This window comes from Leptidea sinapis, chromosome 2 (genome assembly GCF_905404315.1).
Source record: "Leptidea sinapis chromosome 2, ilLepSina1.1, whole genome shotgun sequence".
NCBI lineage: Eukaryota > Metazoa > Arthropoda > Insecta > Lepidoptera > Pieridae > Leptidea > Leptidea sinapis.
In genome coordinates, this window is record NC_066266.1 from 5,878,301 (window position 1) to 6,122,093 (window position 243,793).

The following is a 243,793-nucleotide window of genomic DNA, read 5'->3' on the forward strand; positions in this document are numbered from 1 at the left end:
GTTCTCACATCAAAGATTTAAAATGTTTCTAAGTATAGCAACAGCCAGAGTAGCTTTCAGTAGGTTATAGTCTAAAGCTTATTTTTATCTTAAACAATTTTATTTTAATGACGAAGACTGCTTTCAAATTGCTCTATCAAATATTATATTGACATTTGATTCGATACCTATACTTATACAAAGTACATAATAGGTATATGATACCTTTTATAATCTTAATATATATGAATTATGTGACACGTTGTTTGTCCGCGATGGACTCCTAAACTAAAGAACGGATTTAAATGGGGATTACTTCATGGAGTGCAGTTAAGTCCAACTTGAGAGATAGGATACTTTTTATTTCAATCTTGGACCCATAATTATTTTTATTTCCAATATTTTTTTTGTAAGGACATATTTTCTGTGAGAGAATTTATTGACGCACTGTTTGACAGTTCTGCTGTGAAACAATTCCAGTATAACAACAGGGAGCACATGATACGAAATAATTCTTGATGTTATGAGATATTATTTACAATTTCTATAAAACAGTATTTTTGATGTTATATACAGAACAACGTCTGTATGTCAACTAGTATAATATATTAATTTGAAAGACTTACTGGATTGTCTCATAATATTATGTTTTGCACTTTTCAGGGTGATACTTTTTATTCATTATAAGTTAAACAATAATGGCACTGTAATATCATTCTATGATCTCAAATATTTATATTATAAGAATCCACAAGTTTTTTTTTTATGGAAAAAGGAGGACAAACGAGCGTACGGGTCACCTGGTGTTAAGTAATCACCGCCGCCCACATTTTCTTGCAACACGAGAGGAATCACACGAGCATTGTCGGCCTTTAAGGGAGGTCAAGGAAATATCGTTTAAGGAATTTCTTTCCACAGCTTTGTAGTACATGGAGGAAAGCTCCTTGAAAACCGCACTGTGGAGGATCACCACACATTCAGATGGTGGGGATGAAATCCTATCTAGTTTCGCTTTCCCATGATTTATACACTAAACACTAATTCTACTCTAAATTCGAAACTTCTATGTTGCTAGAGGCGTCTTAGAGTTTTCATGATCGGTCAGTCAGTCGGTGAGTGTCAAAATTAGGAAACGATGACTAGTCATACATCTTAAACAACTTAAAATTGAATAAAATTTGAAATACACTTTATAATAACTATAAATAACTGAGAACACTGCCAGTATCTACGGAACCTTGCCTATATGGATTCCATTTAATAATATATTTAATTTATTATATTATATTTGGTAAGGCTTTTAGTTTTAGGTTCATTGTTCTAGTAGATATTTTTTTTATTTCTGTATAAATAAATTATTTTTTTACTATATTATATAATTTCTTTCATTCTGAAATGCTTTTAATTTGATCCACAATGAAGTTATTAATAATAGGGAAATTATTAATAAGGGGGTCGAAGGGGGCCGTGGCGCTTATTTTTGTGTGATCAGGTGGAGGCACGATATATGAGATAAAGATTGCAGCTAATGTTGGTATGCAACACTTTCCTAATAAGATAGGTAAAGAGTTATTAATTTTTAATTTTATTATCAAATTCAGGGCGCATTCACCTTAAGCGATTTCGAAGAACTTTTTCAGATATTTCCATTACCAATATATATTTACTGCATCATCTTCTTTTTAAGCGAATAATTCCTAGGAGTGCAGAACACGAATTTATAATTTCAACAACATGGATATCGTTTTCACGGAGCTCGGGGATGCAACTTTCAAAAATCATTTTTGAACTTCAAGAAATACTAGATTTCGTTTTCGAGGATCACAAAGAAGTACAGAAGGAATTTCGGATCACTTTTAAAATCCAAGACTGACCGTGCAAAATGGGATAGAAATATATTCGGGGTAAAATTTAAATCCGAGGTTGTCAAATAAAATTTACATTACCACGGTATAATTATCGTTCCAGGGTTCTTGGGATCTTGACATCGAATAAAAAATATATTATGTCGAGTTCAATCACGGCACAATGATGTTAGACTACATGAGAATACATTTAGGATTAAACGTAAAATATATTTTTCAATTCTCATGCTCTGCCCCGACAGATGTTGTTCTGTTCATATTGTAAAAGTTCAATTGTGTAGTTTGGTAAAATCCGTTCTTAGATGACCTCCCTCTACTCGGCGAAAGGAGGATTCCCACCAAATTTCAAGTCTTTAGCTCTAATGCTTCCAGAGATATCGTGATGAGTGACTATATACGTGGAAATCTTTTATATATATATATATTTATATATATATAGATAACATTCGTTCTAAGTACAGAATTAGCAACTACTTTAATATATAATAACAAAATTATTGTTAGTATTTTCCTCGTGGTTTAAGATATAGCAAGAGGTTTACATTTATTAAATATAATTATAGTTAAAAATAATAATATAATTGAGGTGTACATAAATTTTATTGATACAATACTTTCATAGTTGGGGGAGAAAGTATGAACTAGATATCAGTTGCCGAATTGCACTAGGTTTGTTTAAAAACGTGCCAATTTTGATCTAGGTATTTACAAGTGTGTGTACAGAATTTATTATAAATTGGGATATGAAAATGAATTGAATTACGGGGCTGTTTTCAAGGAACACATAACTTTTACATCAAAGTTTTATGAATTCCTATGACCGTATCTTTACAATAAACTAAACGCAATAGCAAACATCTATCCCCTAAATTACATTCATTGTAAGAAGCACTTCAAAATATGTCCTATGAAGATACAGAAAAATTACTAATAGTGTTAAAATAAACCTTATATTTTATTTGTATTAGTTAATAGTCATTACTTTGAAGACATTGTTAACTTATATACTTAACCTGTAGATTAATTTATACTTTTTTACTTTATTAAGTTTCTCTTTTTTGTGATTATTTTGTTATAATACGCCTGAAACACAGGTTTACCTAGTTCAGGCACAGTGTTAACTACCTATTAAGTAATACTTGTATGATTATTTTAATTTTGTATTTCAATAATCTCTTGATAAATAAATTCAAATTGAATTGAAACTTAATTTGTTTAAGTAAAGGGGCAACATCTACTTTATCTTTAAGTATTTTATTTTAGTATACTACGTCAGAAATATTTCTACGAATTTTTAATGGAAGAAAGTGAATTTTTTTACACTTAGCGTCATAGTTTCAATGATGTATGTTACTTTAAAGCTGCAGGTATCTTTAAAATCTCTTTTGAATACATTCAATTTTATCAATATACGTATTATAACTTGGGTTCCAAACGTCGAGGCAATATTCTAATATGCTACCGACATAATAGCAATACAGGAGTTTGAGCGGCTTAAGTGTTTTAAACTTGCTACAGGTTCTTATGACATAACCAAGAGCTTTCCAGGCTTCGCTTGCTATGAAATCTATTTGTTTACTTAAGGTCAATTTCGGGTCCTTAATTACACCTTTGTCTTTCATTCTATAAGTACACACTAGAACTTTATTTTTAAGATTATTATTGAATTTAATCAGATTCATTTTACGAGAAAAGGTTATATCAAATAACTTAGAGACGTTGAGATCCAACTTAATAATTATAGAATCTATCCAAGTTTGCCTACAGAGGATGGCAATCATCGAGTGATTGGACTTGCTTAAATATTTTTGTTATATTAGCATAAAGTAAAAATTGAGAATGCAAGAAACATGATGAAATATCATTAAGAAATATAGAGAATAAAAGGGGTCCTAGAAGCGAGACTTGAGGAACAGCTGACGGAATGAACATCCACCTAGAGGTGTATATTATAACAAATGCTTGTGATCGGTTGTAATGTACGATGAAGACCATGGGAACAAATTTTCCATGTATTCCTGCTTTGTAAAGCTACTTGAGTAAGATACCGTGGTAAATACGGTCAAACGTCTTGCTAAAGTCTGTATAAATCACATCTACCTGTTCCCCAGAATCCAAAAAGGATGTCACATAGTCATTTGTTCAGGAATGAACAAGCGTTGTAATGCAGCATATTATACTACTCTATATATGCAGCATTTAAATATTATGACTCTCAAAATTTTTTGCAAAAAAACATAACTTATATAGTACACTAGCTGACCCAGCAAATGTTGTATTGCTGATATTAAAATCGCGATACAAACGTAACTGTTGATGGTAGATGGGTGAAAATTTGAAGTTGTGTGTATTTTTTAATGCTGATTCATAATCAAAAAAAATACATTTGGCGTAGACCACCCTTAACATTTAGGGGGATGAAAAATAGATGTTGTCCGATTCTCAGACCTACCATTATGCACTCAAAATTTCATGAGAATCGGTCAAGCCGTTTGGAAGGAGTTTAAGCACAAACACCGCGACATGAGAATTTTATATATTAGATAACGAGTCCTTCAATAAGCGAACGTTTGAAGAGTATACAAAGAGGGAAAACTAAACTCTCATCGCACCTAGTTATTAGAGTAGGAGAAATATCATCTGAAACAGCAGCTATATTCAGATTTAAAGACTTTAATTATTGTCGAAGGATCTCTATCGGTTCAATGATTATATATTACATACGATATTATTAAATTAAATCAAATCAAAATTAAATTGAATTAAATTTTATTATATAAATTAAATTGGACTTAATTAAATTAAATCAAAAATTAAATTATGAAATGTGAAATATTATGTACTCACATAGTTTCTAAGAAATACTGACACTTATGGGCCACCAGTCTGAAATAAACAGATTTTATTTTATTTATTTATTTTATTAATATTATTAACAAAACTGTGATCCAAAGTAGGCGGGATATTATTTGAACGTATATGATATAGCATACTAATTTTATTGTAAAACTTTATAAAAGTTTTATCATTTTATTCAAAATAACATTGCTATAATCCAGATTTCTTTATATTTTTACGTCCAAACTATTTTTCAGTAAAGGAAAGTGAAGTGCACCTCACAAAGGCTTTCTGTAACGGACACCGTTGCTACTATGCAAGCAAATACATAGGGTTGTCACTTGTTACCTGTTTATAATAAGTAAGTTAAATTGATTAGTACATTATCAAGGCTGCATTATGCTACGATTAATGCGCATTAGATGTTTTTCAAAAGTTTAACTGAAACCTTATCAACCTCAAAAATACATAAGTTTGTCATAAAAAGGCTTTCTTATCAATATCATATAAGCTTTTAGCGGTATGCAGTACACTATATGAAAATATACGTCTGCGTTATAAAGAAAATATTACTCGTATTAATTATAAAGTGACATAATATTGTAAATTTACACATTATCATAAAAACAAAGTATAAGGAATACGCAGTTTTTTTTGTAAATAAAACCACATTATACCAATAAATATTTGCGTTAAAATTCGTTGTTTTTTTTTAGAAATAACAGTGTTTAATGGAGAAAATAATAATGTTTCGTCTACATACATATTACTTGGCATGAAGATACCAGGGCAAAATAATCGGAATTTCATAAAACGTAAACAAAAATTTTATAGTTCGACACAAAAATATTTATATTTTTAAACTATATTAAAATCAAAGCAATAGTGACAGCCCTATATAACCAAGGCATCTTCCTCGAATAATAAATTTATATTACCTTACTTGCATAACTACCAGAGTGTGTACATTTACTGCGTTTGTGCAATAGCAACAAATTTATTAGTTAGCTTTAAGTGTAATTTACACTTAGCTATTCAATGCTGGGGTAATCCATTTGTTATAATAAATGCTGACCTGTTTGTGTCTAGGATGTGTCAACACGAAGATAGTTCAGCTTCTGAATGCTTTTGATATTCGATAGTCACGCTGCTGACTTATTCGACAGATTAGTACCACTCTTGTTTGTGGCAAGTATTACTCAATTGTTTAATTTTCATTAAGTTTCACATAGGTGAGATATTTGAGCGAGAGAGGATTATGATTTGCGGCAAGAGAGGATTAGTATATTATGATTTCATCATTTATCAGGGGGCTACTACAAATCTAGATTAAAATGATATCGCAAAATAATATGAAGCAAATAAGTATATGGAGTGAATAAGTAGCCTTGTATATTATCTATTTTATAATATAATATATACTTACTAATTGATAATTACTTTTTCAATTAACTTTTATTGCAAGATCTTATAGAAAAACCAATCTATGCTGGAGGGACAATCAGATTAGACAAGTTAGGAAAACCAACTCTCATAACAGATAAAGAAGGATCTAAGAACCCCGAAGATTTTCTGACCAGGTCACCAACAGTTCTAAGGATGTGGTGGTCCTCAAATGAATGTAGACATTAGTAGTGTGGATGTCGTGAATTAGGGAATCAAAGACCGAAACGAATTAGACGCCACGTGAACAGATTGATGTACTATTACTGTCATGTGTCAAGAGTTTCTCGTCGCTTCCGCAGTTCCAAAGAGGATGTAAATACTACGTAATAAGAGGCGGAACTGCCTAAATAAAATTGAAATTTAGTTTAGTATGAAACGTGCAGTCATTTGACATTAGTTTAAAATAGTTCTAATTACAGTATCGCAATTGGCCACGAATTATAATCCAGCTAAGTTTTAAAGCGAACAGTTGCTTAAAACGTAGTGGATTTCGATTCTCTCCGTTTATCACAAGATTATCATCTGTCAATCTATCAATGACTGCACGTTTCACACAATTCAGTGAATTTCATTTTTCTTAGAGAGTTTCGCTAGGATGTGCAGTTCTGCCCTGACCACGATTCATGCAATTAGATCGAAATATCGGATTGGTAGCGGCTTGGTGTTACGTGAGATGATGAAAACTTTTATTTTATAAAGCGTAGAGTGTAATTAAAAAATTGACACCCGATATTGTTGTTAACCGTCAAAATTTTATTCAACGCTTTTAGCTTTACACACGATTTTTAACACGATTCACATATTAGTTGCAAAACCATACAATCTGTTATGTACATGACAGCCATTGTAAAATACTTTATTTGATATAAAATATTAGCTGTTAAGTTTCTTGTATGTTCTTCTCACGAGCTATACTGTTTCCGAACATATTGATAGATTCAGTAATTTAGAAGAAATAGTTTTAATAATGATTCAAGAGCCTTTAGTTTAAGCCTAATTGAATAATGTTTATTTGAATTTGACTTTGAATATTTAATAATTTTATTTAGAAAATCGATGACACTCACAATCATAGAAATCTTGACTCATGCAGCAATGTTCAAAATAACGTCGATTTGAATCAAATAATAAGAATCTGATGACCAGAAATGATTGCAAAATATTTTATTTAAAAAAAAAACATGTGTGTAATTCTCACGTGGTACAAGTGAAACCTTCAAAATTTATGAATAATTTTGTTATAAAAATGATGAAAAATCTCTACAAACGTATAACACGAAGAAAAGGCATCACAAAACACCACGGTTGTTGTGATGCCTTTTCTCAAGTTTTCTACTACGCATGCGCGCACAAACATGTGTAAACATATATAAAAAGCTGAGGCCCATGCAAGCTGTGGTAGTTTGCCTTATTAAACAAGAGTGGAGGGGGTAAGAAGCAGAACACAAAGAGAAGCAGAAACACCAACGAACAGCGGGTCAGCACTAATTGAAGAATAATTTAAAGATGTGCATTGTGCATGAAGTCTAAGCTGCATATGAGGTCCTGACACATGATTTCAACCGCTGTGAATGACATTACTATCACCGCTACCATATTTATGGTGTCCTGGTGTCTATGTAGTAATACGTCCTGCGCATGACGTCAGAATATATTTAGGTATACTCGCGTCATAAATAAGACAATCTCTTCTTCAACTATGTTCGCCTGGTACCAAACTCTGTGTAATGCTTCCTATCTCATTTTCTCCGACGTTTAATTTTATGAATTAATGTGTCTTCTCATTCTCTCGCCCGCTAAGCCCCGTACATTTACCTGTTTGTGTTTTTATCGTCTCGTTTTTTCGTTTCATTGAGTTTCAAACCACAATGATTCTAAATAAGTTTCACTTCAAAAAGCAGCTTAGTTAATGTAAAGCGTATTTTGATTCGTACATTCGTAGTGGTAGTGCCTAGTCCACATTCCACCGCTCTACAATGGCGCCGTCACATATGGAGTATTGCTGCCATCTCTGGTCTGGCTCACCTCAGTATCAGTGTGAACTATTTGGCCGCGTGCAACGCAGAGCTAATTGAATTTTCAGGGATCCAGTCCTGCTGCCGAATTCACACACCACAAATAACGATATCATCCCCACCATCTGGATGCGTGGCATTCCTCCAGGGGGGGGGGGTATTCAAGGCATTTTCTTTCACGTACAACCAAGCTTTGGAATAAGCTTCCTTTTGCGGTGTTTCCGGGGAAATACGATAAGGTTACCCTCAAACAAAGCGCGTATTCTTTGCATAAAGCTGGCAACGCTCCAATGATTCCTCTGGCATTGCAAGAGAATGTGGCTGGCGGTGATCACCTGTCCTCTCTTCCATAAGAAAATGCCTCTACATACACGATACAACGTGGTCAACACAATATTTCAGTACAAGCCGTTGTTTCACGTCCGCGATTCTGATTAAAACTAAACAACTATTTACTCGCTGGTAGTGATATCTTAAACGGGAATATGTCTCTTCTAGAACTTTTTAATTTAGATTTCTATGTACACATATATTCTTATTACTCTGCAAAAAACTATTTGAATAAATAAAATTTTAACTTACTTAGTGAACTGGTTCTTGGCTCGCGACTTCATTCGTATAGAATTCATGAAGGCAGGCAAGCTGTATTATTTAATATTTAACCGAGCCTGCCCGACAGAAGTAGCCGACTCTACATCACTTATACAGTTATAAACTTATTCCGTAAAAGATTTAATAAAACGCTTTTTAAATTATTACAGTCTGTAAAAGTGGACTATGAGACTTCGATCAAAAAATACAATAATACGTCGTCACAGTTTCTAAGTTACGCTTAATGCTTGTCAATCGCTGCTTGTGGTGGCGACGTGGGGTGGGTCGTTCCCTTTCCTAAAATATCGCCGAGGGAGGCGATGGTTGGTCCATGCGTCATGCTCGTGAACGGGCGCTGCTTGTGGTGGCTGAATGATCCTCACACCGGGAACTCTGATTTATGTTTTTTTTTTTTATTTTATTTTCTTTATTATTTTAAATTAAAGTTATTATATATTTTTTATATAATAGGTAGCTAATAAAATGCTCGCATAATGCCTTTATTTTATTTACCGTATGTGTGGATTGATGCATCTACTACATTGTACTTTAAGTATGTACTCAATAACTATAACTATATTTTTACTTATTAATTTACATTGTATTGACTTACTCGTGTAAGACATTTAGTAATTCGCGTGTGTATTTTTTGCATCAATTTGCATATATTGTAATTGAAATTATTTGTAAATTTAATTTAGTAATAAGAACCTGTAATACCATTCTTTTTTGAACAGAGCCACTTTAGAGTTTCCTGCTCGTTCTTATCTAAGGAAATTTGCCTTCCGAACGAGCTGTATGAAAAAATGTGATGCAATTTACCTACGAAATAAAATAATTTTGTTTGCTTCGTCGCAATTATTATGGTCCTATATAATTTTCAAAATTCTCAATAACGTGATTGACATTCCAACTCTTTTGCATACCATTACACTTAGAGTACCGCGTAAATTTTTTAATAAACCGTTATTCAGCATTCCGCATAGGAGGACTGTTTATGTTAAGAATAGTTTTAACAGAAGAGATAATTACACTAATTATATAGATAATGAACTTTACCATTTATGACCTGAACTGGCCTTTTTATGTTTAAATCATTAGCATCATTTAAAAATTCTGTCACCATACATTTAAAAACCTGTAACCAGATTTTAAAAAATATTGCCTGTTGCACCTTACTAACCTACCCTACAAATTTTCATATCTATATTGACATTTCATAAAAATTAGGGAACTTTAGGTCTAGCTTTAATATCTTCGTTTCATAGAGTTTTTTTTTAATGAGAAAACTAATATTTAAAAAATCTCTCTAGTGTTTTTGTCTAGGAATACTTAGATTTTATTTTTGACGGCTGCCTTACCGTGTTCACGGGGACACGGTAGCATAGAACCTAAGAAACGCTTGCCGCACGCTTGCCGTGTACGCTTGTGCGCTGGAGCGTAGCTGTTAGGAATGAGTAAAATTTATTAAGAGCAATCGGTTTTACTGCAAAGCAGTCTTATTAATGTAGTCCTTACAACTACTTTTTAAATGGCTTATAGATAAATGTTTTTATTCCATAAATGAAATGTTGACACATGAGGTTAATTTAAATTGACTTTAAAATATATATTAATTCTAGTCTTTAAATAATGACATTTAAAAATAATAATTATAATTTAAATTGACCTAAGTGCTTAAAATATAGAGTTTGTTAATGTATAGTGTAGAGTGTATTCAATCAATTATAATAATAACTAGAATTTTGTTAATAATAATTTTGCATGCCAGAAATGGCCGATAACATTGATACATTAAAACTATTTACACCCATTCTTACATTTTTCTCTTCTTCATTCTCAGTTTTCTAGCAAAATATATGATTTATTTATTTATTTATTTACAATACTTTTAATATAATGTTTATAATTTCACATGATCACACACACACACACACAAACACACACACCACACACACACACACACACCCACACACAGACAGACATCCTGTTTGTATAATATTTTTCCTTTGTTACATTATATTTTTAAGACTTAATATTTTGTGATCCCTAGTTTTTGGTACTGTTAATTTTAATTGATATGGAAGTGGCCTTTTGGCACAGGTGTTTCTCACTTAATAGAAGGTCACATCCACTATCATGTTTGTACCATTTTTGTTACTAAAAAGAATATGTTTCATTTTTCATTTCATAATCATATTGACTGCAAACAGAGGACTAGTATATAAATCGGACAATAATAATATGATTGTTTTAGTTTTTTCCCTTATGTTGTTTTGATAGGTTTCTAATTCATTCACTTATTTCATACTAATTATAAGCAATCTATTGCTACAAGTAAAATAATACGCATTGATAGAACAATAAATATCACACATATTATTATCTTAAATAATATAATATTCTCGTGTCACAATGTTATAACTCCTTCGAAACGGCTTTACTGATTTTTAACATATATATATTAGGTCTGAGAATCGGCTACTAGATATTTTTCATCTCCCTAAATGTTAAGGGTAGTTAGTCCACCCCAATTAAATATTAAATTTTTTTGACAATTTTTTTATTTTTATTTTATTATGATTCAGCATTAAAAAATACACGAAAATTTTAAATTTCGCCCTTCTACGATCTACAACTATTTTTGTATCACGATTTTATATTATTCTGTTCCATTCACAAATCCGATATAGGGTTGCAAGATGGCAATCGAATACAATAATTGTTGTAGGACAAATTTGGTAGGTCTAAGAATCGGTTGCATCAAATTTTAATAATTGACTTTTTAATATGCTATATGGCAATACGATGTTTGCTGGGTCAGCTAGTAGTAGACACTATATAATTTCTAACTATATTAAGCAGATAGTAAATTTTTTTAAATTTGTATAGCCCCATATTGTAAATCGCCATCTTGTTTTATTTTTTTTAGTTTCGTTTAAAGTTTTATTTTGAAAAATATTTAAATAGTATGTAGCATTATACCTTGTACGATGGTACGGAACCCATTTCGTGCATGTAGACTCTACTTTCAAGCTGAATCTTTGTACAAAAAGTGATTCGTTAAGATATTACTTGGACCACAATGCAATACCCATTATTATTTATATCCAATAATCAAATTCCAGTGTATTCGATCGTTTGAACACAAACAGTACACGGCTATTCACAATCAGCAGACAATACCGTAGTGATTATCTCGATTCGATAGGAACGTGCTAATTCGATTATCTCAGGATAATCGGTGTTACGAGCGTTGGTAACCATCACGAGTGCTATTTTAGAATCGAATAACAGATTTGTAATCGAAATACCGATGCTCCTTTGTCTGTGTTTCACAGAGCAGCGTGTGATTTGGCAAAGTTTATACGGAAACCATAATTATTATGACAATAAGGGACGAGACGAGCAGGACGTTAGGTTGATTGTAATAGCTGATTTAATAAAAATTCTGAGTTGTACTTCAATAGCGCTCACCTTGAGATTTCAAGTCTCATTTGCCTAGTAATTTCACTAGCTACGGCGCCCTTCGGACAGAAACACAATAATGCTTACACATTACTGCTTCACGTAAATGTCATGTCTCAAGAAGTTTTTGGGTTTCTCAAGAATCCTGAGTGGCACTGCATTGTAATGGGCAGGGTATCAATTACCATCAGCTGAACATCCTGCTCGTCTCGACCCTTATTTTCATAAAAAAACTGCATCGAACCAATCCAGCTTGATGTCAGCTGCTTAAATTGTAAATAAGCTATCACCGGCCACCGAAACCCTGAAGAGGTAACAGTTCTTACTTGCCAGCTAGATTATGGGTACCACAACGGCGCCTATTTCTGCCGTGAAGCAGTAATGTGTAAACATTATTGTGTTCCGGTCTGAAGGTCGCCGTAACTAGTGAAATTACTGGGCAAATGAGAATTAACATCTTACGTCTCAAGGAGACGAGCGCGTTTGTAGAGCCACTCAGAATAATTGGATTTTTCAAGAATCCTGCATGCATTGAAATAGGCTAGGCGTATCAATTACCATCAGCTGAACGTCCTGCTCATCTCGTCCCTTATTTTCATAAAATAAATATGCACTTTGTCACTATTATTAATTTTAAAGTAAATTAAAATTACAATATCATATAACCACTTCAACTTTAACATTTTATAAAGAACACAGAGGCTTTCAGTGAGCGCTCCCAGCCACAGGCTTGTGAAACTTTATAATTACAGAATTTCAACATTTTTTATTTTGCTCCCGAGGGAATTTCCGTGAAAACTTACTTCTAAATGATGCCACGCTGTTTTTGTTTAAGGTATAATGAATAATTGACGCCTTTGGGTCCAGTTTGAGGGTGTTTTTTTAAGATTAATTGCATGAGGGGCGCCTTTTTGTCGTCATTGTCTTATTAATAAGCGTATTTATTATACTGCTAAGATAAAGTTTGTTTATAAGTAGAGTAACATATTTATGAGAACAGATATATATATACATGAAACACAAGAGTATTTCCGGCAAATTTATCAACTAATTTATTTTCTGCTAATAATGGAACCATTATGATTAAATCAAAACAAATTAAAATCACTTTATTCATGTACGTCAAGGAAATTATACTTATGATTGTTAAGTTTTCGTTTCTTTATACATACACCTTTGGTTGGGCTTTAATAAGAAGAAGAAGTGACAAGAAACTCATTGCCACTCTTTTAAATCAACATTGATTACAGCTTCATCTTTTTACAAATCATTTCAATTACAATATATCTAAAGCGATGCAACAAAAATGCTCCAACGTCAAATACTCAACGCCCTACATGAGTAAGTCAAAAAAATAAATAAAAGTAAATTAATACGTAAAAACAAGAGTTATTGAGTACAGTATCAATCCACACACACCGTAAATAAATAAGGGTATTTTGCAACCATTTATTTAACAATTAATATAAAAAATATAATTTCATTTTATTTTAAAACCATGAAACAGAGTTTCTGGCTACAGGATCATTCTGATCTGAGTTTTAACACGTGACAAAATGATTTAAGACGAAATGTAACGCTATGGCGTTACACTTATTATTATGACGTAATGGTGTGCCATCACTTCACTCTGTACCCCTTATAGTATGCATTTCAGTAGACTTGAAGTGAAATCTGCCTGCAATAAATTTTAATAGTAAATCTTCACAGCAATTCTATTTGAATGAATGAATGATTTATTTATTCAAAAAAATGCAGGCACAATAGGTCGAAAATAACTTCTGATGAGCCTTATACATTTTACCAGTGTAACTGGTGTTTGAATATTATATTAAATTTAATTAAATAAAGAAAAAGATACAAGATAAGATTAAAAGGTTAAGTTGTACATAAACTCTTAATAAGCAAAAGCATAAAATGAAATAAAAGTAATGATTATATATAAACATATTAAAAGCAATTTAATTTTACTGTCATGTTTTTAAAGTGATAACCCTCACTTCTAGGATTAAAACGAACGGTTAGCTCAGTTGGTTAGAACACAGGCGTGCCTGTGTTGTTCCGTTCCGTGGAACGCCGGAGGTCGTGGGTTCGAATCCCGCAACGTTCATAAAATTTTGTTTTTCAAATTTTATTTGATCATAATAAAAGTCCAATTATTATTGTCAATAACTTTAAAATATCCTTAATCGTTAGGTAGTCCTTAATATAAGATAAGATTATCACTAAATAATTCAGAAATATTATAATAGCATTTGTTAATAATCAACTCATAAGTTCTCCTTTTAAATTTATTATAAGTACTGCTTTTATAGTCGTCAGGAAATTTATTGTACACAGATATTGCCATGTAATGTGTACTCTTTCCAAACATCTGTAGCCTTTTAAGAGGCACAACTAAACTAGTTAGTTCCTTCTATTTATTATTTTTTATTTTTTAATCGAAATACATATTTTACAAAATGTGAACAAATAAGATACGTTGTAATAATCACAGAGGTTTTACCACAACCTTAGTTTACGCCTTATTTTAGTTTTTTTACAAAATAAATATAATCTTAACATTAAATTCTATACCAACATACAATTATTAATATCTATAGAAAGTAACAATCGCCTTCAAGTACATCTAATACGTACAAGAAATCAACTACAGATAATATTATGTACCCCACTTATATTTATTTCAACACGAAGCAACCAAAAAACAGATATTTCAAACATTTCCCAGGCATCCCATGACCATCTTGTTAATTACAAATGTGATCAAAGTTTACCTAGGAAATATTGCTTCAGTATTTGTTTAATATTTTTAGTATGTATTATTTATTTAAAGGATATACTCATCATTATATAAATGATTTGAGTTTTATTTAGTGTTAATTGCGCCAATATTATAATACTGGCGTCCCGTGCCATATTTTGGTACGACAACACGTCCTGAGGATGCCTCGTGTAGAGGCGAAACACGTGTCGAATTGCTTAAAGACAAATATTGGTGAAATGAACACTAAAGAAAACTCAAATCATTTATATATTGATGAGTATATCCTTTAAATAAATAAAAAATAATAAAAAAAAATAAACAGATACTGAAGGAATATTTCCTAGGTAATCTTTGATCACATTTGTAATTAACAAGATGGTCATGGGATGCCTGGGAAATGTTTGAAATATCTGTTTTTTGGTTGCTTCATGTTGAAATAAATATTAGTAAGGTACATAATATTATCTGTAGTTGATTTCTTGTACGTATTAGATGTACTTGAAGGCAATTGTTACTTTCGATATCAATAATTGTATGTAGGTATAGAATTTAATCTTAAGATTATATTTATTTTGTAAAAAACTAAAATAAGGTGTAAACTAAGATAATGCATTGAGGTCAAACCTCTATGGTTTTTACATTTATATAATTATGGATTTTCGCAAAGTAACGCCTACTTCAATAAATTTTATACTCATTATGTTAAGTAAATAATAACAATAAGTGAAGCTTACTTTCTTAATCTCAACGTTAGTATACAGTAACAATAAACAAGAAGCAATTATCTTTGCCCCACGATCTGTAATAATTGTATGAAACTAGTAAGGCTTAGTTTGTAGCGAACATAAAATTTGTGCGTGCTCCGGGACTTAACCAGATCTCATACTCACGTATGGATATATTTTCTATTAATCGTTATTAATATCACAGACTTGTTCAAGGAATAATAGAAATGTATAGATAGCACGAATTTTTTATATTGTACATTGTATGTTAACAATATTGAAATTATAAAAATATTTAGTTATATTTACGTAAAATATACAACGGGGTCATCCTGATAATATTGTGAAGAAGAGGCTCATGATCCTGTAACCAGAAACCTGTTACCTGCTTCAGATTCTTAAAAGTTATCAATATATATTATTTTTATAATCGTTTATAAAATGCTGGCAAAACACCTCTATTTATTTACGGTGGGTGTGGGTGATGCAGCTACTGTACTCAATAACTTTTGTTTTTACGTATTAATTTTCAATTTTTTTATTTTTTTGACTTACTCGTGGCATTGACTATTTGACGTTTAATTTATTTTGTTGCATTACTCCACGATGAAAATGTAAATGTTGGTTTATAAGAGTGGCAATGAGTTTTCTTTACGAAGTTGCGCTAAGTTCAATTATGCAAATATAAGTGTCATTTTCGTGACCTATATAATAATAATAATAATAATAATAATAATCATTTATTCAACTAATAATATGTGGTACAAAATGTTTTTGTGCCCTACCCTCTGCGATATGAATAAAGTCAATTTGATTTGATTTAATTGGTTTTATATTATTTTGTAATAGGTTTTGTTTAAATTAAAACTTTCTGGGTGCGGGATTTAACAGCTACAATATCCCAGAATAAATTAATTGGATGAGTTGATCTTCAAATGTATGATTGCTTCCGAACAGGAACTTCGACTTGAATGATGAACTGACCCTTTTTTCCGCTATTTGGAGAATTTTTCACTCGAGAAATTTCTTCTCGAAGAAAGTAAAAGCAATACAAGGCGCCTTCACATAGTTTTTAACTCCTAACCATGAAATGGCAGAAATGTTTAGATGACGAGGGTAAATACTTCGATACCTACTTTAAGGTTAGGTTGAGCAGGTTACCAACTGTAAAGTAGATCCTGTAGAAGAAGTCGCAACCTGAGATTTGATGAATATATAACAAGATTTACGAAAGGTACGTCACTCGAACGGAAGAGTGCTCGAACGGAACCAGAGAGGTCACGGGTTGGACACCCGCATCTTTCATAAATTTTGTTCAAAAGTTACAAATTTAATACCAGAAGTTATTTAATATTAATATTGATATATTTTTACACAAATTATCTTGCCCCAAACTAGGCATAGTCTGTACTATGTACGAGACAACGATATAATATTTAATACAATATACTTACTTAAACATTCATAAATACATATAAAAATCCATGACTCGGAAACAAACATCCATATTCATCATATAAATGATTACACCCACCGGGATTCGAAGACTGGACCTCTAAGCTCAGTAGTCAGGGTCACGAACCACTGAGCTATAGGTGTCGTCTAAAGATGTGAGGGATATCACTTTAAAAATAACAAATTGTTTTTTTAATCTTTACCTTTACTAAACGTCATGAAATGCAATGGATAATTTAGTGATTTATAAAAAGCATTTGACTTCGTACATCATAAAACTTTTCTCCTAAAACTTAATCAATACGAAGAACAATAATAAAGCATAAAATCTGTCAATTATTTTTAAATGAAAAGGTTTAAGATTTATGTAAACGGTAAAGCGTCTCTTGGATTTGATGTTCATGACAGGAACAAAGGTGACGTCGTGTGGAAGCTGTTCTTTTTCCTAAGGATTCTCTTGAGTATGTTTGACATCAATATTCCTCATCAACCTCCTCGTAAGGCAACTGCATTGTTTAAAATCCCACTCTGCAGAATGAGGCTTTGAGCCAATTCAACTTTAGCAAGGCTTTCGCGGTCATACAATTATCTATCTTCACGTATTGAGGGTTAAGACATTAACCATAATTCTGAAAATAAATTTGAACGTTGGCTTTGTAATTTTTTAATTAATAATTTAATTTAAATTTGTTTTTAAGTGTAATTTTTTATTTGTGTATAAGTTTTTAGTTGTAGAATATGTTTTAGATTTATAAAATACGTTATTAATTTATAGCCGAAAAAGTCTTAAAATTATTTTTCATGCATGTCTGATTGCTTGTAGATAGAAACGCAATTATCATTTTTAAGTATGTTGTAGTTATATTGGAATGGATGTTGTAGTCTCAACATTTTCAAAACTGTGTTTAATATTACAAGTAAAATAATAAAAAGTACAACAAAGCTGTGGAATGAACTTCCTTGTGCGGTGTGTCCGGGACGATACGACATGGGTAACTTCAAAAAAAGGTAAACCTTCCTTAAAGGCCGTCAACGTTCCTGTGATCATTCTGGTGTTGCAAGAGAATGTGGGCGGCGGTGATCACTTAACACCAGGTGACCCGTACGCCCGTTAGTCCTCCTTTTCCATAAAAAAAGAAAGTAATTCTTTTAATCCGGCATTTAGACTTAAGAAACAATAGACATGAATTAATTATTATCTGTAGCTCAGAATCTATTGTAACTGTAAGGATATAGTGAGGCTTAGTTTGTAGCAAACATAAAATATGCATGCGTGCTCGGAGTGTTAACTAGGTCTCATAATAGAAATTATATGTTTCATGACTATATACATGATGAATACACCTTTTTGTTGTTATTGTAAGTGGGAGGCTCCTTTGCACAGGATGCGAACTCGATTATTATTGTGTTTCGGTCTGAAGGACGCCGTAACTACTGAAATTACTGGGCAAATGAGACCTAACATATTATAATGTCTCAAGGTGACGAGCGCAATTGCTGTGCCGCTCTGAATTTTAGGGTTTTTCAAGAATCCTGCGCGACATTTAATTTTAATGGGCAGGGCGTATCAATTACCATCAGCTGAACGTCCTGCTTGTCTTGTCCCTTATTGTCATAAAAGAAGTATAGTAACAACTGATTTCTTATTTGCCTTTCAAGACATTAGCAACTGTTAATAAAAGTTATCAATTTTTTTGTATGTCTAGATGTCCGTCCATCTCTCTGTCTGCAACCAGTCAGTTGTAATAATCAAAACCAAATTGGTTAATTGAGAAATGGCTGGCAAAAGATATATTTCCTTAAAAAATATTAAAAGGTCGGATTTCTTTTTGGTAATCTTTATATATACATATATTTCTTGTGTGCGTGTGTATGTCACTGAACTCCTCCTAGACGGCTGGACCGAATTTGATGAAATTTTTTGTGTGAGTTCAAGGGGATTCGAGGATGGTTTAGATTCACAATTGAACTACTTCCTAAACGGCTTGTCCGTTTTTGTTGAAGTTTTTGGTTGTTCCAGTGAATTTGAGATTGGTGTGTGTCTTCAGGTGGATTCGAGAATGGTTTAGATTCACTATTGAACAACCTCCTAAACGGCTGCACCGATTCTGATGATTGTTTTATGTGTTCCAGTGAATTTGAGATTGGTTTAGATTCTCAATTCCGTCCATAGAATATAATTCTCGTAATCATGTGTATGTTAGTGAACTCCTCCTAACGGCTCGACCGATTTTTCATATTTAAGACGTGTGTACAGGACAACGTCTGTCGGTTCCACTAGTTTTATATATATTTTTTTTAATAATCTCCTCTCTAATCGTGGATCTGAACTACACTTACTAATTATTTGTCTAGATATGTGTAGACCTACTAAACTTAGCAATACAGCAATCAACTTTAGCGTAATGCAATTTGATTACAGACAGTTAGAAATTCTGCTACAGGTCGCACCCTTACTGTAACTCGATAAGGAGTTCCATTGATCATCAAATTTGACAACGAAAATTACTTGACTTTTCGATGTTACGGTAGGTTTCTCAAATATCCGGCTAGCACAAAAAAGATTCAGATTAATGGATCCCATAATCAGAACAGAACCAAACTCTCAACAAACTACCTTTAAAGTAATTTTACAATAAATAAAGAATCATCCTAATCGTTTGGCGCAATATTGAGTTATTCGTCCATTTGTCGCGCACATACTTATAGCTAATATAAGACTTTCATGGTATTCTTATGAATGCCATTGTCAGATCTAGACCAAATTACAATACAACTAAAAATAAAAAAAACTAAAAATAAAAAAATAAAAATTTAAATAAAAAAATAATTATCAGGGCGGTTACAAACATTTTTTTTTTATGGAATAGGAGGACAAACGAGCGTACGGGTACGGTGCGAAATAAAACTGGTGTTAAGTGATCACCGCCGCCCACATTCTCTTGCAACACCAGAGGAATCACAAGAGCGTTGCCGGCCTTTAAGGAAGGTGTACGCGCTTTTTTTGAAGGTACCCATGTCGTGTCGTCCCGAAAACACCGCACAAGGGAGCTCATTCCACAGCTTTGTAGTACGAGGGAGAAAGCTCCTTGAAAACCGCACTGTGGAGGACCGCCACACATCCAGATGGTGGGGATGATATCCTAACTTGTGGCGTGTCGTGCGAAGGTGGAATGAAACATGAAAGAAATCCATGAATTGAGAATCTCCTCCTTTTTTGAAGTCGGTTAATAAAAAAACATCGATGAGTAAGCTAAAGGAGATTTGAGATAAGACCACTCTCACCCGTTATCTCATATTATACCGCTGATCTATTTTACTGAAGTGAAAAATTGGGTGCATGAAGTAGTTCTTAATAAGCCGGCTTGCATTATAAACATGCTAAGGATTTTTTAACTTTGCAAAAAAAAATACGGAATACGACTCTACTTTTTTATGTCGAACTAGCTCTATACTTTTAAATTATTTAAGAATACGTCATTGTATAAAGAATTTAATTTCCTAGACATGCAAATTTATGTAAATAAATGTATTTGTAATGTGTTGATATTTTAGTAAATCGTTTTAATCCATCCATCTTTGCCTTCGGTATAGATGTTTAAAATGTGTATAATATGGGAAGCTATGGCTGGTCCATCCGTGAATGCATGTTGCTTGAAATTACTACTAGATGTTGTTATACTCTCTGATCTGGTCGCAATGATAATAAAAAGGCAATAAATTATGATTAAAAATAACTGAAAAAAAAACATGTTGGCATAAGGGCGGTTTCTCGGAGACAAAAGGACAATGACTCGGATACAAACATACATATTCATCATATTGTATATGTTTGCACCTACTGGGACTCGAACCTGGGACCTCTAGCTTAGTAGGCAGGGTAACTAGCCACTGAGCTATACGGGTCGTCATAGTATATTATTACAGCATCGCCTCGCTACACGTAATGACTACGTGTATGGAAGCGAATAATGGAGAAGGGACAGAATTTGAGCTGGGTTTCATTAATTCACCATCTTTTGTTACATGTGTGGCCCAGCCGTATGTGGAAAAACCCTCATACCTTTATTTAAAGTCAAAATCAAATAAACTTTATTCAAATAGGATTAAACTAAACGCTTTTGAATCGTCACTACAAATTTCTTTTAAATTACTGAATTTACCATGTGTTCGTCAAAAGTTGAGCTCGTGAGAAGAACATACGAGAAACTCATCGGCCACTCTTTTCAATCAAATTGAGTATTTTCCTGTAATATTCATAAAAAATAGTTTGTAAGGTGCTTCGCTGCATCCAACATATGAGTCGTACTTAAATAATATAAATTATTTCATATAAAGTAATAAATAATTAATTGTATAAATATAATTTATCGTATATTGGATGCATGCAACCTTTAGAGCTTAAATTCATTGTTTGTGTAAGGTTTCTTCGTGAACATGATGGTCGTGATTACTGTCACCATTATTTTTATTAAAGTTTGTGTTTACTTATGAGGTTTTATTATATTTTTTAAAAGTTCCTCAAATATGTCGACACGTTTGAGTATCAAACGCTCATTTAGTCTCAGTTAGATTTTAGAGGCATTTAGAAATAGAGGTAGTTATGTTCAGGCTTGAACATCGCGCCGTTTTCAATGACATTCTCAATTAGACAGCGCAATACAGACACCTAAACAAGACAATAGAATGCTGGGAGAGTTTCCTGCGCAGCTCCTTCTCTCTCAGAGCGTCATTTGTTTCCGAATCAATAGTAGTATCTAGTATATTAGAAATGACATCAAAAATAATTCAAAAGGAATCAATTTTGAGAAAATAAATGCCTTTAATGCCTTTTGAAGGCTGCAGTGATCATATGTCACTGGTAAAAAGATCCTCCGTATCATGAAGGCCACGGGTTTCACTTCAGATCTACCTAAGGATCTCTACTACTTAATTAAAAAAGCTATTGCAATCAGGAAATCACTTGAAATAAAACAGGACACCAAATTCCGGCACATTCTCGTAGAGTTCAGGATTCACAGGCTAGCTGGCTACTACAGACCAGGAGTGTGCTGCCTCCAAACTGAAAATATGAGTCAAGCACAGCATCTACTTTAATGGCTTAAGTTTAAATATTGATCACATACCATCAAGTGCCCCGTATGGTATTCTCCGGTGGGAGGCTCCTTTGCACAGGATGCCGGATAGATGATCGGTACCAAAATGGTGCCTATTTCTGCCGTGAAGCAGTAATGTGTAAACATTATTGTGTTTCGGTCTGAAGGCCGTAGTAGCTAGAGAAATTACTGGGCAACTCAGACTTAACATGGTCATCATGTCACAAGGTGACGAATGCAATTGTAGTGCTGCTCAGAATTTATGGGTTTTTCAAGAATCCTGAGCGGCACTGAATTGTTATAGGGCGTATCAATTACCATCAGCTGGACGACCTGCTCGTCTCGTCTCTTATATTCATTAAAATAATGCTAGATTATCCCCTTGATACAAAAATAATGAATTTTAATTTGGAATTCAAACAAAACTAATTAATAAGAAGCTGAATAATACTTATTATAAAACAAACTCAAAACTGGGTTATAAAAGATAACAGAAACCAAATGTGTTTATTTTAACTCCAAACCTAACATTAGAAATTCTAAAACAATTTTCCCTGAATCTCTTATGACCTCTATTTAATATTCGTTCGGGCCGTGATAACGCGGAACAATAACTTGTGAGGACATTATCCTAAATTAACCCCTTTAAGGGGACACCCATATTAATACACTATCTATAATGTTACTTTAATATTAATTTGGTCCACACCAGCTATTACATTTTCTACCTTGTTATATATTAAATAGAGTTTAGAATAGTGTAGGAAAGTTTTAATGATTTTAAATACATATTTGATAACGATTTTATAACTATCACTTCGATTAATGAATACTACTTGGCTTAGTAGAAGTCTTTCGTTAGGTGAGTTAATACTCTGTATGTTAATAAATTATAAATTAACTAAATTATAATAAGCTCCCTAAGGTTTTATGTCTGTACGGTCTAAACATGTTCAAATGTCGAACAACTGCACACGAATGGCTCCTTTTGCAAGACTACTGTCACACAGAGGGAGTTCTGGAGGTTTTGGATAAGCCCACCTATGAACCAAGAACACCCTATCGCACACACACACAATATACAAACTCTCCCTCTCATGTATACCTCTATCCTTTGGATTTTTAGAGCTTTTTAGTCACTGTGTAAAAGTGGAATCCTGGTGACCAGTAATACAGGTATTTTGTTACCTACCACAGGCACCAGCGATCCACGACCAAAACTTTTGTAACCCCCATATTTTCAAGTAAACAAAAAGAAATACGTAAAAGTTAAAACGCAATATTATTATTGAAACTAACTGACTCGGTGAACTTCGTATTATGAATTTTGGTTCATGATGACTAGTTGCGCTATGTACGTTTAAATTGTTTAGTTATTTACTGATACGAGACAAGCTGGTGGTGATTGATACGACCTACCCATTACAATGCAATGCCGCTCAAGATTCTTGAAAAACCCAAAAATTCTGAGCGGCACTACAATTGCGCTCGTCACTCATTTGCCTTACATTACTGCATCACGGCAGAAATAGGCGTCGTTGTGGTACCCATAATCTAGCCGGCATCCTGTGCAAAGAAGCTTCCTACTGGAGCGTTCGACTGGTTAATGAATAGATTCATCATTCAAAATATTTACTATGTCTTAGTTAAAGAAAAATATATGTCTATTTAATTTAAAGCTTGTTTGTAAACCATATGTTTGATTTAAAATTTTGGAGCATAAAGAAATAGAGAACATATAATATCTCTACACACGAACATGCAACATACAGCTGACCACGCGAAAAACACGGAAATTCTAAATTTATTCCGCAAACCTCCAATGATTGGCAACTCTTGCATTGCAAAAGCAAGGCGATAAGGGAACTGTAGTCGCTTGAGCTCGAACGGTTAGTTTGTTGGAATCATCGGGATACGTGGAATTAAAACATTTTGTATTTTTCTTTTATAGCAAATGCTTCAATGAAATTATTCATGAGTTTCTTTACAGTCAATTTCGTTACATTGTATAACCGATTTCGATTAATGATAAGCAACATGATAATAATAACGAAACTAACTTTTAGTTTTAAATTATGAGGTGGTAATTCATGTAATTCCAATAAATTGAGAAATTTCGTAGGAATAAACCACGTCATCTTAATTGATATTAGTATCGACTTAAAGAGAAACAACTAGCCTGAGATAAAATTTTGAATTACCGTGTTGGGGTCATCGACATCTCTGTTTTTTTGTACTTACCAATATTGCCGTCAAGAAAAACAAGCTGAATAAGCTCCTCCTTTGATTCTGTAAGCTGACAAAAATCGTTATTTAATCCAGTTGAGAAGGTAGCTGCAACTTTACATTGGTAGGTATAAGTCGGTGCCTGCCTGCTTGGGCTATTTGGTTCTAGACTAAGCTATCCAGCTCAAAGTTACGCATGGCGAGTGTAGGTACCTGCCATTACATATGGCTTGGCACCGACTATGGGACTACTGGACTACTTCTGGGACCAATTTTGCATGAAACTAAAGAAGAACCTCGCAAATAAATCTCAGCGTAATCGGTGTACATACATAAAAAAAAAAAACAATCGAATTGAGAACCACCTCTTTTTGAAATCAGTTAAAGAATAATATTTATTTACAGTTTTGGTAAAAAAATATCGAGAAAAGCGTAAATAAAGCATAATATTACATTACCCTCTCCGTCACCCTCTCCAGATTTATTCATTTCACGAATTCATAACGTTTTTGGGGTGAAATAAAAAAAACACCCGCCGGAACAACCCTTACCCTTATTTTCACCTCACACTAATAAGTCATCATACCTGACGCACAAATGCGAACATTTCTATAATACGAAATATAGTTTGGTGTAAGTTATGCGCTTTTGGCGAGTTTGTTTATTTTTATCTGTTTATAGGGATCTGTATGGTGTGATTCTCAGTACAATAATTAGAACTTGCAAAGCAGTAAATCTTGGTCAATTGCCTTTTCCTTTTTCAAATTCCAAATCAAATATTTTTATTCAAATAGGATTTACCAGTGGGAGGCTCCTTTGCACAGGATGCCAGCTAGATTATGGGTACTACAACGGCGCCTATTTCTGCCGTGAAGCAGTAATGTGTAAGTATTATTGTGGTTTGGTCTGAAGGGCGCCCTATCTAGTGAAATTACTGCGCAAATGAGATTTAACATCATATGTCTTAAGGTGACAAACGCAATTGTGGTGCCGCTCAGAATTTTTGGGTATTTCAGGAATCCTGAGCGGCACTGCATTTTAATAGGCAAGGCGTATCAAATTCCATCAGCTGAATGTCCTGCTCGTCTCATCCCTTATATCCATAAAGAAACTTATTGAAAGTCAAATCTTCTTAATATATAATTATTCATTTTCAACTATGGGAGGTTTCTTTGCACTGGATGCAGGCCAGTTAAGTACAATATCAGAGTTTATTTAGCATTATTATCTTTCGATATTCAGAGCACCGTCAGTACCTGAGTGGTATAACAGGTGGGTGTTTTAGTAACCATTAGTCGAAAAACTTGCTCCTATCGAACTTTGTCACATAAAAAATGAGGAGAGGAAATTTTACAATTTTTGGATCGTAACTGGCTAAAACGGTTAAATTTATTTGTGATATTATTATATCAGTGCTTATGTGTTTTCTCCTATGATGATGGTATTTTCATATGCAACGTGGCAAAGTCATAAGTGTCTCACACGTGAGGTGAATTTGTATGGACATTTGCAATATCGATGGCTTTGGAGATATGCTGGTGGCATAAAGAGTAAAAGAATTTTCTTTATATGAAATTCCCCAAGCCATTCCAGTAGCCAAACTCAGTTGCTCGAAGAAAAATCTTAATAGAAAGGTAATATAAATGTTATTATTGTTACTACATACGTACACTTGCAACGCTTCGGATACTGAAAGACTTGTGTTGGAGTGATGGTGATCAAATTGGCGGTAATATGAATGGTGATGAAATTATGAATCTCATATTTTATTCAAAGATTAATTGAATGTATGCCCGAAATTATGGCTTCACGAAGCTATTTATAAATGGATACTAATATTACCGATTTTTACCATTCTTTTAGAACCACTATGAGGCGAAACTTTAAGCGCAAAAAGAACAAACGCAAAAACCGGTCTAGTACGAGTTCTTGTTTTTCACATAAAGTGTTCTGTAGCATTGTACAAGATAAAATAATACGAAGGTTTTTAAATACAAAAGAAGGATACCTTTTTTGTACGACAATCAAATTCTCCTGTCTTATTATTACAGTTAATTATTATATGCTGATAGACCGACTCCGGTCAGTAATCCGTTTTCTGTTGGTTTACCCTTTGCGTACGAAATCGTGGCAAAAGCCATTCAAATTCAAATATTTTTATTCAAAATAGGATTCATAATCACTGATTGAATGTCAAAAACTACCACCTATTCAAAAGAGACTACCTCAGACCTGAGAAGAATGGGTGCAAGAAACTCAGCGGGCTATTTTTTTATATAAAAATATGGATTACAATGTGATATCGTACAATAAACTTTTATAATTAAAGAGCCTGAGGGCGTTCGCTTCTTTCCCAGTCCGTGGTATCATTAAGAAAATCGTTTATGTTATAGTATCCTTTCCCACACAAATGTTTTTCAAGAATTCTTTTAAATTTCGTAACATATTTGTTTTGTACATTTTCTGGGATCATATTGTAGAAGGATTTACATAGCCCAACAAAAGACTTACTAACTCGACCCAACCGAGTAGTAGTAGGCATAACAAGTTTATGTTTGTTCCTCGTGCTAACATTATGAATGTCACAGTTTCTAGAAATTTCCTCAATATGCTTATGAACATACAAAAACGCTAGATCTTATACATTGATCACCAGGAAACACCTTTCAAATAAGGGCTATAAGTGATATATATAGTGAGGAGATACTGTAAGAATCCTTGTCGTTCTATCGTAGGTCATCATGTTTAATTTATTCAATTCAGTTGTTTGGTTTATTGTGATAATGGAACTTTACTGGGCATACTTCGTCTTATTTTTATTCATTAATAACAATATTGACACACTCATATTATTTTACCCAAAACTAGGCATAGCCTGCGCTATGGGTGCAAGACAACGATAAATTCAATACAGTATATCTACTTTAAAATTCATAAATTCATTTAAATATCCATGACTGATTGGAAACAAACATCCATATACATCATATATATGTTTGCACCTACCAGGATTTGAACCCGGGACCTCTACTTCGGAAGGCAGAGTCACCAACAACTGGGCTATATGGCTCGTCAATTAAAATAAATCTTTATTTTCTATTATTTACTTCTTAAATCTTTATTAAATTCTTCACGACGAAATAAGAAAGAAAGATATAAAAAAAATCATATTTACAAACACAAAAAAAGATATTAATACACATAAATATAAACTTTGAAGGAAAAGTTCATCTGCTCAGCTTTGTTTTGTGAAACAAGCCACAACGCTGGTATTCTGCAGAAGCCTATGGGTTGGTTGCTACGCATGTAAACATAATAAGTCAAATCTTAAACGAATCTATTACAAAAACTTTCATTGTGATCGGTCTAATAGTTTAGGAGTTATTAGGGAACATACAAACGTACATTCTCTTTTATATATATAGATTTTTGGGTTGATAATAAATAAATACGGAGCTTTTATCTAAACTTTCTAACGGATCTAATAATCTAATATTTATTAATCTACATGGACTAAGTTCTTAAAACAAAAACTTACCCAGTGTCAAGTCATGGAGCAAAAAAAAAAAAAATGTTTACTTTAATTTGTCTACGGTCCTTTGTAACTTCAAAAATCTTACTTTTAAATTAACCATACCAAAAGATTCTACCACTTCAGTCTCATGCTTGATTACTTTGCACAAAAAAAAAATAAATCAAATGATACTAATATAAAGTCATTTATTTTATTTAGAGTTTTATATCCTTACATCTACATATGTAGGTATTTTGTTTATATTATAGCTGTCGTGCGTGAAGAGCCTTATATTACAAGAAAAGTCTGAAAATTATACATTTGTAATTAAATCATAATAAAGGTCTTTATGCAAGGCACGGCGGTCCAAATTTTGAATTGAGTTTACCATGTCATGTGGAATCGCATCATATGTAAGGCCTTATTGTTTTCGATTTATGACGAAGATTGAATAAAACCATTTCCCTTTCTTATAAGTATAGGTATGTACCAAATAATATGAACAAAATCCTTAGGTCGAGTCCTACTAGCACTTTTCCAGTTTTTTTAAAACATTTAAACCGTTTTATGTTGAAATAATTGATGTTATATTAATCGACCTTTAAACCCTACATCACAAATTGACATATAATCAAGAAAATTTCGGGAAAGGTGAACCAAATATGGTTTTAGTGGTTCTAGGACGATATGATGATGTGTGTCTTCTGCGGATTTATCTCGGGGAGTGTTCCGAGGAGCTATTTCATCTGATTCCTGCCGCCGAATTCCACCTTCGCACGACACGACACATATTAGGATATTATCCCCACTATCTGGATGTGTGGCATTCTTCCAGTGCGGTGTTTCCGGAACGATTACACCTTTCTTAAAGGCCAACAACGCTCATGTGATTCCTCTGGTATTGCAAAATAGTGGGCGGCAGTGATCACTTTACAACAGGTGTCCAGGGTATTTCCATACGCTCGTTTCTCATCCTTTGCCATAAAAAATGTATAGGTACATTGCAAAACGGCGTATACCAGCCACAAATAAACACGTTTACTGTGTTAGAATTTGGCGCAAGGTCAATGTAAAAAACGAGCAATAAATCCTATATTTTTGAGTCGATTTGAATGGAGGAATCCAGACAAGTTTGTTAGATCCGTGGTGAATGCAGATTCGTTGTCTCTGTCAATGACGTAATTGTTACAATGTTTCATACACAGTCAAAGTGAAAATATAATTAAAGCTACACAATTAAAACTGAAAACAAAATTTTACGAACGATGCGTGACTCGAACCCGCAACCTCTCGCGTTCAAAGCGAGTGCACTCTTTCCAACTTTTTCTTTTTTCAGCCGGTTGGCTTCGAGTAACGTATCGTTTATAAAATCTTGTATGCTTTGTCTGTCAGGTTGTGGCTTCATCTACAGGATCTACTATACAGTTGATAACCTGCTCAACCCCAATATTTGTATATTAGGAAATTAACTTGAGATATCGTGCTTACTAATCTAAACAATTTGTTATGTTTTAAAAGTAATATCATAGTGGATTAATTTAATTCCAGAATTGAGGGTTATCACTTTAAAAACATAACAAATTGTTTACTTAAAGTTAAATTATTTTATCTTCACCCATGCTTTAAATCCTCTATAAAAGGTTCTAAAACAGTTAGCTTATTGTCAATATTAAAACAGACAATGTTGTAATAACCATAACATCATCCAAACGAGTGTTGTAATGAAATTCAGTACAACATTACAACACTTGTTTGGATGATGTAATTGTTACTAGCTAACTGTTTCAGAATCTTTTATAGAACATTCATATTATGGTTGTAGATAAAGTCTTGTATGCAACTGTTGATAATTAGTTATTAAAACACTCATGTGATACTATTAACCCACATTCGTGTCTTAATATCCCTTAGTACACAACAGTTGCATAAATAACTAAAACAATTTAGTACATTTGCTCGAGCGTTGTTAGTGGGATGAAATCAGAAACATTTACCGATCAGAATATACTGCGGATTATTGTTTATGTAGTTATAAATATTCAGAGCCCGAGTCGAGTTTTCTAACAACCCTCTAACTAATTCCATCCCTTGGATCCAGCACGTGACCAATTAGTGAAAAGAACTTTATTGATTTTTGGATGCCGTGTTCAAAGCGAAACTGAGAATAATAATTTCCATTTCTGCAAATGTTTAATGGAGTGTTACGAACACTTTGAATTGAGCATCAGTACGCTTTCAAAAAAGGAAATTCACGAATTTTGCGACATTTTCTTTAATAGAACATTTTCGGCCTTACTAATAAACTTGGCTTATAGTTATACTTGAGAAGAAACCAAGAAAGAAGCAAAATGTTTACCAATAGACATTTTGCTTATGATTGGTTTATTTGAACGTACCTATTACGTTTCCCGCGTTTATTTGCAAGGCTGCCTTATATTCGGAAAACTTCAAAATTATATTTTTTTTTTCTTTTCATATATGCGATCGTATAAAAAGATGTTTTCTTATGACGTTATCAAGTAAAATTTTCATCCGTAAACTGACTTTACAGTCAATCATTTTTTTATAAGAGGAGGACGCACGTGTATACAAAATACGACGGGTTACTAATTGATGGTATTTGATCACGCTATCGATATACACCACTTGATCAACGAGCTCGTCAAACTTTACGTTTATATTAAGAATACTGTCACAACTTGCTTCGTTGTCAATATTACGACGTAGTTCTAGGTTATAAGGCGCTATATACACTGATGCATAAAATGACACATTTCTATCATGTACTTTCATATCAGTATAGGTTCGCTGTAAAAGCCTTTATCAGCACAGAGGAGGTTTTCAGTAGGGGGTGCTTACACCAGAGCTCGACATATAGGCCCCATTTCGGGGTCTTCGAAAGTAAAATTGCCGTTTTCCGTATACTGCAATTTCGAAAACTTACCCTTGACATAAGCTAAGCCTGTATGCAACAGAACCTTCACATGTGATTTTTATCCACTTCTAGATGTTAGGTTTAGTTGAAATTTAGCAAATGTGATATATTGTACCGATATAAAAACAATATTTTAATTCCTAACGGTTGATGATTACTTAGGATATAAGATATAGAATTAAATAGATTTTAGATATTTATTGTGGAGTTAAAAAGTAAATTAACACACTGTAAAAGAGAGATATAGAAATTCTATGCGATTGATATAATAAAAGAGGTTTTATGTATGTAACTGATTCTATATTGATTTATTATTATTATCTCTACTTTTTTAGCATTTTTGCAGGACAATTACATTGTTTTCTAAAAAGATAAACAAAAAGTACGTCAAAGACAAATTTTCATATTATGAACACACTTTCCGATAAGGTGATATATTATTATACAAAAAAAATTATGTATCCCTTTAGTCCTGCCTTTGTAATATAATAAGAAAGTTGAATTTTTTGTCTTTGAGTCCGTGTGCTCTTAAATTTATATATTATTTAACAAATCTAATAAAACTTAAAACAATGTTAAACACTTTTTATTAGCACTATCTTACATACAGTCTGCAAACAATTTCGGTCATGAACATTTTTTTTTATGGAATAGGAAGATAAACGAGCGTACGGGTCACCTGGTGTTAAGTGATCACCGCCGCCCACATTCTCTTGCAACACCAGAGGAATCACAAGAGCGTTGCCGGCCTTTAAAGAAGGTGTACGCGCTTTTTTTGAAGGTACCCATGTCGTGTCGTCCCGAAAACACCGCAGAAGGAAGCTCATTGCACAGCTTTAGGGAGAAAGCTCCTTGAAAACCGCACTGTGGAGGACCGCCACACATCCAGATGGTGGGAATGATATCCTAACTTGTGGCGTGTGGAATTGCGAAGGTGGAACATAAAAAATAAGCATCATGCAATAATGCGGCGGTGTATAACAGCCCTAAGCAAGCGATGAGACAAAAGCTTGCGCCGTCGTTCGGAGCTCCCAAACTTAGTTTCACGTGCTTTGGACATTGTCGCCTTTGATCTTCATGAGAGGGGAAGTCGACAAAATCAAAGACTTTGATATATAATATATTATGTAATATTATGTTGTTGGAGATAGTTTCAAACAAATATTCAAACGAAAATTTCGAAAATGTAGTTTAGTGGGTTGTAATCTATAAATATATGTTAGTAATAACATAAATATCTTAATGTTTATTCAAACTAAACAAATCTTATAACTATATTTGCAATAGTATGATTACATTAAATTAAAACTATTATTCCGCGTTGGATAGCTATGCTGATCTGTTGACCGAAATAGCTGCCAGCGCTTGGTTTGGCCAGTAGCCCTTGTATTAAGGCGAGAAGCTGGTACTTTGTACATTATCCGTGGCTCTGGGCCCCACGGGCCAAGTGTCTCGACAATAAATGGTACAAAGATAGAAGACTTACTGAGACCGACATATTTGTGATCGACGTTTGCTGTTTCGGCAGTAGAAGCAGCAGCCCCAGCACCAACTGACGTAACTTGGACATAATGAAGGAGCCAGAGTGTCGACGCAAGTCGCGTCCCACACCAGCAATTCCCCGTGCCAAAGCCACCAGGGTCATTCTATCAGGACGCTTTCCATCGCAGCGGGTAGTGCCATTTGGCTCTAAAACATCTGGTATATACTAATTAATATTAATTAAAGTACTTTTTGTACTAAATTACTTAATCATACAATTTATCCAATAATATGTTTATGGATCCTAAAAGGACAATGTGTTCTAGTGAAAAATGTATTGTTAACGTTTTTACGACTGTAACGGCTACCAAAAAAAAATTATTCAATTTGTATTTTTAAAACCAAATATTATTAAACCTGAAATAACTTATGGGCCAGTTACATCAGACCGCATAAAAAAATGTGTGCCATTCCTCTTCAAGACCTTCCAATTATTCAAAATACTTTAAAATGTAAGAAATGTATAATAAATTCCTCTATAAGTTCTTATTTCACTCCTTAGACCTTGGACCTGATTACTCTTCTACGAAACAAGGCAAAATATGCAGAGGGACATTACGACGTGTATATATATTTCAGATTAAATTTGATTTGTTCAAACATTCAATTATATTCCTATCAATTGAAAATTAACTTGATTTAGTTTAAATTTTATTTTTGAATCTTATTCTTAATTTGTCACTTGTGCTGGTGATTTGAATATTAATATGTTTTTCAGAGTCTATTGCCTCTTCAATATTGTCCCTCGCTGCAAATTGGTCACGTGTCTGCACTTGGACGAACTCCCTCGGAAATTATTTGATTCAATTATCTTTGTCAATGATATTCGTAATAAGTATTTAAAGAATATGCTCGATATTGTGCATCCTCCCTTGTTCAACATTACAGAAAAGTCGAATTTTTTTGCATTTTTGAGACACCTCTAAAAGAGAATAGAAATATTATTATGTTATAAGATTTATACAATACTTTTTTTTTACTTTGCAAGCCATTATATTACAACTAAAATTTTTAATACAACAATGTATAAGTTAAATTATACAAATTTCATAATATTCAATTAAAAGGCATAAAAGGCATTTATTTTCTCAAAATTGATTCCTTTAGAATTCTTTTTGATGTCATTTCTAATAACTACTAGATACTTCTACCGCTTCGGAAACAAATGGCGCTCTGAGAGAGAAGAAGGGGCGCAAGAAACTCTCCCAGCATTCTTTTTTTGCGCTCCTTTCAATAAAAATATACAATGTTGTACAGTCATTTATATATTTTTTTATATGAGAGGGGGCAAACGGGCAAGAGGCTCACGGGATGGGGAGAGGTGAGGCAACCGCCCATGGACATCCGCAACAACAGGCTTTAAGGTGGGAGTATGCTTTTTTCTTGAAGGTCCCTAAGTCGTATCTGTTAGATAGGCACAGAGGAGGATGGAATGAAGAGTTCCATACCTTGCAGTACCACGTCAGCAACAGCGTCAGCAGCGGCATCTGGATCTCCCAGCGAAAAACAGATCTGCCTCCACGGGTAGGATGCAAAAAAGCACCGCATCTCGTCCCACTCTGCTGACCTATAGTGCCACACGCGGCGACAGCCTAAGAAGCGGGGCCGTGTTGGGCGCGTGATCGGCACGGTGCTCCGGATCAGACAGTGGTCCGACGATCCCAGAGGAGGGTCAACGGAAACTAGGTAGCCGTCCGGATGTGAGGTCAACAGAAGGTCCAACAGTGAAGGTGTATGATCTTGCACATCTGGGATTCACGTTGGCGCAATAACCAGTTGCGTCAGACCATATGCTAAGGCTAATGATCGGTGGTACGTGAGCCTAGCCATTCGGCGTGGTGGGCGTAAAAATCGCCAAGAAACACGATCTCTGCAGTGGGGATCTGCTCCAACACGGAATCTGCAGCCATTTGGATGTGTTCGAGGAGCCGGTCAGTCTCTGCGTTATGGGACCTATACAGGCATGCGTAGATTCGCGGATGGTCATCGCAGTCTACACGCAGCCAGATGATGGTTAGGTCCTATCGCTATAAAATAATCATAATCTAGTCCCAGGCTGTCCGATCATTTAGATAATCAGCAGTGAAGTAATAGGATTTACGACAGAGTAATTTTTTTATAAAACATTCAAATTTATTTATAGATAATGCCTGAACAGTGGCTGGGACTTTATTATAGAAGTGTATACATTTACCCTTAAAGCTATTATGTATTTTATGAAGCCTACTAGAATTAGTTACAAGCAATCCTTTATTTCTATTGTTATAATAATGAAAATCACTATGAAGAGCAAACAGGTGACGATTTTTGTGAATTATTGGGGTTGAGTAGGTTATCAATGATAAAGTAGATCCTGTAGATGGAGCCACAGCCTGAGAATTGAACAATCTTGTTCTAGTTGCTGTATCTCTGTTAGGGATGTTCTTCTTCCTCGCACGCTGTTCGTCTAATGTGTCTTATTGAATAATAATAGAAAGTTTTTATTTTTTAGTGCAGCTGAGATGTCGATCTGTCAACAGTTATTATTATAAACTCTGGATAAAGTAAGTTTAACAACACTTCCCTTACAGCCCCGCCTAGTATCGGAATTCTGGGTCTGGATATCTCGAGCGATTCCGCGGTCATCTGGAGAACAAAGACAAATTGGCTTCGAAGAAACTACTTCAAGACAATACTTCAAGCCGGCCGACATTCTAGCGCTGATCAAAGCGCAGGTCCGGCCACATATGGAGTATTGCTGTCATCTCTGGTCTGGCGCATCCCAGTATCAGCTCGATCCATTTGACCGCGTGCAAAGTAGAGCAGCTCGAATTGTCGTTGCGTAGAGACATCGCTTCATTTACACACCCTTAAAACCTCGCCTAGTATCTAAATACTGGGTCTAAAAACCTTGAGCGATTGCCGGGAACCCAGTGCTCTATTAAAGGCTGGATCACTTGGCATTGCGTAGAGACGTCGCTCCATTGTGTGTCTTCTACCTCGCTTATCACGGGGAGTGTTCCGAAGAGCTGTTTGATCTGATTCCTGCCGCATTCCGCCTTCACCTTGCCGTAAGGTAGGATGTCATCCCCATCATCTGGATCCATCATCTGGCGGTCCTGCACACTGCGGTTTTTAAGGAGCTTTCTTCGACGTACTACAAAGCTGTGGAATGAACTTCCTTGTGCGGTGTTTCCGGTACGATACGACATGGGTACCTTCAAAAAAAGCGCGTACAGCTTCCTTAAAGGCCTGCAACGCTCCTGTGATGAATCACAGCAGCGTTGCCGTCATCACTTAACACCAGGTGACCCGTACGCTCGTTTGTCCTCCTTTTCTATAAAAAAAAAGTTGAAAACGTTACGGTCAGGCCAGTTTAGTAATTCTCCCCACGTACATTTGCCCAATGTACCTATGGAAGTTTTTACGTAACAAGCAAAAATGAGTTGGCCTAACTTCAAAAAATTCTGTTAACATTTTCTATATTTATCATTATTTATGACATAAAATGCTTTACTAGCGTTTGGGTTGCCTTTTGCAGCATTACCAGCGTTTAAACAGAAAAAATTATCTAAAAGAAAAGAATACAATTTTATGTTTGGTGTTGCAAAAGTTTGTGGTGTCGTCAACACTTTTTGCAGCACTTACCATCAAGTGTCACGACCTCTTTTCTTACACCAATCCCATCAGAATGTATTCTTTGTTTATAACGTTTGGTTTTTCGGCTATATAAGCACGACATCATTATTTTTTTTTTCAGTATGCAATGAAAATAAAAACAAACAAGAGTTGAGACATTCTTGTAGAATAATTTTTGTGTCGTTGAACACTAAATCCTCGACAAATTATGTAATTTCAGAAATCCACAGTATTGTAGGTATTGTAGCGAATGTGGCACAAATGCTGGGGCTAATGCCTCTCTTCCGGGAGTCGCCGGCCTCGCCAATGTGATTTCTATTTTCGTATTTTTCCGTATTATTCCACGTTCTTACGGTGATGGTAAAAGACGTGAGGACTGTCTGTGAGGTTGTGAAGGAAGAAGATATTGTGATCAACGAAGGTCTGATCATGAAGGGGCCTTAAGAACCAATGATTTATTCTACAAAGTGAATAGTCTGGTCATAAATATGATCTTTTTATTTCTTGTTAAAAACTTGTATTTTTATTTTTGAATTCGAATTTGGAACGTGTTTAATGATAAAAACATCGATAATTTCCCGCCATATCTAATATTTTATCGAAATTAAATATCAATAATAGAATGTAATCTTAAAGAGAACATAATTGAAGTGATTGCCTTGCACAAAGTGGCTATGAAGCCGATGGTCCTGGATCTGCAGTTTTACATTTTTTTTAATGAAAATAAGGGATGAGACAAGCAGGACGGTTAGCTGATGGTAATTGATACGCCCTGCCCATTACAATGCAGGGCCGCTGAAGATTATTGAAAAACCCAAAAATTCTAAGCGGCACTACAACGGCGCTCGTCAGCTTGGGACATAAGATATCTAGTCTCATTTGCCCAGTAATTTCACTTGCTACGGCGCCCTTCAGACCGAAACACAGTAATGTTTAAACATTACTTCTTCACGGCAGAAATAGGTGCCGTTGTGGTATTCATAATCTAGCCGGCTTCCTGTGTAAAGGAGCCTCATAAGAAGAAAATAATGTATCAAATAAGTAATCTTTCCATGCATGTATTAAGAAATAATATAAACTAAGCCACTATAATTGTGATTATACAGTAATCAAAACTAATCTCAGTCTTATCCAGTAATCACGGAATACAAATTATTAATTCAGTAATTTATTCATAATCCCTTGTAAGGTATGAATTAGCTACGGTTCTCAGAGTTATGTAGATTTGTGGACATGTACCGCTTTATTCGCTGGCCCTTTGCTAATTATTGCGGTGAATGCTTGGTGTCTAATGAATAACTCAGTGAGTTTTACCAAGCAAATGTAGAGTTTAATAGATCCATGAAGTAACAAATGGATAAACTATTCCTTATGGACGTTAATTCAGCTACGAACATTAAGCACCATACTTTTTTTTATCAAGATATAGAATTTGTAGTCAATGCGAATATGACTGAGTTATTGTTAAAATTAGTGTTGTGCTATCAAAGGCGAAGGACAAAAAAAAGTATGGGCCGAGGATTTGCAATGTACATCAATATAATTATATAAAAATGAATTGCTGTTCGTAAGTCTTGCTAAAACTTGAGAACGGCTGGATCGATTTGGCAAATTTTGGTCTTGAATTATTTGTGGAAGTCCAGAGATGGCTTAAAAGGTGAATAAATATGAAAATGTTCGGAATTAAATAAAAACAACAATTTTGTTTTTCGTTTGATGTGTCCTCCGTCGTTAAATAATCAAATAAAAAGAATAGTTTAATATTAATAACTAATTAGTTAGCTATTAGAATCTTTATATCGTTCGAAGTTTCTCCGGAGGTAAACAAAAAACTTCATTTTAGCTTCCTATAGTTGGTAGATTTTTTGTACGATTTAATATTTGGTAGGTCTGAGAATCGGTCGTCATCTATTTTTTATACCCCAAAGAATTTTTTTTTTTTTTCATATTACTTTATATGGCAATACAACGTTTGCTGGGTCAGCTAGTACACATCATCTACAACAAAACAAAAGTAAAAAAGGTGCATATTGCTCAGCAGCGGTGGACAAAAGTTATAGACCTGTAGTAAGCTGGATCCGTGCTGTCTCCATTATTTGGATCGGATGGACAAGGGCTGACTTCCATGAATGCGGGACTACGTCTTTCGAGTAGGAGATCTGATCTGAAATAAACCCGTAAGCACCGGCTCTGGTCCCACGTTCTAAGCACGATGGTAGAAATGCCATACAGCCAGTTCGACTACTTTACGTCCAACGAAAACAGAGCGCTCCGTACAGTTTTCTGTATGTCGGGCATAGAGTTACTTCAGTTGGCGCTGGAGCTTCTGCTTCGACTGCCGACAGCAAACGTTGCATATAGGTTGATCTCAGTAGGTTTTAAATTTTTCGGCGATTTGGTGTCGAGACATGGAGTAGACATTTGTGTGGAGAATGTAAAAAAAAAACACTAGCAGCTATTTCAAGCCTAATCTTCCAACGCGGAAAAGCTGCCAGTATTCTTAGTACACTTCCTCGTTGTGAAATTTTTAATTTAATTTCTTTTTTCGAAACTAAGGGACGAGATGAGCAGGAGGTTCAGCTGATGGTAATTAATACACCCTACCCATTAAAATGCAGTGCCGCGCAGGATTCTTGAAAAACCAAAAAATTCTGAGCACTACAATTGCGCTCGTCACTTTGAGATATAAAATGTTTAGTCATTTGCCCAGTTAAGGCGCCCTTCAGACCGTAACACAGTAATACTTACACATTACTGCTTCACGGTAGAAATAGGCGCCCATAATCTAGCTGTCTTCTTGTGCAAAGGATACTCCCACTGGTAAAGTTCATGTTATCATATTAAATATTGTAAATACTTGTAAAAGCATTGTTTTTTTTTCAATAAATATTCAATTTGTCACTTGTGCTGGTGATTTGAATATTAATGTGTTTTCAGAGTCTATTGCCTCTTCAATATTGTCCCTCGCTGCAAATTGGTCACGTGTCTGCACTTGGACGATCTCCCTCTGAAATTGAAATTGTTTGATTAAATTATCTTTCTCAATGATATTCCGCTTAAAGTATTAAAAGATTATTCCAGATATTTTTCAATGTTGATACTTAATTTGAACTTAGCAATTTAGTTTTTTTATATATGTATTTATATATGTATTTTTTATTTTTTTTTTATTATTTATTTATCATATTACATATACCGATATAAAACTAGGTCAAATTAGCATCTAAAAAAAACCACAAAGGTTAACAAAGTTCTTGAGGGATATTGTCTCACAATTTTTTCAGAGTTTCAATAATTCTGATCGTAACTGCATTGTATTGTACAGGACATATCTCATACCAACATGTGTACATCTATCGTATATCTTACTTGCCTGTGAGTAATTTATATTACGCAAAGGAACAGAGTAACGGACTAGAACTTTTTTCCGAGAGTAGAAAAATACCAGTTTCACCAGTGGGAGGCTGCTTTGAACAGGAAGCCGGTTTGTGTATGGGTACAACAACGGCGCCTATTTCTGCCGTGAAGCAGTAATTTGTAAACATTACTGCGTTTCGGTCTGAAGGGCGCCGTAGCTAGTGAAATTACTGGGCAAATGAGACTTAACATCGTACGTCTCAAGGTGACGAGCGCAATAGTAGTGCCGCTCAGAATTTTTGGGTTTTTCAAGAATCCTGAGCGGAAAGTGCTGCTCATTTCATCCCTTATTTTCATAAAGAAAAACTATGCGAACATAGCCTACGTAGTAATGAATGTATATTTAGGACACAGTCCTCCCGCAAAGAATTAGCACTTAGGTATAGCATTTTTAATAACTTGTTATTAAGAACATAAATTGATGAGTTACCATCGATAAGTTTATTGGGACAGAAAAGTCAACGATAGTCACTTTTTTTATCTCAAGAAAGCCACAACCGGAGATAGACCGAATATTGGGAACGGCCGTAAGCGAGATGCAGCGCGCTCGCATTTAATATACAAACAAAGTGATTCATGCCATCAAAAACCCTCTCTCTAGTCGTTCCCTCATGACTGAGGATCGTGGTCATCAACAAGTGGTCAACAATTGGAGTGAACTATTTGTTTCCATCGGCTTCCGTCCATCGCGGCCCTGACGACGGAGCTAAACCCGGGACCTGGAGTCTTTTATTTGATCTGTCCATCTGGTAGTAGATCGGCTTCAGGCTCGCTTGCTATTTGTGTTCCCAAGTGCGATCAATTTCTCCAGGCTCCTATTACCCCTTCGCATTTTGTGGCTAAAATACGAAAGATTCGGTAGTGGAATATCGTAGTGGCATAAACGATTTGCCATCAAAAACATAACTTGTAAAAACAACCAAGTAAAACATATTATATTAGATTGCTTAGTGCGATGGCCAAGTTAATCTATTTATTTGTAACATGAAATAATAAATTCCATATTGATACGGTCACTATAAGATGTTGTTAGGTTAGCTAATTAAGTAATTACTTAAGGCAGAAGGACCCTTATGTAGGGACTAAATAAATTGACTAACTTGGTATTACATGTAGCTCACAACTTTTTACGATAGAAGAACTTAGTTGCGACACTTGGTTTTGATGGCATTTTATTTCTTTTTGTAGATAATTCAACGTTTTTCTTTCTGGTACTTTCTACGTCTTGTATACCAACAAGAGGATATCAGCCCACTGACTGTATTATAAGCTTTTCTTAAATTTGTATGTAGGCTTTCTCTTTACCTTTTCCGGTAGCACTTATTGAGCTTCAGCTACAGTTTTTCCCAATCTATGGGTTTTTAATCCATCCCATCAATGTATCTATGGGTTTTATGCTAAGCATTTTCACAAATCTGGACGGTAAATGCTTCTTAGTCTATTGTATGCCACGTAGACTTGTAACACAACCACCAACTAATACGTAATAATAATTAAGTATGAGATTACAAAATTATTTATACAGTTGGAGTAACTTGTAAACTGGACTGAAATATCAAAATATTTCCCTTGATTTATCATTATCATCATCATCAGCCTTAAGACGTCCACTGCTGGACAAATGCCTCCCCCAAAGATATCTACGACGATCGTTCCTGAGCTACCCTCGTCCAACCTATTCCGGCTATATTGTCTAAATCATAGGTCCATCTTGACTTATACACACTTATTGCATTTTAGTTTTGAAGGTTCTATCGCTGCTGAAAGTACATAAGACTCTTAATGATCGCGTCAATGAGTGAGTGACAAAATTAAGAAACTTTGACTTGTTATAATTCTTAAACTATTGGTTGTAATTGAATGAAATTTTAACTATTCTGTGTTTATGCAATGTCTGCGGGCTTAGTGAAAATTCTTCGCAACGAAGTTAGAGGGGGTTAAAAATAACCTAAATTGCTTCGATAAAAGTATGGTACGGCTGTACTGCTTGTTTTTGCTCGACTTGGCGGAGACAATGCCGTGCCCCTAGATCAACATCTATATATTTAATCGTAAGCAAAAATTATTGGCCCCTTTTCAAGCTCGCAGCACGCTTTCAGAAGTGTGAGGTTTGGAATAGTATATGCATGCATGGGGAAGAAGTGCAAAAAGCTAAAATGAATAACTGTACAATATAACATAATTTATATGCTAAAAACCGATAAATTTTTAATTTATATTTAATAATGTTTAAAAAAATACAGAATATCAAATAAATAGCGATTAAAGATCACATTTGTTAATTTGTCTTTGTTATGGCGAACCTAGAATAGGCAGTAGATAAACTTAACTTTACATAATTAAAAAAAAACTAAAATCTTCATGACTTCATGCTTCTTTATTAAGTATCGTGATTGGAAGTAATTCAGAATCAATGTATGCTTTATATTTATATTTCTCTGTATGCAAATTATCATGGGAAAGCGTAATAAACAAACAAACACACAAACACATTCACAAATTAAATGATATTTAGGACGTTCGAATTATGAGCTTAGTGACGTCTAGTTATAATAAATAATAGTTAAAAAAACTAAAACACACATTTTAAATAAAAAACCGACCTAAAAATTAGAAAATTTATTGTGAAATTTAAAATTAACATTAATTCCTGCCTTATAGGCGACAGATAAAAATTATATAAAGTAACAAAAATCTTATTTTGCAAATTGCAAAATGGAATAATTTTATCAAATTAATGTATTTTCATAGGTCCTTGATAAATCTACGAAGATTGAACGAAATCTGGCCGTTTAAAGTGTGTCTAAATCGCGCCCAAATGAGTTACTTACAAACAAACATACAGATGAAGTTAATAAAAAGCGTGTAAAAAATACACTCCATTTCTATGTCCCTACAAGCCACTCTTATAATACTCTCAATAGTATTTGACCGAACAAATGCGCCGCTCGTACAAAGACACTCAAATAGAACTCTTATTGTAAGTACGACATTTGTACTATGACGGCGGACAATGACAATCAATCAGTCAGAATCAGCAATGTGTAAACCGAAACGTAATCCAGTCAAGTGACGCGCACTCAAATAAAATGGCTACCGACCTATGAGATCGTTGGGTGTGCTTCTACATCGCGTGCTCAAGTTATAAGCTATCGCGGTTCGATGTAAAGTAAAGATTGTTTTGTAACACTTCGTAACAAAACGCTTTTTAAAACTGTACCTTGAACTAATCAGAAAGACACGTCAACATTCTGGATTTTATAAGCAAAGAGGATGTAAATACTCCGTAATAAGAGGTGGGACTGCCTAATTAATATTTGAAATTTAGTTTAGTATGAAACGTGCAGTCATTTGATATAAGTTTGAAATAGTAGTAATAACAGTATCGCGAATGGCTACAAATTATAATCCAGCTAAGTTTGAGAGTGAACAGTTCCTTAAAAGTAAGTGGATTTCGCTATCTCCTTTTTTTACAAGATTATAGCCGTCGTGTGTCAATCTGTAAATGACTGCACGTTTCATAAAATAGAGTGAATCGCTTTTTTCTTAGAGAGTTTTGCTAGGCTGTTGATAAGTGTCGATCCCTGATGTTTCCTGATGATATTGCAATTGTTATATCTTCTAACATTTAACATGATAAATACATTGAACATATAAAAAGTATGATTTAAAAATAAATATGACATTGGATAACATAATCAAATAGCTTTACATTAATAATTTAAATGTTATTTATCACAGACAAATTATGTAAAGTTTAATTTAAAAGGACGTCAACAAATGCATTAAATTATAAAATATATTATATTTTAATACAGTTAAAAATGAAATTGTTATTTAATTTTTTTGGGGTCAGTCATAATGACAAAGTTTGTAACAAAATTAATCGTTTAATTACGTCCTTAAGGGTTAGAAACGATAGGGTCACACAAACTATACCGCGTGGCCTATCATGAATACGTTGCATCAGTTTTACGCTATGACCTACTTATATGAGGTAATGGTTCATGTGTTCAACGATTTTTTGTTGCCCAAAACAATGGTAACGTGCAATAGTAGGTGTAGGGCCGTAGCAATCTTGCAAAATGCTATTGAAAAAACATAATCTGCTAAATCTACCATGTATGTACATTTGTAAATATGAGCGTAACCACAGATCTATTCACGTCAGCTGAGCAATGCTAGAGCAACATGACAGACGCATAGACTGGTTTTGAAACATTGTCCTAAAACAACACTTATTCTTAAAAATAACCATAATAAATTACCTGAGGACTTGAAAATACTGTCAAATAAAATGTTTATACCAAGACTCTTTAAAAGGCTGTTTGAAAATATTTTTATAGTATAAATGAATATTTAAATTAGTGTTAAGTTTTTGCATGCTTTTAATATAAACTGGATAGAGGACACATTGTAATATTTAAGATCTGGATAAACCCTATTCCAAAGCAAAATAAATTTGTAGACATAGGTTACTCTAAACGACACGCCAATAATAAGTCACTTACGAAATCTCTACAACAATCAGTGACTAAATTTCCCATGAATATACATTATAAAGTATTATTATTATAAGTTAAAGAGAGTTTGGGCCACGGTGATCAAATACCATCAGTTGACCCTTATGTATACGTGATTGTTGTAGTTGTGTTTTCCATAAAAAAATAAAGTCAAAGTCAAATAACTTTATTCAATTAGACTTAAGCTAAGCGGTTTTGAATGGTCACTAATACTTCTAAATATAAGACTAATATTTCTGAAGTAGGTGGGCTAGAATAATCTGCAATTGAACGCATAAAAATAAATACTTTGTCCATGATTACTGTTGCAATTAAAAATTAACAATATATATATTCTCTAATATTTAAAAATCTCGTGTCATGACACGATTTAACACCATGGTGTTAAACTTTAAACTCCTTCGAAACGGCTTGACCAATTCTCATGAAATTTTGAGTGCATATTGGGTAGGTCTGAGAATCGGACAACATCTATTTTTCATCCCCCTAAATGTTAAGGAAGGGCAACACGATTTTTTTTTAATTTTTTTTACATTTTTTTTTGTAAATTCTTTGATTATGAGTCAGCATTAATCAGTATCGCGATTTTAATATCGGCAATACAACGTTTGCTGGGTCAGCTAGTACTACGAGTAATATATAATATGATTGTTCATTGAGTTTTCTCATTTTGGCGCCAATACATTGTACAATATTTTGCGATATTAATTGAATGGAAAGATTCTTCTATTGATAACTGGCCCAACGTTTAAAGGGCTGTATTACAGCCAATGGAGACCACTTCGAATAAGCTTTTTATATTTTGAATAAAAAGTAAAAGCAATAAATGTTATTTGTAATATAATTTGTTTTTCTTTGATTCAGTATTTATTGCAAGATTTTATAGTTTATAATCGAAATACAGAGAGATAGTACAATATTAAAACTACTCCCCGCTAACCTCTTATAACTTCTGTCAGCCAAAAATAAATGTGACCATATTTTTCCCGCACCAAGTTACTTCGCCTTTGGTCATTGACGGGATTTTCCGATCCAGATGTTGATCTGACAGATAGTAATGTTCTCCGGATGGCTGGCTCGTTCGATGGGCGCGTCATTAATTTCAACCAATGGTTGAACAGTTTATTTGACCATTTTTCAGTGTTACCTGACGGCTATTTGTCTTCTTGATTTAGAATTGTTTTGAGGCTACTTTGCAAACATTTAATAAAATTCTAACTGTTTTGTTAAGTGAAACCAAATCAAATTTTATTTATACACAATTGCAAAGACCAAGTGTAGGAACTGAAGACTCTACTTTACTCCAAAAATGTTTAACATTTATGAAAAAATAACAGCATCTATTTTAAATAACCATTTACAGTTTCAGAATTTTGCAAATCATTTAAAACAAAGTATATATTTTAGATAATAATTCTAAGCAATTCTGAAAATGTAGTAGATATGTACATAGCAGAGAAATCGATTATCCTAAAAAACCACCAACAAACCAGTGGGAGGCTCCTTTGCACAGGGGGCCGGCTAGATTATGGGTACCACTACGGCACTTATTTCTGCTGTGAAGCAGTAATGTGTAAGCATTACTGTGTTTCGGTCTGAAGGGCACCTTCGCTATTTAAATAACAGGGCAAATGAGATTTCTTCAAGGCAGATCTTATGTCTCAAGGTGATGAGCGCAGTTGTAGAGCCGCTCAGAATTTTTGGGGTTATTCAAGAAATCTGAGCGGCATTTGATTTTAATGGGCAGGGCGCTTCAATTAACATCAGCTGAACGTTCTGCTCGTCTTGTCCCTTAATTTCATAAAAAAAAACCTGCGTCTGTCTTAAATGTGAATTTGCAACGAACTTTTTTAAATACCACAGTACTTTCTTTTGTACCCTGTCACCAATGACGTTCTTATGTATAAGACGTTATATTGTCTGTCATTAAGGTTTTCAAACAGACAATACTTTTCTGTTTTATTTTTTTACACAGGAAAAACATCAAAACCGCCTTCTTTTCTGGCAAATGGGTTTCCTTAAACCATACGTCAGTTTATAAATAACGTTCGTTTACGAACTGCTAAAAAGCTTAGCAATTGTCGTAGCAAATATGTCTAACTTACAGGCAGATAGTCCACACATAGATGGCAAGTATATTACTTAACGTGATAACATATAGCCTATAAGGCCCGGTATCCACCAAAGCGTAGAGGAGAGGAGATGTATTTTGATAACTAATCAGATTTCGTTATTTCCATCTCCTCTCCGCTTAGGTCCGATGGAAATGGATCAAGTGGAGAGGAGAGATGTCTCATTCATCTATAAAATTTTGTGCCTCGTATTGCGATGAAGCGGTGCGGCGCTGCCTCCACCCCGCGTCTCGCACACCCTGCTATAAGCACAGCTCACCTCTCCGCTTTGATGGAAATAAACTGACAGCTTCGTGGCGTACATATATAGACAAACGGACAAAACAACGCCTAAAACTTTATTAATATTAGTCGAAATACATTAATTGTAATAATAAATAAAAAAAGCTGATTTGAATATCATGTTTCAAAAGGCCAAAATAACTCATGAACAAAATTAATAATATCCACAATTTTATACTGAATCAGTGGATTTCGTGAATAAATAGGTATTTGAGTCTAAGAAAAATGTGCTGCAATACGTCACAAGGGATGTCCCGATTGGGTGCGGTGCGATAGCACCGGATATTTAGTGATGGGTCTTGTATCGATTATAGTTTTAAATTTATTGTTAAGAATACATAAACAACAAAAAGTAGCAATGGGCTTACAATATTCAATGAGTTGGACATGTTATTTAGGAAAAAATTTCAAATTTTTGTGTTTCTTAAATCTATTACTGTCATTAAACTTAATGAATTAGGTTCAATCTAATATTATTAGAAATATGATACAAAAAACAATAGTAAAGTAATTTTTATGACAAAGTACTCGTCAAACATGTTTAGAATAGAAAATATAATAAGTTGAAAAAATTGTCAATGTTTGAGTTTGAGTCATGCAACAAAGGAACGCACCGCGAAAGAACAACGCAACGATATTTAGGCACGAAGTAAAGTTGATTATTTTAAAAAGATGAATTTATTACAGCTTCATTGAGCACGGATTTTATTAAGTATTTGATATAGATTTTCGTATTTTAAGTTCTATTTATATAATCTTTAGTAATAAGAAACAGTCAACTGTGATTCTTATAATAAATACAAAAAACAATGTTTTCAATTTATGACTGTAGTAATAACGATATGTAAATCTATATAAATATGTATTTATTTAAAAGCTGGCAGTTATTTCGGTCAACGGATCAGCCTAGCTATCCAACGCGGAAATGCTGCCAGTATTCTTGGCACACTTCTGCGTAATGATAGTTTTAATTTAATGTAATCATAGTATTGTTAATATAATCAATATAAATTATATCGAATATTGTTAACAATATTTCGAGATTCAATAGGTACTTAAAATCCAAAATTTATTAAAATCTATGTTAAGTTTTGATATTTGATATTATGAAAGTGGCGAAACTTATGAGTTTTCTTAAATTATTTTACAGATAACAAAAGCCTAATTTACTATTTTAGTAGAAAATATTAGTACTACTAAAGAAAAAGGAATTCCATCCACAGTTATTACAACTATCTGTTTCACCCACACTTACCTATTGATAAAATCCAGTGAATCTAAAGTCGTGATATAAAAATATATTATAAATCGATAACTTTATATCGAACGTCGATACATCCCTTTTGAACAGAGCAGATCGGACTAATTTTATTGGCGGGATTTAGGAAGCTTTGATAATGCAAAGATTTAAGCTTATTTGGAACAATCGAGTTTTTCACTGGAATAATTTAAAATATCGCTCCGAACGTGTTGTTTCGCATGAATAATAGGCTAACATTATTCTGGGCATTATTCCAATAACAAATGAGAGGTGTGGAGGACCCGTATTTTAGATGGCATCAAGAAAATATGGACCCTTTGGTCTTTCAACAGCTTTGTAAAAAATATTATATTTCGTAAAATATTGTGCAGGATGAAATCATATAATATACGCATTTGAAAGAGCTATCAATAACTATTCTTATCATCAATTTTATTTCCATGGAAAATTCGAGTGTGCCTGTGTGTTAGGTACACAGAGCGTCATAAAGCTCGGTCTACGAAGTCTTGGCTTTCGATTCAGTCGTTGTTAACAAACGTTTCGGAGTTCATAAGAGATAAAGAATGGCCGTCGTCTAGTCCCGATCTTAATCCGCTGAATTATGATTTATGGTCAGTTTTATGGCTTTCGCTAAACGCCATAATAATTAGGAGTCCCTAAAAAAATATGTGCGATTTTCAGTGAAGTATTTTCCCATGGAAACAGTGCGTGCTTCTATTGATAACTGGCCTCAATGTTTAAAGGACTGGTTTGCAGCCAATGCAAACCTCATCGAATAAGCTTTTTATATTTTAAATTGTTTTATGTTTGTTATGTATATATATATTATTAAACTAACACTGTAAAAGTAATAAATGTTATTTGCAATAGAAATTTATTTTTCTTTGTTTCAGTATTTATGGAAAGACTTTGATTGATTTTGGTTATCAGCTTTTGTTTGATGAAGTGTTTTGGGTGTTCATCTAAAAAATATTCCAAAATAACTGAATTGATCAGAAAAAGTTGAGTAAAAATGAAAACAAACAAACAGGACATTTAGGTACAGTTAAATTACCGATTCAGGCATAAATGATATCCACTCATCTGAGACTAGGCGAATTCCAAAATAATTTAAAAAATACAATCAATAATATTGAATTAATAACATTTTCTAAAAAAAAAACGCTTGTTTGTCCTACTCTTCCATAGAAAAACAAGACCCAGAGACCAAGAGAGTGTTCACCTGCAAGACCAGAGGATTCACAGGAGCATAACCGGCCTTTAAAGAAGGTGTACGCCCTTTTGTGATATCGTACCGTCCCGGAAACACGGCACAAGGAAGGTAATTTCACAGCTTTGTAGTACGTGGGAGAAAGTTTCTTGAAAACTAAGAAAAAACTAAACTAAAACTAACTAAACTAACAAACTAAAATATCTATTTTAATTAATATTAAATATTTAATTCTCAAAGTCTTGTGTCTCGGTGTCTAGAGAATACCAGCATTGAGATGTAAAATTCCCAACGTAATGCTGACTTGACACCATTTCGGTTCTTTAATGTCCAAATTGTTATTAGTTATCACGGACTAGAAAAAAAAAGAAGGACTGCGCGCCGTGATATTAGCAAGTGAAGCACCTTTATGTTAGTGTGTGTGTGGTTACGGGGAATAAACAATTTTTTCTCCTTTAAATAATCATATATCCACAAATACTTTTATAGTATTGTTTTCACACTTTTTGACAAAGGACGATGGCATTTTTACAATATTTTATTGTGACACAAACTGATCTGTCACAGACGATGGCAAATCTCATAATGGCGGCCGATCGACTTGTATTAGCGTTAGTGTGTGCGTGGGGCTATGTATTAACACGTTTACCAGCTTGTTTTGGTGCTTCATTGCTATGAAAGGTGACACGGAGTCCTTCTTATTTATACTCGTCCGTGTTAGCTATAAGATTTCTGTAATCTCTTTGAACCAAATAAACCTTTTATTATTATTTAATTAAAAAAATCGCACTGTGGACGACCGCAACACATCCAGATGTTGCGAATGATATCCTAATTTTTAGCGTGTCGTGCGAAGATAGAATTTGACGGCAGGATCCAGGTATCGAGTTTAATATGTAAATAGTTTATTGTTTAAAACAGAGCACGTCCATAAAATTTATAACAAAGCAACGTGATGTTATTATGTAAATGAAGTCAGGACGTGAGGCCGACAAATGATGATACAGTTTATTATATTATAGTTATGGATTAAACTTTAAAATATATGGACCATAGTCCTACAATATTCTAACGTTCATACGAATCCATTCAGTGAGATGCTCCTTTGCACAGGATGCCGGCTAGATTATGGGTACCACAACGGCGCCTATTTCTGCCGTGAAGTAGTAATGTGTAAGCATTATTGTGATTCGGTGTGAAGGACGCCTTAGCTAGAGAAAATACTGGGCAAATGCGACTTAACTTCGTAGGTCTCAAGGTGACGAGGGCAATTGTAGTGCCGCTCAGAATATTTGAGTTTTTCAAGAATCCTGAGTGGCACTGAATTGTAATGGGCAGGGCGTATCAAAAACCATTTGCTGAACGTCCTGATCGTCTCGTCTCTTATTTTCATATTAAAAAAAAAACAATTTTGATTTGTCAATGTGTTCCAGTGGATAAATATTCAAAGATTCGCTCTCCTTTTCTATCTTGCTGTATCTCTGTTAAAGATAATCTTCTCTCTTCTTTCTTCTTCGCTCACTTTGTCTTTTATTGTAGCCAGCAGATGCTTGGCTTCAGAGTGGTCTTCTGAATCAATAAAAGATTTTTTTATGGAAAAGGAGGACAAACGAGCGTACGGGTCACATGGTGTTAAGTGATCACCGCCGCCTACATTCTCTTGCAACACCAGAGGAATCACAGGAGCGTTTCCGGCCTTTAAGGAAGGTTATGCACCCGGAAACACCGCACAAGGAAGCTCAGTCCACAGCTTTGTAGTACATGGTAGAAAGCTCCTTGAAAACCGCACTGTGGAGGACCGCCACACATCCAGATGGTGGGGATGATATCCTAACATGTGGCGTGTCGTGCGAAGGTGGAATTTGGCGGCATAATCAGGTGAAACAGCTCTGTTAGAATTATTTAGTGTTGCAGAACAAACTTCCATTCTAATTTCTATTTTTTTTTTTGTCTATTTATTATTTAATTACTCTATTAGAGACCAACAAACAGCACAACACAATAATATATTACTATAACTAACATTTACATAGAAATCTTAATTAATTGTGAAACCTAACTACATTAGCAACACATGAAACAAACAAGACACATAAACACATACATATTTAGAACACAATCAAATTGTGTTTGATAACTATTAAGTACGAAAGCATTATGCAGCTTATGAATGTTAAATTACATTTGATGTTACAATAAATTGCATTATATTATATTAATATGTGCATCAGTTATTCGAGTTATTTAATTTATTAAAACTATTATACCGGCAATACGCTATCCATTGCATATTTAAATCAGCACAATGTGAAAGAAAAACGTTTACTGTATTACATGGATTTGGAAAATCATTTATTGAAATAAATCTGGATTCCATATTATAATATTTAATTAACCATAGTACATTGAAAGTGGTGGCTAGGCTGTTAATTAACTTAATTAACTGCTACAAACGTATCGGGATATAGCTCTTAATAAGCGCACATGTTAAATATAGACGTAAATGCGATCCTTAGAGCTATGTTTCACAGCGACACTATACAGACACCAGACTCACGAGACACTGAGATGGTATCAAAATGGAGCTCGAAGAGATAGCACTACTGCTGTATATAAGTAGGAAAAGAAAGTATTAAGAGAAAAAAGAAATTGTGGTGGGTTCATCCTTATTTCCCCTTCATTTTAAAATCTCTATCAAAATTATCAGATTAAGAAATATGTTTTTATCAAATCGATGGTTTACTTTGAATTTCGATAAAAAGATCGTTGATCAACAGGTGACCCTCAAGGTTATACCAAGAGCTGGCGGTTAATTACGCTCTCCATGATTTTGGAGAGCAGGGAGGTAATAGCAATAGGCCTGTAGTTTGCCGGATCCGAACTGTCTCCTTTTTTTGGATCGGATGGACAAGGACTGGCTTCCATAAGTCAGGGACTACGCATTTTGAATTATAGTGTCAGAATAAACGCGTTAGCACCGGCATCAACTCAGAGGCACAGGTTCTAAGCACGATTGGAGAGATGCCATCCGACCGTCTCGACTTCCTGACGTCCAAAGAAAACAGAGCTCGCTGAGAGAGTGCTTTGAACGTGTGCCCCTGAGTAACGCCAATGCTAACGCGTTTATTCCGGCACTCTTATTCAAAAGGCGTAGTTCCTGACTCATGAAAGTCAGCCCTTGTCAATCCTATCCAAAAAAAAGAAGACAGTTCGGATCCGGAAAACTGCAGGCCTATTGCTTTTCCACAATCATGGAGAGCATAATTAGCCGCCAGCTCTTGGTATATCTAAAGGGTCGCCAGTTGATCAACTACCGACACTACGGCTTTCGCCATGGTCAGTCGGCAGGCGACCTACTGGTATACCTAACACATAGCTGGGCGGCGGCTATTGAAAGCATGTGGGAAAGCCTGGCTGTTAGCCTGGATACAGCGAAGACCTTTGATCGTGTATGGCACAAGGCGCTCCTCCCAAAACTTCCATCACTTGGGTTCCAGTGAGTTTATGTAAGTGGATCTTCAGCTTCCTCAATAGGCGCAGCATAAAGGTCGTTGTCGACTCTTATTGCTCGAACCCGAAACATGTGAAGCCTCTCTTGGAAAGCCGTCGACCAGTGCCGGGAGAAACTCGTGTTTTCTATTGAGTCGTCTCTTGAGAAGGTCGTGGAATGAGGTAAATTGAACCTTCTCCAATTAACCCCCAGTATACTCAAGTTTACCATAAAAAAAAACAAACATTGTTCGTATCACCGCTCTTCGACCACTCTATTTGCTATTCATCTCATGATAGTTAACATAAATAAAATCTTATGAAACATAAACACAGTAAAACCCAAACATTGGCTCTACGAATATCAATAAATAGGCCAACTTTTGGGTAACTTTACCAGGGAACACTTAAATCGTTTAATTTCCGTAGTGTATATAAATAATTCTGTACAACTTAACCAAACTAGGAGCGGAATATTAAAGGGCCTCTCGTTATTCAAAAGGTCAAACGTTGTCCTCATTTTGGAGGTCATTTGTCAAACATCGAAGGGTCGGTGTTTGGATAGGGTGAGGTATGTTAAGTGACAATCGTGTTTTAGGTATAAGGAAATTTATTCTCAAAAAGACACATGCATGAGATTAGGATAAAATAAGACAAATTGAAAAATATCCTCGCAATATATTCTGAGAAATCTGTTACGATAGATGGTAGTATGACTAAGTGCGAAAAGGCATATGAAATAGTAGTAGTAATACAATTAGTCACACACAGAAATAAATCGTTGTAAATTAACATTAACATTCCAAAATTTAAGTAAGACGCTCCTTCTTGTACTCAAGCGCACCACATGGTTAGTCTCAAACACAGCCAAAGCTTGAAATGACTGTCACCGATTATGTACCGATTATGTACAAATAAAAAGTAAGAATCATTTAGCTTCCACTTAATAGTATCCGCTTCATCACACTAATAAATATCCCTTTGATCTGAGACAGGTTAACATGATGTAATGCAATATTTTCCAAACAGTTTTAATGTGCTCGCGAGCCCATTACGTGCCCAATGGGCCCTCGTTGCGTGTTTTCGTAATGCATATGTAGGGAGGGAGATCATAATACTTCGCTGTCCCGTTCGTTCGTAGGCGATTAAGATTCTTATGGCAATAGTTTTTAAATTTATAGGATTTTATTCTCTATGGCGTCGAGCAAAAACATTACGTGTAAGAGCGCTTTCGCATGATCCATGGAAACACGGCCCGGAGTAGTCATAGAACTATTTGTACTGTTTGACGGAAAGAAATCGGATGACAGAAGCTGGACCTAGTGCGTAAACTACCATAGAAATAGTTCTACGATGGACCGTGTTTTCACGGAAACGGATCGGACTCTAATCGGAGGTAGCGCGAAAGCGCTCTTAGTGTTCGAGTCTTTAGAAGTAAAATTAAAACCAAACTAGCGCCTATTTTTCACGAATTTTTAAAAACCTCGCAAAAGGGATCATCCATGACTCAAATCGAATTTGGATATCATGAAAATTTTAAATCACGTCAATTTTTTGTTAGTGTGACACTTTTTTTACTAACAAGCGTTCTTTGAAATAATAATAAAAAATAAATATCAGTTGAATACTATATCGTTTGTATACGATTTAGTAAAATTAATATTATATTTAAAGCGTTTCTGCGAAATGTTGTTCAATACGATTCCCAAAATAATTTCTCATCAAAAATATTAATTAATCATTTATAACTCTATTTTAGTGAAATATTCAATTATGTACTAAAATCTACATGGCAATAAACGTTGATAGAAATACAATAATTAAATGAAATGAATTTTGAATTTAAATGAAAATGAACTTAATTTCGGAAGAAACGCTTACCACACATTCAACATCAAACAAAATAAGTTAGTTAAACAAACTTTAGCTTAACCTGTAACACATAAGCAAAAATAAAAAAGAAACAACACTTAATGGTCTTTGGAGCTCTGGTCTTCCAAAACTGGAGTTTACAAAGTTACAGTTGTGTCCATTCTATAATTAATATTTTTATTCTCTCATAACTCATAACTCAATCAAAAATATGTGCCAATACAATATTTACAAATTATTGTCGCGTAGCAACGCTTCGACGTATATAACGAGAGTTGTCAAACGTCATATCGTGCAGCAACATACATGACGAGAGTTGTCAAACTTCAAGACATTGATAATTTCAACAGCTCCGTCAGCAACACTCGTAGCTCTAGCGTAAATCAAATCGAACAGAAAAAAGGGATGGAAAATATGTAAGTAGGATAAAATAGTTAAAAGAATTTTCTAGTACAATTTAAATTTAAAGATGGAATGGGAGAATCATTTTGAAAATAGGACAGATCCGGGGGTATATAAGCCGTACTAAGCGTGGCCTACGGCAGTTCTAGTTCTGACTCGAAAGTGTAAAGAAGAAGAAGAAGAAAAGAAGAACACGTGAAAAGTGAAAGTGTTCCAAGAAGAAGAAGACAGAAGAGACTTAGTGTTCGGTGCGGTGTGACGAGTTCAAAGTACCGCCACCCACAAGAGGAACAGCGGCAGACAGGCGAATTGCAAGTTCGGAAAAAGTGAACGCAAATAGAGCTTCGTCCCTATAAGCAGAGTATTATTTCCAACCCCTGACCCACTCTCGTGTCAATATATTGTATAGCATGAAACTGAACACAGCTTGAGATATTTAGTTTAGAATTAGTTAAGTAAACATTTGTTTACTTAAAGTAATTAACTAATTGCTTTTTAAAATAATTTGGTTACATTGTTCTGTAATAAGAACGAAATTATTTCATAAACAGCATCCCCCATTGTATTTACAAGCAAATAAGCTAGAATCATAAATAATAATAGCAATAAATTGCAGTTCAGTAGGAAATACGTTGTGTAGTCTATTGTAAGCGGACTGGCGCTCACAGCTAGCAAATCCGTTGAATTATTGAGTTGGTGCATAGATCATGAATTATACAGATACGGAATTAGTGTCGATAATCATATTCTACCTATTTTTTGATTTTTCGGTGACTTTTACGTCGTACACTGTGCCTACTTGGTTAGGTTGCTTATGATGCGGTTAGAATCAAGTCATGTTAATATAAATGTTACTGCTATAGGTAAATGATCTATATTCTAAGGAATAACAAACTGGCTCAAAAAAAGACCTAAGCTTATAGTACCTAATTTGTCATAGTCATATTGGTTTAGTTATACTCTTATATTGTAAGACTCATTGAGACCGACATATTTGCGACATTTGCTGTCTTTGGCAGTCAAAGCAGCAGCCCCAGCATCAACTGACGTAACTTGGACATAAGAAGGAGCCAGAGTACACAAGTTGCGTCCCACACCAGAACTCTTACCCGAGCCCATATTACATTTATTTAAAACTCCTTTCAATTTCCAAGTTTTAAGTTGCTTTTTTTAAAATACATCAGATTTTATATCCAATACATTAGAATAAAACAGGTGTATGATCTATAGTTATTGTTAATATAAATTTGACTTGAAAAAGCGTCCACTCAAATTACTGAGTATTTTGAAGCATCGTTTCCTTTGTCTGTTTTTTATTATTTATTTAGGAATACATGGAATTACTTTTAATTTACTTAAAATACTATCGCAAAATATATTTCTGCAGTTATTTTGTCCAAATATAGCATACGTCCAAATATATTTAAAACATACACAAGCAATCTCGCACTTCAAGGTCGATCAAGGTCAAGGGATTCTTATTAGTCTTATTTTTGTTCTATTTTAGAAAGAACATAATAAAAAGATGATTATAAAAACATATACACTCATAAATAAAGCCAATGATTTTCATTGAAAATACTCATTTAAACTAAAATATATCAGTTTTTAAACTTTGTGTCGTGTGTGTAAATAAAATAATACACAATATGAACGATTTATGCATGGTTTCATAGCTTGTTTTGATAGCTTTCAGATACATTCAAATTATCTAAACTATAAGCTTTATTTTGCTACACGTAAAATAATACGCATAGATACACTTTGACGCGCGCAAAATTCTCGCTCCAAATCGCTCGGTAATCAACCGATTTGAAGCTTAGAGGGATCGGATCGCAAAAGCATCTGTTTAACATAAATTTTAATCTATGACGGAACAAAGTGGCAAAGATTAAAAACCTTGCAGGTACATTCAACATGAATAACGGAAGTAAGTGCAGACAATGTTCATAAAATGCTACCGCTTCGGTTTACTTATGTTTACTATCCTTCAATGCTTTTTATGTGATTACACCATAATTTTTGAGCTTGAAGATACCCATGTTGTATCGTTCGGAACTACACCGCACAAGTAAGACCACTCCACGGATGATGATGATGTAGCGTGTCATGCGAAGGTGGAATTCGGCGGCAGAAAACAGGTGGATCAGCTCTCTGGAACACTCCCCGTGATAAATGCGGTAGAAGTCACACAACCTACGAAGGTTGAAATTGTCTTGTATATTCTCTGGTTTCAGAATGCGTAAAAAGAGCTATTTTCTATCAGAGCTCAGTTATTACCTTTGTGATAACCGCCTCCCACATGTCTTGCAGCACCAGTGGAATCACAGGACCGTTACCGGCCTTTTAGAAATGTATACACACTATTTTTTAATCCTTGTCGTAAGAGCCTGGGAACACCGCACAAAGAAACTGATATGCTTCTGATATGCCTGTTCTTCTCAGGTCTGAGGCAGTCTATTCAATAAGTGATTTAAAATCCTATTTTGTATAAAAATATTTGAATGTGAATATACCGTCCAGATCTGTACGATAAATTAAAAAGCAGATAAACGCGAGTTCGTCCACCCGTCTGTCCGCCTGTCTATCTTTGTTGGCAAAACATCAAATAGGCCTACTCAGGATTTAGAAGAAGTTACTGTGAATATTATTTCATAGGTCATGTAATGAGTTAGTACCTACAATAGGTCCTAAAAAATCATTGCGAGCAAAATTTTAAGGAAATAAACATCTTTACTGTTGCTTCTCAATATATTCTCGATAATGTTATGTATATACATAAGTACATAAGTGAATTTGCTAGACACTGTCATAGCCATAATATATAACGCCAGGAACAGACATAAGCTCTCTTATAAAAAGGAACTTTGTCACCCGGGGATAGTGTATCTTCAACAGTGAAAGTAATGTTAAAAGTGGTTTAGTATTTTAGGAGCGCATTCAATACAAACAAACAAATCTAATCTTTGCTCTTTATATTATTAGTAGAGATGTGTAAAGAATGTTTATCTACACCTTTGCTTTAAATCCTCTATTAAATATTCTAAAACAATTAGCCAGTTAGTTTGTGCTAAAATTAAAACACCCAATGTCCTAATAACCATTACACCATCCAAACGAGTGTTGTAATGAAATTCAGTACAACATTATATCATCCGTTTTCATAATAAAACTCCTTTGGATGATATTATGGTTACTAGGACTGGCATTTTTAATGTTAGCAGTAAGCTGTTTCAGAATGTTTTAAAGAGGATTCATATCTTAGGTTTATACAATACAAGACTTTAGTCTTGTATGCAACTGTTGATAATTAGGTATTAAAACACTCATGTGATACATTATCATTATCACACCACATTTGTGTTTTATAATATTACACAACAGTTGCATGAATAAGTATTATCTCATGAAAAAAAAACAGAACTGTATAATGACACACAGGACGCGTTCAGAAATTCACACATAAGTATAGAATTGGACGATGAATCAAGTAAATCTGCAGTAAATTACATCCATGGCAGGACAAATATAGCGACGCTACGGCTTCCTACGATTTATTCGCTTACAATGCAATTCAGTCCCGAACGTTAAATATATTTTAATGTTTAATTTATTACCCTTTTTCTGATCAACGAAATGTTTCACAGCGCTGTAAATGTTATCTCTATCAGATTTTTACACAGACATATTATAACTAGAAGCCTCTCCTGAATTGGTACAGATTGCATTTTATAGATAAAATTATTTTAATTTAATATAACAAATTTGAAAGCATACACCTATGTTTCTCTTTGTTAGTCTTTTCAACCAACAGATTTTGATGAAGGGAAGTAAAGGAAATCAAAAGATAGGTATACATAAATCCAGGATCATAAAAAGCAGGCAGTAAGTCTGGTTGAAGAGAAGTAGTGATCGTTTATGGCACAAGGCGTGCCCGAGAGTTTATGCAGGAGAACCCCCAGCTTCCTCACTGGACGCAACATACAAGTCATTGCCGACGGCTATTGCACGAGCCCGAAGCCTCTGAATAATAGAGTTTCCAAAGACTGTGCCATATGGCCCACCATCCGGATGTACGGTGTTCATATACAGCGCGGTTTTCAAAGAACTTTCTTCCACCTACAACCAAAGTATGAAATGACCTTCCTTGAGTAATGTTAACAGGGTTTTACGACATAGGTTCAAAAGAAGTTCATTCACTTTACTAAAAGTTGGGCAACTTGATCATAATGTTTACGCGGTTATTTCATTTCTACCCACTTTAATTGTATCAAATCGCAGTACTTATGATAAGATACCTACCGTTTATATTATTTTGCTCTTCTTAATGAGAATAAAGTTCTTTAACCATAAAAGGCGGCAAAGTTCCTGCGCTGTTACAAGAGAATGTGCGTGGCGGTGATCACCTACTACTACTTTCTCCTACTCTTCCATAAAAAGTAAACTGGAGTTATTTTCGTAGCGTAATGGAACTATTCTCAGAATATAGTTTCATCAACTGAGCTTAGACCTGATAAATTATTCACACTGATTTAGAGAACAGAGCGAGGAATCACGTTTAGTAATTAACTCAACTGAATCTATTAATACAATAAGCGTCGTTTTCAATGTACTTTCTTCCCGTGCTGCGAAACTATGAAATGGTATTCCTTATTCCTTTAAAAAGCGGCCAAGTGCAAGTCGTTCTCGCGAATGAAAGGTTCCGTAGCAGCAAGTAACAAAATATAAATATATTTCTTTGATCGATGTTCTAATAATAGACTATCTGAAAAAAAAAACATCTCACTAGATCTCGTTTAAACCAATTTTCGGTGGAACTTTAATGGTAATAATGTACATAATATTTTTTTTTTACTTTTATCATTTGCTTATTTTAGAAGTTACAGGGGGACACACATTTTACCACTTTGGAAATGTCTCACGCGCAAACTATTCAGTTAAGAGAAAAATGATACCATAAACTTCATTGTCATTTTTGAATACCTATCTATAGATACACGTAGGGGTTTGATGAAAAAAAATTTGAGTTTCAGTTCGGAGTATGGGGAAATTAACCCACAAAATTTACTGTTTTTTTTTGTATTATTATGTAAAAGTCTTAATGCGGTTCACAGAATACATCTACATTCCAAGTTTCAACGGTATAGTTCTAATAGTTTCGGATAAAAGTGTCTGAGACATACGGACGGACAGACAGAAATGACGAATCTATTACGGTTCCGTTTATTGCCATTTGCCTACGGAACCCTAAAAAAAGCTTTCAAACATTAAGACCAGTAATTAACGCTATAGTAATTTCCTTGCTGTTGCAAAAAAGTGTAGTCAGCAGGTGACACCTCATTTGTCTTCCTTTTTCATAAAAAAAGTTACTGAGACTCTTTAAAAAATATCTTACAATGACTTACCTCTTTTTAACAATAAGGTTTTCCTAAGCTAAGGCGCTTCTCTGCTTTTTGAAGAAAAAACTTCTTTAGCATCGATGTGCTTCGAAAGTCGATGTGGAGTTCATTTTCCAGAACGTTCTTATGTTGAACTCCTAACTCTAGGGTATTTACGAGACCTTATATTAGAATCGAATGTTATATGATTTTTTTATTTAATTATGTTTGATTGTGTTTACCTTTCATACAAAATAATTGATATAATTATCTATAAATATATAAAAATGAATTGCTGTTCGCTAGTCTCGCTAAAACTCGAGAACGGCTGGACCGATTGGGCTAATTTTGGTCTTGAATTATTTGTGGAAACCCAGGGAAGGTTTAAACTGTAAATAAATATGAAAAAAGTTTTGGAATTAAATAATTTTTTTTCTATGATATTTCTATGAGAGTATTTATTGACGCACGGTTTGACAGTTCTGCTGTGAAACAATTTCATTACGACAGCAGGGTGCATATTTTACGAAGTAATTCTTGATGTTATGATATATTATTGGCAAATTCATAAAAAACATTATTTTATTTATTATATACAGAACAACGTCTGTCGGGTCAGCTAGTCAAATATAAATGTAACACAACTTTACGACAAAATTGGCAACGTTGCATAGTAAAGGCTTTAAATTGTGAATGATTTTTACCTACCTACCTTATCAATGAAAAATATGTCACTATCTTGCATTGATTATAATGTCCTTTGATTAACTTTCTAAGTTGAAGTTTGGCAACGTCGCTAAGATGAGTATACTGGTCACAATCAAGACACAATGTAACAAAAACAATTTTTAAACCCGTAATATGCATTTTAGAACACAATGTTTCATGGACTTTTTTTTTAGTTATATCTTATAACCCCAAAGCTATGGGAATTTAATATGAACACGTTGTATGGTTTAGAAGTCCATATTGACACCTTAGATTAAAGATTTGGTCTCCGCTGCGCTTCAACTAGATACAGCAGGCGTAGTCGCAAAGTGCGGGACCTAATACTACGCCCAAGTGGGCGTATTCGAGTCAGTCTCGAACAATGTGTGACGTTGATGTGCCACATGTTCTGTCAAACTTTGCTTAAAATTGAAACTAAAATGCCGGGTTGCGTGGTAAAACTTTGTAATAATAATACTACAAGAAATAAGAAAGACACTGGGATCACATATCATCAGTAAGTATTTTGTATTTTATTAATTTCAACATAAAATAACTCGAAGCGTATATAAGTTATACAATTTGAATGATGCCAATTGAGTGTCAATACTCGTACCCAAGTATCTTTACAAAAGCCAAAACACACTACAATATAAAGTTGCCGTAATAAAAAATCTATTATTCTTAGGTAGTACGGTATCTAGTTGGAGCGCAGCGAAGACCAATCCTTAGTCTAAGATTGAAACTTTTTATAAAATAAAGGCGAAGTTAACATAACAAAATACTATTATATTGTACAACTTTGGCATGAATGCGAATGATCAGTACATTTCAGGAATTCAATTTGTTTATTAATTCGAAGCCCAGTTATGATTTTAATAAGCTTCATTAAAACAATTTGCATAAAATTGTTATTTATAAGCTTTTATTGGTGTCAGTATGTTGCAGGCAATATGGTGAAATGTTGATTTTATATAATGAATATAAATATTGGTATTGACTACTAACATTAATTCAAATTCAAATAAATTTATTTAAAATAGGATGTGACATCACTTATTGAAAGTTAAAAACTACCAACCATTCCAAAGAGAATGTCTTAGACCGGAGAAGAATGTAATAATTTGCTAATCATTTTGTCCCAAAATAGGCATAACCTGTACTATGGGTGTAAGACAACGAAATATTTAATAATTCACTTACGTAAACATACATAAATACAGATTAACATGCAAGACTCGGAAACAAAATTGATATATATAGATATGCATCATAATAATATAAATGTTTGCACCTACCGGGATTCAAACCCGGGACCTCTAGCTCATAAAAAACGAAAGCAAAGATTATGCTAATGGTACACTCAGCTAAGCTTTACCTAAGTAAAGACTAAATACAATAGATCTCTACCTAAGCATTGAGTAAATAAAAATTCCCAACATCATTTTATAAAATGGCTGTTACTCATCAAGTGAGCACATGTTCATCCGTTGAAAGTAAAAAAAAAATCGATGGCTTTTAGTATTTATTAAGCCTTTATTTTATCACAAAGCTCGTACGTAGAATCTGTTGCGAGTATTGTAAGCTTGTCAACCAACACAAAAGCTGTTTGTACTCATAGTAGCCACAGCTTAGAGTGACTATCATTTTCATTCTTTTGGGATGATTAAAGGTAATTATTTTTATTAATGCGCGGACTGACTAGGATTGTAAACGCTACAACCAATGCTAAAATATTTGTGTTGATCGTGTAGCTGCAAGCTGCAAAAAGGTATTTATTTTACTGGTTTTCTTTTGTTTATTTAAAATTTACATATTAAATTGAATGATTCTTCGGTTTAAGTTTCTGAAAAGTACTAATTCTATTAAATGATTTAAAAAAAAAGAATGTTTTAATCGACTCTCTAAGAAACCATTTTTTGTGGATATTGAGGTATGACCGCGCCTTAAAGGTAACATTGTGTGGAATATTACTAAACGCTTTTTAAATTGGTAGAACTACTGTAGGAACTGGACAGAGTGGGCTGGTTAAGTAAGTTTTCAATCAGTTCAAAATACGAAATTTCACACGCTCTAACATCTATATCAGCGTTACCTAACCTATCCCCATCACGTAATCCTCTAGCCCGTTTGCCCTCTCTTATATAAAAACAATCACTGTGTTGTGGCGACGATAGAATAAATCTTCACATCGCCACATCACGTTTTTTAACCAAGTAAGACAACTGACCTTTTAACTTATGTTATAAAATTGTGTATACTTTGTATGTTTATCATTTATTCATATTTATATCTACCATGAGTACGAGTACATGCAGTGCTCGTAGTCTTATTAGTTTCATAGACTTACTTATTTCAATTGCAAGAATAATGACTAGAATAATGTGTGTTCATTTAAGGTATAAAGATGACACCCATGAATGATATGGTAGTATATTTTTCCGTTTTATTAAGTGGCAACAAACTCATTGGTATTCTATAAGTATGTACTGCCTTAAGGCGACACTAAATACTAGCAACCTTGAGCGATATGAGTTCACGGCTGCCGGCCTGCGATCTATGTAACAAAGCCAACATTTTCAAAATTCTTGCGTGAAAATTTTTTAATTGCGTAATATTATAACAGGCACAAACAGTTTATATGCTTACAATTCTCATTATTGATTACTAATCTGAATAAATGTACCTACAAAAAAAAAGTACAAGCTATATAAATATCTTTTCTGAGAATAGTACTAAACAAATGCGTCATGCCGAGAAAAAACTTGTTTAACTGCAATGAAAAGTGGTAGTTCAAAATAGCTCTGGAGTGTTAATTTATAACCAACAGCAAACATTAGAAACCTACAAATAAGCGTTAAGGGTATGTGTTATATGATAATGTAGTGTTCATTGCTCCAAATGGTGTATTTCACTAATAAACTTGTCTAAAAATGCCTTGTTTGCGTGTTTTCTGCTTGCCCTTCGCCTTAACATTAATATGCAAAGCAATTCATCAAAAATACTCCAAGTCAAAAGATTTATTTTAACAGTAACTATGGGCAGGAGTCTTTCGTTTTCAGTCAAGTGAGTATTTCGTCTGCAATAGTAAAAGAGACTAATATGTAGAATTAGTTATTAAAAATTAAAGAAATGTAGAAACACTTAAAATCATTCTATTAATTATAAAACATTGTTAATCAACGTGAAATAGTTTTAATTAATTTATCCTTAAAAATTAATAAATCTTTTGTTTACTTAAAAAAGGCATGATAGTCATGCCTAATCATCGCAAACAACATCCTCTATCTTCTTCCAGTAATTTCTGTAACCCGTCAATCGTCGGTAAGAAGGGACGGCTGACTGTCTTCTTAATTTCTTAATTCCACCTACATATAAATTTTTTGTCATGCATCTGCGATGTTGCAACAGAAGAAACAAGATTCTCCACATATATAAATTTCAGTACAGGCCGAATAAGTATACAAAAAATATTTCGTCCAAAAAACTTCAAATTTATGGACATAGTGAATAGAAAAGTCACGCTCAGTGGAACTACACTGAAATGTTTTGTTTTATTTTCATCAAAATTGTTTCATTGAAAGAGAAGTACGGCTATTTTTGATTTAACTTGTATGAAATGTATTTAATAAGATCATATTAACTTTGATGGGATTAATTCGTACAAATAAAATTTTATATTTATTTTCTCGTTTCGCGTCGGATTTTATAAAAATGGGAATACGCTTGTCTGAGTAGTCTCAATTAGTATTACTTGAAAACTTGTTACATTAGTTGTATTTCAATCTATATCATACATTTTAAATTTCACAACATTATAGCCTATTTCTGCCGTGAAGCAGAAATGTGTAAGCATTACTCTGTTGCGGTCAGAAGGGCGCCGTAGCTAGTGAACTGTGAAATTACTGGGCAAATGAGACTTAACATCTTAGGTCTCAAGGTGACGAGCGCAATTGTAGTGCCGCTCAGAATTTTTAATTTTTCAAGAATTTTGAGCGGCACTGCATTGTGCTGCAGGGCGGATCAATTACCATCAGCTGAACGTCCTGCTCGTCTCGTCCCTTATCATCAGTGAAACTTGGCTAAAACAGTAACTTCTTGCGATACAGACCTGATAAAATTACGCTTACTGAGGCTTCAATAATACCTCATGTGCCTGTAGCTATGGTTACCCGAATAACAATACTTGAATCTGTTTTAAAACTTCGTCTGACCATTTAAAACGTCGAAACAAATTGCGGTTAATATTTAACCTCTATTAAGAGTAATGCACGCACACTAACACAAAGTGATATACATATCGCGAGTATTAGATTTACGTTGTCATGCACACTAAAATAATAAACCTGGCCTGTTTTAATGCGTGAACTAGACGTACAATTTATCTAAGGCTAGACGTTGTAAATTTAATATTCAAAGAAAACTCAGAATTCCTCCTATGTGCGTAAAGGTTATATAACATTAAAAAAATACTTTTCTAAAAGTTTTTATGTGTTACTGAATTGATCCCCTACATTAATAATAACAGTAAATTTGCATTTACCTTGCTGTATTTCCGTCCGCTGCGCTCCAACTAGATATCGCACTACCTAAGAACAATAGCTTTTTTATTACGACAACTATTAGATGCTTGTGTGCGTGGCATCTTGACACCCAATAGCTTTCTGAATCTTTCAAATGTTGTAGCATACAATTCGTGTTATTTTATATTGAAATTAATAAAATACAAAATACTTACTAATGGTATAAGATCCCAGTGCCATTCTTATTTCATATAGTATTGTTTTTACAAGGTTTTACTGTGCAACCCGGCATTTGTTTTCAATTATTACCAAAGTCTAAGAAAACATGTGGCACATCAACGTCACACATTGTTCGAGACTGGCTCGAGTACACCCACTTGAGTGTAGAATTAGTTGCCGCACTTTGCAACTACGCCTGTGGTATCTATTTGGAGCTCAGCGGAGACCAAACCTCAACATTGTGCGACACTGGCTCGAGTACGCCCACTTGGGCGTAGTATTAGTTGCCGCACTTTGCGACTACGGCTGTGGTATCTATTTGGAACTCAGTGGAAACCAATCCTTAACAATGTGCGAGACTGGCTCGAGTACGCCCACTTGGGTGTAGTATTAGTTGCCGCACAAGGCGACTACGCCTGCGGTATCTATTTGGAGCTCAGCGGAGAACAAACCTCAACTTTGTGCGACACTGGCTCGAGTACGCCCACTTGGGCGTAATATTAGTTGCCGCACTTTGCGGCTACGCCTGCGGTATCTATTTGGAACTCTGCGGGGACCAATCCTTAATCTAAGTATATTGTTATGACTGTGAAGGCTTGAAATTTCCTAATAAATAGACACATTCCTGAATAACATGCAACCATCAGAGTTGATATTCGAGTATCAAATACTAACGCAACACTAATTGAAAAGACAAGGGAGCGATGAATGAAGCAGCCCTAGTATTGATCGAGGCTTACGCACGAACGACTCACGCGTCATAAGTGTGAATAACGCATACTAGTTTTAATTGGATTCTAGACGGATAGGAAGAGCGGGGGCTTAGTACGTTTGATACTGTTTGCGATAGGGCTGTCAACCTAACAGTAAAAGTTTAATTATTTATTTAAATTTGATTATTATTTGTAAAATATTTATTAACTTAAAAAATTATTCCTAAGTTAAAAGTTAATATTTTTTTAAATAAAAAATAATAATCTGTTAATATTAATTAATTACAAATAGTAAATATTACGAAGATCGCGATAAATTTGTTTAAATTTCCTTACTTAATTCAAAATGTACTTACTAACCATATAAACATTCATACGCAATTAGTAAAGAGCTGTTATTTATTCATTAATATAAATAATAACTCCGACTTTATTTAAATGGCTTACTCAAGAACGTTGAGCTACGACCGAGTACCGAAACACCTTCGTATGCATAAACGAGTACGAAGGTGTTTCGGTACTCGTCTTGGCTCTGGTGTAAGCGTGTGGTGCAAGTGCGGTCGAGATCGGGCGCCTGGTGAGCGCCGAGCAAGCAGTCAGTGAGGAACTGTCCATCGAGGCGGTTGTGTTGTACGCGCATGCCGGGAACGCCACGTTCTTATTACATTATTATGCTTGGTGAAGTGCACCTACTTCCATTATAATTGTAACGTTTATAAGACTGTACTTTACCTGCTGTCGGATTCAAAGCCTACTGGACAACCACGACGATCGTGACCATGATACTGGCCTTGAACCGTCATATATATTGTGTAGAAATTCTAACGGGATTCACGAAACATATTATAATAATATAACTAAGCGGCAAATCAGGAACATTCGAAATACGTCTTGCCCATTAATGACGTATAGTTAAATTAAAATAAAAACTATTATACTTTTTATTAGAAAATAATATTACTATTTACTTTCAGACTTCATCTGGTGACCTGTTGCAATATTTTATTGTTGTAAACTATTTTAAATGTGATATTAAAATAATTGACTTTTTGTTTATTTAGCTGCTATTTCGGACAAGCTAGCTGGCCTACCTGTAAATAAACATCAAGTCATCAGTCACATATCCAACGCAAAATTCTCCCAGAACTCTTAGTATGCTTCCACGTCTATTTGGACTGTTATATTATACAGCGTGGCGATACAAAAGCGACATTAAATGAACACAATATATAAATTAAAAAATGAAAGTAACTAATTGAATTTTTGAAATTTACAAACAATGAAATTATACATTTAGAAAACAAAATTTTAATCACCCTTACGTGGGCGCTATTTACCTACGAGTTCTGACGGCTACGGCGCGGCGTGTAAGAACTAGGTGTGTGTGTATGCGCTGGCTCGCGACTACTAGATTTCTAACAGGATATTCACTTACGAGTTCTGACGGCTACGGCGCGGCGTGAATAAGTAGGTGTCAGTGTCTACGCTAGCTCGCGGCTACTAGATTACTTACAGGGTGTTCCAAAATGATATTATGGAACATCGGTTTATTTAGGTGAAGTATGTATTTTATTTTTGAACTTATTTTTTTATCATTATGGTTAAGTAGCTTTACCCGTGTATTCATTAAATTTCGCCTTTGTTGCGCCACCCTCTGTATATTATAAATAATTATGTTGTAAATAAAATAATTTTATCATATTAATATGCTGTGTTATTTTAAATGAAACATAAATAATAATTAATCTCGATAGAACATTTTTTTTTGTTTCAAGTTTTATTGAGATTAAAATAATTAAATAAACATAAGCTGTGCGGCAACCCTAGCTGATCGCTTCACATCACACATTAATTTGCATTATACCGCGCGATGCATAATACTATAAAATGTAATGAACAAACTCGCGTGTTATTCCACCTGCACTGTGACAACAAATAAACAGATTTAATATTTATTCCACACTTATTGTTAACTGCAGATCTGAACATTATCTTATCCACATATTTTTTTTTAATAATTATTCAATTATAAAATCAGATCGTAAAGGCTTAGTAAGTTTACAAAAATATATATTTATTTTAGTAGTTTAATATTTTTATTAACAAGAAGTATTCGGGCAGAAAACGTGTAAGAAAATCCATTTCTAACATACAATATGTGAGAAATCTGGTTAGTGATCTGGATAAGTTGTATGAAAATTATTCAGGTATTTTTACAAAACGTATTATTATGAACAAAATATGTCAATCTTTTATTTGGAAATAATCAGATTGGGCAAAAGTATAATCTCATTTTAAAATAAAACTCAAGACACTTTTTGCAATGCTTAATTAAATTTAAGTATAGTATATATGTGCCATTTCTGTCGATGACTCTTTGGCATTTTCTAACGGCCGTTTTTTAACCTATCTATCTATTGTTTAACTTACTAGAGGTAGACAAATCTAACTTTTTACGCTTACTTACATTTCGATAACCTATCGACATAAAGCATTAGACTATAACTATATTGGACATAACTATGGATAGATAAGATCTTGTCAATAAACGGTAACAGCAATGTATCCGTAACTAGAGGTACGTTATTGAAAACGGCCGTAAGTAAGTGACATGTACCGTAATACGGGAAACTTTGGGACTTCCAATAAACACGCGATAAATAGCTTAGACAGCTTCTCTTGGTAGTAACCGGACACTGCCTAAATAACTGAAGATACCAAAACAGGTGGAAGTCGGAAGGTATAAGTTTAGGGCTATATGCCGGATGCATTGTCACCTCCCAGACAATATCTTTTAATTTTTCCTGAGTCACTAAAATGTATGTAATTAGGCGTTATCATGATAAAAGACCACACTCTTTCTATCGATCAGTTTCGACCGCTTTCTCTCAACTACTTCCTCTAATCTCATCAATTAAGATCGATAGTTCTGTCTGGTTGTAGAATCTCATAATGAAAAATGTCGTTCTAAGCCCACCATGCACATAGCATCACCTTTTTGGAAGTTAGCCCGACATTTGAAGCAGTAAGTGAAGCCTCGGCTAGGCTTCACTAAATAGGCCTTTGATCAAGACCTTCTTTCGGACGTTTTGTCAACAGTAATCTACATTTTATCCTAATTATAACTCTTTCCAAGGCGCAAATATGGCACCCGAATTTTTAGGACTTTGAAATAAAGTTGAAGACATAGTTTGGAAGCTTGTTTGAATTATTCTGTTTTAAGGTATCGCATATGGCCTATCACACATATTACAGAGACGCCATGACAGTTACTTAATTCAACTTTATTCTACTATATCATAGACAACCTTTAAAGGTCACACGAATATCAAGGTTTTCATGTATTTCCCTTTTTTTAGATACCAGTGGGAGCCTCCGTTGCACAGGATGCCGGCTAGCTTGTGGAAACCACAACGGCGCCTTTTTCTGCCATGAACCAGTAATGTGTAAGCATTATTGTGTTTCAGTCGGAAGGGCGCCATAGTTAGTGAAATTACTGGGCAAACGAGACTTAACATCTAATGTCTCAGGAGGTGAGCGCAATTGTAGTGCCTGTCATAATTTTGGGATTTTCAAGAACTATCAGCTGAACGTCCTGCTCGTCTCGTTCTTTATTGTCATAAAAAATATAGGTCAAAAGTGTTTTGAAGTCCATTCCTAGCTATTTTGATATGTCGTTAGTAGTGATATGCCGATATTGCTATACCTTTTTCAAAATGGCGCCCATGAATCCGTAACAGGGCGACCGGACTGCGGTATATCTTTTCATCAAAAACGCTTGATCCAACTTTGTTCTACTCTTACTGACACGGCATTGGGTCCATAAACGTCACATAATATTTCGCAGCTTAAGTTGCATTTTTGTCTTTTTTATATTAACATTTAAAACATTGTATCGAGATTTTCTTTATATCTTGACTTATATATTATTTATTTTTGAAGTGAAAAAATCTTTAGCCACATTGGGCACTTTAAGGTAGGAGAAAAATCTTATGGGTTCGCGTCACCGACATGCTAAAGCTAATATGTATGCAATTAATAAATAATTTAAAAAATAAATATAAATTTAGATGGTTAGACACTTTTTGGTTGTGAAAATCTAGTGAGTTCGCGTCACTGAAATGCTTACAGAGGTATATCTGTACAACTAACGTATTTTGCAACATTAGTGCTGTGTTTATCGTATAAGTGAAATCGTATTATTGTTTGATTATTATTTTAATTTTCAATTCTGCCCTCATCCAACCTGTTCCGGCAATCTTGATCAGATCGCCCATCCATCTTGTGGGGGGCCTACCAACATTACGTCTTCCGGTTCATGGTTGCCATTCGAGGGCTTAACTGCACCAACGGCTGTCAATCTGTCCGTCGAGCTATGTGCCCTGCCCACTGTCACTTATGTTTTGCAACCATCTGGGCTATGTCAGTGACCTTGGGTTAACTCATTTCTGATTCGATCTCGCAGGAAAACAAGCTCCTGCAATACTACAGTATAATAGCGAGTACTAAATAAATATACTAATTTATTTTAAATGCGAAAAAGTAATAAAAGAAAATAGTTTTAAATATTTAATAATAAATTTTGGCACTATTGAATCTTTTTTAGAACACAACAAAATAATTGAAAGTCCAAAAAGTCTAAATAATCAATAATTTTCTTATTAGTTTCTTCTTTTGAAACATAATATTTTTATGTAAATAATAATATAAATACAACGTTATTTTTGTTATTTATTCATAAAACAATAGACATACAAATTCTGGACAATTTTGCGCTGCCTGATCGTGACCATAACGAACGTTAAGTTTCACTTTCAATAAATACCCAAACAGTAATGCGCCTAGTCAGGATATAGTACTTTCTTTAATTGTCATGCCTGTGTCCCAGAGTGCAGATAGTGATTACAAACATCCGATTGCCAAGATCCTGATATTATTATACTTCCGTTATCATCATCACTTCCATTATTTCTTGCTCCTGTTTTATCCCTCTGCTTTACCTGTACTATGTGTGTATCGAGGAACTATGATAATGCACTACATCCAAAGCCTTTAACTAATCTTAGTCAAGATACAACATTTCAATATTATAAATAAAATCAATCTTATAATATAATAAACTACTACTTAATGCTGTTTGGAGATTCACTAAACAAATCCAATGATGTTTGAAATAACTTTAAAAGACGCACATTTCAAAATAATAAGTAACATACACATTGTAAATTTATTTATATGCTTAATAAACTTTAATCCTCAAACCCATAGATATGGTTACAGGAATCAGTTTTCTAAGATCTATATGAGGTTTTTTTTATTTATTTTCAACTTATTTTGTTAGAATAGATTTATTTAATTTTATTCTCTTTATAAACATGCCACCATCATTAGCGTATAAATGTAATGGAATTGGGTTCTGAATAGAATAATGCAATATGCCCATCTGAATGCCTGTGGTTAATTTACTGTTTTGTTGTCCTTTCTTTATCGCCTATAAGTAACGCCTTTATTTAACCATGCTGTTTAAAACAAATTTATTTAAATAATATGTAAACACAGGCGCAAAACAAATCCCTTCACATCTAGCGATACATACGTAACATTAATTTAACACCACATCTGTGGCAAAAAGCAAAGTTTTCCTTTAACATAAAACAACCTACACGTCGACATTATCAGACTCTGACAAAGATGTTGTGAGGAAAGTCACTGGAAGTGAATATTCTGTACACACCTTCAATATTTAATACAGCATTAATATTCTCAGATCTATGATTTTTTATATACGCAGTTATCAAAATTTTATAAAAATTATTTTACAGTAATTATTATTAACAAATATAACTATCTAGCTTTTAACAAGTAATATTAGCCGCTGTGGCTTATGTATAAAAAAAGTTAATTGTGTTCTTGGATTCTTTTGAATTCGAATTTGTTTTATATAAATAAATTTCAAAGTTCAAATATTGTTCTGCATATTATAATGTACAGATCAAATTAAAATTTTAATTCATTTTCAATATACAATCATTGATGGAAACGAAAAAAAACTGAACGATAAGTTTAGTTTTATTTATACTCGTATAGAGCATTAGTAACAAGACCAAGATCAGCTTAAACTAAAATACAATAAAACAAAAAAAAAATTAAATCATTTATCTCCATTACAAAAAGAGCCCGTTAGGTGTATGGGCAAAAATATTCTTTATGTAGGTTTGAGTTTAGACCTCCATTTTTTACTGAATTGTAACCTCCCGCATTGTAATAGGGACGATACATTGTGACGTCAAAGTCTCCATGACGTCATCAGTGGGTCTTAATATCACTATTATGTCCCTTAGGTCTGTCCTAATCATTTCGTACGGGGATTATTATATTGAATAACGTATAATGTCACAATAAATCAAAACTTACGATTTGTTTATAAAAGAATATTATTCTTGTATTTAGGCCAAACGATCTTTGGTCAATAATCTTTAAAAGATCTTAAAAATGAAATCAACTTTTCACAAATGCAACTGTATTAAAAACATGTAAAAAACTAGTAAGTAGATAACAAAATTTAGTTTCGTTCTTGAAAAATTGTTAAAGCCATAATAAATAATGTATTAAAAAAAATCAATTAACCAATCCAGTGTAACTACATCTGTGTTCTCGTTAAATAGGCTAAGTAAAATTTAGAGTCAGCGAGAGCGGCACAACATGTTAAAACCATTTCTTCAGTGCGTTGAAGTTTTATTGCTTGGAATCTAACCTCGGGGATAAGAGATTACTTCACAAATTACTCTGCCGTGGCAAATTAAAAGCCTAGTGCTACGATTTACGACTACACAGGAAACTGTTTCTCTATGAATTATATATTTAGGTGCTATATTGCTTTGTGTTATCGATGATATGAATGCTATAGGATTTTTTAAATATTAGAAATTGGTTTTGCTAATTATGGGATATACAGGATCTGCCAAAGTTATGGGACTTGAAGGGAAAGAGTACCTTAAATAACGTAGATAGGGTATTTTACTGAAAGAAGACTTAATGTTATTTTTAAGATTACTAAAACTAAAAATTACTTGCCTCAAATAATCAAAGCTTATCTATGGAATGATAATATCGCTACTTTTCGAACTTCGCTGTCGGCAGTTAATAAATTTCTTGAAATTTGACTCTAACATTTTACGTTGTTCCTTTCTTTTAAAATACTACATGTATGTTACTTAAGAAGAGTTATTAGTTTTTGGCCGTTCTTTCAATTGGCATCATAAAAATAGGGGTGTTTTTATTTTTTACATTTAAGTCGGTTCGATTCCCAGACGAAGCAAGTAATTTTTAAAAAATCTTTTAATACAGAATTACTAACTTTTAAAAATAACTTAAAGTCTTCTTTCAGTAAAATAGCCTATCTTCGATATTTAAGTTACTTTCCCTTCATGTCCCATACCTTTGGAACATCCTGTATAGTCACACTGAAGAAGTCTAAAAATTGCACATTATTCCAAGTGTTACCATTGGTGAAGGGCATATATTGTAAGTAGTTTGCAACAATATATGCATGGTTGTACAATATGCTAATCCAATATAACGTCAAAAAGGCAGTTAGTACGAAGCAAAAATATAAAAGCACTGTGAAAAATGTTCTACATTTTTTCAAATAATGTAAATCAGATAAGTGAAAATCATACCTAGTTAAGTTTTAATATAACACAATATTGTTCTAAGCATTTACCTACAATATACTAGCGTAAACGTAACTAACAATAGGTTTACTAGTGGGAGGCTCCTTTGCACAGGATGCCGGCTAGATTATGGGTACCACAACAGCACCTATTTCTGCTGTGAAGCAGTAATGTGTAAGTATTATTGTGTTTTACTATGAAAGGCTACGTAGCTAGTGAAATTACAGGGAAAATGAGACTTAACATCTTATGTCTCAAGGTGATGAGCGCAATTGTAGTGCCGCTCAGAATTTTTGAGTTTTTCAAGAATCCTCAGCGGCACTGCATTGTAATGGGCGGAGCATATGAATTCCCATCAGCTGAACGTCCTACTTGTCTCGTCCTTATCCTGCCATAAAAAATACGTGCGAGAAGTACATCACTAACGGAAATACAGCAAGATAGGAAGGGTAAGCGAATCTATTGTCACTATAACCGATTTTGATTGAGAAGACGTAAACAGTTAGCCAAGCGTGGGATTACCTAATTATTATATTGAATATTAAACCACAAACGCACACATCGACAAATATAATTGGTCGCACATTATCGGGTTGTTAGGTTGTCTATATACTAGTATATTATGCTATGGCTATGATTGTATCTATGTTTTGACTGGAGATGTTGGTAGGAAAGTTATAATGAAACTTGCCTACAAATCCACTCTGACACTTTTTTCTATCGAGAACTTGTTTTAATAGTGTATCGATTCTTGTGATATTTTTATAATACCTAGGTATAGTAAACGTTATATTAATAAAACTCACATCTACAGATCTAGATCTTTTAGACCTAACAAACAAAAGTTTGCTGAAGGGTGAGTGGTAGAATAATCCACTATACAAAAGTTCCAAATAATATAAAAATAAGTGCAGTGTTATAGATTACTCTATACTATATGGTTATTGTATGAATCTTTTCGCTCTTGCATACTATTTATTGTACAATCGCGGTCTAAGAATGTTTGCCATTTTAAAATTTATAATTGCAAGTATACATCGATGTCACAAAGTCGACGATATGTTATTGTGTCATTGATTTGACATACAAATATGATCCTAGATATAGCATTTTAGACCTTACTGCGCAGAATGTGATAAATAATCTAATTTGAAAACTGATAAATTTTTAGACCGTCTCACAATACTGTGGAATATTTGATTGCGAAGTCCTAAACAGCATTTCACTCCATATACCCAAATGAATCTTACTGAAACACCATCAATATACCTGACAGATATTGAACCAGGATTTATATCTCCCAAGATGAATTGTCTTCGTGGCCGATAAATATTCGAGAGGCCGTTTAATTAATGAATTACCAATCCTTTTGCATTAAACCTTAATGAAGAGAATATACGGTTGATAGAAACAGAGTTCGCAATTTCGTGTCTCGCAAATTCATTCTGTAAATACTAGGAATTATATGTCGTTAGAACAACCCACACTAAATTTAGATGGTATTGTTATAGCTAAACTTCTTCTGTTCAAACATTATCTACTTTTATCCCAAATTAATAGTAGCACTAGGGACAAATGTAAATGTCATTTCCCCTAAAATGTACATTCACATGAATTCACCAAATTCCAAGTCCATTTTTGTGTAAAACAAATTAGATCTTGTCAAGTCGTATATCCGCGACGAACTCCTAATCTACCGATCCAATTTCAATCATATTTTGCACACTGTGTGAAGTTTGATCCAACTTGAGAGATAGGATAATTTTTCAATTTTATTTGTGACCCATCATCATCATCATATCAGCCACAAGACGTCCACTGCTAGATAAAGGCGTCCCCCAAAGATTTCCACGACGATCGGTCCTACCCTGCCCTCATCCAGCGTATTCAGGCGATCTTGATCAAGTCGTCGGTCAATATTGTGAGACACTGCATCTTCCGGTTAGTGGTCGCCATTTGAGGGACTTAACTGCCCCAACGGCCAGGTGGCTGACAGTATGTCAGATGGCCAGATGACAGATGTCCGGCGAACTATGTGCCCACTTCCACTTTAGTTTTGCAATATTTCTGATTCGAAACTCACAGCATAGCCCTCTGCATAGCCCTCTGAGTGACTATGAGCTTCCTCAGCAGACCCATTGTTAGCAACCATGTCTGCGTACCGTTAACACTATGGTATTTGACACGAGGCTTTTTGGCTTCCCGAACGCTGCTCATCCGAGTTGGATTTGATAAGTGCCCTCCTTCACGAAATTGGGCTTGACTAACTGGATTGTTTGTCCAAGGTATAGGTACTTGTTGACAATTTTGAAAGTACAGTTCCCAACTGTTGCAGGAGTAGGTGCGACATGGACTTTAGACATAATCTTTGTCTTGTCCGTGTTCATTTTTAGAACTACTCCTTGGGAAGCTGTATCGAGGTCATCTAGGATATCGCTCAAGTCTTCCATAGTCTCAGCCATAATTACGATATCGTCTGCGAATCGAATATGAGTAGTTTATTCACCTTTGATATTGATGCCCAGCCCGTACCAGTTCTGAAGCTTAAAGACATCTTCCAACGCAGCGTTGAACAGCTTCGGCGAAATGACACCACCTTGTATGACTTCATACTGCAGTTGGATAAGCTTTGTGAACTGACATGGTTTCCATACAAACACTACAATTGCGCTTCAATATATCGATATTCAATGTGGCATCTCTGGGGAGACTGAAGCACTGCTCATGTCTCGATCGAATGAATGGCTTTCTTATAATACATGGACACCAAGCATAGTGGCTGGTTTTAAGAGAGAAGGCTGAGAGTATAATGGTTCTAGGTGCTATATTCATCTCCCAAGATAAAATCTTTTGTTTTCGGACAGGATTTCTTCGAATTCTTGCCCTTACTACTTTGACCACCTCTTTCGTACGGACACTACTTGGACAGTCAGGTCTTTTTCTGTCACGAACAGAGGAGGTCTCATTGTACCTATTAATAGCCCGGTACACAAATATTTTACTTACACCAAGCGTATGGAGAGTTTTAAAAATTTCGTTTGGCATACCTACTTTATGACATACTTCACATACGTTCACTTCGTCGTACATATGCATAACGAAGTGAATGATATTCTATCTGACATCGTGTACTGGTTTAGCGCTAATAAACTATTGTTAAAAGGCAAGAAAACTAAATACATAAAATTTGCCGTACCAAATGTCAAAAATCTAGATGCAAGTGTTTTTTTAAATGGAGAGATGATAGAACCGGTGGAATCTGCTATATTTCTTGGCATAACTCTAGATTCCAAATTACAAAATACCCCCATATTGAAGGATTGGCGAACATAATTACTATTGCAACATACGCTGTTAAAAAATTAGACAATTAACTGACATAAATACGGCGCGAATAGTATACTTTAGTTATTTCCATAGTATTATGTCCTATGGTATATTGCTATGGGGCAACGCCTTCGATATTAAAAAATATTTGGGCCGCAGAAGAGGGCTATTCGCGCTATATCTAACTTAGGTCCTAAAGAAATGAACATCTTGACTGTTGCTCTCAATATATCCTTGATAATGTAATGTATGTTTAAAGGCACTTAAGTGAATTTGCTAGAAACTCTCATAACCATAATATTAACACCAGGAACAGACATAAACTTATAATGCCTACTACTCGGCTAAGTAGAGTTAGTAGGTCTTGTATGGGGCGATGTATATGCTTTTACAACAAGATCCCAGAAAATTTTCAAAACAAAAGTATTAAGTTATTCAAAAGAATTGTTAAAAAACGTTTGTGTGGTAAAGGTTACTATAACATAAATGACTTTCTTAATGATACCACAGATTGAGAAAAGAGTGACCGCCCTTAGGCTATCAAATAATAAGTTTAATTGTACAATTGATGTTTGATGAAAAAAAGCCCGCTGAGTCTGCCCGTTCTTCTCAGGTCTGAAGCATTCATTTTGGAATGAGTGGTAGTTTGTGACTTTCAATAAGTGATGTCACATCCTATTTTGAATAAAAATATTTGAATTTGAATTATGTAATGCAACCACAGCGATTCGGTTTTCTTTATCACTCCATTCCATTTTAATATCGCAAAATATTTTACAATGTATTGGCGCTAAAATGAGAAAACTCTATGAACAATTATATAAAAATGACAGATTCCAAATTCAAATGTATAGTTAGTTTATTTTTAATTGTAATAGTATTTATGGCCAGGCTAAGTATTTAGTCTCATTATCCCCGTAATTTTACAGCTACCTTTAAAATTACGCTTGCAACTTAAGGCGGGCTTACGGTACGAAAAGGAGTCGCTGTGAAATGAAATAAGATGAAATTATTTGAACTAAAATTATTTATTTTGCTTTGGAATATGTCTAGTTCTTAAATATTACACTGTGTCCTCAATAATGCTGTTCAAAGGAGCCTTTCATTGGTAAAATTCTTATATTGCATTTAAACTTTTAATTCTAAGCTCGTCCAAGTGAATTCCCGTATAGCTTTCCAGCGAAAACTAAGATTGATGTGAATCGTCTAATTATCAGTGATTGAGTGAACTTCTCTAAAATATTGTGTCAGTGCTGTTGAGTTATAGATCCCTGTTAAATCTAAGTCGGCTAAATCAATCATTAATGGTTCAATTTAACTCCTCGAAAACCTATTCAAACTTAAGGCTACAGAAATCTCGTTTAATTATTGATATGAAATTGATGGATTGCTGTTTTAATAGAACTTGCTTGTTAATTTTTAATATTATTTTTTGTTAATAATGTAACATTTACATTTTCTTTAAGATATACATATAACTTTAATAAAACTCTTGGTGTATTAGGTAGAGAAAATATATGAAAACCAATTTCCAACCTAAACTAATATTGTAAAGACGAAACATTTATGTTTTTGTATGTATGTTTGTAATGTTTTCACACAAAAACTACTGGACCAATTTAAAAAACTCTTTCAACATTATATAGCTGCATTTTCACTGAGTGGCATAGGCTATATAACATTTAAAAAAAAATAAGGGATTCCTAATAAAATGCAATAGTATAACCCAAGATTTGAAAAAAAATCTTATAAAAAAATTGTCCTTGCGTGCGCTGCGGAATCTATTGATGATAGAACATAAAATTGTTCTACAGTATTATACAACGTATCAATATATACAATTAAATCAAATCAAATCAAAATCAGTTTATTCACGTAGGTCACGGAAATGACACTTATGAAAGTCAAAAAAAAAAAAAAAAAATCTTATTGAATCTACCGCTACTTCGTAAGGGGTTGAGCTAATGAGAAGAAGTAGCAATAGAATCCGCAATACTACATGTCCAACTACTGTTGATATGCCACAATAACTACTTTTTTACATTTTAAAGGTTAATAAAAAGGCCGACTATAATTAAACCAATTTTTTAATACCTCTGTATAAATCCTTATCCCATTTATATATTTTGTGAATAAAAGTTTCACTTACATCGTTGTCTCATTAAACCAAACATATTTTTTACACTTTTCTTTCGGCGTGCTTCGTATGTGGATCCAACCTGAAATTCGAATTACGCTCCTTCGGGTACTTCTAAAATTTTCACGATAGAGTACTCTATATCCATTCCTGTACCCTGATGATTTTTAAGGCGTTACTAAAGCAAATCCAAACAAACTAAGCTACATTCACACTTATAATATTAGTAAGAATATCTAATATATAAGATTCTCATGTCGCGGTGTTTGTAGTTAAACTCCTTCGAAACGGCTTGACCGATTCTCATGAAATTTTGAGTGCATTTTGGGTAGGTCTGAGAATCAGACGATATCTATTTTTTCATCCCCCTAAATGTTAACGGTGGTCGACGCCAATTTTTTTTTAAATTTGTATGATTATGAGTCAGCATTAAAAAATACATACAACTTCAAATTTTCACCCATCTACGATCAACAGTTAATTTTGTATCGCGATTTTAATATCGGCAATACAACGTTTGCTGGGTCAGCTAGTAATATATAATATAATAATAGCGGCAATATATACAATTATAAATATTTCCGCTCTTAATATACCAGCTGATATAGAGCCAAGTGGCATTACCCGCCGCGATTGCAAGTATCCTGATGAAATGACGCTGGTGGTATGAACACGGGGAAGGGCACTGGATTTGGGCGCGAGTTGCTTCTTCTCATGTCCAAGTTACGTCAGTTGGTGCTGGGACTACGCTTCGACTGCCGAAGACAGCAAGCGTCGCAAATATGTCGGTCTCAGGGAGTCGTGCCGTTTGGTGTCGAGACACTTGGCCCGTGGGGCCCAGTGGCGTGGAGAATATATAAGGTACTTTGTATCTTCGCGCCTCAACAAGTCTACTGGAAACCCAATCGATCAACGGATCAATCTAGCTATCCAACGTGGAAAGGCCAGTATTATTGGTACGCTTCCACGTAATGATAGTTTAAATTTTATGTAGTTATAGTATTGTAAATATAGTTATAACATTTGTTTTGTTTGAATATAAGTAAGAATATTTTAATAAACAGTAATAGAAAGTAAATATTAAATGAAACTTATTAGAACATCAATAACAGTAACAAGCTTTCGTCCCACACCTGTACCCTGAATCAGCCTAATAAATTTTTCCCCAGAATAAAGTAAACGCCATTTTATTACTAGAACATAATTCACGGCCATTCAAATGACAAAGTTCAGAGCGAGCCCAGTAATCTATCATTTTTAGAAAGAAATCCCTGTTCAATTCATTATGGCGGCATGAATGGTTTTGTAAAATGGTGCAATTTTTCAAAGCAGTGATTACAATGGACGGGATTTTATATGTTTTCGTTGGACGATTGCGTTAAGCGCTGCTTAAAGTTATATGATGCGCTGGGGTGTTTTCTTTTTAAATTTTTTACGCACGATTACTTAAGGAAAAGATGTTATTTTAAAGTGAAACTTTTATTACATCGCCTCCAATTATTTCGCCCAGCTATTGCATGTCGCATTACAATTGTAACTGGTAGTCAGTTTGGCCGCGAGGTCTTAGATTTAAGCTCTGGCTCCCGATAGAGAGAGTAGGTTCGAACCCCAAACCTGATGAAAATTTTTTGAAGTGAAATTTTTCTTGGGATGGGTATAAAATGGTGAACTCGCGTCAGGATACGTGCCCTGATCGAAAATTCGTAAGACGACTGTTTAGCGACTGCTAAAATTATCGATGAAAGATTTATACTTCTAACTAATTATAGTTTGGCTATTTCAACTAAATCACCATACGTCCATTAGAACAGTGGTTGAATAAATGTGACTGCGAAGCCGAAACACCGCAAGTTCGAGGGATCGAATCTCAACCGTAATAATGTAAAATAATTGTAATTGTTCTGAAGTATTAAATTTTAAGTCATTTTTATGTACGTATATTGTATTTAACCACTTATAATAATTTCAAAATATTCAAAAATGCACAACGTTAATATTCAAGTTTTCAATTCGGCCCGCATTCCCGAAGTGCAATCCGTTATTTTTTTTTATTTCATAATATTTTTATTTTATGAATATGTAAAGCATAATATAATTTTTTTCTATTTTGATATTAACATGATATTTTGTGAAAAAAAACAGCTTCATAAACCACTCAAATGGGTTTTTTATTTAACTTTGCAGATTGAACGATGTGACTCAGCCCTACTGGCCGACATAGGATTATGGCAGTGTTTTGAAACAACTAGTAAGTAAGCTATTGTTTAAAAATTAATTCAAATACGGCAAGAAGCATTACGTGCAAAAACCCGCTTTATTAATTAAAGAAAAACATTTATGGAAGCCTATTATTTACTTCACCTCGCCAATATAAGCCTCAATGAATCGAGTCAATTGTTCTGCCAAGGGTCCAATGAAAACACTAAACGTTTTCACTACTAACACGTATACAATAGATAATTATAATACAATTAAACTCGGAATAAATATATTATTGTAGACCCACTAGCACTGTTACGGGCATACAAATAAACTTAGTATAAAGTTATAACTGATGATAAACAAAGAAAATGCAAAATGTTTACAATATCGTTGACAACACTGTCAATACAATGATAATTCTGAAGTTTTCCAAATGTCAAGCTGCCTTGCAAATAAACGCGGGAAACGTTATACGTCCGAAGAAACCATTCGTAAACAAAATGTCTATTTGTAAACATTTTACATATTCTTGGTTTATGCTTAGTTATAACTATGCCAATATTATTTGTAAGGCCGTTCTGAGTATTTTGGACAGATATTAACAAAGGGGAGCATATTGAAATATATAGCACATATACTATAATAAAAAAAGATAACATCATCGTGAAGTGCCACGCATGCCATTATGATAATATGGGACGGGGCGAGCAGGACGTTCAGCTGATGGTAATTGATACGCCCAGTCCACTACAATAAACTGCCGCTCAGGATTCTTGAAAAACCCCAAAATTCTGAGCGGCACCACAATTGCGCACGTCATCTTGAAATAAGATATTATGTCTCATTTGCTCAGTAATTTCACAAGTTACGGCGCCCTTTGGACCGAAACACAATAATGCTAAATAAAACAAATTTAATATAAAGATACGAACAATATGATTTTGGATGGTTATTTAAACACAGCAAACTCCGACTCATTAAGGGCGGATCAATCCCTTATGATAGCCTTGAATTTAATAAATACACCAAAATTACCTTATTATGGAACACTAATTTTAATTTAAAATGGGCGAATGCTTTGTTTTGTAAGTACTGTGTGTTTGTTAAGTTAAATAAGTTAGTAAGATTTGAAACCGGGATACGCAGTTGGCTTCTTGTTTTTTTATGACAAGACTTATAAGGGACACCGTTCAGTCGATGGTAATTGATATGACCTGCCCATTACAATGCAGTGCCGCTAAGGATTCTTGAAAAACACAAAAATTCTGAGCGGAATATTGAGACATAAGATGTTAAGTGTCATTTGCCCAGTAATTTCACAAGCTACGGGGCCCTTCAGACCGATACACAGTAATGCTTCCACATGTCTGCCTCACGGCAGAAACAGGCGCTGTTGTGATACCCATAATGGTGCCGGCATCCTGAACAAAGGAGCCACCCACTGGTTAAAACCAGATGACGCATAACCCATAAGTCTTGGTATTATTTTTCAACTATCCAGTTACGGCTCCATCTCCAGGATCTAATTTAAAACTAGCCTGCAAATTAATGCCATATTAGGGATTGGCATTGTTATATTGTTTATTAATAAAATAATAACTCTGTATAAAAAGTAAGAATACTTTTAGGTAGTGTTAATATTGAGGGTATTTGTAAATTATTTAGTCTGTAATGTTGTTCATATAATTTCTTAGCATCTAAATGTTTATGCTTTTGTTTTGTTTTTTCTGCATAATTAATATTTGTAAGCAGTTTCCTTTTTCTTTTATCATTAATTAAGTATTACAATACAAATTTTAATACAATAGTATTCCGACGACCTTTTTTTTGTACACGGTAAAACTCGAATGAGTTTATGTATGTACTAGAATTTTGATTCCCATAGTATGTAATTTGTTAATAAGAAATAAATAAATGTCGCTCTTACACAAGCAACAATATGTTGTTTTCATAAGTTTATGAAATGAAGATTAATTCTAGTTTAAGTCCATTCATTCAAATAATCCCTAAACAATAAAAGCACAAAAAAACATCTTTAACAAAAGTAACGAACGCAGAATAAAAAGCCGGCCACAATGTTTTGCATAAATTTCAATAAAATCGATATTTCAATTAAAACTACGCTTCTTTGTGTTGTTTTTGAAGGCTCACAGCGATGTACGGAGGCTGTATTTTCGAACTGTATTTCAACGGCACCATGTATTGGTTCTATTTGCAGGGAATTTTTCAAATATCATCTTTATTCAAGATCGTTCTAATATTTTATACTTCTTTCTTCACTTTCTTAAGCCTTATTTCTTAGCTACATTTCTTTTAGTAACTTTGTCCTGTGCTTCCCCAGGGTGCAAAAATAATAGCGAAATTCTTCGCCTAAGATTTCTCATAAGACTACAGCCCGAACGGAGCTGACTCACACTCGCACAGAAAACTGGTGTGAAGTAGCGTTATGTCTTGCATAGGCATGTGTCAAAGACCGGAGCCCAAACCCATGGTACCTCCACCACAACACGTCAGCAGTCCCACAAAGTGATTTAACCCCAGGAGGGTTACGGCTCTGCCAGAGTCGTAAATTGCAAGTAAATCCCATTTACTTGCAATGGAAAACTACAATATCCTTTAATTGTATCTATAAATAAATTATAGTTCAACTAAAAACAACAAAAATGTAAAACATACATAAAAAAAAATAATTTTTTATTAATTTCAAATAACACGTAGAGTTGTTTGTAGCGATATAAATTTCACTTATGATCATTTTAATTATAAATTCGTAAATATGGTATTCAAAATACATTGATAAAAATATTTTGCTTTTATTTCTTGTCATTCTTCTCTTTTGTGTTTCGATATTTTTTAATTGACCTTCTAAACGGCCATTGATACATGTGCAATTTTCTCAAATAAACCTGATTAAATTAATCCTGCTAATCTTGGTTACGTATTTAATAATCATGGTTACATATTGTATCGCAATCGGACCTTGATACGAATTGTATACAAACTTTGAATTTTTTTGTGAATTTAAATGCACGGTTAGAATTTTTGAATCTAAATAAAAAAAACCCAACTCCATATCCATAAAAATATTATCTTTATCAAATAAGACACAATAACATATTTTAAGTACTTAGTTATAACTCTAAAAGCCTTGTGTGAGTTTCTTTCTACTTCTTCTCGTTGACTCAACCCTTTACGAAGTAGCGGTAGATTCGATAAAGAATAATATATTTTTTGACGTTCATAAGTGTCATTTCCGTGACCTACATGAATATAGTGATTTTGATTTGATTTGATTTGATCTGTCATTGAGGTAGCACACTTCCGTTACCTTCTCCTTCCGTTCTTCTGTAGAGCATAAATACGAGTAAAACCGCGGTATCAATCTGTTCCTGATCGGCTGTTCAAATAAAAAGCTCATAAAAGTGCAACAAAACGGATAATCTTCCATGGCATAGTTCACATTCGCAACAACTTTTTTAATTCTTATTCGGAACCGAGCTTACGCGCTTTTCAAAGAAAATTAATGTTTGTTTTACGAAATTAAAAACGCTAAGAGTACGCTGTACGGCCCTTAGCAAATGTTTTCATCTAACCACAGCGTCGATTCAAGCAAAATCCACTCTTATCTTTCTCAATTTTAGTTCTGATTTTGTGTGTGCTTGAATTGTAGGCAAGAACAACTTCCAAATGCGAGTATACTTGTATTGAGCTTAACATAGCTTGGGGTATTTATTTTTGTTTGCTATTCTGAATTGGATACTTTCGTGAAATCTTTGAAAGTGGAACGTCTTATAGGTTGATAATGCATGTTAATAGAGTTACGTTTATCACAACTTACTAATCTTAGAGTAAGGATTGATCTCTCTCTAATACTACGCCCAAGTAGGTGTAATCGAGACAATCTCGAACAATGTGTAACGTTGATTTTAATTTAAACTAAAATGCCGGGTTGTGTCGTAAAACTTTGTACAAACAAAACTACAAGAAATAAGAAAGACACTCGGTTCGCATATCATCAGTAAGTATTTTCAAATAAATTAATTTCAATGTAAAATAACACGAAGCGTATGTTACAAAATTTGAAAACTGCCGTTGAGTGTTAAGATGCCACGCACACAAGCATCAAATAGTTGCCGTAATAAAATTGCTACGTAGTGCGGTATCTAGTTGGAGCGTAGCAGAGGCAAATCCTTAATCTAATTTATTGATCTATTTTTTGTAATGCGTAATAAAGATTTTTAATGTAGCTTAAAGTATGCAAGTACCTATACTTACTTGTCTTTGTAACGGCAAAATGTATAGCTTAAAGCCCGTCACAGACTTAGCTATAATATATATTAATATAACGCACTATAATATATATTAAAGCAATCTACCACACACTGAGAAATATATATTTTGCCTTCATTGATTGATGGTAGTCCTAGTGTTCGCACGTATTTTGTAATTAAGGGTGTTCTTATTTCAAAATACTAACAGTTATTATGAATTCAACGAGTACATTGTTAATGGACTTAATAGACAGTTCTTCAGAAGACGATTCCGCAGCTGCTTTCGATATGTTAGTTGCCCGGTCAGGCACAAAAACTAGAACCAAATGGATCGAATCACATATAAGAAATAAACAATCTAGTGGCGAATTTAATTTGTATCGCGAGTTTATTTTAGAAGTTCAAGATCGTCATTTCTAGAGCTACATGAATTGATAAAAAATGATATAAAAAGAATAAAACGATTTTGCGCAAAAGTATTAGTTCTGAAGAACGTCCGGCTGTGTGTTTAAGGTAAGAATAAAATTAATACAACACAGTAGGTATAACTCTTTTATTTTCTAATCAAAACTAATTTTACTTTTAAAGTTAAGAAAACAGAAGTTGTTCTTTGATGAATGAAAAGAAACTGCAGGCATAAGCGGAAAGGTGTGCGGGGATCGGAACACGCTGTACATTCAAAATATTATGTCGGAATATGTCTTGCTATACCATAATATATAGTAATATGCAATAATGTATATTACGGTATCGCTTGGTGACGTCACAGAAATATATATTATAGCTGAGTGTGCGGTCCCGCGAAAATTAGTATAGAAAATATATAGTAATATGCCTAGCTATAAAAATATTAATATATATTATAGCTAAGTCTGTGATGGGCTTAAACATTAATGCGTGAAACAAAATATATAACAGTAAAAATAAATATAACAATAAGATGACATATTAACTTTACCTCTTCTTTAATATTCATAATCCAACTTCGTTATTATGTGCTACATTATGAAAGGGGGATTAAGCCGATATTAATGCCATAATGCCATCTTTGTGCAGCAAAAGACGGTTCAATGCTAATTATAAATTCAGTGCTAGAGAAACACAAAGAGAATAAATTTATGAAATTTACAAAATATTGTCTTTTCTCTCAATAAATTCTTGATAATGTAATGTACGTATATAGGGGGACATTGATAAAGTTTCTAAAAACTCTAACATAATGCTAACATAATTATTTTGTACCTTAAACCGTTAAGCTGAGCAAGTTAGGCATTTGTTGGGAGTAGGATTTTTATTTTACCATATTATGATCTCAGAATATGGACTGTACTATAGACATTAACAAAACTGAAAATATTTTAAAGACGTGTGGTAGAGATATTTTCATGTTTCGCAACTTATGAATGCAGCAACAGCAAGCTATTCGTTCAATGACGTTCTATACATTTAGCCAATTTACATTTACATACATAAACAAAACTGAAATATGGTACAAGCCACAAATGACACTATAATAAGCTTCGAATGCCGTTGTTTGAAATATTATTGGTCAATAGGAATCAATGTAAACATTTTTTCAGTTTAAGCTGCGTATTTTAAATTTAGAACCCGATTTGGACGGTGACATCAGTGGCAGTTAAGTATTTTATGAAATTTGATTTACATTATTTTTATGGTGTCATTCACTAAAATCTTTTTAATTGAATTTCCATAATTGTTACCCCTTTTTACTGATGATCCTTTTCGTTTTTATAATTTTCATTTCTGTTTCATTGACAACCTGTATAGCCGAGTGGTTAGCGATCCTACCTACTAAGCTAGAGGTCCCGGGTTTGAATCCCGGTAGGTGCAAGCATTTATATGATGAATATGGATGTTTGTTTCCGAGTCATGGATGTTTAAATGTATTTATGTATGTTTATATGAATATATGTATGTTTAAGTAAGTATATTGTATTAAATATATCATTGTCTTGTAACCCATAACACAGGCTATATATGCTTAACTTGGAGCAAGATAATTTGTGTAAAAAGTGTGTCAATATTATATTATTATTGTTTAACTACCCCAGTATTGATGCAAAAACAATAATAAAATGAATAATATTCAAATAGCTCAAACCGTTTGTAGTTTGACAGACACTAACGATTGACAGACACGACAATTGATTTTGATATAAAATTAGTTGTTCTTACCACTTTTTTAAAAGTAATAAAAATATTCAAACTGTTCATTTTGAAATTGGATTTTTATAGCACTTATTAAAACGTAACATCCATTAATTAAATATTTGAAAAATAAATGCTTGAAAACTAAAGACAACTTGTTACAAATACATATTTAGTAAAGGTACAAGAAATAACTTCAAGAGTTGTTTCAAGTTAATTCAAGATATTCTGCTCGATACCTCGATAATTGGATACATTTTCATGGATCGGATTTTACTGACTTTCACGAGATTTTCCATCAGCATTATCTGTGTAGAGTTTTTGAAAACGAGCAATGTTTCCTTTTAGCTGTTTAAGTTCTTCGACTACAGTGTTGTATTATACTTTAACCATTCTTAAATTTTTTATGATTTATATTGTTTCAAGATATTATAATAAGGGATGAGACGAGCAGGAGATTTAACTTATTTATACGCCCTGCCCTTTACAATTCAATGCCGCTCAGGATTCTTGAAATCCCAAAAACAATGATCGCCACAACATTGTCTCCTTGAGACATAAGATGATAAGTCCCGTTTCCCAATACTTACACATTACTGCTTCGCGGCAGAAAGAGGTGCCGTTGTGGTAACCATAATCTAGCCGGCATCCTGTTCAAAGCCTTCCACTGGAAAAAATACTCAATGGACATAAAATAGATACGGAAAGTAGGTAGAGGACGTAGGCTGGTCCATGTTGCACACGTGTGGTAAACGTTAGTATAACATAAATGACTTTCTTAATGATACCACCGATTGGGAATGTAGTGACTGCCCTCAGACTATTGAATAATAAGTTTAATTGTACAATATTACTTTGTAAACATATTTTTTGATAATAAAAAAGCCCGTTGAGTTTGTTGCGCCCGTTCTTCTCAGGTCTGAGGCATTGATTTTGGAATGGGTAGTTTTTGACTTACAATAAGTGATGTCACATCCTATTTTGAATAAAAATATTTGAATTTGAACTCATAAACGGGTACTGTTTGTGGTGTCTGATCGATCTGTTATACTTAATAAAAATTTGTTTTTATGGTTTAATGCGATTACCTATTATGACAGTTATCACAACCATCATATTCACGAAGCATCCATACAGAAACTATAAAAAATTCAAGCTCTAAAGGTTGATGCATCCAATATACGATAATCTATATTGATACGGTTTATTTTTTATGAAATATTTAATAATTTAAACACGATTCCCTTATTGGATGCAGCATCTTACAAACAAATTTGTTTTGTATATTACAGCTATTGTAAAATATTCTAATTTATTTGAAATACTTTTTACGTGTTCCTATTTATCCAAACTTAAGGTAGATCTAGTAATTTTAAAAGAAATATTGATAATGTCGATTCAAAAGCACTTAGTTTAAGCCGATTTAAATATAGTTTGATTTTGATGAATTTAAAGAATATCCCTTACAAATTAGTTTTCAACGTTCCTGGGTCAGTGAAGCAATATCTGTAGAGCTCAGTGACTTCAAAGTGAATCTAATAACAGGCCTCAAAGCAATCAGTCTCAGTGTTTACGTTCAATCTGGAGACGCCCGGGACGAGACAGTTATGATAGTTAATGAATTAATTTGAATATCGACTAGAGCCGCCGATGACCGCGTGCGACGGTGGTGGAGATGAAAATCTGTTGTTACAGCCGTCCACAATCCTGACGAGACTTAGCCAACCTACTGAGATATTATGACTGCAGCTGGGTGATAGCAGGAACAGAGACTTACGACTGTAACTGGAAGTCTAAGACTTTGCTCAGAACTTATTTAGGTAAAACTAAACTGGGAGTGATAAAACGAGAGCTTGACTTATAGTTTGGCTAATAGCTTAAGCTCAGCATGATTTTAGCTGTCAAATGACTATAAAAACGATATCAAAGATAATGCTAAGCTTACACTCAGTAAGCTCGTAAGTAGAAGCTAAAAAGAAAACTTTATATCACGTAGAAATTTTTCGTAATCACGAAAAAAATGGTAGTCCGTTGGAGCAAGGTCTGGCGAACTCTAATTGTAGATTCTCTAGAGTTAAAACGGTTTCTCATGTTGTATAAGTCACGCGTTATTATGTAGCAGTAATGGTGATAATCGATTCATGAATCGGGGCTGTTTCACTGCTAGTTTTGCTATCACAGTTTGGAGTTCGACACAGTAGACATCTGCTGTTATTGCTTGACCAGATCGGAGAAAGCTTTATGGCCGTTTTGAATAACATATCTATCCTTAGTTAAACTTACTAGAGGAAGACAAATCTATCCTTTTACGCTTACTTACATTTCAATAGCCTATCGACAGATAGCATTGGACTATAACTAATAATATCACTATTGACACGAGAGTGGGTCAGGTATTGGAAATAATACTCCGCTTATAGGAACGAGTCTTTATTTGCATTCACTTTTTCTGAACTTGCACTTCGCCGGTTTGCCGGTGTTCCTCTTGTGGGCGGTACCTTCAACGCGTCACACCGCACCTAACACTAAGTCTCTTCTATCTTCTTCTTCTTGGAACACTTCCACTTTTCACTACTTCTTCTTTTCTACTTCTTCTTCTTTACACTTTCGAGTCAGAACTAGAACTGCCGTAGGGCGTAGGCCACGCTTAGTACGGCTTATATACCCCCAGATCTGTTCTATTTTCAAAATGATTCTCCCATTCCATCTTTAAATTTAACTTGTACTAGAAAATTCTTTTGCTTACACATTTTCCATCCCTTTTTTACTGTTCGATTTGATCCTGACCCAAAAAAAATCCATACACGGGTAGGTGTATCGAACCCGGGTCTACAGCGTCCAAAGTAAACACTTTTACGCTGAAGCTACGAGTATTGCTGACGGAGCTGTTGAAATTATCAATGTGTTGAAATTTGACAACTCTCATCATGTACGTTGCCGCACGATATGACGTTTGACAACTCCCGTCATATACGTCGAAGCGTTGCTACGCGACACTATATTGGACATAAGTATGGATTGATAAAATCTTGTCATTAAACGATGATAGCAATGTATTCGTAAGTAGAGATATGTTATTGAAAATGGCCGTTAGTGAATAACACCATGCTAAGACCACCAAATAGTTACAATTGAAATGAAATGAAATGAAATGAAATTTTATTTTCCTTTACCTTTTTATTAGTTAGCTTTGCTTTAAATACTTTTTTTTAACTCGTATTCAATAATCACTCGAATTTTCGAAGTATCCATCTTTCTTGACTGATCTGAATAAAAAAAAGTAACTGAAAGTTGATAAGTAGGTACCATGTGATAAAGTTTTGCTCAAAAATCACAAACCAAGATGGTTCTATGTCATCTCGAAGTACCTATTAAAATAAAACAGCCATTTCATACTTTAAGCTCTTTTATTAAATCCCTCGGACAGTAAAATAAAGGAACAACATAATGTACGTGAACGTAATGGCAGGATAAAGTAAAGTATTAAATAATATATTAATAATATGCGCATTATATTTTCATAGATTTTCAATATTTTCATTTGTGTTCGCGGGGTGCATGCATGAAGTGAGAATTTTAACGACTATAGACGGAGCAAGCTAAATATTTTAGGATTCCATGGATTATGAGTAGTCTGCCTGTCAGTAAGCTATATGTCATGAGCCTGAGATATGTTCTAAGGCCGCTACGACTTATGATTTAAAAATAACGAGTTTGGAATTATAACTTACACATCGTGTGTTCGCGTGGTAAACAGCGATAGGGCTGCCCGTCGAAGATAAGCTTTATTCCAGAGGCAAAGGAATACAAATTTTCTGCGAGGCACTTGTACCAAGGGGAGGCTCCTTTGCACAGGATGCCGGCTAGATTATGGGTACCACAACGGCGCTTAATTCTGCCTTGGAGCAGTTATGTGTAAGCATAACTGTGTTTCGGTATGAATGGCGCCGTAGCTAGAGAAATTACTAGGCAAATGAGACTTTTAGGGTCTTATATCTCAAGTTGATGAGCGCAGTTGTAGAGCCAGTCAGAATTTTTGGACGTTCCAAGAATTTTGGGCAGCACTACATTGTAATGGGCAGGGCAAACCAATATCGATCAGCAGCGTCCTGCTCGTCCCGTCACTTAATTTTAATAAAGAAATCAATGAACATAATGCTATAAAAACATTAATTGAGTTAATACTTAAATATAAATAATATAGGTCATGTATTCATCATCAATATTTATAATATTTGGGGCACCGATGGGCCTTTTAGGACCTTACATTTTTTTGTTACTCTCCATTGATCAACATCATCAAATGAATGATGATTATTTATATAAAAATAATAATTTCTAAAGCATTTGATTTAATAAGAACTTGGAGTGAAACCAATATTAATAAATAAAATAATATGGGTACTATTAATGTATTCTTAAGTCTCAAGATTATGTATCAAAAAAATATGGCATACTCGACCTTAACATACGAAACATAGGAAAGACATTCCCTTACGCTGATACATATCGACTTTTATTATTTGTGCACTACAATAAATATAATATACAAATGATTTAAGTTTTCTTTTTGACACGTTGTTTTTCGACACGTGTTTCGCCTCTACACGGGGCATCCTCAGGACGTGTTGTCTCGCCAAAATCTGGCACCAGTCTCGTGTCGAATTGTTTTAAAAACAAATATTGGCGGAATTAACACTAAAGAAAACTTAAATCATTTGGATATTATGGAAATTATGGATTTCCCCAAAGTAACGCCTAATTCAATAAATTTTCATAAATATAATATTAAAGAATTCCGTCTATATATTATACATCTATGGCCCGGTATATGAATAGGAAGCATTAATATGTGAATGCAAACTTTGCTTTGAGATTTCAATATTGTTGAATATATGAGCTCTGGGCGTGTCACTCTAGCATACAAGATCTTAATATGTAGACTGCAGTATAATGTTTATGATTAGCAGTTAATGTTTGTTAATATACAGAAACTGAAGAAGTTTTACATTATTTATGAATGAAGTCATCCGCAGGGCATTTGTCACTCTTAATATACCAGCTGTTTTAGAGCCAAATTGTATTACCCGCCGCGATAGCATGCGTCCTGATGGAATTACTCTGTTGTCTTGGGCACGGGAAGGGCGCTGGTCTAGGACGCAAATTCGTTGACACTCTGGCTCCTTCTTATGTCCAAGTTACGTCGGCTGCTGGTTCGACTGCCAAAGACAGCAAGCGTCGCAAATATATCATCTTTGTACCGTTTGGTGTCGGGACACTTGGCCTGTGGAGCTCAGAGGCGCGGAGAATGTACAAAGTACTATATTTTCGTCTCAATAAGGCTACTGGTAACCCAAGCACTGGCGGCTATTTCGGTCAACGGATCAGCCTAGCTACGCAACATAGAAATGCTGCCAGTATTCTTGGTACGATTTCCCGTAATGATAGTTTTAATTTTATGTAGTCATAGTATTGTAAATCTATACTTACAATACTATGATTACATAAAATTAGATTTGAGTTAATTAGTAGTAAGATTTGTTTTGTTTGAATTAATTTATAATCTATCTTTCAGTATATTCAGTAAGGTATTTAAAAATACTTCGTCGGAAGCGCCTTGAGACTGGCTCGAGCACGCCCACTTGGGCGCAGTATTAGTTACCGCACTTTTGACTACGCCCGCGGTAGTTGTAGGGCGGCGGAGAAATATCCTTAATATAAGATTTTGACTTTATATTTCCAAGCAAGCCAACTAAGTAATAATAACTGAGTGCTCACTATATTGTAATTTGGGATAAACACGACGAAGGACTCTTGTAAAGTTACTCTTAACTAGATATTAAAGTACTTTTGCTAACAATATGTTATTTTTCAAGTTATAACCCTCACTTCTAATTAATAAATAAATTAAATACACAAATTATATTTAAAAACAAGATTTATGAATGATACGGGGCCTGAACACACGACCTCTCGCGTTCCAGGCGAGTGCTCTTCCACTGAGCCAACCTTTCTAGTGACGTATCGATGATAAAACTTGTATGTCTTGTTTAACTCTCAGATTGTGGCTTCACAGAAAGCGAGACTGACGTGAGAGATAGGTTTCGAGACCCGCATCCTTCATCAGTCTGGTTTTCAAATTTAATTTGTGTACTGTAATCTTAATCATAAGTACAGTTGCTAAGTAAAAAATATTAATAGAATACATAAAACACGAACAATTATGTATTTGAATAGGGAAGAGAGAAATTTAAGCTTCGCGCGCACTTTCGACGTTTCATTAGAAATTACAAGTCTCCTTATTTTTCACAATTTACATAATCGCTATTCAAAATTTGCTTCGAGTGAGTAATTGAATTTTTGCTTAGAAGTCTGTAAGATCATTATAATCCTCGGCACGGATGCGAGGCAAGCGTGAAAGGTAAATTTGAGATATTTATATTAATATAAGGTTGGGTTGAACTATTTAACTTTAGCAATAACAAACATGTTAAAGTAACGGTTAAGCAAAAAATATTTCGTTTTTTGCACTATTTGACATCTAAAAGATGAATCATAACTTTAACTGTAACCGTAACCGTCGGATATTCGTCAGTTAAAGCTATTGTCAATGTTAAATAGCTAAATAGCGACCTGACAATACTTTGAAGTAATTAATGTTCGATATTGATTTAAATTCTTAACTATAACTTTAACAATGCCTAGGAATACCATGGTGCAACACATTCCGTAGTCTATGTTAAGGTCAGCGTAACGTTGACTTAAACCTTAACTATGGCAGTTAATATGTTGCAATCCAGCGTAGTTATCATTTTATTAGACACTGACAGAGTTTAAAAGACGTACCGTGGTGTTACTGCCTTGTTTGTCCTCGGCCATACGCGGTTTTTTGCCCTCCCCAGAATACGACGGGAAGCCCAAGCGAGATGCTCGGGTCCCCTGAGAGTCCCGCGAGAAGCCGGTACCCACCTGGGTAAATACTCTTTGGGTACCGCTGTCATATTCTGGTGGAGGGGGGATGGCCTTCGGTCGTCGACACTAACCTATGCGAAACATAGCGGCCCTTGGCCGCTACTTTACGCCGGTATTCTGTGCGAGTGTGGTAACTAACCCGGACGAGTCTGACGACTGTGCTGACGTCATAACACGGCAGCGTGACTCTCCCACTTCTAAAAAGCTCTTTGTTGCCACATACGACACCCTTGGGTCTGGAACTCCCCTTTTCGTTTTACGCCTCGGAGAAGCTCTTGGCAAATTTCATTTTGCTTTAGCACATTTATAAACAAAACAATAAATATACATTAATTTGAATATAACAACATCTATCACGTTAATTCGGAGTTTATAAATCATAATAAAAACACAATTTGATAGTTTTGTAACACTTCTATTTTCTAAGCGATCCTTAATACTTGCTTCTATCTTATCGGTCGGTCAAACGGCGTCGGCCAATAAATATATCTAAACTATACAAAATCACTGCTCCATAAAATTATAATCTTAAATCGTTTAAAATTCACTCTGAATTTTAAATATACGGAATATTAAACTTAACACAGCTAAGATAGAGTTTATAATAGATTACCATAAATTAAATGGATACCACTCGTAAAGTGCTACAGATTGTCCATGGTCGAGAGTGGAGGGCTCTCGCGGGCCAGCCTGTCGTTCAACGAGCCATTGTTCTATAATATAATAGGTGTCGCCATTTAAAGGCACATCGTGTATATTGTAAGGCTTTTGTAGGCTTTTTTACGTTCCTTTAGGTTTTAAGGAAAATCTTAAATCGTTCGATTTTAATTTGAGAAAGTACTTCGCTATAATGTACATCACTCGATGTAAGGTTTCGTTCTACATTGTATATTTCATTTTAATATAAAAACTAATAATTAATATTTAGCCAGATTAGGGCAGATGAAAGAAGATTAACTGCAGACATTAATATTATATAGTTAATGTGAGTTATTTTAGTATTTTCTTTGATGAATGACACATGCATTTAAATAAAATACTTCTTAACCATATTTTATTAAAAGGAGTCAATTTTTTTAGGCCCACTTTATGATGTTGTTTATTAATCGTATTATGCTAGAAAATTATAAAAAAATACATAAACTTTTAAAAAATATAGTTTTATCCGTGTTTTAATGAGAAACAGCTACAATAACATTAGAACACAAAGGTAAATTTCGCCACTATATACAAGAGTATAATATCTCAGATGGGACATTAGATGATCCGGAAGACCCGGTTCGAATTTAGATGTACTATTAGATTTTTTTTTCAAGTTTTTGACATTCTTAAAAATCCGAGCAAGACTCGATCGTCTAGGTACTGAATATATATTTAACCTGACGTTTCGTCACCTCTTAAATTTATTCAATTTTGAGTTATTTTCGGAATATCCCGAACTACTGGGAATACAGCTCACGCCCTTAGGGTAATATTAAGTTTTATTGTACAATATTATATAATATACTTTGTTGTAATTAAATTTAAAAAAAGCCCGCTGAGTTTCTTTTGTCCGTTCTTCCCAGTTCTGAGACATGACATGACTCCCAGATATGAGATTTTCAAACCTATTTTGACTAAAAATATTTAAATTTGAATTTAAATGTTATGAATAATTAGCTCAATGTTACAGTAGGCTGTTGCTATCTACATGTTAACTAACAAAACTTAGCGGCATAAACACTTTAGATAATTATTCATAATGTGAGTTGAAAAGCAGAAAAACTGATGACGTTAGCATAAATTTCAAAATCAAATCAAATCAAAATTTATTTACTTACATTATTTAAAATAAACATTACTATTATTTGGGCTAGTGTCCTCCTGTTAGTAATTAATACCTGTCTTATATCATCTATACGTCTTGATATACTTTCTTGTATAACAATAAGGGACGAGACGAGCAGAACGTTCAGCTGATGATAATTGATGTCTTGCCCATTACAATGTAGTGCTGCTCAGGTTTCCGTTTCAGGTTGAAAAACCCCAAAATTCTGAGCGGCACTACAACTGCGCTTGTCATCTTGAGACGGAAGATGTTTTTTTTTGCCCAGTAATTTCACTAGCTACGGCGCCCTTCAGACCGAAACACAGTCGTGCTTGTACATAACTACTTCATGGTAGAAATAGGCGCCGTTGTGGCACCCATAATCTAGCCGGCATCCTATGCAAAGGAGCCTCCCAATGGTAATAATACTATACTAAAACTATGATAGCTGTGAAAACACAATGTAATGTAAATGGTCATAATTCTTATAGAAAGGAGATGGACAAAGATACTAACTTTATGGAAAGCCCCATTGGTAAAGCGCTATAGAGAACGATTATCAACTATATGGAAAGATGATCTAGAAGAAACCTGATCTACAGTGGCAAAAAATAGCCCAAGGCAAATGGAAGGCTTTGCATAAGGCCTTTCCCGTTACAAAAGGTATACACCTTATACTTAAAAAGTTTTTTTTTAATTTAACAATTATTAATATAATTTTTGTATGCTTTGTATACAGGTAGATACAGTGATTTACTTTTTGTGTTAATTTGAAAGTCTGGAAATAAAGGGCTTTATAGTAACTTACCCAATAATGTTTTCATACATTATTGGGTATTTCATATATTTCGTTTCAAATTCATATTTATTTGTGTAAAAGTATGTTTGATCGAAAACTATCCTGTTTGATTTATAAACGCTTCGGAATATTATAACTTTAAATTCTCGTGAAATATTGTGTGTCTGATAATATAAACTTTACTGTTTTGTGAAAATGTCAGACTACTTTGGTTGTGTTCAATGATATAAATATAATAAATATGTGTTTTTATTCAACCCCTACAATTTAAACAAACTTAATTTTGTCTTTAATAGAGTTTGATTCATTCTTTTTTTCTCTTTTTTGATGAACTAGTGTTGAGTTTTATCAGTAGGCGGATTTTTGCGGATGATACCGGCTTGGTGCGGTACCAAAGTGGTATTTTGCCGCTCTGAAGCAGTAATGTTTTTTCTTTACTTCAGGGACATTATATTAATATAGATTATAGATAGTTATTATAATGTTGCCCCACTTGCATACATAAGAGCTTTAAGGGTAAATGTTTTACAATAAAGTCCCAGCCACTGTTCAGCCATTATCTATAAATAAATATAAATGTTTTATAAAAAAAATGGCTCTGTCATAAGTCCTATAACTCCACAGCTGGCCGGAGAGCCAGGGACTAAGATTATGATTAATTTATAGCAATAGCAATGAAAGTACAATATCGTATATTTTTATAAAAAGAGCGCAAAAAAAGAATGCTGGGAGAGTTCCTTGCGCCGTTTCTTCTCTCTCAGACCGCCATTATTTCCGAAGCGGTAGTAATATCTAGTATATTGGAAATGACATCAAAAAGAATTCTAAAGGAATCAATTTTGAGTCAAAATCTTTAGTCTAAGGTGTGAATACAAAATTGCATTAGGGCCAGTGGGAGGCTCTTTTGCACCGGATGCCGGCTAGATTATAGGTACCACATTACTTTACGGCGCCTTTTTCTGCCTTGAAGCATTAATGTGTAAGCGTAGCTGTGTTTCGGTCTGATATGCGATGTAGCTAGTGAAATTACTGGGCAAATGAGACTTAACATCTTATGTTTCAAGGTGACGAGATCAATTGTAGTACCAGTTTTTCACGAATCCTGAGCTTCACTGCATTGTAATTCGTTTGTTATGGTATCTTAAATACTATCTTTTTCTGAAAAAAAAAAGCTGTATTCTATCTTTTATTTAGCTGCTGGTTTTATTGTATGTCAATTATTTGTTGTAATTCAAATGTTTGTAGCATTTAAAAAAAATATAACCTTCTGACAGTTAGCTCTTTAACAACAATAAGATTTAATCCTATATGAAAAAATTATATATCGAGCAAAAGGTAAAGAATTTTAACAAAGAAAAACTCTTTACGTTAAATATTTGATAGAAAATCTAGGTCAGTAATATATCTGATCCATAAAATGGATCCAATTATCGGGGTATTGAGCAGAATTATTTGAAATAACTTGTAAGAAACCTTTTTTTACTAACTTTATTCAGCTCTATTATCTTTTTTTTTGTTCGCAAATAGAGAGTTGAGACTTGTTAGAAATCAAAGAAGTCTTTTAGCGAAACTATTAGTCTTAGATAAGAGTTTATTGAATAAGGCGTTACTTTGCGGAAATCCATAATTATACAAATTATTTAAGTTTTTCTTTAGTGTTAATTCCGCCAATATATTGGCGGAATTAACACTAAAGAAAACTTAAATAATTTGTATTAGATAAGAGTATAAAGTGACATACATCCAACCACTTACGGCCGTTCCCAATATACTATCTACAAATAGAGATAAATTACTACCTTCTACTGTCAGTAATTAGCTGTCAATAATCTTAAACTGTCCAAATATAACAGATAAGTCATTCATATCGGCTTATATTGGGACCCTTGCATTGCAATTTTCATACAAACTTTATATCGCTGGTAAGCTATCCGTCGTCCCAACGACAGAAAGCGTGTAGGGATAAGGTGAGATACCGTCGAAAAGTTTATTGGGACAGAAAAGTCAACGATAGTTACGATTTTTGTCTCAAGTAAGAGATTGACTGAATTTTGGGAACGGCCGTTAGTGCATGAAAGAGTGTATAGGTGCCTTGATACTTCCGAATGGTAAAAACATTTGTATCTGAAACTAATTAATGCAGTGTTAGATATCATTATAATATTTTAATAAGTTATATTAAATTTTTTGAGAAAAAATGATCAGTCGGGTTGTATTTATTAATTTTAAAAAATTAACTGTGAACTAGTTATTAATAAAATAAAGAATGTGTTAATAAAAGAATAGCAAATAAACAATCAAACTATGGCATGTTGTTCCTTGTATGGTGCTTAAAGGACAATTTTCTAAAATACCGGCTACGCTGCTGGGATTCTTCCGGTGTCTCATGAGAATGTTGACGGCGATGATCATATCGTTTGTCCTCATCATCCACAAATTATTATTAATTATCCTATATTTGAAAAACAGTCAAATCTAAATATTGATATTGTATCAGTTGGAAATGACTTCTTATTAGCAATCTAGTAATACCCAAGATTCACACTATGACCTATCATAATAGTGAAGCGATGACGACACATTGACAAACAAAAACAAAAATTGATAATCAACTGGATTAACAAACACGCTCAAAAATTGTCTGAAGCAAAGCTTTGGTAATGCATATATTAGGCAAAGTTTTCGTTCGGTTGTGTTTCGACCGCGCTTTGAATACAACGCCACGCAATGACAATTTGTTCAATGAAAAACTGGCCAAATATTATTCAAACTTTAAAAAATGATAGAAGGTCTTATTTCAGCTAAGCACCCCCTTAAAAAAGTTGTGTAACTTGACATTTTTAATTATTTTGCCAAATAATTACATTTCAATTGCTAATAATAAATGTTCTTGCCTCGTGTTCGCATCCGAGCTTCTAATGAGTAAGTTGAGTTAATCTTCGTCCACCTTTTGGATAAATTAAATTAATTATTATTAGAAGAAAAGTCACATTTACTGTTTATTAATTTCGGTGGCCCACCAAGCGGTGACAAAACGCTAATTGGGCTAGAAATGACTCAAAGTATATTTCGTTGAGTGACTTTCTGTGTAGCTGTGGGGTAATTTTGCCTTTGATGGACTGCCCCGTCGCGTGTTCTAGGCGTGTTATTTATATCATTGTATTTAAAAACTGAGATTGTTATTGTTTTTGGATGCAGAAGGGAGAACGTGTATTTCGGAAAATGTTATCATTCAAAAACCCTTTTAGCCATGGTTCCATAGCCAAATGGCAAAAAATGGAACCTTTATAGATTCGTCATGACTGTCTGTCTGCCCGTGTATGTTACAGCCATTTTTTTCCAAAACCATAAGAACTATGCTGTTGAAACTTGGTAAGTAGATGTATTTTCTGAACAACATTAACATTTTCACACAAAAATAGAGATTTTTTCTCATTAAATTTTCGGGGTTGCCCATACTAAGAATTGACATTCAAAAATTTTTTTTCATCAAACTCATACGAGTGGGGTATTTATAGATAGGTCTTCAAAAATTATATTGAGATTTTCGATGAATTATAACTATACCAATCGTAGGTTTAATTTGCATAGCAATCTACCTCGAAATAAGATTCATATAAATAAAATAAAAAGCCTTAATTGTTGTTAACAAGTTTTACACATAGTAGTTTCATGTGCCTAAAATTAATTTGCTTATGACTACTATCTAAAAAAACACATTTTACTATTAACTAGAGTTTAACTAATATACTAACAATTTTAATATCTATTGATTATCGGCAAACGGTAGTTCGGTTACAACTTGTCTTCCGACAAAAGCCTCCTCTAAAGCTCTCCAGTCTTTTCTCATTTTTGCAGTGCGAGTCCATGTTGGGCCCGCTATTTTCTTAATGTCATCCTCCCATCTCTGCCTGTCTTCCTCTATGTCTCTTTACGTCTAAAGGGTACCATTCTGTGATAAGTTTTGTCCATTTTTCTTGCTTTTCTCTCATCATATGCCCTGTCCACCTCCACTTCAGCTGTTGTGTATGCATTCTCAAACTTGGTTTTACTTTTGATGTCTATTAATTTTTCTTGGTCTTTTCTTTTGACACCTATTGTACTTCTTTCTATGCTGTTTTGAAGATTCATATAATATGTTGTAAACGGGAGCAAAAACGGGAACCAGAACTGGAGTAAGACATGAGATAATCTTTAATTCTGAACTCGCTTATTATTTTTAAAAACCCTTTATCTACGCGGATGCAGTTGTGGGCATCAGCTAGTAATATTATATATTCAAATGAGTTGTGGTAATTTCTGAAGGAAAGACGTTCTTATTAAATTATTAAATGTTATTTAATACCACAAATACCACAGTGTCCGAATACGAAGGTTTTCAACCAGTGTGAGTTGTCAGTGATGTCTTACGGTACGCAGACATGGTCGCTAACTATGGATCTGATGAGAAAGCTCGTGGTTGCTCATCCCTCTGAGGATAATGAATAGAGAAGGCTATGCTCGGAGATTCCCTGCGAGACCGAATTGGAAATGAGGAGAACCGTAGGAGAACCAAAGTCACCGACATAGCCCCAATTGATTACGAAACTGAAGTGGCAGTGGGCGGGGCACATAGTTCGACGGACAGATGGCCGGTGGGGCAGTAAAGTCCTCGAATAGCGACCACGTACCGTAAGACGCAGTCAGTGTCAAAAGGCCCCCCCACAAGACGGACAGACGATCTGGTCAAGATCGCTCAAGAGCGCAGGCGCTGCCCTCATCCAACTTATTCGGTCCTGACCGATCGTCGTGGAAATCTTTTGGGGGGCCTTTGTCCAGCAGTGCACGTCTTCCGGCTGATGATGATGATGATGATGACGTTCTTTAAAAATATTTGAATTTATGACTTAGATAATTGTATCTTTAACCAATAGGTATATGAAACAGTCATAGCTAACTCAGCTCATTACGTTCAAATACTGATTGATTTGCATGAGACAATATCGTTCATTATAATGAGAACTACAATGTAGTTGCTGACCGGAAGTGGTCGAACGTTGAGCTTCCGTACTGTACATAGCTGTGTTAGCGTTTCCGGTTCCGCCTTGCTTGTGCCGACCGGCCGAAAGTATGTGTATGTAAAATAAGATACTATGTATCTTACTCGTAACTACAAATTTAAATAGGTACTTAAATCTAGATTTTAACTATAAACTTAAATGGTAAGGTTTTTTGTAATTGCACTATTTCAAATGTGAGTTATATTCATGAATAAATATAAGAATAAATATGGTTCATTACTTACTTTTTGTTACTTCTAATTAGTTTTTAAAACTTATAAATAGATACTTAGAAATAGATAAGACTATTTCATTAACATTTATATATGGACCTTTTGTTGTCTTAAATAAATAAATAAATAGTAAATAGTAAAAATAAATAGACAACATAATATACCTAGTCGCGCCTTAAATACTGTTACAATTAAAAATAAACAAATTATTACATTTAAATTTCGAATCTGTAATTTTTATATGAATGTTCATTGAGTTTTCTCATCTTGGCGCCAATACATTGTACAATATTTTGTAATATTAAAATGGAGTGGGGTGATAAAGAGAAATGAATCTGATAATAATATCAGATTAATATTATCAAATTATATATAAATAATAAAGAGAGCTGTTAATACATTACACATTGTAGGTATGGAGCCAAATGAATTTTTTAAAACTCTCCATACGCTTCGTATTAGTAAAATGTTTATGTACCGGGCTACTAAAAGGTACAATGGAAGGAGGTCTCCTTTGTCTGTAACAGAAAAAGATCTTGCCGTCCACGTAGTGTTCTTACGAAAAAGGTGGTCAAAACGGTAAGGGAAGGAATTCGAAGAAATCCAGTCCGAAAGCAAAAGATTTTAGCTCGGGAGATAAAGATAGCACATAGAACCATGTTGCGTATTTTTACAGATGACTTCGGACTTGCAGCCTTTGAGAGACGAACTGGTCATTTAACAACTGATTATTCAAAAGCAATAGGATGGTACAATCGAAAGAACTGCAGAAGCAGTAGGCCAAGGGAGGTCAGGTCACAGAAAAATATAGAAAGTTTTTAATTCTCTAAGCGCCATGATAATTTGGTGTCTCTAAAACAATCCGTACGATCAGCAGGGAAGATTTTGCCAATGGAAAGAGTGCGTGCTTATATTGATAAGTGACCTCAACGTTTAAAGGACTGTATTGCTGCAAATGGAGTCCACTTCGAATGAACTTTTTATATTTTATATTGTTTTATATTATTTATGTAAACTGAAACACTTTAAATGTAATAAATGTTATTTGCAATAGAAAATTTCTTTTTCTTTGTTTTAGTATTTATGGCAAGACAGGTAGTTTGATACAGTTTTCTACAGGATCCTGTGTAGTAGTATACGTGCTGCAATACCAACAGTCACACGAGTATACCGTTTATTATTATTATTATGATTTGGATCATAAAATGCACTAAATCTTAGGATCTATTGTGCCCCCTGCTTGCGCTAGCGCGCCTACTGTCAACTCAAAAGTTAGGTAAGAGAATCGAGGCTACAAACTAGGAAACGTGTTACTGTGCCGAGTGTTTTATTATATCCTCGAGACCTATTACTTTTAAAAGGCGTAGGATCCTCAGAGGGTCCAGGCAGAGCACGTCATCTGCTTTAAGTGAAGGTATTTTAGGACACCCTAGCCTGATTCTGGCAATGGCTTCGCATTCTAAAAGGATGTGTATGGGGTCTTCAGCGGCTTCGCAGCAGAATTTGCAAAGGTTCACTGAGACCCATTCTGGCTAGGTGCCTATTCAGCTTGCAATGACCGGATAGGAGCCCTGTGAGGGAGAGTATCCTCTTTACAGTATCCTGCACCGGTCATTCCGAACTTGGCATTCGGTTCTGCAACTACAAACTGGATGACAATATCCAGTAAAAATCAGGATCCAGTTAAATTATACTTTTAGTTTAATGTTAATATTCCCACCAGCTTCCTGCATACCGTATTCAGTAGTATTGTTACTATATCTCTCTTCCTGTTGTCTCAGTCTTCTCAAGATCGAGGACAACATCATCTCAATTTCACGTGGTCATCGATCCAGCCGATATTCAAATTAATTCATTGACTATCATAACTGGCTTGTTCCCGGCGTCTCCAGATTGAACGTAAACACCGGCACTGATTGCTTTGAGGCCTGTTATTAGATTCACTTTGATGTCACTGAGCTCTACAGATATTGCTTCACTGAGCCAGGAATGTTGGAAACTGATTTCTGAACGCCGGTCAAATGTAAGCATAATAATTTGAAACTAATACTAAACAAATTGTCTGAGATTGATAATTGGTCTCCGCTGCACTCGAGCTGGTTACCGCACTACGTAAGAACAATAGGTTTTTTGTTACGGTTACTATTAAATAATAATAATAATAATCGATAATTTGTGTAAAAAGTGTGGCATTTTTCAAATCTTAAACACACGCTTCGTGTTATTTTACAATGAAATTAATAAAAAACAAAATACTTACTGATGATATGTGATCCCTGATTATTTTGCAAAATTTTACATCGCAACCTTCATTTTTGTTTCAATTATTAGGAAAGTTTAACAGAACATGTGGCACGTCGACGTTACACATTGTTCCAGACTCGCCCGCGTACGCCCACTTGGGCGTAGAATTAGTTGCTGCACTACGCGACTACGCCTGCGGTATCTAATTGGAGCGTAGCGGAGACCAATCCTTAATCTATGCCAAATATTATGTATTTAAAACTTGGAAGATTGAAGAGGATATCTGGAAGAATGTTTATTTACCCTCACTATGGAGGAACGATACTCACTCTGGTATTGGAAATAATATTTAAGATCATGGCTTGTGAAAAAAAAATCCAAAAGCTTGTCCACAGACGAGCGTCAGGATATATATCAATATCATTTTCCCTATGTGAGCTATCCAGCTGTTCATTACGTGCACAAATATTGTCAAGCATATTTCATTAAGGCCCAATTAATCTAAACAAAGAGGAAGAGGAGAAAGGACTGAGAAGTAAGTTTTGGAAATTTCATTAAAAAGAGGATAAAATAAATGATAGACGAAAGTATGATGTCCGACATTTTTTCATTAAGATGTACGACTGGCGTTTGATATCTGTATAGAATCGGTGGCGCAGTAGGTAGCGTTGTCAACGTAGCCGTGGATTCTCACCACGGCACACTCGATTTGATTCCGAGGTTTGTAAACGATTCTGGTATTCCTTTGGTGTTACAAGAAAGTGTAGTGAAAAGTGACCCTCACTTTTCAATAAAAATTCACATTTTATTTATGATATCTGCTTCAAAATTTATTCCCAAGGAGATGATTTAAAGTTAGATATTTAAATGGGCAGACCGGTGAGTTAGGAAGAATAAGGCACGAAGCATACGACAAAGTTTCTTACCCAATGGCCCAACTTATATGTGTCATCGCCAAAAGACGAGCATGCTATAATATAAGACCCAAAATTGGAAGAAGTTTAAGCTAGTAGATACTATTGAGAGGCTTCTTTGGACAGGTATCACAGCGAAGAATTTATCTACCTCGAACCATTATTGTGTTTCGGTTTGTCGGGCACCGTAGCTAGCGAAATTACTGAGCTAATGAGACAACATCTTACGTCTCAAAGTGATTGCGTCTCAATTGCAATTCCGATCAAAAGAGGCATTGCATTGTGAACTTCTTGCTTGTCACAATAGCTTTGTAAAATATCTTTTTCTTTTTATACATTTTCTTTTTTTGTGACAATAAGGGACAAGACGAACAGGACGTTCAGCTAATGGTGATTTAATATGCCCTGCCCATTACAGTGCAGTGGCGCTCAGGATTCTTGAAAAAACCAAAAATTCTGAATGGAATTACAATTGCACTCGTCTCCTTGAGACATTCGTTATTAGCATTGTTAAGTCTCATTTGCCCAGTATTTTCACTAGCTACGGCGCCCTTCTGATTTTTACACTTGTTTCTGTTTTAATTGGTTCTTTGGACATACAATTTATTGATCAATTATTCTGAAACAAATTGTAATAAAAACCAATCTCTTTTCAAACCATTTATTCACATCATCAAAAAACAAGCAAATCAGATCTGACTGATCATCAAAATACTCTGTTCACTAATCAATACAAGAACTTATTTCCTACACCCTATATTCAATAGGCCTACATCATTTAAAGTAATTTTATTGAACGATATAAGCACTGTAAACAGTAAAGCTGTTTAAAGTGTTTATTTCGATTCGTTAGCCATTCAATAGCTTATAAATATAATGATAAAAAATCTTATCTGAGGGCTTTGTTACAGTAGTACCGAATAGTCCGCAAATTAACGCTTTCACATTGTCAGAAGTTCTATTGCTTTAGGGCCTACCCGTGTAAAAGTAATATATAGGTACAGCTCGAACAAGACCAGTATTTTATTAATTAATGAATCTTAATTGTTACATTTAAAATAGGTAACATTATATTAATCAGGATAAAATATATTCGTCATTAAATTTAACTTCTTACACAACCCGACATACTGTTTTTTAATTTACTTTTATGTCACTGATGCTTAAATTAATATTCAGCAAGACCAGTGAAATATTGTTGTCAAAATTTATGGCAAACTTACGAACGATATAAAAATATAATTAACTTAAATAAAGTACTAACAATGCTTACAAATACTGGCTCATTTATGTCTCAACATATAAAAAATGGTATATAATTGAAAATAGTACCCCTTAATTTATGTATACAAAAGAAATAGTCATAGCTTGTTTAATTCACAAATAATAAAGTTAAACTTTAAATAATATACAAAACAAAAATTATTTTGTATTTTAAGACATTAAATTTGTTAAATCTTCATTGGTTTCAATAGACCTAACAAACATTGACTATAATAATAAAAATTGCAAAGCCCTCAATTATTCCATTAAAAAAATTCCACATAATCTGTAAATAATTGCAAAAACAAAAGTAGAAAACCTGAAGATTTCATTTCCCACAAAAAATATAAAAATAAAATCGTATTTATATATTTCATAGTTAAATATAAAAGATTTTATATTAAAATACGAAAAAATTATATTAAAATTTATATGTAAAAAGTGCATTGATCTCGCGGAAGGCCCATTGGACTGCTTATTAATATAAAAAAAAAAAAACATAAAATAGTACATGACAAAAGCATAGAAAAGGATTTGGTTGCACCTATACTGACGCGTAACTAAGTTGTACATTAAAACTTTATACAAATTACATCTAAATCATACACAACTTAAACACAATACTAATCTTTGATTCCTTTCTAAAATTACCCTCAAATGAGTTTTATATTCCTCTTTTCTTATTCTTCAAAACAGAGAGTAAGATCCAATTGTTTTAATCAGGACTTTGTATTGTCTCTACTCTAGAAAACAGCACACAATTTCTTAACATTTCCGCACAATAGGACAAATCATCACACACTAATAGCTTAATTATTTTATCTCAGTCTTAATTATTTACTGTGAAATTACTAATATTTTCTCACAATTCATTCAATGTCTCTTAAAAATAAAAAAAATTTTAGTCAAAATTTGTTCTTATTAAAATTATTGTAAGCTTACATAATATTAATACAAAATTTATCTTTATAAAAATCGTCGTTTTAATAAATCTCGATCCTGATGGGAAAATATTAACAACTCACTATATTTACACTTTGTAACTATCCTATTTCCTTACAAATAACGTTTTATTCACGAAAGTTGAGAACTATAATATTATGATGAGACAGTTCTTGAAATTTCAATAAATTTAATAACATCATTCGTCGTCGCCAATTAATATCGCGATGAAGACCTTTTACAAGTACTGCATTGAAAATTATTATGGAATGGAAACTAGTTCATATACTTTTTAAAGAAGGTTGATATTTGCTAAAAATATGCTTACTGTGATTGCTCTTGCAAATCAGTTTTCGAGTAACACGCTAAATTATTGAAATATGTCTTTTCATTGCCAATATCAGTCACCAACTTAAGTTAAGGAGTGCCGTGTACTAACTACAGTGAATATGTAAGTTTTGATATCATAAAACTGTATAGATAGCACGCGAGTTGAATGCAGTCGGGGTCTGGCGTGTAGAGCGGGAGCATCTCCCCCCATTGTCTGCACGCCTCGCCTCACGCGCCTACAATATAGTGCTGTGCCGTAGTCGATGCTTACCATGTTGTCGTTTAATACTAAAGTTGCGAGCCCGTGCTACGTTTTAGATTTTTTATAATGACTGATACAAGGGCATCAGGTTCCGTTTCAAATAAAAAAGTGTGTGTATACTTATTTACGCACGCAAGTAGTTATACTCCTTCGGCCTAACGAAGCAAAAGTCATTCATTAAAATGATTTTTACCTCGTGCTATTCTATGTTGTAAGAAAGAACAATTTTGTAAAAATCTTGCAATCTTGCTTTGACAATTAATTAATAATGAATTCGGCTGGATGGGCTTCAAAACTTTGCCTCTCCTAATAATGGACGAAGAAACCACTCCCACCATTTTTTCATAACGCGCCTAAAGAAGTATAACTTCAAAAATGAGTATTTATTCATCGCAAACCATGAGAAATCGCGAAAAATGTTTAATACATGTGTGTGATGGCCAAGTGTGAAATGGTATAGTTGAAGCATTTTTAAAATTTATCGACACACTCATTATTATGGTTATCGATTATAATTAGGTAACAGCACTATCGCATGCCTGAACTCTGCACTCAACTCGCGCATTATCTACATGTACAAGTGAAACCTGCGTGAACCAACTAGTCGATTTGATAATTTTAATTGTTTTGCTAAAATTATAGTAGATTTTATTTTCCTTGTAAGTATAGTTTAAAGCACTATTTATTTATGATTTTGTCAAACTAGTATTACTCATGTTAAATAATATTTTATGCAAGAGTTGTTTAAAGAGGATGAAAAACGCAATGAATGACGCAACGCGCAAATTATAAATTGGTTAATCGTTAATCGTTTTCTTAAGTTGACATTAAAATGTTAAGTCTTATGATTTAAACATGAAAATATTATGTATGTTCTACGTATTAACTGATATTTCTATGAACCTACCATACCTAACCTAGATTTAGTTGTCTGTGGAACCAAAACAACTGTGCTTTTTTGGCGATATTATATAAGGTAAACTATGCTTTTTTAGACCATTGACTTTTCGAAAGACTTAATAATGTATGTACTTATATTACTGATCGGGGCTATATCAATGACAGATATAGAGAACAGCAGAGGAGTAGCAAAACATATTTAATAACCGTGAACAATAATCTAAAATACCTTATCCGTAGGCGTCATAAGGAATTTGGCCGTTTATATAAACATTTAAATACATTTAAAGCTCCAATTTTTAGGCTTCTACATCTTTGATTTGAGATCACGCTATATTTTTTTTACAATTCCATAACTATTTGAAATTTTTTATTTAAACATGTGTTGCACTTGATCCGATACCTGAAAAATAATTAGATATTATTAATAAAAAATATTTCGAATTTTTCATCTTAATTTTAATTGGAAATGACGACGGAGACACTGGACGGGAGATGGACGATGGATTAAAGGCCGGCAATGCTCCTGTGATTCCTCTGATGTTGGAAGAGATTGTGGGCGGCGGTGATCACTTAACAACAGGTGACCCGTACGCTCGTTTGTCCTCCTATTCCATAAAAAAATGGACACAAAATTGTAAAGATTTGGACAGAAAACTACTTACCAAACGGCATAACGAGCTCTACGAGTAAAAGTCGTATATAATATAGAGTTTGAGTATTATTAATAATAAGACTTTATAAATACTATAAAATTGATATTGGTTATAAGTTGAAATACAAAAAAAAATAAACTTTTTCAATGTAAATATATTTAAAATTTCATAACGAAAAATTTTTCTGAATGTTAACTTTTTTTGTAATCGTTTGTGTACCTAAATATAATAATTATTGGGCGGCGGTGATCACTTAACACCAGGTGACCCGTACGCTTGTTTGTCCTGCTTTTCCATAAAAAAAATAACAGCAATAAAATTAGCTGACGAGCTGACTTTACTGAATCGTGTGTTACATAACTGATTCTGACGTCTCAGTTTCTTTCAATGATGAAAAATAGGCACTTAGAGCGCTCAAAGAAGTTTACACACGAAAAACCTTAAAAGGATACCTTTGACGTTGCCTGAAGTCTTAACTGAGAAGGTTACTTAACATCTAGTTTCCTTTTGAGTGACATTTTGAATGTTCGTCTTTTTATCTATTTGTTTGGCAGGAGTTGGGGGGATATATAAGCAATTTCGTGACAAATTTGCAATACCATTTAATAAGGGTGGTAGAGTAATAATGAGGGATCCAGCTTAACACCTTTTACCCACCAAATCCTTCCAAATGGTTCTAGATTCAAGCTTTTCAAATAAAATTTATATTTTGTTTGAAGTCTCTCTTTATCTAAATAATTCTAATACATCCGTTTGTATCGCCTCGTTGCTACGCAGCTACGGTTCTACGACGTAGACCTCAAAGACAAAAAAACTAATGTAGCAATATTACACGTAATTGTCTAACTCTCGTCACAACCATTGAGTTAAACTTTCTAGTTACATGTTAGATTACCTTTTGCAGCTAGCTTAGATGACAATCCCTGGTTTGACTGTGGCAATATATACCGCGAACTGTTTTGTGGCGACATGCTCGGAACCTTTCAACAATACACAAATCAGTAAAGCATTATACAATTATGTTTATTCAAAATCTTTTCTATCCTACCTATATTTATCAAAATAATGGAAACTCAAATGATCTATGGCTAAATTGAATTAAAAACAAAGAACTGTCCTGAATTTACTAGTTACCATTACCAGTGGGAGGCTTTTTTGTACATGATGAGTAATGTGTAAATATTACTGTCTGAAGGGCGTTTTAGCAAGAGGGCAAATAACTGGGCAAATGAGACTTAACATCTTATGTCTCAAGGTGACGAGCGCAATTTTAGTGCCGCTCAGAATTTTTGGGTTTTTCAAGAAACCTGAGTGGCACTGCATTGTAATGGGCAGGGCGTATCAATTACCATCAAGTGAACGTCGTGCTCATCTCGTCCCTTATTTTCATAAAAAAAATGATGTGATTTTAATACATCAATAAAGTCAGTTTTAATAAACTACAATATGTTAAAAAGATTTTCATCTATAATTTGTAAGCTATGTAAGTTTTTCAAATAAGGCTTTTTGAATAATGTGTAACGATATAACACTTACTTGACAATGAACGGCTTCCATAGACAGGTCAGGTTGCCCATTGATTGGCCGAGAAGACGATGACGTCATGCTATTTGCTACGACACAAAAAACGTAAGTCAATTTTCGGTACAACTATATTATGTTAAAGTTCTTAATAATTATAATGATGTATTTTACCTTAAAATAAAGTTTTATATATATGGAATTACTCGAATTAATATTTTCATACAGCGATTTTCTTTATCTAAATAAGATGTAGGTGGAATACATGCATTGTATTTCTTAAGTAAAGATAAGATATTATGTTTATAACTATAACTTTAATATTGTATCATTAAAAAAAAAAAAAAACAAAAAAAAAAATTATTGAAGTAGACGTTACTTTGCGGAAATCCATAATTATACAAATGATTTGAGTTTTCTTAATGTTAATTCCGCCAATATTTGGCACGAGACTTTTTGGCGAGACAACACGTCCTGAGGATGCCTCGTGTAGAGGCGAAACACGTGTCGAATTATTTAAAGACAAATATTGTTGGAATTAACACTAAAGAAAACTCAAATCATTTGTATATTGTATCAATCTCTTTGTATATAATAAGAATATGCGTGAATCTGTGGGTATATGTATGTTTGTATTACTTATATTCAAAATCAGTGTTGAGAACGTAATATGTTAACATCTTAACTGTTGCTTCTCAATATAATCTTGATAATGTAATGTATGTTCACAGGCACAAATGAATTTGCTTAAAACTGTCATAACCATAATGTTAACCAGGCACCAACAAACGTTTTTCAACAATTCTTTTGAATATCGTAATACTTTTGTTTTGAACCTTTTCTGGGATCCGGTTGTAAAAGCATATACATCGCCCCACAAAAGACTTGCTAACTCGACTTAGCCGAGTAGTAGGCATTATAAGTTTATGTCTGCTCCGGGTGTTAACATTATGGTTATGACAGTGTCTCGCAAATTCATTTATGTGCCTGTGAACATACATTACATTATCAAGAATATATTGAGAAGCAACAGTCAAGATGTTAATTTCTTTGAATTTTGCTCTCAATGATTCATTAGGACCTAGGTTACAAATAGCGCGAGTAGCCCTCTTCTGCAGCACAAATATTGTTTTAATACAATAACATAAATGACTTTCTTAATGATGCCACAGATTGGGAATGTAGCGACCGCCCTCAGGCTATTAAATAACATGTTGAATTGTACAACATTAGTTTGAAAACATATTTTTTGATAAAAAAAAAGCCCGCTGAGAGTGTTGCGCCCATTCTTCTCAGGTCAAAAATATTTGAATTTGAATATATTATTTAAGTTATAAAGAATATTTAAGAAAACCTCAGTTCTGCTTTTTAGTAAGGTTATTTTATTTTCTTCTTTATACCAATCATTATTTAATACTATACTGAGAGTAGGTGAAAAATCATTTGAAATACGGAAAGTCAAGAAGTTGAGAAATATACCTGTCAACTGGAAAAATTTGGACATGTCATTTATAAAATGGTACGAGTATCTCTGGATATCTCTTTCAGAACGATCCGAATAGTGTAACGGTTTATTGAGCTCAAAATAAAATATCTTACCTGTTGGATGACTTGATATACTCTTCAATGTGTAATATGGCGGTGGAGCATTTTTTGATGACGTATTTTGCTGTTGTGGGTATTCTGGGAACAAAACTTTTCTTGAATTTATTTTTATTTTAAAGTGATTTCTTTCACTGCTTTGGTTCAATAAATAAATAAGAGTTATTTATTTAAGCATTTTATATTATTAATTGCCAGATTTATAAGGAATATATAAATATTATGGGCTATCTTGCTTAAGCTACACAACATACTAGCCTTAATATTACTATTGGTGAACATAGTTGGCGGAAAATGCGCTTTACCCGCGTTATAATTAAATATAATATTTTATGCTTTGAAAAGATTTTTTGTGTATCTAAAAGGCATTATCTAAAAAGTAGAAGGTACTGAGAACGGATTATTTGCCACAATTCGATCTATAAATCTATGCAAAATGTTTTTTTAAAAAATCAGATTGATATAGCACCCATGCCATAATGGCTAGGGCCGTTTCGTCTCATCTAGGAGGCAACGGTGACATCCCCGCCACCAACTAATGTGTTTTCAATTTTCGGATTCAACTTATACGCGTATACTCGAAGCTATTTCGGTAAAGTGAAACTCGTAAAATCAAGTTAAATCTACAAACACTGTTTGTGAAGTTGACCAACTTACTAGGCCAGCGGCACCAACTAAAATATACAGATTAAAAGGGCTTGAAAGCAGCCGTAAAACAAGCTAAAAATTTAATCAGATTTAGACTTCTAACTATCATTACAGGTGAGAGTAAGACACGACACATAATTTGTCTTAGTGAAGTCTTTTTGTGTGTCCTTAGATAACCTTCACCAGTGTGAAGCCCCTTTGCACAGGATGCCGGCTAGATTATGGGTCCACAACGGCACCTATTTCTGCCGTGAAGCAGGAATATCATTACCGTATTACTGTGTATCGGTCTGAAAGGCGCCGTAGCTAGAGAAATTACTGGGCAAATAGGACTTAACATCTTATCGCTCAAGGTGACGAGCGCAATAGTTAGTGCCGCTCAGAATTTTTGGGCTTTTCAAGAATCGTGAGCGGCACTGCATTGTAATGGACAGGGCGTCAATTACCATCAGCTGAACGTCCTGCTCCTCTCATCCCGTATTTTCACTAAAAAAACCTTAAACCATATAAAAATACTTACGATGCTGTGGTCCAGTGGCTGTTAAGTAGGGGTTGCCATATGTGGCAGCATAGCGGACATCCATGCCGTTCATCATTATTGGTTGGGTAGGATTCGGCATTGGTATCACTGAACAAATGTTCAATAAGTTAGTTCTACAATAAAGTGTTATAAGTAGTTGAATATTCTATGCTGTAGTTCAGTTTATTACACGGAATAATTCATGATGTTGATTGCGTGCTGTGTAAAGTATAAAGTTCTGATTTAGAATTTGTCATATGTTATTAAAGGTATTATAATTTTTACATCGAATATATATCGAAGATTTCCGTGAGTAACACTGAAAATGTTTAGAATTGGCCAGTTAGAAACATTGCTCATGAAAACTTTTTTGAATTTCAATATTAGAACTCTTTGGTAACCTAATGTATTATATTGCATTCATTTGTCATTTGTTTTTGTGATTTGGTGGCAAATCTAAAACTCTTGTTACACGTGAAAATGAACCTAACGCGAGAAAATTTTCGTTCAATGATTTTTTAATGACTTTCGTTGTGGGCTTACTCAACAACAAAGCTTTGATTGCTGCGTTTAGCATTTCTTAATGAAGCCCCAACTCGTGCCACTATTTACAATTGGCTTAACGAGATTAAGCGTGTACGTAGCAATGTCAATGATGATCCGCGTGAGGGACGTCCTTTAATAGCGATTACTGAAGATAGCATCAGTGCTGTGCGACGCATGATAGAGGAAGATACGAGAGTGACCTATCAGCAGATAAGGGCAAGCCTAGGCATTGGTATGAGTCAAGTTCAAAAAATATTACACGAACATTTAGGCGTCAAAAAGCTTTGTACCAGATGGATTCCCTATACGTTAACCGACGACCAGAAACACCTTCGCATGGACTGGTGTCGCCAAATGTTAGATAAGTTGAACAGCGGTGACTCAAATGCTGTATTTGACATCGACACAGTTGATGAAAGCTGGGTGGGGATATAGCTACGAACCCGAAACCAAACGACAATCAGCTCAGTGGGTGTTTCCTTTCGAGGATCGGCCAACTAAGGTAAAGAAAGGAAGAAGTCAAGGAAAAAAGATGATTGCCTCAATCTTTGGTCGGAAAGGTCATTTCGCGACAGTTGTGACTAGAAGATGGAAGGACAGTTACTGTAGAGTGGTAAGTCAACCGCTGTTTGCCTGTTGTCTCGGAAAAAATTCGACAGCAGTATCCTCCTTCACCACGACAATGCTTCAGCGCACTCTGCAAAACGGATAATGAGTCATCCGCCATACAGTCCGGACTTAGCACCTTTCCTGCGACTTTTGTTTATTCCCAAGAACTAAAGATTTTATATTTATTATATATTCCAGGTATTCGGTTTACGAGCCCTGAAGATGTGGTGAAAGCGATATGTAGAGTGGAACAGAGATTACTTCGAAAAACAATAAAAGTTTTGGCAACTTTCTACACAAAGCCGTTTTCCATTTTCTAAACATTTTCAGTGTTACCTAGGTATCTTGAACAGCTTTATTTTAAAAATGTCTTTTATTCCTTTTATGTCTATATATGTAGCACATATATAGAATATATATGTATAAAACGTCATTGTGTATATTAAAATATCAGATTTATCATCATCATCATCATGAACCGGAAGACGTTTACTGCTAGACAAAGGTCTACCCCAAAGATTTCCACGACGATCGATCCTGCGCTGCCCTCATTAAACGTATTCCGGCGAACTTAACCAGATCGTCGGTTCATCTTGTGGGGAGCCTACCAACACTGCGTCTTCCAATACGTGGTCGCCATTCGAGGACTTTACTGCCCCAACATCATATGTCCGTCAAACTATGTGCCCTGCCCACTGCCATTTCAGTTTAGCAATCACTTACACTATATAATATATACTACTATCACATTATTATGAGCAAAATATAACGGCACTTAACCTCACATAGCTTTGTTCCTATAGTTAAAATAAACAGTATAAAACTTACAATCGGGTCCAACCATGGCACCGAGTCTCTTCTGACGATGCAGGGACCCGCAGTGGCTCTGGTACGTGACGTCAGTATTCCTTGACATTGAACCGGTGAGGGAGTCACTGGATGGTGGGGCGTAGTCTCTAGCGTAGTCCACGTATGGCACGTAGCCATTTATGGACCCTTCTGGCTGTTCATAAAATGTTTTATTTTATTATCTTATATACAGATGATCTCAGTACGCTGGATCTCATAAACCGCAATAGTAAGACATTCATCATGACTAATATTACCGTGGCGTATCCCACACACATTTTTTTGTAGGTAATAAGTTAGGCTGATCTGTTACGCTCTGGGGTGAAAGGTTAGATCGGGTGAGTTCGGGACCGCCGAGTTTACCCGAGCGAGAAAGATACAGTCAGCTGCTTATCGCTGATGAACGGTGCAAAGGCTCGATCGGGTGTAATCCTCGTATGGCATTGATGGACCCTTCTGGATGTTCGGAGGAGATTTTATTTTACTTTTATTCATTCAAAACAAATTTTATAACTATATTTACAATACTATGACTACTAAGCTAGAGGTCCAGGGTTCGAATCCCGGTAGGTGCAATCATTTATATGATGAATGTGGATGATTGTTTCCGAGTCATGGATGTTTGTATGTATTTATGTATGCTTAAGTAAGCATTAAATATTTCGATGTCTTGTATCCATAGTACAGGCTATGCCCAGTTTGGGGCAAGATAATTTGTGTAAGAGTGTGTCATTATTATTATACATAAAATTAAAACTATCATTACGTGGAAGCATATCAAGAATACTGGCAGCATTAGCTGCTTAGCATAGCTGCCAGCGCTTGGGTTTCCAGTAGCCTTATTGAGGCGCGAAGATAGTATTTTGAACATTCTCCGCGCCACTGGGCCCCACGGGCCAAGTGTCACTCAGCAGTCACTTTGGCAGTCAATGCAGCAGCCCCAGCACCAAATGATGTAACTTGGACATGAGAAGGAGCCAGAGTGTCGACGCAAGTCGCGTCCCACACCATCGCCCTTCCCCGTGCCTGACTTTTGTCATCTCTGCGAGCATTTGGCTAATAGACAGCAGGTATATTAAGAGCGGCAAATGCCCTTTTATTTTACTATTTTATATGAAAGTAATCTTGCTGTCCATTCACCCGTCTGTCTGCCAGTAGGCTGCATCCCATAAACGGCAGAGAAATAGTTACATAGTTGATATTTAGACAATGCTTATTTCACCACGTATTTATACAGAACCATGTAAAAAATATGTTCTCAAATTGGTTTTGGGTTTTTAACGGGCGAATTAAAAAAGAAGATCCCTTTAAATATGTTATATAGTGTTAGTTATATTTTTTTTATGAAAATAAGGGACGAGACTAACAGGAGGTTCAACTGATGGTAATTGATACGCCCTACCCATTACAATGCTGTACCGCTTAGGATTCTTGAAAAACCCAAAAATTCTGAGTGGCACTACAATTGCACTCATCACCTTGAGACATAAGACGTTAAGTCTCATTCGCCCAGTAATATCACGGGTGCGCGGAATTCTTCTTGATTAGACAACATAATATTATTATACAAAGATTGAAAATTTGCAATTTAAATAAACTGGAGGCCCATCGTTTAAAGCCTTTCGTACCTCATTATTAATAATTATCGGACCTGCGTGCGATATGGTCCATTGCCACTTCAACTTACTAATTATTTTTATATATTCAATATTTATTTATTTATTTAATTAATTAATACAGTTTACACCAATTACATTAATTAAAGAAAATTGTTATTAATTCAGACATTAATCTACCTCACAGTACTTTAGGCATTGTGACATTATTCCCGTCCATTCATCCGCAAACAAGTCACACTCAGGGTTTGCGCTCAGGAGAGCGTTGAGTCTGGTGAGAGTGCGGGTTATAGGCTACTGTACATGCGCTATAATTGTGCGCCTCTGCGGAACCGCAAACAGTTAATGCCTACGGTTACGAAGGTATTTGTTTGGAACAAAAAACCGACACAGCTTATCACTTAACTCAAGAGCATCAATCCTACCATGAAAAACTTTAAAGACGAGTGAGTTGTCGATACTCCCGCCGAACTTCTAAAGAATTATAATCCAGAGACCCCGGAAGAAATTTGGTTGGATATAGGTAAGGATCATACCCGTATATCTATTTAAAAAGCTACCTCAGAAATACCATATATTATGTCGGTAGTATTGATCTGCTAAATGCTAATAATTGACGAAATGCCTCTCAGATAATTTATACGTCTAGGCAGAACCTCTTGCAGCTTGTTAACAGATAAAAACAGGTCAGGTTTATTACTTTAGTGTGTGTGACAAGCTGAGTCTTACACTCGCGATTTGTATGAAACTTTGTTTTTTTTTTTATGAAAATAAGGGACGAGGCGAGCAGGACGTTAAGCTCATGGTAATTGATACGCCTTACCATCTACAATACAGTACCGCTCAAGATAATTGAAAAACCCAATAATTCTGAGCGGCCCTACACCTTGAGACATAAGATGTCAAGTCTTATTTACCCAGTTATTTGACTAGCTACTGCGCCCTTCAGACCGAAACACAATAATACTTACACAATACTGCTACACTGCAGAAAATGCGACATTGGGGTATCCATAATCTAGCCGGCATCCTGTGCATAGGAGACTTCTACTGGTGGCTTGTGTGTGCATGAATTGCTCTAAATACAGGTTAGACTTACACACAATTTCTTTCGACCTTTTCACAGTTGTCACAGAAGTCTATCTTGACGTGTAAATGATCTAAGTAATGCTTATAAACTGTCTATGTATGAACCGAAATAGAAACCCAACAAAGATATTTTCAACAGCATCGAGTTAGTGCTGCAAGCAGCTTATCCTCGATATATTAACGTCAAAGCGCCACCACGGACGGCGCAATCTGTAGACGAGGCGCGGCGCCCACCCGACACTGACATAGCTGTGAAACGTGCAATACAGTCCACGACTTATTTATGTACTGCAGATACAATCTCAACTGTCTGACAGATTTATCTAAGTGTTAAAATAAAGGTGTTCATTTGCAGCTTTATTCAAGGGAAATCTTCTTTCTTCTTATCGAAGGTAGTAAGTTAGGCAGATCTGTCACGCTCTGAGGTGAAAGGCTTCGGGCAAACTCGGGACCGCCGAGTGTACCCGAGCGAGAGAGATATAGTCAGTTGCTCTTTGCTGTTGTGTCACTATGTTTATCTACACCCATGTTTTAAATCCTCTATTAAAGATTCTAAAACAGTTAGCTTGTTGCGAACATTAAAACAACCACAATCCACACTCGTGTTTAAATACCCCTTATTACACAACAGTTGCATAAATAACTATTAGTATATTAAATTAATACGTACTACCTATAATTAACAAGTACCTTTTCAGAATCTGCATAACGGGCAGTCTTAAGTGCAGAGGCTGTCTAGCCGAGGACGAAACGGTCACTCAAGTAATCCTAGAATGTGGGGTGGCCAACCAACGGACAAAGCTTAATAAAAGGATAATACAAGAAACTCAACGACCACTCTTTTTAAACAAATAGAGTATTTTATAATAGCTGTAATATACATAACAAATTATTTGTAAGGCTGTATCCAATATACAAATCGTGATTAAAATTACAAGCGTTTTATATATTAGGTGTATTGCCAATATTAAAATCGCGATACAAAAGTAACTGTTGATCGTAGATGGGTGAAAATTTGAAGTTGTATGTATTTTTTATTTATATTATTTTTTAATGCTGACTCATAATCAAATTTAAAAAAAAAGTCAAAAAAATAAAAAATAAATTGGCATGGACCATCCTCAACATTTAGGGGGATGAAAAATAGATGTTGTCCGATTCTCAGACCTACCCAATATGCACTCAAAATTTCATGAGAATCGGTCAAACCGTTTCGAAGGACTTTAACTACAAACACTGCGACATGAGAATTTTATATATTAGATTTCATTATAAAAATCTGTCGTTTCTCAAAACTTAAAAACTTTACATTAAATGAAGATTATGATTATTAATATTTTATAAGAATTACTAAAGAATAAAGTAATAAAGAAGAAATTCGTATGTTTATTCGAAGCTTTAAAAAGTCGTTGACGCTTTTGTGATTTCTCTGGTGATACAAGCAAAGTCTTAGAATATATTCGCGTAAACACGAGAGGGTAATGTATGATTCGTTATAGTGTGTGTTACCTAGCGGTATATTATTCAAAATACTGAGGAGCTAATGCCAAGCCTACATTTCTATGTTGCTGTATCGCCGTTAGAGATGGTCTTCTTAGATGATGTATACGTCTAGATAGACTATTACAGCTGTGAAAACATCAACTAGCCTGTATTTCGAGCAATTCACGCAAACAAACACAAAGTGTCATACAAATCGCGAGTGTAAGATGTAGCTTGTCACGCACACTAAACTAATTATATTCCTGGTCTGTTTTCATCAGTTATCCTGCAGCAAGAGACTGTATCTACTACCAGTGGTTCGGAACCTTTTCTTGGCCATAATGATAATAATAATATTGACACACTTTTTACACAAATTATTAAATTATGTTTCTGAAAATATTCCGATATCGTGTTCATGACGTCGGTACCTTATGAAGTTGTTTCCAGTTCTCGTGAAATCAATGATTCTTCACAATGTGCAGCGTGCACTATTGAAATTGGTTGGGAGTCCGCAGGAGTCAAAATATGGTCCGCGGTTCTTTTCTAATGGACGCTTTGTCTATTGATAAAAGGGAGTACTATATTTGTTCGTTTGTTTTACTTTTCTATAAAATAATACTAAAGGCCACTAAGGTAAGGCTATTGTCCCTAAATAGGCTAGGTATGTGAACTAAGAGCATAGAATTTCATTCATATAAATATTAATAGTTACCTTAAATGGCATGTTGATCTGTGTGAAGTCCCCACTGTATCTTTGGTACTTCATATCGTACCCTGGTTCTGGAAGAGGAACTGGTCCAGCTAGAGGCAGGCCGAGGTTTGTGGTGAGTTGGAGAGTGGGGTGAAGTTCTTCTGTGTCCTGTGAATTTGTGTATAATATTACACATAAAATATGTTTTGAATTAAAAAATAAATACATAAATCATGAAATACACTACAGAGGGCAGTTTTCAAGAAACTTATTTGAACGTACAACTAAACCACAGTACAAATATGGAACACTTTTGAAACTAAGCCTAGTTGATAAAATACTTACCTACACGTGCCTATACTCCATTGAAGCAATAGCGTTATCATGTTATTTTTTTTAACCGACTTCAAAAATGAAGAGGGATTTCGACTATACTTTTTGGAACGAAGTTCCTTATGGGTCATTGTGGAGGGATTCCCTAGCCGGCAAAAAACGACTGTAACGTTAAAAAAAAAAGATTTAAATATTATTTAAAATGAATACTGTTTGAGAAACATATGTTTGGAAAATGTATATATTACAATCGATCACACGGCCTTATAATTCGAGTACGTTATATTATAATAATGACATTATAATATAAATTGTTTTTACCATTCAAAATCACCAGGAAGTTAAAAAGCGATAGCTCCCGTTTTGATGAACTGCTGCAAGACCGCTTAGGGGCCCCGTCGATACGCATGTTTGTGTGAGTGTGTCATTTCGAAAGTTTGTAGGTAGTTTCCATACTGTTATATTTCTACTGTTACTAAACTATGAAACTAATTTCTCGTCACTGTTGCAAGTGAGCTGAGCTTAGCTGTAATCACTTAACATCAGGTGATGTTATAGTATTTAAAAACCAATTCTGGTTAAAACATATATCTCTTGCGTAGTGTTATTATTGATTTTGATGCGATACACCAATATGTTTGAAAGCGAAAAACTTCAGTTGAATGACGATGCAGATTGAAATACATATTTACGATTCGTGTAAAAACTCAGTAAATGAATTTTATTTAATTTAATGAATCGTCAGTAGCTCATTCTTTAAAATAATTTTCTCGTTTCTCGAAATCGTATTGGTGATTCAAACCTCTACCTACAGAGTAAACAGTTCGAGCGCTCTTCACCCAAAGGAAGACCTAGCCTAAAATAGAATTTAAATATATTTATTTATCAACTACCTGACCCGGCAAACGTCGTTATGCCATATAATTATTTTTAGAGTTAGGCCGTTTCTTGGACATTGCAACATTACTTTATCTTTCTAAAATAAAAGAATTTTTCTTAGTAACTCCTTATTACATCAAGTTCCTGCCAATTAAAGTCACGTCAAAATAGGTCTAGTCATTTCGGAGATTAGCCGGAACACACAGACAGACGGACAAAAATTGTAAAAAAATATTAATTTGGTGTAGGTATTATTATAGTAAAAAAAGGTTATTTGAATATTATAAACAGACACTCCAATTTCATTTACATATATAGATACCATACCATTATTTATCAATACCATACCATCAATAACATAACATATTGCAACAACACTTGGTAAACGTCATGAAGCTCCATTACTTCGTAAAGGGGCTATTACATGAGGAGAAGAACAAATTGTGTTTGTTATTAATAAAGTTTTCATTCATTCATTCATTCGTTCGTTCATTCATTCATTCATTCATTCAAATAATAACCTTGACACACTTTTTACACAAATTATCTTGCCCCAAACTAGGCATAGCCTGTACAAGACAACTATATACACTATAAATACTTATAATCGTCCATGACTCGGAAACAAACATCCATATTCATCAAATAAATGATTGCACCTACCAGGATTCAATCCCGGGCCCTCTAGCTTAGTCATTAACCATTCGGCAAGAGAAGAAAGAATTTATAAGAAATTCCCATCTTTAAATCATATAGCAACTTAGCCTACTTAATATAATATCATACAATTTTAGTTAGCCTGCGCAGAACCAGACAAGAACCTTCATAATTATCCTCTTTATAATAAAGTAAATAAGTTTTTTATCAGTTCTTTTCTAAATGTTAAAGCCTCTTTACGAACTGATGACGCTATAGATAGCTTCATACATTCACAACACTTGGTGACCGTCACCAAGTGTTGTTCTACGTTTTTAGAAAGAAGAATTTGGTAAAAATCTTGCAAAGATGGCTTTGAATAATGAATACGGCTATATGGGCTTGAACCCTTTGCATGTGCTAATAATGGACGAAGAAACCAAAAAAGAATAACGAATGACGCAAACGGCAGAAAATTTTAGGAACCAACTTCAACCTGTTACTTTTGTGTAACAATGATTTATTCACTCTCATCATATTTTCGTAAGTTCCTTGAAAACTGCGCCTTAAAAGAACAATTGACTCTTCAGTTATGAATAAAATGAATCTGAGTAGTTTTACAAACATTTAATAATCTACAGTACATTTATCCACTTACCATTTCACAACTACCCTCAACTTGTCTCAACTCAAACTTCAGATCGCTGACGTTTGAGTTCCTGTCACTCTTCATGTCGTCGATGTCCGGCTTCTTGACGTCACACTTGTTGTTCTTGCGGTGACACAACATGGTCACAAGCATGATGATGAGGACCAGAATGGCTACTGATGATGCTCCGCATGTTATCAGGAGAAGAGACGCGGACTCTGAAAGATTATTGTCTTATTTATATGAATACTAAAAATATCTTGGTCTTCGGTGGCATTATTATATATAATATATTATTACATTTTATTTCTTAAATTTTAATAATATTGATTATCGAGGAAATCAAAAACGAAAGAGACGTTTATTTATCACAATTTAAATATACTTTTTTGAACTAATACTTGATACACATTCATCTGTTACCACTATCATTTTGAATAGCAATCTATTTCTGCTATAGCGCTTAAATCAAATATTTTTTTCGGCTGATATTATACCAAAGTCAAATTCAAATATATTTTTAAAAAAAGGATATAATATCACTTATTATAAAATCAAAAACTACCATCCATTCAAAAAGTATGCCTCAGACCTGAGAAGAAAGTCCGCAAGAAACACAGAGGGCTTTTATTATAAAAATATAATATTTAATTAATAAAATTTATTATCTAAAAGACTGTGTGCGGTTGCTCCATTCCCAAACTGTGGTATCATTAAATAAGTCATCTATGTTATAATAACAAAACGACACAAACGTTTTTAACAATTTTTTAAAAAATGTTTTTCTTAAATTTTTTTATGTTGGTTCCTGGTGTTAACATTATAGTTATCTTTTTAATTTCTTACTAAGCCAAGAGAAATGATGCTTGTAACTAATTGTAGTAGGCTTCGTAAACATATACCATTAAGGGTAAATGTATACACTTTTATAATAAAGTCCCAGCCAGTGTTCAGGCATTATCTTTATATAATTCTTAATTTAAATGTTTTATTAAAAATGGCTCTGTCGTAAATCTTACTATTCCACAGCTGAATATCTAAGTGATTGGACAGCCTGGGACTAGATTATGATTATTTTATACCAATACGAATGACTATGATAATATGAATATATTTTATTAAAAAGAGCGCATGAAAAAGAATGCTGGGAGAGTTTCTTGCGCCGCCTCTTCTCTCTCAGAGCGCCATTTGTTTCGGAAGCGGTAGTAGTATCTAGTGTATTAGAAATGACATTAAAAAGAATTCTTAAAGAATCAATTTTAAGAAAAATGCCTTTTGATGCCTTTTTAGTACTTACTGTCTCTCATGAGCACAATGTGCGCAGTATCTGTCCCATAGTCGTTGATAACAGTACAGTTGTAAACACCGAAATGTTTCGGCGCGCTGTTCCGTACAATGAGAGTTGATTTTGTCAATCGGTCTGCGAGTGATTCTTCTAGAAAGACGTATTCCTGCAAAAAATCACATTTTCACCAACAGATTGAAATAAGATCTAAGAATGACTGTTCTCATTTCAAATAAGCCGACGAGTCACATAATAATAAGGAGCACTCCCAATAGGCTATTCTTTGTATTTATAAAATATATTCAAAAATGATCGTAAAGATTTGATAGTCAACTGGTATTTTTAATTCCTCAAAACAATTACACTTTATGCCTAAAATTTAAACAACCAATAGTTGCGCCAAAAGGGAGCCGCCATGATCGTGACGTCATAATAACATAAACAAAGAAGTCAAATGCCCAGTGCAATCATTATTGATTTTTATGAATAACTAGCTGACCCAGCAAACGTTGTATTGCCATATAAAGTAAAAAAAAATAAGAATTAAAAATTTTGGGGTTTAAAAAATAGATGACGACCGACTTTCAGACCTATCAAATATTAAATCGTACATAATATCTACCAACTATAGGTAGCTAAGATTAAGTTTTTTGTTTACCTCCGGAGAAAGTTCGAACGATATAAAGATTCTAATTAGTTATTAAACTATTCTTTCCATATGATTTGTTAACGACGGGGGACACATCAAACGAAAAACAAAATTGTTGTTTTTATTTAATTTCGAACATTTTCATATTTATTCACCTTTTAAACCTTCTCTGGACCTCCACAAATAATTCAAGACCAAAATGAGCCAAATCGATCCAGCCTTTCTCGAGTTTTAGCGATACTAACGAACAGCAATTCATTTTTATATATATAGATAACAGATAATATAAAAATGACCTTTCATAGTCCGTATCGTAAAATATATTGTTTCTACTATAGTGACGTCACAAAACAAAATGGTCGGCGTTTTCGGTTACGTGACATACAGATAATAAAACTATGATTTCAATTTGATTTTTTTTTATAAAATATTATATTAAAATTCAGTTTATACATATAAAAGCCTGAGATTGATCAATTCCCGAAATGTGTAATATTTAGAAAACTATTTACGCTAAATTAAGTCTACCACGAAAACGTTTTTTCACCATGAGATCGTTTTTCAAAGGCCAGATATGTATGGCATAAAAAAAGGCTTACAGACTCGACTTAACCGGGGATTTACAAGTTTATATTTGATCCTTGGAATAAATTGGAAGGCAACAGATAATATTATGTTAATTTCTTTTATTTCAGTGATATACTATTGTGTAGGTGTTCAGGGTTTGTGTTACGGGTACCTAGTAAGTGTAATATATAATTTGCGCAATTATTCTCCTGCCTTACAAATAATCGTACCATAAAGTTATACTTCAGAATAAACCAAGAATATGCTAAATTTCGACTAAATCGCCGACAACACTGTCAATACAATGACAATTCTGAAGTATTTAGAATGTCAAGCAGCCTTGCAATTTAACGCGGAAACGGTATACGTCCATATAAATCAATCAAAGGCAAAATGTCTATTTGAAAATATTTTACATATTCTTGGTTTATGCTCAGGTATAACTTTATGCCAATTTTATTTGTAAGGCCGCTCGTGTTTTCCGTACCCCGTAGTTAACATATAACATTAAATTTAATTTACTAATACGCCAATACATTGTATGGTTAGATTTATTGGAATTAATAAGCGTTACATTAATTAATAAATTAAAGAAGAGACGTACATATTATAATCATCAATCATCTACAAGGACACAATATAATAATATGATATGACTGTTCTAGTCCATTCAAAATATAGCCGCCCGGTAATAAATAACCCGACACTTCGTGATACGCCAAATCCACAATCGAACAGCTTTGAAATCGACATAAATAAGGTATACCTCACACTACCGTTATGCCGGCGCCGGCAGCGGGTTGCGGTTAATGTACAAATAAATCTTTAAACACATTCACTGTCAGTAAATAATGTATGTATGAAGCACGGACGAGTAAAGAAAGAGTCTTTTTTACTCGTCCGTGGTATGAAGATATTTTTCTTTTTTAATATACAGTTAAATGATTTCCTTTAACTTAAATAAATGTAGCTGTTTCAGAATAAGAATTAAGTTGATTTTAATTGGAGCAAATATTTCTTTAATAGCAGCTATTATGCTATAATAAGAGCATGGCCAGGGCAAGAACCGGTGTGAGTTGAAGAGGAGCTCTGTGAATGAGTGTGTGTTATGCCTTGAAGTGGAAGGACGGCCTACGTGGTAACCCTGGCAGTGGTTGCATGGTTGTGACCGATGTGGCAACTTGTATTTTGGGGTCTCTACTACCCTAGACAAGGGTGAAATGAGACAGGGGGCTTGTAATGTTGATTTATAACTCATTTTTGTAATGCGTCAATGTATCAGCGGTTGATTACCTACATACTACATTAGTAATTCTGCTTTTTAAGTAACATACGATTAAATTGTGTGTGTAAAACTTAAAAATCTAATCAAGATTTCTTATTATAATTATGAGGTATTGGGAAAATTATAGCAGTTAATTTTATTATTACATTGTATCATAATATATCATTTTAAATATTAAAAAATACTAAAATGGTGCTACAGTTCAGTTGGTTTGTAAACTATTGATTATTATAAAAAAAATAAATAAAAAAGAAAAAACGCTGCAAAAGAAGCAACAATTCGCCACGTCTGTCCGTGCACACCTTTATCTTTTTTACAACCCCACACAAATCACCGTAAGTCTAGAGATTTTCCACATACTTGATTGTGAAAGGAATTGATTTCATTTCCTTGATAAGCCCATATGACGTGGCTCGGCTTCGGGACAGAGAAGGACGTACATTCGATTCTCACGCTGTCTCCTTCTACGCCGTACTGAGTTTCGTTTGAAATTATTTTTGGAGGCCCTGGAAAAGAAGTCATATTAATATTTATATCCAAACAATACAGGGTGGCAGAAATGTTAAATCAATTGGAATATCCCATGGGTCAATAGACCAATTTCCACAATTTTTTTTATCATTGTAGGTATTTGCTTATTTTGGGATTAGTTTGCGAATTTTCTTAATTGGTCGTACCAAGTAGTGATGGATCATTCGATTCGGAATAACGACTAGAAAAATATATCGAAGATATTATGTAGTATTACTTATATTAACATAAATAATTGAAATTAAGTTAAAAAAAAATGCACTTAGTTTTTCGATTATATCTTCAAAACTATTAATATTTAAGGAATTCAAAGAAACATTTATTTATTCAACACCGAAAATAGTACTCCACGCCGCCATAACGGTATGGCCACACTACCGCTGTACATTAAAATATTTTCTTACAAGAAATATTAATTTAAATAAAATAAAAAAATGATTTTTTTTTCTACCTCTATTATTTTAAAATAAGCACAAATTTGGTTTCGTGGAGCCTTTCTTACACAATATAATATGTATAGCAAAAACACGTGATAAAAGTTATTATTTTGTTTATAATAATTGTTTAAAGTTAAGAAAAAAAAAATACATTTTTTAAATTTTTGCTTAAGTTTTTAAATAATCCTGAGCACCACTAAACATCAGGTGTCATTCCAGTATCGATGCTATTCCCATAAAACATTTATATATATAACATACACATTTCGAATAACATGTCGGTGATGCGTCCTTGAGCAAGGTCACGTTATTCTTATTCTTAAGAATACTAAAAGAAGAATTGTAAATGTTACCGATAAAATTGCAAAATTCTTGTAGCATCTGCATATTCCCAAGGCGTACAATTCACGGCTATTTCGGTACTGAAAACTATTTTCATTGAAATCGTAGAATTTAATATGTGGAGAACGGTGTCGAATTTCGATCTAAAAGATCTCGAATGACACTTGAACAACTCCAAACTCTCACCTGAATTTACACTCGTGTAGAGTTTACGAAAGTTTACGAAGTTATGAGAGCGATTCGAACTGATTGTGAGCTTGGAAGGGTTGACTATGTGTCGTTTTATCAATTAAAATGCAATAAATTGAATTAATTTATTACAGTGACGTAGCCGTGGTTGTCTCAAAAAATTTCGATGAGATAAACTTTATTATTATATAATTGATTAACAATTCTAACGACTAGAGAGACCAGACTGAAATTAGAGATAAGAAAATTTGGAAGACCAACCTTTTGGTTGGTGATGCCTACACAAATCAAATTTTTATGAACGATGCGGAACTCGAAAACACGACATCTCGCGTTCCGTGCGACAGATTTCCCAACTGAGCTTACCGTTTGTATCGTCATAAAATCATGTATGCTTTGTTCAACTCTCAGGTTGTGGCTTCATCAACAGGACCTACTTTACAGTTGATAACTTGCTGAACCTTAATATTAGCATTTTAGGAAATTGACTTGCGATGTTGCTCTTGCAAATCTAAACAATTTGATATTTTATTAATGTGAACAGAATGGATGCTGAGATGCAGAATTAGATTTTTCGGTATGAACCTGGATGTGGCTTTAACTCTTAAGGAAAAAAAAATCAACTTATCTTTCTAACACCAAATAGCAAGAATGTTGAGTTACCTAAACTAGACTATTATAACCATAGAGTAGGGATGGATAAAATTTAAATACTAAAAACATTAATTACAGAATAAAAGATTATCTATTACAAAAACTATAGCAGCCTAAGAGAATTTGAACCTGCTAAGTAATATTTATAAGTTCTATTTATTCGTTTTTATGTCTTTAAAAATATTTTCACTGTTGTTCATTTAATTTATAGTATAAGTTGTGGGTTCTGACGTATTATTAAGTGTTATTAGCATTAGTTGTTAACCTTTTTGGTTTTTTTAGATGCAAAGTTGAATGGTATAGTATGGTAGGGAGGCCTCTTTCCCGAATTAAACCACTAGGTTGGGTACATTTTGCGTGTAGTATTTGGCCAGTAACTCCAACCAGCCCAGCTCCTTCCAGAAAATTCTTGGGATGTTCATAGACTTCTTGGAGTGACCTCGTATTAATTAAAGTTTTTGCCCGTTGGTTGGCAACCCCCGCACATTCCAGGATAATTCTGATTATTTTATTTTATGATAATTTATTTCGAGCGTATACATTAGCTGTTGTATCAAACAAATTATAATCGCAATTGGTACAAGTCTATTGAACTAGCAGAATTAGCTTGCTAACACTAACCCCCTTATTCATAATGGTCCGCTAACTTTAAACAGTCGTTTAGGAGTGTTTATTCTCATTCTGACTTAGGTCAATAGAAGAAGACAGAGTGAGAATTAGCAACGCTTTAAGTTAGCAGACTATTATGAATAAGGGGGTAAAATTTTATCTCTTTTTGATATACCGACATACAATAATAGCGTATATATCCACGAGGTCTGTTTATTTTATAATTGATAGGCATTACTTAAATTAAACATAACATAATTAAACCTTGTTCAGTTTTGGAATAGTAACACCAGATCTTTACCAGATCTCTGGTAGTATATATAATATATAGACCGGTTTTCACTCCAAAAATTACATTTGCATTCCAAAAATCATTTGAATAAGTCATTGAGGTTAGATTAAGGATTAGTCTCCACTGCGCTTCAACTAGATACCGCAGGCGTAGTCGCAATGTTCGGCAACTAATACCAAGTGGGCGTACTCGAGCCAGTCTCGAACAATGTGTGACGTTGACGTGACATGTTCTGTAAAACTGTGCTATTGATACTAAAATGGGTTGCGTAGTAAGAGTTTGTAAAATTAATACTACAAGAACTGAGAAACACTTGTAGACTGGGATCACGTAACATCATGGTAATCTTTTTAAATTTTATTAATTTAAATATAAAATAACACCAAGCGTATGTCTCTCTATGTATGGTGTGTCATTGATTAATATGATTTTGCAAGAATCAGACAAGAGCAGAAACAATTAAAAAACAAACAATAACAAAACCTTAGACGTGATTTTACCAGTAGGAGGCTCCTTTGCACAGGAAGCTGGCTAGATTATGGGTACCACAACGGCGCCTATTTCTGCCGTGAAGTAGTAACGTGTAAGCATTACTGTGTTTCGGTCTGAAGAAGCCGTAGCTAGTGAAATTACTGGGCAAATGAGACAACATTCTATGTCTCAAGGTGACGATCGCAATTGTAGTACCGCTCAGAATTCAGAGTGGTACTGCATTGTAATGGGCAGGGAGTATCAATTACTGTCAGCTGAAAGTCCTGCTCATCTCGTCCCTTATTTTCATAAAAAAAGAAACAATTATCTTATACTCAAAAAACCTCGTCATTATAAGTTCAATTATTTTTAACCTCAGTTCTGCCCGTTATGTGGACAGCTTATAAATTAACTGCAACAAATTTTATCCATCATTTCGTTATCAAGACGATCAAACATATGAATAATTTATAAGTATAACATAATAAGTTCACCTTTCAAATACACTACAGCGGCTGCTTCGATGTCTGTCCGTCCGTCTATACTAGCTCTGCACCAATATTGACCTGCACTTTGGGTTGTCACAGTCAGTGTAAGGTTTGATGTTTTTCCGACCCTCTGGAAATAAATTCTTCATTAAAATCATAGAGCACAGAATGTCAGCTAGATGAGTTCCATAGCTACTTCTTTTTCTGCCGCCAATCCCAAATTGTATTTCGATTCCAAGGGCTAGTGAAATTACTGTGCTAGTTCCACTGACACCTGAAGCCTCAAGGTTATAGCGCATTCACTGTGTATTTTCTAAAGCATCGATTATATATTGATTATATTTTCTGGGTTTCCACAGAATACCAGCGTTGTAGATTCTTTCAAAACCACAACTATGCTGAGTTGGGGGCCCATTGGCGTCATTAGATCATAATTAGAATAGTATAACTTTAAGAACTATAATCAGAATGTATAATGACGTCAATCAACATTTTTTCTTTCTTTCTTTCTTTCTATATATTATTACCATTATAATATACAATATTTAATATCATTGTGACCAAGTGATTTTTCCATCACTATTACAGATATTAAAAAACACTTTAACTGATATCGAAAGTAGGTACCTATAGTAACATGATAAGATTTGGATAAATTGACACTTTTGGAAAAATAATAAGAAAAGTGGAAAACCATTTTTATTTATCGTTATGAAAGTCATTTATTATTATAATATAATACTTTTCACTTATAATACTTTCACTTATAATACTTTCACTTGAACGTTTTTTATCATTATTGTTGGATTTCGTAAGACATAGTTTATTTTTTTAAATTTCCACAATATACATTTTCACAATATACATCGCCCAACCTACCAACTTTCTCGAATTAACCGAGTAGTAGGTATGAAATATGTTAGAATCCCAATCCGAATATGTTAGATTCTTATATTAATATTGTGATAACCACAGTTTCTAGAATATTCGCTATTTACTTACAATAGCTTTATCCTGATCGTATCTCAGCCAAGTTATCTTGGGTTGGGGATGTCCCTCCACCAGGCACGAGAGGGTAACACTAGTGCCCAGCTCGCCTTCTACGTTCTGTGGCCTTGTCCTAAATGAGGGCCCATCTGGATGAAAAAAACATGTGTTTTAATTATCAGATAATTACAGTTACATCAGAGCTATCTATCTCTTCCTACTGTAGAACTAATATTGGGCTTAACTCTCCTCTTTTTAGTATATGCAAACAGTAAAAGGCATAAAAGGCATAAAAGGCATTTATTTTCTCAAAATTGATTCCTTTAGAATTCTTTTTGATGTCATTTCTTATACTACTAGATACTACTACCGCTTCGGAAACAAATGGCGCTCTGAGAGAGAAGAAGCGGCGCAAGAAACTCTCCCAGCATTCTTTTTTTTGCGCTCTTTTCAATAAAAATATACAATATTGTACAGTCGCTATAAAATAATCACAATCTAGTCCCAGGCTGTCCGATCATTTAGATATTCAGCAGTGGAGTAATAGGATTTACGACAGAGCCATTTTTTTATAAAACATTTAAATTTATTTATAGATAATGCCTGAACAGTGGCTGGGACTTTATTGTAGAAGTGTATACATTTACCCTTAAAGCTATTATGTATCTTATGAAGCCTACTAGAATTAGTTACAAGCAATCCCTTATTTTTAGTGTTATAATAATGAAAATCAGTATTCAGAGCAAAATTATTAAAAAGTATTACGAATATAGTACTAAATTACATCTAGACACTTTTTATGAATCAAAAAATAAGTTAAAAAGCAAGATATTGTCACCATTTAATTCCTAAGTGTTTGTTTTAACTGTCAACTCTAATGTTTAAGATGCACTTTTATTCATTTTGATATTAAGTTATTCATACAAATGATTTGAGTTTTCTTTAGTGTTAATTCCGCCAATATTTGTCTTTAAACAATTTGACACGTGTATCGCCCCTACACGAGGCATCCTCGGGACGTGTTGTCTCACCAAAATTTTGAGTCTTGTGCCAGATTTTAGTATACTTATGGATTTCCGCAAAGTAACGCCTACATCAATATACGCAAAATACTTATACACTTAGAAGAGTTCCAATTATTTGCTTCAAACTATGGCCGACCTGATTCTTTTTGCTTGTGGCACCTATAAAATAAAGCAGGCGTGTTCATATGTCGGTAAACATTTCAGGTTTCACGGTATTAACATATTAGAAGTGAGCCGTGACCAAATACCTGGATTTATTGCTTATCTTTTATTGCTTTAGAGTCTAGATTACCTATTAAAAATCTGTTAAACACAGAGTACCCAAAACCACAATTATAACAATATTAATTATGACTTTTTTGGCAGATACCATCCATACCTAATAACATAACACAAAAAAGACTTTCTATTTACTAAGGCCATAAGTACACTAGCTGGCACCCAAAGTGTAATATAATACCAATCCATACATACTTACATTTTTCAAAAAAAATATTAAGAATACTCATTTAATTTTAGTAATAATATGTACTCTATTTTTTTTCTTGAATAAGTTGGAAGCCCTGGAACAGAGCAAAGAAGAACAATAATATATTATATTTTTTTAAGAAAATAAAGGACGAGACGAGCAGGACGTTCAGCTGAAGGTAATTGATACGCCCTGCCCATTAGAATACAGTGTCGCTCAGGATTCTTGAAAAACCCAAAAACTCTGAGCGGCACTATAACTGCGCTCGTCACCTTGAGACAACATGTTAAGTCTCATTTGCTAAGTAATTTCAATAGCTAAGTCGCCCTTCACACAAAAACACAGTAATGTTTACACATGACTGCTTCACGTCAGAAATAGGCGTTGCTGTCTTACCAATAATCTAGCCGGAATCCTATGCAAAGGAGCCTCCCAGTGGTAAAAGAAAATATAAGATATTTAATCCCATATTTACTCCCTTAAGAAATCACTTCTAATCGTTTAAATTATCAGATTCAAATAATAACTTCACAGGAACTACAAATATTGTAGTGAAGATTTCTATAATTTCTATGAACATTTCAGGAAACTCACAGAACCGTTAAAATCGTTCGTAATTATTTACTTCAGCTGCGCTCAAGATGCTCTTTGAAATCTACTTTCTTATTATACTTGGACTCTGTCGCTTAAATAATAATAAAACTCAACCGAGTAGGAAACATGGCATCGAAAGCTTTTTCCTTGTTGTTTTTAAAAGTAAGTTAAACTTTTTAATACCAGGATGCATTAATAGTTATTATTGACACAACTTGAAGTGGCAATTATTAAAATATAAAATCCTTTCATTTTCTGTCTATAGATTACGAGATATCGGCTATAAACTTTTTTCCAAGATGGCGCTTGAAGCGCGTGAAGCGCCACCTATAACTGTCAGTATTTTGTGATTCTATGCTCAGTAAGTGGCCCATAACCTTATAACCATAAGATAATTTATACGTTTGTATAGAGTCTCTTGCTCTTGCGCTAGGCTACGTAAAATTGCTAGATCTTTTAAAGTGGATTGTGTTATATTTTATAATAAACTCCCAAATGAAATTAAAATGTTACTTATTAAAAATTGTAAATGTATCGTAAAAAATAAATTAAAATCTAAGGCCTATTATAATGTGAAAGATTATTTGAATGATAAAGATAGTTGGAATTAATGTTCTAAATTTTGTTAGTGAATATTGTTATACTCATTTGAATGCTATTGTAACTTTTGTACTTCATCCTGACTTGCACTAAATAACTTATAATTGATTTGTCCTGATGTTTGTTTCCACTGAATTCGTAAAGTAATGAACGCATTTTAATGTGGATTTCATGGAGTGCAGTTTAGTCCGACTTGAGAGATAGGATAGTTTCTATTTCGATTTGGGACCCATAATTATTTTTATTTCCAATATTTGTTTGGACATGTTTTCTATGAGATAACCAATGCCCCTTTATTTGTATCCAACGAATTATTTCACCGCGATCTACGCCTGCCAACTGTAAAACAGGAAATTGTATGCCGTACCAGAGCCGCAAAGTGCGCATCGAAAGACACCGAAACACTCTGTCTCGGCCACTTATGGAAATCCACGACAAAGCGCGACGCCTAAAACGCAAAATAACTCAAAATATAATACAATCAGCTTAAGGCGAAGGGTAAACAGAAAACATGCAAACAGGGTGTTTTTAGACAAGTTTTGTGGTGAAAATATTGGATTTGGAGCTATGAACACTACTTTATCCTGTTACACATACCCGTAAGTCTTACTTGTAGGTTGCTAATGCTTATTGTTGGTTAAAGTTAGCACTCCAGAGCTATTATGAACTACCAGTTTTCTTTGCAGTTAAACTAGTTTTTTCTCGGCATCATACATTTGTTTAGTATACTACTATCATAAAAGTTGTTCTTATTGATTTTACTTTTTTATGTAGGTACATTTATTCAGATTAGTAATTAGTAATGAGGATTGAAAGTCCCAAAAAGGAGACAGACTGTGGTAAATAAAGAATAAAAAAAATCTATCAGAGAATTTATTGCTGCATGGCTTGACAGTTCTGTTGTGAAACAATTCCATTATAGCAACAGGGTGCATATTTTACGAAATAATTCTTGATGCTATGAAATATTATTGACAAATTCTAAAAAAACAGTATTTAATTTATTATGTAAAGAACAACGTCTGTCGGGTCAGCTAGTAATAATATATAGATTTGAAACAAGAAGTAATTAAACGGTACATACGACGCGGGTAGATGACGTAGCACAGATTGTCGTCTGCATTCGCGACACAAAAGCTGTGGTCGACAGTAAGCCATATTCAAGGCGTATTTTACACTGTTTTTGAATTTGTTTTTCAGTCAAAAAGATGATAATGTAATAACATGCACATGATACATTCGATGTTAAATTCGTATTGCGGTACGGTTTGCCATTGATCATTTTTTGATGCGTTAGCACTTAGATCGACCATCGGCCAATCATCTCTATCTTAAAGCAGCTTGAGATTGAAAATGCACAACCTGCTTTCAACGCATAGTGCAATACCTTTACCAAGGTTATACTTGACCGTTTGATGTTGACGGGGAAGATAGAGATAAAACTCACGCTGTTTTCCAGTCGGGGTAGGCAGAGACAACAGAAAGCCACTTGCTTCTATACTTTCATACCTCACGCGCTTCCTCTACATTCAAAGTCAAAGTCGAATAGACTTTATCCAATTAGGCTTAAACTAAGCGCTTTTGAATCGTCGCTACAAATATTTCATTTAAATTACTGAATTTAGCAAATGTTGAGCTCGTTAGAAGACCATACAAGAAACTCAACGGCCACTCTATTCAATAAAATTTTACAATAGCTGTAATACACCTAACAAATTAGTTTGTAAGGTGCTGTATCCAATATATGAGTCGTGTTTAAATAATATAAATTATTTCACAATACAAACTGTATAAATATGATTAATTGTATATTGGATGCATAAACCTACAGAGCTTGAATTCATACTGCCCCAACGGCCTTCTGTCTGTCGAGCTATGTACCCTGCCCACTCAGTTTTGCAACTATCTTGGCAGTGTCAGTGACTTTGAATATTAAAAACCCGTAACTTGGCAAGCAATATCTCAAATCTTGAGAAATCAAACAGAACTTAAGAAGATTGTACAGTTTAAAGCAACGACAAAGTTCATTCATAGCACGTACAAAGTTTAGTATCAGATATACTACTTACAGACAATTTCCAAAGTTTTAGTTTCAGAGCTCCGCCCGACAATATTATGCACTTCGCATCTGATCGTAGCGCTGTTGAACGAACGACTAATATTTGATATTATCTAAAACAAAATCATATATTAAATATTTAAAAAGAAATAGTTGCAATTAAATATTTTCTTTATATAAAGTGTAAGACGCCTACAGAGGGGTTAGTTCATGGGGGAATATTCAAATCCCAAATTCATTTTATTTTAAATTAATAATCGAACTTAAAATCTATCACCCAATCGAAAAGATCCTCACACCTGAGAAGAACGGCCGCTTAAAACTCAACGGGCTTCTATTTTATACTTATTTTAGTCACTCCATTTCCTGTCTGTGGTATCAGTAAGAAAGTAATTTATGTTATAGAAATATTTACCACAAACGTTTCTTTACAATTATTTGTATTTCGTAACACATCTGTTTAATAGATTTTCAGAGATCATGCTGTGAATACATTTTCATCGCCCAACACACGACTAACTCGACTTAACCATGTAGTAGGCATAACGAGTTAATTTGTTCGTGGTGTGAACATTAAGAATTGAACTTGAAAATTGTATGAAAATTTTATTTTTATGATTCTTCGGATAGTATTAATTAGTCTTATCAAATCAAAGCTTGTCTGTTTGGGCGTGTGTTTTCAGAATGAGACGAAGAGACATCTTAAAGAATGTATGTAGTGTGTAAACATTATTGTGTTTCGTTCTGACGGGCGCCGTAGCTAGTGAAATTACTGGGCAAACGAGACTAAACATCTTTTGTCTTAAGGTGACGAGCGCAGTTGTAGTGCTCCGATCAGAATTTTTGTGTTTTTCAAGAATCCTTAGCGGCACTGAATTGTAATGGGCAGGTCTTTCAATTACCATCAGCTGAACGTCCTGCTCGTCTCGTCCCTTATTTTCATATAAAAATATGTAGGCCCTGAAAATCGAAAAGCTCGCCAAGACACTACGTTTGCAATTACGTAGACAGCGGTGATCATATACCATCAAGCGACCCTTACTTTTGTTTGCGACACTCTTCCTTAAAATACTTATGCTTGAAAGAACAACGGCATTATCACTAAGCTATCATTACGTTTTCGAGTAGAAAATACAGGATCCATAGTATTAAAATACTCCATCACTACTTCATCAAGATTTAGGACGTAAAAGATAGCAGGCCGGCTGAAATGAAACTGATGGACGAAAAAATTTGAAGCGATGTGATAAAAGGTTCTCTTTAAGCCGACTTAGTCCTTTGTTGGGCGATATAAATTTATGCATTTACAACATAGTCCCTGAAAGTCTATTTAAACAGAAGTCAATGTTAAATAAACTTCATGAAATTAGGCTTAATCTAAGCGCCTTTGAAACGTCACTACAAATATTTTTTTAAATTACTGACTTTACCATTATTGTTCTTAAAAATGTTGAGCTCGCGAGAAGTAGGTACATAATATAAGAAACTCAACGGCCACTTTTTTGAATCAAATATAGTATTTTACAATGACTGTAATACTAATGTATCACATAACAAATTGGTTTGTAAGGTGCTGCATCCAATATATTGGATGATATGAGTCGTGCTTAAATAATATAAATTATTTCATAAAAAGTCATAAAGAATTAACTCTATAAATAGAAATTATTGTGTATTGGATACATCAACCGTTAGAGCTTAAACTCATATATGTGTTACGGAATTCAAAAGAATTGTTAAGAAATGTTTATGTGGTAAAGGTTCCTACAGCATAAATTACTTTCTTAATGATACCACATATTGGGAATGAGGCCTCTTATAGCTATATAATTAACAAATAAAATTGTAACTAAAGTAACTAAAACAAGAAGCCCGCTGAGTTTCTTGAGCTTGTTCTTCTCATGTGTGAGGCTATTTTCAATTGGATTTTAATAAGATAGTAAAATATTTTATAACAAATTATGTCTTACCATTTCATGACTCTTAGCATCCACCATTCGTTCGCTGTTTACGTACCAAATGAATGTCATATTACTTGGATTGGCTGCGGCTTGGCAATCTGGCGACAAATATTATCATTTTAATGTTATTCTTACGGCCGATTTCAATAGCCTATCTCTCCTTAGTTTAACTTACTAGAGGTAGACAAATCTATTCTTTTACGCTTACTCACATTTCAATAGCCTATCGACAGATAGCAATGGACTATAACTAATAATATAACTATATTGGACATAGCTATGGAGAGATAAGATCTTGTCATTAAACGGTGAAAGCAATATAACTAGAGATACGTTATTGAAAACGGCCGTTGGATAATTTATTCGTCTAGATAGACTATGAAAGCTGTGAACACGTGGAAAAAATTTGCGGCGTACTGTAAATCCCTATTTTCAAAAACGCACGCACACCAAATCAAAATGACATACTTATCGCGAGTGTATGTCGTATCTTATTAAGTACACTCAAGTAATAAACCTGGCCTGTTTTTATGAGTTGCCAAACAGCAAATTGCTCTATTTAGACGTATAAATTATCTATAATTTATGCTGTTAGTAATTGACTTTGAAGAGAACAAGATATGGAAGAGTAACGATAACTTTTATGATGTCGGATTTTAAAGCACCTGGTGTCACGGAAATTTGCATGGCATTGTTTCATGACAATAGTATAGTAATTCTACTCGCTAACAGTCCAGCTTCTTATCAGTCCAAATAGTGGAATGGAACTTAAGTAAGTATTTGTTTATGGCATGTTGGAAATCTACAGTAAGAAACGGGTCTACCATATTAAGATGGTTTTCATAATGAGACTCCTTAAATGGGACTTGCTGATCAGTCACTTCAACCAGCCCATATGATAGAAATATGGAACCTTCTTGGGATGAATGAATGAACTTGATTTATTTGAGGATTTTTGTCCTATAGCCAGCCACTCATGTACATTCCAGGACTAACACGAGTAACCGTTTCGCCTTCGACCAGAAAGCCTCTGTCAGATTCCCATGTGCTGATTTTGATTACAATGTGCTTATTTTACACTCCTTGCATTCCGGTACATGTTTCCTTAATATGAATGTCGTGTTTTTTTAAGCTGACGAGTCAATGAGTCAGTCTGGGCAATAGCACAATAAAGTAATAGAAGAGAACTTTAAATTCATACTAGAGCGCTCGAATGTACGCACGCACACATATAAACGATTTGCGCGGCCGCTAAGCAATCTTGGGGAGACAAAACAATTGAGTGCCACGCCGGACGCCGCCGAGACTTGTTGCACCGTCCGCGTCATCAATCTTTTTGTATGTACCAACCCTGGCGCTTCTCCCAGACGGAGGTATAATTTTCAAGGAGACCGTTGTGTTACCCTACTGTTCTATAACTTGTATTGTGGCAATACTGTGGCTCAGGGACGTGCATACCATACAGGCAATAAGGCAGTTCCTACCTCCTTATGAACCTAAATAAATATAGTGCTAAGGTTAACTCATAATATTTCCTAAAATACTTACTATAAGCAATCTCCATGCTCAACTGCGACTAGTTATATCAACAGTGCCTAGCTTGCTGGAAAACCAATGTACGCTCCCTGGTGTGGCTATCACTTATTTTGGCTATTTGCATCTAGTGAGGAAGCTGTTTAGAACTTCGAACTTACTAAGAGTGACCGTGTCTCCTTCCTGTATTCTTCCCACAGATGAGCTTGACTTTACTGCAATCCTCACACGTGGAGCGAATTGTACCTGAAAAAAGAATTACATTAATAACGCTATCAGCACAAACCATGTACCCACGTAAATTCACAGTCGCACAATTTAGAAATAAACTTCTGAAAGTAGAAGGCCGAGCAACATAATATAACTGATAGAAATCCCGCCAACCTTGAGTTATAGAGGGACATTTGACCCATATGGAGCCAAATGCAATTTTTAAAACTCTCCATGCGCTTGGTATTAGTAAAATGTTTGTGTACCGGGTTATTACGAGGGCTGCACTAAAAGTATCGGGAATCCAGGAAGTGACATAACATTATTATTTAAAAATGTATTTATTGCTTTTCGAAGTATTCTCCGCGAAATTTGACACATTTTTCCATACGATAGAACCAATCATTGAAGCAACCATTCCATTCGGAAGTTGGGGTCTCCACAATGGCCGTTTTTTAGGCGTCCACAGCTTCTTCAGGTGATGAAAATCTCTGACCACGCAATTTATTCTTTATTTTAGGGAAAGTATAGAAATCATTAGGGTTTAGGTCGGGGATGTACGATGAATGGTCTAATAATTCTATGTTTTCTTGCTCGAAAAACTCTTTTGTTCTGTGCGCGGTGTGAGAACTCGAATTTCGCGTTGGAGGATGATGCGGCGGTTGCAGTTCTCTTTACGGAGTTCAGAAACGACCTGTGGCAAACAAATGCTAGCATACCATTCTGCGTTAACCGTACTTTGTCCCTCAAGAGGAATAGTCGCAACATGGCCGGTTTTGGAGACAAACGTGGTTTTTTTTTGCAACACTCAGTGAACGAACAATTTTTGTTGGCTGTAACTCATTTTCGAACACCCAAACTCGTGACTGGTTTTTTGTTTCAGGTTCGTACGCGTATATCCAGGATTTGTCACCTGATAAAATGTTGTATACAGCATTTGAGGATCCTGCGTGGAATCCTTCGAGAGTTCTGACGTACCAAGTAACGCGAGCCGCTTTTTGCTCTTCACAGAGCAAATGCGGTATCCATCGGGAAAACAACTGTTTTACACCTAATTGTTCATGCAAGACTATTTGTATTTGACTCATGCCAATGTCTAAAGTTGCCTGAATTTCGCGGTATGTCATATGCCGATCTCCCTCAATCAGCTTACGCACAGCATTAACGTTTTCTTTGGTGACTGCAGTTTTTGGACGACCTTGACGGAGATCATCACTGAGCTTGACACGTCCACGTTGAAATTCAGCAAACCAGCGATAAATTGTGGTTTTGGATGGGGCTTCATCACCAAATGCAGAAATCATCCGGTCAACACACTGTTTTTGTGTTAAACCACTTCGAAAGTCATAATAAATCATCGCTCTAGAATTTTCTCGAGTCAATTCCAATTTCTCAACGACTAAACAAGTTTGAAAAGACCTTGTGACAAGAACGAGAATCTTTTTTTTAAATTAATAAATGGTATTCGATTTTTAAAACCAAGGTGTTTTCAATTAAAAAGATTTTAATATACAGGAACAATGGAAATATTCCATTCCCGAGTGTTTTAGTGCAGCCCTCGTAATAGGTACAATGAGACCTCCTCTGTTTGTGACAGAAAAAGATCTGGCCGTCTACGTAGTGTTCGTACAAAAAAGGAAAGAATTCGAAGAAATCTTGACCGAAAGCAAAAGATTTTATCTCGGGATATCTAGATAGCACCTAGAACTATGTCGCGTATTTTAAAAGATGACTTAGGACTTGCAGCCTATAAGAGAAGTACTGGTCATTTCTTAACTGATAATTTAAAAAAGGGTGGTGTTCGAAGTAAACTATATTACAAATATTGCTTAGTAACGTAGTACGCGGGTAAACATTGATCAGGCCAGTCACAGCTACGATTAACCATTCGTCTATAACCATTACAGGACCGGTCCGATTAACCATTTTAACCATTGTAATCAATTAATAGTAGTGCTCCGCGTACTCACAAGTAGAACTATTAATTAAAGTTACATAACATGCCATAGATTAATTTAGTACCTTAAGTAAATAAATAGTTTTACCATAAAATCCAATATATATATCTACCCCTAAGTGCACCCCTTTTCAGGTATTAAAATCGAAATAGCTACTGAAGCGGTACGCACATGGGGGTCAAAAAAAAATTTGTGTACGGATGAGCAGCAATTATATTGCAGTTAAATATTTCTCGTTTCAATTTTAATAGACGAAGGGTTTCAAACCAGTGTGTGTTGCCATAGATGACTTACGGTGCACAGACGTGGTTGCTAACTATGGGCCTTATGAGAAAGCTCATGATCGCTCAGAGGGCAATGGAGAGGGCTATGCTCGGAGTTTCCCTGCGAGATGGAATCAAAAATGAGGAGATCCGTTGGAGAACCAAAGTAACCGACATAGTCCAAACGATTTCGAAACTGAAGTGGCAGTGGGCAGGGCACTTTTTTCGACGGACAGATGGCCGTTGGGGCAGTAAAGTCCTCGAATGGCGACCACGTACCGGAAGACGCAGTGTTGGCAGGCCCCCCACAAGATGGACCGACGATATGGTCAAGATCGCCGGAATACGTTTGATGAGGGCAGCGCAGGACCGATCGTCGTGGAAATTTTTGGGGGAGGCCTTTGTCCAGCAGTGGACGTTGATGATGATAATGATTCCTCGTTTGGTAGTTATTCAATATATTTATGCAAAACAAAACATAACAACAAAGAAAAAAGCTAAGCTCTCACTTGACAAGGCGCTGCTAATCTGCCTGTATAAGGCTTCGTCTAGACTTGATATTTTAGTGATTATCACAACGTTTAAGGGTTGAACCCTTTATAGATTAAAGTGTTGACAGGGCTAATTATCTACGGATTACAAGGATAAAAGGACTTTTAAGATGATTAAACTTTTAGATGAAACTTTAGATAAAGGCTTTCTGTCATAATTTTGTTGGTCAACTCGAAACTAATATTATAAAGAAGCATTTTTCAATAAAGTTTTTATTTAGGAAATTATTTTCTACAACTTAAAATAAAATTGAGATTATCTCAGCAATATCAAAATAATAGTAAGAAATAAATGTCTATAAATATGATACGTGGTCTTTTAATAAAAACAACTCATTTTAATTGAATTGTCATGTTTGTTGATTTTTGTAATGGGAATTTAAACTAGCAGATATTCTATAAGTTCTCATGAAAATACTCATTTATTCTAAAGTATAACGGTTTTTTCTTTGAGTGTGTGTAAGATAATATAAAACAAAATGTGAATAGTTTATATATAGTCCTATATCCTGTTTCGATAGCTATCAGATACATTCACTGAAATTATTGTAACTGTAAGCATTCTTTCACTACACGTAAAATAATACGCAAAGATACACTTTCATGCGCGTAAATTTCGCGCTTTAAAATCGTTTAGAGGGATAGAATCGCGAAGGGTTAAAGTTCTATAAATCCTTAGAACATTTTATGGTTTCTCTATACTATTTTCCTAGCGTTCAGTAGAAAAACTGTTTTTTTATTTTATTTATTTTTTTTGTTAAAATAGTAGTAAATATGTATACAAAAAGTAACCTATGTGTTAATCCTGTCGGTGTCAGCTTCCTGCATACCAAAATTTAACATAATTGATCCAGGCGATTGCGCGTGAAGAAGTAACAAACATACACACACACTCAAAACCTTTCGCCTTTATAATATTAGTGTGATTACAATAGATAAAGAAAATTTTTGCTTTCAGACTATTGTCATTGCAGAAGGTTGTTGTCAATGATTAGACGTTCTTTTTATATAATATGATGAGAATTATAAACGGCTTATTATATCGCCTCTCTTATTTGAAAATCATATAGACAATATGACAGCAAAAGCTTATAAAATGCTTGGTTTTATATTCAGACAGGGAAATTTTTCGCCTGATGTTTAATTGTATATCAAATCGTTATATTTTCTATTATATTCACTCCTACTTTGTTTATATTTAAGTGGAAACTTTATTGGCTTTTGTAATATAAATTATGTGTTACAATGTGTATATAACTTAAGCTGTTTGTTTTCCAATAAATAAATAAATAAAAATAAATAAATAATATATTTTTAATAAATTTGACTAATTAATAATTAATAAATTTGTCGTATTATTAATAAATTGTATTATCTAATCAAGTCGAAGCAACTCTGGAAGTAAATAGCATTTAAAATAAGGTCCAGCTTAGTTTCAATAATAACGAAAACTGCCAATATAATATTATTTTATTACTAGCTGACCCAGCATACATTATATTGCCCTATAAAGTAATACCTAAAAAAATCAACCCTATTGCGGGTCTGTGGATGGAACAGAATAATATAAAAATCGCGATAGAAAAATAGTTGTTTATCGTAGACGGGTGAAAATTTGAAGGTGTATGTATTTTTTATAGTTTTATCATAAAAAATAGAAAATTTGTCTAAAAATTAAAAACAAATTTTTGGGGTGGACTAACCTTAACATTTAGGAGGATGAAAAATAGATGTTGTCCGATTCTCAGACCTACCCAATATGCACACAAAGTTTCATGAGAATCGGTCAAGCCGTTTCGGAGGAGTTTAACTACAAACACCGCGACACAAAAATTTTATATGTTAGAAGTTTTTTAAGCATTACTATTAAGTAAATGCTTTATATACTTTCGAATTAAATATTGATTACAAGAGGTTATCACAGTTATCCTCGAATTGACGACCAGATAGCCCAGTGATTAGTGACAATGCCCACTGAGGAAGAGGTCATGCGTGCGAATCCCTTTAGGTGCAAACATTTATATGATGAATATGGATATATTTGTTACGGAGTCATGGATGTTTATATGTATTTATGTATGTTTAAGTAAGTATATTGTATTAAATATATCATAGTCTTGTACCCGTAGTACATACAGGCTATGCCTATTTTGGGGCAAGATAATTTGTGTAAAAATGAGTTAATATTATATTTTTACTAGCTGACCCGACAGACGTTGTTCTGTATATAATAAATAAAATAATGTTTTTATATGAATTTGTCAATTATATATCATAACATCAAAAATTACATCATAAAATTTAATATGCACTGTCAAACCGTGTGTCAATAAATTCTCTCATAGAAATTATGCATGGACGCATCAAAGGAAAAACAAATTTGTTGTTTTTATTTAATTTAGCAGCATTTTCCTATTTATTCACCTTCTCTGGACTTCCACAAATAATTCAAGATTAGCCAAATCGGTCCAGCCGTTCTCGAGTTTTAGCGAGACTAACGAACAGCAATTCATTTATATATATATAGATTATTATGTAAATTAGTTAATAATTAGTTGGTAACATAACAAAACTCAAATGACCAGAATATAAACAGATATTCGACTTACGCTTAACATATTTATGTACCTAAGTTTTAACATAACTCTCAGAGTTTTTAATCTTGTCCATTTCGTAATGTAATCAACCAGTAAAGCCAACAGCAGGTTTTATTATACCCTAGTACCGTATTTACAAATATGTCGTAAAACCAGTACGAAGACATAAAGCTTTTATAGATAGAGTGAATTTAGGATGAGTATTGTATTTCATTAATTAGCGTAATACCAGTGGGAGGCTCCTTTGCACAGGATGCCGGCTAGATTATGGGTACCACAACGGTGCCTATTTCTGCCGTGAAGCAGTAATGTGTAAGCATTACTGTGTTTCTGTCTGAAAGGCGCCGTAGCTAGTGAAATTACTGGGCAAATGAGACTTGACAAAGCTGTCTCAAGGTGACGAGCGCAGTTGTAGTGCCGTTCAGAATTTTTGGCGTTTTTCAAGAATCCTGAGCGCCGCTCAGAATTTCTGGGTTTTTCAATGAGCGGCACTGCATTGTAATGAAATGGTAGGTCGTATCGATTACCATCAGCTGAACGTCCTGCTCGTCTCGTCCCTTATTTTCATTAAAAAAAATCAATTGGATGTTTTTCTAAAAAACATTCATTTTTTGTTGATATACTATGGCTGGTCCATGCATCAATTGTATGTGACTGTATACGTTTTTACAATACTCTGCTGAATAATATCCAAAATTTGTCAATTAATTTATTTAAACATTATATTTTTAATTCAATGTAAATTTAATTATAAGGCCTATTACAGTTTAAAGACTTCAATAATGATAAGGCTTGCCAGTGAAATAGATTGCTCATAATCAATTGTATGAAGTCTTTCAGAAGAAATTTCTTATCAGGAATTTTTTGCTTTGATTAAATACATATTCAACTAGTGGACCCGACAGACGTTGTCCTGTACACACGTCTTAAATTTGAAAAATCGGTCCAGCCATTAGGTGGAGTTCACTAACATATACATGAGCAGGAGAATTATATAATATGGATGAGTTGAGAATCTAAACCAATCTCAAATTCACTGAAACAAACAAAAAAATCATCAAAATCCAGCCGTTTAGGATGTAGTTTAATTGTGAATCTAAACCATTCTCGAATCCACCTGAAGACACACACCAATCTCAAATTCACTGGAACACACAAAAATATCATCAAAATCGGTCCAGTCGTTTAGGAGGTAGTTCAATTGTGAATCTAAACCATCCTCGAATCCACCTGAAGACACACAGAAAGTTTCATCAAAATCGGTCCAGCCGTCTAAGAGGAGTTCAGTGACATACACACTCACAGAAGAATTATATATATAAAGATATTAATTTATAAAATGTTAAAATTTTACTGTGAGTGGAGGTAATTCGTGAGCAAATGTATGTTAGGATTTTTTAGAAAAGATCCAAAGGCAATATTTGTCATGCTCACTTAGGTGGTAGGCTCGCTTTTACCAGTAGAAGGAGTTTGAGGCTCCTTTGCACAGGATGCCGGCTAGATTATGGGTACCACAATGGTGTCTATTTCTGCCGTGAAGCAGTTATGTGTAAATATTATTGTGCTTCGATCTGAAGGGCACCGCAGCTAGTGAAATTACTGGGCAAATGAGATTTAACATCTTACGTCTCAAGGTGGTGACGAGCGCATTTGTAATGCCACAATTTTTAGGATTTTCATGAATCCGGAGCGGTACTACATTGTAATTGGCAGGGCGTATTAGTTACCATCATCTGAACATCTTGTCCCGTATTTTGATAAAAACAAATTAGATAAATGGCACTGCTCGTGGTGGTGATATCTATCATTTATTGAACTGAAAACTTCTGTAGCATCGGTGTGATTTCAAAGTCGATGAAACGAAAGAGCGACAGTAAAACGGGACAGACTCATTAATACATTTAACGTGGGAGAGAATGAGATAGAAAGTATTATACAGTGTTTCTTATGTTCGTGGTTCTCTTTGTGCTTTTTTCTTTCTTTGCCACTGGTGATGGTAGAGTTGCAATCTACCATAATTCGAATGACGGAGCCAGTGCTGCTACTCTACAAATAGAACTAAAGAATTTCAGTAGTAATATTAGCTATCTATATTTCACCGAACCAATTATTAAATACAATTATTGAATTCACTCACGAAAATTTAATTACATATTCCGATGATTCTAAGTGAGGAATTTAACATAAATTTTGCATCGGATACAGAGATTCCGTTTATTGAGTTTTAGGATGCCAAATTTAATTTGAAAATGTGCGGCAGTCACACTGTATCAACAACAAGATGTATCAAAAATAGTAATTGACGGAGTGTTCCAAAGATTTAATGACCATATTAAGACCAAAGTATTTATTTCATACTTTAGTTATCATAAGCATCTTGTATCATTTATCGAAAATTTATGCTCTGAGTCTGAATAAATCTATGTAATACATACGAATTCAAAACAAAAGTATTACGTTATTCAAAACAAATGTTAAACATGTTATAACATAAATGACTTTCTTAATGATACCACAGATTGGGAATGACCACCCTCACTTTCACTTAAATAATAAGTTTAATTGTACAATATGACTTTGTAAACATATTTATTCGATGAAAAAAGAAAGACCGCTGAGTTTGTTGCGCCCATTCTTCTCAGGTCTGAGGCATTCATTTTGGAATGGGTGGTAGTTTTTTGACTTTCAATAAGTGATGTCACATCCTATTTTAAATAAAAATATTTGAATTTGAATAAAATGTAAAAGAATTATCAAACTTTGTATCACTATGATCATTACTACTGAAAAATAGATAAAAAAGAGTGAACTTGAGTTTCTTGCCACTTCTTCTCATTATAGCTCAACTTTTCCTTAGTAAAATCTTTGATATTCATAAGAGTCAATTTGACCTAAGTAAATAAATAATTTTTCTTTATTTATTTTAATTATTCAATGAAAATATTATTTACCCCAGAATTAAGTTAAATAGAGTTTTTTTAATATCATTAAATAATATTAAAGTTTATTTAATTCTCGTCCATTGGTTGTGGTTCAGTAGACATATGAGTTACATGAGGCTTGGTTGCTGAAGTATGATACAAAATCAATATGTCAAATTTTAGTGTCGGTGTGAATAATTCACTCTGATATTTTTAACCGACTTCAAAAAGGAGGAGGTTATAAATTATTTTTTTTTTGTGTATGCACACTGATTGCTCTGAGATTAATGATCCGATTTACGTAATTCTTCTTTTGTTCGATGCGAAATAGATGCCATTTGGTCCCATAAATTTTTTATATAGTTGGGCCCAGTAGTTTTCACTTTATGAACATTTATGTGGAAATTTTTGTCTACCTGGTTCCGTAACGCGTCAAAAGCAGCATAATGTCAAAAACATTACGTAAGCGTATATTTTGGTATTTTTTGTACCGAGTTGTTTAGTTTTTTCCTGTGTTTTGATCCTAAACACAATATCAAAAAAAAATCGTTTAAAAAACCGACTTCAAAATCTAAAAAGTATTTAATAGCATAGTAAAGATTGTATTTAATACGCCTCGTAAGCAGACTTAAAAATAAAATACTATTATTTGTATGTGCTGATAGATTTTTAGGTCACTGCCAAGCCCTAATTGAAATAAAACTTAATAGTATAAAAAGGTTAGTAATTGTAATCATTATGGACGTCTGCCCAGTTGGGTTTGTTTTGTTCTAGAAGCTATCCTGCTCAAAGTTACGCGTGGCAAGTGTAGGTACCTCTATTACATTTGGGGTGGCAACGACTTCAAACATATCGAGAGCTAATAATAAATATTAAATTTATTGAATTAAGTTCGCATAAGAGGTGTATTATATTAAATCCTTATTTTTTTCATAAAATGAGATATACTCGGCCAAACTATGTGAAATTTTTGTGGGACCTCATAAATCTCAGCACATATAAAAAAATACCAATAGAATTGAGAACCTCGTCCTTTTTGAAGTCAGTTATAAACCAGAGTGGTTAAAAGACCAATAGTGAACAACAGAGAAGAATAGGAAGCATTTTTTAAAGTTAAGCCGTTATTGAATTACTCGTAACTTTGAATGAAAAACTAATTAAACACGAACATAGTCACAAATTATTCGCCAACGCAAAAAAATTATCCAGCCTTTGCTTCATTACAAGCTTTGCCTTTCAGAACGTCGTCACAAAATTAGAGCAACATTGCGCTGTTATTTTCACTTTAACCGAATAAAACACCGGCCAGCATAACACGAACTCGCCCATCACAATATTCAGCAGAAAATACCGTGTGCTCATCGTGATTTCTATAGATTCATAGCTCAACAAATACTGGAGCGTTGGGGCATCGAGGAAATTTTGTGAGATAGATAAAATTGTGGTTACGTTTTTTTCGCTGTCTGTTTCTTTATTTCGTTACGTTTTATATACGTTTATTGGTGGCTTGGCTTACTGGGTAATTGATGTGCTACGTGGAATAACAATCGCTGGATTTCTATATAGTATAAAGGTAAAATTGGAATATTTTTGAATTTATACATTTTATGGCGAGTTCTCATTATGAGACACTTATAGAACCTCTTGTATAGTGTGAAGTTAGTTCCTCTATGGATCTGAAGCGGCAGAGAGAAAAAAGATTGACGCGTTTGAGATGTGGTGTCAGAGAAGGATGCTTAGCATACCATGGACGGCTAACGGCCGTTCCCTATATTCAGTCTATCTCCGGTTGTGGCCTACTTGAGATAAAAATCGTAACTATCGTTGACTTTTCTGTCCCAATAACCTTACCGACGGTAACTCACCTTATCCGTACACGCTGTCTGTCATTGGGATAACGTATACCTTACCAGCGATAGAAGTTTGTATGGAAATTGCAATTGACGCGTCGCAATATAACGGCCGTTCCCAATATACTATATACAGATAGAGATCAATTACGATCTTCTACTGTCAGTAATTAGCTTTCAATAATCTGAAGCTGTCCCAATATACCCGATAAGTCATTCTTATCGCCTTATATTGGGACGCGTGAATTGCAATTTCCATACAAACTTCTATCGCTGGTAAGGTATACGTTATCCCATTGACAGACAGCGTGTACAGATAAGTTGAGATACCGTCGATATGTTTATTGGGACAGACAAGTCAACGATAGTGACGATTTTTATCTCAAGTAAAAGATAGACTGAATATTGGGAACGGCCGTAAGTCAATAAGAATGACTTATCGGGTATATTGGGACAGCTTCATATTATTGACAGCTAATTACTGACAGTAGAAGGTAGTAGTTTATCTCTATCTGTAGATAGTATATTCGGAACGGCCGTAAGAGAACAAACTATATATAACTTATAAGTGTACTAGCTGACCTAGCAAACGTTGTATTGCCGATATTAAAATCGCGATACAAAAGTAACTGTTGATCGTAGATGGGTGAAAATTTGAAGTTGTATGTATTCTTTAATGCTGACTCTTAATCAAACAAATTTAAAAAAAATTGTCAAAAAATAAAAAATTTCGTGTGGACCACCCTTAACATTTAGGGGGATAAAAAATAGATGCTGTCCGATTCTCAGACCTACCCAATATGCACTCAAAATTTCATGAGAATCGGTAAAGCCGTTTCGGAGCAGTTCAAAGTTTAACACCATGACACGAGAATTTTATATATTAGAGATTAACCCTCAAGTAAAAATTTAGTATTTCACATTGATAAATTATAACAATAGTATATAGTAAAAACACAGCTGCGAAAACAATCGAACAGAATTCATAATTATGATTAATATAATACATATTAAACAATTTTGATAATATAGCATAAAGCCAGGATGAAAAAATTTACAAAGCCTTACCTTTTCTGTTTCTAAGTTAACACAGCGGATATTACCAAACTTTATTGATAATATATAACGCAATTCGGTTTTACGATTCGATGCCTGATTTTTAATTAAATGTTTCTGGAAGAGAATTCTGCTTTTATTGCACAGATTATGGTACAGGTTGGCTTTATGGGGTAGTTGGATATATCTATGGCCAATTTGTGTCTTAAATGTATTGGATAAGGAAATTTCCATTGAAATTTTATCATATTTTGTGTCTTACTCGGGAATAGAATTATTTTAAAACTTGCAATTTGAATAAGTGAGACAAAAGGTGAGAGATGTACTTGAGAGAGTTTTTTTTTCATATGACTAAATTTAATATCACGTTGTGACTATGAAACTATGAAATTAACGATACTCAGACGAATCTTTTATATGCTATCCGGATATTTGAGTCACCTACCGGAATGTCGTTATGGTCAAGTAATTGTCGTAGTCGAATATGATGATCAATGGAACTCCTTAACAACTTACAGTAAGGGTGTGATCTGTGGCAGAATTTCAAACGGTTTGTTATAATAATAATAATATTGACACACTTTTTTACACAAATTATATTGCCCCAAGTTAAGCATATATAGCCTGTGTTATGGGTTACAAGACAACGATATATTTAACACAATATAGTTACTTAAACATACATAAATTCATATAAACATACATAAATACATTTAAACATCCATGACTCGGAAAAAAACATCCATATTCATCATATAAATGCTTGCACCTACCGGGATTCGAACCCGGGACCTCTAGCTTAGTAGGTAGGATCGCTAACCACTCGGCTATACAGGTCGTCGTTATCAAATTGCAATGTACTTACGTTCATTGCTGCATTGCAAAATTCAGTAGTAGTCTATACATATCCAGACAACTTAGTGTACTTCAATGCACTTAAAATCAAAAATAAAAATAAATATTAACAAAAGACAACCGATTTCATAATAACAATTCATAAAATATGTACTAAAAAGTATAAAAATAATTGCGTATTTTATACAATCTAATTAATTAATCTAATTATTCTAGTTACGATTATTGTTATTTTTGGAGTCGGTGTCAAGAATAAATTGTTGATTCCAAGATACCGATTACAAAAACTTAACGATTCTTTCATGGGAAACTCTGTGCGTTTCTATAACAAACTCCCATCAAACGTGACAGAGCTATCAATTCGTCATTTCAAATCTTATATTAAAAAACAATTAATTAAGGAAGCCTATAATAGAATAGATGATCTTATAAATGCCAAGATAGCTAGGCCAGATGTCGCTCCATCTCACAATGACAGCTTGACAATACCTTAGGTTCTTGTAAACTATAGAACAATAGTATAATTATTGATACAACTTAGTATTTTTGTATTTTAGAATAATTTATTTTGTGACGATTCAATGTGATCCTCGAGATTTTATTGAAGAAAGATATTCTGATTCTGTCAGCCAAGGTTGGTTGTATCTACGTAGTTATATTATGTGAGATGTGCTTGTGTTGCACGCGCGACGAGATACGTGTGCGGGGCCGCGGCGGGAGGACACCGATTCCAAAAATAACAATAATCGTAACTAAAATTAGATTAATTAGATTGTATAAAATGCCCAATTATTATTATACTTTTTAGTGTATATTATATCTATTGTTATTTTGAAGTCGGTGGTTTTTTGTTAAAATTCTATTGACTAGGCAATCGATACAATTATTTCATGCACACGATTTTATTTTCTTTTTATTCCTATGAAAAAACAAAGTATATACAATCATGTTAATTTAGTTTATACTGTGTCACATGCTGACTTTTATTTTCCACGGCAATTCAATCTATATTGAGTCAACAAATTCAGCCGTAGTAATGCTGGATAACGATCACCCATTCATCGAATGGCTACTTCCAATAATTACAATTTACTCATAAATTGATTGATATCTTGACGACCTGTATAGCCGAGTGGTTAGTGATCCTACGTACTAAGCTAGAGGTCCCGGGTTCGAATCCCGGTAGGTGCAAGCAATTTATATGATGAATGTGGATGTTTGTTTCCGAGTCATGGATGTTTAAATGTATTTATGTATGTTTATATGTATGTTTAGGTAAGTATATTGTATTTAATATATCGTTGTCTTGCAACCCATAACACAGGCTATATATGCTTAATTTGGGGCAAGATAATTTTTGTAAAAAAGTGTGTCAATATAATATAAGTATTATCTTTGCTTCTCGTGTGGGATCATTTAAATACATGTTAGTATGTGCCTTGAAAACAATAAAAATATTAATAATTTGTTATGTTTTAAAGTGATTACGTTAACTTCTGGGATTAATTACACAAATAAAACAGAAAACAAAATTTTATGAACGATGCGGTACTCGAAACTCTAACCTGAGAGTTGAACAAAGCATACTTACAAGATTTTATCAACGATACGTCACTCTAACGGTTGGTCCAGTTGGAAAGAGCGCCCGCACGGAACGCGAGAGGTAGCAGTTTCGAGTCCCGCATCGTTCTTAAAATTTTGTTTTAGTTTTATCTGTGTTCTTTAAATATTACTGTTATGCTTCTGAATAATTTTATCCTAGAATTTTTATTTCATTTTCTTAAAACTATATACATCACCATTATTCAACATTACATGACAAGGTAATGAAACAAGAGGTTAACGGTCCTGTCGACACAATTACTTTTATAATATAGTAGCTGACCCAGCAAACGTTGTGTTGCCATATATAAAATAATAAAAAAATCTATAATAAAAATTTTTGGGGTATAAAAAAAACGATCGACTCTCAGACCTATCAAATATAAATATCGTATCGTACATAAAATTTATTGTACTACAATTCAAATTCTAATTCTAATTCAAATATTTTTATTCAAAATAGGATGTGATATCAAAAAAACTACCACCCATTCCAAAGTGAATGCCTCAGGCCTGAGAAGAATGGACGCAACAAACTCAGCGGGCTTTTTTTTTCATCAAATTCACTTATGTGCCTATGAACATACATTGCATTATCAAGAATATATTGAGAAGCAACAGTCAAGATGTTAATTTCTTTGAATTTTGCTCTCAATGATTCCCTAGGACCTAGGTTATAAATAGCGCGAATAGCCCTCTTCTGCAGCACAAATATTGTATTAATATCGGCAGCGTTGCCCCATAGCAATATACCATAGGACATAATACTATGGAAATAACTAAAGTAAAGTCGCGCCGTATCTATGTCAGTTAATTGTCTAATTTTTTTAACCACGTATGCTGCAGAACTAAGTCTGTTCGCCAATCCTTCAATATGGGGGCCCCATTGTAATTTGGAATCTAGAGTTATGCCAAGAAATATAGCAGATTCCACCGGTTCTATCACCTCTCCATTTAACAAAACATTTGCATTTACATTTTTGACATTTGGTACGGTAAATTTAATGAATTTAGTTTTCTTGCTATTTGACAATAGGTTATTAGCGCTAAACCAGTACACGATGTCAGATAAAATATCGTTCACTTCGTTATACATAGCTTGGTTTCTTTTCACTTTGAAAATCAGTGAAGTGTCATCCGCAAACAATACTACCTTATGTTTTTTCTCTATAAGATTAGGATTATAATAATCATTATATTCGATTGCCATCTTGCAACTCTAATGCGTAACTGTGGATGCAATAGAATAATATTAAAATAGCGATACAAAAATAGGTGTTGATAGTAGACGGGTGAAATTTTGAAGTTGTGTTGTTGTTTTTTAGTGCTGAATCATAATAAAAAAAAATTTCAAAAAAATTTAACAAATATTTAAGGGTAGGTGACCCTTATCATTTAGGGGTATGAAAAATAGATGTTGGCCGATTCTCACACCTACTACACTGGCCTTCAAAAGTAAGTATCAGACTTTAAAATTGGGATAACGTTTTAAGTTCACAAGATATACTTTCGAAATAAAAAGGACTCCAAAGAGAATTTAATTTTGTACATAAAAACTTTATAGTCGGTAACCTTATTTTAAGAATTGGCTGAAAAAAAACTTCAAAAACAAAACCGTTCCTTTTTCAAAGTGGACGTTTCCGAATTACAATTTTACCATTCACATTTTTCTTTCTGTTTTAAATTTTTTTCAAGATCGATGGGTCTTGTTGTAAAAATTTATGCTTAAGAGCACATAACATTTATTTATCATGCCTCTTTCAGTTGAAGAATGTGCTAGGATCATGGCTTTTCTGGAACTAGGCATCAGTATGCGTCGCACTGCAAGAATGGTGGGTGTGACGGTACGAACGGTCCAGAAGGTAAAGCGAAGGTACGAAGAGACTGGACACCATCTGAGGAGACCTTGTAATGGCAGCACCTGGGTCTGCCATACCAGTGCCCGAGAAGATCGTTATATTATTTCCACTGTGTTAAGAAATCGCCATCAAAATGCAGTTGAAGTCCAGCAACAGCTACTTCAGACCCGGAGGGACTACATTAGTGACAGTACAGTGAGAAGAAGACTTGCTGAAGCAAATTTGAAACCCTGAAGACCAGCGAGTGGCCCAAAACTCGAGAAACAGCAGCGAGTAGCGAGACTGCGATACGCCCGTGAACACAGGCCGTGGGATGAAGAAGAATGGTCTAGAATTTTGTTTGCAGATGAGTCTCGATTCTCCCTTTACACTTCTGATGGAAGGCGAAGTGTTTACAGTCGACCTGGTGAGCGATACCTTCAAGCCTGCATCTCAGAAAGAGTCCAATACGGTGGAGGCAGTGTACATGTATGGGCTGGCATATCTTCAGAAGGTCGCACAGAGCTAGTAGCCATAAGAAATGGCACCCTTACTGGGCAAAGATATGCTCAAGAGATTCTCAATGAGTATGCAGGGCCGTATTTAGCAAATATGGGTGATGGATCGATGCTGATGCATGATAATGCCCGGCCACACACGGCTCATATCGTACAAGAGTATATTCAGGAGGTCGGTATCAGCGTGATGGCTTGGCCATCAAGAAGTCCTGATCTCAACCCGATATAACACGCCTGGGATGAGCTTGGGAGGCTAGTCAGAAATCGCAGACCACCACCTACTACCTTCAGGGCACTAAAGCAGGCCCTGGTAGAAGAATGGGAGAATATTCCCCAACATCGGCTCCGAAACCTAGTGTTCAGTATGCCAAACCGGCTCGAAGCTGTAATCACAGCTCGAGGAGGCAATACCAGTTATTAAAAATTAAATAACATGTAATACATTTTAGTTGAATTTTTTTACACTAAACTAAAAATGTCTATTTTCATTGTTCTATCTTTTTTAAGTTAAAAATGTTACTAATGTATAATTTTAGTTTCTAAGAATTAAAGCCTATAAAATTCGCAACAAAACGTTTTTAATCTTAAATCTCTACCTTCTATAGTTAAGAAAAAAAAATAATTTGAAAAGTGTGATACTTACTTTTGCAGGCCAGTGTAGATATACAAACAAATTTTCAAACCAATTGGCTTAGCCGTTTCGAAGGAGTTTGGTAACAAATACTATACACGAGAATTTTATATATAAGAAGAACCTATTATGAACACTGTTTGTTGACCCTAATAAATAAAAAAATATATAATAAATATGTAACAACTATTGGCTAATGACGTCAGTTGGCCCGTGAACAAAGTTCTTACAACTGAATTTAATCTGCGAAAAGATCACCTAAAATAAAAAACCACATATTTTTTTATTTTTTTTCCTTATTTTATTTGGAAAGGACAAATTCTGTTAGATCTACTGGCATATAGAGCATCTATGCGTTTATCTCATGAAAAAGATTGTTAGAATTAAATATCCCATTTGTAAGATAGATTAAGGCTGCTATCCCAAAAAATTGCCATAATAGCGCATATTTGAAACCTTCTTGACGGTTTATATAAAAATTATAAATTATCTACAGATTATGAGAAGAAAATTCATTTTTTCTTTACATTTCTATTTACTATACCACAAGAAAGGCAATTTAACAGACTATAAAAGTAAGATTATCTAATTTTAAAACTTTATCTGTGTAAAATACGACAAGCCGTCAAAATGCGGTCAGCCGTGAAAATTGTCTGTAGCAGTCGATTTAAAAATTCTTCTTTGTATTATCTATGATGTTTTAGTAACTATACTATGACTAATTAGTAAGTTTGAAGTATGTTCTAGCTATAAAAAATTACTACATTCAATAATAATAATCGAAATGTAATCTGTAGGTAAATGTATGTATTGTTTATGTATCAAATCACATCAAAGCGCCAGCTTGTTTAATAACAAAAGCATTGACGTTCGTTTTTATAAACAAGCCGAAACACTTCAAAAACAATAAATTTTATTGTAACACGAGTCCGTTGAAATTGGCGTCGGTAACGCGCGGCGGCTTAAGACGGGCATGTGCGCCACGCGCTTTGTGGCAGCTTGACCACGGACGGGAGAGAGTGCGAAAAAATCACCAAAATACCCCTTACTTTTACAGTTGGAGCCATGCTAATGATTCAATCGAGATAAAAATTGTTCGAAATTTTATTTATTTTACACCAATACTATTTAAAGTGACATAGTTTTGTAAATAAAATTGTATTATGTTTGTAATAAATTAAAAATGCTTTTAAATCTGAATGAAAACTATGGCGTTTATAGCATAAAACCAGGATGAAAAAATTTACAAAGCCTTACCTTTTCTGTTTCTAAGTTAACACAGCGGATATTACCAAACTTTATTGATAATATATAAAGCAATTCGGTTTTACGATTCGATGCCTGATTTTTAATTAAATGTTTCTGGAAGAGAATTCTGCTTTTATTGCACAGATTATGGTACAGGTTGGCTTTATGGGGTAGTTGGATATATCTATGGCCAATTTGTGTCTTAAATGTATTGGATAAGGAAATTTCCATTGAAATTTTATCATATTTTGTGTCTTACTCGGGAATAGAATTATTTTAAAACTTGCAATTTGAATAAGTGAGACAAAAGGTGAGAGATGTACTTGAGAGAGTTTTTTTTTCATATGACTAAATTTAATATCACGTAGTGACTATGAAACTATGAAATTAACGATACTCAGACGAATCTTTTATATGCTATCCGGATATTTGAGTCACCTACCGGAATGTCGTTATGGTCAAGTAATTGTCGTAGTCGAATATGATGATCAATGGAACTCCTTAACAACTTACAGTAAGGGTGTGATCTGTGGCAGAATTTCAAACGGTTTGTTATAATAATAATAATATTGACACACTTTTTTACAGAAATTATATTGCCCCAAGTTAAGCATATATAGCCTGTGTTATGGGTTACAAGACAACGATATATTTAACACAATATACTTACTTAAACATACATAAATTCATATAAACATACATAAATACATTTAAACATCCATGACTCGGAAAAAAACATCCATATTCATCATATAAATGCTTGCACCTACCGGGATTCGAACCCGGGACCTCTAGCTTAGTAGGTAGGATCGCTAACCACTCGGCTATACAGGTCGTCGTTATCAAATTGCAATGTACTTACGTTCATTGCTGCATTGCAAAATTCAGTAGTAGTCTATACATATCCAGACAACTTAGTGTACTTCAATGCACTTAAAATCAAAAATAAAAATAAATATTAACAAAAGACAACCGATTTCATAATAACAATTCATAAAATATGTACTAAAAAGTATAAAAATAATTGCGTATTTTATACAATCTAATTAATTAATCTAATTATTCTAGTTACGATTATTGTTATTTTTGGAGCCGGTGTCAAGAATAAATTGTTGATTCCAAGATACCGATTACAAAAACTTAACGATTCTTTCATGGGAAACTCTGTGCGTTTCTATAACAAACTCCCATCAAACGTGACAGAGCTATCAATTCGTCATTTCAAATTTTATATTAAAAAACAATTAATTAAGGAAGCCTATAATAGAATAGATGATCTTATATATGCCAAGATAGCTTGGCCAGATGTCGCTCCATCTCACAATGACAGCTTGACAATACCTTAGGTTCTTGTAAACCGGTGTAGAGCTATGACTAGTTTTTGTATAATAGAACAATAGTATAATTATTGATACAACTTAGTATTTTTGTATTTTAGAATAATTTATTTTGTGACGATTCAATGTGATCCTCGAGATTTTATTGAAGAAAGATATTCTGATTCTGTCAGCCAAGGTTGGTTGTATCTACGTAGTTATATTATGTGAGATGTGCTTGTGTTGCACGCGCGACGAGATACGTGTGCGGGGCCGCGGCGGGAGGACACCGATTCCAAAAATAACAATAATCGTAACTAAAATTAGATTAATTAGATTGTATAAAATGCCCAATTATTATTATACTTTTTAGTGTATATTATATCTATTGTTATTTTGAAGTCGGTGGTTTTTTGTTAAAATTCTATTGACTAGGCAATCGATACAATTATTTCATGCACACGATTTTATTTTCTTTTTATTCCTATGAAAAAACAAAGTTTATACAATCATGTTAATTTAGTTTATACTGTGTCACATGCTGACTTTTATTTTCCACGGCAATTCAATCTATATTGAGTCAACAAATTCAGCCGTAGTAATGCTGGATAACGATCACCCATTCATAGAATGGCTACTTCCAATAATTACAATTTACTCATAAATTGATTGATATCTTGACGACCTGTATAGCCGAGTGGTTAGTGATCCTACGTACTAAGCTAGAGGTCCCGGGTTCGAATCCCGGTAGGTGCAAGCAATTTATATGATGAATGTGGATGTTTGTTTCCGAGTCATGGATGTTTAAATGTATTTATGTATGTTTATATGTATGTTTAGGTAAGTATATTGTATTTAATATATCGTTGTCTTGCAACCCATAACACAGGCTATATATGCTTAATTTGGGGCAAGATAATTTTTGTAAAAAAGTGTGTCAATATAATATAAGTATTATCTTTGCTTCTCGTGTGGGATCATTTAAATACATGTTAGTATGTGCCTTGAAAACAATAAAAATATTAATAATTTGTTATGTTTTAAAGTGATTACGTTAACTTCTGGGATTAATTACACAAATAAAACAGAAAACAAAATTTTATGAACGATGCGGTACTCGAAACTCTAAACTCTAACCTGAGAGTTGAACAAAGCATACTTACAAGATTTTATCAACGATACGTCACTCTAACGGTTGGTCCAGTTGGAAAGAGCGCCCGCACGGAACGCGAGAGGTAGCAGTTTCGAGTCCCGCATCGTTCTTAAAATTTTGTTTTAGTTTTATCTGTGTTCTTTAAATATTACTGTTATGCTTCTGAATAATTTTATCCTAGAATTTTTATTTCATTTTCTTAAAACTATATACATCACCATTATTCAACATTACATGACAAGGTAATGAAACAAGAGGTTAACGGTCCTGTCGACACAATTACTTTTATAATATACTAGCTGACCCAGCAAACGTTGTGTTGCCATATATAAAATAATAAAAAAATCTATAATAAAAATTTTTGGGGTATAAAAAAAACGATCGACTCTCAGACCTATCAAATATATCGTACATAAAATTTATTGTACTACAATTCAAATTCTAATTCTAATTCAAATATTTTTATTCAAAATAGGATGTGATATCAAAAAAACTACCACCCATTCCAAAGTGAATGCCTCAGGCCTGAGAAGAATGGACGCAACAAACTCAGCGGGCTTTTTTTTTCATCAAATTCACTTATGTGCCTATGAACATACATTGCATTATCAAGAATATATTGAGAAGCAACAGTCAAGATGTTAATTTCTTTGAATTTTGCTCTCAATGATTCCCTAGGACCTAGGTTATAAATAGCGCGAATAGCCCTCTTCTGCAGCACAAATATTGTATTAATATCGGCAGCGTTGCCCCATAGCAATATACCATAGGACATAATACTATGGAAATAACTAAAGTAAAGTCGCGCCGTATCTATGTCAGTTAATTGTCTAATTTTTTTAACCACGTATGCTGCAGAACTAAGTCTGTTCGCCAATCCTTCAATATGGGGGCCCCATTGTAATTTGGAATCTAGAGTTATGCCAAGAAATATAGCAGATTCCACCGGTTCTATCACCTCTCCATTTAACAAAACATTTGCATTTACATTTTTGACATTTGGTACGGTAAATTTAATGAATTTAGTTTTCTTGCTATTTGACAATAGGTTATTAGCGCTAAACCAGTACACGATGTCAGATAAAATATCGTTCACTTCGTTATACATAGCTTGGTTTCTTTTCACTTTGAAAATCAGTGAAGTGTCATCCGCAAACAATACTACCTTATGTTTTTTCTCTATAAGATTAGGATTATAATAATCATTATATTCGATTGCCATCTTGCAACTCTAATGCGTAACTGTGGATGCAATAGAATAATATTAAAATAGCGATACAAAAATAGGTGTTGATAGTAGACGGGTGAAATTTTGAAGTTGTGTTGTTGTTTTTTAGTGCTGAATCATAATAAAAAAAAATTTCAAAAAAATTTAACAAATATTTAAGGGTAGGTGACCCTTATCATTTAGGGGTATGAAAAATAGATGTTGGCCGATTCTCACACCTACTACACTGGCCTTCAAAAGTAAGTATCAGACTTTAAAATTGGGATAACGTTTTAAGTTCACAAGATATACTTTCGAAATAAAAAGGACTCCAAAGAGAATTTAATTTTGTACATAAAAACTTTATAGTCGGTAACCTTATTTTAAGAATTGGCTGAAAAAAAACTTCAAAAACAAAACCGTTCCTTTTTCAAAGTGGACGTTTCCGAATTACAATTTTACCATTCACATTTTTCTTTCTGTTTTAAATTTTTTTCAAGATCGATGGGTCTTGTTGTAAAAATTTATGCTTAAGAGCACATAACATTTATTTATCATGCCTCTTTCAGTTGAAGAATGTGCTAGGATCATGGCTTTTCTGGAACTAGGCATCAGTATGCGTCGCACTGCAAGAATGGTGGGTGTGACGGTACGAACGGTCCAGAAGGTAAAGCGAAGGTACGAAGAGACTGGACACCATCTGAGGAGACCTTGTAATGGCAGCACCTGGGTCTGCCATACCAGTGCCCGAGAAGATCGTTATATTATTTCCACTGTGTTAAGAAATCGCCATCAAAATGCAGTTGAAGTCCAGCAACAGCTACTTCAGACCCGGAGGGACTACATTAGTGACAGTACAGTGAGAAGAAGACTTGCTGAAGCAAATTTGAAACCCTGAAGACCAGCGAGTGGCCCAAAACTCGAGAAACAGCAGCGAGTAGCGAGACTGCGATACGCCCGTGAACACAGGCCGTGGGATGAAGAAGAATGGTCTAGAATTTTGTTTGCAGATGAGTCTCGATTCTCCCTTTACACTTCTGATGGAAGGCGAAGTGTTTACAGTCGACCTGGTGAGCGATACCTTCAAGCCTGCATCTCAGAAAGAGTCCAATACGGTGGAGGCAGTGTACATGTATGGGCTGGCATATCTTCAGAAGGTCGCACAGAGCTAGTAGCCATAAGAAATGGCACCCTTACTGGGCAAAGATATGCTCAAGAGATTCTCAATGAGTATGCAGGGCCGTATTTAGCAAATATGGGTGATGGATCGATGCTGATGCATGATAATGCCCGGCCACACACGGCTCATATCGTACAAGAGTATATTCAGGAGGTCGGTATCAGCGTGATGGCTTGGCCATCAAGAAGTCCTGATCTCAACCCGATATAACACGCCTGGGATGAGCTTGGGAGGCTAGTCAGAAATCGCAGACCACCACCTACTACCTTCAGGGCACTAAAGCAGGCCCTGGTAGAAGAATGGGAGAATATTCCCCAACATCGGCTCCGAAACCTAGTGTTCAGTATGCCAAACCGGCTCGAAGCTGTAATCACAGCTCGAGGAGGCAATACCAGTTATTAAAAATTAAATAACATGTAATACATTTTAGTTGAATTTTTTTACACTAAACTAAAAATGTCTATTTTCATTGTTCTATCTTTTTTAAGTTAAAAATGTTACTAATGTATAATTTTAGTTTCTAAGAATTAAAGCCTATAAAATTCGCAACAAAACGTTTTTAATCTTAAATCTCTACCTTCTATAGTTAAGAAAAAAAAATAATTTGAAAAGTGTGATACTTACTTTTGCAGGCCAGTGTAGATATACAAACAAATTTTCAAACCAATTGGCTTAGCCGTTTCGAAGGAGTTTGGTAACAAATACTATACACGAGAATTTTATATATAAGAAGAACCTATTATGAACACTGTTTGTTGACCCTAATAAATAAAAAAATATATAATAAATATGTAACAACTATTGGCTAATGACGTCAGTTGGCCCGTGAACAAAGTTCTTACAACTGAATTTAATCTGCGAAAAGATCACCTAAAATAAAAAACCACATATTTTTTTATTTTTTTTCCTTATTTTATTTGGAAAGGACAAATTCTGTTAGATCTACTGGCATATAGAGCATCTATGCGTTTATCTCATGAAAAAGATTGTTAGAATTAAATATCCCATTTGTAAGATAGATTAAGGCTGCTATCCCAAAAAATTGCCATAATAGCGCATATTTGAAACCTTCTTGACGGTTTATATAAAAATTATAAATTATCTACAGATTATGAGAAGAAAATTCATTTTTTCTTTACATTTCTATTTACTATACCACAAGAAAGGCAATTTAACAGACTATAAAAGTAAGATTATCTAATTTTAAAACTTTATCTGTGTAAAATACGACAAGCCGTCAAAATGCGGTCAGCCGTGAAAATTGTCTGTAGCAGTCGATTTAAAAATTCTTCTTTGTATTATCTATGATGTTTTAGTAACTATTCTATGACTAATTAGTAAGTTTGAAGTATGTTCTAGCTATAAAAAATTACTACATTCAATAATAATAATCGAAATGTAATCTGTAGGTAAATGTATGTATTGTTTATGTATCAAATCACATCAAAGCGCCAGCTTGTTTAATAACAAAAGCATTGACGTTCGTTTTTATAAACAAGCCGAAACACTTCAAAAACAATAAATTTTATTGTAACACGAGTCCGTTGAAATTGGCGTCGGTAACGCGCGGCGGCTTAAGACGGGCATGTGCGCCACGCGCTTTGTGGCAGCTTGACCACGGACGGGAGAGAGTGCGAAAAAATCACCAAAATACCCCTTACTTTTACAGTTGGAGCCATGCTAATGATTCAATCGAGATAAAAATTGTTCGAAATTTTATTTATTTTACACCAATACTATTTAAAGTGACATAGTTTTGTAAATAAAATTGTATTATGTTTGTAATAAATTAAAAATGCTTTTAAATCTGAATGAAAACTATGGCGTTTATAGCATAAAACCAGGATGAAAAAATTTACAAAGCCTTACCTTTTCTGTTTCTAAGTTAACACAGCGGATATTACCAAACTTTATTGATAATATATAAAGCAATTCGGTTTTACGATTCGATGCCTGATTTTTAATTAAATGTTTCTGGAAGAGAATTCTGCTTTTATTGCACAGATTATGGTACAGGTTGGCTTTATGGGGTAGTTGGATATATCTATGGCCAATTTGTGTCTTAAATGTATTGGATAAGGAAATTTCCATTGAAATTTTATCATATTTTGTGTCTTACTCGGGAATAGAATTATTTTAAAACTTGCAATTTGAATAAGTGAGACAAAAGGTGAGAGATGTACTTGAGAGAGTTTTTTTTTCATATGACTAAATTTAATATCACGTAGTGACTATGAAACTATGAAATTAACGATACTCAGACGAATCTTTTATATGCTATCCGGATATTTGAGTCACCTACCGGAATGTCGTTATGGTCAAGTAATTGTCGTAGTCGAATATGATGATCAATGGAACTCCTTAACAACTTACAGTAAGGGTGTGATCTGTGGCAGAATTTCAAACGGTTTGTTATAATAATAATAATATTGACACACTTTTTTACACAAATTATATTGCCCCAAGTTAAGCATATATAGCCTGTGTTATGGGTTACAAGACAACGATATATTTAACACAATATACTTACTTAAACATACATAAATTCATATAAACATACATAAATACATTTAAACATCCATGACTCGGAAAAAAACATCCATATTCATCATATAAATGCTTGCACCTACCGGGATTCGAACCCGGGACCTCTAGCTTAGTAGGTAGGATCGCTAACCACTCGGCTATACAGGTCGTCGTTATCAAATTGCAATGTACTTACGTTCATTGCTGCATTGCAAAATTCAGTAGTAGTCTATACATATCCAGACAACTTAGTGTACTTCAATGCACTTAAAATCAAAAATAAAAATAAATATTAACAAAAGACAACCGATTTCATAATAACAATTCATAAAATATGTACTAAAAAGTATAAAAATAATTGCGTATTTTATACAATCTAATTAATTAATCTAATTATTCTAGTTACGATTATTGTTATTTTTGGAGCCGGTGTCAAGAATAAATTGTTGATTCCAAGATACCGATTACAAAAACTTAACGATTCTTTCATGGGAAACTCTGTGCGTTTCTATAACAAACTCCCATCAAACGTGACAGAGCTATCAATTCGTCATTTCAAATTTTATATTAAAAAACAATTAATTAAGGAAGCCTATAATAGAATAGATGATCTTATATATGCCAAGATAGCTTGGCCAGATGTCGCTCCATCTCACAATGACAGCTTGACAATACCTTAGGTTCTTGTAAACCGGTGTAGAGCTATGACTAGTTTTTGTATAATAGAACAATAGTATAATTATTGATACAACTTAGTATTTTTGTATTTTAGAATAATTTATTTTGTGACGATTCAATGTGATCCTCGAGATTTTATTGAAGAAAGATATTCTGATTCTGTCAGCCAAGGTTGGTTGTATCTACGTAGTTATATTATGTGAGATGTGCTTGTGTTGCACGCGCGACGAGATACGTGTGCGGGGCCGCGGCGGGAGGACACCGATTCCAAAAATAACAATAATCGTAACTAAAATTAGATTAATTAGATTGTATAAAATGCCCAATTATTATTATACTTTTTAGTGTATATTATATCTATTGTTATTTTGAAGTCGGTGGTTTTTTGTTAAAATTCTATTGACTAGGCAATCGATACAATTATTTCATGCACACGATTTTATTTTCTTTTTATTCCTATGAAAAAACAAAGTTTATACAATCATGTTAATTTAGTTTATACTGTGTCACATGCTGACTTTTATTTTCCACGGCAATTCAATCTATATTGAGTCAACAAATTCAGCCGTAGTAATGCTGGATAACGATCACCCATTCATAGAATGGCTACTTCCAATAATTACAATTTACTCATAAATTGATTGATATCTTGACGACCTGTATAGCCGAGTGGTTAGTGATCCTACGTACTAAGCTAGAGGTCCCGGGTTCGAATCCCGGTAGGTGCAAGCAATTTATATGATGAATGTGGATGTTTGTTTCCGAGTCATGGATGTTTAAATGTATTTATGTATGTTTATATGTATGTTTAGGTAAGTATATTGTATTTAATATATCGTTGTCTTGCAACCCATAACACAGGCTATATATGCTTAATTTGGGGCAAGATAATTTTTGTAAAAAAGTGTGTCAATATAATATAAGTATTATCTTTGCTTCTCGTGTGGGATCATTTAAATACATGTTAGTATGTGCCTTGAAAACAATAAAAATATTAATAATTTGTTATGTTTTAAAGTGATTACGTTAACTTCTGGGATTAATTACACAAATAAAACAGAAAACAAAATTTTATGAACGATGCGGTACTCGAAACTCTAACCTGAGAGTTGAACAAAGCATACTTACAAGATTTTATCAACGATACGTCACTCTAACGGTTGGTCCAGTTGGAAAGAGTCCCGCATCGTTCTTAAAATTTTGTTTTAGTTTTATCTGTGTTCTTTAAATATTACTGTTATGCTTCTGAATAATTTTATCCTAGAATTTTTATTTCATTTTCTTAAAACTATATACATCACCATTATTCAACATTACATGACAAGGTAATGAAACAAGAGGTTAACGGTCCTGTCGACACAATTACTTTTATAATATAGTAGCTGACCCAGCAAACGTTGTGTTGCCATATATAAAATAATAAAAAAATCTATAATAAAAATTTTTGGGGTATAAAAAAAACGATCGACTCTCAGACCTATCAAATATATCGTACATAAAATTTATTGTACTACAATTCAAATTCTAATTCTAATTCAAATATTTTTATTCAAAATAGGATATGATATCACTTATTGAAAGTCAAAAAAACTACCACCTATTCCAAAGTGAATGCCTCAGGCCTGAGAAGAATGGACGCAACAAACTCAGCGGGCTTTTTTTTTTCATCAAAAATATGTTTTACAATTAAAGTAACATTTGCAAAGTAACATTGTACAATTAAACTTATTATTTAATAGCCTGAGGGCGGTCGCTCCATTCCCAATCTGTGGTATCATTAAGAAAGTCATTTATGTTATAGTAACCTTTACCACACAAACGTTTTTTAACAATTCTTTTGAATAACGTAACACCTTTGTTTTGAACATTTTCTGAGATCTTGTTGTAAAAGCATATACATTGCCCCACAAAAGACTTACTAACTCGACTTAGCCGAGTAGTAGGCATCATCAGTTTATGTCTGTTCCTGGTGTTAACATTATGGTTATGACAGTTTCTGGCAAATTCACTTATGTGCCTATGAACATACATTACATCATCAAGAATATATTGAGAAGCAACAGTCAAGATGTTAATTTCTTTGAATTTTGCTCTCAATGATTCCCTAGGACCTAGGTTATAAATAGCGCGAATAGCCCTCTTCTGCAGCACAAATATTGTATTAATATCGGCAGCGTTGCCCCATAGCAATATACCATAGGACATAATACTATGGAAATAACTAAAGTATACTAGTCGCGCCGTATCTATGTCAGTTAATTGTCTAATTTTTTTAACCACGTATGCTGCAGAACTAAGTCTGTTCGCCAATCCTTCAATATGGGGGCCCCATTGTAATTTGGAATCTAGATTTATGCCAAGAAATATAGCAGATTCCACCGGTTCTATCACCTCTCCATTTAACAAAACATTTGCATTTACATTTTTGTCATTTGGTACGGTAAATTTAATGAATTTAGTTTTCTTGCTATTTGACAATAGGTTATTAGCGCTAAACCAGTACACGATGTCAGATAAAATATCGTTCACTTCGTTATACATAGCTTGGTTTCTTTTCACTTTGAAAATCAGTGAAGTGTCATCCGCAAACAATACTACCTTATGTTTTTTCTCTATAACATTAGGATTATAATAATCATTATATTTGATTGCCATCTTGCAACTCTAATGCGTAACTGTGGATGCAATAGAATAATATTAAAATAGCGATACAAAAATAGGTGTTGATCGCAGACGGGTGAAATTTTGAAGTTGTGTTGTTGTTTTTTAGTGCTGAATCATAATAAAAAAAAAGCCAAAAAAATTTAACAAATATCACCCTTGACCCTTATCATTTAGGGGTATGAAAAATAGATGATGGCTATTCTCACACCTACTAGATATACAAACAAATTGGCTTAGCCGTTTCGAAGGAGGTTGGTAACAAATACCAGGACACGAGAATTTTATATATAAGAAGTACCTAATGTGAACACTGCTTGTTGACCCTAATAAATAAAAAAAATGTAGTAAATCGAAATGTAATCTGTAGGTAAATGTATCTATTTTTTATGTATCAAATCAGATCAGATAACAAAAGCATTGACGTTCGTTTTTATAAACAAGACGAAACACTTCAAAAGCAATAAATTTTATTGTAACACGAGTCCGTTGAAATTGGCGTCGGTAACGCGCGGCGGCTTAAGACGGGCATGTGCGCCACGCGCTTTGTGGCAGTTTGACCACGGACGGGAGAGAGTGCGAAAAAATCACCAAAATACCCCTTACTTTTACAGTTGGAGCCATGCTAATGATTCAATCGAGATAAAAATTGTTCGAAATTTTATTTATTTTACACCAATACTATTTAAAATGACATAGTTTTGTTAGTTTTGTAAATAAAATCGTATTATGTTTGTAATAAATTAAAAATGCTTTTAATTCTGGATGAAAACAATGGCGATCTTGTGCGAGAGAGGTAACCTAGCTCCGCTCGATTCGCTTAAATAAAATTTTAATGATCCTTTAAATAATATTACACCGTTCCGAAGCAGATTTCCAGCGGTAAAATATTGCTTACTCAGCTGACTAACTAACCCCGTCTAATAAAAATTATGCAAACAAGATTTCCGTGAACTTTCCCCATAAAATGTTAAATGCTTGCCTAATCGCCGCGTCAAATTATCCCATTTTTAGGATCACCTATTTGCGAAGATGGATGCTGCTAGGGGAGAATGATTCATTATAGTCAAGTACCACTTTTGGAGATGAAAAAATTTGTGTTTTTTCTTAAGTAAATTATCAAGTTAATGGGCTGTTGACTTAACAATTTATGAGATTTTTTTCCCAGCAATTTGATTAACTTTGATTTTATTTATATACTAGCAAACAGCCGCGAATTCGCTTCATTAGATTTTATTAACATGCCAATCGGCCTACTCACGGTTTTAATCACTGAACCCAATTTTTTTGTAAATTTTAATTAGTTAATTTACTTATCAAAGTCAAATAAACTTAATTCAAATAGGCTTCAGACTATGACAGCTATGAAAACATTGAAAATAATAGAATTTAAAACTAACCTCTATTTTGAGCAATTCACGCAGACAAACATCTGTCATACAAATCGCGAGTGTAAGACGTAACGTGTCATGCACACTCAACTAATATTCCTGGCCTGTTTTTAATTGGTTGTCTAACAGCAAGAGACTCTATCTAGACGTATAAATTATTTTGAGTTGCTGCATTTATATATGGATCATTTTAAGCGTTAGTAAGTTCTGGCGACACTGTCCTAGCGTATAGACTATAGAGATACAAAGCATGTAAGAGAAGACTACCTCTTACAGAGGTCTACATACATACATACATAAAATCACGCCTCTTTCCCGTAGGGGTAGGCAGAGACAACTTCTTTCCACTTGCTACGATCCTTACATACTTGTTTCGCTTCGTCCACTTTAATTATTCCTTTCATACATGCTCTCCGGTTTAGGGTACTCTTGACCTGGCCTTTTTTCAAGACGTCCCTGATTTGATCTTGAAACGTCCGCCTAGGTCTACCCCTTCCAATCCTTCCTTTCATACACAGATCTTATACACTTTCTTCGTCAATCGTTCTTCATTCATTCTCTCGACATGTCCAAACCATCTCAGCATAGGTCGACCTCTGTCTAGCAAGATAAATAAAGGAAAACGAATCTATTGTTACTTCCACTGTTTTTAATTGACAACTCGTAAGCTCCGTTTGGCGTGAACTTCTGGAGTTCGTGGAGTTTTTTGCTTATTTTTAAACTAGTTCCGACTGTGATGAAGTTACGTTCTAAACAATTTGTTATGTTTTAAAGTGATAACCGTCACTTCTGGGGTAAATTACAAAAATAAACGATGTGGGACTCCACCATGCGATAAAAATAATAAATTTTATTAAATCAAATTTGCGCTGAGTTTCTTGCGCCCATTTTACTCAATTTTTAATATTCGGATGGGGTAGTTTGGAAATTCAATAAATGATTTAAAAAAAATCTATTTTGAATAAAAATATTATATGAATTTGACTATATAGCAAGTCTTGTCAACCTACGATTAATTTTTAAATTTTAATTACAGTATTATATAAACGTTTGAAGTCGGTATTGTTGTAGATTTTTTTTTTATGTATTTCTCTAATATCGTAATGACTTAACTCAAAAACAATTTCACCGTTTTCAAAGATATTTTCATCTGTTTAATATTAAATAAGTGTATTTTAAAATAATTAAAACACACATGAGTTCGAGTCTGCGAGCTGATGAGGAATTACAGGAGCGTTTCCGGTCTTTTATAAAAGTCCATTCGCCTTTGAATGTTGTATCATCCTAGAAACACCACACAACGAATTTCATTCTTTAGTTATGTTGTACGTGGAAAACCAAACTGTATAGGAGTGCCAGACGAAATCTTTACATTCATTTCAATTATCAAATAATAAAAACACTAAGATATAAATGAAGTTTTGCTATACTTTCGTCTTAGTAATAGCATGCAGTGTTAGTTTTTCTAATTTCAGAATAAAACGTCGGTGATGTTAGAAAATACATGAAAAAGCGGTCAAATGCGAGTTGGACTCGCCCATGAAGGGTTCCGTAGCAGGAAGTAACACAGTATAAAAGTTCTTGAAGTTCGTTGTAACGTTGATAGATGTTTTAATAATAGTGTATTTTTTTCAATTAAGTTACTGTTAATACTATTTATGACGTATTAAAAAAAACTACTTACTAGATATCGTTCAAACCAATTTTTGGTAGAAATTTGCATGGTACATCATATATTACTTTTAGTTTTATCAATCTCTTATTTTAGAAGTTACAGGGAGGGGGGGGGGAGCACTTTTGGAAGAGTCTCTCGCGCAAACTATTCAGTTTATAAAAAAATACCCTACATGAATGGGTTTGATAAAAAAAATTTTTTGAATTTCAGTTCTTAGTATGGGGAACTCTCCAAATTTATATTGTTTTTCTATTTTTGTGTGAAAATCTTAATGCAGTTCACAGAATACATCTACTTACCAAGTTTCAACAGTATAGTTCATATAGTTTCGGATTAGAGTGGCCGTGTCATACGGACAGACAGATAGACAGACATGACGAATATATAAGGGCCGTTTTTGCTATTTGGCTACAGAACCCTAAAAAACTTGCAACACACATAGTTCCGTTCTTAAACAATCAGTGTAATTCGATTCCGGAATTCATTCGATTGTAAATTTCCACTAAATCGATTGGCAGTGAGTTGTAACTTTAAAAGATTTATTGAGCTGATTGAGTTTTGCGGTACCCAGCTCGAAGGGAAACTTTTTACAGTTAATCACCGATTTGAATACTGCATTGTAATTAATTGCTTCAATAGCTGAGTTTTAATTGGTCTTCGGGAACTTTATTTCGACTTCTTGAGCTTGATTTTATTCTTATTTACGTTTGTTTTATTGCTGAGAAATATTTATTAATAATTATTCATAACAACACAAGGCATTATTGGCCTTACAAATGAAATTGGCATAAAGTTATAACTAATCATAAACTAAGAAAATGCAAAATGTTTACAAATAGACATTTTGTTTACGATTATACGGACGTATATGGTTTCCCGCGTTCATTTGCAAGGCTGCTTGACATTCGGAAAATTCAGAATTATTACTTATTATATATATTATTACTTTGTATTGACAGTGTTGTCAATGATATTGTAAACATTTTTCATATTCTTTGTTTATGCTTAATTATAACTTTATACCAAGTTTATTTGTAAGGCCGTAAAGATATAGTAAAAATAACAAGTTAAATATAGAATGTCATGAAAAGGACACCCACTCAGCATTTTTGGAGTTGAAATAAGGATCACCCCAATTCCAACACCGATTTTCAGTAGGTCGGCCTGTTGACAGAAGCCGTAGAAAAAGTCAGCTACGGTCGGCTCGATTCTTTGGCGTTACGTAGAGATGTGGGCTCTCTCTGTATCTTTTACCGAATTTATCACAGGGAGTGCTTAGAGGAGTTGTTCGGGTTGAGTCCAACGTTGTAATTCTACCACAGGACATTACGTCAAAATTCAAAATACCACCAGCATCACGTTGACGTCTGGCATTTCACAATCGCGCGCTTCACAAGAAATTTATTGCCTCCCACACTCCAACAAAGCATACTCCCACCTTAAAGACTGGCAACGAATCCTTTGACACCTGATGTTTCGGATGTCCATGGGCGGTTGTCTCGTTGTTGAAATAAAAACTATCCTATCTCTCAAGTTGCACCAAACTGCACTCCATGAAGTAATCCCCATTAAAATCCGTTCATTAGTTTAGGAGTCCATCGCGGACAAACAACGCGTCACGTAATTTATATATATTAAGAAAATAATATTGACACACTCTTACACATATTATCTAGCCCTAAACTAGACATAGCCTGTACTATGGGTGCAAATGATATATTTAATACAATATACTTAAACATACCTAAATACATAATATAAACATCCATGACTCAGAAACAAATATTATATAAATGATTGCACCTACCGGGATTCGAACCCGGGACACTTAGCTCATTAGGCAGGGTCACTAAACAAAAAAATTCTCATGTGGCGGTGTTTGTAGTTAAACTCCATCGAAACGGCTTGACTGACTCTCATGAAATTTTGAGTGCATATTGGGTAGGTCTGAGAATCGGACAACATCTGTTTTACATCCCCCTGAATGTTAAGGGTGGTTTTTTTTAAGACATTTTTTTTTAAATTTGTTTGATTATGAGTCAGCATTAAAAGATACATACAACTTCAATTTTCACCCATCTACGATCAACAGTTACTTTTGTATCGCGCTTTTAATATCGGCAATACAACGTTTGCTGGGTCAGCTAGTATGATATATAAAACACCCCAGCCATGTTCAGTATACCCCATTCACAAATATTGTTTGTCTCACATACCTTGAGTCTGACGACAGCAGATTTGTACGCTCTGTCAGCTGTGTTCTGTGCCTGACACGTAAATGTCTGGTTATGGTGACTTCTTCTAGGACGTAACCGAAGAGTCGATCTACATGTAAACAAATAATTATTTAAGCAATTTCTTTTCTTTTAAAGTGATAACCCTCACTTCTGGGATTAATACACAAATGAAATTGGAAAACAAAATTTTATGAACGATACGGAACTATTAGCTCATATAGGCGTAACATTCTCTAAATATGCGGTTTTTTTTTATGGAATAGGAGGACAAACGAGCGTACGGGTCACCTGGTGTTAAGTGATCACCGCCGCCCACACTCTCTTGCAACACCAGATGAATCACTAGAGCGTTGCCGGCCTTTAAGGAAGGTGTACGCACTTTTCTTGAAGGTACACATGTCGTATCGTCCCGGAAACACCGCACAAGGAAGCTCATTCCACAGCTTCGTAGTACGAGGAAGAAAGCTCCTTGAAAACCGCACTGTGGAGGACCGCCACATATCCAGATGGTGGGGATGATATCGTAACTTGTGGCGTGTCGTGCGAAGGTGAAATTTGGCGGCAGGAATCTGGTTGAACAGCTCTTCGAAACACTCCCCGTGATAAATGCGGTAGAAGACACACAATGAAGCGACGTCTCTACGTAAGTTATTGTTTTCTTATAAATCGAGGGCATGACTCCTTTCACGACTATTCTCTAGGTCTCGTGATTTCCGACATGGCTATCACCGTCCTTATTAAAACACCACCCTGTATAAATAAATGTAAAAGTTTGAACCGGTTTATTAAAAAGTTGACTGAAAAGAGTGGCAATGGATGTGCTAGCTACTGCTCATTAAATCATAACCTATTCACAAGTGTCGTTTTTTAAATCAAATAAATACTCCAATTCAAATTCAAAATACAAATTCAAATATTTTTATTCAAAATAGAATGTGAAATCACTTATTGAAAGTCAAAAAACTACCACCCATTCCAAAATGAATGCCTCAAACCTGAGAAGAAAGGGCGCAACAAACTCAGCGGGCTTTTTTTTCATCAAAAATATGTTTTACAATTAAAGTAACATTAACAAAGTAACATTGTACAATTAAACTTATTATTTAAAAGCCTGAGGGCGGTCGCTCCATTCCCAATGTGTGGTATCATTAAGAAAGTCATTTATTACTTCTTGAGTTTAGCTTGGATGCAACTCTTTCCATTTGCGCTCACTAAACTTAACTATACTAAACTTTTACCTTGATTGTAAGGACATCGCTGACCTTATCATAATCCTTACCGGATTTAAGAATCATTAAACAACAAAATAATGCAGTATTTACATTTTAATAACTTTTAATGCTTATATAATTTTAAATAGGTATTATAATACTAAAGCTTTGTAATAACTACCTCGCAGTAAATCTTCTTCCATCTGACATCTCTTCCACGGTGTAGGTGACTCCCTGACTCAGCACGCCGCCTTCGTTGTCAACCCAGGTGATCTTCGAATATTAATATTTTATGGTAATAAAATACAATACAACGTTATTACTTTGATCTTCTACACTGCCTACAATAATGGAAAAGCTCAGTTGGTAAGAGCACTCAAAAAGAAACCGAAAGGCGCGGGTGCGAGTCCCTCATCAGCCATGAATTTTGGAACAAATTTAATTTGTATATTTTAGATTATTTTAAGAGCAACATATCAAGTCAATTTCCTAATATGCAATTATTGGGGTTTTTTTTTATGTAATAGGAGGACAAACGAGCGTACGGGTCACCTATTGTTAAGACCATCACCGCCGCCCACAATCTCTTGCAACACCAGAGGAATCACAGGTGCGTTGCCGGCCTTTAAGGAAGGTGTACGCGCTTTTTTATTATTGTATCGTCAGAAAGGGGTTTGAGCAGAAAGTAGATGGAGTCACAACGCGAGGATTGAACAAGACATACCAAAATTTCGGTCAATGCGTCACTCGGACGGTTGGCTCATTTGGTAAGAGCGCTTGGACGGAAATCGAGAGGCGCAGGTTCAACTCTTTGTCGTGTATTTACTTTAAAAGTATTATCACACTTTTAAACAAACTATCTTGCTCCAAACTATAACATGATATTTATAGATATTTAAATATGCATGAATCGGAATCAAGTAACCATACTCATCATATACCATTAAACGTTTGCACCTTCCGGGATTCGAACCCACGATCTCTATCTAGCTTTTTAGGCAGGGTCACTTAGTAAAGATATTAAAAAAATCAAGTCAAAGTCTAAATGTAAATTAATGATGTAAACCTCAATTTTTGGAAGATAGATACGATTATCAACATAAGTAACTAAAATTATTGTTTGCTTGAGTTTATCACTACATTGTAATATAAAATAAATATCTTCACCAACCTCGGCAGCTGGCTTCCCCCCCACAGAAACACACTCCAGGTCTACATCTCTATCTTCTACCGTTTGCAGCACTGGTCCTCTCAAGATCTTCGGCGGGTCAGGTGGCACCAGAACTGTCAGACGGGCATACCTCGATCGGATCGCTGGCTCACCTAAAACACTCATGAACATTAAATTAAGCATACTAAATAACTAACATAACTTGATTAATAAATTAATGTAATGTGAATTAATAATTAATTATTTGTTATCAATTAGTTTTATTACATTATTTAAGTTTTATTTTAATATTTTATACATAAATAGTGTTATTAATTTTTAAGTCATTATATTGTAAATACATTTATAAGATTTGTTTTGTTTCAATAAATTTACATAACTTGATATATATATAATTAATTCAAACATAACAAATCTTATAGAAGATGCTCTTCGGCGTCACGGGCTATCCTGCCTAAAATCGGCAAGCCGTATTTCGTCACGCCAGCAATTATGAAGTCAGCCGCAGAGTATTAGCCGCTCTTAATATACCATCTGATGCCAATGTGCCCGGTGGCTTCAGCACAGGGAAGGGCGCTAGTGTGGGACGCGACTTGCGTCGACACTCTGGCTCCTTCTTATGTCCAAGTTACGTCAGTTGGTGCTGGGGCTGCTGCTTCGACAGACAGCAAGCGTCGCAAATATGTCGGTCTCAGTGATTCATACATCTTTGTCCCTTTTGGTGTTGAACCACTTGGCCCGTGGGGCCCAGAAGCGCGGAGAATGTCCAAAGTACTATCTTCACGCCTTAATAAGGCTACTGGAAAGCTATGTCGGTCAAGGAATCAGCCTAGCTATCCAACGCGGAAATGCTGCCAGTATTCTTGGTTTTCTTCCTCGTAATGATAGTTTTCATTGCGCGATGTTACCAGATCGATACAATATGCATTCAAAACCAGTCCAGGAACGCAGGAGCAAATCAAAAGAGTAAATACTCTGGTGTTACAAGAAAGCAAAGCGACTGTGATGTTTTCAATTCTATATGAAATTTAGCTGTAATATACAGAAATAATTACTGGAATTATACTAGCAGATCGAGATATTATCGCACAAAACAAACTAATCTCTATGTTAAATAAAATCAGCATAGAAGTAAACACATTAGTAGGTCATTCAACTTCTCAAAACTAAAATAAAGACTAAACGAGGCGTAAGAGACGAACACGACAAGGGCGACATTCCTTATCCCATAAACATAATTAAGAATAGCTAAAGACGTATTAAAGTCATGTAGGGCTTCAATAGCCCTTACAAGTAAACTGGCTTAAATGCTTGGATAAATTTGTTCTTTCTACGAGCTTGTCAGTCAATGACTCCGGCTTTATTGGTTTATTACTCTAAGTTTGTATTATGTACTTGTGACATACTCTTGCTTCGCTTGTGCTTTTAAGATTACCCTTTAAATCACCTGGTTTTCAGTGATAACCGCCGCCCCATACTCTCCCGCAACACCAGAGGAATAGGAGGGTTGCCGGCCTTTAATACGCGTTTTTTTGTAAGGTACCCATGTCGTATCGTCCTGGAAACACCGCATAAGGAAGCTTATTCTACAGCTTGGTTGTTCGTGGAAGAAAGTTCCTTGAAAACCGCACTCTGGAGGAACGCCACACATTCCGACGTTGGAAATGATATCCTAATTCGTGGCGTGTCGTTCATAGGTGGAATTCGGCGGCAGGAATCAGTTGAAACAGCTATTTGGAACACTCCCCGTGATAAATGCGATAGCAAACCCACAGTGAAGCGACGAATCTACGCAACGTTAGGTGCCGATGACAGAACACTGGATCCTCGCATGCATTACAGGCGGTCAAATGGTTCAAGCTGACCAGAGATGACAGCAATACTCCATGTGCCAGCTTGAAGTATTGCCGGGTTAGTGACGCCCAGCTTTTTTGGAGTCAATTTGGCTTTGCCCTCCAGATGACTGCGGAATTGGCAATCGCTCGAGATTTTGAGACTCAGTATTCCGATACTAGGCGAGGCTTAAGGGGATGTTGTCTAAGAGTGGTGAGCATACGTACGGGTCTGGTATTTTATCACCGCTGCCCATACTATCTTACAACACATGAGGTTATCACACGATAACGTTCTCATTATGAATTGGACAATGGTGGGCGAGAATCGAACCGAGGACACGATAAGAGTCAACGGTTCCACCTAATGCGTCTGCAACCTTTTTATGGATTAGGCATCCATAGGCTCAAATCATATAATACTACTAGCTAACCCGGTAATCTTTAAATGACATAAAAATTAACAAAATAAATACGATAAAAATTTCTATAAATTTTGGGGTATAAAAAATAGATTACTACCTATTCTCAGAGCTACCAAATATACATAAAGAATTTCATAAATGTCGATGAGGCCGTTTCAGAGGAGTATGGCAACAAACGCTGTGACACGAGAATTTTATGTGTCTAGAAGACAAGTCTAGTATTAATAAGTCTGCCTGTAAGTGGGCTGTTTCTCATAAGCCGAAATAGTATTGGCGCTATTACATCAAACGCTACATAGAAAACGAAGAGGGTAAATTACAAAAATTGGCCTTCATGGAATAAAAAATGTTAACCTTACAAAAGTGTTCATAAATGCGTGCGGTTATAAATATTTTTAGTTTATTGGTTTGACGATACTAAACACAAATATACAACTAGAAGCTTATTTTTGACCATATTTCTCTTGCTAGTTTAAAGCCGTTTGTCTATAACCTGGTACTTGCTCGATGGTCGCACTTTATTATTGTTAGTTCTACAGGTTTTATTTTTAAAGTTCTTTCTATTTTTTATTGAAATTGAAACCCATAAGTATCCAATTGATTAGAGATCGCTTCTACACGAGGCATTCTCAGGAGATATTGACTCACATTGAAACACGTGTCGAATTGATTGACGAATGCTAGCGGAACTTACACTCAACAAGGCTCTCAACAATTGAAAGAAACAAAAAAAAGAAAGAAAGATAAACATATATTTGAATACACACACACAAATAACAAAATAAAGCAACTTAAAAATACAAAAATATAAAAACGTGTGGTGTTTAAAATGGGAGCCACTCAGCATGTGTTTCAACACAAGTGTGTTGCAACGCTGATCATCTGTGACCCCCGAGTGACACGTGAACCTCAAAGGCAACACCTGAAGTAAATTATTACTATACTAACTAAACTTAAAAACAAGAACAAACATAATATAAAGTAATTATAAATAATAATACCTAATAATGAGAAATAATAAAACAAAACAAAACAAAAAGCTCCTAATCACTTTGAACGCAGCTAATGCTGGAATACTGACTTCGATATTCATTTAATAGATATGTTTTCATTTTTTTATGACAATAAGGGACAAGTCGTTAATTCAATTAATTAATTTAATTATCGTTTTTTTTCCAGCACTTTGTTGCGTTTTTACTAGAGCTAGCTTTGAAGGCAGCAGTGTGATTGGATCTTTCTATCTTTTTATTTTTTTTATGGAAAAGGAGGACAAACGAGCGTACGAGTCACCTGGTGTTAAGTGATCACCGCCGCCCACATTCTCTTGGTACACCAGAGGAATCACAGGAGCGTTGTACGCGCTTTATGCTATCTTGTCAAACTACACGGTTTCACAGTTCTGGCTTCTTTTTTACTTTAAAAATTTCATTTGTAATTCTGAGACTATCCCATCTTATTATCGTATGCAAATCATACATATAAACATAATGCACTATCAGGATTAGATGAAAATAAAATTAAGGAATCTAGCCACATTCGAGTGGTCAGAACAAACAAACGAGTAAATTGTTCAGCACAATGGTTTGTTGTGAGTGCTGGAATAAGCCACAAGCTCTTCGAGGGTTGAACGTTTTGACTGTTAAATATTATGACTGTTCATTGTCACTATTTATGAAAATTTAATATACTTTCACAAAAATCGTCACCTTTTTGCACTAAATAGTGATTTTCATTATAATAACACTAGAAAACCATTCAGTGATTCGTTGCCAAGGTTTCGCAAAAAGGAAAAAAAATATATTGTAAACAAATAATTAATAAGTATTCTTGATTGGTTAATATGTTTATCTTGACTTGTTTGGTATATTTTGTAATTTCTTAATTTCATTACATCATAGAATGGTTGTTTAATAACTTATACTTATTTTATATAACTATTTCACACATAATTAAGCATGCGGTATTCACCTTAAAAGGCAATGCATTTAGTAATAAGACCCTTGTAAATTAGCATAATTATAAATGTAATATTGTAACTACCACTAACCACGGGTGAATCTAAATAAATAAAAAAAATAGGAATCGATTGTAAGTAATTCTAGAAGGCTTCATAAGATACGTAATAGCTTTGAGGGTACACTTTTATAATAAAGTCGCAGTCACTGTTCAGGCATTATCTATAAATAAATTTGCAACCACCCATGGACACTGCAACTCCAGGGGCCGGCCACGCATCTCCTGCAATCCAGGAGATGCGTGGCTGGCCTTTAAAGTAGGAATACACTCTTATCTTGAAGGTCCCTAAATAGTATCGGTCCAGGAAAAACGCAACCTGTAATTGCGTCCACAAAGCGGCTGTGCGATGCAACAAGATTTTCCCACATCGCGTGGTTGTAAAAAGACTTCGACATGAAATCACGCATTTTGACGTAAAGTCTGGTGGTGGAATTTCCTTTTCCACTGAATGATCTTATTGCCCTAATTCCGACTCTTTCATAGATTTAGTAAAATATTTAAAATTATCAATATTCTTATAACATGGGCCAATCTTTGAAATTTACGTAGAGTGGATGTAGAAGTTAGCCGTTCGAATAGACACAAGTTTGTTCAGTTCAGACTTTCATTGCTAACTTTCAATTTAAATTTACTATTTAATTATTCAGTTCTACGTTTGTTGTACCAAGAATGCTCTACAGTACAGTCTTATGCAATAAGGGTGATATGATACTGGTACTTCTCTGAGTGAATTTTGGAGCTTGGAGTGTATGAACGATTTTATGCTGTGCAATTGACGCCCGGTGGTCTCGTTAAATTTTAATGTGAGACTTATATTACTTGTATAAGACACTATTTTACGCAATAATTTTGTTCCTACACTAATATTATAATTATTTGTCTTTTTAAATACGTTTAAACAAACATAAAATAAGCCTGGGATAGTGTATGCCTATCTCACATACAACGACTATTATTTAACAGAAATTTATTATACGTGACTGAAACCACGGGGCACTGCTATTACAGATATATTTTGAGATCGATCGTTACAGTTATTTATGGACATAAATGAATTATTAATGATTTCATAATTTGCCCTTGTCATATTTTATTTCATTCGACTTATACGATAGGTAACGAATGCTGCACTTTTTTGAGCTTTTAAATGCTTGAGTTGTTAAATAAATAAATTAGTAAGTTAATAAAGGAAATAAGAAGAATTTATTTCCTATTTCGAAATCAATTGCTATATAACACTCTTTGGTGTTAATAAACCACTTATACTGTTTCGGAAATGACGCAAGAATGGAAAGGGAAGAAACTGTGTAAGAAACTCTCCCAGTGTCTGTATTCCTTTTTGGGCTCTTTTTAAGCCAGTGCAACTTATATCGTCGTGATGACTTGTAAAAATTCGCGTTATTGTAGTTGTGTCTTGTGGTGTGACTGGGCTGCTCGTATTAACATAAATATTATTCGTGATATATAAATGTGCTGCATTATGCAGAGAGGCTAAATCTTTACGAAACACCACAAATAAACAATTCATTTATTACTTGATCGTCAACGTTTGTTGATTGCGGCCAAATAGAAGAAAAAGGCCTACTAGGCCAATTTGTTACCTTATTTAGTTACTAGGTGGTAGTTACTGGTTTTTGGAAGCCAGATTGGCCTTGTCTTCAAAATGACTAAGAAGAATGTCGTTCGATATATCGACGTCAAGTAAACAAAAGAATTAGGCTCCAGAAGCAGGCCAACATAATTATGGACAGAAAGAGCAAATTTAACACAAAAAGAACTTTTCTCGTTGTAAACTCTGCAATGACATTATTTCCGCGTTCATAAGTCTGTGTCAAACAATATGAAACTTTGCGACGTTATAATTAAAGTTGATAATCGAGTTGAGTGCCCGGGGCAAGGAGCTCTTATCTGTGTAATTTGAGGGCTTAGATGAAAAACACCCCTTCAAAAGGTACACGATTAAATCAGTACCGGGTTTTGCAGATAATTTTTATCATTTCGGCCGAAGTATTTAGCAGGTGCAATTATGTTATTATTACAAATTTTTAAATTCAACGAAATATTAAAGTTGAAAAATCTTTAAACGCGCTTTTATTTTGTGGGTACATCATAAGTTTAACTAGAGTGAATTAGGGTGTTGACTAAAGTTTTTTTTTTTTAATGAAAATAAGGGACAAGACGAGCAGGACGTTCAGCTGATGGTAATTGATACGCCCTGCCCATTACAATGCAGTGCCGCTTAGGATTCTTGAAACCCCCAAAAATTCTGAGCGGCACTACAACTGCACCTGTCACCTTGAGACAAGATATTAAGTCTCATTTGCCCAGTAATTTCACTAGCTACGGCGCCCTTCAGACCGAAACACATTACTGCTTCACGGCAGAAATAGGCACCGTTGTGGTACCCATAATCTAGCCGGCATCCTGTGCAAAGGAGCCTCCCACAGGTTATTTACGTATTACTTTTTCAATAAAGAAGAAAATAGTGTTGTATTTCTGTATTAAGGGCGTTATCATCATCATCAGACGGAAGACGTCCACTGCTGGACAAAGGCCTCCCCCAAAAATTTCCGGTAATCTTAAACCAAACCGTCGGTCCATTTTGTACGAGATCTACCGACAATGTATCTTCAGGTACGTGGTCGGCATTCGAGGACTTTTCTGCCCCACCGGCCCTCTGTCCATCAAGCAATTGGTGCTGCCCACTGTCACTTTAGTTTCGCAATCATGTCATTGGCTTTGGTTCTCTTACGGGTTTACGACAGGGAAATTCATGTCCAGCTGATTTTCATGTGCCATCAGAATAGCTACTTCCATGCTCACCCTATAATATATAAAAGTGACGATACGGCCGTGTTGTTTTACGTGAACACTAATTAGGGTGCTCCCCCCCCCCCCCCCGTCTAGGAAACAGAATAATTCACATATCCCACCCAACCTAAAGATTTATCCGCTTCTTTATGAACTGAAACAATTTTTTTTATGGAAGAAGGACTAACGTGCGTAACGGATGACTGCTGTTGTCGATTCGATTTATTTGTAGATGTAGAAGCCTATGAAACGACGTCTCTACGCAACGCCAAGTGATGTAGCCGTTTACAAAGCACTGGATGAGCGACAATTTGAGCAGCTCTGTGTTGCACGTGGTCAAATGGTTCAAGCTGATACTGGGGTACGCCAGACCAGAGATGACAACAATACTCCATATGTGGCCGGATGTGTGCTTTATAGAGCGCTAGAATGTGGGCCGGCGTGAAATAGTGCCGTGCTCTATTTTGCTTTGCCAGATTACAGTGGAACTGATAATCGCTCGAGATTTCGAGACCCGATACTAGGTAAGGCTATTTATACTAAATAAGGGAAGTGTTATCGAAGAGCGGCTTACCACAAATGGGTTTTTTATTGTGCTAAACGCGCAAAATTGAGTCTTGAAGACCTGCATGGCCCGTGTATACGGTATCACCAGTACTGTCATCCGCCTAGCAATGTATTTTGTAGGCATCGAACATATAATTGATATGCAGAATAAACAGTGTAGGAGATAGTGCACAGCCTTGGGGAACTTCGGGGCTTCGCGTTCGAGCAAAAAACTAATCAGGGAGTTAATCCTCTCGATTGACTCCCTCTATTGAAGCAACTTTAGAGACGTATTCAATCAAAAAAGTAAGACTTTAGGGAGTTATACTTTCGGGTCGAAAGGGAACATTTTATATGTAGATAATACCAAGCTTTAATACTAGCTCTGGTAAAGTATTGCATATCATGTACGCACTCTACGGCTACCCGAATGCGATGGCGTTGTCCCTACAAATCTAACAAAAAAAAAGTGTGTGTGTACTTACGTATGCACGCAAGAAGTTATACTTCTTTGGCCTGACAAAGCAAAATTCCTTTAAATTATTCAAGACAATAAATTATTAAATAACGAATACGGCTGTACGGGCTTGAACCTTTTGCCTATCCTAATAATGGACGAAGAAACTAAAAAAAAAAATAGGAATGTCGTAAACGTCAGAAAATTTTAATAACCAACTTCACCCTGTTACTGTGATGCGCGCGCATCTTAAAATTTCACTCTCATCATTTTTTCATAACGCGCCTGAAGAAGTATAACTTCAAACAATTTTAACTTTCACTAAAATAAAAACACGCTTATAATACCCCAACCGAAACTTCCACGTTCTAAAATAAAATCATATATTTTATGACCAAGTAATAGCAAAGTCACGGTGTTATTAAATTTTAATAAGATGTTGAAAAATCCCGACTCATTATAACTGAAGCCTTAATATTCGTGAAACCCTACGAGTCACGAGTAAAATGACAAAGGGGTGGCCTAAAAGTTATTCAACAACGTGAGTGTGGTGTGGCTCGGTAGCTAATAGTGTGATATTATTATTTAACTAGTGGCTGCCCGCGACTATGCCCGCCAATATTTCAGTGTAATATTTCAACTAGCAATTGTAGTGCCGCTCAGAATTTTTGGGTTTTTCAAGAATTCTGAGCGGCAGTGCATTGTAATGGGGAAGGCGTATCAATTACCATCAGCTGTACGTCCTGCTCGCCTCCTCCCTTATTAAGCGCTAGTTTTTTTTTTTAAAACTAGCGCTTTCGGCATGAGGCGTGCAGTATAATAATAAATATCATACGAAACCGAATCCCCTTTCGCAGGAAGTTGTTGTGTTAACATTTGCTTAAAACACGTGCTAAATCCTATGTAAACAATTTCTAAAATCTTCCGCTGTTAAAACGTCGTCTTAAAAACATGTTCGTCTAAAAGTTTCAAAATAAACAGTGACAATAACATCTGCCCAAAGGCCCGAATTACTAGAATTTCGCATTCAAACTAGAAGGACAAGTAACACAAGTTAGGATATCATCCCCACCATCTGAATGTGTGGCGGTCCTCCACAGTGCGTTTTTCAAGGAGCTTCTTTCCACGTACTACAAAGCTGTGGAATGAGCTTCCTTGTGCGGTGTTCCGGGACGATACGACACGGGCACCTTCAAAAAAAGCGCTTACACCTTCCTTAAAGGCCGGCAACGCTCCTGTGATACCTCTGGTGTTGCAATAGAATGTGGGCAGCGGTGATAACTTAACACCAGTTGACCAGTACGCTCGTTTGTCCTCATTTTCCATAAAAAAAAGAGGAAAGCCTCAACTGTCTATCTATCTGCGCACTTCATGTCATAAACCGAATTAGATTCAAAAGAAATGGTAAATTATGAATAGAGCGACCGCTTTCGGTTTATTAAGTAATAAATGTAACCATAATTTTATGAAAAAAAAATATGCTCGCTGAGTTTCTTTCGTCAAGACATACTTTTTCGGATGATAGTTTTTGACTTTCAATAAGTTTTCTTAAATATATTTATCGAAATACATAATTTACAAAATAATATAGATTGTAAAAACCACAGACGTTTTACCTCAATGCATCTTAGTCTACGCCTTATGTTATTTTTTTTACAAAATAAATATAATATCATGAGTGTGATATCATATTCCATCTCAGCGGATACTCCAAAGGGAGTGCCGCTTGCGCCTCTCTCTCCCCAAGAGAAGGTCGCCTTCGATGAAGGTTTAGAGCACCAAAAGCCAACCTCAGGTGGTGTTTAGTGGGTAGGCACCTAGGTTTTACGTGAGTCCCACATAACCAACGCCGACTTAGGCTGCGTTGGTATGCATGAAATCTCCCGTCGCTATCCCGGATGGTAGCCCTTTCCCTTGTTTGGGCGCAAAAAAAAATATCATATTTGATTTTTTTACTTACTATAAAAATAAATGATATTAAATTCTTGAAATTTCACAATTCAAGAATATTTGTGTCTAAATTTGCATCGAAGAAGTTCAGCAAAAGCATAAATTAAAATATATATAGTACATAATATAGTGAGTTTTTAATCTTACCCTTTAATCCTGTGCTGACTTGGCACTGATACATAGCGTCATCATCCAAACTCACGTCTCTGATGTCCAAAGAATAGTCTCCTGCGTGGAAAACAAAAAAATTATTACAAAAAATTAATAACTACCTATATACTAACTATATACTATTAATAACTTCAATAATCATAAGTGTTATATTTTAACCTAATATAAAAAAAAAATATTTCTTGGATAGGTTTTTATCATAAGCTAAAAGCGATTTGTTCTTCAATTGCCCTTCTATTCTTCTTTGTACAATTTATATTAGGTAATTATAATTATTAAGTACTTATGATTAATATTTTAAGTTATTTCATCTGCTTAAGACCTTTATTGTATAACAGCATGGATACCTATTTGTTTCAGTCATAATAAGGATATAAATATTGTTCAATCTTAGCACTAATTAGAAAAAACGTCAAAAAATATACTCCAAGCTTGGTGGTATTAAAGAATATGTGACATTGGTAAAGTTGTAGAGATTCATACACAGAAACCACAAAATTAAGAATAGAATGAGAATACTGGTACCTTCTTCATCGCTGCCAACCATCTTATACCTCTCGTACCCCAACAGGTGCCTGTGTGTCCCAAGTCCAAAGTCATCCTTGGTCCACTGAAGCTGTCCCGACTTGCTCTCCACCCGGCATGGTAGTATGACTCTCGATCCCAAAACAGCACTCTGTAAACAACAATTTTATATAATAATCCCAAATACCACAGTGTCTCTAGACGCAGGTTTTTAACCAGTGTGTGTTGCCAGTGATGACGTACGGCACGCAGACGTGGTCGCTAACTATAGATCTGATGAGAAAGCTCATGGTTGCTCAGAGGGCAATGGAGAAGGCTATACTAGGCTATACTAGGCGATACTGACATAGCCCAAATGATTACGAAACTGAAGTTGCAGTAGGCAGGGCACATAGTTCGACGGACAGATGGCCGTTGGGACAGAAACGTCCTCGAATGGCGACCACGCAGCGGAAGACGCAGTGTTGGTAGCCCCCCCACAAGATGGACTGACGATCTGGTCATTATCGCCGGAATACTTTAGATACTAGAGATTCTCATGGAGAGGACGCATAAATTATCTAATTATCTACTAAGGTAGAGGTCCCGGGTTCGATTCCCGATAGGTGAAAACATTTATATGATGAATATTATGTGTGTTTGTTTCCGAGTCATAGATATTTATATGTATTAAATATATCGTTGTCTTGCAACCCATAACACAGGCTATGCCTAATATGGGGCAAGATAATTTGTGTAAAAGTTGGTCAATACATTTAAAAAGAAGACTGCTCAACATAGTAATAATCTAAAATAAAAATACTAAACTTCCCATAAACAGGACTAATTTATAACCCTTCCAAACTTTACCAACGAAAGTCCAATGTGATACGCAAATTTGACAAACAAAATAAATTTATACTTCAGAGAATAAATCAAAAGTTCACCCGCAATTAGCTAACTAGATTCCAAAGGTCGAGCTAATAAATAAATCGGGAGTCCCGCAGGAAGGCCTAAAAATCAAAGTTTCGTACCGCGGAATATTAATTTGGGAAATTCCTTGCCATAAATCAAACTTTTCTCCAATATTTCCTGGAGCATTTTGGAAAGTTGACATGAAGTGAATCGTATTGAAAATATTCGTGGATATTAAAAATTCCTGTTCTCGACGATGCCAAAATTTTTAAGAAATACTTATATCTGTATCCGCTAAGAATTTTATACGAATTGCTAATACTGAACTTTTACGTAAGATAACTTTTCCATGCATTTTCAACCGACTTTAGAAAAGGAAGGTAGTTCTGTAATAAGCGTGACTATTTTTTTGTTTGTAACCTCAGAACTCTGATAATAATAAACCAATTTACAATGTAAATAAAATCCTACGCGAACTAGTTTTTAAGAGATTTTCTCCATTTTTTGAATTTGTTTTTTATTTGATTTGCACCAAAATTTATGAAAGATGCAATCAGTATGAGTTCTGATCTACTTTCAATGATATATCTAAGTAACTAATGCTCACTAAAGCATATTAATATGTTTATTTATTTTATCATTACTCATACTTATAGTATAGATATTAAGTAGTACCTATTATGCAGATACCTACCCATATAGATATTTGGTTACAATATTTTTATAAAACGAAACGACCTATTTAATCTCAAAATAAATCTCATTTTTGTTGAGTAGGTATCGGACCATGTTGAATTTTTCAAATACCGTTTATAATATAATAAATGGGAGAACTGTTATTGGCAATTGACAATAATAATATTGTAACAAAATTATTAGTTATTTATCTAATCTGTAATATGCTATTGGTTCACTTAATAAAATATCCGATCGCGCGAAATTCATAAAAGTTGTTATGTTTTTTCAAAGTTGTAGCTTCATCTACAGGATCTAGTTGATAACTTGCTTAATACTTATGACTGTATAATATAAGGATATTAGATTAAGTTTCATATTTTTAATTTACTTTCCTCACTACTCGGATGTATTGTAACACAATTTAATTATACTGGGTATTACATTTTAGGCAATATAGAAATTTTGGTATTTTTAACAATGATTCAAGTATTTCCAAACAAAGTATTATTTTATGTAGTAGAAATGGATGAGGTGCGACAAGATAATAAAGCCGCTTTTTTAATAAATCAATTGGTTTTGTGCATAAACAATCCAGGCAACGCCAATGGCCACGCATGGAGTATTGCTGTCATCTCTGGTCTGGCGCACCACAGTATCAGCTCGATCAATTTGACCGCGTGCAACGCAGAGCAGCTCGAATTGTCGGGGACCTAGTGCTCTGTGAACGGCTGGATCACTTGGCGTTGCGTAGAGACGTCGCTTCATTGTGTGTTTTCTACCGCATTTATCACGGGGAGTGTTCCGTAGAGCTGTTTAAACTGATTCCTGCCGCCGAATTCCACCTTCGCACGACACGCCACAACTTAGGATATCAACCCCACCATCTGGATGTGTGGCGGTCCTCCACAGTGCGGTTTTCAAAGAGCTTTCTTCCACGATACGACATGGGTACCTTCAAAAAAAGCGCGTACACCTTCCTTAAAGGCCGGCAACGCTCCTGTGGTTCCTCTGGTGTTGCAAGAGATTGTGGGCGGCGGTGATCACTTAACAACAGGTGACCGTACGCTCGTTTGTCCTCCTATTCCATAAAAAAAACGCGCATTAGTAATAATAATTATGACATGACGTAAATATTATTCATATTATGATATTTTTATTAACTACTATCTGACCCGACAGACGTTGTTCTATAAATAATAAATAAAATACTATTTGCTACTTCTTGCTATAAACCTTTTGATTTTTAAATATTTCTTTATCTTTTTATGAGAATTTGTTGTAATATAATTCTTATTATTAGTGGAGCTTTCATTTGTTAAATCTACAGATACCATGCTTTGTTTTTGAAGCAATTCAGACTCAAGTATGTTCATTCGACTTAAAGCCCATTCATATTCAGAACTACATTTGTCAAATGAATTAATGACTTTATGTAAGCTGTCCCTTTCTAAGGTTAAATCTAAACATTTTTGGTGCATGTCTGCCAGCTAGGACTTAAGAGAAGAGTCTGTTTTAAATACTTTTTGGATCTCCAATTCACACTCTTCCCGTTCATTTAAAAGTATTTGACAAAGATCCTTTGACTTCTTTAGCTCCTTAGCAGCACAGTTCAGCTTGTTTTCCATTTCTTTCATGGTAGCCTTCCGGGTTTGCATAGTGAGGCTTGAATTCTTGGGAACTTGTAGGCAGTAGTTAAGTAACTGTCAAAATATAAAGCTATGTATAATCTTGTTATAATAGTGTGTAAGAAGAGGATACAGGTTAATTAACTCCAATTAACTCCAAAAGTGCAGAACTCAATGGTTTACTATGGTTAATTGCCAATTCGATTACTATGAGAAGTTAATTATATTTTTCCTTGCTATTATTAGTATGTATAGTGTAAGAAGGATGATGGTGAATATTGTATGCGGCAGTTGATGTTGTGGTCTTCAGCTCAGCTTCCACGTTTTTGTCAAGTTGAGAGAGACAAACAGGGCCAATGTAGTGACTGTGAGTACCTAGTGTAAAAGTGTTATAAATTGTATATAGCTACGAAACGAACAACGCACTACAACGCTAACAACTATTAAATGTAAGTAAATAGAACAAAATACTTCCCTCGTTTTTGTTTTTTGAATTTTGTAATATGACAGTTGGGCCGGTACAACTAAGTTAGTATTCCATTATCTTCTTGAGATTATTGCGATATTCCACACTTATTTTATATAATTTATAACTTTAATGTACACAATAGCAAATCAAGATTTATTTATTTTCAATATTTCTAATTATTTAAAATAAAATTAAAATCAGCTATAAAGTTAATTTTACGTCTCAGTGCCAGGGTTGCCAACCTAGCATCACTGTTGTTCATGACACAATGTTTCATAACATCAAGAATTATTTTGTGAAATATGCTCCGTGTTGTTATAACGAAATTGTTGCACAGCAGAACTGTCAAACCGTGCGTCAAAAAATTATTCACTCATAGAATGTATGTCCATACAAAATAAATACCTATTAGAAATAAAAATAATTATGGACCCCAAATCGAAATAAAATCCATCCTATCTCTCAAGTCAGACTTAACTGCACTCCATGAAGTAATCCCCATTAAAGTTCGTTCATTAGTTTGACACTGGATTTATATCTATACATTTTTACATAAACATAAAATTGGAGTGTCTGTTTGTAATATTGAAATAACCGTTTTTACTACATGTATATGAATATATTATGTACGGTACATACACCAAATTAAATTTTTTTACATTCCGATTCATTTTTACTCCGAAATGACTAGACCGATTTTGACGCGACGTTGATTGGCAGGTAGCTGATGTAATAAGGAGAACCTTAGGCTACGTTTATTTAAGAAAAATTCTTTAATTTTACAAAGATAAAGTAATGTCGAAATGTCCAAGAAACGGCCTAACTCTAAAAATAATTATATGGCATAACAACGTTTGCCGGGTCAGCTTGCTTCCTATATAATGACTCAGGTAGTGACACAGCAAATTGTCTTAGGGCCGTTCCCAATATTCAGTCTATCTCTTACTTGAGATAAAAATCGTAACTATCGTTGACTTTTGTGTCCCAATACACTTATCGACGGTAACTCACCTTATCCCTACACGCTGTCTGTCAATGGGACGACGTATAGCTTACCAGCGATAGAATTTTGTATGTAAATTGCAATTCACGCGTCCCAATATAAAGCGATAAGAATGGCTTATCGGGTATATTGGGTCAGCTTCAGATTATTGACAGCTCATTACTGACGGTAGAAGCTAGTAATTTATCTCTATCTGTAGATAGTATATTGGGAACGGTCGTTAGTCGCTCGAACTCAGAGATCTGTAACTGAAACTTAAAACGATGCATAACAACGAAGGAAGTTTGCACCATCTTTCTTGGAAAGTTTTCGTAAGATGCATAGCACAAATTCTTCATGTAGATTTATATCAGTCAAACGGTGTAAAATTTGATGAACTGCAATGGCATTTGATGTCAATGTGGGTTGCTTGTTAGTTTTCCCTTAAGGTGTAAAGTTCAGGTAATCATGTTTAATTTTATTAGTATTATTTTAGTAGAGGTTACTAGCTTTTACCCGCACTTTCGTCCGCGTGGAATTTGGTCTGTAATATATATACCCTGTGAATTTTAATCTCCTATTTTATCCCTATGTAGGGCAAAGTTTCGGAAATCGAAGAAATGCTTATAAATAACTTCTTATCAAGTGCCAAAATACAAAGTTTCATGGTTTTATCTCTGAAAATGCATAATTCCCATGCGGACTTTCATCCCTTATTTCAACCCGTTCATGCCCTTTTTTAGGCACTGTAGTAGCAAGTTGGAGCTCAGCGGTGTCCAATCCTTAATCTTTCCTAACCTTACCTTAATGAATGTATAAAGTTTTGTTAGATAGAACAATAATTTAGCTCATACCTGGTCTTGAGGCTCCAGTGCAAATCGCTGCTCCCCATAAGCACTTACACTCACTATCATCATTAACACCGTCCACATTCTTAAAACACAAAATACTTCCATCACTGTCCTTATCAGAAGAAACAACATATTATTGAAACTTGGATTTTTTACATTTATATATGAACAGGCTTCATTTTTCAACGTAATCTTATCGTCCACGACTAGATTAGTTTGAACTCTTTTCAAATAGTCATTCATCTCCATATTTAGCAGTGCAATGGTTTCGGTTGATCCATTTGTTGGTATATCTGTAACAAAACATGGTAATGTTAATCAATTGCGTATTAACTACAATTTGAAATAAATGGTATTACATCACGGCAGCCATTGTTTGTTGGGAGCCGAGGAATTGGGTCCAACCAAAAAAATCTCATACGCGAAAGGGATGGTAGATATTGTAGTGTATCTCGCTTACTCACAATAAAACTCTAATTTATGTGTCTCTGTCACATTATTATTGTTATTTTAGTAATGCATAATTAATTCAACTTCTATGTGCGGGTATAGTGGAGATTTTTTTCCTCCCACAAACCTCATGTAAGCATAATAAATTTTTATCCCTCAGCACGATCTACGTGCTGAGGGATAAAAACCTAACTTATTTCTACAACCCTATCTAAGGGTTGTAGAAATAAGTTTTCTGAGACCTACATATATAAGGTTTAATGTTTATTTGCTATATTAAGTAGAATATAAGTAATTTTGTACATATTTTATTAACAAATATAGAAGATTGAAATTAAAAAATTTTACAACTAACGCCAGGCTTCGACAGCCTGGCGATGGTTTGCGCGCATTTCGTAAAAATTAAGATTTTTTATGAAAATGAGGGACTAGACGAGCAGGACGTTTAGTTGATAATTGGTAATTGATACACCCTGCCCATTACAGTGCTGCTCCGGATTCTTGAAAAACCCAATAATTCTGAGCGGCAATACAATTGCACTCGTCACATTAAGACATAGGATGTTAAGCCTCATTTGCCCAGTAATTTCACTAGTTACGGCGCCCTTCAGACCGAAACACAATTAAGTTTACAAAATTAGCCTCCCTCTGGTACGAATCTGATAATTTTCAGTACGACAAAAGACAAAAATCTTCAAAAATGTGGCTATTAGAAGCAATTAGGATTCAAATCTAACGGAGAGCTCTAAAGCGTACGTTGAATGATATTATAAGAATTTATATAAGTCAAAGTCAAAGTCAAAAAATCTTTATTCACTGTAAAACTTTATAAGTTATTTAGTGCAAGTCAGGATGAAGTACAAAAGTTAACAAAATTTAGAATTCCAACTATCTTTATCATTCAAATAATCTTTCACGCTATACGCCTTAGATGTTAATTTATTTTTTACGATACATTTAAATTTTTTAATAGGTAACATTTTAATTTCATTTGGGAGTTTATTATAAAATACAACACAATCCATTTTAAAAGATTTAGCAATATTACGGAGCCCAGTAGATGGAATTGCGAGTTTATGTTTGTTTCGAGTATTGACACTGTGTACATCACTATTCTTTTTAAATTGGCTAATATTTTTATGTTTAATATAAACTAACGATAGATATTAAAGTTTCAGTCTGTGGTCGTGTTAGACTGCAAACTACTTGATGCATTAATGATATGTATTACTCATGAATAATTTCCATCGTTGGTAGTTAAGGTCGATAATGCTCGAATGGCGATTTGATTAAGTTTGATTTTCTGGTAATTGGACTGCGCATACATCAGTACCTACTTGAGAAGATTAGGGTGCATTGTAACGTCGACATTCGAAATTCAATTTAGTAAAGTTTAGTGATTTGAAGTTTAAACATAATCTGTATGTGGTTAGTTAGGTTTATGAACTTTAAGCCAAAATTGAAAATCAAAGCAAAATTTACATTTAATTTCTGTAGTATCATTTTTTATCGTTTCATAAGAAAATAAATGACAAGACAGCCAGCACGTTCTGCTGATAGTAATTGGGCCTAATTACACTGCAGTGCCGCTCAGAATACTTGAAAGACCCAAAAATTCTGAGCAGCACTACAATTGCGCTCGTCATTGTCCTAATACTAGTAATAAATTTATTATTTACATGTAGGCCCCCCACAATTTGGACCAACGATCTGGTCAAGATCGCCGGAAAAGGTTGGATGACCGATCGTTGTGGAGATCTTTGTGGGAGGCCTTTGTCCAGCCGTGGACTTCTTCAGGCTAATATGGTGGTGATTCCAAGTAAACTGAAACGGTACGGTCGTGGCTTACCTCATGTTCACTCTAATACAAGCAAGCGCCGTGCAACACTTTTTCTATTTGTTTTCATGATATTAAATAATATTATAACACTAGCTGACCCAACAAATGTTTATTTCCATAAAAAGTTATAAAAAAGAATCAATTGTTAATAAAATTGTTTGAGGTATGAAAAAAGATGACGACCGATTCTCAGACCTACCAGATATATCTAACATTAATTAATCGTATTACAATAATTATTATATTCGGTTGCCATATTGCAACCCTGTTGCGAACCTGTGGATAGAACAGAATAATATAAAAAACGCGATAAAAAAAATAGTTGTAGATCGTAGAAGGACGAAAACTTTTAAGTTGTCTGTATTTTTCAATACTGATTCACAAAAAAAATAAGGAAAGTTGTCAAAAAAATAAAAATATATATTTAAGAGCGGGTCACCCTTATCATTTAAAGGAATAAAAAATCCGATATGCAGACATAATTTCATACAAATCCGTTCAGCCGTTTTGGAGGAGTTTGGTAACAAACACCGGGACACGAGAATTATGTATAATACATTTATCAATTAGGTTAAAAATATTTTCTTGTCAAATAAGACATAAATATAGTAACAAGTACCATCAACTTTGATTTATCCGGTCGAGAGGAAGAGGAAATTAATTACTTCAATATTTACACAAATTAAATTTAAAAACAGAATGATCGATACGGGTCTCAAACCCGCACCATCTCGCGTTCCGTGTGAGCGCTCTGTCCACTGAGGCATCCGTTCGAGCGGTGACATATCGATGATAAATCTTGTATATCATGTTCAACTCTCAGTTTGGGACTAAAATATTTTGGTTTTTCAAATTTATTTTGTGTTATTAATCCCAGAAATGACCAGGGTTGGTATACCCTTGTTTGGTAAGAAATTGGCTAATCCTATTTAATCTTGAAAGAAAGTTGTTTGAAACAAAAACCCCCTGATCAGTTTATCCTTTGTCCTACAAAAACAACAAATATTCTAAATTCCCATAAGTTCTTACAGTTTACTACTTTACACTAATAGGAAGTAGATTAAACTTTCAACCCAACGATAGCGAATAGTACTGCACACTGAGCTTGAAGTTTTCAATGATTGCACTGGGTTAATTGGTGGTATACGTTCCTGGAGACACACGGTAATTGTGATTAATTAAATAGGATACATCGAACTTTATTATATGGCTGCCAAACATGGGTGTTTACGAAGAAAATACAACACTTAATTAGGACATGTCAGCGCAGAATGGAGAGAAGCATGCTTAAATTAAGAAAAATTAATAAGATACATAGCCAGAAGATAAGGAAGAAAACAAAACTAACTGATGCCTTAAGTCAAGCATTAAAATTAAAGTGGCAATGGGCCGGACACATTTCCAGACTAACAGACACTAGGTGGACCATTCAAACCACAACATGGAAGGGACCTGCAGGAAAGAGAAATGTGGGCAGACCACATAAAAGGTGGACCGATGAGATTAGAGAGATTGGCGGAACTAACTGGCTCGAAAAAGGTAAAAATAGAAAGGAATGGAGAAGGCCTTTACCCAACTAAAAAAAAAGTTAATAATAAAATAATCATGTTTGTCGACTAACCGTACTAACATACTAACACTAAAATGTAGAAAATCAAATGGAAAATCATTAATAAAGGCTTTATTATTATTATTAAATAGGATACAAATAATTATTAATTAATTAATGATTAATTAAATATATAGTCCTCGAATGGCAACCACATACCGGAGGACGTAGTGTTGGTATGTCCCTCACAAGATGGACCGACGATCTGGTCAAGATCGCCGAAATACGTTGTTTGAGGGCAGCGCAGGACTGAATGTCGTGAAGATCTTTGGAGGAGGTCTTTGTCCGGCAGTGGACGTGTTCCACCTGATGATTATGATAATGAAATAGGATACCGGTGGAAAGTGTTGGAATTGGAATAATGATGCAACAAACAACATAATTACACTGTTAAATAAGCTAAGAATTGTTGTTGAAATTTTATATAAACTATTAAATTTGATCCCAAGTAATGATATCATACTCGCTAGTAAAATGCTCGCATACTATACAAATTCAAATATTTTTATTCAAAATAGGATATATCACTTATTGAAATTCAAAAACTACCACCCATTCGAAAAGGAATGCCTCAGATCTGAGAAAAACGGGCGCAAGAAACTCAGCGGGCTTCTTTTTTATAAAAATATACTTACATTGTAAAATTTACTACTACGAGTACTTTTCATTTACTTTTTTGACTTACTCGTGTATCACATTGAGTATTTGACGCTTGAGTATTTTTGTTGCATCACTTTTAATATATTATTGTAATTTAAGCGATTTGTAAAACGATGAAGCTGTAAATGTTGATTTAAAAGTGTGGCTATCTGTTTCTTGCCACTTCTTCTCATTTATGCTCAATCATTTCGTTATTGGCGGTAAATTTAATAAAAGGGGACGCGTACCAAGAATACTGGCAGCATTTCCACGTTGAATAGCTAGGTTGATCCGTTGACTGAAATAGCTGCCAGCGCTTGGGTTGCCAGAGACCCTATTGAGGCGAGTAAAATAGTAAAATAGTACTTTTTTCATTCTCCGCGTCTCTGGGCCCCACGGGCCAAGTGTAATTAAAATTATAAGACTAATAATTCCAAACATGCTAAAATAAGTACAACTACAATATTTTTTTCAGTTTTTGTAGTTATCCATGTCATCAGTATGTCTCAGCACCAATTGAGGTATTTAATGTACGTAGTGTGTTACGTTACATTATCGTTACAACTCGGTGCGATAATAAAGTTTTAACGAGCACTTATTCACAATAGTGTTGAAAACAATTCGTTTCACAGCTTATGTTCACGCGTCCCTCCTTAAGGCTTTTTAGAGGTGTGTACTTAAAGGGAAACCAACGGGAATGATATTACTGATTCGCCCTTCATTCTTTATATCATAACCGCTTAAAAATATGTCACTATATACCAGTGCCTTCATAATTTAAAGTTGTTAGAATTGAATCAGGTTTTCTAGCAGTGTGCGTTGCCAGTGATTACTTACGGTACGCAGACGTGATCGCTAACAATGGGCCTTTTGAGAAAGCTCATGGTCGCTCAGTGGGCAATGGAGAGAGTTATGCTCGGAGTTTCCATGCGAGATCGAATCAGAAATGAGGAGATCCGTAGGAGAACCAAAGTTACTGACATAGTCCAAATGATTGGGAAACTGAAGTGGCAGTGGGCAGGGCACATTTTTCGACGGACAGATGGCCGTTGGGGCAGTAAAGTCCTCGAATGGCGACCACGTACCGAAAGATGCAGTGTTTGGTAGGCCCCCCACAAGATGGACCGACGATCTGGTCAAGATCGCTGGAATACGTTGGATGAGGGCAGCGCAGGACCGATCGTCGTGGAAATCTTTGGGGGAGGACTTTGTCCAGCAGTGGACGTCTTCCGGCTGATGATGATGATGAGGATGATTGAAATATAGGTAATAAAAATTTGTATTGAGTGTTCATGCAATTAATTTTGTTTTTAAAGTGATAACTTCTGGGATTAAATTTATTACACAACAAAATTTTATGAACGATCTTGTATGCTTTGTTAAACTCTCAAGATGTGGCTTCATCTACGAAGAAAGCATACAAGATTTTATCAATGATACGTCACTCAAACGGTTGGCTCAGTTGGTAAGAGGGCTCAGACGGAACGCGAGAGGTTGCGGGTTTGAGTCCCGCATAGTTCATAAAATTTTGGGATTAAATTTTATTTGTATACTAATTTGAGTATTCATTTCAGATCTGGAATCCATATTTTGTTAAGGACATAGAATTGTTGGAAAGGGTACAGAGGCGAGATACTAAGTTGCCTAGATAGTTGAAAAATCTTACATATGAACAAAGATTTACAAAAATTCGACTCGGCACCTTAAAAAGCAGGCGAGAAAGAGATGATCTTGAAACATACAAAAATCTAAATAATTATTATATTGTCCCAAATTTTGAGAGCATGTTTCCAAAAAAGAGCAATCCTAGACTAAGGGGGCATGATGGAATAAATTGCCCAAGGATGTCAAGATTTGTTAACCAGTTTAAGAATAGACTGAACAAACATTTGGAATATTCCGCAAATGATATTTACACATCAACGAAAGCTGCTTAGTATATTTTAAATAACAAGGCGACCCGACAGATGTTGTGGTGTACACACGTCTTAAATATTAAAAATCGGTCCAGACAATTATATATGGACTGTATTGAGAATCTAAAAAATCATCAAAATTGGTCCAGCCATTTAGATGGTAGTTCAATAATTGTGAATCTAAACCATCCTCGATCTTCACTTGAACACTTGATCCACTTGAACAAACAAAAATTCATTCAAATCGGTCCAGCCGTTTAGGAGGAGTTCACTGTCAACACACGTACAGAAGAATTATATATAATATTAGCTGACCCAGCAAACGTTGTATTGCCGATATTAAAATCGCGAAACAAAAGTAACTGTAGATCGTAGATGGGTGAAAATTTGAAGTTGTATGTATTTTTGAATGTTGACTCATAATCAAACAAATTTAAAAAAAAAAGGTCAAAAAAATAAAAATAAAACCGTGTGGACCACCCTTAACATTAAGGGGGATAAAAAATTAATGTCCGATTCTCAGACCTACCCAATATGCAGTCAAAATTTTATGAGAATCGGTCAAGCCGTTTCAGAGGAGTTCAATGTTTAACACCATGACACGAGATTTATATATAATATTAAGATAATAAAAATTTTACACTTTTTATTGAAAAAAAACACCATGAGGTTTTTCGTTATAGGTCTAACTAAGGTACTAACACTTTACACAAATAAAAGGTTTCGTTGACAAAAGTATTTTAAAAGGTAATACTAAATTATCCTGTTCGACACCCATTCTATAAAGCTTACTCACACTTGACTGATCTTTTTATAGGTGGTCAAAGCGTAAGGTGCGTCACTCAATGATCTTGCTATCTGCAATAGCAGAGGTCGTACAGCTGTATTGTCAGCTCTTAGGTGAGAAAATAAGTATCGCTTTTTGTCTTATTACCAGAATAATTTTGCAAGTTTTAAGAGCGTAGCCGACCTTATAAGATAGATGGAGAATTCCACAAGAAGTATGAGAAATACAGAATGTAGCCAGAAAAACAACATATTCATATTTGTGTTGAGAGTGGCCAGACTTCTTTGCCGTACTTCAAAAATAAAAGATTCACAGTTCATTTTATTCGCGGCGAAAACAACTAAACTTTACAAGTTTCTATACTATTCGCCGCTTCTACCGCTCGACTCCGTGGCTTGCGCTGTACTGATTCATCTATTTATTTCAGTCCCCGCGCGCGGTTCGCCCAGTCAATTTCGCCGCATGCTTCGCCAATCGCATATAGTCTAGCCGCTAGACGCTTCGCTGTTCGCACCGCGCGAATATTCGCTATTGCAACCGTGGCCAGTACGTAAGCGTCAATTAAATGTGTACATGAATTTCGAAAATCGAAACACGTCCGTACGAGAGTCAACAGTTCCACTTATTACGCCACCGACGATTAATTCGCTCTGCAGCACAAATGAAGCCATTATTCAGGAGCGACATAATATATACCAACAGACTTAAATTTGATTTTTTTTTATAAATTTGTAGTCCTCGGCTGCAATTGTGGTTGAATACTAAATATTTTCATGTTTACAGTAAAAATAATTTGATATGGCAATGAGCGACCGGAGTTCTTCCGCACAAGCAATTTGAGGAGCGCAGAGATGGACTCCGAGATGAAGAATATAAGATATTCTAAAATGAGTTAAGTAATTATCTTGAGTCACCATATAACACTATCAAGGTTGCAACATTTTTAAAGTCGAAAGTCAAAGTCATATATTTGTATTCAGGTAGTAACGATAAAATCTATTTTATTTCATTAAATTAAACTTGAGAGTGCGATAAAAACCATCGTCAAACGAACTCTCCATATTTAAAAAGTTTTTTTGCTGTATGTTTTTTATTTACTCTTACTGAAATTTGAATTTAAAACAGAACAGTAATAAATGTATTGGTTTCTTTTTATATGTAAAAACAATTTGTTATGTTTTTAAAGTGATAACACTCACTTCTAGGATTAATACACAAATGAATTTTTTTTAACTATGTGGAACTCGAACCCACGACCTCTCGCGTTCCGTGCGAGGGCTCTTCCAACTGGCGTAACCGTTCGAGTGACGTATCGTTCAAAATTTTGTCTTTTCAATAATTTTTAGTATTCCAATGATTTTGATTGGAATATTATGCCAAAGTAAATTAAACACGGTATTGTCATATATGTATATTGTATAGATACGTGTGCAAATTATCTTAGTAAATTGAACGTTTTAAAGGTATATTCACTAATATGAAATATGATTTACCCATCCGTTTAATGAATGAAAAACATTTTATACATATTATCAAATTTAAGATTGTTATTAATAATAATATAAATAAAAGTCATTAAGAATACGATGTCATAATTAAGTATGTGTCTCCATTTGCAAAAATCTGTTTCGAATATCGATTGTTATATTAACTATTATAAGTTAAAATATAACAAATTTAAATTCTTGTTTTATTTTTTTGCTTTATTATCTAATATATTTTTTATATAAAAAAAAGAAAACATTGCAGAGTTCGTCCCTGTACGAAACGTTAGGTCACATATTACGAGTCGTGTGGTTACTAGTATAGTGCAGCTTGTTACTTGGTGCATATAAACCACTTGAAGCCTAGTTTGAACTTTATAGCATCACATTACAATCATTCTAATTGGTTTTGAAGTCAGAAGACATTTTAAATTAAAATCCACAGTATATTTTAAGGGCTATGTACCTACGTAAAATGTACCGAACGGGTACTAGTAAAATTTTGAAAGTTTGTGTATTTTTATCACCTAGAAAATAATAAAATCAAAGTTACTTAAAGTCATTTAAATACAGGAATGTCTAAAAGTTACTGTGTTTCGGTCTGAAGGGCGCAGTTGCTAGTGAAATTACTGGGCAAATGAGACTTGAAAATGAAAACGATGAAAGATACTTTGTGGATTCTTTAAGATAGGTATATTTGTAAAAAATTTAGAGAAATAATTGGAAACAATGAGTTTATCTTAAACTAACTCGTCATTAATATTTAGAGTTATTGATGAATCAATAATCCTTGTTTTGCCAAGCTAATTTTATTTTATTAACAGGTTTCTATATTTATTATTCAAACAAAACAAATCTTATAACTATATTTACAATACTACGACTACATAAAATTAAAACTATCAGTACGTGGAAGCGTACCAAGAATACTGGCAGCATTGCCGCGTTGGATAGCATGGCTGATCCGTTGACCGAAATAGCTGCCAGCGCTTGGGTTTCCAGTAGCCTTATTGAGGCGCGAAGATAGTATTTTGAACATTCACCGCGCCTCTGGGCCCCACGGGCCAAGTGTCTGGATACCAAACGGCACAAAGATATATGACTCATTAAATCCCTAATATATGCAATAGAATAGTGTGTTGTACATATCATTAGGACTGTCTAAATTTGGAGTCAAGTTATAAAACTTATTTCCTATGTTTTCACACTTACCATCTTATGTCTCAAAGGAGCGCAATTATAGTTTTTTAAGAATTTTTGGGTTTTTCAAGAATCCTGAGCGGCATTGCATTGTAACGGGCATGACGTATCAACTACCATCAGCTGAACGTCCTGCTCGTCTCGTCCCTTATTTTCATATTACAAAAAAATGTATATCAAGGAAAGGAGACTTATGAATATGAAAATATTTATTTACCAGTTACCACCACTACGGAAAAATTTGAGCTGGAATGAAAAAAAAAAGAAAGTCATTGCCAATCTTTTAAATCAACACTTAAAGTTTCAACATTTTACAAATCACTAAAAATATTCAAGCGTCGATTCCTCAAGTCAGTCAAAATAAATGCCTTGCCTGCATACCATCAAAGCGCAATTTATCTTAAAACTTTATGGTAAATCGTAGATAACTTAATTATGTGCGTTTATTTATGTGTAAATAGTCACTTATCTCTGTAGATCATGAGATTAAACAATTGTTAGCAAAAATTACCCTTATTATTACATTAAAATTATTAAAAATGGCGAATTTGACGGCCCCCGCGAGGGTTCTAAGAGTGTTTGACCTGATTTGCACACCACGCTCCATTATAGGATATCATCCCCACCATCTAGATATCTAGTGTTTCTCTAAAGTGCGGTTTTCAAGGAATTTTCTTCCATTTACAAGGTGCTAAAAGGACTATGAGACAATTCTATATATTTATAACCATGGTCCTAAAGAATTATGAAGAGAAAAATTTAAAGAAATATACATATTGACTGTTGCTTCTCAATATATTTTTATATAATGTTTATAAGCATATTGAGGAATTTGCTAGAGACTGTGACAATCATAAAGTTAACACGAGGAACAAACATATTAAACTAATACTCGGTTAAGTACACTTCTACATTATTACTCGTATCACAGAAAATGTAAAAAACAAATGTGTTACGATATTAAAAGAATTGTTTAAAAACGTTTGTGTGGGAAAGGTTACTATAGCACAAACGATTTTCTTGGTGATACCACAGACTGGGAATTAAGCGAACACCCTCAGGCTCTTTAATAATAAATGTTTTTTGTACGATATTACATTGTATTCAAAATTTTTATAAAAAAATCCCGCTGAGTTTCTTGCGCTCGTTCTCAGGTCTGAGGCAGTCTATTTTGAATAGGTTTTAGTTTTTGACGTTCATTAAGTGATTTTGAATCCTATTTTGAATAAAAATACTTGAATTTGAAAAGGGTACCTTCAAAAAAAGCAAATGCAGCTTATTATGTGTAGTTGACTGACGAACAGACGGACTTAGTAATAGGGTTGTAGGTTGTTACTTTTCTTAAAGGCATTTAGAAATTTTTTTAAGAAAAACGAGCTTAAATTGCACAGTATAACATCCAGTAGAGAGAACTTTAATTAATAATTATTTCAGTACATAAAGTCGAGCTCAAAAATAAGGAGATAAAATAAATTTGTTCCACCTTCAAGTAAGAACGGGCTTATCTCATGAGTTAGTAAGGAACAATTTACGATGCAATCAGGTACATTTATTACAAATACGAAAATCTCTTTGGGTTGTATATCATACACCATAAGTTGGGGCCTGGTGCAAGTTGAACACTTGACTACAAAAATATCAAATTTTCTGAAGGTTTCTAAAGTTTTGAAACAAAAATAATTAATATTCGTAAAAATTATTTAAACATGAGTTAAATGTATTATTAACAAGCTTTAGAGTTTTATCTACATCTATATTTTCGATTGATAATCATTTTATGAGCGCAAAAATGATCTGAAATAGTGCATATAATTTTCAAAGCATAAAAAAGCATTTATTTTTACTCAAAATTAATTCCTTTATATTTCTTTTTCATGTAAGTTCAAACACTGTCACCGCTTCGGAAACAAATGGCGCTCTGAGAGAGAAGAAACGGCTCAAGAAACTCTCCCAGCATATTTCTGCGCTCTTTTTAATAAAAATATATATATATTGAAAATGATTTCATTCGTTGAGCGCAAAGTATGGCAGTGTAAAATATTAATAAGTCTTAAATATTACATAGAGGCCACGTGTGCCTACGCTGTAAACATTATAAATTAATATTTATTGATCGAATTGTTATATTCAAAGAATGCCTCGCCATACATCAACAAATTATAAAAAACCAAGAGACCGAATTATAAAATGGCCTTTATTCCAAAATTTATTTCTTTTACAAAAGTAGTTTATTTATATATACATATATCTAATAGGTCCGACTATGCGACCTACTTTTCAGTGGAATTTGAATCATGAGAGAACTTGATTTCATTAAATATGCATGTCTTTTATAATTTAAAATAAAAAAGTTTCTCGAAATCACAAATAATCCGAACAGTCAAAATTTTAAGTTTTCTTCTAAATAAGAAACAAACAGCTACCAATTTTTATTTACATAGATGTAAACCGCTCATCTTACAAATTGTACCACACGGCTCCGCTACATTCCTTAAAAGCAGGTGCTGAACTCAACAGATTTATTCACAGTAACGAGTGTACTAAATTTGGAATAACGAATGAGATAAGATCTTTGTCTTGCCGGATTAATGATTCTATTGTGTATTCTAAGGCTCTGAGTTATATGGTTATCTTATATAGAGTTCTGTACCAAAAATCCACCCGTTGTCTGGCTGTCTGTTAGTCTATTGTGTCTCATAAAACCATAAACTTAGTATACTAGCGTAATAGACAAACACTGCCCTCGTTACGGCGAGACTAGATTTAAATTGTTCATGTGTGCTACTTTTACAGTTGTGTTAGTGAAGTGTCGAGTATTTTGCTTTTGGTCAATCCCTATGACAAAATATATTGATTATATGAATGATATATTGATTCACGTATGCAATAATTTATTATCTAACACATATTTTCTTCAATGATTAAAATCTTAAGAAAACAAATTGCTTACTGCGTATGTAAAATGTAATATTTATTATTTCAGTGCATGTGTTCTACGAATATAAACATCATGAAAGTAATATTGAATTGTTACTATAATATTATGTAACAACACATTCTAATATGGAACACGACACTATTATATGTTTTTTCATAATATCCGGTAAAACAAATAACAAAACGATGAGAACGCTAAAATTAAAAATGCCGTCCAATTTCACAGGAGACTAATGGACACTAAATTGTTTCAAAACGGTTTCATGGTCTTCATCTATTCCATCTCTTTCTCACACCTAGGTTTTTATTTAAGGATATTTATCTTATACTTTCTCACAGGGTTTGTATATTACGGTGTATGCATAAAACGCAACAGTATGTACCAACAGCTGAAATTTTAACAGAGTCTCGCTACTGATTTTATTAATTCCCACACGCGTAAAGGCATTTAACAAAACTTGAATTTCGCGAATTATCATAATAGCTTCCGATATCAATGAGCTCTTTACCTACAAGCATATACCGTCAGCAAACTGTTATTGATTTGTAATGGTGATCACGAAACAATTACCTGTTACTACTAAACAAATGATTGTTGAGAGTATCCAACTTACCACTCTAATACTAAATAACAAAAACTAAATAGAAAATTTCAAATTTTTTGCCAAAAAAAAATAACATTCGTGATTATTTAAGAAAATTTATTGGATACACCGCAATTATCTATTCTCCTTTCTTGTAATTTGGTTACGGCAAATTATAGTGCAGACGATTTCTTGTAGAAAGATAAATACATAGAGAAATACCATAGACAACAGACTTATTGTCATCTGAGAGGTTAATCTAATGACAGTTGTCTCTTGCGCTATTATAAAAAAAAATGCCACCGAGTAACACAGTTCGCACGCAAATCGCAATATATACATAATATACGCTTAATATAATAAGTAAATTGAGACTTAATCAGTGATCAACCGCCTAATCGCCTCGTATTAAGTTCTCGGTGTAACGCAACGCAAAAGTCCTGTTCCTATACACGCCGAGAGGAAGTAACACGCACCTTAGCACCAGGAGTTCGTAGAGGACTACCGGGGGTCCCCAGCTGAAGACCATTTACTTACGCACACGCTTATCAAAATAGTGTTGTCGTAAGAGGTGACTAAGGAATACAAAGAACGGAGGATAGGCAGCAGCATCTTTCCGACAAAGCATCAATCTACTGCGATGGACAACACGCCTGTCAAGATTGGCGATTAAAGCACACCACACCTTGGTGGAAGAAAAATGAGACTTTTGTTCCCCTTTTGATTCCATTTAAAGGGAGCTGAAGATTGTAAGCCTAGAGGACCGATATTATGAAATAATGTTCTATCAATAGCAGAGAAACGAAAACAAATAGAAGTCCATGTTAATTTCCCAGTACCCAGGTTGTTCAATATAAGATCAATTCAATATCTATTTACGAACATCCTGTATAATGCTCTCATATCCGCTACACCTGCCGCACGGTACTTTGATTGAGGCTGTAGAGCGCACAGGTTATATAATTGAAACAGTGATTATAATACAAAGGGAATGAGTTTTTTTCTGTTATTATGGTAGTATAAATATATATTTTTTGCCGTATAATTATGGAAGGCTTAACAAATAGAAATTTGGTACAATTTTTAATGAACTCACTTCGGCACACACACCATTTGTTTATGAAATACCCAACCGAATGCGGAATGGTTCAATCTTTGAGAGCTTTGATTAGTTGCCCTGTTGGAATTTATTATTAAAAACCCTCCCACCCCACGGAATAGTGTAAGATTTGGCATATAAATAGTTTAATTTGATTTATTCCTCCTTCCCCTTAATAGGCTCAGAACCCTTTGTAGTATCAGGGAGTCTCTTATCCGCGGATTTTAGGAATTAAAAAAAAGGTGAAGTGGCCAATCACTGGACTTCGCTACCAGGCTATCAGTAAACTAGCTCCTGGGTAGCTATCAGCGAATGCGTTCAAAACTATGTGGACAGGACAACTGCGAAGCTTCCTTGGGGCTTACTCTTCGACCATTGCAAGCTAAATGGGCATCAAGCCAAAATTGAATACGTGTATCCAGTCTACGCAAATTCCGCTGTGATGCCCTGCATGCATACTGAATATGAAAATGACTAAAATGTGAGACCATTACTAGTATTAGAGTTATTGTCTTAACCTATCACGTAGCGCGGGGCCATATGGCACAATCGTCATAGAACACCACGGTTCCATATGGAACAACCACGAAACCTATATGGCCTAATTCTTTTTCTTAACTTATGATAGGATAAAAGTCCGTTAAATTCTGTACAAATTATAACAAAGACAATGGGATGTTGACGTTAAAGTTAACGGAAAAAGGGTGCGGAGACTTCAGTCTTTATCGGCCGCCGACGTGTTTAAGCGCCTTTATTTAGAGATGAAGACATGTTTCACGACAACCCTCTGAGGATCTTAAGCCTCTTAAAAGGGATAGGTCTGGAGAATGTAATAAAAAACTCCTTAGTCAATGCACCTGATCCCTTATAATCAGCCTCGATTTCCACACCATCTAAAATATGTGTAGCTGAAGCCATTCGCCCCAGACATGGGCTCAAACGCTACAGAGGGCACTACAGATCCTAGTAATTAAGTTTTTTAATTGCCTGTTTATTAAAAACGTACATTCTTTTTGAGGCGGCGACGTGGGGCGGGTCGTTCCCTTTCCTGAAATATGTTCGAGGGAGGCGATGGCTGGTCTATGACTCATACGTTATATACAAACTACACATACACACCCAAACATATAAAAACAATAACCGACGATAACATAATGTAATAATAAATAAAATTATTCATAAGTTAAATTGGCTGTTATACCTACTACACTAATTTTCAAGATTTTTTTGTAGCAATTATCCTATTAGTCTTTTCATTAAATAAATTATCGTCACACAGAATTACCATAGTGTTTTATATCTCCGTTTCACTTCCTACTTTTTTTCTCTCGTTAGAATATAATATAATATCTAATAATATTATATTGACACACTCTTACACAAATTATATTACCCCAAACTAGGCATAGCCTGTCCTATGGATAGAAGCAACGATGCATTTAATACAATATACTTACTTAAACAAATATAAATACATAATCCATGACTCGGAAACAAACATACATATTCATCATATAAATGATACCTACCGGAATTCAGACTAAATTTTTAATATTTAACTATATATAACATTTATTTTTAACTTAATAAAATATATTTTTTATATTTTAGAAAACAAAAAAAAAGAAATTGTATATGACACTACATAACGGGACGTCTTAAGAATAATTTGGCCATAGTCCTCTGTACCAAAACGTATATCACTTCACATCTGGTATTGCATATAAGCGAGAATCGGTAGAACCATTGGGCCCTGTCTCACTAGAGCCACTCATATTTTCATATCCCAAATTTAAATTTAAGTTTATAGATAGATAACAAATCTAGTGTTATACATCTGTGTTGGCATAACATTGATAATTATTGATTAGGTCGTCTCACAGGTTTATCGAACCCATAGAAAAACTTCATGTATCGACTGCTTTAACTCGTCTTGTGCGAGGGTAATACAGGTCGCATTAAGGCCGATATGTTGCAGGTAAACTATTAAACAGAGAATTTTATAAAATGACCAGTTGTGTTACGAAACTTATTGCGGTGATATTTTGGTACGAGTACGTTTTCAACACACTTTTATAATAATTAATCTATTGCTATACTATTATGATAAAGTTAAATTGGCAAAGACTAATTTCGCGAAATTTTTGCTTTAAAGTAACGTATTATATAAAAAAAAAATTGGAGCTAGAAGTTTAAATTTTCAAAGTATTTCATGTTTTTTGCGACAAATTAAAAATTAAGAAATTGAAGATGGATGTGAAAATGCATATATATGGTTTAATGTCTATGATAATTTTAAACCGATTTTGTCTAATTTTCAAATGTCAAAATATGTTATATTTGGAAAATATTTTTCATAAATCATAAGAAACTCATAATAAGGTCATAACACTGTTTTTATACATTACCAACATTTCATAATTTACGTGATAACTAGCAGAATAATTAAAACTTCATATCAACTGTTTTCCAATTTTTCTTCCAATTGACATAAAAGAAGATTACTTCGAATAACGCGATTTTTACATATTAAAATAAAATACATAATTAATAAATTATAAATATAGCTGAATTCTAAAATTAATTTTATATACAGGGTGTCCCAAAGTTATGGGACATGAAGGGAAAGTACCTTAAATATTGTAGATATTTTACTGAAAGAAGACTTTATGTTATTTCTAAAAGTTAGTAATTCTGCATTCAAAGATTTTCTAAAAATTACTTGCTTCGTCTGGGAATCGAACCGACTTAAATGTAAAAAAAAACACCCCTACTTTCTAGATTAACAATCAAAAAAAAAAATTATAGCAATCTTTCTAAACAAATAATAAAATTGAAAACAAAATTTGCATGCTCAACTCCAAATAGACTCGAGATGTTGCCCTTTTAAATCTAAAGTTATCAACTGTAAAGAAGATCCTGTAGATGAAGCCACAGCCTGAGAGTTGAACAAGATTCGTACAAGATATATCAACGATACTTGGTTATCACTTTAAAAATAACAAATTGTTTAACCTTACTAAACCTAGACCATATATAATTTACCCATTTTTCTAACCGGGTAGCGACATGATATCAACATTGGCTACATTGGAATGGACTTCGAATTCAACAATCACATATGGTTAGACAGGTCTAGAGTAACTGGATGATTTCGACAAGTTTTTATACTGCTCCAAGTTGAAATATTAGTCGTATTTGTAGTGCATTGATATATTGTGTTCATTGATGTATAAGAAAGGAGGTGATTGAGCGAGTGATCTATTTTCTTATTTTATTATCTTTTTTATGACAATAAGGGACGAGCAGGGCGTTAAGCTGATAGTAATTGATACGCCCTACCCATTACAAATGCAGTGCCGCTCAGGATTCTTGAAAAACCCGTAAATTCTGAGCGGCACTACAACTGCGCTCGTCACATTGAGACATAAGATGTTTAGTCTGATTTGCCCTGTCATTTTACTAGCTACGGCGCCCTTCAAACCGAAGCACAGTAATACTTACACATTACTGCTTCACGGCAGAAATAGGCGCCGTTATGTTACCCATAATCTAGCCAGCATCCTGTGCAAAGGAACCACTGGTGTTTGTTTCCCATGAACTCCTAAACTCATTAAAGGATTTTAATGGGGATTACTTCATGGAGTGCAGTTTAGTCCAACATGAGAGGTAGGATAGTTTTTTTTTTCGATTTATTACCCATAATTATTTATATCTATATATGAATAAAAATGAATTGCTGTTCGTTAGTCTCGCTAAAACTCGAGAACGGCTGGACCGTTTTGGCTAATTTTGGTCTTGAACTATTTGTTGAAGCCCAGAGAAGGTTTAAAAGGTGAATAAATATGAAAACGCTCGGAATTTAATAAAAACAACGTTTTTGATTTTTCTTTCATGTGTCCCCCGTCGTTCAGAAATCAAATTAACATGATAGTTTAAAATGAATAACTAATAAGAATTTTTAAATCTTTCTAACTTCCTCAGGAGGTAAAAAATAAACTTAATTTTAGCTAACTATAGTTGGTAGATTAACTACAGTTGTTAACTAGCTATCAGATTATTATGTAAGTTGATAAATCTTAAGTTTATTCATTTAAACATTATTTTATTTATTATGTCCAGAACAACGTCTGTCGGGTCAGCTAGTTTCCAATATTTGTTTTGTATGAGAGAATTTATTGACACATAGTTTAACAGTTCTGTCGTGAAACAATTTCATTAAATAACAAAAGGATGCATTTTTTTTTATATTTGATGTTATGAATTATTTATTATCAATTACTAGTTGACCCGACAGACGTTGTTCTGTATATAATAAATAAAATAATGTTTCTTATTAATTTGTCAATTTCATAACATTAAGAATTATTTCGTAAAATATGCACCCTGATGATGTAATGAAATTGTTTCACAGCAGAACTGTCAAACCGTGCGTCAATAAATTCTCTCATAGAAAATATGTCCATACTAAACAAATATCGGACGACGGGGGACACATCAATGGCAAAACAAAATTGTTGTTTTTATTTAATTATGAACACTTTCATATTTATTCACCTTTTAAACCTTCCCTGGACTTCCACAAATAATTCAAGACCAAAATTAACCAAATCGGTCCAGCCGTTCTCGAGTTTTAGCGAGACTAACGAACAGTAATTCATTTTTATATATATAGACTAGTGGACCCAACAGACGTTGTCCTGTACACACGTCTTAAATTTGAAAAATCTGTCCAGCCGTTAGGAGGAGTTCACTAACATACACATGAGCAGGAGAATTATATTATAAGGACGTAATTGAGAATCTAAACCAATCTCAAATTCACTGAAACAAACAAAAAGTCATCAAAATCGGTCCAGCCGTTTAGGAGGTAGTTTAATTGGGAATCTAAACCATTCTTGAATCCACCCGAAGACACACATCAATCTCAAATTCACTGGAACACACAAAAATCTCATCAAAATCGGTCCAGCCGTTCAGGAGGTAGTTCAATTGTGAATCTAAACCATTCTCGAATCCACCTGAAGACACACAGAAAGTTTCAATAAAATCGGTCCAGCCGTCTAGGATGAGTTCAGTGACATACACACGCACACAAGAATTATACATATAAAGATAGATTAATTAAACAGTACTGTATTTATTATGTACAGAACAACGTCTCTCGGGTCAGTTGGTATATTATAAATTCTCGAACAAAGTCGGTACAAAAACGTACTATTACATCCATAAAATAATAGTAATATTAACACAGTTTTACATAAATTATTTAGCGCCAAACTAGGTATAGCCTGTACTATGGGTACAAGACAACGATATATTTAATACAATATACTTACTTAAACATACATAAATTGATGTAAACATCCGGATCATGACTCGGAAACAAACATCAATACTCATCATATTATAAATGATTGCACCTACCGGGATACGAACCCGGGTTACTAACCATTCGGCTATATGGGTCGTCGATATAACCTAAATATATATATAACATAACCTACTAATTTTAGGTACTAATCAAATACTGCGCAAGATGTATTAAACACTCTAACCGCAAACAGCTGATTACAAATTTAACAAAAGCTGAACGCTGTGTACAGAATATAATCTATGCTATTATTAATTCGTGTACTATGGCGAATTTATTGATTATGCTTTTTAAAATTCATTACACAGTGAATTTATAGAATAACAGTTATATTCAATTGCTTGCCAACTATTTAGAGCATGAAAAGAAATAGCAGAATTATAATTACATTTAAGCATTAATCATGGTGTTTAATTTTTAACCAAAATAATTTATAAGCCGTTGCATAATTGTAACGTTATATTTAGATTTTGAGGATTGGTCTCCGCTGAGCACCAACTAGATCCTGCAGGCGTAGTCGCAAAGTGCGGCAACTAATACATTGAGTCAGTCTCGAACAATGTGTGACGTTGACGTGCCACACGTTCTGTTAAACTTTGCTAATAATTGAAACTAAAATTACTTGCCCGCCCTGCATCTAAGGATGCCATAAGTCTATTTGAATCCATAAGTCTTATGGTTTGAACACTATAGATATAACTTGCTTTTGGTTTTATTAACAATTTTTTTAGTTTGTTAAGTTAAGAATTTTCTTGTTAATGTTAATGTTTTTCTTTTGTCTTTTTAATGCACTTAGATTATAATAGGGCTGACATGTACATACGTATAAAAGCCCCTAAATCAATAAAAAAAAAAAGGAAACTAAAATGACGGGCTGCCTAGTAAAACCGTACTACAAGTAATAAGAAAGACACTTGGATTATATATCATGAGTAATTTTTTTGTATTTTATTAATTTCAATGTAAAATAACACAAGGCGTTTGTTGCAAACATTTGAAAGACGCCATTGAGTGTCAAGATGCCACGCACACAAGCTTTAAAATATTTCTTAAATTTCTGCTCAGTGAGTCCTCGGTTCTAGGTATTAATAGGTCAATCTTGATCCTTCCTACTTCTACTTCTTACGTCTTTTTATTATTGAATAGGAGGACAAACGAGCGTACGGGTCACCTGTTGTTAAGTGATCACCGCCGCCCACAATCTCTTGCAACACCAGAGGAATCACAGGAGCGTTGCTGGCCTTTAAGAAAGATGTACGTCCTTTTTTTTGAAGGTACCCATGTCGTATCGTCCCGGAAACACCGCACAAGGAAGTTCATTCCACAGCTTTGTGGTACGTGGAAGAAAGCTCCTTAAAAACCGCACTGTGGAGGACCGGCACACATCCAGATGGTGGGGATGATATCCTAACGTGTGGCGTGTCGTGCCAAGGTGGAATTCGGCGGCAGGAATCAGGTTAAACAGCTCTTCGGAACACTCCCCGTGATAAATGCGGTAGAAGACAACACGTCTACTCATTCTACCTCTATATATATCTCTCTCTCTCTCAATTATATGTCTATAATGACATAATAATACAACCTGAGTAATAATGAACTTAAGTATATAAATATACGAGACGACGTAATTTGACGTGCAGGCTACCGTTTACCAGGAAGTAACCGCGACAACCATCAATCAACAGCGTCATTAGTGTCATTATCTGCATTTATTTCGATAGTTACGTTCCGTTTCTCACAACACGACACACTTGCATATTACTGCCAATGTTAACTGGTTTTGCATCTTATTGCACGCACATGCTAAGGTCGCGAAACTGTCAATAATAGGGCGTAATGGTGGTGGCATTTGCTGGGTTAAGGGCATTGTAAGCGTGGCTAATGTTATGAATATCGTCTTAGGTGTCTTAGGTCTGGCGAATCCCCGTATCAGCTCGATCCATTGGGCTGCGTGCAACGCAGAGCAGCTCGAATAGTCTGGGACCCAGTGCTCTGTGAACGGCTGGATCATTTAGCGTTGCGTAGAGACGTTGCTTCATTGTGTATCTTCTACCGCATTTAGCACGGGGAGTGTTTCGAAGAGCTGTTTCACCTGATTCTTACCGCTGAATTCCATCTTCGCACTACACGTCACAAGGAATTAGGATACGATTTGGATGTGTGGCGGCCTTCCACAGTGTGGTTTTCAAGGAGCTTTCTTCCTCGTACTACGAAGCTGTGGAATGAGCCTCCTTGTGCGGTGTTTCCGGGACGATACGACATGGGTACCTTCAAGAAAAGCGCGTACACCTTTCTTAAAGGCCGACAACGCTCTTGTGATTCCTCTGGTATTGCAAGAGAATGTGGGCGGCGGTGATTATTTAACACCAAGTGACCCGTACGCTCGATTGTCCTCCTTTTCTAAATAAGGTGTAATTTCGCTAAGATTTGTTAGACTACATGCAGATATCAAGATACTCAGATTTCAATAAAATATCAAATCAGGGCACAATCTGTGAGTGATGTTATCTACAGTAATTAACAACAATAAAAAAAGACGATAAAGTCTATCAAAATAAGACAGATCTTAAAAAGTCGATAATGTTTCAAGTTATGTTCTAAGAAATAGAATGATCTCTTATTAAAACATTCCAGACCTTTTAAGGGTAGATACTGTGAGAAAGGATAAACAAAGTCAAATAGCTCGTGTTTTTATGATCGAATCTAAGTATTAAATTGAATGGGAAACGGTTGTACGGTGAGAAAGTTACGCGAATATGGACTTTAAGGTTTTGCACTGGTATAGAAAATAATACATACCTATCTGTTACTAGCATCCGTTTGCTGTTCGAATGGAATTCGGTTACAACTGCAAAGGTCTTATTATTGGGCGGTCGCTCCATTTCCAATCTATGGTATCATTAAGAAAGTGATTTATATTATAGTAATTTATTTCCACACAAACGTTTATTAACAATTCTTTTGAATTTCGTTATACATTTGTTTTGAACATTTTCTGGGTTCTTGTTTTAATAGCATATACATCTCCACACAAAAGACTTACAGCCGTTCCCAATATACTATCTACAGATAGAGATAAATTACTACCTTCTACTGTCAGTAATCAGCTGCAGTCAATAATCTGAAGCTGTCCCAATATACCCGATATGTCATTGTTATCGACTTATATAGGGACGCATGAATTGAAATTTCCATACAAACTTCTATCGCTGGTAAGGTGTACGTAGTTCCATTGACAGACAGCGTGTACCGATAAGGTGAGTTACCGTCGATAATTTTAATGGGACAGATTATTATCTCAAGTAAGAGATGAATATTGGGAACGGCCGTTAGCTGAGTACTAGGCATAATTAGTTTATGTCTGTTCCTGACGTTAACATTATGCATACAGTTACATACATACAGTTTCTCAATGGCCAATGTACATAAAATAAAAACAATAAATTGAGAAGTACAGTCAAGATGTTAATTTCTTTCAATTTTGCTCTCAATGATTCTTTAGGACCTAGGTTATAAATAGCGCGAACAGCCCTCTTCTGCAGCACAAATATTGTATTAATATCGGCAGCGTTGCCCCATAGCAATATACCATAGGACTAATATGAAAAGGAATTTTTAAGGAATAGGAGGACAAACGAGCGTACGGGTCACCTGTTGTTAAGTGATCACCGCCGCCCACAATCTCCCGCAACACCAGAGGAATCACAGGAGCGTTGCCGGCCTTTAAGGAAGGTGTACGCGCTTTTTTTGCAGGAACCCATGTCGTATCGTCCCGGAAACACCGCACAAGGAAGCTCATTCCACAGCTTTGTAGTACGTGGAAGAAAGCTCCTCGAAAACCGCACTGTGGAGGACCGCCACACATCCAGATGGTGAGGATATCCTAACTTGTGGCGTGTCGTGCGTAGGTGGAATTCGGCGGTAGGAACCAGGTTAAACAGCTCTTCGGAACAATCCCCGTGATAAATGCGCTAGAAGACACACAATGAAGCGACTTCTCTACGCAACGCCAAGTGATCCAACCGTTCACAGAGAACTGGGTCCCCCACAAATCGAGCTGCTCTACGTTGCACGCGGTCAAATGGATCGAGCTGATACTGGGGTGCGCCAGACCAGAGATGACAACAATACTCCATGTGTGGCCGGACCTGCGCTTTGTAGAGCGCTAGTATGTGGGCCGGCTTGAAGTATTGCAGTTTCTTTGAAGCCAATTTGGCTTTGCCTATTTGTCACGATTACATGCAACTTTGCTCCAGTTGGCTCTTAGCGAGAAGATTATATTAATTGTATATGATATTAGTATTTGACGTTTGAGTATATTTGGTGCATCACCTTACATATTATATTATTTAAACTTAAATGATTTGTAACAAGATAATGCTGTAAATGTTGATTTAAAAGAGTGTCAATGAGTTTCTTGATGCTGCATCTCATGAAAAAACCTTCATGTCTGTGCCACTGACCAGTAGACACGTCTTCTGTGCGCGTACTGCCTTACAAACAAACTTGGCATAAAGTTATAAATGAGAATAAACCAAGAATATGCAAAATGTTGACTGCTGACAACACTGTCAATACAATGATAATTCTGAAGTTTTCTTGGCCTAAAGGTCTAATTACCAGACCATAAACTTCCAAAAAAAAATCTGAGGTTTTCTGAATGTCAAGCAGCCTTGCAAATAAGCGCGGGAAACGTTATACGTTGAAATAAACCGATCGCTATGTCTATTTGTAAGAATCTTGTTATTTTCAGGTATAACTTTATGCAATTTTTGAAAGGCCGAAAGTCATTAAATTTGAATTCGCTAGAGCATAGCAGTGTTAAACATGTCGCCTCACGAAGCCAGCCGTAGTGATTTAGTATTAAGTCGAACAGTAGAAAACGTGTAAATTTGGTGTATATCATTTACGCAAACTTTTCTACAACCTACAATCTAAAACGATAGATACCCATCTAAATATAAAAATTTGATAGTTAAATCTTGTATTAACTGCTGTATTTTAATTAAAGTAGTGGCGATCATTTTTCCTTATGAGATTCTTAATTTATTCGCATAGCCGTAATTTTGAACTCCATTGCGGCACAAATACCTCATTATCCATGTGGCAGGTGGCAGTCGCCCCGCAATGACGACAATTTACCAGTGGGAGGCTCCGTTGCGCAGGATACCCGCTAGATTATGAGTACCACACCGGCGCCTATTTCTGTGAAGCAGTAATGTGTAAGCATTACTGTATTTCGGTCTGAAGGGTGCCGTAGCTAGTGAAATAACTGGGCAAATGAGACTTAATATCTTATGTCTCAAGGCGACGGGTTCAATAATTGTAGTGTCCCTTTGAACTTTTGGGGTTTTTCAATAATCCTGAATGCATTGTAATGGGCAGGCTATATCAATTACCTTCAGCTGAACGTCCTGCTCGACTCGCCCCTTATTTTCAATAAAAAAAAATATTTGCATTTACAATATTTCAGTTTCATTCCCATTTAGATTTCCATGGCCTTACCACTGTGTCGAATAATATGACTTTATGAGGCCTTAAAGCTCATACATTCTCACTTAAAAGTCCGACAACACCCTGTAGCGGCTGTCTTTTACTTTCCATCATATGAGCCAATTGCAGGATTGCCCCCTCTAATATAACAATGGATATTGTTCTCAGACTTGTGATTTGTGATCAGAAATATCACTCAAGAATACTAAAAAAAAATATAACTTTTCTTATTATTACTACTCTTATTTCAAGTCATATTATAATGGTTAAAAATGATTTAGCCCTTTATGGGGCAATCTTGCAGAAATATAAAATATAAGAATGGATATTTTTCTCAGACGTGTGATTTGTGATCAAAAATATCACTCAAGAATACGGAAAACAAAATATTACTTTTCTTATTATTACTACTTATATTTTGAGTCTTATTATAATGATTTAAAATGATCAACTCCTTTAGGGGGCAATCCTGCAATCAGCAATATATTAGAATAAAAGAGTGGATATTTTTTGCAATTCCATTTTCATTACAAGAAATCAAGTGCGTTCTCAGCTTAACGAAACCCCACTGTTGAAACCGCAGACAAATACAGGCTATAACCAAGTACAGTTAGTGATCATAATTGCGGTAAGCTCACGGATTGTGGTGAAAATGTAATACGAAATATTATATGTAGTAATGCAGTTCAATGAACTGAGTCTATAAAGGGAATGTCCTTAATAAATTACATCAGCGATAATTTGATAGATTCGTTACATGAAAAAAGAATGCAGTTATTAAAACATTTTTATGTGTTAACAAAATTAATGAAGCAAAACTACGAAAACATAATATTCCCCACATAATAAGATACCTTCATTAACGGAGTTAAGAAAAATTACATAAAAAGTATCCCCTACAAAGTATTAAACTGTCCTTTTTGGACTTTCATTGTAGAGGTTTTGTTAGTTTAACCAAAAAAACGGGTACATGCTTAGACGTATGACATGCGGATGAAATAGCTCACACAGGAGGAAAACAATTAATACAAAAAGCTCAGGATAGACGTTTCTAGATGAAGTTGGAGAGGGCCTATCCCCAAGATGAAATTTATATATGAAAATCGTAATCAAACTTAATATTATAAAGGTCAAAGTTTGTGAGTGTGTGTATATATTTGTTACTTCTTCGCGCAAAAACTACTGAATAGATTTTGATGAAACTTTACAATAATATAGCTTACACACAAGACACATTCACTATAATTTATAAAGATATTGTGTGAATTATACAAAATAAAAAGATAAGCGTCAAGGACGTTCGAATAAAATCCGTCATCTGCGAATTCAATAGAAATTGATCATTATAGCAAATTAAATACTTTTATCGCATCTAGAAGATTAAATTCGTCTTTTACACAACATCATTTGGACAAATATCTGAATAATATCATTACGATGATGATAAACAACCGAGTGCGCGATATTATGGTGCGGTATACCAACTAAATAGATTTAATTCAAATTTTGCAATTTTAACAAGTGACAATTGTCACGCTAGATGCAGACATATGAATATTTTTATACTATTTTACAGACATACAAAAAAAAGCTATATTATTATTATTAACACGATGAGTGCGAAACGAGGCTTGAAACACCTCGTTAGTGTCTCGTCTTTATAGCGGTAAGGAAAAACTTAAACTTCTCTGAAGTGCGAGAGACGTAACTTCTGTGTGGGAAAGTCTAGGAAAGAGATAACTATATGTCTGAGATGTGCTATTGATGCTGAGTTTTTGGGTATACCTACCTTAATACCGGATTTTTTAGACCTCGTACCGCACTGAATAAAAAAAGTTTAATACATTGCGTTACGAGGTTGCGAACACCTCGTTATTAAGCCTCGTGCCGCTACAACCTCTGGTTCAAAACGAGGTTTCAAACGTCTCGTAACGCAGTAATGGAAAGTACAGATAAATCAGTGACGCTGGAAACGTGTTAAACTGTAATTGTAATTCGTAACGGGATAAAATGTTAACCAAATTCTAGATATCAAGACGTATCTGTGACTCCTAGACTCAGCACTAATGGTTATTTATGTAGGCGAGACATGTTTACCTACTAACTATTGAAGCTTCATTACCGATACCGTTAGCAGTCTTAAGCTGAAATTTACGTGTGAGCCTCGAAGCAAATCTAGCAAATCTTAGACGCATCAAGGGTTATACTATTAGTTGAGTATTAGTTACATTGAGTAATTATTATATTATAATAAAAATAAATAACGAGTATAACTGACACTCTGTTCTACACTACAGACACATACCAGCGGGAGGCTCCTTTGCACAGGATGCCGGCTAGATTATGGGTACCACAACGGCGCCTATTCCTGCCGTGAAGCAGTAATATGTAAGCATTTCTGTGTTTCGGTCTGAAGGGCGCCGTAGCTAGTGAAATTACTGGGCAAATAAGACTTACCATCTTGTCTCAAAGTGACGAGCGCAGTTGTAGTGCCGCACAGAATTTTTGGGGGTTACAAGAATCCTGAGCGGCACTGCATTGTAATGGGCATGGCATATCAATTACCATCAGCTGAAAATCCTGCTCTTCTTGTCCCTTATTTTCATAAAAAAAAACTACGGAGTTCCTTTCTTAATTTATTTATAGATCTACGATCATAATCATTATTTTTTTATAACGACCCAAAACACTTCCGCTCCACCCCTTTATCAGAGCAGTGTTTTCTTAATGGTAGTAGGGGACGAGACGAGCAGGACGCTCAGCTGATGGTAATTGTTACGCCCTGTCCGTAATAATGCAGTGCCACTCAGGAGTTTTGGAAAATTATATTTGATGTGATTTAAAAAACTACCATCACTTTTTAAATAAATGGTTCACTGAGGGAGAAGAGACGGCCCAAAAATTCTTATCAGGGCAGGGCATATCAATTACAATCAGCAGAACGTCCTGCTTAGTCCCTTATTATAAAAAAAAAATTACTAATACACGAATGACGTCATGTTTCAATTATCTAAACTGATTTCGTGATTGATTATAACGTAACAATCGGACACCAAGACACTTTTTTTACGGAAACGGAGGGCAATTTAATGAGTGTATGGGTCATGGGACACCCCATGTTATGTGATCACCGCCGCCCACATTCTCTTGCAACACCAGAGGAATCACAGGAGCGTTGCCGGCCTTTAAGAAAGGTGTACGCGCTTTTTTGAAGTTACCAGTCTAAGAAACACCGCACAAGGAAGCTTATTCCACAGCTTTGTAGTACGTGGATGAAAGCTCCTTGAAAACTTTGGAGGACCGCCACACATCAGTAGTTACATCTGATTCAAATTAAATTCATAGAAATACATTGATTCGCATTACGGGTAGATTATTTAACTTAAGCTGGAATTATTTTTTCGGAGCTTATAGACGTCAACCAACGTTAGATAAGAATCCAAAATCTGACATCATGCCTTTCATTCCAGTTTTGCTAACACAGAACGGCTTTAGTACAAGAACTACATTATAATAAAACAAACAATAATATAATTACGTGTTTCCGTCCTTTTTTTTTCTTAAAACAGACCTTTTTTAACTCACAGAGGCTATAAGCAATCAGGGGTTTTGTTTTCTGTTTTTGTTACAGTCTAATAGTCGGTTCTTTAGTAAAAAGTTTTACCCAAAATGTACATAAAATATTTTTATCCTAGGAAGAAACTAATTGTGGTGGATGGTAGAAATATTCGATTGTAATATATTTATCGACTTTTCGTTTTTCTTCAAAAAAAAATTTTTTAATTTTGTATATGTTTTTGAAAAAGCAAAAATCATAAATTCTTAGGAAAGGTCCTAAAATTTCTCTTGCAATAGTCCAAATTATACAGGGTGTCCCAAAGTTATGGGACATGAAGGGAAAGTACCTTAAATATCGAAGATAGGCTATGTTACTAAAAGAAGACTTAATGTTATTTTTAAAAGTTAGTACTTCTGCATTCAAAGATTTACTAAAAATTACTTGCCTCGTCTGGGCATCGAACCGACTGAAATGTAAAAAAAAACACCCCTACTTTTATAATGCCAATCGAAAAAATGGCCAAAAACGAATAACTCTTCTTAAGTAACATAGTATTTTAAAAGAAAGGAACAACGTAAAATGAATGTTTTCCTACTTGGATTGGTACGAATGGACCGATTAGATGGCCGGCCAGATCCCCGGACCTTACACCATTAGATTTCTTCTTTTGGGGATACGTGAAAGATATACTATTCAAAAAACGATACGAGAACGTGGGCGAGTTTCAAACAGAATTGTGCCATATCATATCGAGTATTCGCCATAAAATGATAAGAAAATCAACAGGCAGCGGACTCATTAAAAGAATGGCGATTTGCGTTATTTTGTCTTCACAAGAGGGATCACATTTTGAGCATTTAATTAATTAATTTACAAAAAAAATACCCACTGAATTGACTACTTTCTTTTAAAATACTATGTTACTTAAGAAGAGTTATTAGTTTTTGGCCATTCTTTCGATTGGCATCATAAAGAGTAGGGGTGTTTTTTTTTTACATTTAAGTCGGTTCGATTCCCAGACGAGGCCAGTAATTTTTAGAAAATCTTTGAATGCAGAATTTTTGATTACGAACTTTTAAAAATAATATAAAGTCTTCTTTCAGTAAAATAGCTTATCTTCGATATTCAAGGTACTTTCCCTTCATGTCCCATAACTTTGGGACTTCCTGTATATTCCGAGTTATAGTAAATTTTGCTTCAAATTTTATTTGTGTATTAAATTTAATCCCAGAAGTGAGGGTCATCACTTTGTAACATAGAAAATTGTTTAGATTTGCAAGAACGGTTTCTCAAGTCAATTTCCTAATATGAAAATATTGGGGTTGTGCAGGTTATCCAATGTAAAGTAGATCCAGTAGATGAAGCCACAACATCATTATCAATCGATATGTCACTCGAAGGGTTGGCTCAGGTGGTAAGAGCGCTCGCACGGAACGCGAGAGGTCGTGGGTTCGAGTCCCACATCGTTCATAAAATTTAGTTTTCAAATTTTATTTTTGTAATAAATTTAATACCAAAAGTGATGGTTATCACTTTGAAGCATAACAAATTATTTAAATAATATATTCTATTCTATCCTACATAATATACTAGTAGGAAACTACTTCAAGAGAGTTCGATAACTAAGAATAAACAGATGTGGTTCACTAAATCTAATAAAACTTTAAGTATTAAATACTTAGAGCCATTACTAGAGCTAATACAGGAGATGGAACGGTGATGCATAGCTGAAGAGCTGCTGAAATATTTAGGTCAGATATACAGAGTCCCATTTTTGGAAGTTCAATTATAAAAACTAAGATAGCTAAATCCAAAATTGCTGGACAGGCTTCTTAAAAAACTACTTGTACAAAATTATTGAAAAAGGAAATTATTTTTTAAGTTAAATCTTCTTTAGCTGCATCGAGCGATTTTTCGTTGGGATAAAGTTTGCAACCTAAACATGCTCGACGTGAACTCTGAAATCATTAAGTGCGTTAAAACATACTTTATATTCTATTAAATAACAGTTTTTTTAAGCAATTCCTTATTAATTACTGTGTTTAGTTGTGAAGGGGTCCGTATCTAGTGAAATTACTCGGCAAATGTTACTTAACATGTTATGTCTTAAGGTGACGAGCGCAATTGTAGTGCCGCTCAGAATTTTTAGTTTTTTCAAGAATCCCGAGGGCACCGCATTGTAATGGGCAGGGCGTATCATTTACCATCAGCTGAACGTCCCGCTCCTCTCGTCTCGTATTTTCATTAAAATAAATTTTCATAAATAATTTATTAAATAATTAAGGTAGCTCTTTGTCTACAATTCTCAATACAGGAAGGAGTAACATTCTAGTCAGACATTTTGTAATTGTTAGAAGGAAGCGGGCTGTTTGATAAATATCTCCAACTTGGAATAGGAAACCATAAAATTACATATAGATCCAATTTATAAAGTATTTATAGGTAATCTTTCCAATTATCTACCATTGAATCCTGGAAAGTTCACGACTGAAGTATATAATTCTTTTCAGGTATCCATACCAGCAAAAGACAAAAAAAGTAAGGCATACGTAGGCCTTTTTAACCGACTTCAAAAAGGAGGAGGTTCTCAATTCGATCGGTATTTTTTTAAGTATGTACAAAGATTATTCTGATATTTATGATCCGATTTACGTAATTCTTCTTTATTTCGATGCGCAATAGATGTCATTTGGTCCCATAAAAATTTTTCATAGTTTGGCCCCGTAGTTTTCATTTTATGAACATTCTTTTATGAAAATTTTTGTCTACGTGGATGATATAATTGTTTTTTGTGTAAGGCTATTTTAGGAGTTTGCAATCCGTTAATTATATATTATCAATATTAGCTGTCACTTAAAAGTAAAAAAATAAAAAGAAGATAGTTTTGAAGTCGGTGCAAATGTAATAGTAGGTACCTACACTCGCCACGCGTGACTTTGAGCGGGATAGCTTCCTCTATAACAAAACAACACCATCGGACAGACACGCGTGGCCAGACAACCTTAATAATTACAGTAAGTAAGCTGTTTATAATATTAAGTTTTATATTGTTTAAGGATTGGCACCGACTTCAAACATATCAATAGGTAGCATATATAAATAATAGTATATAATTAATATTAAAGGCATTTGCATTTGGTTATTTGGTACTTTTCAGTTTTTGAAGTCGGTTTTTTTAAACGTAGTTTTTTTATGTATTTTACCTTAAGCCTGCAATTCATCATATTCAAAAAAATAAGTAGGACTATCGCACGTCCTCAAGTGATATATACATTGTAATTTATACGAACGAGGAATATAACATAAGACTTCTGATCGGCTTCTATTAGTGTATGCGTGGGGCTATGTATTTACACGTTTACCGGCTTGTTTTGGTGCTACACTTTTATGTAAGGTGACACGGAATCCTTTTTTTTTTTACTCGTCCATGTTTCGATAGTACGTATAATTGTTGTAGTGTTGAAACAAATTGTGTCTGCTACAGTGACGTCACAAAACAAAATGGTGGGCGTTTTCGGTTATATGACATACAGATAATAAAACAATGATTTTAATTTTGAATTTTTCATAAAAAATTAGTCTTAAATCAAATCAAAACTATTTTTATTTCATAGGTAAATCATATAACATTTGAAATATGTAATTTTTTTCGTACAGCTCATTGGGAAGGCAGATTTCCTTAGAGAAGAATGAGCAAGAAAATCTAAGGTTACTCTTTTCAATTATTACAAGTTCTTATTTTTAATGTAATTTACAAATCATTTCAAATACTATATATGAAAACTGATGCAACAAAAATACTCAAACCTAAAAGGCTTACACGAGTATGTAAAAAAAAGTTAATTAATAATTATGTCTAAACACAAGAGTTATTAAATATTGTGCATTAAACTAATATAAACATAACGTAAATAATAATAATGGCGTTGCGTAGAGACATCGCTTCATTGTGTGTCCTCTACCGCATTTATCATGGAGAGTGTTCCGAAGAGCTGTTTCACCTGATTCCTGCCGCCGAATTCCACCTTCGCCCGACACGCCACAAGTAAGGATATCATCCCTACCATCTGGATGTGTGGCGGTCCTCCACAGTGCGGTTTTCAAGGAGCTTTCTTCCACGTTCTACAAAGCTGTGGAATTCACCTCCTTGTGTGGTGTTTCTGGGACGATACGACATGGGTACCTTCAAAAAAAGCGCGTACACCTTCCTTTAAAATACGGCAACACTCCTGTGATTCCTCTGGTGTTGCAAGAGAATGTGAGCAGTGGTGATCACTTAATACAAGGTGATCCGTACGCTCGTTTGTCGTCCTTTTCCAAAAATGCGAGCATTTTATTATTATTGCATTCGTACTTGTAGCAAAAAATCTATAAATAATCGACAAATATATGAAACTGACAAATTACTGTACCAAACAAATGTATTTTGTAAACTATCAATCAGGCAATAGGCTATAGGCAATAGGCGAAATGCAAAATATTTTGGAGTGGGCTCATACATCAGGATCCCTGAATATTTACAGTTATTATTATGTGCAAAAAAAAATACCTTTTTCAAATTTCAATCAAATTAATATAATAATAGTGACACACTTTTACACAAATTATCCAGCCCCAAATTATAATGTGTGTGAAAACAGCATGAAAATCGGTGTTGTAATGTAATGTATCGCAAAGGACTTTGTTTTTTAATATTATAAAGTGTTAAATAAACATGCTATGATAATATGAAACATTATGAACAGAACTGCCATCTTGCAGGTATGTAAAACTCTGAGTATAGATATTTATATATTAATCTATCTGATGATAGCTACGTGACAATGTAACTGATATGATATAGAAAATATGACCAATTCATCAGTTGCATTGTGAAATTGAAACACCTGTGCCTTTGTAGGTCTGCACTTCTTTGAAATGATGTCATATTGTCTACTGCAATTTATCAGTATGAGGTAGCTTCATTACCTATTGTTTTATTATCAGACTTTTAAATGGGTCGTGTTACATTACGATACACTTACAAGATAAATGACAACATATAAATACGTTTTACTTTTTTTAATTAAAAATTATTTTCTCCTTACTCGAATAGTAACCAACGGCAATCCTTTGAACGTCAGCCGTTCTGTCTCTCGGTCAGTACACTGTATCTCATAAACTGTAAAATACATCACTACAAGACTTTTTTTTATTAAAGTAAGGGACGAGAAGAGCAGGACGTTCAGCTGATGGTAATTGATACGCCTTACCCATTACAATGCAGTGCAGCTCAGGATTCTTGAAAAACCCAAAAGTTCTTAGGGGCACTACAATTGCGCTGGTCACCTTGAGACATAAGATGTTAAGTCTCATTTGCCCGGATGCCGGCTAGATTACGAGTACCACAACGGTGCCTATTTCTGGCGTAAAGCAGTGATACACTATATTGACACACTATTGACACACTTTTTACACAAATTATCTTGCCCCAAGTTATATACTTACTTAAACATACATATAATCATATAAACACACATAAATACATTTAAACATCCATGACCCGGAAACAAACATCTGTATTCATCATATAAATGCTTGCACCTACCGGGATTCGAACCGTGATGTTTTAACATTACTGTGTTTCGGTATGAAGGGCGCCGTAGCTAGTGAAATTACTGAGCAAATGAGACTTAATATCTTATGTCTCAAGGTGACAAGCGCAATTGTAGTGCCGCTCAGAATTTTTAAATTTATCAATAATCCCGAGTGGCACTGCATCGTTATGAGCAGGGCGTATCAATTACCATCAGCTGAACGTAATGCTCGTCTCGTTCCTTACTTTTTATAAAAAAAGACAATTTATGACATAGCTCGGTACACAGCATAAGCCTATGTCTGTTTAATTATATTTACAACCGAATTATCATCTCTGGACTTGACGTCTATGACGTCACATCGTCGCTTTGTTACGGTGTGCAAAACAAGCATCACTAAATAACATCCTAATTTAATTGGGGTTCCGCAGGCAGACGTCGCCGACCGCCAGAAGTCACCGAAAGTACGCCTCACATCGCCGCGTAAATGTGACCTACTCGTAGATGTAAGTTATATAAATAGTAGCTGACCCAGCAAACGTTGTATTGCCGATAATAATATCGCGATACAAAAGTAACTGTTGATCGTAGATGGGTGAAAATTTGAAGTTGTTAGTATTTTTTAATGCTGACTCATAATCCAACAAATTTAAAGAAAATGTCAAAAAAATTAAAAAAACAAGATCGTGTGGACCACCCTTAACATTTAGGGGGATGAAAAATAGATGTTGTCCGATTCTCAGATCTACACATTATGCACTCAAAATTTCATGAGAATCGGTCAAGCCGTTTCGGAGGAGTTCAAAGTTTACCACCATGACACGAGAATTTTATATATTAGATTATGCATGTTAAACTACAAGGTATATAATATATCATTGGCCATGTAGCATTGAGTAAAATAACTTAATATTATTATTTTAATAATTTTTAAATTATATTTTATTAAGATACGATTTACTTTCTCTGCATTTATGATTGATGTAAAGTGAAGATCAAAAATCAATAAAAGTATCTAGGTTAAGTACTAAGAGTATATATTTTTCTGACAGAACTTTTATAGCGACACAAAACAACAGACACTACAGGACTATTAACAATTGAAATTCTAATATTTTTATTCAAAATAGGATATGACAAAACTTATAGTCATACTAGTGGACCCAACAGACGTCCTGTACACACGTGTTAAATTTGAAAAATTGGTCCTGCCGTAAGGAGGAGTTCACTAACGTACACATGAACAGGATAATTATATTATATGGACGGAATTGAGAATCTAAATCAATCTCAAATTCACTGGAACACACAAAAAAATCATCAAAATCCGTCCAGCCGTTTAGGAGGTAGTTCAATTGTGAACCTAAACCATTCTCAAATCTACCTGAAGACACACATCAATCTCAAATTCACCGGAACACACAAAAAAATCATCTAAATCGGTCCAGCCGTTTAGGAGGTAGTTCAATTGTGAATCTAAACCATAATCGAATTCACCTGAAGACGCACAGAAAGTTTCATAAAAATCGGTCCAGCCGTTTAGGAGGAGTTCAGTGACATACACACACACACAAGAAATATATATATAAAGATATATCATATAAAGTCAAAAACTGCCACCCATTCGAAAGAGAATGCCTCAGAACTTAGAAGAATGAATGAATTTTTTTTCATCAAAAATATGTTTACAAAGTAATATTGTACAATTAAACTTGTTATTTATTAGCCTGAGGGCGGTCGCTCCATTCCCAATAAATGGAATCATTAAGAAAGTCATTTATGTTCAAGTAACCTTTACACAAACATTTTTAATAATTCTTTTGAATATCGTTATACTTTTGTATTGAACATTTTCTAAGATCTTGTTGTAAAAGCATATACAACGCCCCACAATAGACTTACTAACTCGACTTAGCCGAGTAGTATGCATAGTTTATGTTTTTTATTATTTGTTTAATAAAAGTCAACACGTAACAATGAAAACTGATATGTACTTAAAGGTAATGTGCAAAGCGGGCATTAACTTCCAGCGAAGTCCAAAGAAAAATTGGCCGTGTAGAATTGTATCTATTATATATTTCCTTGTCTGGTTAAATAACTAATTTAGGGCTAGACAATATGTGTAAAAATTATCAATTATCATTATAATAACAAGTACAAGAGAGCTCAGATAAACTCTTATCATTAAATAATTTCAAAGAAATGCAACTCAAGAAATGTGCAGGTGTTTAATTAATTACATCGCAAGTGTTGGCTTTACTTTAGATCTACGATTTCCAAGGCAATTTATTAGCTGACAGCCAACAATCTTTGAGTTCTTTATATTTTATCTTTATTTTTTAAATATCAGAAGCATCAAGTTATATATTTTATTTTTTATATATACTTTAGATGTTGTTGTGACACTGAAAAAAGTGTGTGTGTTAAGTGCACGCAAATTATAATTCCTCGTGCTATTCGAAGTTTTTAGAAAGAACAATTTTGTAAAAATCTTGCAACAATGGCTTTGACAATTAATTATTTAATAACGAAAATGGGCTTGAACCCTTTGCCTATCCTAATAATGGACCAAGAAACCAAAAAAAAAAAAATAACGAATGTCGCAAACGTCAGAAAATTTTAGGAAGCAACTTCACCCTGTTTGTTACTTTTGTGATACAGTGATGCGCGCGCATTTAAATCGCGTCTTTCTACTTTTTGTCAGGTGAGCACCTTTATCCTTTCCCCCCTCTAATATAAAAATGCATGCACACGAGAATAACTAATTACTAATAATATTACTAGGCAGATCCCTGGAGCAACTTGTTTCAAGAAACACGTTCAGCTTTCAAAGTGGAGAACGCATCAGGTATCTTGCGAGATCATGTTATTTTTATAACGACGTAAGCAATGAATACTACCGTGAACTCTTAGATTAAGGATTGGTCTCCGCTGCGCTCCAACTAGATACCGCACTAACTAAGAACAGTAGGTTTTTTTAACGGCAACTATTAGAACTCAATGGCATCTTTCAAAGTTAGTTTTGTTTTACTTTAGTTTTGAAAACGTTTTAATAGGTGGCAAGTTATCTCCCCCGTACAAACACTCTTATAAGAGGAATCACGGGAGCGTTGCCGACCTCTTACAAAAGTGTACGCACTTTTTTTCGAAGGTCGTATAGTTCAGGAGCAATCGCAAGAAAACCTATTCTATAGTTTGTTTGTAAGTGGCAGAAAGTTACATGAACACCGAACGTTTGTTTTTTTTTATACTCTGTATCTATACATAAAGGAATCTTTACCCGTGATTTTCCCCCATTTAAAAATGAAGATTCAATTGAAACTTTGTACACTTTTATATAATACAATATTTTCATTACTTTGGTGTTATTTCCTTACTAGCTTCACCACAAATTGGATATTTTAGTTTTTAGAAATACTTTGAACGCTTTTTTTTATGAAAATTAGGGACGAGACGAGCAGGGCGTGCAGCTGATGGTGACGCCCTGCCTATTGCAACACAGTGCCACTCAAGATTCTTGAAAAATCCAACAATTCTGAGCGGCACCACAATAATTGCGCTCGTCTCCTTGCGACATAAGATGTTAAGTCTCATTTAGCCAGTAATTTCACTAGCTCGGCGCCCTTCTGTCCAAAACACAATCATGCTTACACATTAATTACAGCAGAAATAGAAACAGTTATTTCCTTTCAAGCTTCACCGGAGCATAAAAGATATATTTTGACATACGTGTAATAAAGAAGAAATCAAATATTTTAGTTCTAAGAAGTACTTTGACCGTTTACCGTTTTAGCATGAAAAGGATATTCAATAAAATCTTCAAAGCGATGTTTTAATTTTTTTAATCGAGTTTATTATATAATTACTAGCTGACCCAGCAAAGGTTGTATTGCCGATATTAAAATCGCGATACAAAAGTAACTGTTGATCGTACATGGGTGAAGTTGTATGTATTTTTTAATGCTGACTCATAATCAAACAATTTAAAAAAAAATGTCAAAAAATAAAAATAAAAATCGTGTGGACCACCCTTAACAATTAGGGGGATGAAAAATAGATGTTGTCCGATTCTCAGATCTACCCAATATGCACTCAAAATTTCATGAGAATCGGTCAAGCCGTTTCGGAGGAGTTCAATGTTTAACAGCATGACACGAGAATTTTATATATTAGATATAAAAAGAATCAGATTATAACAAATTAAAAAATATTAAGAAATTCGCTTGTATATAAATACGCAACAGTTTTGTAACATTTATGCCTTACTTTATATCTAAGGCCTTGTTATCTTGATTACAAAATCTACGATGCCGAACCCATTCAGTTTCTTGGGTTCGATAAAAAAAGATTCAATATACCGTCTACTACGCGTCGACTAGCGCGGTCCCAATCTAAAAAAAGGTTTCACAGGAAATTCATTGATGTCAGTAATTTACGTGCGATAGACAAAAACCACAGGGAGTGACTATTTTGAATACATCTGCTACTGGTGTTCATTGTCAAATTTTGGATATATTTTGATGTATTTTTATACGCTTTATATTATATTATATAGCTTCACTGGTATGTTTATATGTATGTTTGTAACTGACCCTTTTAGACGCGATTTTGCCCCACTTTAAACGACCAGATTACATTCAAACTTTGTAGATTTAGCGAGGACCGATGACAATACACTAATTTGATAAGATTATTCCATTATTCAATTTGCAAAATAAGATTTTTGTCAATCTTGTCGATAATGCAGGAATTGATGTTAAAGTACTTATTAGTTTTAAAAATATGCTTTTATAGAAAATTTAACTAAAAGATGAAAAATTAATAATAGTTTAAAAAAACTAAAAAGCTTATTTATTTAGTACTAGCTGACCCGACAGACTTTGTTCTGTATATAATAAATAAAATAATGTTTTTTTATGAATTTGTCAATAATATATCGCAACATCAAGAATTACTTCGTAAAATATGCACCCTACTGTCGTAATGAAATTGTTTCACATCAGAACTGTAGAACCGTGCGTCAATAAATTCTCTCATAGAAATTATGTATGGACACATCAAAGGAAAAACAAATTTGTTGTTTTTATTTAATTCCGAGCATTTTCCTATTTATTCACCTTTTAAACCTTCTCTGGACTTCCACAAATAATTCAAGACCTAAATTTTCCAAATCGGTCCAGTCGTTCTCGAGTTTTAGCGAGACTAACGAACAGCAATTCATTTTTATATATAGATTGGTCTAGATGTAGACCTGTTACTATGGTAATGGTTTGTAACGCGGCTTTAGTACAGTTCAGTGCAGCCCTGTTTCACTGCGCCTAGCATGATCTATTGCGTTAGCCACTGCTCTTCGCTGCTAAGATTGGTTCTTACCATATCTTTTATACTGATAAAGCATTTCGTGCGAAATTATTCTCTTACCATTTCAAAATATTCAAAAATTCCCAACGTTTATGTTTAAGTTTTCAATTCTGCCGGCACTGCCGGAGTGTAACCCCATTTATTTAGAGAAGATACTGTACCCTCATTATTTTAAATACCTAGCTTAGCAGAACTAAAGAAGAGTATTTGACCAGACGTAAAGACGTACAGTGCAATACAGTGTCAGCCTAGCGAAACTCTCAAAGAATAAAGTGATTCACTCGATTGTATGAAACGTGCAGTCATTGACAGATGACGGCTATAATCTTTATTGAAGTAGGCGTTACTTTGCGGAAATCCATAATTATTCAAATGATTTGAGTTTTCTTTACTGTTAATTTGTATTTAAACAATTCGACACGTGTTTCGCCTCTACACGAGGCATCCGCAGGACATGTTGAATCAAAATTTTTGCGACCAGACCAGATTTTGACTACTCAAATCACTCTCTTTGAATGGCTATAATCCTGTAAAAAACGGATATAACCAAAATCCACTACATCTTAATCAACTGTTCGCTTTCAATCTTAGCCAGATTATACTTAGCCATACTATAATTACTGCTATTTCAAACTTATGTCAAATCTCTTTACGTTTCATACAAAATTAAATTTTATTATTATGTCTTATTAGCCCAATAATATCACTTTTATTTTTATTTTAAAATGGCCGATAAAAGCGCCATTATAAATAAAATAAATTTGATTAAATTGCAATTTCCAAACTCGCTGAGTTTTTTGCAGCTGTTCCTCTGGTAAGGCTGGTAGTTTTTACATTCAATAAGTTATTTCATACCTATGTTTGATACAAATATTTGAATTTGATTTGTAGGCACGGACGAGTAAAAAAAGAAGGACTCCGCGCCGTGATGTTAGCAAGTGAAGCACCGTTATGCTAGTGTGTGTGCGGTTACGAGGGATACTAGTTTCACAATTTTTTCTCCCTTAAATAATAAAAATACTTATAATGTATCGTTTTTACACTTTTTCACAACGCACGACGGCATTTTTAAAATATTTTATTGAGACGCAAACTGATCTGTCACAGACGATGACAATTCTCATAATGGCCGCCTATCGGCTTGTAGTAGTGTAAGTGTGTGCGTGGGGCTATGTATTTACTCGTTAATCGGCTTGTTTTGGTGCTACACTGTTATGTAAGGTGACACGGAGTCCTTATTTTTTACTATTCCATGTCTGTAGATACTCTTCTAGACCCCACTGGTACTTGGTCAAATCCATCTAGATAAAATCTGAACTGAATCTGAATCTTTTCTCACACTTAATTCCTATCAAATTTTATTTACTTCAATAAAAGCACTAAAATAGCTTTGGAAAAAAAACACGCTGAGAGGGGAAGAAAGTTATTCTGTTAGTTGTAAAATTTTAAAGTAATGTTCAACAAAATATTTAAAAGATTTAAAAACGTCAACTTCCAAGGAATTCTAATTCAAGATGTAACTTAAAACAAAGGATACAATAAAAGAATCGTTAATGACTTAACACGTTCGACGGCTGGCCAGCGTGTACGATATTCTCGTGAACTACATTAAAGAATTTAGAAATAACCCTCTGGATGTTGACTTTTTCATTTTGTTCATTAACGTCTTCTGTGGACTCATTATGGTTTAATTAAAAAAAAAATAACGGGTTGCACTCCGGCAGTGATGCCAGAAGTAAAAACTTGAACATTAACGTTGTGCATTTTTGAATATTTTGGAGTGGTTAGGAAATGAATATGCACGAATTGCTTTATCAGTATTTAAAATACTAGCATATTTTAGTGCATAAATATAATATTCATTTATTGCGCTATCGTACACAAATATTACTATTTATATTAACATAAAAGAATTAACACTTCAAAACTATCACAATTATTTTACATTAAAAAGTTTATCACACAGAAAAATTTCAACGAATGTCTTACGAATTTACGATCAGGCCACGTGTCCTGACGTGAGTTTAACATTTTATACCCATCCCAAGGCCTCTTATGAAGTTTTCACGTACCTTAGAAGCCAAGAAACTACTAAAACCACATGGTAATGGTACAGAGCTCCGTCTCTGCATGTTTAAAGTCAATGTTGATATTAATATATCAACTAAAGTAACAGTTTGTCAACAATCTAATTTGAATCTTTTCATAATCTTCAATAGGCTTCTTAATTTTTTACGGTTGAAATCACAGAACAGAAAAAACTAGTTAAAACCGCGGAGCGTAATTAATAGTTTTACAAATTAATGTGTTTTTTAAGTCTAAGATATCGTTAAAGAGAAATATTTATATAATATCTATCTTATTCTAATAATGTAAATATATATTTAAATAAACACCCAAAAGAGTAGATTAGTTGCACCTGTGTACAATGATGACAAAAAACGTTCCCAAGCTCGGGGTATCGGGTTCGCCGCGGACCGGTTTTGTTTCGTTTTTGTACAACAGGTGCCTATCTGGGAAGGTCGTGATTTGTTTGTATCTCAAATGATAGCTGTGTTATTAAATGATGGAAGTTGTTTAGCTTTCTCTACTTCACTGTAATAGTTTTATCCGTAACAGGGCGACTGGAGCCAGTTGACTCTTTGACATCAAAATTCCTGGATGGACGTTTTATCTTTAGTTTAACTTACTAGACGTAGACAAATATATCCTTTTACGCTTACTTACATTTCAATAACCTATCGACAGATAGCATTGGACTATAACTAATAATATAAGTATATTGGACATACCTATGGATAGATAATATCTTGTCATCAAACGGTGACAGCAATGTATCCGTAACTAGAGATACGTTATTGAAATCGGCTTTTACTGACATAAAATTACACGGACCTTATGTCCATAACCGTCACGTAGTTTTACACACTTTTTATTAACTTCAACTGTATGTATATTTGTTTGTAACCGACTCATTTGGGCGCAATTTTGACCAACTTTAAACGGCCAGATATAATTCAAACTTCGTAAATTAATCGAGGACCGATGACAAAATATTAATTTGATAAAATTATCCATTTTTCAATTTGCAAAATAAGATTTTTGTTAATTTATCTATTCTTTTGATATATCGTCGACGTCGATTGATGTCAAAAAAGGATTATTCTTTTCAACCAAAGCGTGTTTTTTCGTTTTTTTTTAACTACTTTCATTTATTTTCACGTTACTGTTTTTCATAAAAGTTTAACATGCGAATTTCTTTATTAGATTCAGTAATTCATAAAGAAAAACAAATATAAAATAACTGGTTTTTTAACTTTTTTATTACCATCAAAACCAGATACAATCAGTATAGCCAAAAAGATTTTATTCCAAGTTTATACATACTATATTATGCGAAATACCACGACCTATATATAATACTAGCTGACCTGGCAAACGTTTTTTTGCCATATAAATTATGTGAAAACATTATTTGAGCGTCAACAAATCTATTACAAAAGATTTCATTGAGATCGGTCGAATAGTTAAGGAGTTATTAGGGAACATACAAACATACATTCTATTTTATACATATAGATAAGTAATCAAACTTGCTAAAAAGTTGGAAAAACTCTCTCAAACATTTCAAAGTTGAGTCTAAGTTTAATACAAATATTGTTTTATTGTATTTAACTCTTTTGTTGGTGTTTTGCCCTAATCTCAAGAAGTTAGAACTGCTATTTATAGCCATACCTACATAGTACTGGAAGTCTTAGAAATGTTACCAGTTTTTGAGGTGAGAGAACTCTCTTATTGTGCGGAATGCAGGAAACTTTTAAACACGGTTTTTTCGTGATAGAATAACGGCCGTTTTCAAAATTCAGTCTATTTCTTACTTGAGATAAAAATCTTAACTATCGTTGTATTTTCTGTCCCATTAAATTTATCGACGGTAACTCACCTTATCCGTAAATGCTATCTGTCATTGGGACGACGTATAGCTTACCAGCGATATAAAGTTTATATGGAAATTGCAATTTACGCGTCCCAATATAAGGCGATAAGATTGACTTATCGGGTATATTGGGACAGCTTCAGATTATAGACAGCTAATTACTGACAGTAGAAGGTAGTAATTTATCTCTATCTGTAGATAGTATATTGGGAACGGTCGTAAGAAATTAGATAGATTAATTAAATTATCTTCACAGATAAATTTAGTCAAAAATGGTTTTCTTTGACCATCTTCGTATTAATAATAGGTAGTAATAATATTCCATTCCCGGGCCGGGCAAAAATAGTTATTGAGTTTTTCGTAAGACATTTCTCAGTGGCAGCCCGGAGTTTAGAAACATGGAGGCTCGCCCCCAATTCGAGGGAATTAAACATAGTGGGCGAACCGTGGGTGGATAAAAATTTACCTCTGCCTAATCCTTCAGGTTTACAAGCGTGAAACTATGTTATTATTTATTTACTTTGACTAACGGCCGTTAGTCAAAGTCAAATAAACTTAATTCAATTGTGCTTAAGCTAAGAGCGTTTTAATAGTCACTATAAATAAAAAGTTGAGCTCGTGAGAAAAATATATGTTTCAATGGCTGTAACATACATAATAAATTTGTTTCTACGGTGCTGCATCCAATATATGAATCATGTTTAAATAATATCAAATATTTCATAAAAATAAATATACATAATAAACTGTATAAATATAGATTATCGTAAATTAGATGCATTAATTAAATTTAGTCTATCCTACTACTACATGTCTGCATCGGATCATGAGATACTTTGGCCACATTGCACGAGGTGGTGTTGATAATCTAGAACGTTTGATGGTCACCGGGAAAATTGTGGGGAAGAGACCAAGAGGCCGGAGCCCACGACGCTGGTCTGATCAAATATCCGAGCAGACTAACCAACCCATCAGCATCGCACTCCACCATGCGACAGACCGAAACAGATGGAGGAAAGCTGTAGACGAACTTAAGCGGAGTCACGATCCTCAGCAATGAGGGAACGACTGTGAAGAGAAGAGAAGAGAGATGCATTAACCTTTAGAGCTTGAATTCATTGTTTGTAAGGATGCATCGTGAACATGATGGCCGTGATTTTTGCCATAATTAGTAATCGCATCCAACAAATACAATGATTTATTAACTATAACAGGTCGACCTGGCAGGAAGAGCCCTAATCTCTACTAAATTAAGCATGCCGGTGAATGTCGATGATATCCTTATTACTATACAAATTAAATTTGAAAACAGAATTTGTGAACGATGTTGGACTTCATTGGAATTCACCCGTGACAAATCGTTGATAAATCTTGTATGTCTTGTTCAACTCTCAGGTTGTGGCTTCATCTCCAGGATCTACTTTACAATGATTGATAATCTGCTCAGACCCAATTTATACATATTAGGAAATTGACTTGAGATGCCGTCTTTTGATTTTTGATTTGATTTATGTTTGTAATATTTTCACACGAAAACTACTGGACCAATTTCAAAATACTTTAATCAGTAGAAAGCTGCATTTTCACTTAGTGATATAGGCAGTGTAACATTTTCAAAAAAAATAGGGATTATAGAACTCTATCATATAACCCAGGGTGTGAAAAGATTTGTCATAAAAATCTGTAATCTCTTGCGCTGCGGAAACTATTGATGATAAAACAAAAAAATGTTCTACAGTATTATAGAACATATAAATATCTACAAAAAAGTCTGCGATACCGTATGTCCATCTATCCTATCTGTAGTTATGCCACTATAAGTACTTTATACATTTATTTATAAAGTTGATATAAGTGCCGACAATAATCAAACCATATATAAATCATACATCTGTATAAATCCTTATCCCATTAAATTATTTTTATTGAAGACCGTTTCAATACCTGTAGAATACTTTTTAAATTATTACAATTGGACATTCAAAATAATGCAACAATAAGACAATAACTAAGTAAAATAAAACTTTTATGTTAACTAAAATAAATCTATAGTCTGACTTACGGCCGTTCCCAATATTCTATCTACAGATATAGATAAATTACTACCTTCTACTGTCAGTAATTAGCTCTCAATAATCTGAAGCTGTCCCAATATACCCTATAAGTCATTATTATCGCCTTATATTGGGACGCGTGATTTGAAATTTCCATACAAACTTCTATCGCTGGTAAGCTATACGTCGTCACATTGACAGACAGCGTGTACGGATAAGGTGAGTTACAGTCGATAAGTTTATTGGGACGGAAAAGTCAACGATAGTTAAGATTTTTGTCTCAAGTAAGAGATAGACTGAATATTGGGAACGGCCTTTATAGACTTTCACAGCACTAAATAGGTATCTATGCGAGTGAAACTGCGGGCATTGCTAGTGTTAATATATTATGAAATACTATAATACTGTTGCAAAGTCTTTCATATTGTAGCAACGACATGTAAAACACATCCATGGAGGCAAAATTATTCTTAAAGCTCGATCCCAACAAATCACCAAAATATCGCATATTTGAAACCATTTCTTGACGGTTTTATGAAGCTTATATTTTAACAAAAAATTATTATATATGTACAGAATATGAAAAGAAAATTCATTTTTTCTTTACATTTCTATTTATTATAGACAGTGCGAAAAAAAATCACCAAAATACCCCTAACTTTTACAGTTGGAGCCAATGCTAATCATTCAATCTCGATAAAAAATGGTCGCAATTTTATTAATTGTACACCAATACTATTTAAAATGACATAGTTTTGTTAGTTTTGTAAATAAAATTGTACTATGTTTGTAATAAATTAAAAATGCTTTTAATTCTGAATGAAAACTATGGCGATCTTGTGCGAGAGAGGTAACCTAGCTCCGCTCGGTTCCTCAAGGCCGTTGGCTCGGTCCCCAGCCTTAAGTAGCTCATTAAATCATCTCACAGAGTGCTGCAATCGGGAGAGAAGACCGATATTAGTTCTGTGAATAGCAAGATGAAAGAAATCACGCTTAAGAAGCCTTGCTCCGGGGTGGGGTATATTGAAATCAATTTGTTGTAATATTTCTGAGGTCTAATACAACAGAACCATTACATAATTTAAATAAATATTACATTTGCATTGCTTACATTTGCTGAGCTGCTCGCGAATCAGTCAAAATCGCTATTAGATATACAAAATTTCTAAAGTAAACTATTCGCTGTAGTAGAGCATGAATTTTGACTAAAAATTATCACCATTGGAAATAAAAGGGTTAAAGTATGACAACGTGGCTACCATTGATAAGGTATAAAAAAAAATTGAGCTGATTGTTCAGGACTTGGACTAGATGATTTTTTTTTTATGAAAATAAGGGACGAGACCAGCAGGACGTTCCGCTGATGGTAATTGTTTCGCCCTATCCATTACAATCCAGTGCCACTCAGGATTTTTGAAAAACCCAAAAATTCTGAGCGGCACTGCAATAATTGCGCTAGTCACCTATGATGTTAAGTCTCATTTGCCCAGTAATTTCACTAGCTACGGTGCCCTTCAGACCGAAACACAGTAATGTTTACACATTACTGCTTCATGACAGGATCAGGCGCCGTTGTGGTACCCATAATCTAGCCGGCTTCCTGAGCAAAGGAGCCTCCCACTGGTAGAATTGAAATAAATGATTCGAGCCTTCAAGTAGATCTATTATGATAAACTTAGCTGAAGAATTCTAGTCTATGCTTTTGATTCGAGATGTGCGTTTAAACAGGAAGCAGGATAAAGTTACTTATAATATGATCTCATCTAATGGCTGTTAAAGGTATAAACATATTTACGGTTGTACATAACATGATAAGGACATTGGGAAATTTTCTAGAAACTATGATCATCATAATCTTACACCCGGAATAAACATAAACTTATTATACCAATTTAAGTTATACAAAAAAATAATGGACTATGAATGTATCTAGCTCAAATAATTATATTCTCTTCTGATTGATGTCTATAAAACATCTCTAAAAAATGTTTTTTGTTCGTAAACCATATTCTATAACGCGATTTCCATACGCAGTATAACACGCCTATTGCCCCATATAACGAGTGGATTAGGATAATTAGCTTTGACATACCTTTGTACACGTGTCAATTGTGTTATTACAAAATTAAATTATTTTATTAAATATGTGTATTAAAAACCTTAGCAAAATAGTAAAGATGGGCAAAAAATTGTAAATATTTGTTAGGAAATTTAGTAATTATTATTGATATTACTAGTATTACGAGGTTTAAAACGCCTTATATAGGACTATTCTTATAACGCGTTTTTCTATAACGCCGAACCGCTTTACTCCGATATGATGTTTTGTGTTTCCATGGCTTATTTTTCACTATTATGAGAAAAATATTTTAAATTAAAATATATGTAAGTATGTATGTTTGTCCAATACTTGCGCTTTAGAGACCAAATCCATGGGAGAATGTTGATGGTTCTAAAGTCTTATATTATGATTCGTCTGGTTGTCACGCGTTTCTATCAACTTGATTGTCTTTCTGCTTAGTTATCTTTTTATTGTACTGTATGCTTAGATAAAGGATTAGTCTCCGCTGCGCACCGACTAGATATCGCTCTGCCTGAGAACAATTACTTCTTTATTACGGCAACTGTTAGATGCTTGTGTGCGTGGCATCTAGAAACTCAATGGCATCTTTAAACTTTGGTAACACACACTTCGTGTTATTTTACATTGAAATTAATAAAATACAAAATACTTACTGATGATATGTGATCCCAGTGTCTTTCTTATTTCTTGTAGTATTATTTTTACAAAGCTTTACTAGGCTACCCGGCATTTTACAGTTTCAATTACTATCAAAATTTAACAGAACAATTGCACGTCAACGTCACACATTGTTAGACTGGCTCGAGTACGCCCACTTGGGCGTAGTATTAGTTGCACATTTTGCGATTACGCCTACGGTATCTAGTCGGAGCGCAACGGAGACCAATCCTTAATTTAACACTGAATGTGTATTTTTAACAATGAGCTAGCAGGCATTAAAATTAATAAATTTGTGTAAAATACAAACACATAATATGTATTTAAAAATTGAGAAAAAACTAAAACCATATGCGATGAAAAGTATAAATAAAATTAACAGATTCAAATTAAATCATGGAAAGTTAATTTTAATAAGCATCCGCGTATTTATGTATCTCTAGTATCTACATAATAATTTGTTTGTAAGGTTCTGAAAGGTCTTAAATCATTATAAAAAAAATATAAATAATTCCAACTATAAATTCAAATTACCATTCCAAGTTCAAATTCATTTTTTATTATTTTACTAGTTTCAAGCATTGGCAATGAATCATTCAGCTCTACAACCAAACCACATTATCAATTCAGATTTTAGTTATACAATTATACCTTTTATATTAATAATTGTGGCCCACAAATACAAAACTTTTTAATCAAAAAAAAAATTGTACAATATTATTTCAACAAAAACATACCTTCTCCCTTAAAACAAATCCAATACACAAAAGTCAAAATGAACTAAGTGTTTTATTGTCAAACAAGTCTTTCAACACAAACCGCGCAGTTCAAAACAAAACTGGCTGAAAACAAGTACGACCTTCACACGCGAAGCTCGGCCGACAACTGTTCTGTTGTTTATAATCTATGTCTACACTTTCCCGCGCTTTTGTCTACACTAAGATTATACAAAACAAACTGCAGTTGTAGGCGGCACGGGGATTCCTGAGCTTAGCAAATTGATTGAAATAAAATCAATATTGTGCAGTGTGGAGGCATTCTTAGCTACTATTATTGGCTATTTTAAGGTAATAACCCAATTGCGCTACCTAACTGAGGTTAATTTCTGTATCAGTATTTATTTTTATGCCTTTAAATTATTATTAATTACGTATAAGACATTTACAAAGGATTATTTAATATTATCGGTTTATTGGTGGAGGAAGATCCTCGCAATTGGATATTGTTCGATTTTTTTAAATGTATTCTAAAATGATCGTTATTATTCGATAGACACCTGAAATTTTTATTTGTTCAAAATAATATCACTTTATGCTAAGAAAAGTTGTATTAAATTTAAACGATAAATAGTCGCGCCAAAAAGGAAGCC

The 243,793-nt window shown here is 34.3% G+C and overlaps 1 protein-coding gene across 1 annotated transcript; it reads right to left on the bottom strand.

Annotated features, from left to right (window-relative positions):
* Positions 1-107,553: 107,553 nt before the first annotated feature.
* LOC126975619 (irregular chiasm C-roughest protein-like) lies at positions 107,554-243,297 on the bottom strand. The gene is made up of 22 exons (XM_050823611.1): positions 243,162-243,297; positions 193,789-194,078; positions 188,287-188,437; positions 187,738-187,818; positions 177,554-177,705; positions 176,564-176,655; positions 175,151-175,259; positions 141,211-141,295; positions 139,526-139,614; positions 137,566-137,668; positions 132,824-132,957; positions 131,828-131,951; positions 128,169-128,314; positions 125,320-125,473; positions 124,032-124,240; positions 121,547-121,693; positions 116,624-116,798; positions 114,641-114,748; positions 113,470-113,553; positions 111,886-111,962; positions 111,245-111,329; positions 107,554-110,096 (listed from the first exon to the last, which is right to left on the bottom strand). Exons 2-22 carry the CDS (start codon positions 194,032-194,034, stop codon positions 110,068-110,070), a joined length of 2,580 nt encoding a protein of 859 aa, XP_050679568.1. The 5' UTR covers positions 194,035-194,078; positions 243,162-243,297; the 3' UTR covers positions 107,554-110,067.
* Positions 243,298-243,793: the final 496 nt, after the last annotated feature.

What these genes read in the sequence shown, in the direction of transcription:
- LOC126975619 (XM_050823611.1), bottom strand. Translation starts at nt 194,034, where the DNA reads ATGGAGATGAATGACTATTTGAAAAGAGTTCAAACTAATCTAGTCGTG. An exon ending in AGTCAGCACAGGATTAAAGG is followed by an intron (nt 177,706 to 187,737) that starts GTAAGATTAAAA and finishes TGAGTGTTTTAG; the next exon opens with GTGAGCCAGCGATCCGATCG. An exon ending in TATATCAAGTCATCCAACAG is followed by an intron (nt 111,963 to 113,469) that starts GTAAGATATTTT and finishes TTTGTGTCGTAG; the next exon opens with CAAATAGCATGACGTCATCG.